Genomic DNA, 288,358 nt, shown 5'->3' with positions numbered 1-288,358 from the left:
TTTTTATATAAACAGGGTGCCTATTAACACATGGTTGTCATCACATTGATTGACAACCATGACGTTGATTGGCAACACCTTATTCTAATTTCACCTTCAGATTACCTGATAGGTTCATATACTTTTCCCACTATGTAACACTGAGTGATTTTCATCAATAAATAAATGACCAAGTATGATATTTTTGTTTCATTTCTTTATCTGGCTTCTCCATATCTACCTTTAGGACTTGTGTGAAAATCTAATGATGTTTTAAGTCATATTTATGTAGGAATATAGAAAATTCTGAAAGGTTCACTAATCTTCAAGCACTGCTGTAATAAAATAAAGTAAACTAAAAATATCTAAATAAGTAAAAAAAAAGTAAAAATGATGCAAATAAATGTAAGGTGCACTTTGACAGAAAAATAAATACAAATTGCATATCATAATATTTAACATAAAGTAAAAGTGGTAGAATTTTTTTTAAAATGGTCTGTAATGGTATTACTGTAACTTAATTTTGATATCTTATACACAATCCTAATTATTTAGTATGTCTCAAAGAAAGAGCTTGCAGATGAGATCTACTTGTAATTATGTGTTGTATTTCCCTACATAAAGTCTATAAGAGCAACTAAAATTTCACTCAAAACAATAAAATCAACACAGATAGCACAGTGAAAGATATTCTACTGCATTTTTTGAGAACCAGCAATTAATCCATATGTATAATACGCTACCGTAGCTGTTCATTTGCCTGTCCTGGATTTTAAATCACCTGTAGCTCGCAAACTGTTTGACTTGAAATTTGGTACGTATATACTATGTGACATCTACTAACCGCTTTCGGGGTGATGATTTTACTCCAAGGTTATTCCTCTTTTTATTTTATTTTATTGTGGAATCAATTCTCGGCAGCGGCCAGCAGGGCCTGTACACATACACCATTCTCATCCCTACTACCTTTGCTGTCATTTCCCCTACCTCTTCATATCTTAAATCATTCATGAGGCAGATTGAAGACATAAGAGCCAGCTTAACACTAGAATTACCAGAGCCTACGAAAAAACTCATAATTCCGTCCCACCTTAAATCACTTCTTAAAATCGTTCACAGCTCTCCGCCAGCGTCTTTTGTCATCTAAATGTGCTGATGAAAATCAGGCTGCAAGCAGCCGGCTATTCCATCCCCCACCGACTTAGAACGTGCATGCCTTGATTGATTATCTGGGAGTGAAGTGGAGTCCAAATATCAAACACTTTCACAAAAGGTACACATATAACAGAACAAGTATGCTTTTATTCAAAAATATAACTGCAGAAAAAAGCCACCTTAGCATGCCATATTGACACATACGTACAACAGCTGCCACGGTAGCGTAATGGTATTAGCTGCTGACTAGTATCCAAAAGGTCATGAGTTCGATCCCACATGGTTCAGTTTTGAGAAGTAAACTGCTCTTATTCTTACTATTTTAGAATAAAAACATGCATTTGATTTCAGCGTGTAACAGCCAGTAATTTATGATACTTGTAAAGGTTAGTTTTTTTTTTTTTTTATTCACTTTTCATTCTCAGTCTCAGTCGTGTTCAGGATCTGAGAATGCTGTTTTCACATAAAGATATACTTTACTTTAAAGCATACTTGTGACTGCATTCTCGTACCAATGCTTGCGAACTGAAGTGCCTGCGTGCACTTTTTGTGGCATTACACGTCTATTTTTTTGAGCATGCCCGTGTCACTCAAACACAGGAACATATGTTGGTGTACAAGAATAAAAAACAAGTGCACTTTTATTCTAGACTATAAGTGAAGAAAAAATAAAGCAAGTTACAGTAGGCGGTTGATACGACAGCTTACGTGGTGCAATGCTAAGAACTGCTGATTTCCGATCCGTGCTATATAAAATCATCACATTCAAATATTAACAATTTCCACACACCCTTCCTACATTCATGACATGTGTACTTGTTGCAGTGTACACATCTCTCTGTGCTATGGTTCCTATTACACTGAATGAGCACCTGACATTGTACTTTCTTCCCTATATAAATAACATTCGAGTATAGCGTCTCCAAATAAATCACATTTGAGTTATAGCGTCTTTATGTGAAAACAGCATTGTCAGATTGGGGGGATCGTGAACGCGACTGAGAGAATGAAACTGAATAAAAAAAAAAGACTGAAAACAAATGTATGTTTTTATTTTAAAATAGTTAAGTACATGCATATTATTTGAAAACGAACAGCGTCAGATCGGGCGCATATTCAAACCCGATCTGACGCTGTTCATTTTCAAATAATATTGCATTAGTGCGATGATGTTTTTACATATATTGTCTCTTTCATTCATCTTGCGGTTTGTAATCAGTGACCGCGTGTTTTTTCCCCGATCTTGTCAGTTCGCACATGTTGCTGTATGGTGCTGTTTCTTTTGTACTCCAGGACATGCAGAGGACAGAATAGTACAGAGGAGTAAGTTCAGCGCTATATGCAATCAGACAGACAGACAGGCAGAGAAGACACTAGATATATAAATAAACAGGGAAGGCACTGTATAATAGATATATAAAAAACAGCTAAGGGGATAGATATATAGATAGGTAGGAAGGAAAGGCACTATATGATAGGCGGACAGGGAAGCTCCTATATAATAATAAAATTACTGTTATTACTATGTAGATAGACAGGAGTTTAGCGTCATGGCGTGTATTCAAACCCGATCTGACGCTGTTCGCTTTCAAATAATATTGCATGTACTTAACTATTTTAGAATAAAACATACATTTGATTTCAGTCTTTTTTTTTTATTCAGTTCCATTCTCTCAGTCGCGTTCACAATCCCCCAATCTGACAATGCTGTTTTCACATAAAGACGCGCTATAACTCAAATGTGATTTATTTGGAGACGTGCTATACTCGAATGTGATTTATTTGGAGACGCGCTATACTCGAATGTTATTTATATAGGGAAGAAAGTACAATGTCAGGTGCTCATTCAGTGTAATAGGAACCATAGCACAGAGATGTGTACACTGCAACAAGTACACATGTCGTGAATGTAGGAAGGGTGTGTGGAAATTGTTAATATTTGAATGTGATGATTTTATATAGCACGGATCAGAAATCAGCAGTTCTTAGCATTGCACCACGCAAGCTGTCGTATCAACCGCCTACTGTAACTTGCTTTATTTTTTCTTCACTTATAGTCTAGAATAAAAGTGCACTTGTTTTTTATTCTTGTACACCAACATTTGAGCGACACGGGCATGCTCAAAAAAATAGACGTGTAATGCCACGAAAAGTGCACGCAGGCACTTCAGTTCGCAAGCATTGGTACGAGAATGCAGTCACAAGTATGCTGCAGAGCTACAGCGCATCTTTATGTGAAAACAGCATTCTCAGATCCTGAACACGACTGAGACTGAGAATGAAAAGTGAATAAAAAAAAAAAAACTAACCTTTACAAGTATCATAAATTACTGGCTGTTACATGTTGAAATCAAATGCATGTTTTTATTCTAAAATAGTAAGAATAAGAACAGTTTACTTTTCAAAACTGAACCACGTGGGATCGAACTCATGACCTTTTGGATACTAGTCAGCAGCTAATACCATTACACTACCATGGCAGCTGTTGTACATATGTGTCAATATGGCATGCTAAGGTGGCTTTTTTCTGCAGTTATATTTTTGAATAAAAGCATACTTGTTCTGTTATATGTGTACCTTTTGTGAAAGTGTTTGATATTTGGACTTCAGGCTTCATACATTATATAGTTTATGCTTACATTTTGTCATTTACTACTACAATATGAAAAATGTTTCTGTTTTAAAAATGTGTTTACACGGATTACTGTAGAAATGGAACACACGTGAAATGCGTGTGTTCCAAATAATGATCTATTATTTCCACTCTAAAACTCCACTTCACTCCCAGATAATCAATCAAGGCATGAGCTGGGAGAAGTTTGTGCACGTTCTAAGTCGGTGGGGGATGGAATAGCCGGCTGCTTGCAGCCTGATTTTTATCAGCACATTTAGATGACAAAAGACGCTGGTGGAGAGCTGTGAACGATTTTAAGAAGCGATTTAAGGTGGGACGGAATTACGAGTTTTATCGTAGGCTCTGGTAATTCTAGTGTTAAGTGAAATATTAAAGAAAACATACCAAGTAATGGCAACACAAACACTAACTTAATCAGTTTTGACGTGAAAAGTTGCTGACGAAAGAAGAGAAGAAGCAGGTGGCTAGTGTGGAGGAAAGAAGAGGTCCTCAGGAAGCAGCAAGCACATCAACCTCTGAGCAAATAAATGCTAAACGTACAGAGAAAGAGTTTAAAAACTATGAATGCTCAAGTCAAGTGTATTCACTGCATGTTACTGTGCAATGCACCATTACTGGTATATAATAAATCATGATAGGAGGTGTGTGAGCGATGTTTTAACCTTTTCAACTAACATGTTTCAACCAAACAGGCCTAGGCTTGAAAGCCGTATCATGCCGAACATAACTGAAGTGCATTCTGGGAAGCTGTAAGGCATAGTAGGATTTAGAGCATTTTACATAGTTATAACTAAAGTGAAGTGGGAGCTTAGAATGTTTTGTAAAGCTGTTTGCAGCTTGGAGTAGCATTTGATTCCTGCGGTAATTAACATCAACTTAGTGATACTGAATTAGTACCACCTTCAGTGTTTTGAGAAACTGTCTGCTTTTCTAGCAGAAGGAAAGCCAGGTGTGTACTTAATTTGGGCACGAGGGTGGGGAGAGAGAGTGGCCAGCATTTATTAGACTTTTTAAAAAAATAATCTGTTTGGTTTTAATTCAGTTAATACGTAAAAATGGACACTTCTGAGTAGACTTTCTTAGCTGCTAGATGCTTAGAAAGAGGATTTCTTTTTGGCAATGAATCCTTTTTTTTATTTTAGAGTATATAATTTGCACCTAAAATAAAGAACCCATCTGCGAAACGTAAACTACACAAACCCATGTAAGTTGTAAGCTAGATAAAAGATTACAGATAACATGTGCACAGCAGGTTTTGGCATTTCTTCCCATTCCCATTAAGAAAAGAATATAACATATTAGTTTATACCTTTGGTGTTAGGTGTATGTCACAGATGGTTTCTCTTACTGTCATAGACTTTATCTAATCCAGTCTTCTACTTTTGTGCTGATATTTTCATGCTTTTTTATTGATTTCTTAAGAAATTCAATTTTATCTTTGGTTTTCAAAACCTCCAGTATTAGTTTTTATGTTCTGGTCTTAAATGGACTTTGTTTTCTGGAGTTAATTCCTTTTGTTGCTGTCTGAATATCTGTTGTGCTCTTTGGGTATGGGAAAGTCAGTCTATAAATGCAGTGGATTATAATTATTATTATTGTTGGATGATAATAACAATAATAATAAATTGTAGCTAGGAAAAATGCCACTGCTTAAATAGTTCATTTGCACTGATTTCATCATTAGTCGAATTATTTATCCCATTTGTTTCTGTGTTTGATGAAGAGTGCAGTCACACAAAACCCTTTAACCTAAAATAGTGATTTATAAAACTGGAGGGCATTGGAGCTATTTTAAGAGGGTAAGATGCCCAATTGAACAGTAAATCAAGAGAAACCATTATACCTGTGGGAAAAAAAAGCCCAGGACTGGAAAAAATGATTTTGTTCAAGTACTTGAAAATGTTTTCTTCAGTGTAATTCACTGGCCTGTGTGTGTGTGTGTGTGCCAGAGGCACAAGTACTAAATAGCATTTTCCTGGTATGTGCAGATAATCAGAAAGCTAGTCACCTGTTCATGCATTCAGTGGCCCACTTAAGTTAATTAAAGTTCTAACCAGAAGGAAACTTACACAAAATACCTAAATTCTACTGCATCTTTGTCATAGATATTGGAAAACAAAACCTTATAAAATGTCAATCCCTTCATCAGGGTTTTTGTGTATGCAGAGCAAATATATTTATCCTCAAATTGCATATATATAAATAAAGAGAGAAAAAAAAAATATATATATATATATAGAGAGAGAGAGAGAGAAAGAAAGCGAGAGAAAGAGAGAGAGAGATACACAGTATGTAATGTAAATATACTCTATACTGCCAAGCCAGTGTGGATAAAACAAAGTGCAACAAGAGTTGAGGCTATCCATTTCAAAGTGAATGCTTTTTGTTTTCAAGATGGAGAAAGGAGCTTAGGGAAACAACTTCATCTTATCTTTCCCGGATATATCAAACTTTGTTGTCTAGCAGCAGCATTGCTTTGAAAAGGAAGGACCAGAAAGAGGCAGGCATGGAGGTGGGCAAGGATGCCATCACTCATTTTCTGCTGGCTCTGGGACTTTCTTCTTGTAGTTGGAAGTAAAGAAGAAGTTAGTCATAGTCATGAGTGTAATCTCTCCCAATTGTAAGTGTTCTGCTGGGTGCCAGAAGAGACCTACTGTGCTTCTGTGTGTGACACAGCCTCCCCCTCACCTCTGGGATCAAAGGGTATCTGCCTGAAAAATAGTAAACCCAGGATGGGAAATTCATGAAAGTATAGACATCATTTACCGTGATTCATCATGAATTTGAAATGTTGGAGCTTTAAGAAGACACAGAAACATCCATTGGTTCACAAGTAGTGAAGCATGGTTGGTTTTTTTCTTTTAATGCATTATTTTGTTTTATTTTTAAATAACATTTTGTAAGTTCATGTGTTTCTTTTTTTGTTAATATTTTTAAGAGTATTGCTTTGTTTATTTGTTTTTTATTACTTTTCATTAAAGTGATCCCTCGCTATATCGCACTTTGATTTTCGTGGCTTCACTCCATCGCAGATTTTATATGTAAGCATATCTAAATATATTTCACAGAGTTTTCGCTGGTTCATGGATTTCTGCGGACAATGGGTCTTTTAATTTGTGGTACATGCTTCCTCAGTTGATTTGCCCAGTTGATTTCATACAAGGGACGCTATTGGCGGATGGCTGAGAAGTTACCCAATCAGAGCACGTATCACGTATTAAATAAAACTCCTCAATGACATACGATATGCTTCCCGCGCGGTTCTTCGCATACTTGAAAGCACGAACAGCACGTATTGATTTTTGATTGTTTGCTTTTCTCTGTCTCTCTCAGTCTCTCTGACATTCTCTGCTCCTGATGGAGCGGGTGTGAGCAGAGGGGCTGTTCGCACACTGGCCAAGAGGATACGGACACTCCTCTAAAAAATGTTGAAAGACTAACTTCACATTGCTCCCTTCCTTGCAGCTGCTTTGTCCGGCTGTGCTTCGCATACTTAAAAGCCCAAACAGCCCTATTGATTTTTGTTTGTTTGCTTCTTTTGTTCACTTTACTTAATTCCAAAGGTATTTGCAGAATTAATGCATGAAAATATGACACAGGAAATAACACTTTGCTTTCTCAGTCAATGGCACAAATTGTACAATATTTTTTTCCAAAGCAAGACAATGAGTTTCTCTGTAAATAGTTTCTCTCGTCACAATCTCCTTCTTCATAGAAATTCATATCAGCCACAATCACATATAGGGCTATACACTTGTGACAGAAATGGGCTTTGAATTGCGTCCCTTCACATATCATAACACAGTTGATCTTGTATAGTATCACTGAAAACATTCCTAAATTAACAAACTAATAAATAGTTTATCCTATCATCAATTCACATTTTATAACCAGAATCTTTGTTTGTATATGTTTTCATATAATATTAAACGTCTTTGCATTATTTTCCACTTATTTTTTTTTTCTTAAAATTTACATTTACAAAGAACCAACTGTTTTTGAGATACTGTGGGTATCACTGTTCAGCAGCTTGATCAAAACACCTAAATGATTTTTGGAAAGTCCATATTTTTAATTTCATACAGATATTTAGCAAGCATCCCCCCCTGATAATTTTAGAGTCTATTTCGTGTGCCAGGTTTCTAAAAGGTCCAAAATGAGAATTCTCCATTTCTTGAACAGATACAGATGAGGGTTTCTTATTCTCAGAATTTGATGTAAAACTTATAAAGGCTGGGGTGCACAATGATGATGGTATCAAATGGCGAGTATCTGTTACAGAACTTTAAAACTAATATTATCTTTGACACTTTTCTTCAATGTTCTCTTCACTTAACTACCTCACCCAATGTGTTTTACCACACTTAACCTCCAACTAAAAAACTAAGGCAGGGCTATGTGAAGGAGACTGTGGACAGCTGCACAGGGCAAGAATAATAGAACTGTAGATAGCATGTAAAATAAATTTAAAAAATAGTGTTGTTTATAGGTTCAAAATGCATTTCTTCAGAACTGAATTAGGAAGAGTTAAAATAATGGACACAGCATTACTCCTTGATGAAAGGCTGTGTTTAGTGCTAGAACAAGCACAGAAATCAGGACTAAAACTAAACAAGCAAAACTGTGAATTCGCTGTGAAGGAGATCACTTACCTTGGTGACAGATTGTTGGCAGCAGGTATACAGCCTGATGCAGAAAAGACAAGGATCATATTTGAAACGCCGGCACCTAGAGAGAAAACTGCATTGCAGAGGGCTCTAGGTTTAGTGAAATATATGGGAAAGTTCATTCCAAATCTGTCAGCTAACACAAAGACTTTGCGTAGCTTATTAGCAAAAAAAAAAAAAACATAAATGACAGTGAAAACAAGAACATGCAAAAGTATGGGATATATTAAAAAAAGTCTCTTCAAAGAGCCAGTGTTAAAGTTTTTTGATACAGACAAACCTTTCAAGCTCTTAACAGATGCATCTAGAGATGGATTAGGAGCTGTACTACTTCAACAACATGACACAGAGTGCTTCCCTGTAGTTCATGCTTAGCAAATAATGACTGCAGCTGAAATAAATTATGCACAAATCGAAAAAGAGACATTGGATGCAGTTTTCGGGTGTAAAAAGTTTCATAAGTATGTTTCTGGCAGGGAAGTTAAACTTGAGAAAGACTATATACTGTTAATAGCAAGGTTCTGGGAGATGTGCCACCTCATATTCAATGCCGTTTACTTCATCATCAAAAATATAATCTGACTTTTGAGTTCACTCTAGACAAAGACTTGATTGTGGCAGATGCATTAAGTAGAGCAAGCTGGTGTGATACAGAATCAAGCATCAAACAAGAGGCCACATTCATGTAGACAGTGTGAAAGCACAGTTCCCTGTGTCTGTAGAGAAATGGTACATGAAGGCCATTTAGGCATTGAGAAATGTAAAAGACATGCATGTGATGTTATGTTTTGGCCATTTATGAATAAAGACATTGAAATACTCGTACAGTGATGTGACATCTGCCAGCCGCATAGGTACAGACAGCCCAAAGAGTGACTTTTGCCTCATAGCAAACCAAGGGAGCTGTGGACAAAGTTGGGAGCAGATTTGTTCCAGCTAAATGGGAAAGACTGTTTAATTACATTCTATTAGTACTCAAAATACCCAGAATATGCGTTGTTGCCAGATACCACTGCAAAGCAGATAATTTTACATTCTAAGGTGACTCTAGTGAATCCCAACTACTCTAGTTAGTGATAATGGACCACAGTTCAGCAGTCAAGTACTTTGCATAGCAGTATGGTTTTAAACATGCAACGTCTAGCCCAATGTACTCACAGTCCAATAGACTAGCTGAAAAAATAACTTCTAAAGAAACCAGCAGAGGCTAGTGAGGACCCATACCTTGCTGTCCTGAATTATAAAGCATCACCATTAGAATGTAGCCGATCACCAGCTGAGTTACTCATGAAGAGAAAGTTAAAGACAAGACTGCCATAAGTTCAACATCTTCTTCAGCATACAGAACAACACTCACAGAGGCAGCACAAATACCACCATTCTTATAACAAAACAGCACAACTTTTGAGTCTACTGGAGCAGGAAGAGATATTATGAGTCAAATGAGATGGAAGATGGGGGCTAATTGCAAAAGATTTCAAAGAAACAGCACCAAGTTCATATGAAGTACTTACTGAGTATGGCAACATACTAAGCAGAAATCGACAGCATCTATTAAAAATCAAAGGGCCAGAGAGCTTTGAAGGCACAAGGTTATCAGGTACACAGTCCAGTGCTCAACATAAACAGTTGGGCACTCCAGCTGAAGGTAAGAGCTCAGAACAAAAACCATTGATTCCTCTGACAGTTGGAGCTAAAAAGCCAAAGTGAAAGATTATTAAAACTAAAAGACTCATTGAAGAGTTCTAGTTAGTATTGTTAATTTACAACATTGTTTTAGCATTATGCAGTATAAAGAATTGGAACCTGGTTCAGAGTATTAAAATGTTTATTGGAAATACGTTATGTTTATTCATGTAAAAATATATTTTTTCTAATCCTGTTGGTTACTTTTCTAACCCTGTGGGGAAAGCAGAAATGTAATCTTCTTTAGAAAAAAGGGAGATGTACTAATAGGAAACAGTAGATAGCGCTCTAACTGTTATGTATATACAAAAGGATGTTTTCAATATAGTTATTATTGCATCAGTTACTGGCGTGAGCATGCATATTAACAGTCCACTTGTTAGAGTGCATATTAGAGTTATGAGAGACACTGCTGGTGAACATGATGAAAAGAATTAAAAAAGCAGATGAAAGAATCTGATACCCATATGTTAGATGTTACACTGGGGAGAAGTGTATATGTAAAGTTAAAGACGTGAGCTTCAAAAAGACAACAACAAGAAAATAACGAGTTTCTAAACATAACAAAGTTTACCTGTTCTAGTAACTTTATTCGCTTTGGAAGCGGACATTGACAGCCAATTCTAAATTCAAAGTTATTGAAATTCTAATCAGCCTTTAGCACCACAAAATTGAAATTCAAAAACTAATGTTTATCCACAACCTATAAGCACCAATAACTGGCTAGGTTAAAGGTAAATAAATATACCCACAAATATATAATTTGCAATCAAATGGATCAGCTAAATAATAACCAAAACTGCCTGCCTTCAAAACATTATTTTTTGAATAGCTGTAACCCAGCAGAAATGTGTTTTTCTTTTAAGAGGACAATATATTTGGTTACCTACATGTTTTTGAATTTGTTTGACATATTACTCATAATTTCTGCCCTGTATGAAATAATATGTAGATTACTTGATTTCAAATTCCTGACATCAGTTAAACATGAATGGTACATTTTAGAGGCTGTGATTCTCTTTTAAACCACAGTGAATGGGTACAGGTTAGAAATCATATTAAAATTTAAAGATGGCAGTAGCCGTGTCAGTAATCAGAATTGTTTGCTTTATATGCATATGTAACACTTTAACCCTCAAAAGCTAAAAGTATTCTGTTTTTTTATAATATGAAATATAAAGAGCATTGATTTGAAAAGCACTACTTGCAAACAGTTTATAACAGCCTGCTTTACCCCACAATATTTGAAGAGCTAGGTAATTGCTTGGAAAGATAATAACATTTTGTTTTAAGTATAGCTTTGTGTAACACTGAGAGACTTTTTAATAATTTACACTTAGCCAACATGTTATGTGATTCATTTGCAATACAATAAGCCTGTTTGAATTTTAAGAACCCTTGCTGTAGCACTTTGTAATGTAACCTCACATTTTCTTTCATCAACATTTAATTTGTTTTAACCTCCAATTTGTCACAGGCAAGGAATACAACTGTCAGTCATTTTGAGTGAATGGTTTTAATCTCTTTTTTTATTTGTTTGCTTGTTTGACTGTTATGTAAGTACTTTTGACTTCTAAAATCATAAAATTAAATGGTTTGAATCAGAGAGCCAGAGAGAGAAGGATAGCTAAAACACTTTTCTACATTAAATATAACATAATAAAAATATAAAATATAATCTATAAGTCTGAATGAATTTTTATAAGTAGTGTGACAACTAATGATGGAAGCACACAAATTATCTGCAGTACAATACTTCCACGTAGTATATGGAAAGCCATGAATGAACCAGAACACAAGGAAAAGAAATCAAGTAAAATAGCACAGCTACAACTGCAAAAAGCAGTGGAAAATATTCCAAAACACCTACGTTGATTATTAAGAATCTTTTCATTGTGAGACTAATTTAATGTAAAATGGGAAAAAAATAGAAAATGATCAGTCGCAAAAGTTAGGTAAGAGCTTTCAGGAAATGCAACCATTTCAAATTCCATTGATGTCAATAATCGTAAATAATTTAAAAATACTGTACCAGTTATGTTCATATAGTTATGAAGATCATTCTTGTTAGGACACCACTGAATAAAACTAAGGATTGAACCAGAACACTATTTACAAAGAGTCATAAGGCTAATACAGTGTGTCTGGCCAGAACAGGCCTGTCTATAGGACTGTTCTCATCAAGATCTATTGGCAATCATAGATGAGTTGCTCTTGAAAGGCAAGGAGATTGTGATTTCTATGTCACTGCAAAAGGAAGTACTTCAGAAACTGCACCAAGGGCATTTCGGCATAGAGAAAACTGAAAGACTGGCATGAGGTTCTGTGTATTGGCCAGGAATTAATAAAAAAAAATCAAGGTTGTGGTTGCTGCCTTAAACTGATATTCAATCTTTAAAGAAGTGAAAAAACTTCTCCAAAAATTCAAATCACCAGTTTATTTAATATAAAACTGTGCATAGGATTCATACTTCTTTAAAACATTGTTAAATGCGTTTAGCCTCTGGACCAGTTTGAAATTTATGCTCTCTTAAAGCACCTGGCTTCTTTGTTCTTATGTTTTGGCCCTGCCCTCCTGACATATCTTCATGGACCTCCACTTCCACCTCTTTTCCTCTCATTTTGGATGTCTTTATTCCTAATTCTCCTCAGTTTTTTTTACTTCTTGATTTTTCATTGTATTCCTTTTCACCCTCTAATAATAAATTGATTTCAGTGAGTTGTTTAGCTGCAAGGATCCCCCTGGATAGACCAGTGTCTAATAAATTCATATTCATTTCTTTTCTCCATTCACAATATCATTCTTATAAAAAGGAGTTGCACTTACAAAATATCACTTATTATCTAATCGTGATGTGTAGGCTAGCAGTTTTTCCAATTTTTTTTTTAAATTTCTTTCAGCAATCTATGAATGATATGGGGCGGGTTGTGGGTTTGGTGGGTGCAAGCTGGATGGGGACCTTATTCTCTTTTTGACGTTGTACTGTTCTTATCCTGTTGTTCCCCTTTTTTCTCTCTTTAAAAAAATTTAAATATTGTTTCCAAAAAAAAAGTGTGAAGTCTCTAGTAGAGCTTTCGCATGGGATGATCATCACAAACAATAGCTCCAAAAACAGGAAACACAGTCCAGTTATAATCTATAAAATGAATCAGTTTATGCATTGACAAATGTAATAGAATGAACACAAGAGGAACGTCAGATTGATTTATTTGCAGGAGATCGATTATTAGGCAAAGCAAAAAACATGTAAAATACATGTAGAGATCACCAAAAGTCAAATGTGTACTGCTGTGACAGGTGTCAGCTTCATCATCAGAGCCACCTACAATGTTCTTCCCACACCCATGAACCTACATCAATGAATTGGACAAGATACATCATGTTCTCTTAAAGCACATCCATACTGGCTACAAAACCAGTCAATCCAAAGGCCACTATATCTGGAGGCACCACCAGGTTCTACAACAACTGTCAATTACCCTGAAAGAAAGGAGATCTACCACCAATGCCATCCCTCCCCCGATCACCAGATTTGTAAACACCATCCCCTTCATACCAGTGAAACATACTATAAAAAAAGGAACCTACCCTCCTGGGGACTTCCCTGGACTAGAAGATCCAGGTTAATCTAAATCGGACGCTCATTTTTCTGTCAAAAATGATTACATCCAGTCTTAGGCCAAACATGATCTTGTGGTCAACCTTGCATAAGTCCTTATTTATTGTGGAGCTAACCATGCCATGGAAGGCAGCAGTTGATGAAGCATAAAAACACAAAATTCTTAGGTATGCAGACAGAGCAGATAAGACAAAACAAAGCAGCTGGCATACCCAGGTGCTCTCGGTAGAGATAAGGTGTAGAGGGTTTGTATCCACATTGACAGTCAAGTTTCTGAAAGGAATGGGAGTATGAGTTGCCTTCCGACAAGCCATCAAGTAGATATCTGATGCTGGAACTGGATTTGACTGAAGAGAAAGGATCCCAATAGGGCTGCAAAATGTAAGAAGTAAAAGCAGATGGAGCACACCTGGGATGCCAGGTGTCACTGGTGAGCCCCATGAAGGTGTCATGGGCCTATCCATGAAACATCAATGAAGCAGGGTGTCCATCTGATGACTACAATGAAGTGATTACACCATTCCCATTAAAAACATCAAGAAAGTGCTGAATATTGGGATTGCAATATCAAGTCATGATCATGACTCTAGAAATATATGCATGTAAAGGGGGTAAATAGAAAGTAACTGTTAACAACCATTGCTATTTGTACTGTGCCCTAGGTAAAATGACAAGATTTTTTCTTAGTTTGATTTTATTTTTATTTGTTTCCATATCAGCTTGTTTATATTATGTGTTAACTGTTCGTATTTCCTTCAAATGACAAGATATCGTTTTGGGATATCCATTTCATTTTCATTTGTGTGCTGATTCAATTCATGTCATTTGTGTGTTGATATTCTCCTGCCTCATGCCTCATGCTTCATGCTCCAAGAGCCAGTTTTCATTGCCATTATCTTTTGAGTCCAGACCTTTCCTGCCCATGCCAGTCACCCTGCTTGCTTTGAACATAACCTTCACCTTTCAGTCCACTTTTCCTAATATTTTCTGGAAACTGCTACTAGTCATCTTTTCGGCTTTCTTCATTAAGGACTCTTGTAGATTGTTGTGTTCTTGTTTATTAATCTTGTTTGTCTTTGGTTTACAGATCATTTAATGTTTTATTTATCTTTCATCCTTCCTCTTGGTGTCCTCATTTTTTGTATGTTGTGCCTGTATTGTGTTTAGAGTAATTTTGGCTGACACTTTGTAGGGCGCCCTCCAGTTTTTCAATGGTGAAACACTGAGTTTGGACTTTCTAGGGTAACAACATGTGTAATCTGACACTTCTTTATTTTATCCTGCCAGCTGTTTCCTGACAGCCCCTAAGACTAAGCATGGTTTCATTCTTTCCTAACACTAGGCATGGCAAATAAGATCAGACATTTAGAGTAAGGCTTTGGCAAACCTGGTATTCAGCAAAAAGTAAAATAAGTTTTCTTTAACTACATGTAAGGCTTGAATATTTATGAACAAATATCCCTCCATATTCCGCTTGTAACATATACTTGTATAATCATCCTTATTTTTCTTTCTTCTTCTTTTGGCTGTTCCCATTAGGGGTCGCCACAGCGGATCATCTTTTTGCATATCTTCCTGTCCTCTGCATCTTGCACTGTCACACCCACCACCTGCATGTCCTCTCTCATGATATCCACAAAAATTCTCTTAGGTCTTCCTCTTTTCCTCTTGCCTGGCAGCTCAGCTGGTCACTAGAGACCTTCTCCCAATATACCCAGTATCTCTCTTCTGCACATGTCCAAACCAAAGTAGTCTGGCTTCTCTAGCATTGTCTTCAAATCGTCCAACCTGAGGTGACCCTCTAATGTACTAATTTCTAATCCTGTCCATCCTCATCACACCTAAAGCAAAGCTTAACATTGTTAACTCTGCCACCTCCAGCTCTGACTCCTGTGTTTTTGTCAGTGCCATCGTCTCCAATCCATATAACATAACTGGCTTCATTAGAAATTGGATATAACCAATCATGCTAAAGATTTTCTGATTATGTAATGAATTTCTTGGAATTGTGATCTAATAAATGCAGTGTATAAATAGAGCCTGACAAGTGACCTTTGCTTGTAACACTTGCTAGTAAGGTGCTTGTGCTCCTGTAAGAGTTACCTCTTGCCAGACTTAGATAATAAAGAAGAAAGATAGACACTTTTCTCCTGCCTGTGTTTACTGCCTAAAAGAAGTACCCAGTTTTGGGGGTGCCTGTAAATTTCTTCCACACTACTGACCTTCACTCCTCTCCTCTATTGAGCCTCCTCAGGGTTTCCTCAGCCTGCTCCCTGCTCTCGCTACAGATCACAACGTCATCAGCAAACATCATAGTCCACAGGGACTCCTGTCTAATCTTGTCCATCAATCTGTCCATCACATTTGCAAATAAAAAAGGGCTCAGAGCCAATCCCTGATGTAATCCCACCTCAACCTTAAACACATCCATCACTTGTATAGCAGACCTCACCACTTTCACTTACCTTGTACATATCCTGTACCACTCTTAACAACTTCACTGCCACTCCTGACATCCTCATACAATACCACAACTCCTCTCTAGACACCCTGTGATATGCTTTCTCTAAGTCCACAAAGACACACTGCAATTCTTTCTGGCCTTCCCAATACTTCTCCATCAACATCCTCAGACCAAACATCACTTCTGTAGTGCTCTTTCCCAGCATAATACCATACTGCTGCTCACTAATCATCACCTCACTTCTTAACCTATTAGCTTCCACTACTCTTTCCCATTACTTCATGTTGTGGCTCATCAATTTTATCCCCCTGTAGTTACTACAGATCTGCACATTACCCATATCCTTAAAAATCGATACCAGTACACTTCATCCCCACTCCTCGGGCATCCTCTCACTTTCCAAGATTCCATTAAATAATCTGGTTAAAAACTTCACTGCCATGTCTCCTAAACACCTCCATGCTTCCAGAGGTATGTCTTCTGGACCAGCAGCCTTCCCATTCTTCATCCTCTTCATAGCTGTGCTTATTTCCTCCTTGCTAAACCATTGCACTTCCTGATCCACTATCTCCACATCATCCAACTTTCTCTCTCTCTCATCCTCTTCATTCATCAGCCACTCAAAGTACTTTTTCTATCTGTTCAACACATTCTCCTTGCTTGCGAGTATGTTTCCATCTTTATCCTTTATCATCCTAACCTGCTGCTCATCTTTCTCAGCTCAGTCCCACTGTCTAGCCAATCAGTACAGGTCCTTTTCTCCCTCCTCTGTGTCCACCTCACTTCAACATACACCTTATCTCCTTCTTCTCCTGTCTACTTTCTTTATCTCTCTATTGCACTTCATCATCATCAAAATTTTAATTTGCATAGAATCTTTCAAAAATTAGAATATCTTTAAAGTTAATGTGAATATAATAGGGAATTTTTTTTCTTTTTTTCTGCACTCAAAAAGTCGTGTAGATATTTGAAAAAAGGTTTTGTTTTTTCAATTGAAATTCAATATTAATTAAAATCAATGTATCATAGTAAAATGTTTTGTGCTGCTGCACAGTTTGTTTTAATATTAAAAGCAGACAAAATTACAACCAAATCCATAAAATAAATAAAAACTCCACATGATTAAATGTTAATGTTTTTCTGCTCTGAAACCCTTATAGCTAGGTACTAATATAAAACAACTGCCATCTAAAATGGAATTATGTTCTGATTTACAAATCCATTGTAGTGCATTTTTACCATCTATTTTTTATGCTTGCATTACTTAAAATCTGACAAATTGGTTGACCTGAAATGTTGAATGGTCTTTATCCTGTTTCTTGTAAAATGTATGGGATGGTATCTGATAGGTATAATAGAAGCTGTCCTGAATCACACAGAACTAAACTGAAATTGCTACACATTAAAGTATTTTTGGATGTAAGTTTTCAAAGGAGCTTTTGTTCCAAGAATAGAATCCTATTTTTAATACATGTTAAGGTGAAAACCATTTTCCTATTCTTTACTGAACTTCATTTTAAAAGAAGAATAAAAATAATAACTGTTGTTTCTTAGATATGAATTACAAAAGGTGCAAAAAAAACCTCTGTAGGAAAATAGGCACAGAAGTACAGCATCAATTACTTATATCTTGTAACATTTACTGTTGCTTATCGATTTTATCTTACTCTACAATATAACCAGTTTTTATTACAAATTGCACCACCATTTGTACTTTTAAAATAACAGTCTTCATCAGTTCTTTGCAGTAAATTTTAGATTTTGGTAGCTTCAATAATAGAATTCATTTAAGGTTTATATGCTTACCTTCCTTTCTTTTACACAGTAAGTACACACAACCAAACAGCTACAGTACATGTTCACTGTCTCTAGGAAATACTGCATTGACTTTTTCCATTAATTTATCTGTCCATTTTCTAAAACAACTTTTTCTCAAGGTTGCAGTGATTCCCTAATCATAACTCTATCCATGTGACTGTAGGAACAAGACAACAAATGGTGTTAAAGTGAACATTAGCTCATTGCAAGGCACACTTACTCAATAACTCATACACACTCAAACTCACTGACAGGGTGTCAGTTTTAATTAGGAAGTTTACTTAACACACACATTCAAAGTGTAGATCTAAACTGGTATACCATGAAATAATCAAAGCAGAATTAGATAAATTATGTAAAATCCACAGAGTGTCCAGGCTGATGTTCAAGAAAAGGTTCTTGCAGATGTGAGGAAGTTGTGTATTTTTTTCTTTATTTTCAGAAAGTACAGTTGTATACAAAAATGTAGTTTCCCTTTAGACATTATTTGCACAGTTAAAAGATTTCTGAGGCAGTTAATTAGGGTTTACCTGTTACAAATGTATTTATATTGCATTGCACAAAACCAATATGCCCACAAGCTACAGAATTAAAAAATACTGAAATGGATGAAATTAGCTGGTTTTTAATTTTCTGTTCAGATGACGTCGAACTTCCTGATAATTAACTCACAATGCTAATAACAATGCCTCAAGAATTTTATTTCGCTGTCTAGGTGGATTTAATTTTGTATCCCAGCCATCAATGGTGGATTATCCTACAATGTTTTTTCATAGCATGTATGTATGTATGTAAACCTATGTAGCATTTATAATGACTTTTATTGATTGACTAACAAGGTGATTTTTCCTTTATTTTTTTTATTTCAATTATTCTCACTCTTGTCTGTCAAGTGACTGCCATTGCACCCAAACTTAAGATGGTGATCCATTCCACCAAGGACCAGCTCCAAGTAGAGAAGCACAATCACCTACAGTTGTTATTCAACAAATGAGAGTAATGGTGATCATAAACTGAATCAGTGCAGTAAAAAAAATTTTGCAGACCTCGTAGCAAAACTTGGTGGTGAACTATGAAATAACTCCTTGTAAAAAGTTTCTGAATTTCCGGTTAAGCCTATGTTTCTGTCTTCAGCTCTTGTGACAGCCTTTGGGCAGTGGTTGAAATAATGAGACTGACAGTAAATGTCTGGTCAAAATTTAGCATCTTATTAAAGAAAGAAACATCCTCTGACATGACAATTCAGTAATCAGGCAGGAGAAAAGCTGTTCATTGTATCTTTTAATTATTCCTCAGCAAAATGCCTTGGAGGGAGCATTCTTCAAAAGCAAACTTATACAGCATGGTCAGAATGATCAGAGAAACAAAGAATAGAGGTTCATTTTATAAGCTATTGAATTTACATACAGTGTCAATCAATATACAGTATACATTTTACTCTGGTTGGTTCATTGGTTTACACTCAAATGATATATAAAATAAAGGTCTTGTCATATTACATTCTGGTTCTTCTTATAACTTTGAGTTGTGCCATCACGCCTTCAAATTTTTGTGCATGTAACAATTGTCCATTCTCGTTTATAGGACATCTGCTGATCTCTTAGTCATCCTTCAGTACATTTTGTATATTACATCGTCCTTTCTTCTGGTATATTATTTTCTTGACCATCTCAGTATTTTTCCTAAACCAATTCTTATATTTCAGTGTACATATTGTTGTTCACTTCACCTTTATCTGGTTTCCTGGTGTGCCTGAACAGGTTTCTGACATTTATTAAGCCTTTATGCTATTTCTTTATGATGAATGCTATGTTACCCTAAAATTATTCTTCCATAGAAGTTGCCAACATAAAAATGACGCTGGGCTCCTTTTCCATTTGAGGGTGAAGTACTTGGTAATACAGAAGGGTCTTGGAGCAGAACCACAAGAAGAGCACATTTAGATGGGTTGGGTACCTTCCATGAGTGATTAGCAGGTAAAGCCCACTACAAGAAGACCCACTATAGGAACATCTCCTGACTGATATGAAAATATCTGGCACTTTCTCAGAGGCTGCTGTTAAAAGCTGTTAGGAATCAGGTGGCCTAGCATGTCACCACAGTGATCTCCATCAAGAAAAGCCAATCAAAAGTATTCTAGTCACAGTTTACTTCTATTATATTGTACAGCACAATCTCTTGAATACTTTATGCAATATAATGCTGTATAAATACTGCCTACACATAGCACACCAATTTTCTGAACAACACTAGTTTATATAATGTATTATTTGAAAATGATTTTCTAGGTGGCATGAAAAACTAAAAGTAAAAATTTAGGAAAGGAAGATGCAAAACAAAACTCAGACATCATGCACTTTGTATAAACAAGCTTTTCTGTTTTTTTAGCACTGTGTCTGACATAACTCAATTAAGTTTATTCTTCTCTGTTTAGCACTACGAAATTGAATATATTGTCATTACATTTGTCTCTTTAAAAAACTAAACTTCATGGGAAATGTATTTGCAATGTTCTTTGGTACTTGGTATTGTACTGTAATATGCAAATCAGTGAATCACAACAATCCAGATTGCTTTAGACCATCTGTAGTTATAACTGCCACAAATATTCAATTGCAATAAACAGATGTACAGTATCAGCAAACTCTACAAGATATGCTTTTAATTATAAAGGTTATTATTTTTATTATAGCATTTACTTAAATAATTTGAGCAATGATATAAAACACTGAAAAATAAAAGCATAAATGGCTTTCCAGTGAATCTCAAAGCATTGTTACTGGGATGTGCATAAATATCTTGACCAAACTGGGCAGCATAGATGTCTGTTTGCCCTTTATATTATGTAAGACATTTACCAGTAGCATACAGCTGCATGTAACAAGGTAAAATTGCAAATGGGCTTCACTATAGGTGTGAGATTGAGATATACTGTATGAAATAGATCAGAAAAAAATGTGTTTAACACTGGCTTTCTCAAAAATATCTGCCAGATGTATGTGAGTACTGAAGGGATCTTGTGAGAATATAGTTCATATTACATTATTAATAGTTAGAAAATCATATATGTTGTTATGTTTCTTTTCTTAATTGGTTCTGACTGTAAGTATGTTATAACAATTCCCTTGTCTCATACTGTTAACGTATTATTCATGCTTTTTAAGATCAGTAAAACAAACATCTACAGTATGATACATTATTGATTTGAGGGTGGCTTACGACATAAAAGAATAGTGAGACATCTTGGCCTGGTTTCTGAATATTTTTTACATTTTTAAGCTTTATTGTGAAGGGAACCAGAAATTTATTTAATGTTTTACAAAGTAGATACAATGAATTTGGAATCTGTCTCAGAAAGGTGGGAAAGAATTAGACTAAGAAGATGTGGGCAATGGATACTTTTCCTTGGAACACTAAATAAGGACACAGAGCTAGTATAGGAGTTTTAAACTATTGGGTAGGTATACTGTATTAATAGGGAGTTGTCTTTTACTAATTCATAGCTGATAGATGCCCAGGGATTGTACTATAGGTGCCTGAGTGCTATGCAAGTGGACCTTTAGAATATTAAAATGAGTTAATTTTTATAATCATAACTATAAAAAGCAATAATACAGAGAACTATATTTTCCTGAGAATAACATTATCTTTTACTAATACTAGTATGCAGCACCAGCGACTCCACTGGGATACCTATCATTCAAAGTTTGAACACTGGTTAGCAAGGTAACATACTGTATTATTCCCTGTGCCTCAATTTCCCTAAAATGACACAGATCAAATTAAAAAAAAACAACTTATGATTAAGTTTCTGTCCATTCAACAAGGGGACACTCCTTCATCCTATTTTCTATACACTTATCTTGATGAGGGTAGTGATGGCAACATGCCAGGCTGTTCAGACCAAGCCACCCTGAGTAGCTGTTTCTTCCATGTTGTGAATAATTTCCTGATGCTCAATGGTGTATTGAGAAATGTAATCCTTGCAGTGTGTCCTGGGTATGTTCCTGTGTCTTCTTCCAGTGAGAATTCCTGGTACATGCCTTCAAGTGACATTGGCACTACATTCTATTACTACAGTCTTACTCATACTCCAAAACCCTGTGGTGGACACAGAGTTAGAAGGAGATATCCCTACTATTAGTACGCTTTTTTATTCCATATTGGTATGTATGGCATACTGCACTCATATGTGAAAGTAAAAATGGACTTCCTGAGAATAAATCCAAATTAAAATATTAACCAATTAGTCCATCAGTCTGTTTTTGAACCTGTTTAATCAAATTTGGACTGGTGGCAATTACAGTACACGCTCATGCAAAGGCAGTTAGAAACAGATGTAAACATTATTTCTGTTTTTTAAAAAGAAAAACTATATGGATCGTCATAAGAAATTCTTTTACTATTACTGCTAAAGGTGAAAAGACCTATACAGTAATCCCTCCTCGATTGCGGGGGTTGCATTCCAGAACCCCCCGCGATAGATAAAAATCCGCGAAGTAGAAACCATATGTTTGTATAGTTATTTTTATATATTTTAAGCCCTTATAAACTCTCCCACACTGTTAACGTTATTAGAGCCCTCTAAACATGAAATAACACCCTTTAGTCAAAAGTTTAAACTGTGCTCCATGAGAAGACAGAGATGACAGTTCTTTCTCACAATTAAAATAATGCAAATATATCTTCTTCTCTTCAGGAGCAGAGAATTTCAGAGAGAGAGTGGCTCGCAAAGAAAAGCAAAAAATCAATACGTGTGCTTTTAAGTATTCCAAAGCACCGCAATAAAGCGGCATTTTTTAGAGGAGCGTCAGTATCTTCTAAGCAAACAGCCTCTGTGCAAACATCCCCTTTGCTCACATCTCTTCCGTCAGGCGCAGAGAACGTCAGAGACAGAGAGAGAGAGAGAGAGAGATTAAAGCAAACAATCAAAAAATCAATGTGTGCTTTTGGAAGCACCGCGATAAAGCGGCATTTCTTAGAGGTGCGTCTGTATCCACTAGGCAAACAGCTTCTGTGCAAACAGCACCTCTGCTCACAGCCCCTCCATCAGGCGCAGAGAATGCCAGAGAGGGTGAGATAGAGGCAGAGACAAGCAAACAATCGAGCAACGCGTGGGAAGCATATCTTATAGCATTGAGGAGTTTTAGTTAATATGTAATACATGCTCGGATTGGGTAGCTTCTAAGCCATCCGCCAATAGCGTCCCTTGTATGAAATCAACTGGGCAAACAAACTGAGGAAGCATGTACCATAAATTAAAAGACCCATTGTCCGCAGAAATCCGCGAACCAGCGAAAAATCTGTGATATATATTTAGATGTGCTTACATTTAAAATCCGCGATAGAGTGAAGCCGCGAAAGTCGAAGCGCGATATAGTGAGGGATTACTGTACTTTCAAAATCTGGTAATCAATGAGAGTGAAATTAAATTTAAAAGATATGAAATTCAGCTTCCTTTGCTGGTTAGGTAATTGAGAATATACAGTATATGTACAGTGAATTCAGAAAGTATTCAGACACCTTCATTTTTTTCACATTTTGCTACTATGTCGTAGCCTTTTATTAAACTTTTTTAAATTATTTTCCCCCAAATCAAGCAATACTCAATACACCAGAATGAAAAAAACAAAAATAGAATTTTAGAAATTTCTTCAAATTTATTAAAAATAAGAACTAAAATATCTCACTGACGCAGTTACCCAAGTACTTAACACTAGAATTACCAGAGCCTACGAAAAAACTCGTAATTCTGTCCCACCTTAAATCGCTTCTTAAATCCCTTCACACCTCTCCGCCAGCGCCCTTTGTCTTCTAAATGTGCTGATAAAGAGAAGCTTGGAGCAGCCGGCTATTCCATCCCCCCACCAATTTAGAACGTGCACGAACTTCTCTCAGCTCATGCCTTGATTGAGTATCTGGGAGTGAAGTGGAGTTTTAGAGTGGAAATAATAGATCGTTGTTTGGAACACACGCATTTCATGTCTGTTCCGTTTCTACAGTAATCTGTGTCAACACATTGTTAAAACAGAAACGTTTTTTATATTCTAGTAGTAGATGACAAAATGTAGGCATAAACTATATAATGTATGAAGCCTGAAGTCCAAATAGCAAAGAAACATTTTTCACAAGAATAACACAATTGCGCTTTTATTCAAAAATATAACTGCAGAAACAAAAAGCCGCCTTAACATGCGACATTGACAGCAGTTGATTGTAATTGCTTCCGTGGTTCAAGAGACTCAGCCCCCGCTTGAGAATCAAGAGGTCACGAGTTCGATCCTGCGCCCCTCCGTTTTGAGAAGTAAACTACCCTTAGTCTTACTGTTTTAGAATAAAAGCATACATTTGATTTCAGTCTGTAACAGCCGGTGCAATTTATGATCCTTGTAAAGGTTAGCTTTTTTTTAATTCACTTTTCATTCTCTCAGTCGCGTTCAGAATCAATCCATACAACCCCATCTGACACGGCTGTTTTCACTAAAGACGCGCTATAGCTCTGCAGTGTACCACGATGCACGCTAACGCCCCCCCCCCACCGGGTTCTGACACACAAACGCTGGCGAAGCTGCCTTCTTCGTATCTCACCGTCACTTGCTTTTCTTTTTATTCAGTTTTATTGAGTGTTCCTGCCAGTCCCCGCATGTTGCTGTATGCTGTTTCTTTTGTACTCCAGGACATGCAGAGGAAAGAATGGTAAAGACCAGTAACCGGCGCTATATGCAATCATCAGACACTCCCCATCTGCCCGTGTCGTTCAAACACAGGAACATATATTGGTGTAAAAGTATAACAAAAGTGCACTTTTATTCAAGTGCACTTTTTCCATCGCCTTTTCCTGTAAGAAGCAATGTACACACTTCTCTCTATGCTGTGGTTTCTATTACACACCTGAAAGAAAGAGACAATACATGTGAAAATATCCAGCATACAGCAACATGCGGGACTGGCAGGAACACTCAATAAAACTGAATAAAAAGAAAATCAAGTGACGGTGAGATACGAAGAAGGCAGCTTCGCCAGCGTCTGTGTGTCAGAACCGGGGGGGGCGTTAGTATGCATCGTGGTACAACGCAGAGCTATAGCGCGTCTGTATTCTGTTTCTTTTGTACTCCAGGGCACGCAGAGGAGAGAATAGTAAAGAGCAGTAAGTTCGGCGCTATATGCAATCATCAGACACTCCCATCTGCCCGTTGTTTTGTTATACTTTTCAATACTTTTTATACTGCTCAAACGGACATGCTCAAAAAATACACGTGTAATGCCACGAAAAGTGCACGCAGACACTTCATTTGCAAACAAAACAAGTGCACTTTTATTCAAAACTACCTGTATAACCGAAGAAAAAAGAAAGCAAGTTACAGTAGGCGATTGATCGACAGCTTGCATGGTGCAATGCTAAGAAGTGCAGATTTTCATTCCGTGCTATATAAAATCATCACATTCAAATATTAACAGTTCCCACACACCCAAGGACCGTCCTTCCTACATTTACGACACGTACTTGTTGCCGTGTACACACCTCTCTGTGCTATGGTTTCTATTACACTGAATGAGCACCTGACACTGTACTTTCTTCCCTGGGGAAGGTCCCATCAGAGAATTTCCAGTTCCTGCATAAATTCACACCCGATCTGACGCTGTTCGTTTTCAAATAATATTGCATTAGTGCGATTATATTTTCACATATATTGTCTCTTTCTTTCAGGTGTGTAATAGAAACCACAGCATAGAGAGAAGTGTGTACATTGCTTCTTACAGGAAAAGCGATGGAAAAAGTGCACTTGAATAAAAGTGCACTTTTGTTATACTTTTACACCAATATATGTTCCTGTGTTTGAGCGACACGGGCAGATGGGGAGTGTCTGATGATTGCATATAGCGCCGAAGTTACTGGTCTTTACCATTCTTTCCTCTGCATGTCCTGGAGTACAAAAGAAACAGCATACAGCAACATGCGGGGACTGGCAGGAACACTCAATAAAACTGAATAAAAAGAAAAGCAAGTGACGGTGAGATACGAAGAAGGCAGCTTCGCCAGCGTTTGTGTGTCAGAACCCGGGGGGGGCGTTAGTATGCATCGTGGTACACTGCAGAGCTATAGCGTCTTTAGTGAAAACAGCCGTGTCAGATGGGGTTGTATGGATTGATTCTGAAGCGACTGAGAGAATGAAAAGTGAATAAAAAAAAAAGCTAACCTTTACAAGGATCATAAATTGCACGGCTGTTACAGACTGAAATCAAATGTATGCTTTTATTCTAAAACAGTAAGACTAAGGGCAGTTTACTTCTCAAAACAGAGGGGCGCAGGATCGAACTCTGACCTCTTGATTCCCAAGCGGGGGCTGAGTCTATTGAACCACGGAGGCAGTTACAATAAACTGGTGTCAATGTCGCATGTTAAGGCGGCTTTTTGTTTCTGCAGTTATATTTTTGAATAAAAGCAATTGTGTTATTCTTGTGAAAAATGTTTCTTTGCTATTTGGACTTCAGGCTTCATACATTATATAGTTTATGCCTACATTTTGTAATCTACTACTAGAATATAAAAAACGTTTCTGTTTTAACAATGTGTTGACACAGATTACTGTAGAAACGGAACAGACATGAAATGCGTGTGTTCCAAACAACGATCTATTATTTCCACTCTAAAACTCCACTTCACTCCCAGATACTCAATCAAGCTGAAGTTTGTGCACGTTCTAAATTGGTGGGGGGATGGAATAGCCGGCTGCTCCAAGCTTCTCTTTATCAGCACATTTAGAAGACAAAGGGCGCTGGCGGAGAGGTGTGAAGGGATTTAAGAAGCAGTTTAAGGTGGGACGGAATTACGAGTTTTTTCGTAGGCTCTGGTAATTCTAGTGTTAATTGAAACACCATTGGCCCAGGTGCATCCCTTTCTAATGATCATCATTGAGGTTTCTATCTCTAGTCATTTTAATTGATTGGATATGATTAGGAAAGGGCACACACCTGTCTATATAAGGCCCTATAACTGGCAATGTTTATCAGAGCAAAATCTAAGATCTAAGTTCAAAAGAAATGCCTGCAGAGCTTAGAGACAGGATTTTGTCAAGGTACATATCTAGAGAGAGCTACAAAAATCCCTGCAGCACTGAAGGTTCCCAAGAGCACAGTTGTCTACATACTTGTGAAATGGAAGAAGTCAGGAGCAACCATGACTCTTCCTAAAGTTGCCCAACTGGCCAAACTGAGCAATCACGGAAGAAAGGCCATAGTAAGAGAATTAACCAAGAACCCCCAAGGTCACTCTGGTTAAGGTACAAAAAACCTGTGAGTAGATAACAGAAACTTCCAGAAGGACAACTGTTATAACAACACTCCACCGATCTAGGCCTTATGACAGAGTGGTCAGCCCAAATCCTCAGTAAAAGACATAAAGAAGCCCATTTGGAGCTTGCAGAAAGGTACCTAAGGGGCTCTTAGACTAAGATAAAAAACATTCTTTGGTCTGATGAAACAAAGATTAGCATCATGTCTGGAGGAAATCAGGTACCTCTCATTACCTGAGCAATACCATTCCAACGGTGAAGCATGGTGGTAGTGACATGAAGCTGTGGGGTTGTTTTTCAGGATCAGGGACCAGTAGACTAGTCAGGTTTGTGGGAAAACTGAATGGAGCAAAATACAGTACTATGCTAAAAGAAAACCTGCTCCAGAGCACTCTGGACTCTGACTGGGCTGAAGGTTCACATTCCAACAAAACAATGACCCTAAGTACAAAGCAAGGATAACACAGAAGTGGCTTAGAGAAAACTCTGGGATTGTCCTTGATTTGCCAAGCCAGAGCCCCAAATCGTTATAACAGAGCAAAGGTTTAAAAATATCAAATAACACAGTCCCAATACGAAATCCAGAAATCGAAGTCAAGATTGAAGCAGAGGTTCAAAAAATCAGGAAGCACATGTGCAAAACAGAATGCAAAAAGAGAATTAAAAAAAAAAGCAGAGGGTTGAAAATCTGGAAATCACAAAGCAAAGCAATAGCACAGTAACTCACCAAAACGCTCTCCACTCCAGCGCATTCAATGAACTACAAGGAATCATGGGGAGGCCTTCCCTTAAATAGGACAGAGGGCCATACCTAGTGGTGATGGGCAGGTGGCCACCCCCCCATGTGGGACATCCCACAAAGCACAAGGGACAAGGATAAATGAACAAAAAGAAAAATGTGTATAATAAACAAAATAAACCTTAATACAAATAAATGGCAAAAAATAACATGTGTCGCGGATGCCAGGGGCAACGACCCGGCCGGGACGCCTTGGAGGAACGGAAGTGGGCATGTGCCCATCTGGGATCACTTGGGGGCCACGGGTCCGCCACACCAGGAAGTGCTGGGGGGAAGATTTAGGAGGACACCCGGAGAGCTGCCGGGAAAACAGCCGGCACTTCCACCACGCTGGGCCGTGGCCAAGAGGAGAATGCCGGGAACCACCTGGAGCTCGTCCGGGAGTATATAAAAGGGGCCATCTCCCTTCATTCGAGGCTGGAGTCGGGTGGAAGCAGGACAAGGCACGAGAGAGGTGTGGAGGCGGCCCGTAGAAAGGTATATTGTGGCCAGGACTGTGTGTTGGGGTTTGTGCACTACTTTGGACTGGGTCTTAGTGACCATTTATTGTAAATAATTATAAATAATAAATGTGTGGTGGTGATTAAGAACATGGCCGTCTGTCTGTGTCCGGGTTGGCTCCACACATGAAACAAACAAGAAACACAACTTTGAACACCAGTCAGGAGGAATATGTTGGCTTAACCAATCATCAATCACCCATTAGTACTGAAGATAAGATTTTGAGCAGAAAGAATAATGGGGACCATTGCAGTGAGTGATCCAAACAGTTCACCACCTCCTAGCAGTCCCAGTGAGGCAGACGGGACAGATGCCTTGGCACCACCTCCTGCCAGTCTCAGCAAGACAGATGAGACAGGCATCTGAGCACCCATTCCAGGCGATCCCAATAAGGTAAGCAACAAAGGCATCTGGGCACCACTTCCTGGTAGTCCCAGCCAGGCAGACAAGATAGGACATCTGGGCACCACCTCCTAGTGGTCCCGGCAAGGCAGATGAGACAGGCATCTGGCCATCACCTCCTGGTAGTCCCAACAGGGCAGACAGGATAGTCGAAGATGGGTAAGGCAGAAGGGCACCAACCCCTTGTAGTGTTAGCTGGGAAGACAGGAGAGATGACTAGACACTATTCCATGGTGGTCTCATGCTGGGCAGACAGGACAGTTGGATGGGCACCACTCCCTGGTGGTCTCAGCTAGCAAGACGGATATCTGGTCTCAGCAACAACAGTTTGTTTACAGGTCTGTCAAGCATGCTGGTTTTGGTCTGCATGCAGGCTCTTCTGACTACCCCTTTAGCATCTGGCATCGTCTTTATAACTTGACCCATGGTCCAATAGTTATGAGGTACAGTTTCTTCTACATTTAAAACCTTGGTTCAGAATTTCTTCTTGGTGTTAGCTGTTTTTGACATTCTGGCCTTGAACGTCTAGTAAGTAAAGCAGGACATCTGTGGGACATCTCTTAACCAGGTTAACAACGCTGGAACACACAAACTGAAAGCTGTATCAATAATGTTTTCATCTACCTCTGGTGTCACTAAAGATTTTGTCCTTAAATCCAGCATGTTGCCCTCTTCAGGGGCTATCTCAGGCAGCAGCTCATGCAGGGTGCCCCCTCCAGTGGTCATCCTGGAGAGCAACTCGGGTAGGGTGCCCCCTCCAGGGGTTATCCATGGCAGCAACACATACAGGGTAGCTGCTCCAAGGGTCACCATGGTCATGAACTTGGGCTGCGTGGCACCCCAGGGGTCACCACAGACAGGTACATAGGCATGGCAGCCCCTCCTGGGACCACCACATACCGGAACACAGGGGCCATCACAGGCAGCAACTTGGTTACCAGCAGGGCTGACTCAGCTGCAGTTGCCGCTTCATGTCTCCATTTTCTCTCAGAGGAGTCCACTCCACATTTTTGTTTCCAAATCCCTTCAGGCTGCTCAGGACATGGCTTGAAGGCCTCGGCACTCCTTGTGTGTTCTGGCAGGGTTTGGTGACCCACACACTACAAAAGGGCTTTGGTGATCTTTGTGCACTCTGAAGGGTCTTTGGTGATCCTTCTTCACTCCAAAGGGGCTTCGGCAATCCTGGTGCACTCTGAAGGGGTTTCAGCAAATTAATCGATGTGTGTCGAGGTACATGGTTTCTTACTTTTAACACAAGATATTGTAACATGTGATTCAAGAACCTCTGCAACAAAAATAGGAGTGAAAGGCTCAAAATATCTGTAACAAATAAAGAGGATGTAACAAAAAGTACAAGATTACTTGCTTTCATGTTGAACATAACCATGGAGGGTTCCATTGTTAAACTGGTGTGCTGTAGCTTAGGTGATTCAAAAGTTTTCAAAAAGAAAAAGATAGTAGCAAACTTGAAGTATTCTATAGCAAAAATAGGAGCAGTAACTACACGAACCAAATGACTTGAGTCAGCTCTAGGCAAAATCAGGGGAGGCTCAATCGAAAAAAGAGCATGCTCTTGCTTTGGCAGATCAAAACCTCTGTTATGAAAACAGGAGTAGCAAACTCAAAACATTCTGTTGCAGTTACAGGGGATATAATAACAGGTACAGGATTACCTTCCTTTACTTTGTTCAGAATCACACAGGGCTTGATTACTAAACAGGCATGCTGTAGTTTCAGCAATTCAAAAGTCTCCCAATAAAAATAGTATTAGCCAACTTGAAACATTCAGTGGCGAAAACAAGGTCCTTGATGTTGGTATTTATTTGCGACTTTCTCTCTGCTCCGGCCTCAGGCTTGACTGTAGATCCCCCACGGGCTTGGTTTATTTTCACAAAAATGGCTGTGCAACCACAAAGCTCTGAAGAGCACAAGGAGATGCCTGAAGAGACAAGGCAGACACAGCAAACAAAGTCCTAATACAGAATTCAAAGGCAGTGGTTGAAACAGAGCAGAGGTTCAAATATCAAAAAACACAGTTCCAAAACAGAATCCAAGAGGCATATTCAAACAAAAAGTATGGGGTCAAAAATCCAGAAAACACAAAGCAAACCAGTAGCACAACAACTCACCAAAACACTCTCCACTCCAGTGAATTCAATGAACTGTGAGGAATAATGGGGAGGCCCTCCCTTAAAGCCGATGGTGATGGGCAGGTGGCCCCTCCCCTTGTGGGACAACCAACAAAGCACAAGGAACAAGGACAAATGAACACAAAGAAAAATGTACATAATAAACAAAATAAATCTTAATATATATAAGCAGCATAAAATAACTCAAAACAAACAATAAACACAACATTTTGAACACCAGCCAGGGGAATATGTTGGCTGACCCATGACACCCATGAACACTCCAAGCTGTAATTGCCAATGGAGTTTCAACAAAGTACTGAGTAATTGTGTCAATGAGACCTTTCAGTTCTTTATTTTTAATAAATGTGCAAACATTTCTAATATCCTTTGTCATTCTAGGTTACTGAGTGTGACTTAATAAATAATAAAATAAAATAATTTTATCACAATGCTGCCAAATTAGCAAAATTTGAAAAGATAGAAGGGGTCTGAATACTTTCTGAACCCACTGTATTATCAGTATGTCTGAACAGAATGGTATTCAACCTTTTATCAAATCTCTATCTCAGCTTTATTCTAGGAAATCTTTTGTAATTTCCTCAACTACAACCTAACAATTTATACACATCTAATTATATGGGAGTTCTGCTTTGGATAAATATTAGTATTGCTCATACATACATGTTTGGAGTATGGTATATGCCAAAGGCACCAGATTATTTTCAGAAAACACCAGAATACATGTGTTTAGGTTAAATGGATATTTTAAACTGGACAAGTGTGAGCAAATGTGGGTGTGCAAATGATCATGTCCTACAATGACCTAGCACCCTGTCCAGGGCGGGTTCTTACTTGCACCTTGAGCTGTCAATGCAGACTCGTTCTCCATGGCCTTGAAAAAATAAAACTGGATATTGGTAATGGATGAAAGCATTGAAAGATCAACTGCATTTAATCAACAATTTCTAAAAAAATATTCTTTGCTTAACCAAATTACACTTTTACCTGGATTAAAATTAGGTTTTTGTCTGTACTTTTTATTAAAATGATTACAAGTTACTGGTCACACTGGCATTTCCTCAGTTCTGTGTATTAACATAAAAAGGTGTACTTTTCAGGTGCCACACATGTCATTACATACAGTACAGGCCAAAGGTTTGGACACACCTCCTCATTCAATGTGTTTTCTTTATTTTCATGACCATTTACAGCACTCCATCACTCTCCTTCTTGGTCAAATAGCCCTTACACAGCCTGGAGGTGTGTTTGGGGTCATTGTCCTGTTGAAAAATAAATGATCGTCCAACTAACCTGACTTCTGCACAACACAACTGCTGGTCCCAACCCCATTGATAAAGCAAGAAATTCCACTAAATAACCCTGATAAGGCACACCTGAGAAGTGAAAACCATTTCAGGTGACTACCTGTTGAAGCTCATCGAGAGAATGCCAAGAGTGTGCAAAGCAGTAATCAGAGCAAAGGGTGGCTATTTTGAAGAAACTAGAATATAAAACATGTTTTCAGTTATTTCACCTTTTTTTGTTAAGGACATAACTCCACATGTGTTCATTCATAGTTTTGATGCCTTCAGTGAGAATCTACCAATGTAAATGGTCATGAAAATAAAGAAAACACATTGAATGAGGAGGTGTGTCCAAACTTTTGGCCTGTACTGTATTTCAGAAATGATAAACTGTTAAAATGATCACATATTGCACACTTTGTCTTCTCTGCTTCTGTAACTTTAAAATACAATTAAAACAATGATCCCTTAATTATGTGCTATAATGAACTAATCATGCCTGTAATGTAACCTCCAGTAAATGGTGTTTTTAAATATTTATGCCCGTTAAGTTATCCAGTCAATAAATATGCCTTATGACAGTCTGCTTTCTAACACACCAGTAGTTGTTTTCAAGCTCCATTCTGCTGTGCAATAACAAGGTGACATGTAAAGATTGCATAGCTGTAGTACGAATGGCATATAAAAACGTTTTTTATAAGAAAAATAATAAAATGACTTGATCACAGACACACCAGAAGAAAAAAAAATGTGTCACACAAAGAACAACTCTATGATACTCCATATATTTGCCAGGGAAAACAGACTATTATTATTGCCATAAATAAAATAAAAACAAATTTTCACTCAGAATATACTGATTATCATTTCTTCAAGCTACATACAGAGGGGGCTGGGTGTTTTGTCATTTTTTTTCTAAGCAGTGCACTGTAAATGTTTAGCCACAAGAGCTTAAAATTTGTGTTTCTTGCTCCTAGTCATAGTACCACCCACAGAAAGCATAAAAATATAATAAGCATGCATGTAAGTTATGCAAATGTTTAATGGAATAAGGAAAATGCATTTGCCTTCTTCAATAAAATAAGATATTGATCTCTCTCTCTGTCACATAAGGCAGCAACACTGCCATTTTTTATGGTTTCTTCAACCTTTAAGACACGAGTCCTATCTTGTAAATCAGAAATAATAATTTCTTTCATGGGAAAGTGAGTTCATGTTAAAAAACACTAGGCCTTTTTTATTTGCCATAAACAAAAAGACATCAGGTAGTGGCATGCAACTGCTTCATCGTTTGTTTGTTTTTTTTACATGCATAAACAAACTAGGCTTTTCAAAGTTTCTGTATTTTAATAAAATAATGCACAATAAATTTCTACCATTAAACCAGAACTAAATGTTCTTTTGGGTAGCTGAATAAAGGCTGTAGGAGATATGACAGAAGGAACTCAAGAACAAGCCCAGTATTCAGATACTTTTCTGCATAACAAATTAATGAAGATGAGTTCTTTTAAGAAATAATTATTGCTTTTAGTCAGCCTAGGGATAGCATAAGTTTTCAAAAACTTTAAGAACACACAGAAGACAGATAGAAATCAAATACAGAGAATAAGAGTTTAACTACAAAGACAGACAAAAATCATACAAGTGATTAATTGCTATAGGGGGAATGCAATAAATTATTATTAGCATTTAAAATATTAAAATTTCATATCTTAGTACACACCAAGATTATAACAAGATTGAGCAATGATTTCAACAGTGAGACAGGCAAGCCATTAGAGATTGCTGCAGGGTCAAACATCCAAGAAGACCATAGAACAGTGTCTTTTAGATTAGGTTAAATTAGTAAAATTCAGGTGAAGAATAAATGAGTTGTTCTGGTAATCTCTCTTCCTCAGGGTGAGTTCAGCATTTTGCATTTTTTTGCCTCCTGACATTACTTACATTCTACTGCAAAGCTGTTTTGTTTTCACCCCAGATGGCGCTATTCTAAAATTACCAGTAACGGTGCACTGCACTGCACGATAACGTGCAGTGAATACACTTGACTTGAGCATTCATAGTTTTCATACTCTTTCTCTGTACGTTTAGCATTTGTTTGCTCAGAGGTTGATGCGTTTGCTGCTTCCTGAGCAGCTGTTCTTTTCTCCCATCTAACTCCCACTTCACTTTAGTTATAACTATGTAAAATGCTCTAAATCCTACTATGCCTTACAGCTTCCCAGAATGCACTTCATTTATGTTCGGCATGATACGGCTTTCAAGCCTAGGCCTGTTTGGCTGAAACATGTTAGCTGAAAAGGTTAAAACATCGCTCACACACCTCCTATCATGATTTATTATGTACCAGTAATGGTGCATTGCACAGTAACATGCAGTAAATACACTTGACTTGAGCATTCATAGTTTTTAAACTCTTTCTCTGTACGTTTAGCATTTATTTGCTCAGAGGTTGATGTGCTTGCTGCTTCCTGAGGACCTCTTCTTTCCTCCACACTAGCCGCCTGCTTCTTCTCTCCTTTTGTCGGCATCTTTTCACGTTAAAACTGATTAAGTCAGTGTTTGTGTTGCAATTACTTAGTACGTTTTCCTTCATTTTTCACTTAAGCTGGCACTTAAGTCTTCAATCTGCCTCAAGAATGATTTAAGATAAGAAGAAGTAGGGGAAGTGACGGCGAAGGTAGTAGGGATAAAAACGTTGCGCGTATTCATGCACCACACTCCCGCCCTGCTGGCCACTGCCGAGAGTTGATTCTAAAATAAAATAATATAAAAATAAAAAGAGGAATAACATTGGAGGTCAATCATCACCCCGAAAGTGGATGGTAGACGTCACATAGTACATGTGTACCAAATTTCAGGTCAATAGTTCAAACAGTTTTTGAGCTACAGGTGATTCAAAATCAAGGGCTGAAAAACGGACAGCCACGGTAGCGTATTATATAAGAAGAAGCACTGACTGTTGCCAAGGAAGCCTATCTCAGAATGTACTCATTAGTGACATCAAACAAGCTTCAGTATAAAGTTAAATCTCATTAAACCCAGGGTATCAGAGCTTAGCAAAAATCAACCTATTACCATTACTAAAACTTTTCTTCTGAATTCCCAGTCTTGAATCTTTACTCTTTTTGTTTTAATTCTGTATTTTGATTTGTATTTTGGGCCCTGATGAAAGTTTCTGATTCCTAATTCTGACCTTTTGGTTTTTCTGGTCACTCTGTCTCTATCTAGGCAGAACACTTTAAAACAGTATACTTCAAATCAGACACTTTATGTGATTTTTCAAGAAAATGACAAAAGTCTGGATATCTTTAATGAGGCTCTATGTATATTGCTCTTATGTTCAGAAATTCTTAAACTAACAGAGTTTAACATTTTTCTCACATAATAAAATTGACCTAGAGAAAATGATAAATAGACTACAGCATTTTTGCCACAACACTATTTGAATCTTGATCCTGCCAAAATATTCTTGATCCTCAGGCATTTCATGAAAAAGATGAGAAGTGTGTCATGAACTGGTATGCAGTAAAAAAATTTTTTCGACAGTTCCTTGGGCTCTTAATTTTCTTTTTACATTATTTGTTTTGTTTTGGAGACCCTGCATTGCACATTGCATTTACGATATTGAAAATAGTGTTCTCATGCACTGCCATGTACTTTGTCTTATGGGTCTTATCATTTTTAGAGTTATTTGTTGATAGTTAAGATTCTGTTGCTAGGTAAAATTAACTGGAATTGCGTGACACATATTATCACCAGGCTACAGGTTTAAAGGTTAGTATTGTGCATTCCTTGGTTGTGCGAGATTTTTAATAAAATCCTAAAAAACTGTAGTTCTTGACTTACCTGTGGACAGGTGGATTATTTTAGGTCATGGTCATTGTGCTTCATCTTTGTGAACAACTTTTGGTCTGTGGAGGAAACACACATATGCGTAATTCTTCTGACTTTAGCTACAGTGTTTCCTGTTTTTCTTTAAATTTCTCCCCATAAGCTCAGCTGAATGTTCTCATACATAGCATTGACCTTCCATTGATCTTCAAATGTGAATATGCTGGAAAAGATATCACTTTATGAGCATAAGCAAATATTTAATTTTGCCTAAATTTCAAATGTGTAGCAATGCAGGAAAAATAATTGGTATTTGTTCAGTATTAAAGGTCTGGTATTATATTTAAGGACTATTTTGTAAAGCAGGGCTGCCTTTGGCATCATTGCTTTATTTGTTCTCTTTAGAGGTTGAAACTGGACTTACATATGTGGTTTGCAGTTTTTTCTGTTTAAACAATAGTTTTCATTTTAGTCCCAACTGGTCCTAATTAACTGGTGTATCTGAAATGCCTGAGTTTACAAATATTAATATGAGTGCATCGTGTAACAGGCTTCCAAATTATTCAGGGAACAGTTTAGTGTCTGTGTCTGTGTGTGTGTGTGTTTTTTTGTCAGGTTGTACCTGAAGGATTATTATGCTTAAAGTGCTTTAGTACTGATGTTGGAATAGTACAGTATATGTATTAAGTAATAATGTATTATAAGTTAAATATATACATTTTGTGAAATATACTTTGAAGATCAAAGTCTTTTATTTTCAGGTTGAAGACTGACATGTAATGTATATATTATTTATGTTTTTCATGATACTGATATATTTCTAGTTTCTGGAACCAAAATTTGAAAAAAATTGTCAGACATCTAATACAGTATCTTTCACTCTATTGAATTTCAAGAATGGTTTAATCATTAAAACTGCCTATTTAACCAATATCATTTAGAACATAGCAATTAAAAAGTGTCACGCTTTCCACGTTCATTGAGAGTTTTTCAATTTGCAATTAGCTTGTCTACAGCTATCTCAGTTATTAGATCTCATGAGGTAATCCTGTGTTACAAGGAGAGATGGATTATAAAAATGTTTACTTTAACATGTTGCCCTTTGTGAACAGGTTTAAATTAATTGCAAACTGTGACTGTATCTGATTACTCCTTGCTGGAGCGAGTTTGTTGGCATGTTAATGATGAACAGCTTGAGGGTGAAGGTGTTAATGGCACTGACAGAGCTCTGATGAAAATAAGGTTAGTTTTTGCTTGAGGATGAGTTTTGCTTAAAGTCTAATTAAAATGGTTGTTATAATAAGCACCTGAGTAAAATGACATTGTAGTCAAACCTTGTATATGATAGCAGGAACTGACCTAACAAATAATTCTTGGCCTTGGGTTTTTGCATTCATAAATGTGCTTAATAACAGCTGGTCAGCACATGATGAAGTAGTTTAACATCCACTATGTTTCATTGTCCTTTTTGTAGGTGGCGTACTATTCCTACAAGACATATTGTACTCAAGGGAAAATCCAAATACACTATGAGGATGGCTTTTGATGCTGTCCCACTTGGAATCTATACCAAGAAAAAACAATATAGGCAAGGAAAAAAAAGCAGTTATATCTTTATATACAATGACAACAACCAAACAGAAACATTTCAGGCATGTTTGATGCACAAATATGAAGACCTTTTGATGAGTCCTACAGTCTGTGTGTCATTCTGTAAATATAACTTCATGTGTTTTTATTTTATAATTAAGGGAAAACAAAAAAACAATGAACAATAGTAAATGATAATGTGTTCAAGAAGCCCATGCAAAGACGATGACCTCTGAATGAGAACACCTTTAGTGTAGCAGCAGAGTTTCCTTCTAAGAGCAGAGTTCATCCATTCATTTTTAAGCTCACTTTTAATTCACAGAATAAAGTAAATTTATTGTTGCTTCTCTTAGTGTAATCAGGATTTTCAGATACTAAACTGTCATATGGCCACATGTATTGTTACTGTGCTCTGTAAAATGACAAAAATTGAATATCCAGCAGATCAAGAAGAGAATTCAGTAATTATTTTAATCAATTCCATATGAAGCAGTATTCAAAGTAGTTTGTTTAGTTTTATAAAATATGCAAAAATTTGCATTGTGATAGACATGTGGTTGTCTATTACTATATGAGTTGTCATGTTTAAATTATTATTAATCACCAACTAAATTGAAAAATCTAACATGTATGACAGTGGTCAAGCACTGAGGCTGCACATGACTAATTGTGAGCATCCAGTCTGAAAAGCCATTAATCACTTTTTCACCATAACTTTTTTATTATGGGATAGAAAAAGAAAACAGCTTATTAGCTATTGATTTATAATCTTTACCAAGAAAAGCAGTAACTTGTAAATTTCTCAGTGATGTGGCCTTCTTAGTAACACAAATTATAGGTATTGCATTTACTTAATTTATATTGTTTTAATTCTTCAGGATTAATATATTTATTTGCCTAAAACATAATTTATATAGCATATTCTATCGCTAAGATATTTCATAAAAAGAAACAAGATTAGAAATTAAAGCAATTCATCTTTATGAGGCATATTTAAAGTAAATTAGAGTACTTCAGTCTGTCTTTCAGTTTCTAGATGTACACTCAATGGTACTTTCAAAATGTAGAGGACGAGGAAGAGGATGTTAACGTTATTATTGGTTCTCCATGAAATCTGCTATAGTATTTGTTACATAAGACTGAACATAAATAATCCAGACGATTTCTTGATATCCATCCATCATCCAACCCACCATATCCTAACTACAGGGTCACAGGGGTCTACTGGAGCCAATCCCAGCCAACACAGGGCGCAAGGCAGGAAACAAACCCTGGGCAGGGTGCCAGCCCACCACAGGGCACGTACACACTAGAGAAAATTTTGAATCGGCAATGCACCTAACCAGAATGTCTTTGGACTGTGGGAGGAAACCGGAGTACCCAGAGGAAACCCACACAGACACAGGAGAACATGCAAACTCCACGCAGGGAGGACACGGTAAGCAAACCTGGGTCTCCTAACTGAGAGGCAGCAGCACTACCCACTGCGCCACCGTGCCTCCCATATTTCCTGATATGTTAAAGATTTATTTTACATTAGAGGACAGACTTTGGTACTACAGTACTGAAATACCTTCTGTCAGTGGAAAACATGAATGACTTTGAATGACTCAGGAACCTCCATGATTATTAAAGAATCATATATCAAACAAAAAGCAAATATTAACTGAAAAACAAATAAAGCTGTATTAATAACTAGCTTGACAATGTAAATGATCTATGAATTTACCTCTAATAAAACAAATCAGATATTGCATTGAACCTAACAGGAAGCGTAGGATGCATGGAAAGGACATGAAAACTGCTAGCAGCAGTAGCATTCAGATATGTGGAAACTGGTGAGATTACAGATTTACAACCAGATAGGAAAGAGTGACTTGTGATCTGTGAATGAAAATAATGCAGATGTTTGAAGATTATCCACATCATGTTCTAATAATTATAGTTAAAGACCTAGAACACAAAGAAGAAAGATTATAATTATTTATTTCTGCAGGAATTTATATACAGCTTTACCGTGCATTATTTTTCAAAAGCATACATTTAGTGTTAAATTATTAGTATTGGGAAAATTATTTATATACAATATTTGTGTTTTTTCTTTCTGGCACAAAGAAGGAAAAATGCTTAAAAAGAAAAAAAGCTAAATTAAACAACTCTGAATTGTAATAAATAACTAGATATCCCTGAAGTAGCTTGGGGCAGTGACAAAAATAGTGAGGGCAACGTTTAATTAAAGAAAAATTGTAATGTAATGGACCAATATCAAACTCCTATTTATTTTTTGAAGGACAAGCATGCAAACCTTCACACAGTCATTAATCTACTTCTCTGCTTATAGATCAGCACTGTAGTTTAACATACCTCTGACTATTTTGAAGATATATTTTCTGGCTTTGCTCCAGTATTACTTTCAAACCTACTGTATCTTTAAATTTAAAGAGGAAAAAATTATTTTGTTTTACTTAAATAGGATAAATGATTACAAATTGTAAGAGACTGGCATAAAGATAAAGGACTGCATCCACTACCTCCAACCTCCAGCCGTCCTGCTGCCTCCCTGGCGACAAACAAACAAAAGATCTGTTAAAAGCATGAGTTATGAAGCTTCAGTTATAACAGATAAACAGTGCCAGCCAAGCTGTGAAAGTGGTGTAATGGTGAGGCTTTATTTACAATCCAAATACACAAACAAATTACTATGAGGCAATATGACCCCACGTAGGAAGGCTTGTGGACTTGGCACAAATAATAAGCAAAATGCTTGATTAAATGAAAAGTGAAATGCAATAGGAAGTAGCCAAATGCAATTTTAAAAGAAGAATAATTTGAGCTCCAAAATAAGATAAGCACAGACTGAAATGGTAAAGGCATTGTATTTGTAAGATTTAATAGAGGGCAGTGAATTATTATCAATAGAAAAGTAGTTAATTATAATATACTGATGAGAAGAAAGAATATTCTCTCAAATATGGGTACAAAAATCTCAATGGATCTGACAGATTGTCATCTATAATAAAATGTGTAAGTGTTATCACTGTTTTGGATTTTAAAGTTAAAGTGGTTAAAGATCTGCCTAAGTCTGGATACAGGTTTTATAAGCTTATACTTAGAACTGCTGACTTAAACCCATGGAAGGATTTACCATCAAGATAACTTGGGTGCACACCCTGGTGCCTTGCTCTGAAAGCGACTTTAGCATGCACGAGAGAGAAAAGAAATACCTAATAACATTTTGCCTACAATGCCTCAGTCCCACTTCGATCCTCTTGATTACAAACCTGTCCAATCAGAACAAAGTAAGCTTTTAAAAGAAAAATACGAATCCTGGCTTGACTGATATGGGTGGGGCACAACCACGGCAGGTGTCTATAGGTCACTTTTATGAGATTGTATATTTGATGTGTTGCCAGGCTGCAAAAAAGCTAACTTCCATATGGATGGTCATTTAAATCGAGAGCCCAGTAGTGCAGCAAAAATAAAATTTTAAAAGACCTAGAAGAAAAAGACACACTTTTGCTGAAAACTATACCTGACATTTCCCCCAAAAAAATAACTAAAATAATTATTTGAACAAACCATAAATCCTGCGGTGGAAATTAATGAGAGTGACCTTATAGACAGTCAGGAGAAGGCTAATATCTCCATTTGTAGAAGCTTCAGCAGGAATGTGCAGCCGTATTTGGGAAAGTCGCTAACTTGGAGGTGAACAACAATGTTGTGGACAATGAGGCCACTGCAGGAGATATGATGCACCAAGCAATGCTAAATCCAAACAAAGGATCTCCTTTCTAATCTTTTATTTTATTTGATGCAAGTATCCTCCAGATGCTCAGTTACATTATCAGCTTTTTCCCATAAAGGGGCATAGTTTTTTTTTTTTGTATTTGTAAGACTTACTTATGGAATCACTTTTCAGAGTTGTAAAAGTTTGAGTAAAAGTACTTTGTCAGACTTTTATTTTCATTAAAATAAGAGGTATTTCAATTTTAAAAAATCTCAAATAAAGGAAAAGAAATATGTGCTTGGGTGGCACGGTGGTGCAGTGGTAGCAATGCCGCCTTGCAGTAAGGAGACCCGGGTTCGCTTCCTGGGTCCTCCCTGAATGAAGTTTTGATGTTCTCCCCATGTCTGCGTGGGTTTCCTCAGGGTGCTCCAGTTTCCTCCCACAGTCCAAAGACATGCAGGTTAGGTGTTTTGGCGATCCTAAATTGTGCTTGGTGTGTGTGCCCTGCTGTGGGCTGGTGCCCTGCCTGGGGTTTGTTCCCTGTGTTGGCTGAGATTGGCTCCAGCAGACCCCTGTGACCCTGTAGTTAAGATATACATGTAGCGGGTTGGATAATGGATGGATGGAAGTATCTGCTTTCAAAAGTCCTCAAATACCAAACGTAAGAGTACATTTTACAGTATAATGAGATGGTGCAAAGCTTTTTCTAGAGAACAATACATTTAATTTATTTTTAAACAACACTTACACAATATTTTTTCAACAAAAATGCACTATAGAATAATGAATCATGCAAATGCACTAATGCTTTTGATCAAAAACTTCAAAAACAGTGTCCTGAAGTGTGGTACTGGAGGTTATGGATATGACACATGCAGCCCGCTTCTTCATTAGCAGTTCATCACTACCAACCGTAGAAGTAAGAAAATAGGTTGCAAAGTGTTTAGTTTATCATGGAAAATAAAAGGGTTCTTGAAGGTTAACCTAAGTAAAAGTAAGTGCTTGAGCCTGATTCTTATCACCTGCAAGGCTGTATTGTATTTTAACAGAGGCCTTGCAGAGGCGGCTGCAATGTGATGTATGAACACGCCTGTGTCTCCTGCAATTGGTTAAAGGATGACGTTGAGCAAAATAGCAGTATAAAAGGCATTTTCTTCCTTCAGGAATCATCTTTGACATAGCTGTAGGGTTGAGTGTTTGGTATAGCTCGGATACTGAGAGCAATGTGGTACCTGACTGCAAATAAAGTGACTTTTAGAAGCAAAAATATGATTTGAGTATAGATTTGTTGAAATTGTATTGAATTACACACAATAGCACATATTGAAAAACACATGCATTTGCATACATTGTCAGGTCTGCTGAGTCTGTGAAAACACTGCAAGTCAGTGGCATTCTCTTATATATATATATATATATACCAGGTGGTATTACTGCGGTGGGCTGGCGCCATGCCCAGGGTTTGTTTCCTGCCTTGCGCCCTGTGTTGGCTGGGATTGGTTCCAGCAGACCCCCGTAACCCTGTAGTTAGGATATAGCGGGTTGGATAATGGATGGATGGATAGATGGTATTACCTATTTGGAGAAAGATCACACTCATTTGCCAGGGAACAACAGTGTGTGTGATGATATGACTTGTGAGCCTTTAAAGGGCAATGTGAGAAAAGTCACTGCTGACTTTATTTTCAAATCACCTTTGCACAGTACTTGAAGAGGATGCTTTTTTTTCTGTGCTTATGGCTATTGGCATTTTATGTATGTGTACCTGCACTTATCAGCAATTTTCATAACTGATGCTCATCTTTTGATGAGTTTTCACACTTCTGAGGGAGCACCCATTGTTCTCCAAAACAGTTCAGGTGTATCAGCTAATTCTCAGACCTCCAAGTGAAACCCACCACTGTCTGAAAAAAATGTATGCAATATATAACACAGCACATTGAGAAAGGTGAATGAAGAAGCTGACACAACAGGGAGTACCACTAGTTATTTTATTCATCTTCAGGCACTGACTTTACATAGCAAATAAGCTTCTTCCCCAAAAGACAAACCTGCTCCATACCAAACTACACATAAAATGAGATAGGAGCTGCCAGCTCACTGTGAAAGGATACAAAAGATAAGACAGTCATAAAGTGCAGAGGCAGTGGAGAACAAACAAGCAGCAAAACAAAAATGAATGTGGTGTGCTAATGTTTGATGTGCAAGCTGTTCAGGCTGTAAAAAATTATAGTGGACTAGTGTTGCAGACAGTATTATACACAGTCCGTCCTGCTGTCTGCCATTTATCTATATAATCCATGACATATTTCAGTAATTCTCAGAATTACAGTGCTTTATACTTCTAGCTGATTGAATAAGTGTTATTTTTGTTTTTTAAGATTAAATACTGAAGAGCTGCTCATGTCACAGTATTTCTTTGGGTCATTCTTACTCCAAGTAGGAAGAAGCAGTACAAAATTGGAGAATGAACAAGAATAAAGCAAAAAGAAAACCATGTAAAGTGACAACATAAAATACTTCCTGTATTATTCTACCTGCCCAGCTGAATGATGTGTTATTTAGATTTTCACTAATTAGTGCTCAAGCAGTTTTCTGCCCTGCGGCTGCAAAACCCTGATTTTTTTTTTTAAATAAAAATGTATGCTAACTTTTAAATTGAAAATACCTGTAAACAATATACGGCGTGTACCAAATTATTTATTTTTACATTCACTCAAGCTGTATTAAGCTATCTGTGGCTTTTGGAGTAGGGTTGTATGGATGCATTTTCAAGGTGGTAAGCCGATGGCCCATTAGTGGGAACAAACTGATTCAGTCACCACCTTGTGTAGCCCTGGCAATTATAGTACTAAAAATGCATGGCAGTTCTAGCACTAAATATACACAATTGTACACCTCAATAATTTCATTTAACATCTTTTATTATATTTATAATTATCTGTACAGTACTTTTTGACTAGTAAGATATTAAAAATATTACATATTTTGTAATTCATGCATCTGCATGTAATATTAAAATATAAAGTCTGTCACTGATGGACATTGAATTGTTCTTTTCTTGAGCAGCCTGGGCATTAATTTCATTTGATTAATGTAACCTGGAAAAAGGGAGAAGGGAAAAGAACATGGATTTTTGTTGTTTTTTTTTTTTCTGATTTAGTAAGTCCTTTGATCCTTTCAAGTAGCCGAAGAAGGGTGAGGGGAAAAAGATAGGAATCATGGTGTTTTTCTCTGTTTTGAATTTTTTCTCTTTATTTCATCATATTTACTTAAGCACATGGGAATAGTAAATGTGATGGGCTTTGTTGTGTGATTTTTTTACTTTAAACTTTTAGTATTTTATATTTTTTGGATATCACTTTTTTAATAAAGAACTGTCTATTTTTGCACCAATGCGTCTGTGTCTCTCTCATTCACCTTGGTTTATTCACAATACAATTAATAAATGCTCTCTGGTTACACTGCTGTGAAGTATGTGATCACATTTTTTGTGGCAGCGGCAGGATAAACCAGTGGTGTAGGAAAGGTTTCTCTTTTGAGTAGAGCACAGTTGAAGACAGCTTCTTTATTGGATGCATCCCAGAGGACAATGTGGGGATGGAACTCTGGCAGCATCACATGGAGTTGTTCCAGGGAGGGCAGAGACCAGGCTGAATACCAGAGGAGGTAAAACCATCACACAGTGTTTATATAGCCTTGGATACAAAGTATTGTTTTGGACACCAACCTCAGTGTTTTAGGAACTAACAGATGTTCAGCATTCCAAACAAAGAGTTTGTCCAAAACTTTGTTGGGACAAAAGTTTGAGAAGAGCTTAATATGTCCTATCTTCTTTTTCAGGAACCTGTTGAACAGTGTCAGGAGCAGTAGAAATTTGAACTGATTTGGATGTGCATTTGTCTTGAATACAAATGAACTTAAATGGTATAAAAATTTACTCTAAAATGTTGGGAGGAAGCAATAGATTACCAGATAGCAGTGGGCAGAAAAGATCCCCAGAGGTGCTTCTTAGGTGGAGGAATGAGCCTGTGGCTAAAAGTGTTCTAAGAGAGCTTCACCTGGAGGGGATGAAGAAAATTTTCCATGATAGCATCCAGTTTTGCAACCAATTTCTTTTCTGCAACAACTTCTGGTTTGTCAGTGTTAACCCTGTGATGAAGTATACTTTCCTGATAAGTTTGTTCCAGCATTGTGTGTTATTTGATCTCATATTGTTTGCCCAGGAGACAAAAGCACAGAATAATACACTGGCGACTTTTAAGTGATAAAACATTTCCAGCATCCTAATACATACATTAAAAGACCTGAGTCTTCTCAGGATGCATAATCTGCTCTGGTCGTTTCTTGTATAGCACCACTGTATTGTCAGACTTGTCCAGTTTGCTATTTATGTGAACCCCCAGGTACCTGTAGCTCTGTACCACTTCTACATCCCCTGTTTGGATGGTGGCTGGTCTCAGAGGATCTTTGGTGCACTGGAAGTCCAGAATCAGCTCTTTTGTGAGGATGAGAATCTCTGTGTCCTTGAAAAGCATCCTGTACACTGACTCATTTACATTATTAATGCAGCCTATTAAATAGGGAGAAAGAGTTAAAAAGATGTAGGGGTTTGACTAAGACCACTAAGAGAATGAGAAGTTCTAACTGCAATATGTTACCCTTAAAAAGATGTAGGGGTTTGACCAAGACCACTAAGAGAATGAGAAGTTCTAGCTGCAATATGTTACCCTTGACAAAGTATTGATAACCCAGATTGACTGTGGAAGAAAGAGGTAGAAAGAGGCTGGGCTTTGGCCAAGACCACTGAGAGAGTTACAAGTGCTAAGTATTCACACATCCCCAATCCTAGATTGATGTGGGAGAATTTAACTTAGTGGACATTTAATAAAAAGGAAAAGTTTTCACTTTGAAGAAATCTGCAGTTATGTAATTGCTCCTATAATGTTAGTGCCTCATCCTGCAGTTCTTCACAAGCATTCACATATTGCTTCTCTTATATTGCAGCACATTCATAAAGAAATTGGACATTGTGGGCCCAATTATATGCTCACACAGTTATGACAGAAATATTGGATCCCTCAAGAAAATTCAACTATGAGAAAAATCATTTCAAAGTGTGCAACATTCAGAAGATACAAAACAAAAGTAGAAAAACAAAAAATGGCAGATTTGCCAGAAGATTGTTTGTTACCTGACCAACCACCTTTCTCCAATATTGGAGTTGATTATTTTGGTCCCTTTCAAGTCAAAAGAGGATGAAGTTTGGTCAAGAGCTACAGAGTAATTTTCATCTGTCACATAGACATTGCACACAGCTTAGACACTGATTCTTGTATCAACGCCATAAACTGATTCATTTGCAGAAGAGGATAAGTTAAAATCATGCGCTCAGATAATGGAATAAACTTTGTTGAAGCTGGAAGAGAGCTACATGAAGCAGTTACAAATTTGACCTGTCCACATTGCTGTCTGCTAAAAGCTGTAAGTCATCCATCCATTTTTTCCATTTCTGAATGTGTTTGACTTCCACTTTTTCATCCCACCCTACTCTTGTCAGAGTAGATGTGTTTAATGGAACTTTGGATGGCAATGAAGTGTTTGAATGTATTAATGAGGCTTAACGTGTTCATCAATAAACAGGCCAAGATTTCTCAGAGCTAAGATATCCCTTAGCATAGGTTTCTTATTGGCAATGCACACAATCTTCCTAACATAGGTTTCATGTTGTACAGCATGATTAACAACACTTTGATTGTTGGAATTCTGCTAATGCATACACATTTTGGCAATGGTGCCACATCTGTTGGTGTTTATGTATGTGGTGCTTTTAAAGAAGTGACCTATTGGGGCTAGGTATGTTATTGCTATGATAAATGAATTTAAGAGAATCTTGAACTGGAAAAAAAATCTGAGCTGGTTGTCTAAAATATTTGTATGTAGTCACGCACGTGCGCATGGGAGGCAGCTAAAAGGCTCAAAAGACGGTAATTCCCCGCCAGACCAGGGGATGGTAGAGTGCATTAATCCTTGCTCTTTTCTATTAACAGACAGATCACGGGAAATTCCATCTGGGTTTGATGATGTCACTTCTGGTTCTGGTATTAAGATGCCACTTTCTGGTTCTGGCTCCAAGGATGTCACTTCTGGTTCCAGTCACGTCACTTCTGGCCCCGGCCCACAAGAACATCACTTCCATTTCCGACCATGTTACTTCTGGCCCTGGACCTGAGGACGCCACTTCCGGTTCCTGCCTGATGGCTTCTTTTTCTGTCTGCCATATATATAAGTGCTATGTTTTCATATACTGATTGTTCTTTGTTATGGACTGATCTGTACCAATTTGAAACACATCTTTGCTACGATTTGGCAGCCAATTGCAAGTATGCAGGGAGCTGCCTCCAAACCTCTTTCCTGGTGTGTGTGGATCATTTTACAAGTATAGACATTTGAGGATGGACCTCAGAATCTGAGTATGCATCGACAAGCTTAAGCATATCACTGTTAAAAGTAATGTGACCTGTTTTGAGAACTTTTGTCTTTTAGGTGACTTGTACCAACAGCTTTTGTCACTGATCTGTGGAATTGTGGTTAGTGAATACATAATTCCATTGTTTTGGGAAGGTTGGTATAGACATGAAATCACCTGGTTTCATTGTAGATGTAGCCTAACACTGCTTTGATTTCAGAATAAAACTCTGTCTAACCTTATTGTCTATTTCAAATGAGATAAGCTCCGCCAACTCCATGGCCAAGACTGCAGCACAAAGTTCTATTCTAGGTATTGTGTACTTAGAATGTGATGCCAGTTTTGTTTTGCCCATAACAAACCCAATGTGACATTTTTCTTTAGGATAAACAAAAACATCCATTGCTTTGGCAGAGGCATCACAGAATAAAGTTTGTGGTTTTTTGCTTCTGTATAGGGTACAGCACATGGGTGTGTAACATGAAGACTGAAAAACTAAAGTTGTTAAGAAGTGTCTGCACTACACTCACAGATTATTCTCCTGAAAGGACAGAACCTTGACCTTGAATAGTGACAGGAGCTGCAAAACTTAATGGATTGTAGAAGCTGTTTAATGCAGACAGGATACATCTGCAAGTGAACGTTTTTTTTTATTTCTCTCTATTTACTTGAAAGGTAAAGTCAAATTTTAAGTCCCAAAAAAGCCGAAGGCTTAGCTTTCTTTGTGAAGATGGAAGAAATGATGGAGATAAAAATATGATTTGAGTACACATTTATTTAAATAATGGCACATGTATTGGATTACATACTGTCAAAAAAATAGAAGAAACAGATAAAGGGTTGGGGCACCACAGGTTACCCAGTGTCTGTTCTTTGTAAAATGCAAAGAAATGCAAAAAAAAATCTTTCAATAGTGATGATTTTGTAGTCTATCAAAAATATTCTCCAAAAGTGACATTCGACTTCCTGTGACAATGAGAATAGTTGAGAATGTAGGAGGACGTTGACAGGTCTGCACAGAAACTGACATCTGGTTTTCCTTCATTCTGGGGCAAGCGAAAAATGTGTTAAATGCAGTGTCACACCCATATCCTTCCCCATAACTAATTTAACTCAAAACCATGAAGCACTCCCTATGCACACATGCTTGACAAATTACATAAACACACATATTGAATCACATAAATAGCTTAATAGTAGATGTGTTTTTAGCACACAAAGAAAAATAATTTATTCTTGTATTTGCATACATTGTTATTGCAAGTGAGCTACAATCACTCACAGATCACTCTGTCCAAAATATGCCATGTCATGTGTGTGAATAGAGGTTGATTTAAGTAACAAATATATATATATATATATATACTAAATGCTATTCTGTTTGAAGGAAGATCATACTCAATTGCCAGGGAAAGATAGTGTGATGGGTCAATTGACAAGTGAAAGTTTTCACAGGCAATGTGAAAAAATACATTGCTGATAAAATTATTACATCACTGTGCATGTCAGGTCATCTAAATGACTAAAAGACAAACCTCCTAAATGCAAAACTGTTAAACATGAGATGAGATCTAACAGTCCACTGTGAAATCTTATAATTTAAAACTCCATTTGGATTATTTATAGGGGAATTGCCCTGGAATACTTTTTAGTCTATCAGAAGACACAGCTGTACACCAAAATCATTTTCTAAAACATAAACGTCTAAGATAGAACATCAAAAAACAAATAATAATTTATAAGTTTTCACAAAAAGGCTTAAACAATTCATTGATAAGATGAATTGATTTTGTTCATTTTATATTAGCAAAAATATTTGGAATCTGCTTCAAAACATTAGAATTATTATTAATTTAAATAGCCAGCCTTGGTTGCCCAATTAATTGCAATTGGTTTGCAAATTATTTCATTAAAGAGAATAGTTATTTAATCAATGTAGCATGATGGTAGGGTTGTTAGTGCTGGGATCTACTGTCTGGTCACTATATGTGGTTTTCACAGGGAGTTGCATTGCTGCTTAAAATGTTCTATCAGTTGTGACAATTTGGGTTTGCTATCGCTCCCTTGAACCCTTGTCCAAGATGTCAGAGATGATATAAAAGTCCAATAGTTGACTTTATTTAAACTGCACAGTGCACAAAACACCCACAATACTCATAAATACAATAACAAATCACTAACAATAATTCCTCCACTCCCAGATGCGTTGCCACCCTTCCACCCAGCTCAGCTCGCCGTCTGGGAGTTCCCAGAGTCCTTTTTTTATCCCTGACCCAGAAGGGGTCCAATCCCCAGTCCATGTGATCTCCTATCACTTCCGTGTCAGATCAAAAGTTCTTTTCTTCACCCCGGAAGCACGTCATTCCCCTTGTCCATGTGACTCGGATGCACTTCCGGGGTGTAAGGCAAATACTCGTTGTTCCTCCCTGCAGCGTCTCCTAGCGGAATGTTAATTTTAACCAGGTCACTCCTAAATATCAACAGCAAATGGAATGCCTTTCCAGAGATGGAAATATTTTAAATTCACTACTAAGTATCTATTAAGGATGCTTATGATGCCTTCTCCCATTCCCCCTTTGGTAATTCTGACCATTTTATGATTCACCCTATCCCTGCTTACAAACAAAAGCTGGGCACAGTGGCACCCCTTAAGACAAAAGTGATCAGATCACATAGAAACTCTCCCTGGTTTAATGAAAACACTCAAGCTCTTAAATTAGAGTGTTGAAAGCTAGAGCGCAGATGGAGAACAACAAAGCTACATGTCTTTCAAATTGCATGGACAGAGAATGTTAAAAAATATTAAAAAAGCTCTCTTTAAAGCTCGCTCAGAATACTATTCTAAAATAATAGATAGCAATAATAAAAATCCTCAGGTACTGTTTAGAACAGTGGCTAAATTGACAAATGGAAATTCAGATCTACAGTGCAAAAAGCAGTACAGACTTCATGAACTTCTTCAATGAGAAAATTAAAAGTATAAGATCCCAGATCTAAGCATCACAGTACAAATTGCATGCTAGCTTAGCAGACCCTGCCTCACATTGTATTCAGCACTTTAGTAATTTAATTCAGTAACTGAGCAGGAAGTCTTAACTTTAATTTCTAAAATAAAGCCCACTACTTGTTCCCTAGATCCAGTGCCAACAAAACTAGTAAAAAGTTCAATGGATGTTCTTGCAGCGCCTATTCTAAACATTATCAATAGTTCATTATTGCATGGCACAGTACCTGACGCACTAAAAGTGTCAGTCATTAAACCATTACATAAAAAGTCAGACCTAGACCCACACATACTAAATAATTTTAGGCCCATTTCAAATTTACCCTTTCTCTCTAAAATACTAGAAAAGGTAGTCAACAATCAGCTTCAGTCACACCTTACACATTACAATTTATTTGAGAAATTCCAGTCTGGTTTCCGTACTGGTCATAGTACAGAAATGGCACTAACGCAGGTTGTAAACAACATTCTGATATCCTCTGATGAAAGAAACTCCACTGTAATTATGTTGTTAGACTTAAGTGCAGCATTTGACACCCTTGACCATTCTATTTTACTACACAGGCTAGAAAATGATGTTGGGCTTACAGGCACTGTGCTCGCTTGGTTTAGTTCTTATTTATCAAATCGATTCAATATGTACAGAAATGTGCTGACAGTACTCCATCTTTATACACAGAAGTGAGATATGGTGTCCCACTGGGCTCAGCACTGGGACCTTTACTGTTTTCACTTTACATTCTTTCACTGGGATCTATCATTAGGAAACATAATGTTAATTTTCACTCGTATGCAGATGACACCCAGTTATACCTTTCATTTAGATCAAATGAAGTTTCTTCGATGTTGTCTTTAATTAGTTGTGTTAGTGAATTAAAGGAGTGTATGGAAGAGATGTTAACTGTTGGAGGGAATGACGCTGATCACAACATTATTCTGTCATCGTTTAACTCAGTTGGAATTGCCATTAATTTTACTGAATCAGCCCGCAGTCTAGGAGATATCTTTGACTCTAGCATGTCATTTAAAGCACATATTACAAAGATGTCCAAATCATGTTTCTTCCATCTTAAAAAAGTTGGGAAATTAAGTTGCTTTCTAAATAAACAGGATTCTGAGAAATTAATTCATGTATTTATATCTAGTAGGATTGACTACTGCAATGCGGTGTTCACTGGATGTTCAAACTGTTCTTTATACAGCCTCCAGTTAATCCAAAATGCTGCTGCAAGAATTATTACAAGAACAATAAAATACGAACACATAACTCCAGTTCTTAAATCCTTACACTGGCTCCCAGTTAAGTTTAGGGCAGATTTCAAAATCCTCCTTTTAACATATAAAGCATTAAATGGCCAAAGTCCGGCTTACTTGTCTGAACTTATCATGACTTACAAGCCTGCTACTATAAGAGATGTCCCTTCAGTCTCAGCTTTTAAATCCTGGCTGAAGACTCACTATTTCAGTTTAGCATATCCTGACTAGAGCTGCTGGTTAACTGTACAGACTGCATCTCTGTTGTTAGTCATTAGCACTAAAACATAAGTAACATGATAGTTATATTTGATACTAACCCTCACCTATTCTGTTTCTCTTTTTGGTACACAAATGTGGCACTTGGTGCCACGGCCAACCTGCCAAGTTGTTTTGCATGCCTAAGGTAAAGTCATCCCTGATGGAGGATCGCAGGAATCGTGGGAAAGAGGGGTCCTTTCATCAGATTAGGGCTATTTCAGCTGTGGAATGGCAAAATGAGGGAGTCAGCTTGATGAATGAGGTCTCCAGGACTCTAAACAAATCCAAATCATATTATGTGATATCATCTACTGTTAAATTCTACTTCTAAAATTTTTATTTTTATACTGTATTGAGGATTTGTTATGTTCTGTGTATTGTACTGTATTGTATTGACCTTCTTTTTGACACCCACTGCACGCCCAACCTACCTGGAACGGGGTTTCTCTTTGAACTGCCTTTCCCAAGGTTTCTTCCATTTTTTCCCTAAAAGAGTTTTTGCTTGTCTTCTTAGAGAGTCAAGCCTGTTGGGCTGTCAAGAGGCAGGGCCTGTTAAACCCCATTGTGGCACTTCTTGTGTGATTTTGGGCTATACAAAAAATAAATTGTATTGTACTGTATTTCAGGAAAGAGTCTCCTGCTCACCTATCCCTTGCTGTAAATGGCTCAGCTGTTGGAATGACACAATTATTTAAGTTTCTGAACACTATACGGTCACAAAACCTTAAGTGGGACAATAACAACACATGCATTATTAAGAAAGCCCTTCAGAGAATTTTCTTTTTGTGTCAGCTGAGGAAATTTAATCTTCTTCAAGCAATATTGGTTTAATTCTGCACAGCCATCATCAAGTCCATTCTAACCTCATCTATAACTGTTTGGTATGTCATCAAAGCCTGTGGCAGGATCATAGGCTGTAACTTGCCACACATTGAAGTCCTATATTTGCCCAGGGTAAGGAAGAGGGCTGCAAAGACAATTGCTGATGTGACTCACCCAATGTATCACCTGTCCCAAAGACTTCTTTGTGCAATGAAAGCTAAAACAACATGTCACCTAAACAGTTTTTTTTCCACATGCAGTTATTCTTACTAATCAAGTCTGAGCTTCTATAGTTGTACTCAGTATCTATAGATTCCTGCACACTAGACTGCCTGGACATTTTAATCCTACCAGCTCATAATTTTTTTTGTATTTCCATTTTATGTTGCATCATATATACAGTATCTTATCATTTTATAATTTATCTTCTTATATTTATCTTCTGTATTCTGTGTCATCCTTGTATATTGCACCAGTACTATCAAGTCAAAAAACCTAGTACACATTAGTACCAGTCCAATAAAACAAATTCTGATTCTGATTCTGTGCTGCAGCCTCCTGGGTAAGCATCTTGAGCTCAAAACAATGCACAATGCCTGAACAGACTTATCAAAAAAGCCTGCCCCATCACAGGGCAAACCCTGGACACACTGGAAAACAGTATGGTGGCATAATTGGATGCCATCATGAAAAGTCTCTTTAAGCACTTTTAGCCATAGGTTCTTTCCTCCTCAGTGTGCTACCTCTGGGGATCTTTTCTACACACTGCTGAGCAATTCAGTGCTTCCTTCCGACATACCCTTTAAGTTCATTTTTAAGTTTCTATACAATATATATGTATTTATTGATTGATTGAGTGATTAATTGAATAATTGTCTGTATTATTTGTCATGTGAGTCTTCACCCTTGTTTTACATGTTCTTTCTGCTGTATGCATTTGAATTTTCCACTGGGATTAATAAAGTTTATCTAATGTAATCTAATGACATGGTAATGTTTGGCTTGAAAGATTGACCAAAGTGAATGTACCTGGCAATGAATTGGCCTGCCACCCAAGATGGGCCCCTTGTCAACACTGTTAAGGAAAAACTGGGGTCAGAAAATGGATGAACATTACCTAATATAAAAGTGACACACAAAAAGAGTCCACAATCATGACCATAGAAACATGGAGCAGTATTATGGTTGAAACCACAATAATTTTGTATTTCACATGAATTAAGTTGTTGCTTTCTGAAACACTAATATTAGATTAAATGGGTTCAGTAAATAGATAAATGGATTATAAGTGAATAAGGACACAAGTATTTTGGTTACTTTTTAAAAGTTATAATGGTCCATAGTTGTTTACAACAGGCAGTGTTTTCTGATTAGCTCATATAAACCTTCTGCATGTTGTTTTATAAGTACTATTTATTTCCTCTCTCCAGGATTTATTTTACTCTCACTCAAATGCACTGATTTGTCTTTGTAATTGAAACCGTTATGTACAAATCATAGCCACCAGAGTGAAGCCATCACTGCAAATTGCAAACAGAAGGACACAATCTTTGATCCATGAAAGTAATGAACCCTATTAAAATTACCGTTATTCATTTAACTTAACAAAGCATACCTATTCAAATTGTGGAAGATCATAAACAAAAGCTTCAGTTCTGATAAAATTTCAGCTCTGTGCACTAGAATTGTAGAAGTCTTAATTCAAAAGAAAAAAGAAAACATGGTTAGATTTTATTAAAGCTATCCTAGTTAAACACCAGACTGAGCACAACATTTAATATGAGAGCAGTGGTAATAATGCCACCACATATTTTGACCCACCATGTGTAGTTAATGCAATTATGTTTTCTCGAGAGGTAACATCATTTTAAATAAACAAAATTATTCAAAGGACATAAAGTCCACAATAGCACACTCTAAGGCATGGATGTGTATAAGTTAAGCCTTTTCCAGCCATTAAACATGCAATTACTACCCCCGCTGACAAAACCCAGGAGGGACAATCATAAAAGAACATGGTAATGACCCTTTGAACAGACATTTTTAAGTATGTTACAATCAAAGAGCTGCAACCTGCCACTGAAAGCCCATCAGTCATGCCAGAATAACACCTAAAAAGTTGTATTTCTGTTAATATAACTCAGTATTTCAAAGTGTTTTCAAGCTTAATTCTCTCACAGTGTTACCATGAATGTGAAGGTATATAGATTTTTTTTATCAGCCACCAAAAAATCGGAAGTTTTCTTTTTTCATGTTTCTTCTGGAGTGGCAAGCCCATAAATTATCCTACTTCTTTTTAAACACTTACCTATTATACTAATATGTGACAATTTTTGGGGGGCTAATAAAAAGTTATTTTCAAAATGCATTATGACTGCCATTTGCAAGGTTAATTTCTGGCTGTAATGACATGTCATTCTTTTGATCAATGTAGAAAAATTAGACGTGATCGTTGAACTGTCCTCTATGTATTACTTTTCAACAAATTATAATTTTATTTGACAGTGTATTGTGTAGATAATAGGGAAGTAATTTTGCAAAATAAACATCTTTTTAATATTCTCCCTGGCTTCCCTTCCGCTGATTTACTTTAAACCTGGCTGTTTCTCATAACCTTCATTTATCATTTCTTGTTTGCTGAGTTCAGTAAAATAGCTTATTGTCAGCACCATATTTTGAGAATTGTATTTATTTACTAAGAAATACTTTTTTTAATGAGAAATATGAATGTAAATCTATTAAGCAGATGCCATATTATTATATATACTCAAAAACTATAAAAAAATTAAATGGGATACAAATTACTTTTGTTATAAGAGTAAAGCTATAATGTTTTTATATAGCTACACAGAAGTAAACATAGAAATACACAGAAATCAATTTACACATTTTTGTAATAGTATGAAAAAGAATGAATAAATACTTTTTATAGTATGCATTAAAACAACCCAGTTCAATCCATGTGCTGGCAGCTTGGCTGAGGAACATTGCCAGCGAGCCAAGCATTGTAGAGCACCACTCACAGCATGAGGCAAAGCGATGAGGCAGCCAGCATTCATTCTCCTAGCTGATGTGTAATAGTCAGGTGTTCAGTAATTATTCTGTGAGTACCTACACAGTCAGAGGTGCTTTGTGACTTGTTAAAAATAAATCAAGAGCACAGATCTCTTTTTTAGCTTTCTGGAACAAATTCCTTGATTTTCTTTATTCCAAATGGAAACCTTCTTTTTAATTTACATATTTTTCAAAAACACAACTTTCCAGAAACCACATTATTAGTATTATTAGTAGAAAGTTGGGGAGAAGTGGTCATAAATATGATATTTAAATTCACATTTAGAAGAGAAATTACCAAAATAGAAGCATGACATTGGAAGTGTGTTGTAATAACAACATTTATTTCTATAGCACATTTTCATACAAAAGGTGTACATCAAGGAGATTAGAAGATGTCAAAGAAATAGTTATAAGTAAGAAAACAAATTAAAATTAGGTTAGAATAATAATGAATAAATAACAAAAATAAATCAATATAAACTTACATAAAACAGATTTATACCTATAAGAAAGGTAGTTCTTATATATAGTATTATTTTTTAAGTCTGTAAAGATGAGTCTAATGATAATGTCAGATGACCAAGGAGGACAGAAAAAAATTATATAAAATAATATATAAATAAATAAAATTTAAAAAAACATTCTATTGCCAAAAGACTTTTGAATAATACAAAAAAGCTTTATAGTAATCAGCAGATTTACTATACAATTATTTTAGAATATGTTAGAGTGCAAACAAGAGGAGAATTCAACTTTTATTGAACCACCATTTGATTTTGTATAACTGTTCATGTTATATGCATTACAAAGAGGAAAGACAAAAAAAAAACTAATTAAAAATAAAATATACAATGTTATACCACATGACAGACTTATATCTATATATTATGTTCACGCTGAAATCATCGACATTACAGTAACACTGGAAAAACAGAAAAGTAAAACAGTAAAAAAAATACAATTCAGCACCAGAAAAAGAGAATGCATGCAAACAGTGTAAAGCAACAGCTTCTTATTAATACAAAACATTTTTCCCCAAACAGACATAAGAGCACACATTTAAATGTAGCATGCTTCATTTTGACTTACAGCAATTCCACAGATACATACAAGTGAGTGAAATTCCAAAATATTTCTTTTCGACTGAATTTCAATTAATTTTCATCCAGAGATGTCATTTTCTACTTACAAAGGGAACACACTTTCATGAAAATGAATACCATAGCATTGTGGGAGCAGAGGGTTGGACCTTGCATTGTGCTCCATGGCGCTGAAGTCCTTGATCTGGGCATTTTGCATCATTCTCTTCTGAAGTTTCAGTGGGAGTTTAAGGTATAAACTACAGATGAATTTGGTCATCCAACTGTGGCTGTCCTGGTATGTTGAGCTTCTTCTTTTGCAATGTCTAAAAAGTTTAAGATACCCACTGTCGCTTAGATGTGCCATGTTTCGCACATGCCCCCGGCAGCAAGGGCTATACTGTAGTGTGCTGTGAATATTGGCTAAGATTACAAAATTTTAGAAGAGCAACATTATTGAAATACGCCTTTTTTTTTTTTACCTGTAAAAGTTTGTATTAGTTTCAACCACTACATTTTTTTTTATTTTGTGGTTTAAAGCACAATAATATTGCTTCTCTCTAATTTTAATCTACTGTGGAGAAGAGAAGTAGCGATTTGACCAGAGTTGTGTTCTACGCCTTCCTTGCTCGGAAATTCCCTGACTGCTCCACCCCCACTCCATGGCCCTGGTCCGACCACTCAATCCTGTTTATCTTTTCCTTCATTTCACATCCTGTTTGTCTCCTCCCTGTCCATCCTGCATATTAACAAGCAATTGGCTCACCTCCTCATTAAACACCCATGGCTGCACAACTTCGCCACAGCGCACACCTACTAGCCTGAGGTGTGCAGTCTTTATTTTAAAAGCTCTGCACTGCCATGGAACCATGGAACCCTTACTTTCTTCACCACAGGGTGCTAGGTTAGTACAAAATGCAAGGTAGAATGCCAGTCTCAAAAAAAGTTTATGCATAAGCAATAAAATGCACTTGGGAGTGCACATCTGGAACATCCTGTGCAAGACTGATTTCTGTATTATATGAATAAATAAGGAGTACTTGATAAAATACAGAGATGAGATTGTGGGCTACAGGTATTAGCTTTTAAAAAAGGCTGAAGAAGTTGACTATTTTCAGAAAAAGCAAGTGTGATTATGAAGGAAAATGATTGAAATATTTAAAACTGTAAAGAGGGTTCAGAAGTTTATCAGAAGATGATAATTTTAGGTTCTACAAAGAGATACAGGGACACAGCTGGAAAGAGGGAATAGCAAATGTCAGACAATTGTGTGAAAATTAATTTGCTAAACAGTGTAGATGATATTTACACCTGGTAATAATTTAAATCTACATTTATTCTAATCTTGATATTATTAAAGTGACTGTAAATTAACAGGTTATGTTTAAAATAGATTTTCTCATCAAAACCTTTTTATAATATCTTCTGTTCAGCACAATCTTTAAGAAATCACATAAAATAACACACAGTGCAAGTTTGATTCTAACAGTGGTATAGAAAAGTCAATGAATGTAGAATGTTTATATGTTGTTATTTGGATTTGTTTCTATCCAAACTGCTGAGTCAGCATGGATTAGGTACACTAGATAGTACAAGTTTCAGTTGAACCTAGATGAATACATGTATCTACTGCCTGATGCTCAGTAAATCTGACCTCTATTTCAAATTTAATATCATGTTCTAATAGTTGCTTAATCAAAAAGTACAGAGAGGTATGCCTAGAGTCCCAGTGGCTTCGCTCAATCTAAAGGTCCCTCAGTTTAGTTCTCTCGTGGCACACAGAGAACAGAACATGAACAATTGAAATCAGGAGTATCTGGCATTATATAAATAAACAATAGCATTAGTCACTGATGGCAAGACAAAAGGTGTGCACTAAGAATGCAGAATACTGTCTCGCTGCAGCCCATTTATTAGTTGAGAGAGTTTCCACAAAACTCTATGATTACTGTGTACAGTATATTCCCACTGAGGGTGGCATTGAGCGAAGCAGCTGACAGTATCTCAAAAGTAATACAGAAACTGGAATTGCTTAGTTTATATCAAAATATCACTTCCTTGACTTCACAACCAGCAACGTTTGTAATTAAACATATCAGTGTCTAGAACAGTGTTTCCCAAACTTAGTCCTGGGGACCCCCTGTGGTTGCAGGTTTTTGTTCCAACCAGATTCCTAATCAGTGACAACACCTGATAGCACTGAGCGTATTTAATTAGCTGGGATTTTTTTTTCTTTTATTCGACATTCAGAAAAGCATAGCAGCATGATTTTTAAATTTATAAGACATTTAGAAATACCGTATTCCTGCTTTTGCTATAGATTTAAATACCTAGCTCTCTTTTGTTAATTTCATTATATTTTGCCCTCTGTGCAGTTATCTTAATAATGACAATTAAAAACGGGCAGATCAGACACCCAGTCAAACAACACTGAATAATCAAAGGTTGCAACTACTTTAGAGTCAGACCCAAAATTAGTAAATAATAGATTAATTAAACAATTAGAACACCTTGAAAAGTAGGATGAAAATCAAGATGAAAATACTCTTAAAAAGAAAAAAAATACATCATTCCTATATAACTGCTTAGTACATTTTTTTTTTAGCAAATTTAGTTTTCTAACTTCTATATTGTTCCCTAAACAAAGAACTTGGGAAAAATCAGTTCACTTAATTAGCCCAGGAGTCCAATTAAAAACAGAAGCTGGTTGGAACAAAAACCTGCAGCCACAGGGGGTCCCCAGGACCGAGTTTGGGAAACACTGGTCTAGAATGACTGTCCGTGTGACTGTTTTGACTGTACTGAGTGGATTGTATTTAAAGAACCTCATGCTGATATTGATGAACATACAAACACCATAAACCTTTATATAGAATTTTGCAAGGATGCCACAATCTTTGTGAAATCAGTGAAAACACACTGTATGCCCCAACAACAGGCTGTGGATTAGAAAAAAATTTAAAAGAGCTGCTAGAATAAACATGGCATTTCAACATGTAATTATAACTGAACAGAAGAAAAATGTGAAATCATGCAGTCAAAGCTTCAGTGTCACGACAAAATTGAGAATGAACTGTGAATGTCAACCTGAGTTTATTATAGAATGATATGGCGATAGATGACATTCATACTCAAAACAACACTTGATAACCACGTATTAACTGGCTCAAAAATTCAATAAAGGCTCAAAAATTCAATGAATTCTGTTTAAGGTTTGTGACGAAAGATTTTGCTTCAGAAATTATTCAACAAAAGACCAGTCTCATGAGTGGAGCTAAGTGTCAGCTCTTCTTTGATCAAAATGATATCAGAAACATTCCCCAACAAGCTACAATAAAAAAAAATCTCTGGCCCTTACAAAATACGTAGACACTTCAGTACAGTACCCAACAACTAATCTTAAAGTTCAAGTTCATATTTTAGATGTCTCTGTACTTATAAAAGATAACACATTTTTCAAATCAGACAAATACTATTGTATTAGAAAAAAATGCACTTCTTTGAATGAACTCAGAATGGTTGTCTTAAATTCTTAATATAATTAATTTTTTCCATAAGTTAATTAAGAGATAGCGGTTAAAGAAACATGCATACAGAGCAAAAAGGGGGATGGAGGACGTTACTGCTACACTACTGAATCTGCTGTATAAGGACTTGCAAGGTTCAAAAGTTCACACAAGATTGCTGTTCATTGACATTGGATCTATTTTTAATAAAATCCATCCTCATATTGTAGCTGATTGATCCAATTCTGTTTGGACCTTCAGTTGGGAGCGGAGCTTTTTAACTAAAAGAATGCAAAGGGTGAGTGTTGATGGCTTAGATAAACCTCACTTAATCCACTGGATCACCTCAAGGATACTGTTTATCTTCTGCTGATTTTGTGTACAGATTATTGCAGGAGTTCACAAAATGACCAGCATATCTTAGATTTACAGATACTCTGTCATTGTGAATCTATTACAAGGTAAGAAGGAAAGCCATGGAATAATTGTGATGACTTTGTTTAATGGTGAAGTTGTTCCTTTTTACAATTAAATGTCTTGAAGACTACGGATTTAGATGTAGGTAACATAGCTGTAGATTTCAGGTGTTCCGCTTCTTTCCCGTTCAAATATAATACAAAGATGGACTGTAGAGAGGGGAGAAATCATTGATAACAGGCTAACTAATCTCAATAACGAAGAAATCTGTAAAATCAAACAAAACTGGTATTCATTGTTTTAAATTGGACAAAACTATAATGACTTTTTCATAGGTATGTCATCAAACCCATTGTCAATTTTAATTTTATAATCAGGTTTAGAAACCTAGCATTAAGGACTATTAATAACAACATTGCCAGAATAAATATTAAATTTATTGGTTTGAAGTAGTCCTCTCTCACTGCTCTGAAACACAATCAAGTCAGAATCAAGGCACACTTCATTCTCTTGGACAGTTGTGATTTGGATGAATTCAAAAATGTATCTCTCTGCAATACACTTTTCTCACTCTTTTCAAAAGTTGTTTAGGGGTTTTCAACCACAGAGAATATAAATGTATTCCTTTGAAATGTCTAAAATGTTCTTTCATTATGATTTGATTTTTCTGTGATGCCATTTTGATTGGAGAGGTTGAGTGTTGCTATTTATTGATGCTGTTATCCAGCTCAAAGGGTCACTTGTTAGAGATATGGCCTCCGGTGGTCATGCACCAAAACATCATGTCAACATTGTATAAATTCTGACTTCACAAAAAGGGCAACATTCTAGATTATTCGATAGTTTCTAAAAAAGTTTTGATTTTGACTTTTTAGCTTCTGAAATTAATGCTTTGTTTTTTGATGTCTCATTACAATTTAAATGAAATGTAATGTTACTTCTCAGACAGAAAACAGAAATTATTTTTGAAAGTAACCTCATTCGTATTTTCCCTGATTTGTCACCCTCAACAGCTGCTAAGCATGCCTCTTTTTATAATATTAAACAGCACTTACAAAAAGCCGATATCAGATACAGCCTCTTGTATCCTGCCAAACTAAAAGTGTAGATTCAAGGTAAACATTACATATATACCAGTAGGGAAGAAGCAGATAAAGGGTTAAGAAAGCTTATCCCGACATTTTCCTGAAATACGATCGTGAGTCATACCCTATCATGGCATCGTAAAGAAGATATCACCGGCTGTCTGATCCACTTGCAATGACACTGGCACCGTAATTATACATCCTTTTCCCTTCTCGGTCACTATCTGTTTTGTTTTAATTACAATTTTACACGTTTATGTATGTATGTGTGGAAGAAATTAAATTAGTAACCCTTTTTTTTTTCTTACTATTCTAAAGGAGACTGTTAAACATCATATCCTTGGTTTATTGTTGTTGTTATTATTGCACTAGGGTTTATTATGCTTATCCAGGACCATTATTTAACACCATTCCCTAGGTTTACTATCTTAATATTTCAAGAATGTTGAAGATTTTCGTTTCTTTTTTTGTTTTATTGTTATGCTTATAGTATTTAGACTGTATTGGCAATAGATATCTCAATTTTAATTCACATACACCGCTTCTGGGGGCTTGTTATGTTTTGGACGTGCTCTGTCTCTAGGTATGTCAGAGGACTGGGACTTTGTGAAGTGGGGTTCAGCCTAACGTGGGGAGGCAAAGGGGGGGGTACTAGGGAGGAGGAGAAAGAGAGCAAGCTATCTCTAATCCTTGCGATTAATAAAGTATCTATCTATCTATCTATCTATCTATCTATCTATCTATCTAATCTATCCTTTTAATCCTTATAATTACAAACGTAACAATGGACTGCTTGGCAATAACCCCTGGGAAAATTGGAAATTAAGGTCAAAGCTGTCTCACGTTTGGTTAAGACTACAAAATGACATCAAAAATTCAGAATCAATGTCTCCAAGACGGGACAGTTAATTTTGTGAGCTGGAATTTCAAAGGCCTGAATCATAAATTAAAACAAAAGAAAGTACTCTCTAACCTAACAAGTCTAAATGCTAAAATAGTATTTTTACAGGAGACCCACTTATTAAGCAACGATCAGTTCTGGCTGCAAAAAGACTGGATTGGCCAAATGTCCCATTCCAGCTTTACAAAAAAAAAAACTAGAGGTGTAGGAATTCTTATATATAGAATGGTTTCATTTGTAGTATCAGATGTTGTATCTGAGCCTGAAGGAAGATACGTGATTGGGTAATTTATTTAATTGTAAAGTGATTTTCATAAATGTTTATGCACCCAATGTGGATGATAGAGAATTCACCCAAAATGTATTTGCAATCATTCCCAATGTGAACACTCATAAAATTGGCTGGGGATTTTAATTGTGTTTTAAATCCAGACCTAGACAGGTCTCCTGTCACAGGGGCAATGACATCTAACACTGCAAAGACAATTACACAATTTGTAACTGACCACAACTTCTCAGACCCCTGGAGATTTCTAAACCCAAATTCAAGAACATATTCCTTCTACTCACCAGTGCATCATTGCTACTTAAGAATTGATTGTTTTTTTTGTAGATAACCATTTCTTGCCTACGATTAAATCCTGGAAATACAACGCCATTTTTATTTCCGACCATCCCCCTCTGATCTTGGAGCTAAAATCATTATGCCCCACATACTCATCTCGCAGATGGTGTCTTAACCCACTTTTATTAACAGACGAGAACTTTATAGAATTTATATCAAAACAAATCAGTTTTTTATTAGAAACAAATATATTCTCAGAGGTCTCTGCAGGAATACTCTGGGAAACCCTGAAGGCCTTCTTAAGAGGACAGATTAACTCATATCTTTCCCACAGAAATAAATTGGAAACCAAGCAGGTATCAAAGCTAACTAACGAAATAACTACAATTGATCAAGAACATGCCAGGTGTCCAAGTGAGGGTCTTCATAGGAAAAGGCAGGCTCTGCTTTCACAACTCAACCTCTTGACAGCTAAAGAAACTGAACAACTCACTTTTAAATCAAGATATCATTACTATGAATAGGGAGAGAAAGCTAATAAGCTTTTAGCTCAACAAGTCCACAAGCAAGAAGTTTGCAACGCAATCCCAACAATTAACAACGCAAATGGAGACATAATCATTGACCATAAATATATAATGCACACATTTACAGACTACAATAAATCCTTATATTCTATTGAATTTAAAGAAGACAAGATACAATCTAATGCATTTATGGATGCATTAGAGATACCACAAATAGATACTCTTAGTGCAGAGGAATTGGATAAACCATTGACACAATCAGAATTATTAGATGCTATAAAGTTACTTCAGAGTGGGAAAGCAGCAGGCCCCGATGGCTACCCTGCCGTATTTTATAAGAAGTTCTCCACTCAGCTAGCTCCCCTCCCTATTAGCAACATTCACAAAAGCAAGAGATAATAAAATTGTACCTCAAACTTTTCGTCAAGCATTAATCACTGTCTTTCCTAAACAAAATAAGGATGTATTACAATGTGCATCATACAGACCAGTTTCACTTCTGAATAATGATGTTAAGATACTCTCCAAAGTCCTAGCTAGAAGGATGGAGAAAGTACTGCCTTCAGTAATATCACAAGACCAAACTGGATTTATTAAAGGCCGACATTTAGCGTCCAATCTTCGACACCTGTTTAATGTAATATGCTCACCTGTAAAGTCAAATGGATGCAGAATGGAACTACCTTTTCACCAAATTGGAGAAATTTGGGTTTGGCCCAAACATTTGTGCATGGATCAAACTACTGTATACCAATCCAGAAGCTTCAGTTTGCATTAACAACATTACTTCAGACTACTTTAAACTAGAACGTGGTACCAGACAAGGATGCCCCTTGTTACCACTACTTTTTGCAATCGCCATTGAGCCACTGGCAGTTCACTGTCAAAATGCTTATGAGATAAAGGGGATCAGAGAACGACTAGAACAGAAAATTTCTCCATATGCAGATGATATGGTATTGTATATATCAGACCCACAAAATACTGTGCCTGCTGCCCAGAATGTCAAAAGATTTCTGGTCTCAGAATTAATTTAACTAAAAATGGGCTCTTTCTAGTGAATTCTCAAGCACACAATATTAGATTGGACACCTTCCCTTTTATCATTGCAGACCAGTTTAAATATCTAGGGGTAAACATCACAAGTAAACATAAAGCTCTTTATCAACAAAATTTTGCTGTCTGTATGGAAAAAAATCAAGCAAGACTTGCATAGATGGTCAACCCTTCATCTCACTTTAGCAGGAAGAATTAACATTTTTAAGATGAATATCCTCCCTAAGCTTCTCATTTTATTTCAAAATATTCCAATATACATCATTAAATTGTTCTTTAAGAAATTAGATTCAACCATAACCACATTTATTGGGAATTCAAAACAGAGTCACCCTAGAAATGCCAAAAGCAGAAGGTGGCATGGCCCTACCTAACTTTCAGTTTTACTACAAACATACAAAATATAAAAACCTGGACATTGACACAAATAGATGAACATATACAGGCTTAGTCTGCAATAGAAATAAAATCCTGCAGTTTCTCTTTATATTCCTTGCTTTGCGCCCCAGTAAATGCAAATTATCGCCAATATGCTAATAACCAAATAGTGCTTCGCTCACTCTGAATATGGAATTAGTGTAGGAAGTATTTTAAGATAGAGAAACTTTTATCGGTGGGACCTCTGCATGAGAACCACCTTTTTCAACCCTCCCAAACATATGCAGTTTTTAATGTCTGGAAAACATTTGGGATTAAATCACTTAGAGATCTGTACATAGGCCGCGTCTTTGCATCCTATGAACAATTATATCCTAAATTTAACTTTCCAGCAACACATTTCTTTCACTATCTTCAAATTAGAAACTCTGTTAAACAGAACCTGCTCAATTTTCCTCACCTCCCACCTCCCTCTATGGTGGAAAAAATATTGATCAGTTTCAAGTACTTAGACAGCGTCTCTGCAATATATAAAACCATTTTACAGTCCCTTCCTTTTAAAGATCCAAGAGGACAATGGGAAAAGGATTTCTCTCTCAACATATCAGAAAAGGAGTGGAAGGTAGCAATGCAGAGAATTCATTCGAGATCCATACTCGCAAAGCATACAATTATTCAACTCAAAATTATATATCGAGCACATCTGTCTCGCTTAAAATTGTCCAAAATGTTTCCAGGGCAAAATCCAATTTGCAATCAAGTTCCAGCCTCACTAGGCCTGTTTTGGGCCTGCACCAAATTAATATCATTCTGGACCAAAATATTTAAATACCTTTCAGACAGCCTTGGTGTCACAAGCCCTCCTAACCCATTAACAGCTGCGTTTGGTGTTCTTCCAGATGGGCTTAAAGGGGAGAAGGACAAACAAACTGTAATTGCCTTTACTACACTGCTGGCACGCAGACTTATCTTGCTCAAATGGATAAATCCTAACTCTCCCCTTTTAAGTCAATGATTAGCTGATGTTATATACTATTTGAAATTGGAAAAACTCAAATTCTCACTTAGAGGATCTGTGCAGAAATTTTTCAAAAACTGGCAGGATCTAATCAATAACATTTTAGAATAAGCTCTTAAAGCACTGAGGAAGCAGATTCTCTCCCTATTCCTTTTTTTCTTTTTCTTCTCCATTCATCTATATTCACTTATTAATTTATCTATTTACTTATTTTTACTAGGTTTAAGTTTTATCTGCTGCCCATGCTCTCTTTCTCAGCAATCGGGGTTGATTTGTTTTCAATCCTATTCTTGTAAAATTGATCTATTTGTTTGGAATGTTGTGTGATTTCAATAAAATCAGTAAAATTAAAAAAAGTGTATGTTTGCAAGGTGAGGGGCTACCGTGAAAATATGTGTGGCTTTACACCAAGTTTAATTTTTATACATCTCGAACTGAGTGTTGTAATGGGCGTTTTTGTGTGTAAGCACCATTTATACATGAGGGCCCTGGTCTTTATTCTCTATTATTAGCCCTTAACACTTAGAGACAGTGTGTAAGCAAGTCTCAGGTTTGACAAACCCTTTCAGCAAATGGTTAATGAGTTAAATTGCATACAAGAGCAGCTAGCAGGTCAGGGATCTGTTCAGCAAATAGAAACAGACAATACCAGCAGTAGCACAATCAGAATTCTCATCCTTCCAGATTCTCCAGTCATTTCTGAATCAATGCTGGCTGGTGTTTAATATTCAGCCACATACATTATGGCACACCTTCAACTGGGCAAATGTGGCTTATATCATAATGTCCTTGATGATAAGCCTTTATAAAGGGCATCTTCCAGATACATTTCAAACCACCCAAACTGCTATTTATTAGGCATTTTTCTAAAGAATAAAATATATTTGATTTACTTGTACATTCTTAATAATACTTTAACAGACTACCAATCTTTAAACAATGAAATATGAGCATTATCTATTTTTTGAGGGCATTTTAGACTACAGTCTAAATTAGAATAAGTCTTTAAGCAAGCATTAAAAATAGACACTCATATAAGTGAGCTTAAAAAGTAAAGAGGAGTTGAGGGAGGATCTGTTGGTAAAGCATTTATGGAAGAGAAAGACATATTAAAATTTATGGAAATAGGAAAACCAGTGTAGACCAAAGAAACATCGATGAAAAGTAGCAGAACATTTATCGTTTTACTGTGGGAACTTGGGACATTTGCTGGCTAACTGCCCAAAATTAAAGAAAGTACAGGGAAAGTAGAGTGCTCATCTTATCTTAGAGATAATAGGGAGGGCATATCTATTCAAACCCTAAATAAAAGTTTTTTGTTGATACCTATTATGATTGAGCAGCACCCTCTTCTGGCCATGATTGATTCTGGCGGTGCTAAGAATTTTATTAACAGCATTAGCAACAGATTTGCAGTTATCAGCAGCTTCACTAAAATCTAGGCACAAAGTAAGAGCCATGGATGGTAATGCATTAGGTACTACTCACCTCCTGAATATTTTAGTCATGGCATTTCATCTGTTCTTTATAATTTAGAGCCCTTATTCTTGTGTCATTTTTTGATAACTTTTTGGTTACAAAAACATAATTTAGTTATAGATTGAAAAATTAGACAAATTGTAAAATGGAATGCATACCGTAAAACTGAGTGTTTAAATTCACTTACCTTACCCACAATTGTAGATTGGTACAGATGTTGCCCAGTTATTATAAAGATCATTCAGATTTTTTTCTACAAAATAAGGCCACTATTCTAACTGTTATTTCATCCGTAACACTATTCAATAGAGTTTGCACCTCGAGAGACGTTATCTAAAAGTAAGATCTATGTTTTATCACATCATTAAAGTAAAACCATGGATGAATAAACCTAGCCAATGACTTCATTCAACATTCAAACAGTTCACTAGAAGGCAGGATTGTTTTTTTTTTTGTTGTTGAGAAAAGGATGATGGTCTTTGTCCATTCATTGATTACCGTAAGTTAAACAAGATTACCTTAAAAAACAATTATCCCTTTTCTTGTTTCTCTATTTGTTCACTTTTGTATCAAGTTAATGGGTCCACCGTTTTCACTGGATTTGTGCAGTGCATATAATTTAAAAAGAATTTGTGAAGGCAATGAATGGAAAAACACACTTAACACATCCACTGGACATTATGAATATAAGGTCATGCCTTATGGACTAGCTAACACGCTGACGGTTTTTCAAAATTTCATTAAACAATATCATCTGAGATCTACTACAGATTTGTGCATTGATTTAAACAGATAATATTTTCACTTTTTCCAATGATTTAGACACTCATATTATATGAATAAAAGTAGTACTGGGGTGCCTCTGCCATGCAGAGGGGACTGAGCAGTCTAATCGTCTGGAATCCCTACAGATTTTACTTTTTTCTCCAGCCGTATGGAGTTTTTTTTTGTTTTTTTTGTCCACCCTGGCCATTGGACCTTACTCTTATTCTATGTTAATTAATGTTGACTTATTTTATTTTCTTACTGTGTCTTTTATTTTTCTATTCTTCATTATGTAAAGCACTTTAAGCTACTTTTTGTATGAAAATGTGCTATATAAGTAAATGTTGTTGTTGTTAATAATATTTGTAAAATTGTAAAAAAAATTTCATATGAGTATTTTTTGGCAGTTTATTAAAAATGTTAACACAATTGCTTACAATAGACTTTACTTCTGTAAATCCATCCATCCTCTTCCGCTTATCCGAGGTTGGGTCGCCCAGACTTCCATCTCCCCGGCCGCTTCTACTAGCTTTTCCGGGGGAATCCCAAGGTGTTCCCAGGCCAGCCGGTAGACATAGTCCCTCCAGCGTGTCCTGGGTCTTCCCTGGGGCCTCCTCCCATTTGGACATGCCCGGAACAGCTCACCAGGAAGGTGTCCAGGAGGCATCCTGATCAGATGCCTGAGCCACCTCAAATGACTCCTTTCGAAGCGGAGGAGCAGCGGCTCTACTCTGAGCCCCACCTGGACGACTGAGCTTCTCACCCTATCTTTAAGGGAAAGCCCAGACATCTTGCGGAGGAAACTCATTTCAGCTACTTGTATTTGCAATCTCGTTCTTTCGGTCACTACTCATAGCTCATGACCATAGGTGAGGGTTGGAATATAGATTGACAAGTAAACTGAGAGCTTTTCCTTATGGCTCAGTTCCTTTTTCACCACGACAGACCGATGCAGAGCCCGCATCACTGTGGACGCCACACCGATCTGTCGATCTCACGCTCCATTCTTTCCTCAATCGTGAACAAGACCCCAAGATACTTGAACTCCTCCACTTGGGGCAGGATCTTGCTCCCAACCCTGAGAGAGCACTCCACTCCACCCTTTTCTGGCTGAGGACCTTGGTCTCGGATTTGGAGGAGCTGATTCCCATCCCAGTCGCTTCACACTCAGCTGCAAACCGATTCAGAGAGAGCTGAAGATCACGGCCTGATGAAGCAAACAGGACAACATCATCTGCAAAAAGCAGTGCCCCAATCCTGAGTCCACCAAACCGGACCACCTCAACACCCTGGCTGCGCCTAGAAATTCTGTCCATAAAAGTTATGAACAGAATCTGTAAATAAGAAGTCTAATAAGAGATTAGTGTGGTATACCAGAAATTCAAAAATCCTTTGATCATTTAAAAACGTTGCTTACCTCTGCTCCCACTTTTTGCTATCCAGATCTTCACTCACAATTTTTTGTAGAAGTAGAGATACCCAGCATTGGAGCGAGAGCCATTTACTCTCAAGAATTTGAACATTGTGACAAACTCCACTCACATGTGTTCTTTTCTTGAAATCTCTCCCCCACTGAGCAGAATTACGATATGGGTTAATAGAGAACTCCTAACAATCAACTTAGCTTTAAAAGAAAGAAACCATTGGCAGGAAGGAGCTCAAAACCCTTTCATAATTCATAACGATCATAAAAATCTTATGTGATTAGAAACAGTTCAAAGATTAAATGATAAATGAGCTAAGTGGGCTCTCTTTTTTAGTGGATTTGATTTTGTTATAAACTGTATACAGATCGGGAAATAAAAACAGAAAGTGGAATTCTTTATCTGTAAAATTTATCTGTGAAGCTACTCAGTCTCCAGAACCTACATTACTTCCAGAAAATTTTCATGTGGCCAATATTACATGTACATGTAATGTAAATATAAATGTAATGTACAGCATTATTACAGAAGTTTTTGAATGTCCAAGCTTCTGAAAAAGTTACAACAGGGAAGTAATATGCCAAATTCAGAAAGGACAACTGGAATGAGGTCATATAAACAAAAGTTTGTACATCCAGGAATAAAACAGACTTTGTAACTCTTGTAATGTAGTTTTTGATGGCAAACGATGTATAATAATTTGATCTGGTTACTTGATCACTTAACACTGTATACAACATATTTGGAATTATTTGACTTTTTTTAAATGCACCTTGGGGCTGTCACAAAAAGTAATTTTGTTGTGTTACACAATGACAATAAAGTACTTGAACTTGAATAATTATGTAGATACTTATGCACTTACGTGTAATGTTTGTGTTTGTGCCAAATCTTCATATGGAAGGACTTTTACAACATAAGACCCCAGTTTAAAGCTCTTAATAACAGACTTGCATCCATTCCAACAGTTGACTGGTGTCCATGTTATAGCAGGTTGCTTTTAAAAAAGTGCATAATTTATACCTTAAAAAAGCCCCCAACTGTTAAAGAACTAGCTTAATATTTTATATCTGATTTCTTTAGGTTTTCTCACATCCATCATTTCGGACAGTGGTCTGCAATTCAGTTTTAAATGTACAATCCCTGATTGCCTGAAACACTTTATTACTAAAGAAGTGAGTCCAAAAGGGCCTAATTGTTAAGGCCTATGATGGCAGATTTCTTTGCAACATGTAGTGATTGTGGCATTTTTAAAACAAGTAGGTACAGTAGCTTGAACAAGGAACTCATTGAATATGTTTGTGCAAACCTCTTCCAGTTGTTGTGTGAACATGAATTCAAAGTGTAAATAGAATACGTTGAGTTAGTTTGCCAGGGAGGCAACAGTGGTTGTAATAAATATAGTTTTGTTTTTATGCCATGTTATTGTTTGAATGCCTTACCACATGTAACATGAATTGAAATTATTAGCAATCTGTAGTTATCCTTGACAAGTTTTATGTCTTATCAGAGTTGATCTCTTTTACCAGTTTTGAATAAAGCATTGTAGCTAGTTCCTGTGTCCAAAGTCCTTATCCCTTTTACAGTCTTGACATCATCATCATATTTGCTAATAAATGCAATGACTGATGAGGTAAACTCCCCTATGTTGATGTTTGACTTCTGGGTGCCTGGTTCTTTGAACATAAGCCAGTTAATGAATTAAAAATGTTCCTGAGGTACTGGTTCAGCAGACCTTACCTTTACAATTTTAACTGTGGATATCACCAGTTTAAATAGCTATAAATATGTTGGCAGCAGAACCAGTGAAACATAGCCTGACCATGAGGATTTTGCAAATATCTTTGCATTAGTACACTAAATACTGTTAACAAAAATTCTTTCCTTTATTCTTACCAGAGCACAAAGTTATTTCTGATCAAAACAATAGCAATCCATTCCTCTGAATGGAAGACTCCAGGATTTTGTTTTGGAGCAATGTGTCTGAATACAATGTTCCCCTATTTCTCTGAGTTCAGATTACTTGAGCTTAAACTAATCAAGTTAGACATTAAGATTTGTCTATTAGACATTGGTTGGATCAGCCCAATCTCTTTTTGTATTAATGCTTGTTTTGCACGACTTATGCCACTTATGTGTTTGGCTAGAACAGCCTTTAGAAACAGTGGTTTTGGGGGAGTTGCCGATATTGTTAAGGTAAAGCAGGGTAAAGACAAGGATCTTGCACCGTCATATGAAGTGAAGAAGAGTTTGATGATCATACAAGATGGCTATAAACACATTCTGCGTAAGACAACTACTACCTCTACGATAACAAATATGTAGATTATATGGTCAAAAATCTAACCAACACACCTATATAAGCTTGTGGGGCTTCCCATTCCAAAACCAAGAGCATCAATATGGAGTTTGCCCCTCTTTCTGTGTATAACAGCCTTCAATCTTCTGGAAAGGCGTCCCAGAAGATCGTAAAGTGTGTCTGTGGAAATTCGTGACCATACAGCAAAAAGAGCATCTGTGAGGTCAGATACTAATGTTGGATGAGCAAACCTAGCTTGCAACCAGCCTTTCAATTCATCCCAAAGGTATGGACCTTCAGTAGTGTTGGGGTCAGGGCTCTGTGCAGGCCACTCAAGTTCTTCCATACTTGTCAAACAATATGGATCTTGGTTTGGTCTCGTCCGATGCGAGAGATGGACGTCTGAAGTGGAGCTCCGCTAGCAGTGGTGCTATTTTTCATATTATTTGCTTATTATTCTGAGATATCCTGTATTTATTCAACCCGAGAGGGACCGCTACAGTATATGTAAACACATATAAACATGGCCAACAAGAAGGGGGGTCCGAAAGAATCGAAGACTAAAGCTACATCCAAGCTGCGATCAGCAAGCCCTAGTTCGAGATACGGCCTCTCAGAGACAGACCTGGATCAGATGGGCGAAAGTACAGACTCCTCGGGACCACGGTCCGCTACATCGTCGCCTGCTGAGAGCGAAAAGGGGAGCGAAGGTGCGATCGTGAGTGCAGATGTGGATAGCTCGCCGATTGGAGAGGATTACCTGAAACTGGAAAAGGCCGGGAGGTCCGCGGCTTCAGTTACGCAATCACGCGGGACTGGAGCAGCGGGACACCGCTTCAGCAGAGTCTGCTGCTTCATCTACGGTACAAGAAGGCACATTTGAGCTATCTGAACTGAAAGTGTTGCTCGCTGACCTCAGGCAAGATATAAAGAAAAGCGAGAAGGCTAATGAGAAAGCAACGGCAAAGGCACATGAGAGACTGAAACAGGAGATGAAACAGGCCAATGAATGTCTGCGACAGGAAATCCAACAGGCAAATGAAAGGCTTCGTCAAGAGGTACAGCTTGAACTTCGACAGGTGCTGGGTAAAATTGAAGAGCGCATTGAGAAAAACTCGCTAAACTGAGCACGCTTGCTGATCGATTGGAGCATCTTAGTGAGACATTCACGAATCGGATCGAAATAGCCGAACATCTAGCTGCCAGTGCCGAGGAAAGAGCAGTAAATGTCAGTTCGGAATGTAAAAAACTCGGAGAAAAACTTGGAGACAGACTGGCTGCTTTAGAAGATGGGAATAGAAGGTATAATGTCAGAATTGAAGGCTTGCCGGAGAATCGAGAAAGTTTAAACCCGGTGAAATTCGCAACTGAACTTTTTTCTAAAATAATCGGGCGACTTTAAAGCAGAATCTGAGATAGCAGCGGCTTACGCACACGGATCAAACACCGTCAGACCCGACCAAGATCTTTTATAGTCCGTTTTGAACGATTATCATTTAAGTTAGAGGTGATGGAACTCCTCAGGAAAAAAAGGAAGATATTATATATGAAGATTGCCAATTCGCGTCTTCCCTGACTTCTCTCCAGCAACAGCTATCAAACGCCGCCTTCTATAATATTAAACAGCGGCTACGGCAAGCCAATGTCAAATACGGCCTCCTGTATCCGCAAAACTGAAAGTGGAATGGCAGGGCATTTCTATGTTTTCGCTAGCAAGGAGGAGGCAGAAAATGAGTTAAGAAAGCTGATCCGGGACTATTCTGATACATAATTGTGAGTCATGGCGGTAAATGATAAAGCTAGGATTAATAATCTACTGTCTGATCTATTTGTTTTTAAAATACGGGATTTTTTATCAGCATATATTCTCATATTCTTATATTATTATTACTTACTTATTACTTATCATTACTTAGTATTACTAGGGCTAAATGTTTGTGTTTTATTGTGCTTAATTACGTTTTCCTCCTTTTTTTTTTCTTTTCTAATTATTTCATGTGTACCCTAAATGAGACTGTTCAATATCATACCCTTGGTTTGCTGTTATTGCTATTACTGCATTAAGACTTGTTATGCTTGTTTTGGACACATCTTTAACACCATCACCTGGGTTTATTATCTGGGGATATCATCTTAATGCACTAAAATTGATGAAGATTATATGTATGTATGTATGTATATATATATATATGTATATGTATGTGTATATGTATATATATATATATATATTAAGTGCAAAATTCTTTTCTTTTTTTTTTTCTTTTCCTCTTTTAAAGACTATATTGGTAACAGATATCTCTATCTTTTAACCTTAAAGCGCCACTGCATGGGGGCTTGATGTGCTTTGGGCGTGCTCTGTCTCTGGGTATGTCAGAGGACTGGGACTGCATGAAGTGGGTTTTAGCCTCACCTGGGGAGGCAAAAAGGGAGGGTGGGGGTTAAGGGGAAGAGAAAGAGAGCAGGCTTGATCTATATCTAATCTATCATCTCAATCTTTATAATTATAACTATCAACGTAATAATAAGCTGCATGGCAACAACTCTTGGGGGAATAGGAAATTAAGACCTAAACTATTTCACTTCCAGTTAAGACTATAATATGACACCAAAAACTCAGAATCAGTGTCTCCATGATGGGACAGTTAACTTCGTAAGCTGGAATGTTAAAGGCCTGAATCACGAATTAAAGAGAAAGAAAGTACTTTCTCACCTAACAGGTCTAAATGCTAAAATAGTATTTTTACAGGAAACCCACTTACTAAGTAAGGATCAGTTCCGGCTGCAAAAGACTGGACTGGCCAAATGTTCCATTCTAGTTTTACAAAGAAAACTAGAGGGGTGGGAATTCTCATACATAGAACAGTACCATTTGTAGCATCAGATGTAGTATTGGATCCTGAAGGGAGATATGTGATGGTCATGGGAGACTTATCTAACTGTAAAATGATTTTGATAAATGTTTATGCACCTAATGTTGATGATAAGGAATTTATACAAAATTTATTTGCATCCATTCCCAATCTGAACACTCATAAACTTATAATGGCTGGGGACTTTAATTGTGTTCTAAATCCACTTTTAGATAAGACTTCCTCCACAGGGGGAACGGCAACTAACACCGCAAAGATAATTACAAAGTTTATAACTGATCACAACTTATCAGATCCCTGGAGGTTTTTAAACCCAAATTCAAGAACATATTCTTTCTACTCACCAGTACATCATTGCTACTCAAGGATTGATTACTTCTTTATAGATAATAACTTCTTGCCTAAGATTAAATCTTGTAAATACGATGCTATTGTTATTTCAGACCATGCTCCGATGATCTTGGAGCTGAAATTACTAAGCCCCATACACTCACCCGCAGATGGCGTCTCAATCCGCTTCTATTAGCTGACGAGAATTGTACTGAATTTATATCCAAACAAATTGAATTCTTTCTAGAGACAAATACATCCCCTGAGATCTCTGCAGGAACACTCTGGGAAACTCTTAAGGCCTTCTTAAGAGGACAGATTATCTCATATCTTTCCCACAGAAATAAATCCGAGCGAAGAAAGTAGCAGAGATAAAAGCGAAATTACTAAAATAGATGAAGAACATGCCAGACTACCAAGCGAGACTCTACATAAGAGGAGGCAGGCTCTACATTCAGAATTAAACCTCTTGACAACTAAAGAAACCGAACAACTAATTTACAAATCCAGACATCATTATTATGAACATGGAGAGAAAGCTAATAAGCTTTTAGCGCAACAAATTCACAAGCAAGAAGTGCGCAACGCAATCTCGTAATTACTAACACGAATGGAGATAAAATCATCGAACACAAAAATATAATGTGCACTTTTAGAGACTACTATAAATCCCTATATACTACTGAGTTTAAAGAAGACAATATACAATCTAATGCATTTCTGGATAAATTACAGATACCACAAATTGACGCTATTAGTGTGGAGGAGCTCGATAAACCTCTGTCATTATCAGAATTACTGGATGCTATAAAGTCACTCCAAGGTGGAAAAGCAGCAGGCCCTGATGGCTACCCTGCAGAGTTTTACAAGAAATTCTCCGCTCAGCTAGCTCCCCTCCTATTAGCAACATTTACAGAAGCCAGAGATAACCAATCTCTTCCACAAACCTTTCGCCAAGCACTAATCACTGTCTTTCCAAAACAAAATAAGGACTTATTACAATGTGCATCATACAGACCAATTTCACTTCTGAATAACGACGTTAAAATACTCTCTAAAATCATAGCTAGAAGGATGGAGAAAGTGCTCCCTCAATAATATCACAAGACCAAACTGGATTTATTAGGGGCCGACACTTATCTTCAAATCTTCGACGCCTGTTTAATGTAATATACTCACCAACTAAATCAAACACCCCAGAAATATTATTATCATTGGATGCAGAAAAAGCATTCGACATGATTGAATGGAAATACCTTTTACTATTTTGGAGAAGTTTGGGTTTGGCCCGAACATTTGTGCATGGATTAAATTACTGTATACTAACCCAGAAGCTTCAGTTTGCATCAATAACATTTGCTCAGACTACTTTAAACTAGAACGTGGCACAAGACAAGGATGCCCTTTGTCACCACTGCTGTTTGCAATTGCCATTGAACCACTGGCAATACATTGTCGAAATACTGATCAGATAAAGGGGATTAGCAGAGAAGGACTGGAACAGAAAATCTCATTATATGCAGATGACATGGTACTGTATATATCGGACCCAGAAAATTCTGTGCCTGCAGTCTTAGCAGCACTCACAGAATTTCAAAAGCTCTCTGGTCTCAGAATTAATCTGAATAAAAGTGTACTCTTTCCGTTGAATTCGCAAGCATATAATATTAGATTAGACACCCTTCCTTTTATCATTGCAGAACAGTTTAAATACCTCGGGGTAAACATCACAAGTAAACATAAAGCTCTTTATCAAAAAATTTCGTCGTCTGTATGGAAAAAATTAAACAAGACTTGCATAGATGGTCAACCCTTCATCTCACACTAGCTGGAAGAATTAACACTGTTAAGATGAATATTCTTCCTAAGCTCCTTTTTTTATTTCAAAACATACCAATATACATTAATAAATCGTTCTTTAAGCAATTAGATTCAACAATAACCTCATTTATTTGGAATTCTAAACATCCACGCATCAAAAGAGCGACCCTACAAAGACAAAAGGCAGAAGGCGGCATGGCTCTACCTAACTTCCAGTTTTATTACTGGGCGGCAAATATACAGTCGATAAGAACCTGGACACAAATAGAAGAACATACACAGGCATGGACCGCAATAGAAGTAAAATCCTGCAGTACTTCTTTGTATTCCTTGCTTTGTGCTCCAATAAACACACGTTATCGGCAATACACTAATAACCCAATTGTGCTCCACTCACTTAGAATCTGGAACCAATGTAGAAAGCATTTTAAGACGGAGAAGCTTCTTTCTGTGGCACCCTGCAAAAGAACCACCTCTTTCAACCCTCACAAACATATGCAGTTTTAATATCTGGAAAAATTTGGAATTAACTTGCTTAGAGATCTTTATATAGACAACGTCTTTGCATCCTATGAACAATTACGTTCCAAATTTAACATTCCAGCTACAAATTTCTTTCACTATCTTCAAATCAGGAACTTTGTTAAACAGAACCTTCCAGATTTTCCTCATCTTGCACCCTCATCCACGCTGGAAAAATTATTGCTCAATTTCAAGGAGTTAGACTCCATCTCTACAATATATAAAATCCTTTTACAATCCCTTCCTTTCAAAGATCCAAGAGGACACTGGGAAAATGACCTCTCAATTAATATATCAGAAAAGGAGTGGAAAGTAGCAATGCAGAGAATTCACTCAAGCTCCATATGCAAAGCATACAATTATACAACTCAAAATTATATATCGAGCACATCTGTATCGACTAAAACTCTCAAAATGTTTCCAGGGCATGATCCAACCTGCGAACGTTGCAACCAAGCCCCAGCCTCACTAGGTCACATGTTCTGGGCCTGCTCCAAATTAACATTATTCTGGACAAAAATTTTTAATTACCTCTCAGACAGTCTTGGACTCACAATCCCTCCTAACCCATTAACAGCTGTGTTTGGGGTTCTTCCAGAGGGTCTTAAAGTGGAGAAAGACAAACAAACTGTGATTGCATTCACTACACTGTTGGCACGCAGACTTATTCTGATAAACTGGAAGAACCCAAACTCTCCTCTTTTAAGTCAGTGGGAAACTGATGTGTTATATTATTTAAAATTGGAAAAAATCAAATACTCAGTTAGAGGATCTGTGCAGACTTTTTTCAAAACATGGCAGGATCTAATCAGTAATATTTTGAAATGATTTTATAAAGCACAGAGAATTTGTTGATTTAGGTATTTTTAAAAGCCTTAAATTTTACACCATTTGGCTTGCTCTCTCTCTCAAGGGTGGGGATCGATCTGTTCTTAGCATAATTCTTTTTTTTTGTAAAACTTGATTGCTATGTATTGATTGTAATAAAATTAATAAATAAAAAAAAAAAAAAAAAACAGTGGCGATCTTGGGAATAAAGGGACCAAACCCAAACCCTAAAAAATAACCCCAGACCACCATTTCACCTTCACCAGACAAACAGAAGGCACTATGCAGCATAGAAGGTAATGTTCTCCGGGCATCCACCAAACCTAATTTTGTCCATTAGACTACCAGATAGTAAAATGTGATGCATGATTCATCAACATTTCCACTGCTCCATAGTCGAATGGTGGCTTGCTTTACACTAGTTCACCCAATGTTTGCCATTGTGCATAATGTTTTTATTCTGATGTTGCCTCCAGATGCAGTCTGGAATTCTGTTGTGAGTTATGCAACAGAAGATAGGCAATGTTTACAAACTATGCACTTCAGTACTTGGCAGCCCACTCTTTGAGACTGAATGGCTTACCACTTTGCAGTTGAGTTTTTGTTGCTTCTGGACACTTCCACTTCACAATAATTACACAGCTGACCAGGGCAGATCTAGCAGAGCAGAAATTTAACATACTATGGCAGTGTCACATTTAAAGCCACTGAGAATTTCTGTTAAACTCTTTCTACTGCCAATGTTTGTCAATGGAGATTGCATGGCAATGTGCTTGATTAAATGCAGCTGAAGTGCCTGAACTAAATAATTTGAAGGGGTGTCCACATACCTTTGGCCATATGCTGTAGCATTGTTTATGGGGAGTTTGCAAAGCCACTGCATTCATGCAGTACTGCCTTGCAAGATGCATTTTTTATAACAGTCTTATTTCTCACACTTTCTTGTTTCAAACAATTTTTCTTCAGAGAAAATTAAAAGTCTACCAACCTAGTACACAAATTGCTTCATAACTAATCACAATAAGAAATAGCTTGAAAGCTGTTTTCAAATAAATACTGTATGTCTAAACGGTCCTAACCATTTATATACACATGTTGAAAACTCAATACTGTCACGCTGAAGCAGTAATCCATTTTGCATCAAAACTAAAAGAGAAGATCAGCAAGGTCACACGGGAATGATTAGATTGCTCACAACTGCCTTTGAGACACATTTCATTACCGGTATAGGTTTGCTTTTTCAAGAATGCCTTCAATGCACATTCATCAGTTGTGCAATAGAATGAGTTAAAACTGACTAACTGATTGTTAGTTTGATTTGTTAATTTGAGTAATCAGTATTGTAGCATGTGTTAGCCATGCAGAATCAGGACCAGTGACAAAGAATGTAGCTTTTGTAAAAAATATTGTATGATTCCACAGCTACCTAAATACTATGCCTTGTATTATCTTAATGATCAAGTTAAGAAATGACAAATAAGCAATAAGCAAACAATGATTACTGCTGTTTAATAATGGCTGATGGGGCATGGGTTTTGATTGCCAGCTTATTTGTGTCTAGCTTACAGTTTGAAGGAGACAAATATTTTCAATCAATCAATCAATCATTGATTGATTGAAATATTTTAAATGTATGCAACTATAAACAGGTGATATGTAAACTTTACTGTTTATTGGAGACCACATAAGGTAGATGGCAGCCTTGGTCAACAAAAGGGTACTGATGAAGATTGTTATTTCATGGAAATAATACTTAATATTTATTCACATATTGTGTACAATTCTGGTCACCACAATACAAGAAAGACATAACAGCACTTGAAGCCGTGCATGGGATAACAACAAAGTGTATACCAGGACTTAAGGACGTGTCCTACTCTGACAGACTCAGAGAGTTAACTCTTTGGAGGCTTCATTTTTTTTGTTTTGCCAAACTCCTTTTTATCACCCAGATTGTGAAAAACATAAAACTAAGAAAATGTTTTTTCAGCAGCACTCTTATTGTCACTTTCCTCCAATAACTTAAAATCCTCATCTGACAGTGCAGAATTCAAGTCATTGACAATACACAACACATCTCTGGCAGAGGCTTTCTTTTGACAAAAGTGATTGACGGCATTTCATGCCATGCTGTAACCAAAAAATGAATGCCGATTCGTCTTTGCTTACGTCTAGGTGATAAAAGTATACAATACATTCTAAGTGATTTTTCTTGACATTTAGCCTTTAATTCTTTATGTTGTCAACAGCTGCCTTGAAAATGTTAAGCCTGTTTTGTATTGAGCAGATGAGATAGTGTGGGGATATAATGGAGGTATTGTATTTAAAATCCTTAAAGGCATTGCTAAAGTAGGTCCTGCAACATTATTTCTGTCAGAAGGTTAATCATGTACTCGAGGACATCTGTGGAAATTAAAAGGAAGTGCATTTGGGACTGAAGCCAGGAACCACTTCTTTGCACAGCCGAGACATGTAGTTGAAGTAGAAACCTTCTTCATCTTCTTTCGGCTGCTCCTGTTAGGGGTTGCCACAGCGTATCATCTTCTTCCAAATATTTCTGTCCTCCGCATCTTGTTCTGTTACACCCATCACCTGCATGTCCTCTCTCACCACATCCATAATTTCCTCATGTCTGGCAGCTCTATCCTTAACATCCTTCTCCCAATATACCCAGCATCTCTCTTCTGCACATGTCCAAACCAACACAATCTTGCCTCTTTGACTTTGTCTCCCTGACAACCTTTAAGAAGAAGCTGGATGAGACATTAGGACAGCTTAGCTATTAGCTAAACAAACAGGCTTGATGGAGTGAATGGTCTCCCTCTTGTTTTTCAAATAATAATAGTAAACAGTGCAATCTACAATGTATTGTAATTGATAAATGTATTTTGAAGACTTTCAGATATTGTATTATGGATTTGGGCATTTTGAGTGTTCCTTTTGATCTGCTTTATTCTTTTGTTTTAGATATTAAGCTGTAGAATTTTTGGCATCACATGTTGATGTCATTATCGTGCACTCAGCCAACATGTGCTCCATGCAAGTCATCATTCTAAAGCTATGTGACATTATTGACATTATTTGTTGGTGCTTTGATTAATGGGGTTGGATGACATGCTGTTACTCCCGTTTTCCATCACTCTTGATATTTTATGTAATCTGTAAAGAAGACATTTTAATATTTTCTTGACCATACTTCATTCATACATACTACATCCAGTGACCATGCTCGATCTACAATGTGTTGTATATAAGTAAATGAGCACATGCAAGCAGCATTCTTTTAATAGATTTTGTTGACTGCATGTAATGCGGAGTAGGCCACAGGTGATATTTCACTGACACTGTGTGGAATAATTTATATGTAGTAGCACAATGGTGCAACTACCTCACACCTCCAAGAGGCTGCGCTTGAATATTGGGCTGTTCTCCCAAGTTCTGTCTGTAAGCTTCTTCTTTAGGAAGTTCAGTTTTCTCTCACAATCTAGAGATTTGGTTAGATCAATCAGTAATTTAATTTGTGCAGTAAGAGAATCATATATGTGTGAGTGTGCCCTGCAATTGAGATGCCTCATTAAAGTTTGGTTTGTTCTTTATGTGTGAAGTTGCTTGGATTGCAGCCGTGTAATAGAATAAGCAGACTCAGAAAAGAGATGTTATGCTTGCAATCCTTCTTACCTTTTATTATAAGTTTATTACAATATTAGATACTTAATGAAATTATTTTTGGACAGTTAATTTTTTAGCTTTCAATAAACAGAGAAACTTAATGGGAAGAGTGAGTCACAATTTATCAAAATAAGATAATCAGAATTGGCCTTCCCTTGTCTCGCTAGAATGCCATGCTCTAACAGTCATGCTAAAGTGCACAGAATACATTTATGTGCACTGAAATTCTTTCACAACAGCACCTGTCTCTGTGTGACTACTGTTCATCACCTGATACAAAAGAAGAGCTGCTAAGTTTAATTATCAAATTCACTAATTTAACAAATTCAAATCAAGTGTAAAATATCAGTTAACTACAAAATTAAACAACAAGATTAAATCAAAAATAATAGAATCGTGAACATTAAGATACAGATGCAAAGTAGAAAGTTTATTCACTGCACCATATGTGAATGGTGTTACATTCTGCCAGCAGTTTTCTTTTGGGATTTAGTTGTGTTATTTGCCAAATATTCTTTAACCCACACTATTAATCTTGCAAGCAAAATCATGTTCTAATAAATATTTAAGTTATTAATAAAATCATCTATAAAAATAGGATTTAAAGCAATAATTGAATTACATTTAAAACCCATGCATTCTTGTAGTGTATGAGGATTCTTCACTTTAATGCAAACCATTTCAATATAATCTGTGTGCAATTTCACTGTGTATTACAACGTACGTATACATTCTTATTATCCTGAATTCACACAAGCTACTAGCTTGATATCTACGCTGGTAGGACGGATTTGTTGGCTGTTCTTTCCTGTGCATTGAGTGAAATAAACTGCTCAAAAAAATTAAAGGAACACTTTGAAAACACATCAGATCTCAATGGGAAAAAGAAATCCTCCTGGATATCTATACTGATATAGACTGCGTAATGTGTTAGGAATGAAAGGATGCAACATCGTTTGATGGAAATGAAAATGATCAACCTACAGAGCCCTGAATTCAAAAAGGGCACCAGTGGTGCATCTGCCAATTCTGGTATTCTATGGCAAATGCCAATCGAGCTGCATGCTGCTGGGCAGTGAGCTCAGGGCCCATTAGAGGACATGGGGCCCTTGGGTCACCCTCATGAAGTCTTTCTGGTTGTTTGGTCAGAGACATTCACACCAGTGGCCTGCTGGAGGTCATTTTGTAGGGCTCTGGCAGTGCTCATCCTGTTCCTCCTTGCCCAAAGGAGCAGATACTGGTCCTGCTGATGGGTTATGGACCTTCTATGGCCCTCTCCAGCTCTCCTAGAGTAACTGCTTGTCTCCTAGAATCTCCTCCATGCCCTTGAGACTGTGCAGGGAGACACAGCAAACCTTCTGGCAATGACACGTATTGATGTGCCATCCTGGAGAAGTTGGACTACCTGTGCAACCTCTGTAGGGTCCAGGTATCGCCTCATGCTACCAGTAGTGACACTGACTGTAGCCAAATGCAAAACTAGTGAAGAAACAGTCAGAAAAGATGAGGAGGGAAAAATGTCAGTGGCTTCCACCTGTTAAACCATTCCTGTTTTGGGGGTCATGTCATTATTGCCCCTGTAGTGCATCTGTTGTTAATTTCATTAACACCACAGCAGCTGAAACTGATTAACAACCCCCTCTGCTACTTAACTGACCAGATTAATATCCCATAAGTTTCATTGACTTTATGCTATACTCTGATTAAAAAGTGTTCCTTTAATTCTTTTGAGCAGTATACAAATGCTTATTGTATTTTGTGTGTAGCGCAAACCATAAAGGCCAATGCTGTTCTAAAATCTGTCTGACATCAAGTGTAGGCATTAAATTGTTTTGATCACATTGTTAAAATAACAGATAAAGTAATAATGTCACACATTTACCTGTATTCTTTCTTTGCTTTATGCGCAATTACAACAAATTATTTCTTCAGGCATTCTGTAATGATTTCTTAATAGATCAGAAGAGTATGTCAGATATCATGAAAATAGTGGCACCCTTACATGGTGGTCAATAATACAAATTTCCTGTGCTTATTGTGAGAGGTACAGAAACAGTTATTTATTTATATGCTATGTAGCATGTAGCTGCATGGCTTTTAGTGAAAATTGTTATTTTCTACAATCACTTAAGTGGTTTGTATAAAGTTTGTAATTTTTAATTTAGCTGGTGATCTGACATTGTTTTGAGTATCCAAAATTTGCCCCATGTGAAAACTTCATCACAAACTCGCCTCTTTTTCTGACAGCTAGCGAGGAGCTGTTTGACAAAGTAGGCGCCCATGCAAAAGGTTAAAAGATATGGCGAGTTCATCTGCAACCTCTGCTTTTTTATTTTCTTTTTTCCACCCTATCGTGGTTTGTAAAAGATTTTGTTGTGGAGATTCGTAGGCTGGTAGTACTGAATCACTGAGTATGTCAGGAGTGTGCCACAACTGCCCTCAACTTGAGATTATAAATCTCTAACTGAAAAGAGCTTGAAAAATCATGTAGTGTGATTTGGCCTTTACTGTACTGTACTGTAAAGTATGGCTAAAATACTCAGTCATACTGGTTGTGATGCCACAGCATTGGCATCTTTTTGTGCCTGGGACATCAATAGTCATGACCGGTATAGACTAGTGCAATGAGTAAAATCTTAAATGAATAAATAATCCTTAAGGCAGTGTATTTTATAGAAGTTAAAATTGATATAGAAAACAAATATTCTCTTTTCTTCCTCTACCTCTGAAGACCGAGTGTGCCCTTCTTAAGCCCATCTCCTAACCTCACCCTTCAGGTGTACTCAGCAGATGGAAATCCCAGTGAGCTCTGTAAACATTCTTCTTCCCACCACCATCCCTTGACATAAATGGGAACCTTGCAAGCCCTGTTTCCTTGTCTCACCACCATCCATTGGTGTCCATGGAGCCATCACCTACTCCTTTATGATACTCCGCAGAAGCAACAAAGTCTTGCTTGGGAAGAGTCTTTGTCCCACCGCTTTGCCTCCTTTCCTCTGCATTGGCTTCACCTCGATACTGACATTGTCTCTATCTCTGTTAGTCTTTCTTTTGATTTTACCTCCATCTTTTGCTTGACCTTCTTTGCTCTCACTGTTAAGACCCCTTTTGATCCAAGTGAGCACAGGTGCACCAAATGACACACTGAGCCTTGATGACAGACGGCTGCAGTAACTGCTGTTGTGCACATTAAGAATGATTAGAAAGTTCTCTCATCAGAATACACCCTGCCACAGGGGGAAAAACACACAGACACAGGGAGAACATCTAAACAGCACAGAACACAAAACATAATGCAACATGTAGAGTGAAGTAAATATAAAGGTTTTTTTTTAATCATTTAAGTATAGTAATTGTACCAAGAAGAAGCACAATGGGTATCATGAAGTAGAAACAACAGACATGTCAAAATGTTATTCTAATGAGCAAATGCAATTCCAGAAGTTGGCAGAACCTGTATAAAGCTGAACCCACTGCAGCCACGCTGTCACCATCCTAGTGAGTCAAAGGAACCAATAATGATAAGATGCGAAAGAAACATCACTCATAGTAGCAATATACTGACTTTCTGAGCTGTCAGTAAGTAAAACCTCAGTTGTTTGAATTGAGGATATAAGGTGCAGCACTGTACATTTTTGTTAAAGGAACATTACACCCAATAATGAAATTTTTACATCTGTTGTTTACACAATGTTGCTTGTACTGATGGCTCAGAAAAATGTTTAATTTCATGTTTTCATAGAGAATGGAGATCACAAACTTTATAAAGCAGTGGGCTTAATAGGGGGCCAACACTGAACACAATAGCAAACAATATTTAAACACTCATGAAAAAATCTTAAATTACATGTGTTGCATAATCCACATGTCAGTTATTCAGTAGTAAGCTCACAATGTCCAAAATGCTTGCATTTTAAACTTAAATGTAACTTCATAAATTTAGAAATCAAGCAGGGTCCTTAGTTTATTTCATAGTTCTGGAGGATTTTTTTGCTATAATGTGTGCGTTCGGATAATTTGCATGTCAGAATACCACATACAGAGTAATGGCCAGACAGAAAGGATTAGGAAAAGTTTTTAAGATGTAGTGTTAATTGTAGTTACTCTAACTGAAAGAACCTTTTTCAACTGACCAAACGTTTAAATGTATTATTGCACACACCTGCAGGACTTTCCCCCCTAGTATCGTTTTAACCCTAACCTACTCGTGGTGGATTCCTTTGAAACACCCATAACTAATTTTATTGAACACTTAAGTAATTTAAACAACATTGCATGTTATTCAGGGGAATCTGTTGAGGGAGGAAATATCTGCAAAAGTTTTCACATATCATAATCCTAAATTCCTTCCAAATTACAAGGTTCATCACAAGGGTGAAGTCATCTCTGATGGAGGATTGCAGAAATCATCGAGTAGAGAGGTCCTTTCATGGGGATTGACTGGCCCAGCACTGTCACAGCTGTGAAATGACCAACAGGAGGAGGCAGCTGTGAACAAGTCCAAATCGTATTATGTGATATCATCTACTGCTGAATTCTGCGCTGTACAATATTTCTATTGCACTATTGTATTGAGGATTACTTGTGCTCTGTTATGTGTATTGTATTGTATTTACCCCCTTTTTGTGACACCCACTGCACACCCAACTTATCTGGAAAGAGGTCTCTCTTTGAACTGCCTTTACCAAGGTCTTCTTCCATTTTTTCCCTACAAGGGTGTTTTGAGAGTTTTTCCTTGTCTTTTTAGAGATTCAAGGCTGGTGGACTATCAAAAGGCAGGGCCTGTTAAAGCCCGGTGCAGCACTTCTTGTGTGATTTTGGTCTATACAAAAGCTATTGTATTTATTGTATTGTAAGTGTGTGGTTTCCATCCCAGAACATTGTTCCTTGGTACTTTGGACCTTTAACAATTATAAAAACGGTGGGATCCATGTCACTCAGGTTAGCTCTTCTGAGCTATTTTAGAGTCCACAACACCTATGTTTCAAGTCTGACAAGTTATGCATTCCCTATCTTTGTGCCAGCCTACTGATCTCTTCTTCCTATCTCAGCAGGTGGCAATGATAAATATAAGGTATACAAGAAAACTGATTCCATTAGATAGGGTTTTCTTTGGTGCAACTTGTGTACTGGAAAGGTTATGGTCCAGTGAATCAGTTGAGGGTACCAGTTTCAGAGGTGCTTGCTCCCCAGATGGTTTGTTTCTTTTAAAGCCTATGCCATTTTTGAAATTCGTTCATGTGTTTTTCTTATCATTTATTTGTTTTTTCATTGTGAATGCTCACATCATAATAGAAATATAATCCATCTTAATAAAATGATAAATGTCTTTCTGTCTGTCTGTGTGTCCAGCCGGTTGCTATGTCTCTGTCATTATAAAAGATGGCGCAATACAAATATTTACACAACTTTTATGAATCCTATCTCAAATGGCATATAACAGAGACATATGCATTGCATGGTGCACTGCAAACATCAACCCAGAGGACTATTAATTAATAGAATTTAAACATTTATTTTCCCAAATTGTAATGTATGATACTATGAGTGGCAGCTTTTAGTTAACTTGATGGAAAAAAAATCCAACTGAGTTTAAAACAGTTTACAATGGATACTTTGTCTTTCTTGTATTAATAAGAAGTTATATAATTTTTACCAGTAAGTGACTATATATAGATTTATGTGGCTTAACTAAAACAGACAGCCATCGACAACCGCTTATAATAATAAGCTTAAATCTTTCATATAACATTTTTTGACAAGTATAGAGTTTTCAATCCTTTTCAAAAAGTTGCCAATGATTGTTTAAAAGTTTACTTTAAAAAAGTTTAAACTAAATTTAATTTTACCGCTATCTCTTAAAGAAGGAGAAGCCTAAAATAAGGACAAAGTGCTTTATTTTTAATTAAATATTTGAGGCACATCATATATTTTAAGAATTTAGTAATAAATTTCTCCAGAAGGATGCCTGCAATGATTCTTCAGTAAAATATATCTTTCTTGTAATTCTTGGCACACATTTTGATTTCATTGTCATGCTTCTTTAAAATAATGAGCACATTGTGTACCCAGTATAATGTTCACTTTGCCAAGTAAAAGTTGAATTTAAAAGAATTTTCATATGTTCTTAGATACAAATATACCAAAATAAAAGGTAAAAGCAACCTCAGCCACCTCAGGTATTTTTAACAATACAAAATAAACTGTTTCATATGAAAAATACTCATCAGATGAGTAATGTCTTGGTATGTAAAATTAATTAATGCTTAAAAAAAATAACACATAAATACTGTATTATTTACAGTCATCACTATGGACATTATCTGATCATTTACAGTTACTTGTGCATATATGTTATATATTGTGTATACTTAATAATTTATTGTTAGATAGGTAGCTGTAGCTGGACTGCAGTGGGCTGGCACCCTGCCCAGGGTTTGTTTCCTGCCTTGTACCCTGCGTTGGCTGGGATTGGCTCCAGCAGACCCCGTGACCCTGTAGTTAGGATATAGCAGGTTGGATAATGGGTGGATGGATAGATAGATAGATAGATAGATAGATAGATAGATAGATAGATAGATAGATAGATAGATAGATAGATAGATAGAACGTTATTTGTCCTCAGTGAGAAATTTGCCTTTTTACAGACACACTATGGTCTGGACACACACCAAACTGACTAGAAACAAAGAAAACCTCTGACTTAACAGTCAATGTTAGTGTGTTATGGAGAGGATGTGCTGTACTGTCTGTACTCAGTTTTGTTTTCGTTCTCTCCTTTACTAGTACCTCCAGGGGGTTCAGAGTATGCCCCCATAACTGAGTTTGCCCTTTTAATTTGCGCATTGATTCAGTGGGCGTCTCTTGATGAAATGTTATCAGCCCATCACTCCACAGTGTAGAAAATCCCACATTAAAGGAATTCAGTCTTCTAAGAAAAAAAAAGCCTGCTCTGCCCATTCTTATATAACTCCTCTGCATTCCAAGACCAGTCCATCCTGTTACTGATATGGACCACCAAGCAATGCACCACCTCTGCTTCAACTCCCTGAATTATGACTGGGCATAGAGGCTTTTTGGCATGGCAAATGTCAATAACCAGTTCTCTGGTTTTGCTGATGTTAATTTGGAGACAATTCTTAGTGCACCAAGAAACAACGTTCTCTGCCCGACTTACCTCTTAACAGGGATGAATGAATAGTGTTGAAGGAACTGGAGAAATCCAAAAAAATAGTCCTCATACTGCTGCCAGCTTTGTTGAGGTGAGAATAAACCTTGTGTAACAGATAGATAATTGCATCCTTCACTTAAATATTTGCCCAATAGGCAAACCGCAATGGGTAGAGATAATCTAACACAAGATGACTCAGCACCAGCATCTCAGAGGTCTTCATGATGTGAGACATAAATGCTACTGGTCTGTAGTCATTAGGTAAAGAGGCTTCTGCTTTCTTTGGAATAGGAACAATGCAGGATGATTTAAATAGGAGTGGCACTTTTTTGAGCCTTAAGGAGAAGACTAAACTGATGGCACAGGATACCACAAAGTCATTCAGCACAAAACTCAATGACTGACTCCATCTGGTCCTGTGGCTTTTCCTCTGTGTAGCTTCCTCAGTTGTTTCCTCACTTGGTCTTCAATTATGGACAGTCAGTAATACTGACTGATTTGGATAATTACCATTGGACTCATTGTTGATGTAATAGGGATAGTGTCGAGGATCTGGTCATAGGAAGGAGGTGGCAGTGGGAGGGAAGGTTTATTTAAGAAAATTGCTTCAGTGAGTTAGCTATGTCCACATCCCATTGTAACACCTGAGCTTTGGATCGCTTGAGTTCAGTAATATCCATTATTTTGAGTGAGTTTTTACTTTCCATTTTGGCTTCCTTTCACTGACTCAGCTTTTTGTTTAGCACTTGCTGTGCATCTTTCATTGCCACTTTGTCACCAGATTTGGATGCTATCTTTTTCTCATTTAGAAGACCTTTTAGCTCCTTGCTGTTCCAGGGCTTACTGTTTTGAAAGCAATGCACTGCCCTTTGAGGGCACCACAGTGTTGATACAAAAGTTAATAATCTGTGATTTCAGCCTTCAGGCTCCACTTCCTCACTATCCTGGTGGTAACAGGATGACACCTAATAACAGGTTTGTAACTAGGAGTAAAATTAATCAGGTTGTAGTCATAACTGCCAGGATGTCCCAAAAGTTTACACTTAATGGCATCTTTAACACTAGAATCTCTGAACCCTATGAAAAAACTTGTAATCCTGGGCCACTTTAAATTTCTTCACATCTCTCGATCAACGTCTTTTGTTTTGTAAATGTGCTGATCAGCACAAGCAGCAAGCAGACTGCTGTCACATCCCCCCTACTGACGGAGCTCAACTCGGGCAAAAAGCTCTCCCAGCTCAAGCCTTGTTTATCTCGGTGTGAGGTGCCTGGAGTTGTATAGGTTAAATCAGGGGTGCCCACACTTTTTCGGCTTGCGAACTACTTTTAAAATGACCAGGCCGAAATGATCTACCTACTTTAAAAATGCGCTCTCTCTCTGTATATATATATATACACAGTATATATATATATATATATATATATATATATATATATATATATATATATATATATATATATATATATATCAAAAAATTAAAGGAACACTTTGAAAACACATCAGATCTCAATGGGAAAAGAAATCCTCCTGGATATCTATACTGATATAGACTGGGTAATGTGTTAGGAACGAAAGAATGCCACATCGTTTGATGGAAATGAAAATGATCAACCTACAGAGCCCTGAATTCAAAGACGCCCAAAAATCAGAGTGAAAAAATTATGTGGCAGGCTAGTCCATTTTGCCAAAATTTAATTGCAGCAACTCAAAATTGTATACACCCCTTTGTATGGCCCCTGTGTTCTTTTATACATGCCTGACAACATCGGTGCATGCTTCTAATGAGATGACAGATGGTGTTGTGGGGGATCTCCTCCCAGATCTGGACCAGGGCATCACTGAGCTCCTGGACAGTCTGAGGTGCAACCTGGTGGCATTGGATGGACCAAAACATAATGTCCCGGAGGTGTTCTATTGGATTTAGGTCAGGAAAGTGTGGTGGCCAGTCAATGGTATCAATTCCTTCATCCTTCAGGAACTGCCTGCATACTCTCACCACATGAGGCCAGGAATTGTCGTGCACCAGGAGCCACTGTACCAGCATAGGGTCTGACAGTGGGTCCAAGGATTTCATCCTGATACCTAATGGCAGCCAAGGTGCCTTTGTCAAGCCTGTAGCGGTCTGTGTGACCCTCCATGGATATGCTTCCCCAGACAATCATTAACCCACCACCAAGCTGCTCATGCTGAATGATGTTACAGGCAGCATAATGTTCTCCATGGCTTCTCCAGACCCTTTCACTTCTGTCACGTGTTCATGGTGAACCTCCTCTCATCTGTAAAAAGCACAGGGCACCAGTGGTGCATCTGCCAATTCTGGTATTCTATGGCGAATGCCAATCGAGCTGCATGCTGCTGGGCAGTGAGCTCAGGGCCCATTAGAGGACATGGGGCCCTTGGGTCCCCCTCATGAAGTCTTTCTGTTTGTTTGGTCAGAGACATTCACACCAGTGGCCTGCTGGAGGTCATTTTGTAGGGCTCTGGCAGTGCTCATCCTGTTCCTCCTTGCCCAAAGGAGCAGATACTGGTCCTGCTGATGGGTTATGGACCTTCTATGGCCCTCTCCAGCTCTCCTAGAGTAACTGCTTGTCTCCTAGAATCTCCTCCATGCCCTTGAGACTGTGCAGGGAGACACAGCAAACCTTCTGGCAATGACACGTATTGATGTGCCATCCTGGAGAAGTTGGACTACCTGTGCAACCTCTGTAGGGTCCAGGTATCGCCTCATGCTACCAGTAGTGACACTGACTGTAGCCAAATGCAAAACTAGCGAAGAAACAGTCAGAAAAGATGAGGAGGGAAACATGTCAGTGGCCTCCACCTGTTAAACCATTCCTGTTTTGGGGGTCATCTCATTGTTGCCCCTCTAGTGCATCTGTTGTTAATTTCATTAACACCACAGCAGCTGAAACTGATTAACAACCTCCTCTGCTACTTAACTGACCAGATTAATATCCCATAAGTTTCATTGACTTTATGCTATACTCTGATTAAAAGGTGTTCCTTTAATTCTTTTGAGCAGTATATATACAGTATATATATACTGAGTATACTTTATACATAAAATATATGTTGTTGTACCTTGCATAACTGAATAAACTTTATGGCACAATAAATCAATACATTTATGGTTACTACAGTATTTGAATTTAATAATCTTCATGTGGGTAAAGGCTGAATCGCATAAATAAGTAGAGCCGAATAATGCAGTCAAGAAGATTGCACATTTCCTCATGTTTGGGTACTTTTCCTCTGTGAGTAAGATCCAAAACTGTCCAAGAGCCCCAGACCTTAGCTGAATGTCATCCTATAGTGTCAAAATCTCATCCTCCACTGTAGAGGAGTTTTAGGTGAAACAGTGTTGCAGTTTCTGATCCGAGTGAATCACCCTCAGCATCTTCCCTAAATGGATAGCACTTAAATGTAGCGATTGGCTCAAGTAAAGCTGAGTCTTGAAACCATCTGTCAAAGTCTGACAGGTGTCAGAGATGCCTGGGGCCATGACCTGGCCGGGACGCCATGAGGGACGGGATGTGGGTCTGCGCCCACCCTGGATCACGTGGGGGTCGCCTTCCTGGTTGCTTTGGGGGCCACAGGTTCAGGGCATGGAAGCCCCACCCTGTAGTGGCCCGTGGTCACCACCAGGAGGCGCCCCAATGCCTTGGGGACATGTTGCCTCAGCACTTCCGCCACACCAGGAAGTGCTGGGGGGAAGACTTAGAAGGTTACCCGGAGAGCTGCACTTCCGCCACGCTGGGGCGTGGCCAAGAGGGGAATGCCGGGAACCATCTGGAGCTCATCCGGGAGAGTATAAAAGAGGCCGTCTCCCTTCATTCAAGGCTGGAGTCGGGTGGAAGCAGGACGAGGCAAGAGAAGAGAGAGTGTAGGCGGCCCGAAGAAAGGCATTGAGTGGCCAGGATTGAGTTGGGGTTTGTGCACTGGACTTTATATTTGTAAATATTGTATATATAATAAACGTGTGGTGGTGACAAACAACATGTCAGCCTGTCTGTGTCCGGATCGGCTCCACACAGGCAATTTTCAATCTGCTCTGTAGCGTATGCTGTCAAGTTGCGCACACGCATACACTACAGAGCAGATTGAAAATTGCGTCTCCAGCTCTGATGCGAGGTTTTGGATGTTCCCCAAATATCACCCGGAACGATGCTCCAGTGTGTCTGCCTTTGCTTTTGAATTCAGCCGAGTGAAAAATGACGGCTGTCCTATTAACTGCAATTTTAGTTCCCTCTCCTTTCTCTTTCTCAGATCACTTTTCGGTCAGTAAGTCAGTTTTGTAGTTTTTATGAACAGTTCAAAAGTGCCTTTCCACATTTTCCTTCTTTGGAATAGCAATGATAGATTGACAGATCAGACAAATGCACTTCAATTGTGACATTGTGAGGAAAAAATCCTCTTCCAATTCCACATCCAGCCCATACCCTCCCCAAACACGTTTTTTTTTTAAATCCCTTCTTTAGTTGATATAAATTGGAAGGCTAACTAGATCACAGCCGGAGTTTTGCAGTAACTTGTGCATTTGATCGTGCGTGTGGGATGACCAGTGTGTTAGAAGAAAGGAGATCTCAGACTGGCCGCCCTGTATATCAATCAAGTGGCAAATGTCATAGGGAGGATATATGATAGACTAACATTTAAAAAAAATGCACTACCTTTGCGATCTACCGGTTGATTGAGATCAACGCATTGGGCACCCCGGGGTAAATAATATATCTTTATTTGGAATACATACATTTCATGTCTACAATGATCTATGTAAGTGTAGGATGACAGGAAATGCAAGAAACGTAGAACACATACCTTAAACACTAACTTTTATCATGTTTTAGTACTAATGACAACATTTTGACATGAAGTGTATAATGTGTGAAGACTTTTCTGACACTTTCAGAAAAAGTACATGTATAACAAAACAAGTGCGCTTTTACTCAAGAACATAACTGAAGAAAAAGAAATAGGGTCAGGGTACGATACGGATATGACCGTTTTGGTGGTACAGTGGTAAGAACTGCTGACTCATAATCAACAGGTCGTGGGTTTGATCCTGGCCGCTTCCCGGAATTAATGTTTTGAGTAGTGAGCTGCTCTTATTGTTACTATTATACAATAAAAACATACATTTGATTTGAGTCTGAAACAACTGGTGTAGGTTTATGGTACTTGTAAAGGTTAGTTTTTTTTTTTATTCCATTTTACTCTCTCAGTCGTGTTCACGCTCCCTCCAACCTGACACTGCTGTTTTCAAATAAAGAAATGCTGTAACAGAGGTGAAGTCAGATGAGGATGAGCTAGGCATGTCGAGCTTGCCAAGATTTCATGCCAAGTTCTGTTTGTGATTATATTTTGTGATGGTCTTTATATAAAAAAAAATATATTTTACTTATATAAAAGCAACAATTTTACCTGTTTATCTTGATTTATTTACTTATCTTCCTTCAGCATAAAGTCGTAAGTAGACTGCAGGGCTTCCTCTGTTTGATCAACACGGGCATGCTGACAAATGCCACTAAATATGCAGTGGTAGCGTCCACCTGCAGCTATAGACTCTTCAGTATGCGAGCGACTCTTCATGCAAGCAATGGTATGAGAATGCAGTCAGACTTCCTTTTTTGGGGCTCATACACTGTCAGATCGGTCGATAGGGGAGATGGGATAGAAGTCTGTTTGCTGTTTGTGCTGATCGATACATTTACAAAACAAAAGACGCTAATGGAAAGGTGTGAAGGAATTTAAGGTGGCCCATGATTAAAATATTTTTCATAGGCATCAGGGATTCTAGTGTTAACTTTTGAATAGAATAAGTCCAGCTTGTTATTTCCTCAAGTGGAACATGACACAAACTGATGGAAGGATTTGAAACGCATACATTTCATTTTGTTCTGTGTCTACAATAATCTGTGTAAACATAAAATGACAGAGGAAATGTGAGGCAAAAAATGTTGAACACACGGCTTAAAAAGAAAATGTTTTCATATGTTATAGTAAAAACAATTCAAAAAATGTTCATATATCACAGTATAATGTTGATGTGAAGTGTAGGATGTGTAAGGACTGAAGACCAAATATCTAACAGACACTTTCACAAAAAGTACAACAAAATAAGTATGCTTTTTTTTAATAATAAACCAAAGAAAAAGAAATTGCTCAACTGACATGTTGCTGAAGCTCAAGTATCAGTCAATACAAAGTAAAAGATGTTTGCATACGTGAATGTTTGATTTTTAAAATTTTCAATCACTTCAGAAGGCGAAGTGGAAAACCCGCCACTTAGTGTCTTTGCATTTACCGCTTTGAGTAGTTTGCCGCTATTATTATTATCACATAATAAAAGCATACATTTGATGTGAGTCTGTAACATCCTGTGTAAATTTATGGTATTTCTAAAAGCTATCGCTGAAGGGATAAAAGCAGACACACAAATGCAGCTCAGTCATTTCTTCTTGGTGTTATGTTGAGCAAAACAGATACTCCAGTGTCTATGGTGGATGCTACTTTTCCTTGCACATAGACATTTACATCAACATGTCATTTGAACAATTTTTTGTATTCAGTCTTATTCAAGAGACAGAGCTGGAGATGGCAGAGTTAAAGATGCTAAGATTTGCACTGGGTGTGATGAGGATGGATAAGATTAAAAATGAGTACATTAGAGGGTCAGCTCAAGTTGAACGGTTGGGAGACAAAGTCAGAAAGGCGAGATCGTGTTGGTTTGGACATGTGCAGAGGAGAGATGCTGGGTATATTGGGAGAAGGATGCTAAGTAAAGAGCTCCAGGGAAGAGGAAAAGAGGAAGGCCTAAGCAAAGGTTTATGGATGTGGTGAGAGAGGACATGCAGGTGATGGGTGTAACTGAACAAGAGAGGACAGAACAAGAGAGGACAGAAAGATATGGAAGAAGATGATCTGCTATGGCATCCCCTAATAGGAGTAGCTGAAAGAAGAAGTTTTATTCAAGAATCTAAGAATAAAACAATAAAAAAATATATCAAATGACATGTTGATATAAATGTCAGTGTGCAAGGAAAAGTAACAGCTAGGTGAGCATCCTATTGAGGATGACGCTAGCAAGGACCTTACCTGGCACAGAGAGCAGTAATCCCCCTTCCCTTTCCAGATGGGGACAAGTCCCATTTTCCAGACGGATGGGTTGACGCCCATCTACCAAATGAAAGCAAAGATAGCTTGCAGTTCCAGGAGGAAAGCCACCATAGGAATCACGGATCCCTGTAACTTTCCCTACCTTCAGCTGATTTACCACCTGTGCAATCTCAGTAAGATTGGGTGGTTCACAGCTAAGTGGAGGATCAGTCTCAAGAATCGTGGAGCCGGAGATATTCTAGTCAGAGGATCAGTTTGAAACAGCTTCTCAAAGTTGCCAGCCCAGTGGCTCACAACTGCTGCGTCATCCGTAAGGTCTGTTCCATCACCCACCCTGATTGCGACTCTCAGAACAGATTTGTATGTGAGTAGTGATTCAGTTCCTCTGTAAGGAGGATGTAGGTCGCTAGACCATAGGTGGTGTGTCACTTGCTCAGAGATTCCTCTAACAAAGGTCTACTTATCCATGCTCAGAGTCCTCACATTCATCCTTCTCAATTTCCGGTACAGACCAGAGTTACCATCAAGCTGTCCAATGCGACTCCTCTTGATAGTATCTAGGGTGCCCTGCGAGATTAAATACCTCCTTCATGGAACACTGGCAACACCAACAAATGCCTGTCATATGCAGGAATGACATAGGCGTACACTGCTAAGAAAGAGTGCCCTGTAGAAGCCTAGATAGGCAAGTGTGTATTACCAGCTATATTAACCTTAGTTAAATTAAGAAGTTTAGCAAAACAGAGTAAAAAAATGTTATCATTGTAAAATAAGACCAAAAAATAACATGTAAAAGGTCTGGCGTTCAGGGAAATTAGCTCCATATGATGGCAAATGTCAAGTTGGAGAAATAAAAAAAGTAACGTTGGTATGCCTTCCTCATTGTTCATATATGACTGACACCATTTCAGGGAATTTTAGAGTTGGGAGCTGCAGAACAGGGGCCTCATGTATAACGCTGTGTGTAGAAGTCGCACTATAACATGAGCACAAAAGCCGAAATGTGCTTATGCACAGAAAAATCCAGATGCAGGAATCTGTGCGTACTCCAACTTCCGTGTTCTTCCGCTCCATAAATCCCGGTCAGCGTGAAAACTAATGCTCGTGCACATGTGTGCTGTCCCGCCCAAACTCCTCCCAGAATTACGCCTCTTTGAATATGCAAATCAATATAAATAGCCCTTAAGCTCAGCGTTCTGTGAAAAGACAATGGGAAAAGCATGGGAGAAAATATAAGAATTTCAGCGAATACCAAGTGGAGGCAAAGGAAAAACATACTATTTGTTGATTTAAACAGTGGAATAAACAACAAAAGGAAGCTGATCGAGTGACATAACGTGTTGGAGAAACTCGAAAGCTCAAGTTCACAAGTCGCACAGTGCCAAAATAAAAAAGAAGTCACATATCAAAGTCGCAGTGAAAAGGCGAGTTGTAGCCCACCGTCGGAGCTTATTAGGGTACAGACAAAAAAAAAAAAAATAGGCACACAGTGGGAAAAAAGTACGAAATGTGAACTTTAATCTTGAAATTTCCACTTTAATCACGTAGTTTATTTTGTCATTAAAGTAGAACATCATAAACTTCATCTTAAATTCATTGAATTTACTAGTTTCTCAAATCCCATCGTAACTAAAGTAGCACATTAAATGCTTTGTTTTGTATTTGATCTTCAATGTGCTCTCTGTGTGTGAATCACTATGTGCTTCCGTTCTTTCTCTTTCTCCAACAGGACACAGAATCCATTATATTCGTGATATTACAGCTCTCTGAATAATTAAAATACTGAGATGTACAGTATATGTGATATCATTTTCATGATGATTGGAATGAAAGCATGTTATTAAAAATGAAAACACGGTGGCACAGTGATTGTTCATGTCTCACACAAGATGCCATGCGTGACCTTCGATGAAATAATTTATTGTAGCAGTACTGTCTCCTTCAAACGTACTAACCTCCAATTCCGGTTGTTACTTTTCTTTCCCTAAATACCCAATCGCCACACAATCAGCTCTGTAATAGACCATCTGTAAGCTTACATCGACGATTCTTCAAAACTTTTAAGTAACACTGAAATATCTTCATAGTACGTGTTTAATTATTCCATCCTTCTATCCTTCCAGTGTCGTGCCAGTCCCAGTAAATATGCAGTGCGCAAAGCAGGAACAATACGTGAACTTGCTAGCGCTGCAGCGCCGTGTCCTCACATGTTTAATTATTAACAATACAGATTATTTAAATGAAGTTAAAGTTTTATCTCTATAATATCGTTTTGCTTCATTTCATCTTAAAAATGAAATCGTCATCATATGTAAATATTCGCTTTATAAAGTGGCACAGGTTGTTTAATATTATAACTGTAGTGCAAGTTTACAGTGAGCTAATTGTACTTATAAGTACAAACAAGGAGCAATTGATTGAGTGTGTTTATAGTTCTTGGGATGAAACTGTTTCTGAACCACGAGGTCCGTACAAGAAAAGCTTTGAAACATTTTGCGGTGGCTTTGGCAGCGTGTGCTTGATGCTGTATACTGATAATTCTGATCAACTGCTGCTGTGATTCCCCACTCAGATACAGTGATATAAATACTCCGAGTGGTGCAGTGAGAGTAATATGGAAAAAGATAATCCGCTGTGGCAACCCTTAAAGGGAGCAGCTGAAAGAAGAAGAAGAAGAAGATAGTGCAGTGAGAGTAACAATGCTAAAGCAGTTATGGTATTTGGAATACTATGGCTATTCCCTGGGCCATTATATTGTTACAGGCAATCTACAATCAGATGCATTACACTAATAAACAATATGCAGTTAGTTTCAGTGTGTTTATAAAGCTGCGTGAAAAATGTGTTCTAAGAAATAAAGGGTAACCACACAGGAACAGTAGCACTGCTTTGACACTGGGTGCCGCCAGTCTGCAAAACCGAGTGGAGAACTTGCGTACGATAGGGTATGAGGTACCATGGAAAAGTGCGTGGCTTAATGCCAAGTGTAGGTTTCATACATCGCGATTTGAACGTGGAAACGTTCTTACGCAGCATTTCTTTACATATGCACCATTTATGCATGAGGCCCCTGGTGTCTAAATTGGAGTCCTCTGAACCCTTATTCCTCTTGACAGACAGCGTTATACTCCTGCATTGCCCCGATAAACCATAAACTACGCTCATGCAATAGAAATTATACATTTATCTGTTGTGTAATCAGAAACAAACTAAATGATGGATCTAAGAAATTTTATGTAGATTTATTTTTTGTAGAACCTGTAAAAAGTATAGTTCAAAAACAGAAGAAATTAGAGTTGTCAGTAAAGTGTCTCCATTATAATATGCCTTAGACTTTTAGACAATGTATCCTTAAGTCCAGCTGCTTGGAAGACTTTTCAACTGACAATGAAAAATGACTACTCACATTACTGTGTGAGAAAATGAAAAGCACTGGAAGTTCTATCAACCAAGAGCATCATTGTCAGAAAGATTGAAGATTATGTTGAAATAAGTGCAAACAATTCTGGAAGAGTAAAAAACAAATTAATATATCTCTATTGTAACACAATATTGTGAAATTTATCAAAGAAATAGAAAATGTCTGCCAAATATGTTACTTTAAATTGAATAATGAAATGGGAGTCATAGTGTTTCCTCAGGCAAGTGCAAAAGCACTTGACCAATGCTTTAGAAAGAATAAAGACATCAACTAGTAAATGATAACATTCTTGTGACATACAGATATTTTTTACCATTTAAAATTTATCACTAATACTTTTTATTGTTAAAGCTGCCAAATATGGTTTAGCAAAAACTAACAAACTCCAGCTCTGTATAAGAAGGTTTTGGATTGCTGTGATACAACAAAAGATAGCTAGTATAAAAATATTTGCTTCATACAATGTAAATGTAAAATGCTTATTATGCATTACTCCACCACAAACTTACAGTCCTGAGAGATTTATATTTCTTAGAGGAGCCCTCTTTTAGAACAGAATTCCATGGGCATTTTATTAAGACACTGAGTGTTTTTTCTTATTGTGTTGCACTAGGTAGAGGAAAGAGACTGAATTGGTTTCAGAGGCTTCACTCTAACCTGATATATAAGCTGCTTAATGGAAAAACCTTGCATTACTGCTTCAGGCAGTGAAATAATATGAATTACTTATGCATAACTGGGCTTATGCTTCTCAGTGTTACATGATGACAGAAAATGCAAAGCACATAAGATGCTGATGCACTGGCTTTCCTTTTCGTTGCTAGAGCACCATTTATTTATTGTTTGAGTGGAGTTTATTGTAAATAGCCTAGACACTGGACAAAACTATGACAAAAATCTAAAGTGAGATTCCAAAGCAATAAATCTGTTAAAAACCAAATAAACATCAATGGGTAAGGGCTAAATTATTAATTAAGGGGATACTGTAGTGAAAACAAGTTGTGGAATATATTAATTTGCCACATGAAATTGTGTTTTAAAGTGAAGCATTTTTTATATATTTAAAACAACACCTAGCCTGTTACTGTATTTTAAATGGAGATGATGGGGCATGAATGCAAATGTAAAAACAAAAATCTTTACTGAGTATATTTGTTTATGAAGCCAACAGTGTTATTATTTCCTCAAATCTGTTTCTTAAGATTGCACTGAAATTATAAAAATGCATATCCATGTCATTTTAGTAAAGAAAAAAAATAGCAAAATATTTTTCTGAGATTTAGCCATTGTTAAAGAAAGAAGATGTTATGTGATTCAACTCACTGCTCACCTCTATCCACGGCAACCTTTCAGCACCAGGACATGGTTTAGTTTAGTTTCACATTTTCACCTCAAAAAGTTCTTTCTTGTCATTTTTGCAATTGACATTATTGAATGTTGTTTCCCACATGTGAAATGCTGTTTCTGTTCTATAGACAACAATCTGAAAAACTGCCACAATATTAATCATTCTCAGTCTTCCAGTACATGTGATAAAAATAATTCATAGTTGATTTAAAATTGCTACAAATCCCAGCCATGCACTACATCATATTATGGCTTGAGTAAATCAACAAGAAACAGTGAAAGTTACTAATTACTTGTACTCAATCAAAATTGTTGTTTTCATCAAGAAAGACTCAGCAGGTACCATTAAAATTTTAGAATTGGTTTGTAGCATTTCAATCTGTTTCATTGTGAAATAGCCATCCATCCATCCATTTTCTAACCCGCTGAATCCAAATACAGGGTCACGGGGGTCCGCTGGAGCCAATCCCAGCCAACACAGGGCACAAGGCAGGAACCAATCCTTGGCAGGGTGCCAACCCACCACAGGGCACACACAAACACGGGCCAATTTAGAATCGCCAATCCACCTAACCTGCATGTCTTTGGATTGTGGGAGGAAACCGGAGTGCCCGGAGGAAACCCACCCAGACACGGGGAGAACATGCAAACTCCACGCAGGGAGGACCCGGGAAGCGAACCCGGGCCTCCTAACTGCGAGGCAGCAGCGCTACCACTGCGCCACCGTGCCACCCTTGTGAAATAGCTCTACCACATAATCGGGCATTTTATTTCCTCATTTTTTTTTTTGTGTGTGTGCACATGACACACCACAAAAAGTGCATAATGCAGAGTGTTGATTGGCATTGTGAACTTAGTGTTGACATGCAAGTTTCATATCCAAGGTTTTGACAAAAATGCAATGCAGTGTCTTCTTCTTTCGGCTGTTCCCGTTAGGGGTCGCCACAGCAGATCATCTTCTTCCATAGTAGTGTAGTTTAATACATTAATTTCTAGAATTATTTTTATGTGTACAGAGTACAATGCAACTCTTAAATTCACACTTCACCAACAGTCATCATGCTATTACTCAGCAAGCATCTCACTCTGTAGGCAATGTAAAATATAATAACACAATGTACAGTAATAGATGAAAAGCAGCCAGAAACAATATTTCCCATGTATTCTGCAGTTCATGACCTATGTTAGGTAAGGCTACATATAAAACAGCTGGCAATGGCATTGCCAGTTTTTCACACAGCTTGGTGTAATTAGTACACAACAAGCACCAGTTTCTGTGTGAAGAAAAGAGAAGACAGCACAGAGTGGAAGAAGCAAACTCAGAGGGAAAAGTACTATGTTGGAAGGCTGCACGCTCACAGCAGACTCAACAATGCAGGAAAATATTACAATAAATAGTTGGTTTTCTTTTTTTGATGCTGACATTCATCCAGTATTGCATTGTGGGGTCAATGCAATGTAGATCATGGATATATACTATGAGGTGCCATTTAGGGAAAAAAAAAAATTAAACAATTTATGCCAAAAAACTATTCTGTCTGTGTGTAATTCAGTATATGCATTATCATTACATATATGAATTGAGTACACATCATTTAAGACAAATTTTGAATCCTATACTGTCACAATAGATTGTCAGAAGATGGATAATCAAATCAGATCATTTTAGGGCATATTGACAGCTCTGCTGCTTTATCAGAAACTCTGCACACTTTTGTGCTCGACATCATTAGTTACTAGACATGGTAGAACATAATCATCAATAAAGTAGAATTGCAGAGGCAAAAACAGGATGATAAGCAATCTGCAGCTACAGTGAGGCAGCAAGCAATTGACCAATGGGGGTACACCTATGGAAAATGTAAAGCTCCACCCACAAAAGGAGTCAAGCCCAATGGAATAATATTCTAACCTAAAGAAAATAGTACTAGGAATCTATGATAAAATGTTAGTTTCAGTTTACTTTTGCTGTAATATTCATGATTCAGAAACACAAAAGACAAGTTTACTCAAATTTAAAACTTTGCCACTTCAAACAAGGTATATTAAGTAAATTTTAAGGCATTTGTTTTCACATTTGGACAAGTACCAGTAAGTCTCCATTTTAAAATGCAAGACCACACTAGGTGTTTGTTATAAATTAATACATACCTGGCCAGGGATGCTGTACAATGGCTGACCCTCGCTCTGTGGATTAATACAGTGAACTAAAATATAAGTATTGTGAAGAAATAATCCCAACTTGAAAAATGCTAAATTTATCCTTTAATCCAAAGGAATTTCCCACACCAAAAGTCCAGGAATTCCCAAATTCAATAGCACAATGTTTAATTCCATGTTAATTTTGTCTTTCGTTCATCGTCCCTTAGGCAATAAAAATAACTTTATTTATATAGCATCTTATCATACATTTACATGCAATTCATGGTGCTTGGACACTTGATTATGCATCAGTATGATTATCTGCACAATCCACTTTCTTTGAAAAAAAAAAACATTAAATGACATCAAAAGAAATTGGAACAATTCTGTTTATTCCTTATTCAGATGTTTTGGTTAATTTAATTTTCTAATTCGTAATCTTAAACTTTTCTTTTGATTTAGCGTTATTTCAGAGTTAACTAATATTACCTTTTTGATGGACAAATGTGTATTAAATGTTAAAGCACTGTGGTGGGCTGGTGCCCTGCCCGGGATTTGTTCCTGTCTTGCGCCCTGTATTGGCTGGTATTGGCTCCAGCAGACTCCCGTGACCCTGTGTTAGGATATAGTGGGTTGGATAATGGATGGATGGATGTTAAAGCAAATTCATAGTGTAGTCAGGAAAAAACTTAAGGATCATTACCAAGCAATTTTTCATGCGCTAGCAGTTTGTAGCATTTTGTTAGATTCAAGACTCTGTTGTAAGCTGATGATAACTCATACATGAACACCATAAAACACCATAAAAATGAGGAGTGACAAAAATAAGGCACAGTAGGATTAGGTGCTTGCAATATTTCATACAAAACAAAATTAAGTTTTGACTATAACAGATATGGCAGGTTGAAATATCACACAATTTTTATGCATTAATCCAAATCTATCCATTGAAGAAGTTGTGTATTTTTGCAAAAGCAAAATAGTGATAAGAAGCATATAGAGGTGTTAAGCTAATCAGTTTTCTGTTTGCAAAGTTGCAGAAAACTTGTTGACATTTAAGCCCTTACAATTAGGCACCAAGTTACAATTAGAAGGAGAGGGGTTTAAAGGAGTAAAAGAAAAGAAGAACAACAAATGTGAGAGCTGTAGGTGGCAGAAAGTCTTAGGAATGCTTCTCCAGCTAATTGTCTTTCCTACCATGTTTTCTATTCATGGCTTCACCCTCTCTTAGAGTCTGAGGAAACTTTAGCAAGTTCTCTTTTTTGTCCAATCCCTAAACATTGCATAGTTCTTATTACTGTTATCAATTTTTGGTGTTCTTCCATTATTTAACATATTATAAGTCAGGGGGTGGTTAGGAGCTTCTTTTACAAAGTTTAGAAGTGACTGCTGTAATAGGAATTGTGCCCTAGTGACAAACAAATGCTGAAGGGATGAGTGGGTCCCTACGTGTGAAAGAAGGGGACAAGAAGAAGAATCTAAATTTTGTAATGGCATTTTGGAATCAACACAGAAAAAGAATGAAAGATCACTGCAAGAACCTGGAAAGGAGGCTGAGCTAGTGGATCCATTTACTGTGGATGAAGTGACTGAAATTTTCAGTTATACAAAAGTTACAGTCCCTGTCTTTGATTGAATTTTAAAAAAATAATTATTTAAGTATGCATCATCTCTGATGCAATACTTACTACTGGTTAGTCACTTGTTTCATTTTTGCATAGCAGGATCATACAGTGTTTTTTAAAGTTCGAACTACCCCTACATACTACAGACCAATTTCTGTCAATAATATTATCTGTCGATTGTTTCACAAATGTCTATTGTGGATAATTCAACAAGTGATAGATGTATGTTAGAAGCTCAGTTTGCCTTTAGTGCAATCAATGGCACAACATTAAATATGATCATCTTAAGAGGTATAACAGACCATACCAAAAAAAAAACAGGTCAGTACTGCAGGCATTTATTGACATCAGAAAACCTACAACTCAGTGTTATAAGAAACCATCAATGGCACGATAGCCAAATCGAGAGTGCCTGCAAAGGTACAGTAATACATTTTACAATTATGGAACAACAACAAGGAGATGACCGGTTTCCCCTACTTTTTTAAAAAGTGAATAACTATGGGATAGGAACAGTGACAAAGCTAGGTAATGTCTATGAAGTGGAGGGGGACTGATATTTGATTTAACTCCTGAGACTGAGAAATTATACATAACCACAGTCATTTGTGATCCTCCTGGAGTTTTGTCTGCAGTGATTCAAGCCACATCTGCGTTACAAATACAGAATCTTATACTGGATATCAACTGCTTGCTACACCTCAGAAAATCTGTGCTATATTTTTGCTTCACTGCACCTTTAACTTTTCTATTTCTGTATTTTCTATAGTAATGGGTAGTAATTAAATAATATATAGTAATTGGCTTTAAGTTCAGCATATGCAGCAGTGCTTTTGATGCCTATGAAAGAACCTTTTGGTGTATCTTACCCTGGATTTTTGAAATGATTGAAATAATTGAACCTGCTTAGTATAAAACTTACCAAGGCCATGGAAATTTATTATTTTATACTCTGAGACTACAGACTGATTTATCCATGTCTAGGTACTAAATCCTAGTCAATATGTGTTTCCTGTTTATACATTGATTTTATCTCTTCTCCAAATTCTTCTACTCCTCTTATTGTGTTTAATGCCTGTTCACTGCTAAATAAATCTCTTTAGCTTAATGACTGCATTTCTAAGCATCCCTTTGTTGTCAGTGGTTTCAATGAAAAGCACTTGTTTTCCCCTGTGGTGTAGCATTTATAGTCAAAGCTACTTGCCTCTCTTTTCTTAGCTGTCTTTTACTATGCAGTTATGGAAGGAGGTTTCTGTATTTTTACTGTCCCTCTACTAAGTGGGTTCATTTAAATAAACTTTAACATAATCAGTTCATTCTGTTTAGCTTATGCAGTTACATGTCCTGTTTTGCTTAATGCTTTTTCCTCACATCTTGCTGAAATATTTATTTGATCTTTCATCAAGGTCTCTTTATAGCCTTCTCTTTTATTTTCTCTTTACTCCAGTCCTGGTTCACATGAACTTTGCATCTCTTGCCATTATTTTTGTTATGCTGATCTAACTTGACAATCAGAATAGCACATGGAATGTGGCCCTCTAATGATGTATAAAATCTTAATAGTCCACTGATGTAAACTTAAGTTTAACTAGCATTCTTCACATTTATGATTCTGGGTTCTAATGAGTGCATTTTAGACATTTTTACTTCTAGCATTAAAGTTGCATGAAGAAAAATACTGTTGTGCCCTTGTTGATTCCACTTGCTGTGATTTACTTACCTGGATGTCTGCTTTACTGCAATGAACCCAGTATACAATATCCATCCATCCATTATCCAACCCGCTATATCCTAACTACAGGATCATGAGGGTCTGATGGAGCCAATCCCAGCCAACACAGGGCGCAAGGCAGGAAACAAACCCCGGGCAGGGCGCCAGCCCACCACAGGTATACAATATCCATCATCAATAAAATAAGCACTGTAAAGTATCATAATGGGGATGATGGCACACATACTTTGTGCCTTTATTGTAAGAGGGTAAGTAGACCAGTAAACCAATTAAGTTAAAGAAAGAAAAAGAGAAAAAAAGAAAGGTGGACTTAATTTTAAGTTCCCTTTAAAATTTAAATCACATGTATATAGCGAAAAGAGTTAAATGGAAATGTCTCAAAGGTTTTAAGTTATATAACCTGCTGAATTTGTGATCTAAAATGGGGTTGAAGTCAAAGATCTGTCCTATCATTTGCCACTACCAAAATGCTAATCAAGGAACATAGTAAGATGTCAAAACCAGAGTTATGAATCTAGGAATCTAAAGCACAAGATCAAAACACACATATAGAAAAGATTGATTTTTGAGGATGACCCCAAACTAATATAATAACAACATGTCCATTGCAACATTTTGTATGTTGTTGTATTGATTATGTCATGTCCAATTGCTGCACTTTAGATACTGCGCTTTTATAGTTCACCATGTTGTAAGGCTAAAACCAAAAATAAATTCAAAACTAAATATTATTCAAAACCATTAATCTTTTCCCTAAACTTTTACCTATAAAACCGAACCCCAGGTCAAGATGCAATGCACATTATGTTTTTCATAGTGCAACTATGCTTGTCACCATACTCCATGTTCACGCCTACAAAATGCCGCCTATAGTCAAACGTAAATATAAATTAGAAAGGATAACAAATAAAATTTAATAATATGCAGGGCAAAATGCAACAAAAGTAATTACAAATGCTTTCCAGACAAATCTTACTTTGTTGAAGCACAGACAGATTGGACACAATTTATGTTGGTTCTAAACCTGATGTACCCTTGGATAGTGTATTATGATAAGCTGACACAGTAGAAAAGACAAGCTGTGCTAGAATGGAGTGTTATTTGTATAATGGGTATTATGTGCAGGGGGTGATTTGTACCAAGATCTTGCAAAGAGAGTCGAACTAAAACATAATTGCAAGTTTTGTCTCAGTTTACAGCTGGTTACTGTCCTCTACCTCTAAATTTCAACAAAAAGAAAGAGGTCAACAAAAGTATTATGTATAACCAAGGAGCATTATAGATACAAACATCAATGCCTGGAACCTCATTTCAATAGTTCAATGTTATCTTCTATTTCAGGGCTAATCTTGCTATTAGTAAAACTGCTGCATTCCAAAAGAACATTTTCATTGAATAAAGCAAACTAAAATGAATTCAAGTTTTGAAATATAAAATATCACTCACACATTTCTTGTACTGTATGGACACAGGAAAACAGCCATTACACCTTAATTGAAACATCCTCATGCAGCTCTAGTTGAGTACTAAAGGTAGCCTACCAGTGTGCTCTGTGTTACATTTCAATAAGTAACAAATTAACAATGGCAGATTAGCACTACACCAAACATTAAGTTGACTTTTAATTCTTGAGTAACATAGTCTTAACTAAAGTATATGACATTTCACATACTGAAATAAAACAATTTAAAGATTGATTCATTTTACACCTTCAAACAGCACTTTCTACTGCATTTATAAAATACTAGTTCATACTAGCTGTTACTTAGCAGTACTCACAAATTTACTCTTTGCCATTTCCAAAGAAAACAAAGGAAAAAAATCATTCCAGTGCTTGTTCAAATGAAATAAATTTCTTCCAGTACAAAGCACACCAAAGTAACTTATGTAACTGTGTTTACTATTCAGTTTTTAAACACTCTCCTGAGAGCACTTGTTCTAGTTGCCTTCTTCAAAACTGGCATTGTATTGTGTACTTATGTTTTAAGAGTATCTCCCTACAATGAACTACTGTTGCCCTCCACAGCTTTGGCCCATATAGTTTTATCACGTTGTTTATGCTCAAGATAAACTGTTTTAACACAATTTACTGTATATAAGGCAAACTTAAAGTTTGGAAGTGGGCTAATGTTGTAAAAAATAAGAATGCTCAGTTATTAAGGTTACAGAATGGAGGTACAGATTTGCGGAATGTAGTAAGTTTGTGTTTTGCTTTGTCTGTCATCCTTATTACTAAATACTGTAAGACTCTCTGGCATTAAACATTATGTAAGCTGTGTGAGCAGTTGTATGATGTATGTAAAGGAAAGCAGATGAGGTTTGAAATACGAAATTACATAATTGAAAGTCTAAAAATGAATAACTAAATATAAACATTTTAATACTGCATATACTATAGAGGACGGCACGGTGGCGCAGTGGTAGCGCTGCTGCCTTGCTGTTAGGAGACCTGGGTTCACTTTCCAGGTCCTCCCTGTATGGAGTTTGCATGTTCTCCCCGTGTCTGCGTGGGTGTGCTCCGGTTTCCTCCCACAGTCCAAAGACATGCAGGTTAGGTGCATTGGCGATCCTAAATTGTCCCTAGTGTGTGCTTGGCGTGTGGGTGTGTGTGCTCCCTGCCCAGGGTTTGTTTCCTGCCTTGCACCCTGGGATTGGCTCCAGCAGACCCCCGTGACCCTGTAGTTAGGATATAGTGCGTTGGATAATGGATGGATATACTATAGACTATATACTTTATGTTACAAGAGAATTTCACAGAATATGTAATGTCTCTGCATTTTGATATCAATGCAAAGGTCTTTGCTGGCACTTCATATATAGTATGTAGTAAAAAGAAAGCACAAATCTGATCAATTGCTGCAGCAGTGCCTGCTATTCTCATTGGTTTACTGTTGATGGAAGTGTAAAAACACAACACTAATTAATATTAAACCAAGAAACACTATAAATGTCCATACGTCTAAATAAAAAGTAGGTTAGTATTGTGAAGTCAAGATGAAAAAATAATCATGCAATTTTGTCCAAAAGGTTCTTAATAGATCCAGCAGAAACAAACAAACAAAGGAAAATGTAGAAGTCCATGAAAGAAGGAGACTTTGTTGTGACCTTTAAAGTTAATTTTCTAGAGTGTAGTCTAGTACGGTACATACATGAAAAAAAGTGTTTCACTAAACACTTGTTGGGGAGAAGATTCCATCCCAACTGGAAATATGCTAGGTATATTTTGAAGATTATGGTAAAAAAAAAAGTTTTTAATAGTATATGGGGAGCAGCTTTTTTCCATTTACGCTTTCCTCTTGTTCTTGCTAAAAGTCTATCAGCACATTTTCACATAGGATATAAGTTTATCTTTATTGTCAATTGTAATGATATCTATTTGTGGCTAAAGATCAGATGCATCCCCATCACAACTGACTGAAAATATGAGGTGTGCTGACTGGTTTGAAAAATCTTTTATTGGTACTGGTAAAACATGTCAATTCCACTGTTTTGGTTAACCTCAGAATAGATAATGCCAAGTGAAACATTCTGTAGCTGTGGTGGACACAGACATTACTTTATCACCCAAATGTAAGAATACTTTGAAAACTGCAAAGAGTAATAAAATAATTTATGAATAAGAAATAATCTATCAGTCTATGTATGTGCATTTTAGACCATGACTTTTAACATCTAGCTCAAGACAACCACATTCTACCAGGCCACAATAAGCATACTGGTTTTCAGTATATCGCTTTAAACTATTGAATGTACTAATTTGATCATCTGAGTAAAATATGAACTCAATCACATTTTTGTATGTACCATTTTTGACATTTGATAAAACTATGCATATCAGATGACTTCATCTTCATGAAAATGTAGCAGTACAACACCTTTCAGTATGTGTTTTGTGTGCCTATTGTAATACATGTGGTAGAGCTTGATACCCAAGTGCCTTTTTCCAAAGTATAATTGCTGTAAGGTATTGCAAGAAAGACTGAAGTCAGGGAGGGAAGCACCTTACAGCAGGCATTTATGTATAAATACTTAATTGAATTGACTTAACCGCGAAAGTCAGATAATGCAAAAACTCTCTGGGCGGCTACTAGGAGTTAGCAGGAGAGGATGTGAGTAGCCTGCAATTCCTGATTAAGTACAAAATATCAATGTAGCAGTGACCCAAAGAAGCAAGTTAAAGTTCTCTATTTATGCTAGTTGTTTTTATCTTGTGTGTGCACAGTGTTCATACAGTAGTCCTGGTGTACCTTTTAATTTCTTTTATAATAATTTATAAGAGTTTATATTTTAAAAAATGTTTTGAATTCATGAAATACAAGCATTTCATTTCCAAAACTCCCAGAACAGTAGACAACTAAAGAAAGAGTTCATGAATATACTGACACTATCTTCCTTTAGGCTCTTGTATTATCTCAAAAGGCAGATCAGAATATATTATTTCTATTACTAGTGATTTTTTTTCGGTGACAAACAGATATTAAATTTTTGCATATCTTTCAGATAACTAATATTGAATCATAATCTAGGTCTACAGTTGGTTATATTTAATTACTTTTAATGGGATATTTCAGTAGATTGTAATTTATTTTTCAAAGTACATTTCAAATTGTGTTTAGAATTCAAGGGATAAAGACTTAAATCTAAAACTTTTATCTTTCAAACTTATTTCTTTTACTTAGTTTTTCCACACTGATCCAATGAATATTATTTGATACTTTATAACAAAAACCTAGTTTATCAAGCTTACAAAAAAAAAGAGGTGTTCTTCAGGCAAATATACATAGGCCCAGGAGTATTAAATGATTTACCAAAAGTTACAGTCAATGTCAATGTGAATTTATTTATAGAGCACATTTAAAGCAATATCAGTAATGCTACAGCCATAGTGCTTTACATTAAAATTTACAATAAACATAAAATAAAATACAATAAAACACAATACAATCAGCTGTAACCTGAAACAAATGACTAAGAGGAGGGAAACTTCAATATCATTGAAGGTCAAGGAAAGCAAGTGAATAGAAATGCATCTTGAATTTAGTTTAAAACAGTTCAATTGAATGTGACTCCTAAATGTAATTAGGTTAAGAATCTGCAGCCGAGGTGCAACAGCTGCAAAGGTCCCGTCACCCTTAGTTTTGCACTTAGCACAAAGGAACCACAAAACATAACTGGCTGGTAGATCTAAGCTCTCTGGATGGCTGGTGTAGAACACCCAATTCAGATGAATAGTGTGGAAGATCAGTCTCGACACAGACAGATTCACAAGTTCTAAAAACACACACGTTTATTACTTTCTTCACAGCACACACAATGCACAAACCCACAATGGTTTCTTTTCTTTCTTCTCTATTGCTGCTGCCTCAACTCCTCTCCCACAAGCTCTGCCCTCTGCCTCCCGACTCCTCAAATGGAGTGAGGCGGCCCCTTTTAGATTATACCTGGATGTGCTCCAGGTGCTCATTGGTCTTCCTGCAGCACATCCTGGTGTGGCAGAAGTGCTGCATGGGCACCTGGAAGCACTATAGGTGTGCCTGATTTCTATTCCAGCAGCACTTCCTCGTGTGACGGAAATGCTGCAGTCCAGGGCTCAGCAAATGTTCAGGCGCCCCCTGGTGGTGGCCACGGGCCCCCACAGAGTTGAGGTTCCAAGCTGTGTTCCCATTAAACCCAACACCTACCATGGCGGCTGCCATCTTGTGTTCCAGGGAAGATACTGTTTCTCGCCCGGTCCTTCCATTCTCTGGGTGTTCCGGCTGGGCACGAGCCCCAGCCATCTGCCACAATAGGTAGGAGCATACCTATGCAATGATTTAAAAACTAGTAACAAAATTTTAGAGTCTAAAGCTGACTGGCAGCCAGTGTAAAGAGGCTAAAATTGGAGATACAGAGGCAAACTTTTTTTGCACCAACCAAAAAAACAGTCAGCAGCATTCTGGACTAACTATAACTTGCTTATCAGGGATTTACTAATCCCAGAATACAGTGAGTTACAGAATTTAAGGGATAAAAAAAGGCATAACCTTGGCTAAAAGATGAAGCTGGAAAAAGCAACTCTTGACCGCAGAATTAATTTGTTTCTTAAAAGAGAGGTTACTAAGAAAAATAACCCCAAGACTCCAAACTTTACAAAAGAGCCAACAACTTAAAAACCAACTTGAATTTTGGCTGCAGGACCAGCTATCAGCACTTCCATTTTATTTTAATTTATATCAAGAAAATTGTCAGCCATCCAGGATCTTGCAAACCAATTCATTGCAGAGAATTGCACACAGAAATATAAACCTGGGTGTTATCAGCATAACAGAGAAAATAAATATTAAACTTCCAAAAAAAGGTTCCTATAGGATGAAGATAAATAGAAAATAAAATAGGACCCAAAATGGATCTCTGAGGAACACCACATTTAACAGGAGCAATAAACAAAAAAGATAAACTGAAAGTCACTGAAAAGAGTCTACCAGTAAGATATGACCTGAATCAGTTAAAAGCAGCCCCTTTAAGACCTCAAGATACTCAAGTCTTAACAGTATGAACTCATAATCAACAGTGTCAAAAGCTACAGAAATGTACAGGAGGACAAAAACTTTTGCACCACCTGAGTCAGTAATGATAGATGTCATTAAACACTTTCAGGAGGACTGTCTCAACACCATGATAACCTAAAGCCAGATTTGTAGATCTCATATAAATTATTGGAGTTAACATGATCAACCAATTGATTAGAAATAATTCTTTTTAATATTTAATAAAGCTAATATTGTATATATATATATATACAGTATATTGTATTTATATATATATATATATATATATATATATATATATATATATATATATATATATATATATATTCTACACAGCAGACTTCATGTGACTACTCTTATTTTCATCTTTTTGTGAGTAGTTTTACATTAATTCTATTCAGACTGAAGATTGCATGGTTATGTGCTTGATTTTATGCACGTGTTAACAATGAGTGCTGCCGAAACACTTAAACTAAATAATTTGAGGGGGTATCCACATACTATGGCCATGCACTGTATAACTACAAATAAATAGGTATTAAAAAAATCAGTCTTACCATATCCTCAGTTATGTTTTTCAAAAGTTTGACATCATAATATAAAATGCTGATGCATTTGACTGCAGATATCATGTAACTTGAGACGACATGACCAGGAAACACAGGAATTCAAATTAGAAATGTTCAAAAATATTTAGGAAACCTCATGGAAAATGAAGACAAACACCTAAAGGTCTCAAGACATTGATAAGGATGAAGACGCTTACATGAGCAGGCAAACCATGAGGCTCTACTAATATGCAGGTAGTTTCCAGCTGTATACTGTGAGATATGGCCGCCAGGTGGAGCCAACCCTACATCATGGAGGGGCATCAAATTCCAGCAGGGACTCATGGGAATTGGAATCTTCCAGTGCAACCCTACTGGATAACGTGGGGGCCACCAGGAGACGCTGCTGGGATGCCTAGAGACATTGGTGTTCGTTACAATCCGGAAGTACGTCACAGTCATTGGGACGGAAGGACCGACGTACTTCTGGGATGAAGAAAAGAGGACCTTTTATCTAACCTGGAAGTGATGAGGAATCATGGACTGAGGGATGAAGCACTTCCGGGTTAAGCAGTATAAAGGATTGTAGGAAACCCAGATGAGTGAGTTGAGTCGGGAGGAAGGGTGGCAACGCGTCTGGGAGTAGGAGGATTGATTTGTGATTGATTATTGTTTATTGCTTATTATATGAATATAGTAGAGTGGAGGGTGCTTTGTGCACTGGATTACTATAATAAATCCAAACTTTGGACTTTTACCTGGTCTCTGGAGTCAACTCTGAGTGTTCAAGGGGACGACAGCGCCCCCTATCTACCACAATACACAAGACAAAAATGAAGACAAGTATTTAGTTAGTATTTCTTTTGTGTTTGAGAAAAAGATTACAATCATTAAGATTGACTCCCTAGGATCTCATCAAGGTGGATTTTGCTTTAAAGAAGAACTAGTTTGGGCTTTAGCTTACATGTTTGAGTTGCTGGTTGTGGCCGCTATATTTCTGCCATTAAACCTGATTCTGTCTTTTGTCACCTTGTTTTCATTGATTTTTTCTTCACCTTCTTTATAATATCATTTTTGAACAAGTTTCCTGTCTCATGCAACTCAAATTTGAATACTTCAAAAAGGCATGATTACTCCTGAACTTGCTGCTAGAATTGTGACAGCTAATGGTTGTAGCAACCTTCTATATGCCTTTTTTTGGCCAGTATGTCAGTCATTCAGTCAGTCAGTCAGTCAGTCATTTTCCAACCCGCTATATCCTGACACGTGTTAAAGTAAAATACCAATGCCAATTACTGTAGAATGCTCCATCTTATTTTTTTTTGCCTTTTTAATATTATATGCTTTAAATCAGTACTTAATTAATTATGTCATTTTTTAATATCTTAAATAAAAATTTAAACATGAAAACTAAAATCATGGTCTACTTCAAAAATGATGTTATGTTAAAGGTGACACTTTTTATATATGCATGTAGCCAACCTAACTTGTATGATACATACAGTAAATGATATTCAGATTACAGCTACTTATTTGCATAAAAACTATTTCTTTTATCACTATGTCCTTTTCATAACAAAAAATCTTTTATCAGCAAGCATCTGTTCTGTTTTAATTTCCACTTACTAATAGCTTTTTAACACTGAGCCCACCTGCAGCTGATTAAAGTGCAATCAATTCCAGGCTTTCTGACTTTTTATCTGAGAATCATATTCCCAAATGCCTTTAGGAGGCACTATAATACTTTGTAGCCCTCTGTTTATTTAGTCTTATTTTAAATAATAGTACTAATGGAGTTTTTACTTTATCAAACACTTTGAAATTACGTTACAATCTTCATAAAAACAACTGGGAAAATAATACTAAAATAAAGCATGTTTTATGTTAATGAAAGAAAAGCAATATATATATATATAAAATATATAAAGCAGCATTGATGTATGTAAGCATGTATGTTCATTTGTACGCCATACAAATCTGCACCGGGCGTCCGATTGCCACCAAACTGGGGATGGGGTTCCTTTGTGACTAGGAGTAGGTCATGGGGTATGTTTGGTTGGGAAAAATTGTCCCCGTACTTATCATTGACAAGATGGTCGCACGTTGCAACAGACGTTCACGGCGGTGCCATCTAGCGGCAGCTTTGCTCCCTGTGCGTCGCTCTTTACATATGTTGCTTTAAATTGCCAAGAGATGGTGGATGTGTCCAACTATGAGAAGGCCGACTGCTTTGTTTGGGTGGAGGGGAACTGCCGTATGTATGTAAAAACAGACGTTCACGGCGGCGCCATCTAGTGGCAGCTTTGGTCTCTATGTACAATTTCAGTGTTTCTCTTTCTGACTGACTAGTGCTATTTGTTCGCTTTCCGACGTATTGTAAATAACGTAAATTCATCTCACTGTAGTGCTTATTCCATACTTAATACCATGTAACACATTATAATTGTCCTGCTTTTAGCTAATACTGTATACCCATGCCACCAAAAAAAAGACATAGAATTGGAAGGTCAATTTCAGATGCCAGAAGAAAGTCTATTTTAACGGCGTCTGAAATGCCAAACCAGACAAAATCCACATTGGAGGAATTTACAGTAAAATGTGAATCAGAAAACTGTTTGTTCTATTTCTATGTTCTGTTTCTTTCATTTGGGAAATTCACCTGTTATAGAATCCTGGGCAACGGAAATATATATATATATATACTGCTCAAAAGAATTAAAGGAACACTTTTTAATCAGAGTATAGCATAAAGTCAATGAAACTTATGGGATATTAATCTGGTCAGTTAAGTAGCAGAGGGGTTTGTTAATCAGTTTCAGCTGCTGTGGTGTTAATGAAATTAACAACAGATGCACTAGAGGGGCAACAATAAGTTGACCCCCAAAACAGGAATGGTTTAACAGGTGGAGGCCACTGACATTTTTCCCTCCTCATCTTTTCTGACTGTTTCTTCACTAGTTTTGCATTTGGCTACAGTCAGTGTCACTACTGGTAGCATGAGGCGATACCTGGACCCTACAGAGGTTGCACAGGTAGTCCAACTTCTCCAGGATGGCACATCAATACGTGTCATTGCCAGAAGGTTTGCTGTGTCTCCCGGCACAGTCTCAAGGGCATGGAGGAGATTTTAGGAGACAAGCAGTTACTCTAGGAGAGCTGGAGAGGGCCATAGAAGGTCCATAACCTATCAGCAGGACCAGTATCTGCTCCTTTGGGCAAGGAGGAACAGGATGAGCACTGCCAGAGCCCTACAAAATGACCTCCAGCAGGCCACTGGTGTGAATGTCTCTGACCAAACAACCAGAAAGACTTCATGAGGGTGACCCAAGGGCCCCATGTCCTCTAATGGGCCCTGAGCTCACTGCCCAGCAGCATGCAGCTCGATTGGCATTCGCCATAGAATACCAGAATTGGCAGATGCACCACTGGTGCCCTGTGCTTTTTAAAGATGCGAGCAGGTTCACCCTGAGCACGTGACAGAAGTGAAAGGGTCTGGAAAAGCCATGGAGAACATTATGCTGCCTGTAACATCATTCAGCATGAGCAGTTTGGTGGTGGGTTAATGATTGTCTGGGGAGGCATATCCATGGAGGGTCACACAGACCGCTACAGGCTTGACAAAGGCACCTTGGCTGCCATTAAGTATCAGGATGAAATCCTTGGACCCATTGTCAGACCCTATGCTGGTACAGTGGCTCCTGGTGCACGACAATTCCTGGCCTCATGTGGTGAGAGTATGCAGGCAGTTCCTGGAGGATGAAGGAATTGATACCATTGACTGGCCACCACACTTTCCTGACCTAATTCCAATAGAACACCTCTGGGACATTATGTTTTGGTCCATCCAATGCCACCAGGTTGCACCTCAGACTGTCCAGGAGCTCAGTGATGCCCTGGTCCAGATCTGGGAGGAGATCCCCCACAACACCATCTGTCATCTCATTAGAAGCATGCACCGATGTTGTCAGGCATGTATACAAGAACACAGGGGCCATACAAAGTGCTGCGTACAATTTTGAGTTGCTGCAATTAAATTTTGGCAAAATGGACTAGCCTGCCACATACTTTTTTCACTCTGATTTTTGGGGCGTCTTTGAATTCAGGGCTCTGTAGGTTGATCATTTTCATTTCCACCAAATGATGTGGCATCCTTTCGTTCCTTACACATTACCCAGTCTATATCAGTATAGATATCCAGGAGGATTTCTTTTTCCCATTGAGATCTGATGTGTTTTCAAAGTGTTCGTTAAATTTTTTTGAGCAGTTTATATAACTCTCTTAAATGGATCAGAATTGTTGATCCAAGCTACCCAGAGGGTCTTGTGACCTGGCCACCGGAAGAGTTCCCTGGCTGGTCCCTTCCCTGGCGGAGTCTTCCGGGTCCGGGTCCATCGCCGAGGAAACATCCCCCGAGGTGCCAGCGCCACTAGGGCCTGCCCCAGAGCACGGTGTGGAGTCCGCGGGAGGGGTGCCTTGCCCCCTCATAACCAGATCCAACGAGGCCCTTGGAAGCGGTGAGTGTCTTACCGCAATTTTTTTCTGACCAGTCATGTCCCAGTATCACCGGATTGGGGGATTCGGGCAACACAGCAACCATCAATTTGGTTAACTCCCCCTTCCAGGTGATATAACATTGTGCCGAACGATACGACTTGGTCCCTCCATGCACAAAAGTGACTTGTAAGTGCTGCTTCAGCCACTGTCGCGGTAAAACATAACGTTGAGCAGCAATGGTTATGTTGCTGCCGGAGTCGAACAAAGCCACCACCGCATGCCCATTCAATAAGACCACTCCCGTGTTTGGACTCGCCAAGGGATGCGACGAGGTACAGTACCTTTCCGTGGATGCCCAGGTGCAGTCCATCGGCTCCGCCGCGATGTTCAGGGGACAGGCTGGCAGCTGATGACCGGTCTTGACATGTAACAGCACGGAGAGGCCGGCTTTTCTCTAGGCCTTGACGGCGCTTCCGCAGCGCGTCGAGGGGGCTCGGGGTTGGCCGCCCGTCCCTGTCGGTTCCCACGAGCAGACTTTTTTGACTCCCCGACTCGGAGAACCACAAGCTGACGCTCCAGGACTTCCAGGAGACCCGGCATATCCTTGTATGGATGTCACCGGACCTGCTGGGCGAGGGAACTGGGCATGGCGTTCACCAGGCCCTCACAGGCCACCTGCTCCACGACTCTCCGGGCCTGGGGTCCCTCTGGCCGTAGCCAGCGCCCCATCTTGCCCCAGAACTCGAAAGCCTGGGCACGGGCAAGTTTTTCAGGGTTGAACTGCCAGTTCTGCCACTCTGCCACCTGTTGGCCCGGCGTGATGCCGTAGCAGGCCAGGATCTCTGGTTTGAGGAGGTCGTAGTTCACGGCCTCCTCCTCAGGGAGGTCATAATAGGCCCGCTGCGCGGGTCCCTTCAGGTAAGGCGCCAGAATGGACGCCCACTCGGAGCGCTGCCACTCGTTCCGGGTGGCCATCCGTTCAATAATGCCCAAGTACAATTCAACATCATCAGCCTCTGTCATAGGCACTAGAGGGGGAGGCGTCGGTCTGGGCGGGTCTGGTCTCGCTCTTTGGGCCTCTGCCAGCCTGGCCTTCGTAGCCTCCAACTCCCGGGTGGTTGCGGCTTGCGCTTGCTGCAGGGCCTGGAGTTGGGCATTCATCCCCTGCAGCACGGTGTTCAAGTCCTGTCCCTCGGTCATCTCTGACTCCGACAACGCCAATGTAACAGAGATAGGAGGAGACAGCAAAAAGGTTTGGGGTTTTCCGGCCCCGTATATTGTCTACAATCCACAATAAATTGAAAAGAAATGGTCAAATTATAAACACAAAACTTGTTCATAAACGCGACGCCGAAACATGGCGTCGGTGGCCATTTTATGGAGGAGGAGCCGGAAGTGGAGGAATGCTGGGAAGGAACCGTGAAGGAGGATGGGATCGATGAAGTCAGGGCGGAAGTCACCGTAGTGTGGGCAAACCCGGCTTGTGGTGGCAGAGCGTCTTTTTTCCTGAAAGGAAGCATAGGGAGAAAGTTAGTACCCGCCATTCCCTGCCGGCGAATGTCTTCCCAGGTGTGTCAAGATCCTTCCGCGGACTCCCACTCGCGCGTGCGTGTATATATATATATATATATATATATATATATATATATATATATATATATATATATATATTTAGTTACCCATGCTTTTTATATAAAAATTAATCCTTGAAAAACATTCCACAAATGTTTCAGAAGTATTTCATTTTTTTACATTTCATGCACTAATACACTTCCCAGTAGCTAATGCACTGTATAACGTTAACATCAGTATCAATACTTAAGAGAAAATAAATACTTTATAAGTTTAATGTAGTATTGTATTAATATTTTTATTTTGTTATATTCTAAAAGAAAGTTGCTGAAAAAGGATGTATGAATGTTTCAGCATCAATTTATTGTAAATCAAAATCAGTGTACAAAATACACTCAGATAATTTTTAATAAACAATTTAAGTGAAGGTGAAGGTCACTTTGAACTTTATTTCATTTTAATAGGAAATTCTGTTGTCATGAGCTTTGCAATAATTTGAATAAATTAGACAGTAGGTTTATATAAAATGAAAAATGGTCACTCAAATACTATTTGTTACAGTTCCTACAGAGCTACTCATTATCAATAAAAAGTCTTACAGCTGAAGGTACAAATGCCTGTCTGCATTATGTTGTATTTATTCTATATTAGCAGATCCTACTGCTTGTTAAACTACTGAAATGAAATTTATAGGGCCGAGGATGAGTAGCATCATTAAGGATCTGATGAAGCTTTTTAGGACAGGGTGATTTGTAACTGAATCACAAAACCAACTCTTTTAAATCCTAACATACTGGAATGGGAAGCTGCAGATAGTCATTAAGAAATCATGAAAGAATGCATCCCATATTCATCTGGGCTAACTTTGATGACATGACATGCCGCATATTATAAAGAATCATTATAACCTCATAGATGAGGCTCATTAAAGCTGATCCTAAACTATATTCATGTGTGGAAACTTGGAAAATTAGCTTTTAAGATGCTGTGTGAAAACAAGGTTTTTGTTGCTTAGAATGTAATTGTAATAATATGCAAGCTGAACACGCTAGTTTAAAAGACAGAGAAGTGCTTAACAGGTACCAATACAGATCTTAAACCATTATTATTAAAATAGATATATTATAAACATTTGTGTAACTTGAGATATTGATAAGCACCGGTACAAGCTAAAGTGATTGTATAAAACACTGTTCAAAGAGATGTATGTCTGGATCGTAACTGTGTAACTGTATATGTTAGATGTCAGACCTATATATTACAGTGATCACAGTTTATCTACTATAACTTAAAGAATTTGATGAAATGTAAAAATATACTAAATAAATAGATATTACAGATACAGTAGATATCCTAATTATTGAAAACTATACATTTACCGTGTTTTCCATGTTACTGGAAAACATGACATACTGAAAATAAATAAAGAGTTGATTGTTACACTTTAAATGGATGATTGCTCATAACTTTTTGTAATTTTACTTTGGCATCCTTGGTTTAATTGTACCTGGGAATGTAAAAATTGGAGTTTTGTTTGCTTTAGGTCTGATCTACAGCTAGATAAACTTGTAAATTACCTTTGCTGTTAGTTAGGAACTGTTTGCTTGTTATTTTAAACAAATGACAAGTCCTGATCCCACCAGCTTTTAGGCCATTTGACTGCAATGTATGTTTATTTCCTGGTATATTGTATTGCATGGAGCATTTAAATCAATTGTCAAGAATCAAAACTATTATTGACTTTGTTACATCTCGGGAATAATTTTATTATGCTTTCTGCCAGACCAGTTGCAGCTGTTTTTTATTCCTATTTCAGCTTTATAAATGGATTTAAGACTTTTATAAAGATGTTAAATGTTGCATGTCTTTTTTTCAATGCCATCTTGTTTTTTTATGGATGCTGCTATTTTGGGTGTGATCGCTATAATGTCATTAGGAATTTGGATTAGAAGTTCATAGTGCAGCTCCAGCACATGCTGGATAAGCAAGATTATGGAAAAAACAAAACTCTGGTTTATGATGTATGATTTTTGCTTCAATTTGTCTGCTTTGATTTCTAGCTATTGCTTTGACCCAGATGGAAGACAGGACAGTCCTTTGGTTATTTGAATTAGGCTTTGTTGTTTTAATGACCATTCCTTTATCTGGTTGCTATGCTCTCTAACTTAAGGCTCAAGTTGTTACATCAACTGGGAGACTGACAAATTTCAGGAGCTAATTTTGCCATTCACAGGGCATACCTCATCAGTTACTGATTGGTCCCATTTTCCATAGGGTTCAGACACTGCTTTTTTAAGTACCCAGACCTACATACTCAACAATGTTTTACCATTTTGCAACACGTATTTCTTTTCTCATCAGCAAATGATGGTAGTTTCACTGATGGATCACTGGACATGCTGTAACTATTCTAGAGGGAATACAGGATTGGAGATCTAATATACCCCTAAGCAGACACAATGATATCAAAGCAATTTCACTGTGTGGTGTTTGTTCCTGAGAAGTCATATATCAAGATACATTTGACACAGTCCAAGTTCATTCTGAGAAATTTGCCTCAGAGAGACTCTTGTATGAATGTATAAATGCTGGAAAAACATCCATGAGCAGAAACCTGTTGTGAATGCCTTGAGAGTATGTGATGCCTAATGCCAGTGGTCCATGGCATCATCCCTTGATGGAGCATCTAGTAGTTTGTAACCCAAAGATTGACCAATACAGATGAACAGACAGATGAGATTTTCAGTGCAAAAAGTTGCCAAGTCTTAATTAAAAGTCACAAAGATTTAAAGTGTTCAGGTGTTAAAAAGTCTGGATGAGTAAATAATTAAACAACAACATGCAATTAAAATATACAGTAAGAGCCTCTTAAAACCAGTCAGTCACAAAGTAAAAGAGATTATATAAAATGTAATGAAATAAACATACAAGATGCACAGGTTAAGGGTTGGGGGAATTCCCCATATAATGTTGGTTGGTCCAAGCTATCTATGCAGACTGATACCATGGTAAAAGTTGCAAAAATCAGTCATTTGACAAACAAAACAAGGTTTGATGAGACTTTAATGGAAGTATGTCAGAAAGTGAAGTACACAGAGGAAATGGGAAAAACGATGAAGATGAGTGACGGAGATGACAACATAATCAGTAGCCGTAAATGAAGTCATCGGAAATGGACCGGAAGTGAAGTCATCTGACTAGGATGGAAGCAACACCAGTTTAAAGGGCCATGGAAGTGGAATTGCCTGCAGTTGATTTGATTGCCAGGGCTTCCTGTTCTACCGCCGCATACCTGGTCTCCCAATCAAGCAATTTCTGGGTCAGGTCATGGAGTGTTTGGCACCATCAATACTCTGGCTAAGTACGACACCAAGACCTGCGTCCAAAGCATTGGTCTAGAGAATAAAAGGGGAAGAGAAATCAGGTTGTTCTCAATACAGGTGCTGAAGAAAGGGCCTTTTTCAAGTCACAAAATGCAAGTTCCATTTTTTTATCCCATACGAAAGTGAAAGGGGCCCTTTTCTTTGTAAGATCAGTAAAGGGTGCAGCTCTTTCTGAAAAACAAGGTACAAACCAGCGGTAGTAGCTCAATAATTCAAGAAAAGCTTGTACCTGCTGTTTGGTTATTGGACATTACCAGTTCAGAATGTCATCAACTTTGGAACACTGTGGTCTAACTGTTCCCCTGCCCAGCAGGTAGCCTAAATATTTGGCTTCATTTGACCCAAAGAAACATTTCTTAGAGTTAATATGAAGCCCAGCATTGGCAAGTGTCAGCAAAACTTTATAGACCTGCACTACATGTTCCTCCCACGTGCCGGAATAAATTACATCATCCAAGTAGGAGGCACTATATGAATTGTAGGTTTTAGCACTGTCTACCAGATGTTAGAAGGTCACTGGAGCCTCGTGGAATCCTAATGGGAGTACCTTATACTGCCAGTGTCGACTAGGCGTGCTAAATGCTGTTTTCTTTTTTGCGGACTCTGTTAAGAGAATTTGCCAGTATCCCTTCGTCATGTCAAGAGTAGTCAAAAACTGTGCATTCCATAGCCTCTCAAGGAGTTCATCTACCCAGGGCATTGGGTATGCATCAAACTTGGAGACTTGATTGAGATGTTGGAAGTCATTACAGAACCTCCATCTGCCATCCAGTTTGGGGACCAGTACGATAGGACAGGACTATTCCTTCAATCACATCTAGACCCAGCATCCGCCTAATCTACAATTCCACTTCAGCATATTTTGTCTCTGGGAGGCAATAGGGGCATTCCCTGATGATTACTCCTGGGTCTGTCACAATGTCATGCTGAATCAGTGCAGTTCGGCCAGGTAGCTTGCTAACCACTTCCGGGACTGACAGGATGGTTGATTCTAGCTCCTGTCTTTATTATTGAGTCAAATTTTAACCAAAATTAAGGGAGGGTTTTAGTAAGAAAAGGGAGTGGCGTTGACTGTAGAGGGGGTCGACCTCCCTGTCCTTCCTCGATTTCAACAGATTGACATGATAGACACACTCACTCTTGCAATGCTGTGGCTGTTTAACCAAATTGTTGATGAGTCCCTTTCTCTCCTTAATCTCATATGGGCCTTGCCAGTGGGCCAACAATTTTGAATGGGAAGTAGGCACGAGTACCATAACAATCCCCAGGGAGGCATTCACACAAGGTGCTGTTCTTATTGTAATTTTGAGACTGCGCAGACTAAGCCTTATCCATATGCTCTTTTAGTATAGGTCAAATTTTCCCAAATCTATTGCATAATTGCATGATATATTCTAAAATATTAGTGTAGGGAAGTGCCTCTCCTTCCCAGCCATCTTTTAATATATTCAAAATACCCTGAGGTTGTTGCCTGTATAATAATTCAAAAGGGTAGAACTCCATTGAGGCTTGCGGCACCGATCCCAGTTTCTCCAGTCCTCACTGACTACTTTGTGGAGCATCTGTTTGAGAGTTTGATTGAAATCTCTCTACTAACCCATCCGTTTGTACGTGGTAGACAAGTGTTTTGAGATGCTTAATGCGGAATAACTTGGCAACCTCCCTGAACTTGTCCATGACGTTCCCTGGTCCATGAAGACCCCCTTCGGGATTCCTACTCTTGAAAGCAGCCCTACAAGTTCCCGTTCAATATTCTTAGAATTAACTGTGCAAAGAGGAACGGCTTCTGGGAATCGAGTAGTGTAATCCACCATAACTAATATATATTTATGACCTTTTGCCAAGTGATCTAAGGGACAGAAGAGATTGATACCGATTCTCTCAAAGAGAATATCAATTAGGGTGAAAGGAATAAGAGGAGCACAATCCCTACAGAGTATCTGACGAAGTTGACATTCTAGGCAGGGATAGCAAAATCGTTGGACCTCCTCATTTATTCCAGGCCAAAAAAATTGCTGCTTGATTCTCTCCAGCATTTTTAGGCTCCCTAGGAGGTGGCTATGAGCTTGTTCGCAAACCTCCCCCCAGAAGGTTTGTGGCACTAGTAAAAATGTCTTTACCTCCCCCTTCATTACTTGATGCAACAGATAATTTTTCTCACAAATTTGAGGGAATTATCATTCCATTGTTCCCGTTTGAAAGATAAGGGCATGCATCTAAATTGAAATTGGAGTGCATTTAAAGGATCTTCACTAACCTCATGGGGTGGAGTTTTGACCCCACTGACCTGCCTGGAGGTTACTTCCGGGTTGGCCGATGGAGTGGCCATCCCGTTCTTCTGAGCGTCATTTTGGGTTATCGGGTTACACGGTGTGGGGGCAGCCACAGAAGAAAATCTGTCCATTACCAGGCCCAACTCTCTTTTAGGAGTGATTATTGCCGCTTCTATTATCAGAGCAGTCCCTCTCCAATATACAGTGGGATGCAAAAGTTTGGGCAACCTTGTTAATAGTCATTATTTTCCTGTATAAATCGTTGGTTGTTACGATAAAAAATGTCAGTTAAATATATCATATAGGAGACACACACAGTGATATTTGAGAAGTGAAATGAAGTTTATTGGATTTACAGAAAGTGTGCAATAATTGTTCAAACAAAATCAGGCAGGTGCATAAATTTGGGCACCACAAAAAAGAAATGAAATCAATATTTAGTAGATCTGCCTTTTGCAGAAATTACAGCCTCTAAACGCTTCCTGCAGGTTCCAATGAGAGTCTGGATTGTGGTTGAAGGTATTTTGGACCATTCCTCTTTACAAAACATTTCTAGTTCATTCAGGTTTGATGGCTTCCGAGCATGGACAGCGCTCTTTATCTCACACCACAGATTTTCAATTATATTTAGGTCTGGGGACTGAGACGGCCATTCCAGAACGTTGTACTTGTTCCTCTGCATGAATGCCTTAGTGGATTTTAAGCAGTGTTTCGGGTTGTTGTCTTGTTGAAAGATCCAGCCCCGGCGCCGCTTCAGCTTTGTCACTGATTCCTGGACATTGGTCTCCAGAATCTGTTGATACTTAGTGGAATCCATGCGTCCCTCAACTTTGACAAGATTCCCAGTCGCTGCACTGGCCACACAGCCCCACAGCATGAAGGAACCACCACCATATTTACTATAGGTAGCAGGTGTTTTTCTTGGAATGCTGTGTTCTTTTTCCTCCATGCATAACGCCCCTTGTTATGCCCAAATAACTCAATTTTAGTTTCATCAGTCCACAGCACCTTATTCCAAAATGAAGCTGGCTTGTCCAAATGTGCTTGAGCATACCTCAAGCGGCTCTGTTTGTGCTGTGGGCGGAGAAAAGGCTTCCTCTGCATCACTCTCGCATACAGCATCTCCTTGTGTAAAATGCGCCGAATGGTTGAAAGATGCACAGTGACTCCATCTGCTGCAAGATGATTTTGTAGGTCGTTGGTGCTGGTCTGTGGGTTGACTCTGACTGTTCTCACCATTCGCCGCTTCTGTCTATCCGAAATCTTTCTTGGTCTGCCACTTTGAGCCTTAACTTGAACTGAGCCTGTGGTCTTCCATTTCCTCAATATGTTCCTAACTGTGGAAACAGGCAGCTTAAATCTCTGGGACAGCTTTCTGTATCCTTCGCCTAAACCATGATGGTGAACAATCTTTGTCTTCAGATCATTTGAGAGTTGTTTTGTGACCCCCATGTTGCTACTCTTCAGAGAAAATTAAAGGAGGAGGGAAACTTACAATTGACCCCCTTAAATACACTTTCTCATTATTGGATTCACTTGTGTATGTAGGTCAGGGGTCACTGAGCTTACCAAGCCAATTTGAGTTCCAATAATTAGTTCTAAAAGTTTTGGAATCAATAAAATGACAACGGTGCCCAAATTTATGCACCTGCCTGATTTTGTTTGAACAATTATTGCACACTTTCTGTAAATCCAATAAACTTCATTTCACTTCTCAAATATCACTGTGTGTGTCTCCTATACGATATATTTAACTGACATTTTTTATCGTAACAACCAACGATTTATACATGAAAATAATGACTATTAACAAGGTTGCCCAAACTTTTGCACCCCACTGTAACCACCAGAATTGAAGTAGACAGAAGAAATGGGAATGACGTTGAAAATGAGTGACGGAGATGATGAAATAATCAGTAGCCAGAAATTAACCCATCTGGCTAGGATGGAAGTGATACCAGTTGAAAGGGAACCCAGCAGTGGAGTCGTCTACGAGAGCCAGAAAGGAAGTTACCCTGGTGGAACTCCAAAAGGTGCGGTCTTGTTGGCCTGTTGGCTGCCCCCTATAATTGGTGCTGACCTGGAGCATCACACACAGTTTATTTCACTCCTGCGAGATTAGGTCAGGCCTAAAGGCAACTTGCCCTTGGCCACAGTTCCTCCTAGTCCATACAGCAGTAGCTCCACCCAGGTTCACACACAGTTCTGACATTGTAGCAATCGGCCTACGGCCGCTGTTGCCTCAGCTCTACACACATAAGCTGTCTTCTCAGCTTTATACACAGTTCCTCCATCACTGCTTCCTTCTGGACTGCTGCTTTCACTCACCAGCATTATCCTGCCCTCACTGCTCCCTTAAATCTATTACAAGCTTTGGACCTCTCCTTTATATTGGACTGCACTCTGTTCCTCCCTTTCTGTCTCCATACTATGGAACACATACAGAGCCCACTCCATCCTGCTTCTGCTCTCACCTAGCTCAATTTCTCTCAAGATTTAAGATTTCTTTCAGCATTATTCTTTTTGTTTATTCAGTTTTTTAAACCTTCTTTATTAGCCTGTCTCTACTTTATATATCATGTGCCAACAACTTTGGTTGATGGTGTGCACTTGCCTTAAAAAGGTAACAGCTGTATACAGGCTTGACGTGTCAATTGGTGCCTATTAACTAGCGAGCTCAGTACAAATTCTAAAAGCATAAATCTATTAAGTCAACTAAAACACTCTGATAAACACACCACACCAGACAGTCTGTATGGTAAGATGCAGTGGACAGCTATGTTTACTGCATTCTGTATGGTCTGTTGGAATGCTAAGCAAACTGAAGCAATATGATGTCACAGAGAGATTTTATGTTTGTTTAAAGCACATGGCCAAAGATGTGACACTCTTGTGAAAGAAATGGTAAGTCGAGTTCAGACACCCTGTTGTTACCACTTTTTAAACATGCACAGGTCTCAGGGCTGGTCACCTTTCTACAGCTTACTTGACTGCTGTCTTTTCTACTTACTTGATTGTATGTGAACAGAAAATGCATTTACATTTTCATTTGTGCTAAATGTGGCAATCGGTAATGGAAGCACTCCAGTGCTTAATCCAGAGGATAATGAAGTAGTTTTTGCAATTATGTTATAAAAAAATGCAGCGACTAATTGTTCATTTTAAAATTACTTCTGATTTTATTTTTTTAAATATTCAGAAAGCATAAAATAATTTAAAAAATAATAAGTCTAGTGAGTAGCTTTTGTTGTTATTGAAAGTATCTGCAGTGACAAATTCTAGATTTCAGTAATTACTGGTTATTTATCCCTAAAAAATGCCTACTCATTTTATGTTATGATTAAGAAATTCAGACACTAGGTAAATAAATGTAATTTGATAACAACATATATGCTATTTTTGAAATTACCTATTATTTCTTTTTATTATGCTTTAGAAAAGACATGCAGTGTAATGGCACTAGCACCATGTACTGTGTGCTTTTGTCAATAAATTCAAAACAAGCACCTTTGTCAAGACTGCAGAAAAAGTAATAGATGGAAAATATCATATATCCTGTGTAGGGAGTGGGGTGGGGGGTTCTGACTTTTTCGTGTGGTACCCTGGGAGACCTTGGAATAATAAAGGTTGAGAATCACTGTTCTGCACTATCTTCATTATAATGTAGTTGTTCTTTATTATACAGAACACATACAATGAAAAGTTTATAACTATACAAGTCTAGTTCTTGATAGAGTTTGTGCTGTTATTAATATTTGTGGTCATTTTTGCTTGTTAATGAAACAAAAGTATACTGTACTATAGATAAGTGTTGTCTTGCCATTGGCATCACAGCGATAAGCGATCCTGCAAAATGTCAGACAAAGTGGGAATTGCCCATTTTACTAAGCCTTTAGTGGCACACAAGGCCTGTTAAGACATAACATTTAACAGGGATGTAGAAATTCAGCTGTACATCCCCTCCCACCTGCATTCCTGAACAAATGGCTGAACTGAAGCTCGTACCAACCTTTTGTCGGCTTAGTACTTCATCTAATAACAAAGGTGTAAATCAAAGTTCAGCTGACACTTCTTCTGAGACTCCATCAGACAAAAAGACATTGGATGGACATTCAATGGAATTCAAACTTGTCTGTTTTGCATTCTGTGGTCTCTGTCGATATAACAGGTGGCTATCATAATTCTGTAATCCTTGTGTTTATCAATAAATTGTATTATTCTTTTTCTTAAAATTAGTGTGCATGAGTTACCTTGATATACGTCTAACAACCAGAGATCCCCTCTTACAGATAAAAGTAAGGAAAATAAAGTGGGAGCCTTACCAAATTATTTAGTTCCCATTGTTTGTTTTTTGTCTATTGATGTAATTGGGGCATGGTGTGGGCAGCATTTGTCATGATGTGAATGCCATCTATGTGCACACTTCTTCTTAACATCAAAGATGCCATTGTTATACAGCTAGGTTCTCTTTCAGTTTTCTTATGTAAAAAGAAAATGTTTTTCTTTGAAAGGCAGCCAATACCTTAGTGGCTGGACAAACAGTATAGCTGCATTGTGTGTTATGTAATGTGCGTGGGAATGTCACAAGCACAAATGTTAACAGGTCTTTGGCTCCCTTTCACACATCAAAGATGGCAATATGTTGGCATTGTTAATAGGTTAAAAGTCAAAACACTGCTGGAAGTGGTGTGTATTATTTTATTGACTTCTCTCATACCAAATTAGATTTCTGCAAATGGTGTACTTGTGGAGTTCCTAGTCATTCCTCTGAGGGAGAGCTCACTCACAGTTTATGATTATTTATTTCAGTAGGGCAGTTTTTGCAGTGTTTGGCAATGGGAATGGGATGGTAATCTGCATTACTTTAAAAAGAGCTGAATGGTATAGAAATTGCAGCATATTGTTATCTTTGTGCCCATATAATAACAAAAGAGAATAATGGAGTTCACATAAGCACAGTAAGACCATGCTTTTTTATTTTACATATCAGTAATATTAATCTACACTTAGGTGTCATGTAGGTTAAAATACAGTACAGATACCATGCTATTGTTTCAACAAGAGATTTGTCAACGAAGCTGCAATTTTGAAAATTACAAATGCAATGTCTTTGACATTATGACTTTAACATGATGCCTATTTAGAGATTATTTGAATGAAATGTGTATTGTCTATAATTTATTTATTGTAAAGTATTTGGAATATATAGGAAGCATTAAGCAATAAACAGATGGAATGTCCATTATAAATTTTGACATTTTTTTGTAAGTCTGTGTGTCATACTATTCACAGATTTTACAAACTGTGATTGTAGAAAAAAGAGGTGTATTTAGGGTAATGAAAATGTTCTACAAGTATGAAAGGAAAAGAAGGAGTTGCCCACAAGAAGTTTTTACACTGCCAAGTACATAAAAAAATGATCATTTGTTTTATAAATTAACAGTGTAGACATTGTTTGTGGTCTGTCACATACAAGAAATTGCTGTGGCTATAAAGAGTGACTGTGCCAGCATTTCATACTGAACACAACAGATAATGCTCTGTCCTTTTGGCATGCATTACCTGAAAAGTGAAAGGTTGATGGTGCAAGTTTTGAGAAATTATTTTGAGCTTTCTCTATTGACCTCACCCATCAATTCTCATAGAGTGATATACCTGTAACCCAGGAGGTGAGTGAACAGACCTACTTTTTTATTTTCTTTTTCACTCCTTTCTACTATGGTGACTTTATTCCTAAATCCTGTATATGTAACTTGTTTTTACCTTTTTGGTAGTAGATCTGATGAAGGCTACAGAGCCAACATGCTGTAAATCTTTTCTTTTTTTCTGTTAGTGGTTGATTAAGTTCAAGGACTGCACACATTAGACTGGGGCATACAGATGCAGGGAAATGTTGTTCCTTTAAAATCCATTCTTTAGCAAGAACATGCCGGGCACGTAGGAGAGCTGGTAAAAGATAAATTTAACATTAAAACTTAGATACATAAAAAAGTTTGACTAGTTGAAAGAGCTTTTGACATGTTTGAGCATTTTAAGTGAACAGAAATTGACAAGCTTTGAGAGTTAAATGCCCTCTTCTCATTAAAAAATGTTCTTATTTTCTTTTTTATTATCTCTCTATTGTATAAAAAAAAGAAAGACTTAGATATAGATTTATCATTTCTTACAAGAGAGGTTTGTTAATATTCTGTGATGCTCTGTGCCTAGCAACCTCTGGTACAACTTGGATTTTGGACATCTGGAGTCGCACCCAAGCGGAACAGTGGTGGAGGAACATGAGACACAGACACAAAAAGTGGTAAAAGTAAAAACAGTGAGTCGCTATTTACAGTGCTGCAAAGAAAAAAAATACAAAAAAGCAAAGTCAGTGTGGTGTCATCAAAATTACGGATAATAAAAAAACAAAAAGTCCAGATGTTTGCTCGCAGATGAACATGTTTCTCTCTCACTTGCTCTTCTGTAAGTGTCCATTCAAGTTTACACACTTTTCCAGGTCTATGTGCGGCTTTTTGTTCCTTAAATCTTACATGTTTTCACAATGCTTCCCCTGTCCGGCTGACTGTCCCACCTGCGCCACAGAGCATGCCTAGGTGGTTGTAAGCCACTGGATTGCAGGAATTTCTGATGTTGCACTCCCTCTTTTGGCCATAAAGGTAAGTGTCTGTGCCATAACCTTTCATGAAAAAAGTTTGGCTATATGTGGTTATGTTTTTCTGCCATGACAAATCTCGTCACATCTTCCAACATTAAAATTATCAGACTGTCTGAGTAGGACATGACCTTAAGTCCTCTGAATAGCTTTAAGTGCTGTTATGTCTTTGTTGTAGTGTGGTGAGCAGAACTGCACACAATACTCCAGAAATGGTCCCTCTACCACATCATATAGTCTGAACATTGTGTCACTTGATTTATACTCAACAGTTTTTACAATGTAACATAACATTTTATGCTCCTTTTTAATAGTTTCTATGCATTGATTAGATGATGAAAATGTTGTGTTAACATAAACCTTTTACAAGGTTGCTTTTTTTAGGACAGTGTCTCCCATCTTGTATTTATACCACATGTTCCATTTTCAATTCTCTACATTAAACTTCATTTCCAAGTGTTCAGCCAGTTCTAAAACTTGTCCAGTTCTTCTTAGATTGTTTTTGCTGACTGCTCAGTGCCTGCCATTCCTCCAATTTTAGTGTCATTTGCAAATTTCACAGGTTTATTTTTATTAACTACACCATAATCTTTGTCAATAATATAAATCTGAGGGACTCCAGTCCACTGATAACATCACTCAATGTGGAGCATTCTACACCAGTCTGTAATCTTTTTTTTTCCTGCCTGTTAATCAACCTGTGAGCCGGTTTTGTAGGTTACCTCTAATGCCTGCAGTGTGTAGTTTTACATTGAATCTTCAGTGTGGGAAGGTATCAAATGCTTTTTGAAAGTCTTAGTAAATTATGTGATATGCTTTGCTTTTGTCAATTATTGCAGTATCCTGTTCAAAAAATCTGAAAAATTGGTTTAACAAGATCTAGCCCTTTTTTAAACCAATTCTGGCTGTCATTTTTAATACTATTTTTATATAGGAATGTTTCTAAGTTATTACTATTATAGCTTTCATAATTTTACTATATAAGGATCCATTTTGTCTCCCTTCTTGAATATAAGAGTCTCATCTGTTTCGGGAGATGAATGTCTCAGATGGAACTCCATTAGCAGCAGTGTTATTTTTCCTTTTTTATCACCCCAAGGTATCCTGTATTTACTCAACCCAAGGGGCTTGTATTACAGTTTCCGAAAGCATATATAAGCATAAGTGGCAGAAAAAAAGGCTCAAGGTACGGCTTGCCAGAGACTGACCTGGAACAGATAGGCGAAAGCACAGATTTCATGGGCCTGACGCTGTTGCAATGTCTCCAGCCGAAAGTAGAAGTGAATGTGCAAGTGCGTTTGGCCAGGAGTACCTGCCAATTCTAGAAGGATCACTGAACCCAAAATGGCCTTACCTTCTGCACTGTCAACTAAGCCTCACGAACCAGCAACACCAACTCTAACTGGGCTTGCTACTCCGCCCATGGAAAACGGAGAAAATAGAAATGAACGATCCAACCTGAAGGCAACAATTGCTGCAATGATCACCATTCTTGGGGGTAACATAAATGAGCTAAAGAATAATATAAAGAAGGTGTGGTACCTGGATGGGGGTGGTACCCAGCCAGGACGCCCAAAAAGACCGGTGGAGGGCTTGTGCCTCCTCCAGACCTCGAGGGGGCTACTGCCCTGGGGGCCGCAGGTATAGAGCTGGGAAGTTCGACCCTGTAGGGACCTATGGTTACCGCCAGGGTGACCCTAATACCTGGAAGACCCTGGACCTCAGCACTTCCGCCACACCAGGAAGTGCTAGGGGAAAGAGGAACAGGAACACCCGGAGTGCTTCCGGGGAGACAGCCGGCACTTCCGCCACACTGGGGCATGTTGGTGGGAGGTTGCCGGAAACACACCTGGAGCACATCCGGGTGCTTATTTAAAGGAGCCGCCTCCCTTCAGAGTGAGACAAGAGTCGGGTGGAAGAGTGGACACGGTCTCTGGAGGTGAGGAGGTGGTCTGAAGAGAGAGAGAGAGAGGAAGAGAGAAGGCATTGTGTTACAAATAATACAAAAGATATTAGGAAATATATAAAGGACATACACAAGCCAAACAAGAAGCTGCTTCAGGTTATTAAAAGCCATGAGAAATATTTAAGTAATTGCTTTAAGTCAACCTTTAAAGGTGTGCTAGAAAAAATTGAAAAAAAAATATAGGAAAAGGCGCCCAAGTTTGAAAATAAATTTAGAGCACTTGGTGCTCAGTTTAAAGATATTAAGCAAACGTTCACAACTCATATTGAAATAGTTGAACAAGTGGCTGCTGACAGAAAAGTAATGGGTGCAAATTCCAAATGCAAAGTTCTCGGAGACAGACTAGCTGCACTGGAAGATGGATACAGAAGGAATAATATCAGATTTAAAGGACTCGATGGTACTATATCTATCAGATCCACAAAATAATGTGCCTGTAATTTTAACAGCACTAGCAGCTTTTCAAAAGATTTCTGGACTCAAAGCTAATTTGAATAAAAGTGTACTCTTTCCAGTGAACTCTCTAGCAAACAATATTAGATCGGACATCTTCCCTGTTATCATCGCAGATCAGTTAAAATGCCTAGGGGTAAACATCACAAGTAAACATAAAGCTCTTCATCAACAATGCTGTCTGCATAGAAAAACTTAAGCAAGACTTGCAAAGATGGTCTACCCTTAATCTCACTTTAGGTGGAAGAATTAATATTATCAAGATGAATATCCTTCCTAAGCTTCTTTTTCTATTTCAAAGCATTCCCATATATATTAACAAATCGTTTTTTAAAAAGTTAGATTCGTTCATAACCTCATTTATATGGAATTCAAAATATCCACACATCCAAAGGGTGACCCTACAAAGACCTAAGGCAGAAGGTGGCAAGGCTCTACCTGACTTTCAGTTTTATTACTGGGCAGCAAATATACAAGCTATAAAAACATGGACATTTACACAAATAGATGAACACAAACAGGCTTGGTCCTCTATAGAAATAAAATTCTGTTGTACTTTGAGTTATTGTCAATATGCAAACAACCCAATGGTGCTTCATTCACTCAAAATATGGAGCCAATGTAGGAAGTACTTCAAGACAGAGAAGCTTTTATCTGTGTCACTTCTGCATGATAACCACCTTTTTCCATCTTCTCAAAGATAAGCAGTTTTTAATGTTTGGAAAACATACAGGATTAAATCATTTAGAGATTTGAACATAGATAACATTTTTGCATTCACAAACAATTACATTCCAAATTTAACTTTCCACCAACACAATTCTTTCACTACCTCCAAATTAGATACGGGTTGATTTGAACTTAGTTTTGTCAAGTTTGACTTACTTGTATGGAATGTTACTTGCTTTTAATAAATTTAATAAAATGTTTAAAAAAAGAAGATTTTAGTCAGGTAAAGTGTTGATTAGAAAATTTCGCCAAAGAATTATTTGCAGCGAATTGGCTATGCTCACGGTTGCCCTTGTTTGTTGAATTATTTACTGTTAATTTGGCCGGTTTAGGAGAACTTTTTTACCCAGTGCCCCATAATGCTTTGCAAAGCCAGTGAGACATCCCCTGGAGCTGTAACAGCCAACATTGGATAGGAAAACCCCAATGCTGATCATTTGCAATACAGTCTCTGTTGGACTTAGTTAGTGGTAGAAAAGATAAGTAAATAATGCAGGTTCTCAAAATAGTATTTTTATGAAACATATACAACTTAAATAACAAGTTATCTCTGCTTGTCGCCAAATGTACAGGTCAGTCTTCAAGTTCCACTTCAGTATATCAAGTCCCCCTATTCATGCATAATTAGCCACGTGGAGATAAAAAACAAAACTTGAAGGGTCCTGACCCCCAAGCACAGGAGACTCTATGAAATAATAACAATAATCAAAGATTTATTTCTATTTACAAGACGTTTCTATCTGTTTGATTGAAGAAAAAGTTCAAAGCATCAGCACAGACAGTTTAAAGAGCCTTCAGGCGACTTCCAAAAATAGAACAAGCCAGTGGCTTCAATCATGACAAGACACTTTGAATTTTCTGCCTTTAAAAGACCCACATATTTCTTTTGACATTTGACTACGAATTTCGCATTTCCTATTTGTTTTGATAAAATATATGATTGCATCATTCTTTTTGATCTCACAGAGGCACAGTCATGCAGTGGTTGGCACTGCTGCCGCACAGCTCAGGTCACCCTTTTGATAACACTAATCGGTCCAGTATAGTTGGCAGACATTTCCCTAGATATTAGGAACAATTTAAAAATGATAGCACCATTATAATCCAGTCAAATCTAGTTCAGTTAGTCCTTCTTCATTGACTTAATTGCATTTTGCCAAGTTTGGTGATATTAGCAAAAACGTATGTGATTTCTCCGAAATCAAGGTGAAGTGAACACTGTAGAGTTCACTCATCACTACTCAGAGACTTCTTTATTATGTGACTGCTCAAATATGCTTAATAATGTTTTGTAAATGACATCTTTCATTTCTTTCAATACAATTGTTAAAAACTTCATCAGATCAGGGGATTTTATTACTCTTCAGCATATCTAGGACTTAAAGCACATTTGACTCATCAATTTTAAAAACTGTGAACTGTGAACTTGTTTAAACTTCTGCATGGGGAATTCTTTTTGTTTTTTTCTTTGCAAACATTTGCGTGAAATATTTACTCAGTTCCTTTGCTATTTCCTTCTCATTTTCAAGGATTTTCCCCTTTGTGTCCCTGATGTTTCTTAAAAAATATATTAATTCCCTTTTGCGCTTTCAAATACTTTTTTTTTGCTGTAGTGTCCAGTATTCCTTTATGTCAAAACTATTTGGTTCTTTTTTAAATTGTCTTGTTCAATAATCTTTTCAGTTCTACTTTTTAAATATTATATACATTTTAATATCATAACTATATAATCTTTTTCACACATATGCCTTATTTGAATAAATAAATACAGTACTATTGCCTGAAATATAATTTGGTGGCCTGTAGCAAACTCCAATCACCAAATGACTGTCTTTCTTCCATATTAGCTTAATCTGCAGTGATTCTGACGTGTTCCCTGAATTTATGGGTCTGAATATTATTCTTCACTTACTGTACCACACTTCATCCTTTCCTATATTGTCTATAGCCATTATTATTATATTTCTCTCCATCAGTCTCATTTAGCAAATTTACTCCTGACATTCGGGTTGAAACAATTTAAAGAGGAAAGCTACTTATTGTCATTTTTGTCACATTTTCTTTAGGTCACGTTGACTGTTTTTTGTGTCATCCTCTGTTAACACAATGTACTTTAAATTTCTGAAAACTCCCCTGAAGATTCTAGCTCCTAGGATAGTTCATCTCATTGGTAAAGGAAATATTTATAGGAAAAGGCAATCCAGTAGCAGAGAAAAATAAATCCTTGTTTCATGGATGTTGATTATCTAGATTTGAGCATGGGAAAGTGCCATAGACATGAAATATATCATTATTATTATTATTATTATTATTATTATTATTATTATTATTATTATTATTATATGAAAGAGTTATCCAAATGCTGATTAGTGACCAAATTAAATGGACCTTATTTTATCATTTAAGGAGAATTTAGGAGATTCAGGATGTAAAAGAGAATAGCACAAAAATAGAAAATGCAAAACAATTGAGAACTATGAATAAAAAAAATATGTTTTATATAGCCAAGATGCTAATGGTACATCCAATGTTAATGGATAAGCCTTTAATACCTTTGTCAGTGATTATAGCATGGTATTATGTGAGCAAAAATGCTGTGAGAAGATGAACCTAGAGAGGAATCAACATTTATTGACAAGGCTCCTATTCAAGATTTACTCTGCTCCTGCACCCATGATGTGGCCAGCAAAGGATGGTGATATCAGTGCTGATGATCCTTGCAGCACAAACCCAGTATCTGTGGCAGGATAAGGTTGATGTTAGCACGTGTGCTTACTGGCTTAAAAAGGACATGCATCCATGCAAAATAAAGATACTAAATTCTCTGGACCAATAAAAGTAATCTGTGTGATTTTCCTTTAGACCTTTCTTCAGTCAGAAACTATGCAACAGAGAATATCAAAGCAGAGAATGGCTATGGTGATGTTCCTCTGAAGGAAAAGTTATTTATTTGTTCAAAGCCATTCTGTCATGTAAGATTATAGTAAACTAGCAGGATTACCCGGCGTTGCCCAGGAATCTATAACCAGTGAATTTCCCAAATGACAGAAACAGAACATAGAAATAGAACAAACATTGTTGTGATTGACATTTTATCGTAAGTTGCTCTACTCTGGATTCTGTGTGCTGTGACGTTTCAGACGCCATTGAAATAGACTTTGTTGTGGCATCTGAAGTGAACCTTACAATTCTATACCTTTTTTGGTGGCATTGGTATATTAGCGAAAAGCAGGACAATTATAATGTGTTACATGGTATCACGTACGGAATAAGCATTACAGTGAGATGAATTTACATTATTTACAATACATCAGAAAGCGAACAAATAGCAATGGCGGGGAGGGGTGCTCTGTTTGTAAGGAGCATCTGTGTTGAACTGTGATGCCATCTAATGGATGTTGGCGATGGTAACTACAGAGAGAAGTGACATACAATCGGTGCTGCGTTTGGGGAAAATGGTGGGGGAAGGATGCTGTCTTTTTAAGGTGATTCTCTGTTCAAACGTGCTTGCATATTACGGATGTTGGCGAATGAATACAGCACTATCAGTGCATGTGTGAGTGTGACGTGCGAAAACGTGGGTGTGACAGCCAGTCACGCTTTCTGGGTCGCTGACATTTTATATCCATACGGCAGTTCCTCTTCCCCCGATCAAAGCAGTCAGCCTTCTCATACTTGGACACTTCCGCCATCTCTTGTCAATTTAAAGAAGCATGGGTAAAGAACGATCCACAGAGACCAAAGCTGCCGCTAGATGGCACAGCAGTGAACGTCTGTTGGAATGTGCGGCCATCTTGTCGATGATAAATACGGGGTGTCTGTGTGCCAAATGTTGTGTCAGTGAAAAGGTGCCCTGCACTTGACCACGAACAAACATTTTTCCCAAACCAAACATACCCCATGACCTCCTCCTGGTCACAAAGGAGCCCCATCCCCAGTTTGGTGGCGATCGGACGCCCGGTGCAGATTTGTATGGCGGACAAACAAACATACATAGACTCTGCTTTATATATTAGATAGACACAAACAAGGGACCAGACAACTGAACATTAGTGCTGTGGAATGCACAGGACCCTTATGGTAGCCTGTATGAACCAAAGTTCTAATTATGGAACAGCCCAAAAGTAACTTGTAAGTAAGTATGAGAATTGGCAACATTTAAACCACTAACAGGTGAAGTGAATAACTGATCACTGGGTAGCAAGTGAATAATCAGTTCTTGAAGTTGATGTGTTGGAAGCAGGCAAAATGGCCAAGCATAAGTATCTGAGTGACTTTCGTAAGGGTCAAATTGAGATGACTAAATAGATGAGTCAAAGCATCTCCTTTTCTTTTAGATCGTTTGGACAGTCGGGTGAGTATGTGTTATTTACCTGTGATAGAGATGGCAGCAGAATGCATTTTTCTGTAAGAAGGCAAACCAGCAAAGGCAGATGTAATGGTCTGTGCAGTGCTTAACTGGGAAAATGTGGATCCTGACATTCATGTGGATGTCACTTTGACATGTACCACCTACCTAAAGATTGTTTTACACCATGTACACCCCTTCTTGGCAATGGTATTTCCTGATTGCAGTGGCCTCTTACAGCAGGATAATGCATCCTGCCACAATGCAAAAAATGTTCAGGATTGGTTAAGGGAACATTTTATAAAGCTCTAAGTGTTGACCTGGCCTCCAATTTCCCCAGATTTCAATCCGATCATGCATCTGTGGGTTGTGCTGGATCAGTCTGTTCCATGGAGACCCCACCTTGCAACTTACAGAACTTAAATGATCTGCTGATAATGTCCTGGTGCCAAATACCACAGGACACCTTCAGAGGTCGTGTGGAGTCCGTAACCCAACAGGTCAGAGCTGTTTTGGCGGATTTGGAAACATATACAACATTGGGTGGTTTTAATGTTGCAACTGTTAAGTGTACATCATTATACATTGTAAGTGTGTGTTAAGTGAAGGTCACAGAGTGAGTCAGTAGAAGGGAATATTTTAGTAGTCCTATACAAATATTAAAATTGAATAAAATTTGACTAGTTTGACACTTGTGTTCTTTTTATAATTTTGCTTAGTTATAATTTATATCAACAAAAGTGTAATTATAAAATCTATAAACATATACACCAAGAAGAAAAATAAGTTTATTGCCATGGATTTGTCCAGTCCAGAGAAACCTTACACAATCAAGCATTCAGTAATCATTGGCTAGAAGAACACATCATTTAATAAATAAAGAAACATCTGATGTAATCACTGCAAAATACATTATCCGAAAGTATTACTTGAAATGTAGTCAATTATAATTTTCTGCCACTTCACAGACTCATTTTTTTTTATTGATAATCTTTACAAAATTGTGTTTTTTGTAACTCTGGGTTATTGTAGAGTGGTTTTTACAAAGGATATCTCGACAAAGCAGTGACACTAAAACTAATTAAAAATGTATTTTATTTTAATGCTACTAAGGGTAAACTTAATACTTTTTTAGTGTTAAAAATATTCTCATATATAAAGTATTTATTTCAATCAATGGTATTTATTGAGCAGACACCAAAACTTTATTTGATATAATAATAAATAAACATGGGCATTTCAATGTTATTTATAAAGTTACTTATAAATGGGGACTTAATGACTAGCCATTGCGAACTGTTTAGCTTTTAAAAAAAATATTTATGCTAATAAATCATCAGGTTGCCCTCTTCTGATATTGTTTTCTATTAATAATGAAATATACACTTTTCAGTTTAGTGCTTCATATTTACATATTGCAATTTCTTTTTATGTTTGTATATCTAAGAGGAAGGAAAGTACATTTTAAATCAGATCTTTGACTTTATGGTGACATGGATATATTTAGTTTGTCTATTACAGTATTTGGTGGATAATATTTCAGGAGCTGACAAGGACGAACTCCCACCAAGACAGCTGTCTAATTTAACAGTTCTTTTTAGTCAGCATGATACTCACAGATCTATTATTAAACAGCAAAGATTGTTATAGCTAATGTTTAACTTGCACAGTCTGACGTCCAAGATTTCCAATAGTTTATACAAAGATGTTTTTTTCTAAATTACAGACCTCTTTGGCTGAATTTATAGCTTTATTTCTAAATTTGCCAAAACCTTTCAACTGATGCTTCTAGTAAATATGGATTAGGGTTTTCTCAAATCAAAACACACACAAATTGGTCAAATTACAGTTTGCACTCAAGACAATTTGTAAAAGTCTTGCTAGGATAGCACAAGAGACCTTTTAGGGTTTTATCAACACTCTATGTAAAGGAATTTAATAACTTAGAATTAAGCTACTTCTGTTTCATTTATGCTTGGGAATTATTAGAGCTAATATAGTTTAGTATTTATTGAGAGGGCAGAAATACTTTTTAACTGTCTTACAAGCGAGACAGGCTGAACTTTTTAAGCTGTCATTTGTTAAGCATATTAAAACCATTATAAACTGTTGGGCTTAAGCATATTGATTTGATAAAGGCATTTAAGACCCACAAACAAAATACTTTGTATAACAATGTGACACTTTCACTTCATAACACATCTCTTTTAGAAATTTCAACTGCTCATGTTAACAAGCACAAAAATGGAAGGAATAAACATGAAATTAGATAAAAGAAAATAATGTAAATTGTGTATTTAAAACAATGGTGAGAAAACAACAGTATAATTAAAAAACAAATCAAAGCAATAAGCAAAAACTGAAAAAAATGTTAAAGTGAAAAAAAATTGGAACAATATGAAAAATTATGAATGCAATTATTAAGGGCAACCTGCAGAAACAAGACCCATATCAGTAAAGTAACAAAAATGATTAAGATTACTTAATTAAGGTATATACTGTATATAGAGTGACACGTGAGACACTGTCTTGCACACTAAAGAAGAGGCGGAGTCAAAGGGCTTCAAGAAAACAGGCTTTACTGCACTCAAAACAGGAACATTGAGGGTATTTATTGAAGCGGGAGCTACCACTCTACTATGCACAAACACAGCAAACAAGCAGGAACGGGGCCAGATCAGTGCCCAGGTTATACTGTTTCCTGCATCACCCATTAGGTGACAAACGCATTATGCCAGGAGGCAGTGAGCTTCCAATTGCCTCGGTGGCACTGAGAACCTGCGGTTGCCTTGGGGACGGACAAGCAGCCCTCAACAGACGTGTCAGTTGAATTTTGGTGTGCAGCTCCACTGGGGAGGGTTTCAAAAGAGCTAAAAAATTTAATCATATATATATATATATACTCAATAAACAGAGGAAATAGCAATGAAATCCATTAGTTCATTAATGATCAAATGCCACGTTGCATCAGTACCTCACTGTGCTGTCTCAGATGTGTCATAACATTTTCATGTTGAACAGGCATAGAAAAAATTAAGACACTAGTTGTTCTTGTTTTTGCATAATTCATCCGTCCTGGGGTTTCAAGGAAAATATTGTTAGCCAGCCATTTTCCAGAACTCTGCCCCAGGCTTTTTCCATCCATTCTGTGCCATCATGCACCTTCTGCTTTCTTCTGGCTCGCCAGGGTCAGTTCAAGTCTTTTTGTGAGGAAGGTCATGGGACATTGCTACACAGGACTCTGGTGCATATTTATATTAATATTTATATGTGCCACTTTCTAATTAAAAGTCAACGTCAGAGCCCCCATCAGAGTCAGCAAAGTCCATGCTTTGAAGCATTCCAAAAACCTCATTGACATTCATTTTACTTGGTTTGCTAAAACTGCTTGCCATTGTGTACTTGCTTCTTGAAGTTATGTGAAAAAGTGCAATGCGATTTCTGGTGAGTTTATATATATTTTTAATATACCTGAAAAAGCTATGCCTACTAATTTTAGATTAGTCTATGACCTTTTTTATTATATGTACTGATGCAATGCAAGAGAAGTGAAATTTTATATTACTAGTGTGTATTGATTTGAAGAAGAGAAAGACAGCAATTCACATTCTGACAGCATCATACAATAACTTTGAAAGTGGTGGCAAGATTAAATTTTCCAAAGTGAAAAGAATATGCAAATGTTGCAGGAGACAGACAGCAATTCACACCTATCACCTAGCAGTAATAGGGGGTCTTTTGTGTTGTTAAAAAAAAATTATTAATCAATTATTTTATGTGAGTAGAATTTTAAAATTACAGTTGGCACCTGTAGTGCAGCTATTTTGAAAAATTGAAGAAACAAAAGCAGCATGAAGCACCCAACCTGATGAAATAATTAAAGATATAAAAGCACTACGCCAATTGGTTCTGTTCTGGGGCTTCTATTATTTAAAATATTGCATTAAGTGGGTTTAGTTAATAGATTGATAGATATTATAGGTTCAAGGTGGCATTGCCTTTGTGCAGTCTTTCAGTGTTACTCAAGGAATTCTCTGTTAGAATAACAGGAATGAGACACAGATGTAGAGCCTGTTATACTAGAAAGTATAATGCTCTCTAATTTAAATTTCAGAGGGGATAGCATGTGGCAAAGTTAACTGAATTCTTGTAGAGTGCACCATGCAGCCAACATATGCTAACCTTTCCAAGATAAGGTGACATTTCTTCAGACATTGTGAAATGAAGAGTCTTCAGGAAGGGCATCCACTTGAAACCTCATAATTACAAGTCTCTGGCCTAAAAGAATGGTCACATTCAGGGCCTAATGAGTGTGAAAGATGTAAGCTTTTACCTTTACTCATAATTGTCTAATGAGCAAAAGGGGTACTTTTCTCAAAAATTAGGTGTGCATTTTTCCCTCTCTTTCTCTCTCATACTCAAATTATTGGGGTTACAAGGTCAAACTTTCACAGTATCTAAAAGCTTTGCCTCTTTTTCAGTGATGAATCCTTAATTTGGGTAAAACAGAAGCCCATCTACAAGAAGGGCATCTCAGCACATATTTGAAAACAGTTGTATATTACATTGGCTAAATGCCACAAAGAGCCATGCCCTCCCCTACAGTTTCTTAGAGAACACAGGGGACTGCCTACCATCTATTTGATTGTTGGAATAGCACACATGAAGTTATTCATTAGATCAAAGCCAGTGCCAGACTACATCACATCAGATAGCTGTTTGAAGGCTTAGTGCTGCTGAAAAGATTTATCTGTGATAAAATAAATTAGTATAAATAGCTAATAAACAGCCAGTCAAAGTATTACTTTTTAATTTTGGCTGTTACTGTGTAACAAGGTTAGTAATAAGTTTGTCAAATAAATGTTTAAGTTTTACTGGCTTTTAAAGTTATACTACCTAATAGCAATGGTAGTTTGTGTCATGCTGTAAAGCTTTTTAATTTACAGCAGTGCATTTGAGCAAGAGATGGCTGCAACATCACTCTGTGAGAACTTTGTAAAATCAGGAAACTAAATCTCTTAATTTCTGCAAACCAGAAAACCTGTATTAGAACTTAGAACTTCCATTTACTATATAACAAATTTTGATATGTCTTCTCTGTCTTGTGTTTACCTTTTATGTTGTTATATATTATGCAATTATACTATTTTATAGATACTATTTTTGCTATTAGATTGTAATATTCAACTTAAGTGAGGCTCAGTCATTTTGATAACATTCTAATGGCCAGTAATCCCAATACAGAGGGAAAGGTAAAGAACATAAAGGCACTTTACTAAAAGTGTCTTTAATTGCTGGATTTGAATAAAGCACTTTGTTTTAATTAAACAAACATCCAAATAACTTTCCCTCAAATATATACTCTCAAAATATTGAAATTTCTTCTGATTCTTGGCTGGGGTGTCTTCACTGCATGAAATGCTTTTTATTGCTGTGTTCATACAGGCTTATGTGGGGCTCCGTTGTTGTTTCCTTACATAGTCGAAACACTCGGAGTCTGGTTAGTTGAGACTGTGAGTGGCTCATGATGAAAGTCGATTTGTGTGTAGATGGGTGTGTTGCCTGACCACAGGATGGAATAAACTGCCATAAATTGTGTAGCACCTTCTAATCATTTGGCTGGCCCATCTCACTTGCCATGGCCATTGACTCAGTACTTAGGCTGATGGTAGTGGCTGCCCGTGTGAGCCTGAGGGCAAACATATTAGGGTAATAGATAAGGACATAATAGATAAGGCCACAGACAATAGTATGACTTAATTTCTTGCACCATGCATCTTTATTTCCCTATGTCACCACACTTTTCTACACTCATGGATTGAAATATGTGAATATCTCTTGAATGGTACTCCTATTTCAAGTAAGAAAGACTTTTCAAAGTAAGTTGCTATACTCACTAATCATGCCACTGGAGAGTGTGGCTGGAATGTTCTTTAATGCCTGTTGCTGCAGTGACACAGTACACCTACCTACAACCCAACCACATTGTAAAATTAATAAAAGAAACATCCATTGAGGCAGTGATGCAGAGGCATCCCATCCCGATCTTGTCTTCCAGAGTTGTATACTCCTGCTCCTGCATTTCCTCTTTTGTCTGTAAGTAATTAAGTAAGAGTTAATTTCTCTCCAGTAGCACTTTTCAGGAATTTCAGGCCTCGCGTAACATCATAGTATGGTTAACATTCTGTCTTATTTCCATAAACTATTCTTTACTACACATATAGAAGCTACTATCTAAAATAGCAACTCATTTACTGCTAAAATGCTTCAGTTTAACTACATACTTCATATACTGTATATATTGTTCAATTTTGTGAATAGCATGTCTTATTGATTTCTAAAATTCAACACTGCATACCTTATTCAGATAACAATTTCAGGAATAAAAAATAGTAGGACCAGCTTCACCACTAAAATAATTTGTTATTTTACTATTGCACTGGGTTGATTATGGTTCTTCAGCCTTTCAGTTGATAAACTGCTGAATTAGCACAAGGCTTAAATGTTAGGTCAGTTAATTACAGAAATGTAGTCATTTTGGAGACTGAAAAATCTTTATTCTCTGCATCATTTGCTTTACATTTTGCTGTGATTGCATCAATTAGTTAAGAATTCACACACTGATGGATTATTCAATACATTATTTTTACACATTAGTATGGAAAGATGTCTAAAGTTGTTCATTTTTCTCAGTTTGTGTGCATGTACGATTTCTAATGTAACATAAATACTGCTGCAGCTTAATAATTATCAGTTTACTGCTATAATTATATGTTTTCTCCGATGGTGAGCTTTACCGTTTCTGTGTATTTGTAGGTCATCCAGGGCACATTACTTCTAAGTTAGTCCTGGAAGTGTTTACATAACAATAAGAAATAACAGAAGAGTTGGCAGCGATTTTTTAACCAAAAATGAACACGATCTTAGCAGTTGAAGCAGCACCACTGACAAGAAAATCTGTCCATTTCTTTCTAAAATTACTTTATGGCTCTTTCTTCTTACAAGAACATTGAAGTACAAATACAGTTAAGGTTCTTAGTTTTAGCAACTTAAAAGCCTTCAGTGTAGCATGGAAAGAGTTTATCACCCAAAAATCAAATACATACATTTTCTTATAGTCTTTTTTGGGGGATGTGGATGTTTCCTGTTACATTGTTTTGAAAAAACGACGTCTGTTGGAGAACATATATTTAGAATTACTACCATAACCGGCACATGACCCATGGCTAGCTAAGGATGGTCTCCAGTCTTGCACAATCTTGAAGTAATTTGAGTTTTCATCTTAGCAAATTAAAGACATTATGGTAAGATGGCAGAAGAAAACATTTAAAAAACATAAGAACAAAATAAATTATATAATGCCTTTCTTCAATGCACACAATCCAAATGCATTGAAAAAATGTAGAAAAAAATCAGAGCAAGAAGGGCTGCTCATGTTAAAATTGGTGAAATCAAACAAACGACTGAGACAAGATAACATTTATCCTACAGTTCATAAGGTGCTTAGTGAGTACATATGAAAACCCAAGACATGTATTTTACAAAAGTCACTGCACAACAAGGAAATTCGTACAGATTTGGAAGTTAGAAAATGTTCCATGATATAAAAAAGGATTTCAGGGTGAACTCAGTACTTTTTGGCCAGTAATGTTAACATTTACCATGGAAAGGTTAATGGAAGAAATTATTAAAGAAAAAACTGAGTAACACATTTCAAGAACGGTGTCCAAGAGATATCAGCTCTTGGTGGAGTTGAGATACCAGTTGCAGTTGAACGAGAGAGGGCATGAAACTTTGCAGGCAAAAGCTGGCCCAGTATTCATTCTTGAGGGGTCTTACACTGTTGGCTGCCCAGCAGCCTAATTGTTTATAGGGTTCCTATTGTCAGGTATACAGAGTACAGTGAATCATTACTACAACAACAACAACATTTATTTATATAGCACATTTTCATACAAGAAAAAATGTAGCTCAAAGTGCTTTACAAAATGAAGAATAGAAAAATAGAAGACACAATAAAAAAATAAAAATAAGTCAACATTAATTAACATAGAATAAGTAAGGTCCAATGGCCAGGGTGGACAGATAAAACAAAAAAAACTCCAGACGGCTGGAGAAAAAAAATAAAATCTGCAGGGATTCCAGACCAAGAGACTGCCCAGTCCCCTCTGGGCAATCTACCTAACATAAATGAAACAGTCCTCTTTGTATTTTGGGTTCTCATGAAAGGACTTGATGATGATGGTCACGTAGACTTTCAGTCCATCAATGTTGGAGCATCATGATGCTTTGAGTAGGTGGTGGTGGCGCAGCCGCCACCACAAAAAACCGGAAAAAGAAACAGAAGAGAGAGTTGGGGTCAGTACGGATTTTAGAGCCACTATGAATAGTTATTATGATGAATTGAACAAACAGAGTATCAGGATTAAGTTAAAGTGAAGTTAGTTACTACATGTTTTCTAATCAAGATGTTACATGTCACCACTCTCTGACACCATGTATAACAACCTGCCTCAAAACCTTTGTCTCCCCAACCTAAAATAAGAGTACAGTTCAAAACATGTCTTTTCAGTCCAGCACCCCTGAAACAAATCCATGAGTATGAGCAGGTGTAGATGGAGTTAAAAATAGAGGCACAATGTCAGACTATAGTCTTTGGCCTTGACAGTTGTCCCCTTTCTATTGTCCTAATGTGCTTGCACTCAGATTCATATGTGCAGCCACCACCTTCTGCCTGAGTACTGTGTCAATGCCCATGGACAGTCGGATATACCAGCCACGTGTGAGCTGCAATTTACAAAAAAAACGGCTGGCACCTGATCATTAAACACTCCAGGGGTGTCGTTTATAAAGCTTTGTGTTAGTTTAAGTTTGAAAATATGTGCACGCCAAAAAAACAGGAAAATCTGCATAACAAAAAACAAAACAAAATGTATAAAACCTAGTTTATGCAGATTTCTATGCATTTTACCATTTATAAATCACAATCACCTTGTAAATATGCATATGTGAGCATGCCTTTAATGCCACCTTGAAACATATGGATCATGCTAATCAACCTCATACATATGCAATCACAATGCTGCAGAACTTCATTGGCAGGTGCATCAGCTACCGCCTGACCAGTTGAGATCCCGCCTCCTGCATTCAAGGGTATCTGGCTGTGCTCCGCAACTGAAAGTACAAGATCATGCACAGGATTATAGCCACTATCACCTGGCAATTATAATAACATGATTCCTGTTATGATGAATATTAAAGCCAATATGAAACACTGAGAGTTCAGTCAGCTACCTTACCAACAAACCAGTCACCACATATGACTCCATCACATCTGTTAAAGTTTCTTAGCTTTATGATTAATAAATCACGTGTTGACCCAGGTCAACTGAGGCACAATGTTTGCCAGTCACATCTTGGAAAGCTTGTAAATTAATGGAATGTAACTGCTTACAGTTAACAAAAGCAGCTTCATTCTTGCTAGGTGCCCTTATTGGAATAGGAGTACAGTAAAGTACATTAGGAGAACAGGACACTGCTGCAGATTGACTATTTCTGTTGGTAAAAATATTTTGTTTTTATTTTTTGTATGTACAGCCAAACCATACGAAAACTGGATGTAGTACCTTGCTGATCATTTAATGGCTTCCAGCACAGTAGGAATGATGAAGTGAAAATTGGATGAGATATTCATGACCTGTCGCCAAGTTCCCAGAGAAGTGACAACAGGTAGCTGATATAAACTGACAACATAACAAAAAAGTTCAGTGCAAATACATAGCATTAGCCTCTTAAAAGGGAACTAAAATCCAGTCTGTGCATAATACTCATTGTTTGTGAGGTGTAACATGTTTATCCCGTTAATGCACATTATAATGGCTCAGTGATATGAATTATTATGCATACAAGTCACCATTTAACTGGTTTGGCTGAATTTCCTTTGATCAAAAGTAACCGCATTTCCCAGTTTCTTTGAAATGTTGTGTACCTTTGTATCAGAGTTACAATAAGTATACACATGTTCGTGTGTTGTTTTCTTTTATAAATCCCAACATTTGCATGGGAAGTTGTGTATGCACATTTTAAGTCTCTTTTTGTGTGTGCGCAAGCTTTATAAATGAGACCCCAGGTCAGGCAAGTAGGTTTTTCTTTATGTAACATAAATATCTATTGCTGTGTATTCTTGTTTATTGCTGGAAGACTCGCAGAATAAGATTTTCATTGTACTGAGTACATATGACAATAAAGCTGAAGTTCATTTTAACATAAGCCCCAAGGCTGCTAGTTCAGTCAGCCACCATCTGAACCTACACATGTTACCTAATCTTCCTGTACATTTAACTGTGAAAAAAAATCAAAACATGTATAATTTATTTTGAACTGTAGTGGATAAATGTGTCTGCCAACTATACAATAATAACTATATCCTGGAATAATTGATGTACACACTAAATATTAAAACAATACATTTCTTGCTTCATTCATTATTTAATTTAAAGTTTGTGAATGCTGGAAGTTTAGACATGTAGAACGTGAGGTGTGTATATGATTTAATTGCTTATATTTTACATGGAGAAGAATGTATCCTATAGTAGAGTCTGTAGCAACAATCAATTTTGGGTCCTTCTGCACAATGTAAACATAAGGCCAGCAGATTAACCTAGCTGTGTCAGCATGCAGATTACTGAGTGGACCAGTGGCGCAGTGGCTAACACTACTGCTTCATGCTTTCTGGCTAACGTCTTCTCCCTTGTTTGAATGGCAGTTCAGTCTGGCCTATATGGTACATAGAGAAGACAAAGATATTTTTGTGTATCTTGTATGGCTAGGGAAAGCCACAATATTCACAAGACTACAACATCACAGTCCTGGTGGGGAAAGCCCAGGACCCTGTATATTTTCTGAGAAGGCTGAGGAAGTTAGACATGCAAAGCACTATTCTCAGCAACTTTTACAGATGCATGATTGAGAATATCCTCACCTACTCCATCACAGTCTTGTTTGGGAACAGTATAGCATGAAACTGCAAGGCTCAACAGCGTGTGGTAAAATCAGCGCAAAACATCATTGGGACAGAACTCCCTGCACTAGAGGACATCTATAACACCAGAGTTCTCTTGAGGGTAAATAACATTATTAAGGACTCAAACCACCCACAACATGAACTGTTCATACTGCTACCATCAGGGAGATGCTACAAGAGCGTAGGAGCTAGAACAACAAGACAGTTTTCTCCCTTATCGCACTGGGCTTGTAAATAATACCTATCCACTACCAACCCCCCATATACCCCTCACCAAACACTGCCTGGAGGATGGAGGGCCATATACCTGCAAAGTTTACACTGAAGCATTTTTTTTTTTTTTACAAATGTATTCTTACTCTTTTTTTCCATTTTTTTGTATTTATTTTTATGTAATCTTGGCTGTTGAAGTTGAAGTTAACATAAGCCAATTGTTGTAGTGCTGGTTTCTACTCATCTTAGTCTTCAGCTTTTTCATATATTTTATTAACATTTTAAGGTGGGTATAATCAGTTCAGATTATAATATGGTATTTGAATGAGTTTAAGTTTCTAAACTTTAAAACTTTTAAGATATATATATATATATATATATATAGATAGATATATAGATGGATATACAGTATATATATATATATATATATATATATATATATATATATATATATATATGTTATAGACTGTAGCCCAGTACCACAAATACCTTCTAATAACTGATTCTGTGGTTAAATGTAGCAATCAAACCTCACTATTATCTTTGAAGAAGTAATAAAGCATATGCTGACATTTCAATACAGTCTCCCTAGAATGGAAAATGATTTCTTTTGTATCAGAAATAGCTCACATTTCTTATGAACATGGGGACTTTTTGTGCATTTGAGGTATCAAAAGGAGTTTTAACAACTTAATTCTGTACAGAGTTACTCTGACATAAAGGAAAGCTTAAATCCAATAGATGTTTCCTCTTTGGGCATCACATTTTCTTTTACGGACTTTTTTGCATTCTTTCAAGTTTTCCTCTAACATTAATGTCAGTCTTACTGTTTTTATTAGTTGTTTTCAATTAACAAACTGAGGGTTATGTCAAGATTTAAAAAATAAACAGTAGATTGAAAACGTAAAAGATATATAGTAAGCTTTAATGATGCTTTAACTTTGTATTTTACAGTTGTCTTGTCAATTTTTAAACTACAAGTCATTTAATATTAAATTTCACACATTAAGTGGCACTTAAGTCATGTTTCAGCATTTCTTAGTATACACACACCAATAGTTGAAGGCACAGTTTTGGAATTCATATAGTGTTTAAATTGAAAATATGACGTCTTTATGCTTTTCACTTACAGACCTAATTTGTAGTCTGACAGAGATTAGATATTGTCGATTCAAAGGCTTGCTGAGTTCTTGAGAACCAATGGCTCTGTGCTTCTTGACTACATATTCAAAGCAATCATCTGCAAAAGTCCATATTCAGCAACCTTCCTCACTGCTTTACATCCCACAACATAACGCATGAAAGATCAAAATCAATTACTCTGTATACAACAATTCAATAAAAGAAACTACTGTACTTTTAAGCAGATACCCATTGTATGACTTATGAATTCAGAATTTTGTAGATATAATGATTACATGACCTTTGGGGACAATTATAATTAATCAAAATTGGATATATTGTGCTGTAAGATCTCATTCTGTTTCATACTTGCTTAATTTGCAATTAATATTTGTTTTGAATATATGTGCTTGTTCCATTATTCTCTTATTCTTTTTTTTCTGAATGAAACTTTCATGATTTGTATAAATGATAAAATCAGGCAAGCATGTTAACTGTTTGGCTGAAGGTGATAAATTGCTACTGTGCCATCTGTGTGTTTGTAGTGCAGTGACTTTGCAAATTGTATAGCACTCTTGTGCACAACAGCGCTGTTTTGTGACAGCTAACTTAAAACCCCATGGCTGCTAGTTCAGTCCCAGCCACCAGCTGAACCTAAACATGTTACCTAATCTTCTTCTACCTTTAACTGTGAAAAAAATATCAAAACATTTATAATTTATTCTGAACAGTAGTGGATAAATGTGTCTGCCAACTATACAATATTAAATATCTCCTGGAATAATTGATGTACACACTAAATATTAAAACAGTACATTTCTTGCTTCATTCATTATTTAATTAAAAGTTTGTGAATGCTATAAGTTTAGACATGTAGAACGTGAGGTGTGTATATGATTTAATTGCTTATATTTTGCTTGGAGAAGAATGTATCCTATAGTAGAGACTGCAGCAACAATCAATTTTGGGTCCTTCTGCACAATGCAAACATAAGGCCAGTAGATCAACCTACCTGTGTCAGCATGCAGATTACTGAGTGGAACAGTGGAGCAGTGGCTAGCACTACTGCTTTGTGCTTCCTGGCTAAGTTTCACAACTTTGTCACTAGCTTTTCTATATAGAATTTTGACAATCTCGTTGTGGGATATCTCAGGGTACTCTGATTTCCACCCACAACACTAAAATTAGTAGTTGAGGTTTACTGGCAAATCTAAAATATCTAAAGTGGCCCAGTGCACATGAGTGTGTTAAATGATTGACTATACCAGAGTCGGTTCTTACAATAAACGTAATGTTATCAGGATAGGCTCTGGCATCCCATAAAGCTGCAATAGAAAATGCATGTCTGAAAAAAATGGAAGGATAATTGATTATACATAAAAGAGCATGATAGAATATATATATTATTAAGTATGCTCTGTTCTGGTGGAATGGAATAAGAATATAGTTACGTTGTGTTATTGGATGTGTCAGCAGTTTGTTATCAAAACCAATTGTAGTTATTTCTTAGCTTATATCAATGCTAGTGTTTTTCAGTGCGTATTCTGTATTATTACAGTGAATGTTGTTTCATGAATACTCAGTATGCAATATCACAAACATAGTTTTTTGTAGATTTTAATCTCATTAAACTCTGATAAAAATGTAATGGTTTTTATACATTTCTATGTCTGCTTTATTGCCCACAATAGATGTGCATTTTTATTATATTACTGTCAAAAATATTTAAACAATATAAGAAAAAAACAGTTATTTAAAGTTCTTCTGTTAGACTTTATTTATTTTGTCCATCTTCACAAAAGACATGAAGTAATTGTTAATGTAATGATTTTTCAAGATCAGTGAATTAATAGGGTTTCAAAAAAAAGCGACTCCTGGAAACAGCATCTCTGAACACCTTCCATACATGTCAGTAGAAACATTTGAAGCCTTTTCAATCAATATAAGTGTCTGTTGCAATGGCTATATCACAATTTCAGAAATAGCTCACATTTCTTATGAACATGTTTGTGCATTTGAGGTATCAATAGGAGTTTTAACAACTTAATTCTGTTATTCTGACTTAAAGGAAAGCTAGTTTTAGTATTTATTTATCGCCCTTTCAATTTATTTGTACTTACACCTTTGGTATGCAGTAGATTTAAATAAAATACTTACATGTGCTGTTTATAAGTCTAGCCGGCTTACTTAGTTTTGTAATCTAAATAATTATCACAATAAAATTAATCAATCAATCTCTTGAATAAAAATAATATCGTGGTAGACCAGAGTGATATCATTGTCTTCCTTTTTTGAAATCCCATTTGTGCTTATTGAATGGGCAATATTTACACACATTTAAAATATGATATATGGTATTAAAGAAATTATAATCATATCAGTAAGATCAAATCAAATTATTAATAACCAGCAATGGTACCTGTTGCAAACAGGTAATAGAATCATCTCTTGCCCTATGTGTATCTTTATTGCCTTCTTAGTATTTGTGTTTGTCTGAATATCTCTTCACCAGTACTGTCTTTCTCTCAAGCACATTTCCGTAAAAAGATTGCTTCTCAGATTTGGTCACTATTTTCAACTTTCTCACTTCCTGTCTGGTTTAATAATTTGCGCCTTTAAAGATAACTCTCTGTGCATGTCTCCTATGCTGTTTCTCCTCCTGTGTCTAACACTTAGAACTTACTTGTTCAAACACCTCTTTAAAGCCAAACTGACCAATCTCACCAAAGCTAAACTGACTAATCAGATTGCCCTGAGGAACTTTACACACAGATCTTAGTGTTTTATTATATAGTAGATTATCTGCTTATAGATGTAATCCAATATACAGTATTATTGACAAAGTAACATGGAATGTGTAGTGCATCGACTTTTGTTCCGATTAGAGTAAAACTCATTTAGTTCTTAGTTAGTTCTTAGGCATATGACAACACCTCCTGCCTGAGTATCACCAGCAGGAAAAGTCAGTGTTTATATTTTAAACAGCACCCTTGTGGTGATCATTAATGCAATGCACTTTGCAGACCACATGTGAATACAATACAAAGATACTGATGCCAGATAAATCAAATACAAGAATTATTAGAAAAACTGATGGATTTTTTTTTACAGTCTTTAATTACAAGGTGATGTTGTAAGCTTCTCATATGATAGCTTGTTTTGATTTGCACAAGGCCATGTTTTATTATTGCATATTTGGATTTTTCAAAAATGAAAAATGCTTTAAAATAAATAATAAATGTTTGATTACCAGGTTTAACAGTGAAGTATAACTACAGTATTAATTTCATTTTACACCTAAAGCCTCACATGATGTCAGCATTACTGTTTATTTTCATCTTTCAGACTGTAGCCTAATTTACATTTGCTTCAAAGCTAGTACTAAAGTTTGATTATAAATTTCAGCAGTATCCTATATTAATTTTTAGATAAGGCAACCACATTATAATAAGGGCTTTTCAAATTAAAGGGTGCTTTTTTTATGAACTGCACTCGAATCTCCATTTTTTCTAACCTGCATTTCATTGTCACACAGGCAACAATCCATTTCTGGGCACACCCACACACTGTATATTAACCCTCTAATTTATGATTTATTATTGTCAAAATAAATAGATTTTGTGCCCATGCCTCACACCATGATACTGGCTGGACTGAGTGTGCATATTCCCCAGTCTGTTTATGTATAGGTATGTGCATAACTCATAATAAGGGTTAGTTCCTGACTTGCACTTATTACTGCTCAGGTTAGCTAGCTGTGCATCCCAAAATACAGCCAGTTGCCCAAAGACAAAGGCATCATTGCAAACTAACGACAAATTATGAAATAAATGTTACAGTTTCATTGCTGGATAATGTTTGCTTACAGCATCAGGCCATTGCGGCAGGCCTGTATTCACCCCCCAGCACACTAATACAACAGGCCAAATTAGAGTCACCAATCAGCTGTATGTATATTTGATTGGGATAAGAGGGGAAACTGTAGTGCACAAAGGAAGAACAACTTGTGTCAGATGTGCTAGCCATTTAAGTATTTTTTACACTTTTTTCTCTTTTTTATGTATTTTATTTTTCATTCTTGTTTTTGAATTTTTTATATAGAGATTATAAATAATCATATCAAACAATAAAAAATAGCTTATCAGTGCCATTCAAAAAATCAATATTCTATTGATACTACAATTCTCTTCATAAAGTGCAATTGCAGACCGCATCTCTTTATAATCAGTAAGGTCTGCTAGATTCTAAATACTGTACTTGAATGGAGATTACTTGTTCCAAATGAGAAGTAAAATTCACAAATAACCTGATAAGGTTCCTTTTTCAAAAATATATATGGAAATAACCATAATTCAAGCATACAAAATGGTGAAAGATGTTTTAAATAGTATATTAATTAATTTAACTAACATTCAAATTTGAACATACAGTTAATCATGTGAAATGATTATAAGCAATCTGTATAGGCATGCTTTTGAGCAGTAATCCAAAAATACTGTATGACATTTTTATCCAGTTAATCTTTGATGTTTTCCTTAATCTCTCTCTCTATATGTCTGTATGTCTGTCCGCTTTTCACAGGAGAACTACTTAATGGATTTAGATTGGGTTTTTTTTCTATAATTTGCTTGAACATTCCGGCTGATTTTTTTTCATTGTGCTAAGTATCATAGTTCGGTTGCAGCACCAATTTATTTGTGGAAAACCAAGGGACCGGCTGCAGGCTGAGGGGCAGGGGAGATGGGACCTCAGAAACAGGGAGCCGGGCGAGGCTATCCTCACTCATGTTCCAGCCTCCATTCAAATCGCTACATCTCTTGGTGCATGTTAGAGTGTACCTCGCCTCCGCTTGCCTAGTGACACCTGTTTGTTCAGCAGTCATTATCATCTAGAGATTGTTAAAGAGAAAAGTTTGACGTTTTTGAGAGGGAGATCACAGCTATATGTGGTTTAGAGGGTACCTGCTCATTGGCAGAGATATCACAGCCACTTGCTCTTCTCCCCACATGGGGGACGCTCTTCCTTCAGAGCTGATCACGATCAGATACAGTTGGAACATTTGACGTTGGAGCATACCTACCTTCCGCTTGACCAGAGATACCTTGCCAACTTTATACATTTTTGACAAAGAGATCACAGCTACTTTCTTTCCCCTGATAGCAAAACCAATAATATTGCATATCAAGAGGCCTTCAGATATGAAAGCTATCAATATAAATTCTTCTTAATACAAATTATTAAATTTTTGTTTAGTTTTTAAATTCATTTTTAAAGTTTGTTCGGTTTCTCTACTATTTGGGCGAAGCCACCGGGGACAGCTAGTATACAGTATATATAAATATGTGTGTGTAAAAATATAATGGAAAGTTGACAGTCTCATTGCCTTACTCCTCAACAAAAACACTATATTCTGTTTAGTTTAAAAACTGGAATTTGGCAGGATGGTTCATCTAGGGCAGTAGGTATCTGCTAAAAAATGGAATATCAACATATTATAAAAAGATAGAAAAACTAAATACCCAAAAATGTCAAATATGCCATGAAGGATTTGATTGAAACTGGTGATGTTATAGGTAAAAAGAAAATTAGCCAAATCCTGATTTTTATTTGTCAATATTTATTAATGTTATGCTAACTTAACTCTACTGCCACATCAAACTGCAACAAAGAAAGTGTTAATGTAGACTTTTTCCAATTTATGAACCTCATTCATAAATTGTACAGATCTCTTTATATTTCTGGCATCCTGGACGTAAGGTGAAACAGAGATCTGACTCTTTTCCTACACCACCATTAACCTATAGAGTGAACTGAAGACGGGACAGTATCCTGGACAAGAAAAAAGAGATCTCATTGTAAAATAGAAAGTTCAGTGAAACTCACAAAAGTTGCAGAGTTCAATGGTGCTGTTTTTGCTGTTGACTACCGGAACTCTTAAGTGTGTGCTTGCACTCATCTTGGTTATTCATTCTACTTCATTGACCTCCAGCCCCATCACATTGTTGAAAAAAATATACACAATCACGGTCCTGCAGACTCCAAGGGTGAAACGTCGGTCTTGGATTTCTTATGTTGTGACTATCAAAGCAACTGCTTAGCGCTCCTTGCTCTTTACGTTAATACATTAGTGTGTCACATAGCAGCTGCTCTCAACAGGTGCTCTCAACAATGCAACTGTAAAAGTTGCAGAGGATCTTAGTCGACATACCAAACAGCCACTGTTGAGACCTCTTGACCAGTTGTGTGGTGTTAAGAGTCCAAGTGGGGTCCTCACTGATGTAGACGCCCAGGTATTTAATTCTGCTCACCCTTCAAGCCCTCAGATGAACAGTGGCTAGTCCACTATCACCTCCTTCATCTTGTCTATGTTGAGGGTGAGGTTGTTGTCCTCACACCATGATGCCAGACTGTCCACCTCCCTCCTGTAGGCCACCTCATGCGCCCAATCACTGTGGTGTCATCTGCAAACTTTAGGATGATGTTATCTTTGTGGGAGGAGACACAGTCATGGGTGAAAAGGGTGTTGAGGATGGGGCAGAGGACACATCCCTGTGGGGTGCCCGTGTTTGTGATAATGGTGGCTAAAATCTTATTACCAATCCTGACAGACTTAGGCCTGCCAGCCAGAAAGTCTAGGAGCTAGGCACAGAGGGTGGGGTGCAGGCCATGTGCAGACAGTTTATGAGGGATAACCATGTAAAAAGCAGAGCTGTAATCAACAAAGAGCATCCTGATGTAGGAGTCTTTGTTCTCCAGATGGGAGAGGGAATAATGTAGCGTGGCATCTGAGGTGGACCTGTTGGGCCAGTAGGCATACTGCAGGGGGTCCAGAGTGTCTGGTATGCTGCTCTGAATGTGGGCCAGCACCACTCTCTCAATACACTTCATGATGTTTGGAGTGAGTGCTACCGGCCTTAAATCATTCGTAGTCTTAAAGTAGGACGGAACGATGCGCTGACTGAGGGAAAGGTTGAAGATGGAGCAGAGAACATCAGCCAGCTCATTGGCACATGCTTTTAAGAGCCCGCCCAGGGATGTTGTCTAGTCCAACTGTTGAGATGTTGAGATCATCCAGCAGACTGTCTGTGGAGCTGATTGTGCTGGTGGTAGTCCTGTAATCTGCCACATACGTCCAGAGTCAGCAGTAGAATAGAAGCCCTCCAGCTTCTCTCTGTACTGCCTCTTGGCTGCTGTGATGGCTTTTCTTAGTCTGTATTTTGCAGCTTTGTACTCAGTCTCAGCACCTGATCTAAATGCAAGAGAGCCGGCACGCAGCATGTGGTGTACCTGACTGTTTATCCAGGGCTTCTGTTTGGGGAACTTCCTGACTGGTACTGTGGGCATGATGTTGTCAATACAGGTGCTAATGTACCCAGTCACGTACTCAGCATAGTCCGGTATGCTGATAGAAGAGTTCCTACCCTGCACTTCACTGCAGTCACGCTGTTCTCATACATATTATGCACCACCTTTACATACTTTTCTGCTACTCCTGACCTCGTCATAAAGTACCATGACTCCTCTCTTGTCATACAATTTCTATAAGTCCACAAACATATAATGAAATTTCTTCTGACCTTCTCAGTACTTCTCCATCAACGCTCTTAAAGCAAACATCACATCTGTGGTACTCTTTCCTGGTGTGAAGCCATTTTTCTAGTCACAGATTGCCACCTCTACTCTCATTTTAGCATCCATGTAGTTACTGCAGCTCTGAATATCTTCCTTATTCGTGAAAACTGGTACTAATATCCATCCATTTTCTAACCCGCTGAATCCAAATACAGGGTCACAGGGGTCTGCTGGAGCCAATCCCAGGGCACAAGGCAGGAACCAATCCTGGGCAGGGTGCCAACCCACCGCAGGACACACACAAACACACCCGGGCCAATTTAGAATCGCCAATCCACCTAACCTGCATGTCTTTGGATTGTGGGAGGAAACCAGAGCCGGAGGAAACCCACGCTGACACGGGAGAACATGCAAACTCCACACAGGGAGGACCCGGGAAGCGAACCCGGGTCTCCTAACTGCGAGGCAGCAGCGCTACCACTGCGCCACCGTGCTGCGCCTGGTACTAATATACTTCTTATTATTCAATTCAAAAGAATACTCTTTCCTGTCAGATTGTGTCTTTCAATGACCATCAACAAAACCCAAGTCACTAGAAAAAGGAGAAAAACAAAACATTGATCTAATGCTCATGGAAAGTGATTTATAACATGTTCGAAAGAAAGTGGCTCCAATGACCTAATAATCTTATTATTACTACTTATTACCTGAGAGATGCCTTGATTCACTGAAACTTACAACATTTGAGATGAAATTGATTACATTTCTTTTGTTTTTCCAATTGGAGTACAGGCAGGTGAAGTGACATGCTCAGGGTCACACAGTGTCAGTAGCAGTTTTTGAACCCACAACCTCAGGATTTGAAGTCCAAGGTTCAGAGCTTGATAACGCAGCTAATATAATAATAAAGTTTAGTCTGCAAAACATATTTGGTAGTGTTGGTAATTTAATGACATTTGAAATTAAAATTCTTAACTTTTATTACTTACACATAACTAAAAATATTACACATAACTAAAAATATTGAAAGAAACATTTTTTTAGGAAATAAATAAAAGTACCATGCTAATGTCTGGAAATGTATTCATTTTATTTAAAATCTTTTATATAGTATGAAAGTATAATTGTTTTGTGTGACATACTGATCAATAATTTAATTTCCTGAAGTAATGGCCTATTTAGGGTGACTACTTCCTGTGATTCCTTGGTCCTTTTGAGCAACACAAGAATTCATTATTTTAGACTGTCTGGTTCATGTAGTATTAGTTATATTATTATCCAGCCCCTTGTAGCTTGTGGTGAAATGTTAGGGCTTTTTTCTTTGAATCTGAGTGTGTTTTTATAATATCGTAGGTCCCGGAATACAGGCCGACCCAGTATATTAGCCGAACCCCTTCTCTACCTACTAAATTACATGTATTTGCCGATGACCAGTATTTAAGCCGACCCCCTTCTCCAAGCAAAATTTTCTAAATTTCCTTAAAAGTGTCTCTTCGGGTATATTTATAATGTTTATCGTAGAATTTGAGACTGACGGCATTTTGATATATAATATAATGTGCATAATTTACCAAAACACCAAGAATTTTTCTAATGTACTAACCAAAAGTTATAAAAGTGCCTAGCCTACTCGATTAAGCTAGGAGCATGGCGCCACGCATGGTCGCAGCGCTCAGGGCTCTCCTTTTCAGTGCACTTTTTGTTGTTTTGTACTTTTTTGTCCTTGTTTGTGCACGATCGATTCGCGAACATCCGCTACACCATTCAGAACCTTATAGACATTGGTGTCCAGAGCCAGACATCTGTTTCGAGTGTTTTTCATCACACGCACAACATCCCAGACAACATAGCGAGACCAGAGGGCTCTCCGTGGATTGTTGTCGTGTCTAGGAGACGACACAGACGGAGGAGGGAAAGAAAGCAGAAGCAGGGCCGCAGATCCGGCGTTATGCTAAAGCTAAAAAACAACCATACAATCCCTATACAGAACTTTTTTCTGCACTGAAGGAGCTGCTTTTAATCTCATTGTAGATGCGTATAGTGACAATAAAAGGCATTCTATTCTAGAAACAATTTCATACTGTACTCAACATTTAATTTGACATCTTTGGGCTGCAGGAAGGAAGGAGATATTTCCACACAATGTCCATCTTCGTTTCGATTGCGATCGCTTACTTTTACCTTCTCTTCCTTCCTTAGCAATTATGTGTCTTGCTTGCATGGTCTTGAATTATATATATATAGGTAAATCACTACAATGATGGAAATTCATCCACAAACACATGTATCTGGTCCCGACTGACACTACTAACGCTCTCAGTTGTTTGTTTACAATCGCGCAAGCGGATAAACGTGACCGCATCCGTTTTTAAACGCAAGATAATGATCATAAATCAAAACAAAAAATTTCATTTTAAACTTCCCGATAATTTATTATAAATTTTATTAATAAAATCAACAACTAAAACACTTTTTTGAATAAATTCTTTATTTAATTTAAAGTACCGGCATGCAAAGATACTTCTTCATCTGAAAGATGGCTCTATGGCTTCGTCATTATTTACTTCCGTATTTATCGGCAAAACCAGCATTGCGCTGGAAATCTTGAATCTGAAACGATACTCGTTGTATAAACCGACCCCCAAACTCCAAACCAAAAATCTAGGACAAAATTCTCGGCTTATATAACGGGATCTACGGTATGTAATGCTTGGGAAAATTAATTCTTTGTGTATGTTACTCCTTATAAATTGGCAGCCAAGCAGCATTTTATGGTATGAGTGATTTAAAAAAATAACTTTTATTCTTTTTATTATTTTTTTTTCTTTTGAGGCTGTGTAATCCTATGTCTGAATGGTGGCTGGGCACGAGTATAACATGGACGGTTTCATGGAATCTAACAAACCATGAGTTGCGGCCATTTTCATAACTACAGTGCACAGGGTAAACTTTTTTTTTTATGAGGCCAAAATCAGTGGGTTATTTTGTTGGCTTTGTAGTAAGCGCTTGGTCCTCTTTAAATCCTTTACAAAAGTAGAGTTTGAGTTATAATCTTGAGTGGGGGAATTTTTGTATTGGCTTTCCTTAGGAGAAGTAAGTCTTTCATGGGTGTCTTTTGGGCAGAAAGTCATGCTGTATTTTGAAATATTTAAATTTGATTATGGATTATATTTACTCCCTAGAAGTGTCTGCAAGAACAAATATAACAAAAATGAATAATTTGCTTTAGTGATCTCCTTAATGTTTGTAGGAAAATGTAATCATTTGTTATTCAATCCAGTGGGGATGCATGGTTGAATTAATGTTTGTTTCACTGATGATAGACTCATTACTTATAAATATGATTTCTGAGTGTTAAAAAAATCAGCAGTGCACCCTTTCATAAACGTAGCGTCTATAGCCAATAGCTCTTCTTATAATGATTCTGATTATTAAATATACAGTATAAGATGAAGTAGTCCACAGCATTTTTCTACTCACTTAATTCAGTAACCTTTTCACTCTTCCAATTGAGCCATAATGGAGCAATGAACATATTATTAAAAGTATTCAGGAAATTTATTCAGGCACCATTATACAGAGATCAGAAATTTTTAAAAACATGCTGACAATGGAAGCTGGCACTATGTTGAGTATGGTTTAGTATGATGTATTCTTTATAAGAAATCTATATATATATAAATATATATTGTCACATGCGGCTGGGGGTGGAGCCCAGCCGGGACGCCCAGAAGGACCGGAGGAGGGTTTGTACCTCCTCTAGACCGCGAGGGGGCGACCACCCTGGTTGCGCTGGGGGCCAGGCGGCGCCCCGGTGCCTGAATAACCCTGGACCTCAGCACTTCCGCCACACCAGGAAGTACTGGGGAAGAGGAGCAGGGACACCCGAAGGGCTTCTCGGTGTGCAGCCAGCACTTCTGCCACACGGGGGTGTGTCCACAGGAGATTGCCAGGAAGCAGCTGGAGCCCATCCAGGTTCCTATATAAGGGGCCACCTCCCTTCATTCAGAGGCTGGAGTCGGGTGGAGGCAGGACAATGCAGGAGAAGAGAGAGTAGAGGCGGCCCAAAGAGAAGGCATTTTGTGGCCAGGACTGTGTTTGGGGTTCGTGTGTAAACTTTGACTTTGTAAATATTATTGTAAATAAACGTGTGGTGGTGGATTACAACATGTCTGCCTGTCTGTGTCTGGGCCGTGTCCACACAGTGGCGTAGCCGGCAGGATGCTCCGTCTGGTGCAAGACGGGGACCTGCAGTAAAGAAACATTGTTCTGTGGATGGCTCGGCGCAGCAGCGGAAGTCGGGTGGAAGAGGACGGAGCTGGAGAGAAGACTGGAGGTGGCCAGAGGAAAAGGCATTTGGACTGTGAGGCCTGGACTTTGGGGGATCGGTGCTGGAGGCACTGGGACATGCACTGACTAACTGTAATTAGTGTAAATAATAAATGAGTGTGTTGGGTGAAACAATAATGTCCGCCTGTCTGTGTCGGGTCCAGTTCCACTATATATATATATATATATATATATATATATATATATATATATATATATATATATATATATATATATATATATATTTGTTTAAATTTAGCTTAAGGGTTTTTTAAATGGGTTTACCAAGCTGTCTTTCACTGGTCAGTGTCTACCTCCATCTATTACTCTTAGTAATCACAATTAGTTTGTGATTAGTTTGGTTTGTAAGTTTGTCATCTCATTTTGTTCTATTTATCCTGACCTAACTAGATTAATAAATGATAAAATGTTTCCTATTGCTTAAATTTAGACAATATTAAATTTACTTAATGAACAATAACATTTTTTTTGTTTGTTTTTTTGCATATGGAAGCTACTTATCATTAGAACATCTCCAAATAGTCTAAAGCAATTATCAATCCCACTTAAACACTATAAACCTTGTGACGCTGGCCCCGCACAGACAGACGGACATCATATTGTCACCACACACCATTTATTTACAGTATTATTTACAAAGTTTGTGCTCACGTGCACCCCAGTGCCTTCTCGCACCGATCTCCCCAAGTCCAGGCCCACAGTCTTTGTGCCTTCCTGGCGCCTCCCGTCCTCTCTCTCCAGTTCCGTCTGCTTCCTCCCGACTTCCACCAATGACTGGAGGGAGGCGGCCCCTTAAATAAGGCTCCCGGATGAGCCCCCGGTGCTTCCGCCATCTGTTCCTTGGCCACGCCCCAGCGTGGCGGAAGTGTCGGCTGCCTTCCTGGCAGCTCTCCGGCGCCACACAAAGTCTTCCCCCCGGCACTTCCTGGTGTGGCGGAAGTGCCGGGCTCCCGGGATAATTAGGCACCGGGGCGCCGCCTGGCGGTGGCCACGGGTCCCTACAGGGCTGGGCTTCAAAGCCCTGTACCCAGGCCCCTTGCTAACCAGGACGGACGCCCCACTCTGTCTGGAGGAGGCACTCGCCCTCCTCCCGTCCTCCAAGCGTCCCGCCGGGCTCCAGCCCCAGCCGGGACCGTGACGGGATAAACCGGCATCGGAGCGCCGCCTGGCGGTGACCACGGGCCCCTACAGGAAGGGCTTCCATGCCCTCAACCCGTGGCCCCAACAGAACCAGGACGGACGCCTCGCGGTGTGGAGGAGGCACAAGCCCTCCTCTCGCCCTCCAGCGCCCCGCCGGGCTCCAGCTCCGCCGGCGACTGCATGGGATCAACCGCATCGGGCGCCTGGCGGCAACCACGGGCCCCTACAGGGTAGGGCTTCCATGCCCTCACCCGTGGCTCCCAATAGAACCAGGACGGACGCCGCGGTCTGGAGGAGGCACAAGCCCTCCTCATGTCCTCCTGGCCCCGCGGGCTCCAGCCCGCCGGGGCCACAGTGCCCACCGCTAGCGAGGACACGCGGGTCCAACGGCACAACCCGAAGGGCAGCACGCCCCCGGCGAGGGTCCTACTATGCCCCCAGGGTCCAACACGCACCCTGGGACATCCGCTCGCACCCCGCCCGGCGCAAACGCCGCCTGTGGTCTGCGCCGCCTCGCCCCGCTGTTCCCCGCAGTTGGGACACTATTGGCCTCTCGGCGTGGAGCCCCCCGCTGAGCGGCCCGCTCCAGGAGGGCAGGTCCCTGACGACGCCGCCTCAGCGCCGCCGGGCTTCGGCCTGTGGAAAAGGAAAAGAGGGCCAGAAGCACTGCCAGGACACTCACCCCGAGTGCCCTGCCGGTCTCCGCACTCCGCAGTGCTCCTGCCCCCTCCGACAGCCCCTGACTTGCCTGCTGAAGTCCTCCGCCGCAGGTTCCATGCCCGCCCGCCTGTTGTCCGCGGCACCGCTCGCAGGCGGCTCGCCCAGCCCAGGGATCTCCTCTGCCCGCACAGAGGACGGCCCTTCTCCGGACGCGCGCACTCCAGCGCCGCCTTCCTATCGGAGGAACCGCATTCACCCTTCGGTTCCTCCTTCTTTTCTTGGACGCGCTGACGGTCTGGGTCTGAGCACAGCAAAAGCTCAAATCCAGCCCCGTCTGCGTCCAGGCAGAGCGACAGGAGACAGCTGCAGGCTTGGAGCGCAGGGCGCTAGGACCCAGGGCACTCAGCAGCCCCGATCCTACCAGCCCCTGCATATTCGAGCTCGCCCGCTAGCCGCCTGCACCGCGGCGCCTGCTGTCGGGAGGTTGCTTACTTGAGCTGATCGCCCCGAACGGTCACAGCCATGTTCGCAAACCTCCCGCTTGCTTTACGGGACGGTAATACTCACCACCCCGCCGTGTTCTGCCGGCCTCGGTTCCAGCGCGCGCCCGATCCTCCGCCTCACGCTGGGCGCTCTCCCGACGCGCCCGCCTTTCCTGTCAGCTGCTCACACTGAGCGGCGAGAACACGTAGCAGCTCCTCTAAGGACGGCTTGGCGGGCCGAAGGGACTCCTCCGACACACGCCGAGCCGCTGGTGAGAGAGAGAGACAGACGCCGGTGAGCTTACCTGTCGATCGGCTCCACGCGACGCCTGCCTCCTCTGGGCCACTCCCTCTGGCCCAATCGGGTCTCGCTTTGGCACGAGATTGGCGTTCCTAGGTCCCGCCCATCCAATCCTCGGCGGGCACACTAGACACACCAGCCAACCCGTGCCGGTCAGCGGGCGGGACATCCGGCCCGCGGCCATTTTGGCTCTTTCCTCCCTAGTGCGGCGACATGCTGGCTCGTCAGCTTGCAGCGCCTCCCTTCAGCAGCTCTCCGGCTGCTGCGGCGCTTAACGAGGCACCGCGTTCGACAGGCCCCTGCCACCGACAAGGATCCGGGCGCCCCTGCCTGTTAAAGAAAAAACAGACGCGGGCCCTTCACCAGCGAGCAGGAAACTTACCTCCCGGGTCCTGTCTGTCCGGGAAACGCCCCGCATGGCCTCGATAGGCGGCCTGCCGCCCCGGCGCCTTCTGCCACGACGCGTTTATGGGAGCCCGCTGCACTCCAGCAATGCCCATGGTCCTTCCTCCGCACCTGGGAAGCTCGCCATATGCGTCCGGGCGGCGGTCTCCGGGTAAACGCCCGCTGGTTGTGCACGGGCCGCTCCTGCGCCAGTGTGGGTCCGTTGCTGCGCCGGGCCGCTCACAGACATTTTTGATACAGGTCCCCGCCTTGCACCAGGCGGAGCATCCTGCCGCTGCGCCACTGTGAACGCTGGCCCCGGCACAGACAGACGGACATCATATTGTCACCACACACCATTTATTTACAGTATTATTTACAAAGTTTGTGCTCACGCACCCCCAGTGCCTTCGCACCGATCTCCCCAAGTCCAGGCCCACAGTCTTTGTGCCTTCCTGGCGCCTCCCCGTCCTCTCTCTCCAGTTCCGCCTGCTTCCTCCCGACTTCCACCAATGACTGGAGGGAGGCGGCCCTAAATAAGGCTCCCGGATGAGCCCCAGGTGCTTCCGCCATCTGTTCCTTGGCCACGCCCAGCGTGGCGGAAGTGTCGGCTGCCTTCCTGGCAGCTCTCCGGCGCCACACAAAGTCTTCCCCGGCACTTCCTGGTGTGGCGGAAGTGCCGGGCTCCGGGATATTAGGCACCGGGCGCCGCCTGGCGGTGGCCACGGGTCCCTACAGGGCTGGGCTTCAAAGCCCTGTACCCGAGGCCCCTTGCCTAACCAGGACGGACGCCCCACTCTGTCTGGAGGAGGCACTCGCCTCCTCCGGTCCTCCAAGCGCCCCGCCGGGCTCCAGCCCCAGCCGCGACCCGCACGGGATAAACCGCATCGGCGCCGCCTGGCGGTGACCACGGGCCCCTACAGGGAAGGGCTTCCATGCCCTCAACCCGTGGCTCCCAATAGAACCAGGACGGACGCCCGTCGCGGTCTGGAGGAGGCACAAGCCCTCCTCATGTCCTCCTACGCCCCGGCGGGCTCCAGCCGCCGGGGCCACAACCTTCAAATCATTATTAAGAATCAACTGTTTTCTGCAAACATTATTGACACCGATTTAATAGGATTTACCAGTAACACTGCATCTACCCTGTTTCATTTGCCTGGATGAAGAATACTGACCTTGTGGGACCTACCACTTCTAATCACCACATCACAAAAGCAGTCAAGTCTAACAGGATTGTGTCAATAATGACTAGGGTGTTCTGCTAAAAAACAGCCGAAAAGATTTTAAAAAGAGGTCTAGGAAATAGAATGTTAAGTCATAAACCACCAAGATCAAAAAAGTGAACACTACCACAAAATGGTGGTGATAAAAATAAACAAAATTGCACTTAATTTAACACTAGAATTACCAGAGCCTACGAAAAAACTCGTAATTCTGTCCCACCTTAAATCGCTTCTTAAAATCGTTCACAGCTCTCCACCAGCGTCTTTTGTCATCTAAATGTGCTGATAAAAATCAGGCTGCAAGCAGCCGGCTATTCCATCCCCAACGACTTAGAACGTGCACAAACTTCTCCCAGCTCATGCCTTGATTGATTATCTGGGAGTGAAGTGGAGTTTTAGAGTGGAAATAATAGATCGTTATTTGGAATACACGCATTTCACGTGTGTTCCGTTTCTACAGTAATCCGTGTCAACGGATATATATTATATATCTTGTGCCTTCTCTGCCTGTCTGTTTGTCTGTCTGATTGCATATAGCTGAACTTACTGCGCTGTACTATTCTGTCCTCTGCATGTCCTGGAGTACAAAAGAAACAGCACCATACAGCAACATGTGCGAAACTGGCAAGATCGGGGACATGCAGAGGACAGAATAGTACAGAGCAGTAAGTTCAGCGCTATATGCAATCAGACAGACAAACAGACAGGCAGAGAAGGCACTGTATAATAGATATATAAAAACAGCTAAGGGGATAGATATATAGATAGGTAGGAAGGAAAGGCACTATATGATAGGCAGACAGGGAAGCTCCTATATAATAATAAAATTACTGTTATTACTATGTAGATAGACAGGGAGTTCAGCGTCAGCGTGTATTCAAACCCGATCTGACGCTGTTCGCTTTCAAATAATATTGCATGTACTTAACTATTTTAGAATAAAAACATACATTTGATTTAAGTCTTTTTTTTTTATTCAGTTCCATTCTCTCAGTCGCGTTCACGATCCCACCCCCAATCTGACAATGCTGTTTTCACATAAAGACGCTATAATTCAAATGTGATTTATTTGGAGACGCTATAATCGAATGTGATTTATATAGGGAAGAAAGTACAATGTCAGGTGCTCATTCAGTGTAATAGGAACCATAGCACAGAGAGATGTGTACACTGCAACAAGTACACATGTCGTGAATGTAGGAAGGGTGTGTGGAAATTGTTAATATTTGAATGTGATGATTTTATATAGCACGGATCGGAAATCAGCAGTTCTTAGCATTGCACCACGCAAGCTGTCGTATCAACCGCCTACTGTAACTTGCTTTATTTTTCTTCACTTATAGTCTAGAATAAAAGTGCACTTGTTTTTTATTCTTGTACACCAACATATGTTCCTGTGTTTGAGCGACACGGGCATGCTCAAAAAAATAGACGTGTAATGCCACGAAAAGTGCATGCAGGCACTTCAGTTCGCAAGCATTGGTACGAGAATGCAGTCACAAGTACGCTGAGAGCTACAGCGCATCTTTATGTGAAAACAGCATTCTCAGATGGGGGGGTAGAGAAGGATCCTGAACACGACTGAGAATGAAAAGTGAATAATAAAAAAAAAAAAACTAACCTTTACAAGAATCATAAATTACTGGCTGTTACACACTGAAATCAAATGCATGTTTTATTCTAAAATAGTAAGAATAAGAGCAGTTTACTTCTCAAAACTGAACCATGTGGGATCGAACTCATGACCTTTTGGAGACTAGTCGCGGCTAATACCATTACACTACCGTGGCAGCTGTTGTACCTATGTGTCAATATGGCATGCTAAGGTGGCTTTTTTCTGCAGTTATATTTTTGAATAAAAGCATACTTGTTCTGTTATATATGTACCTTTTGTGAAAGTGTTTGATATTTGGACTTCAGGCTTCATACATTATATAGTTTATGCTTACATTTTGTCATTTACTACTGCAATATGAAAACGTTTCTGTTTTAAAAATGTGTTTACACGGATTACTGTAGAAACGGAACACACGTGAAATGCGTGTGTTCCAAATAATGATCTATTATTTCCACTCTAAAACTCCACTTCACTCCCAGATAATCAATCAAGGCATGAGCTGGGAGAAGTTTGTGCACGTTCTAAGTCGGTGGGGGGATGGAATAGCCGGCTGCTTGCAGCCTGATTTTTATCAGCACATTTAGATGACAAAAGACGCTGGCGGAGAGCTGTGAACGATTTTAAGAAGCGATTTAAGGTGGGACGGAATTACGAGTTTTTCGTAGGCTCTGGTAATTCTAGTGTTAATTCAAGGTCACAGAGAGCTGTGGCCTGACCACTCAGCACAGAATGCAAGACAGAAAACAGTGCTGCTTTAGCAACACCAATCAAATTAACCCTGGAGTGTGAGAAGCAGCCAGATGATGCAAAGAAAATCCAAATGAACACAGGCGTAATGTGGAAATCCCCCAACAGACAGGGAATGCCCAGGAATCATACAGAAATCCAACCAATTTGGGCTAGTAATTCTTATTTGTTTAGCCCTTAGCCATAGTTGTTCATAATTTAAGAAGTGTTTACTCACATAACATTACATGTTCCATTAATTCATTATTCATAGCTATCATTGTAAAAATGCTTCACACTTCTCTATACATTATAATAATTATTATTTTTATATGGATGCATTCTGTTCTTTGAAATATTTTATACTGTAATACTATTGGCAAATGCATTTCTAATAAGGTGTTTCATCAAATGCTGATTGACAAACCTCATAAACAGATAGGCTGTTGAAATTCTACCCTGACTAGCAATTAAAGAAACTACACATTGCAGATATGTAGTAATTTTATGGACTAAAGTCATACTGAGTATAGTGAGCCATCTTGCAACCTAAGCCTTAAGAGTTCAGCTTCACAAGATCCTTATATATCTATCTATCTCTCAATGTCGACAAGACAAAAGAGATAATCGTGGACTTCAGAAAATCACGTCCTGCCCACATTAGGAGTACCAAGTTCCTCGGTGTGCACTTAACTGAGGAACTTATGTGGACACATAACACCTCATCACTAATCAAGAAAGCCCAGCAGAGACTACACTTCCTGAGACAGCTGAAGCAAGCAGTCTTCCCCCTTCCATCCTCACCATGTTCTACAGAGGCACCATAGAGAGTGTCCTGACCAGCTGCATCACTGTCTGGTATGGCAACTGCAACATATCCGATCGCAAGCGCCTGCAAAGGATAGTGAAGACAGCAGAGAACATTATTGGGGTGCCTCTCCCTTCACTACAGGACATATTTTACAAACGCAGTGTCCGCAAGGCCTGCAGCATTGTGCAGGACCCCTTACACCCCTCACATGGACTTTTCACACTTCTGCCATCCAAGAGAAGATACTGCAGCATCAGAGCCAAATCTGCGAGGCTGCAGGAGAGTTTACCCCAAGCTGTTAACACCAGGCTGCCCCCTGGGACCTTCCACACGGCCTCAACCACCACTAAAAACAAAACTTTTATACATGAAAACCACTGTCCTGCTAAGATGAGTGTGCATGTAGAAAAGAACTGAAAATCTCATACTGACCTCTAAGGATTTTGACACTCTTGATATCCTTATGCTATGAAACATTCTGACCTGTCATTGTTTACACACGTCTTAAACAACTATTATCATACACTGATAATTTCTGTATTATCTATATCTATTATTTATTATTTATTTACTTATTATATTACATATCTTACACATCAATATTGCTGCTACTTGTTTGTCCTATCTTTGCACAATGTCTTGTCTTGTTTGTGTTTTAATTATAAATTTTAAAATTTTTATTCTATTTTTAATTTACTATTTGCACACCATGTTGTTACACTGTGGACCCTGAGCTTCACAATTTCATCTATCTGTATACTTGTATATGGTTGAGATGACAATAAAGTTCACTTTGACTTTGATATCTTAGTAGTAATGCCTTTCATGCAGGCATTCCTGATGTTAAAGAAGTAAAATGCCTAATTATGCTTACTTGTAAAAGTAAATTTTTTAAGTATTAGTTTGGATAAAAATGGTTAGCCATTCTGAAATAATTTTTTAAGCTGTTAAAGTTAACAAGTGTAAGGTATTGTTTTCTTAATAGATTTCCTCACAATCATAGTATATATTAATTTGCCACATAAAAAGCGATTTATATATTTAAAGTTACTTTGTCTGTTCTTGCTGCTTACAATGGGGATAAAAAGTGCACGGGTGCATAGTTGCATGGAAAAACCTTAAAACTTAAAACAAGTACATCCAATCTGAAGCACAACAAAATTAACAAAAATTGGCCTTACACTTTAATGATGCATCCTTGTGATGACACAAGGAAAATAGAAATAATTATTTTATTACAAATTCTTGGAACTATTTTTCTTGAGGTAAAAATAAATTTCCTGTTCTCTTGTCTGCTAACAGCCACTGTTGTGTGTGGAGTTACGATGACTTCAACAAATCCCCAGCACCAGACTATATTCTGTTTATAATCCTGTATTTGCTTCTACAACCCTATTGTTTTAATAGTTATGTTCCGCCATGACTTGTAATAACAGATACATGCTCATATCACATGATTATTTTTTTTTCTAAATGGTGCTAACTTTTTTATTCAATTCAGTTTCATTTCAGTTTTACATAGCCTTCAGAACAAGATTCATGCCAAATGGCAGCTTATCAAAAACAACAAATAAAAATTTAATTCTGCTTTGTACAAAAAACAATAAACCTGAAGTGAACTAATTACTCTGCATTGTGTTTTTAATATAAGCCTTAAATTTTTGAAAGAGCATGCAAGTTGCAGATTCCATGGTGTGTTCAACACATGCACTATAAAAAATTGACAAAAAAATTTAAAGTGACACAAACCAGTTATTGACTTTTTTAATGGATGCCGAATCGCTCATGCTGAGGATATGGTAATAAAAGAACTTACCACAACGTGTTTGAGTGAATAAATGCACTGACATTCACTGATACCAATCAGTCCATAAATACATGAGGAGAATATGAAACAGACCCTGGCACTATGTGGCCAGAGTGACAGCTCCGTGCAACCTGCAATAGATGGCCTATCAAAGAGCTCCACAGATGCTTTTCCTGGCTGATACTAGAGTTCATTGACCCTGATGTGTAGCCACTGGTGAGGAGCTGTGGGAAGAGTTGCAAATGGGTTGCCTTTATCTAGGGGTAAGCGGAGTGAGGTGGAGCTGGGCAGCATGCATGAGAGGGCAAAAGGATGAAGCAGTGGGAATGAGAGTCCCTGCGTGATGGAAGAGGTCACCAAATAAACCAAAAAGTCCTTTTTAGGGCCACCTCACCAGTGTTAAATGGTTAATTGTATTTCTCTGTATCTTATTTCCCCTGCGTCATTACAATATTTTTTCTCACTGAAGCACACTCATGCATTAATCAATCCAGCTGTAGCAGGAAATATCTTCATGAAATAACAAAATTATCTTCCTTATAGGGAACAAATATAACCAATTGAAAGTGTGACTTTTTCAGTTATTATAACTTAGTCCTCTACGAAACAGAAACAGCAATTCACAAATTCAGTGTTGATGTTGGCAATGAATTTCTGAGGTGAATAAGCATCAAAGATGTCACAGATTAACACGAACAGTAGAATTAAGGGCACAGTCTCCTTTTAAAATGGCTGAATGTCACAACAATGTTCGGCATTGTATGATTTTTCCTTCTTAAAACAACATGGATACACTGTTTTGCAATATATACAGCTTATAATCTTAAGACATGGTAGTTCTCAATAATATTTTTGGCTTTTAAAATGGAGATATTCAGTAAATCTGAAAAGCTTTTTTCATTCACCATTTATCCTCTTTGGCAAGCTGCAAGAACAGACATGATATATTTAAAATTTATATCATTTTTAAACACAATTTTATGTGGCAAATTAATACTGCATACCATACTTGTGAAGAAATAACTTTAACTTGAAGAATACTTATCTTTTTATATTTGTGACACAATTCAGTACAATCTAACGTGTTACCTGAATTATTCCTTTCTTAGCAATAAAAAATAATATATACCTTTGGTTCCAGTTTTTATATAAACTTCTTTAAAATATTTTTCTTCATTCTGTACAAATAATGCAGCACATTGTGCATGCTTTTTTTTGTTTCATAGACATAATTTGTTTCTTTCTTTCTGAATTGTTTGCTTTCTTAGCTTATTTATGCTCAAAAATTGTCTGCTTGTTTATTAATCACAATTATGACTTCTTGTGAGTAACTAGGAAAAGGAATTCAGGTCTATTTTACTTCATAATATATCAATTGGGGTATACAGTAGCTAATTTGCTCTTTTTATTAAAATAATGATGGCAGTTACTGAGAACATCTTTTAAAATTACAAAAATGCATTAGTGTAAATGATAGTATTGAAAGAATAACCTCAAAAATAACTGTAACAAAAGTCAATATCTTGTGATTTTTTTCCTACAACTCACTTTACCTTAATTTATTTGATAGGTCTTTTTCTTATCTTTATCAGTAATCTTACTATAAAATGTTGGTTTACTCTCAGACAAATGATTCCTGTTCTTCAAAGAAGGTGACTCCTTATGAAACCATTAGACACCAAGACAAATGATTTTAACACACCACTGTTTTAATTATGCTTATTGATTAAGGCAGGTTTACATTCTTGTTTGTTCCACAACAATGATACATGTATATTGCTCTATACTGATTAATTATTTCCAATCTTTGTCCTATAACTGGTGTACCAGCACCTACTGATGTAATACAAGGTTGGTATAAATCATTTAAATTACTTATGCCAAATGTATTGTATTCTCCATTTAACAGAACAATTAGCTGCCAAGAATTCAACTGAGAACATTAACATGCTTTTTTCAAGATGGTGCTGGAAACATGTCTTAATATATAAAGTATAACAGAATTGTATGTATTCCTTGATTAAAAGAAATCAAAAACAAATTCATTCATGATTTTATCCTTTACCATACTACATTTCCATTTAAAGTTGGTTGTAATGCCAAGGTGAATTAAGTAGGCCCATCATCTCTTTCCTCACATGGGATTCCAGCTCCTTCTTAGGTATTCCCAAACAAAATATATAATTCCTTATCATTATTTGATAAGGCCTGGAGCCCATCCTTTTTAAATGTATTTATTGTTTTATCTGTGTCCTAGATGGGTATCAGCAAGAGTGAAAGGGAAGGTCTACAGAACAGTAGTGAGACCAGCTATGTATATGGGTTGGAGATGGTGGCACTGACTAAAAAACAGGAGACAGAGCTGGAGGTGGCAGAGTTAAAGATGCCAAGATTTGCATTGGTGTGACAAGGATGGACATGATTAGAAATGAGTACAGTAGCAAGTCAACTCAAGATGGATGATTGGCAGGGCAGACAAAGTCAGAGAGGCAAGATTACATTGGATTGGACATGTCCAGAGGAGAGATGCTCGGTATGTTGGGAAAAGGATGATAAGAATAGAGCTGCCAGGGAAGAGGCAAAGATGAAAGCCTAAGAGAAGGTTTATGGATGTGGTGTAAGAGGACATGTAGGTGATGGGTGTGACAGAGCAAGATACTGAGGACAGGAAGATATGGAAAAAGATGATCTGATGTGGCAACCCCTAAAAGGAACAGGCAAAGGAAGAAGTGAAAGTGGGAAAGAAATAAAGAGCAATAGAAGTGAGTTAATGGCTTAAAAATCAGAATGCTCATGATCCTTTAACACAATTCAAGAACTCTACAATTATGTCATGAAACCCAACTTGCGGGGCATATGCACTAATAACATTCATCATCACACCTTCAATTTTCAGCTTCATAATCAACATTCTGTCCAACACTCTTTTCACCTCCAAAACACTTTTGACATACTGTTCCTTCAGGATAACCTTCCCCATTTCTCCTCTCATCCACACCATGACAGAACAATTTGAACCCACCCTTGATACACCTGGCTTTACTCCATTTCCACCTGGACTTTTGCACACACGATATGTCAACCTTCTTTCTCATAATTATATCACCTAACTCTCTTACTTTACCAGTCATACTGTCAACATTCAAAGTTCCTACCCTTCCTCCTCCCCTCCTGCCTCCAGACATGCTTCCCCCTCTTCTTTTCCTTCGGCCAACATTAGCCCAATTTTTCCCACCACTCTGTTGGATAACAGTACTGGTGGTGGCCATTGTTAACCCAGGCCTGGGACCGGTATGAAGAAATACACTGGTTTGTGCATCCCCCTGTGGCTAGGTTTTCATTACCACTCTTACTGAATAGTTTAAATTTAGACATACTCAAATCAATAATAGGTAATCAATAATAATACAGTGCCTTTTCTACATTGTGAATTAATTTCCATTACTTTCTCTCAAGATAGTGGAGAAAAAAAATGCAGTCTGTGTTCAAAATTTGGCCACCTTATGATTTTACCCCATATTTCATGAGAATCTATATAGCCAATGTTTGCACAATGTGATAACAAAGACACAGACAGAGACAAACAGATAGGATTTTGTTTTTGTTTTGTATAGATGCAAGTAAGAAACTGACACTAAAACATTCTGATCAATGTAAACTGTCAAATGTGGAATATAGTTTTTAAGCAACGTACAAGATAAGTGACATAAAGCAATACTGATATTTGGTTGTTGGTCTTTACTGTGGTGGTTCAATATTTGGCAGCTTCTTCAAAGCTTGTATTTTTTCAAATTAAATATTAAAAATATTGACCAAAGACTGGAGAGGACATGAGGGGTATTGATTATTCTTGCAAAAATATGAGAGCTATGACATGTAACAGATGCTTAGTTGGGTAATTAGTCTTTTTTTGCTGAAGTTCTTCAAACTGACAAAATTCACATATGCTAAATATTCAAACAAGCAAATTTAGTTTACAAATATACTGTAGTTCTTCACAGTAAGCTGAAAACAGTGGACTTACTGGAAAGTCAAAACTGAAATCACCACACTGAGTTGTCTGAACCACTGACTTTAAATGTCAAGGAAAGAAGGAGAGTCTAGCAGTGTAAATATATGTGTATTACCACCTTCTGGACAGCAGGATAAAGAAGGTATCACAGAAAAAAATGATTTATACCATTATGATAGCCTTCCTTCGTCTAAAATTAAATGGGGAATTTGAAATACTCCAAATGGATAGGGTTATGAACTAACAAGTGGAGTTAACATTTTAGACATTGGAAGGGAAATTAAAATTATAAAAAACAAAACAGATATTAATGTATAGACATTCTGCACTTCTCATACAGTATACCTTCTTACTAACCTTTTATTCAGAAACCTCAGGGTTCAATCAAACAATTTTTAAGTATCACATAGACTTCAGGCTCTGTTACATCACTTAGGGGAGCAAGCATTTAGGACCTCTGAATCTGCCTTGTAACATTCTGTATACTCAGGCCAGCAATATATTTAGGCAAATGCATTGAAGAGTTTTGGGGTGACCTTATCCTAAAACATAGATGCTTTTCATCCCACACCCAGACTTTAGTTACGTAGACCCACACATACTCATATGTTCTTCACTCCAAAACCTCTCTTATCCTAGCACTCACCTGATGGGAAGGAGTCACAGCCCATAGCCACAAGCACTTGCACCTGGGACTACAAATCCATGCTACACCTAGAACTGACAGCTATTGTAATTCACTTCTCTATCAGAGGACATTTTCTCTTTATTCATTTCATACAACAGGCAGCAGGATAGAGAAAACAATAAAGGAACATTAATATTTTAAAATATACTTTTAAATGCAGGGCAGCACGGTGGCCCAGTGGTAGCGCTGCTGCCTCGCAGTTAGGAGACCCGGGTTCGCTTCCCAGGTCCTCCCTGTGTGGAGTTTGCATGTTCTCACCCGTGTCTGCGTGGGTTTCCTCCGGGCGCTCCGGTTTCCTCCCACAGTCCAAAGACATGCTGGTTAGGTGGATTGGCGATTCTACATTGGCCCTAGTGTGTGGTTGGTGTGTTTGTGTATGTCCTGCGGTGGGTTGGCACCCTGCCCAGGATTGGTTCCTGCCTTGTGCCCTTTGTTGGCTGGGATTGGCTCCAGCAGACCCCTGTAACCCTGTGTTCGGATTCAGTGGGTTGGAAAATGGATGGATACTTAATGCACCGAAAAACAGAAGAAAAAACAAAATGAATGTGGCAAATCACCAATACAACCTGAGTATTTCTATAACTGTCGTAGACAATGCTGGCCAATGCACCCGATATATGTGGCATTAAGTCTCTTAAAGTTACATTGCTGCCATTATTCTGGACCAAAATTTTTAATTACCTTTCAGACAGCCTTGGCCTCACAATCCCTCCTAACCCATTAACAGCTGTGTTTGGTGTTCTTCCAGAGGGGCTTAAAGTGGAGAAAGACAAACAAATTGTGATTGCATTTACTACACTTTTGGCATAGACTTATTCTGCTAAACTGGAAAAACCAAAACTCTCCTCTTTTAAGTCAGTGGGAAACTGATGTGTTATACTATTTGAAATTGGAAAAAAATCAAATACTCAGTTAGAGGATCTGTACAGATTTTTTTCAAAACATGGCAGGATCTAATCAGTAATATTTTAAAATAAGCTCTTAAAGCACAGAGGAAGCAATTAATTCCGTATTTCTTTGTCTTGTGCATTCTTCTCTATTGGCTTATCAAATTTATTAATTTAGGTATGTTTACAAGCCTAAAATGTTATGCCATTTGCCTTGCTCTCTCTCTCAAGGGTGGGGATCAGTTTGTTCTTAACTCAATTTTATTTTTTGTAAAAATTGATTGATTTGTATGGATTGCAATAAAATTAATAAAACTTCAAAAAAAAAAAAAAAGTTACATTGCTGCATCACACAGCATGGGTCCTCTTGGTGACTATGTTCTTCCTTGTTCTCCTCCTTCCTGATTCTTCTCTTTCCTCTTGCTGACTTTTTATTCCTTACCAGAGCCAAGGTGAACACCTCTAGTCACTTTCTGTCCAATGTCTTTTTGACTGATCATATCAGCATATGTTCTCAAAGTGTGCATGCACAAAGACGCCCAGTGGTTCAAAGCCCTAATTTTTCATTCAAGTGGAGAGTCCAGAAAATGACAGTTTTATTATTTATAGTTTTGATCTTTCATCATGCCAAAATGTATTTTCATTTTGCTAGTCTGCTGTCTCTACTAACTCTTCACCTTTCTGTGGTTTAGACAAGCTACTTTTAAAGAGATTGAAAGTTCAAGTGAAAACAAAATAAAAAATAGTAAAAGTCACAGTCAAAGCTGCTCCAGATTGTGCTTTTAACAATTTAACAAACTTAGAACAAAAGAAAGAAAACTAAATACATTTTAACATCTATCCATCCATCCATCCATTATCCAACCCGCTATATCCTAACTACAGGGTCATGGGGGGGTCTGCTGGAGCCAATCCCAGCCAACACAGGGCGCAAGGCAGGAAACAAACCCTGAGCAGGGCGCCAGCCCACCGCAGACATTTTAACATTCTTGCCATAAATTTATTATCTATAATCCCTCTTAATTTAAAGCACAAGAAATACATTCCCCCTACATGTGTTTTCTTATTAAAAAGAAAGAAAAATAGGATTAACTACCTTTTGACATTACCAGGTTTGTTCACACTCATACATGTTGTGATAAAAGATGTGTTTAACAGTTATTTAAGCTAATGAAATGATCATCTCAAAAAATGAAAGAAAGAAAAGAGTGTTTTCACTAATGGTAAGGAATTATGCTTTTGTTTTTTTTTTCTGCCAGGTGTTTTTAAATGATGTTTTCTGAATAATGTGTTTGCCTTTAGCATAAGAAAAGAAAAACAAAGATTGACTGAACTATGTGAAAACAACAGGGTTAGTCAGTACAGTGGAGTTTAGAAGTGTTAGGTTTGGCACGTGCTATTTGTTGTTTGTAGACATTGTTATTATCAACACTTACACATGCAATGTTTCATTTTACAAATGCAAACACAGACATATTGTACAAGCTAAAAAGAAAATTGAGATTATTCCCTTGCAATAAGCAGACACTTAACATATAAGTAATTAAAAAAAAACACAAAGGACACAGTACATTCAAACAAATATAGATGCATGTTACAAGAGAATTAAAATGTGTTTTATTCTTTCCTACCCACTGGATTGCTAATATTTTTTCACAAGGTACAAGTTAAATACCTAAGTCCCAGATATAATGCGATCCAAAAACAAAGCAGGGTTTGTAGCCAAATTTTAGACTCACTTAGAGGGCATTGTCACGATTATAACTATTGAGTCAAAGAGTAAAAGCCAGCTTGCATATCAATGGGTAGGATAAAGAAGACAGTTCTCACCTCTTTTTGAATGTCTTGTTAGAGACATCAGAAAAAAGGTAATTGTTAGTAGACAACTAGAATAAAAACACACATATAAGACTGTTGCCATCTAGGTTGTGGATTAGCCAACTGTGCAGAGAATACAAAAGTAAAGGAGCCACTACCAGGTTGTTGGCAGTAAGGCAGTTGCCATCTCATTTTTAGTGAGTTGGCTTACAGGTCAGAAATAAAGAATATTGCAAGATGAGCTGATAGCTGGAAACTGTACTGACTAAACTAAACTACTGAACTAACTGACTAAACAGAACTAAAGCTGCCTAGCAGGTGGACAACTGGAAAGACTCAAAAGAACTGCTACTTGGAAAAATACAAAGCTTTGTGGCATGGGTGGGTTAACAGCATAGAATAGGCACAGATCATGGCTAGCTGGACCAACTGAATATGAACAAAAACAATTTAAAACAACAAAAAAAGCAATGAACTTTTTCTTTGAGACTCAGATTCAATCCAGAGTATAGGGCCCCTGACACTAAAAAAACAAAAAACACATTAAGCACATAAATCATAAATAGATGCTTGTTTGCTTTTGTCATTTTTGATGGTAGAGCCTTTACATCTTCTGACTTTGCCAAACAAAGCACCAGTGTTTTTTGCATGTTCAGGTTTGTAATGACAACCTCAGTAACATAACACTTTTACTATGGGGCACAACATGAGTATGCAAGGACATGAATGCCAAAACACACAAAAAATGAAATGAAATCTGAAAATAACAAATGCTTCAAAAATTTTGAAAACAGAGCAAATAAACATGCAAAACCCCCCAAATCCCAATTATGTATATTTCATTTAAATATAATACACCACTCTTTGTTTATTGGAATTTATAGGTGTTATATGTTTGTTTAGTGACAAGTATTTGAAGCCAAGCAGTACATATATAAATATTTTATAAAAATGTATGCTGGAAAGCAGACACAGCACATTTATGTTAAAACAGCAACAGGCTTTTTACTTGTCCACACTCAGCAAATGCCTCAATAAACTATCGAACATACAGCTTTTCAATGAATTTGTTAACCCTGCCAAACAAACAACTTGAAAAAGTGGAAAAATCCCCTTCCAGCTCTGCACAGCCCCTTTTTTAACTTTGCCCTTCCATACAACTGGGTCACACAGCCTCCCCTAAGAGAGCGATTTTACAGTATTTATAAAGTGAGAAACCCACTGCTGGCTAGTGTAGGTGGACAGTCAGGCCACAAAGACGGTAGCAAGCCATGCAGCTACAGAATGTGCCCCAAGCCAAAAGCACCAGCACAAAAAAGTCTTACAGAACTAGGAATAAACCATGAAGTTTCTTTAAGAATGATTGGGCACTGGCAGGTTCTACAGAGGAGGAAGAGGCTGGGAGCATGCACTGAGAAATTCTGGAATTCTCCTGATAGAAGTGAAAACAGATAGCTGGTAAAATAAAATGGGTGCATGGTATTTTAAACACATGTTAGGGCTCAGGGTCACAAGTTGTGTTTCTATTAAGACTAATAATGATAACCCTATGAACAAGCATTAGAAGTTCTTCTACATGGCAAAGAGATAAACTTCCATAAAGTTAAAATTCTTAAGAATAAAAAAGTACCCATTTCTAAATTAGTAAGCCTCTAACAACCCTATGGGATCATCCATGGCATTCCCATTCTTTTAAATTCCAATGAATGAAGGAACTCGGATTGTTCATTAAAAAATATCGTTAAAGGACAACGTAGACTACACAGACATTGAAAAGTCAGCTTGCTGCAGGAAATGCCTTCGCATTACACACATAATTTGCATCAGTTTGTGCACACTTCTCATTCAGTGTTGTCGATGCAGAGGATTTTGAATAGGTGCTGGTGTGTTTTACGAGATTAACAGTGTCTCTTCAGCTAGAGCAGTTTTCTAGCCATCATGCAATCAAGAAGGCTTTTTGTGCAAATAATGGCATTGCCAAGCTCATTAGAGGCAGACTATATTATATACACATCATTTCATAACATTAATACCCAGGTAAGTCCTTTTAAATAACATTGAAGTGTATGTGAGTCATATTGTTCATTCATCGATCAGGGCAAACACCTCAGCAGGTGAGACGTTCAAAGATCTCCATTCCAGCAGTGGAAAAATCTGCATCCTTCTTTTTGGTGGATAAATGCTCAATATATGGTTGCGTATTCATTTATATTCTAGTTATTTTGAAATATGCTCTTGTATATAGTCTTCACTTGCTCCTAAATTATTTTAAATGTTTGAAATGTGACATTCACAAATTAATACATTTATAATCAAGTTGGGCAATTCAAAGAAAACATTGCTTTTTTTTTGGAAGCACAAATTCAGAGCTTTAATGTACTATACTTAGGTATTGGTCTGCCATAGATTTCCACAAAACCTCCCTTACTTTCTTAACAGCAGAGGCATTTTGCTTTATGTTATTATATACTCTTAAAAATAATGGTTCTTTAATGACACTGTATGGTTCTTTACAGGGTTTTGTGGTTACTCACAGAGCCATTGCTTGACAAAGAATCGTTTCATTCTGGGAAGGGTTCTCTGCATATGAAGTTGGTTCTTTGTGTTTTGTAAAAACTCCTTACATGTAGAAAAAGTTTGAAATCATTAATTTATGGGTAGCTACCTAGAAAGTTACTAACAGATTATGAAAAACTGGATTTAGCCTCTGTAACTGGATGTATGATGCAAGAGACCTTTTGAAATCATAACCCACTGGTATTTGACAAGCCTGTAACCATCTGTTCAATGTCATTTATTGTATGAAGCCTGCTATGGCTGTAGACAAATAAAGGTTCATTCTGGGATATTCACGTGGATGTGTCTTTTGGGAACCAAAAATGGTTCCCCTGTGGCATCGCTCTGAAGAACCATTCTGGCACCTTTATTTTTAAGAGTGTAGATCAAGTATTAGTTTTTTGTTGTTCTGTTGAAAAGACCATGTTCTATGTTCTCCTATATTACAACAATTATATACAACTTTTAAGGTTTTCCAAGCTGTCCCATAACACATCATACATCCAATGAACTTCACACTTAAAGTCACAAACACTCATCTGTAGATGTTGCACTAAAATGTTGCCGACACAGATGTTTTCAGTAATCATTTCCAGGTGCTGCTTATATATCATAAGTTCAGGCATAACTGTGGATTGCCAAAGCTCATCTTGAGTTAATTAGAACACGCTTTGTGTTCATTAAATCCATTGACCCTTGATTATAAAACAAGGGCTGTTCAAGCAAGGCTTAGTTGGCGAAGTCACAATTTCGTAAAAGGAATTAGCCCAACCCATGCCCAGCCAACAACTCAATTCGGCCCCCCAAATTTCTGCCTTCAGGGGTGTTACTAACAACAAAATCCATTGTTAATAAATTCAGCCACACACAAACTCAAGTTCTTTAAAAATGCACATGTAAGACAAGGGCAAGTAAGCAGCTAAAAACATAAACACCCCTCTATGTGGCAGTGCTACAGACTGTCCCTATTCATATGGTAAAAACATGGTTAGTTTTATTGCTCATTCCTTGAAATCAGGATTTTCTTCTCGGCCAATTGTGTGAACTGGTGCTGATGTCATCAAATTTATTTTATTCTGTTTGCCAACTCTAAGCCACAGTAATTATTCTCCAATTCCTTTGCCAAATGGGTAGGCAAAGAATCTTAAAAACATTCCAACAAGGTTAATTTATTATCAACGAAGGAATAAAGATTTCCTTGTTTCCTAACAGTTGTGTGACTACTTCCTAAAGAAGAAAAGCATTTAACCCAGTGACAAAGAAGGCTAAAGCTGATGGCCTACAAATGTTTTTAATCTTCCTTCCTTTGCTGAAGCTAACGCAAGGTTCATTTGACTGTGTATTTATTTCATCCTAGTAGGCAACAGTAGATTCTTTGGCCTTGTTGCAAGTTTTGACATTGCTTTAAGTACTGATTTGCAGGGTTTATTGATGCAACACTCAAACTGCAGTATATGATATGCAGCAGAGATTTTGAATTGTGCTATGAGGAGCATTTGGATATATCTGGATTTAGTTTAAGTTCCTGAATTAGATTTCTACTAGGTTTTAATGTACAGTTCTTGCTCTTCTCTTAAATGTGTGTTTGATTAAATTATGTTGTTCACTTGACTGAATCATAACATATTTACAGCACAATATATTTAAAGTGCATGTTCCACTTCTAACTGAAATGATTGGATTGATTTACATAACATATATATGAAGACACAAAACAATTTTTCTGGTGTAGTGATCTGAAGGCTCATTGCTAGACAGTCTTACCTTTACAAATAGTTTGTAAAGGTGTTCTATTTGTGGCTTAAAATGTTCTCATGTAAATAACTTACAACACAACAAATTGTAGTATGTTTACTATACTTAGTGACATTTATGAGTTCAGGAGTTTGTCACTACTATTTCTCAACTACTTTTTGTCCTTAAATTAACCAAAATTTAGTTCTGCACATGGGCAGCAAGGAAAATCACAGCTTGTGTGAAGAGCATTCAAATGTGTACTCTTTTCAAATATTATGCTCATTATACTGTATTTAGTTTTAGAAACAAAAAAGATCAGAAGTGAATTGTAATTCTTACTATAATTATGGCAAATTCAAGCAATACACATTCAAGCCAAGCGTAATGAAATACAAAATTTAAAAGAATCTAAAAAAATTAACCTCCTTTTAAAATTGACTTTTATCTTATTATGAAAAAATCCTGTTTTAGTTTGCAATTTTAACGTTATTGCTTTTCCTTGTGTTCTTCACATGAAAGGCTAATCAGCACTTTATAAAACTATTTAGACAGCCATTATAGAACAACTTACACTTTCTGGGAGAAGATTTTAGAAAGTCATTTTGGAGAATGTGCACAGAGTGCCCCATTGGAAGAGTCCCAGAGTTCTCTAGGATTTCCTTGATGATTTCACTGAGTGTGTTCAATTCCCCATTTTCCAAATTTCTCTTTGCTAATAATTTTGACAACCCAATATTGAACAGGCCACGTCATTACATGCTCTGTTGTTATTTTATAGCTTACACCGCAAGATGTATACTGAGAGAAAATGTAATGAAAAGAGCATATAAGAGTTGTATTCTACTTTATGCACATAGCAATAATTCTAAACTTAACTGATTACACTGCTTCACATTTTTAATAAAGCTTTAAACAGTAGAAAGAGCCAAGTCACCTTTCCTGTGTGTCTTGTGTAAGTATAAGCAAACCACTTATTGATTTTATTAATGTATGACAATTTGCTTTTGCAGAGGATATGGTAAGAAAATAACTGAGGACAATGTTTTTGAGTGCATAAACGTACTGAGACAGATGCCAATCAATCATTAAATACACAGGGATAACATGCAAACTCCATGTCGAACCTGATGCTGTGAGGCAGTAATGACAGCTCTGCATTTCTACTCTGCCCTGTGTTAAAAGATCTGTACTTAACCCGATGAGCTTTAACCTGATTACACTTGGGTGAGCTTACATTACTAAATTTGCTCTAGTTTGTTGTGTGTGTGTGTGTGGGTTCACTCTGCAATGGACTAGCACCCTGTTTAGGTGTTGTTTCTGTCTTACACCCGATGCTTGCTGGGATAGGTTCCAGTTGCCCCATGATTCTGCCTTTGATATGCATTTTGGAAGATGGATGAATGGATGGATTATTATTATCATTATTATTGAGCCTTTAGCAGAGTAAATATATATTAATGAATAGAAGATATTGATGACAACAATTAATCTATACTAATAAAAGGCAAAGCCCTCACTGACTGACTGACTCACTGACTGACTCACTCACTCACTCACTCACTCACTGACTCATTACTAATTCTCCAACTTCCCGTGTAGGTAGAAGGCTGAAATTTGGCAGGCTCATTCCTTACAGCTTACTTACAAAAGGAGTTCAGCTGGATGGCCGTGGTGGACGGAGTATCGTGTGACATCATCACGCCTCCCACGTAATCACGTGAACTGACTGTGAGCGCAGGACGTAGAAAACAAGGAAGAGTTCCAAAAAGCGCTGAAGAAAACATGCATTATACAATTGAGAAGGCAGCGAAACAATAAGAAGCGAGCGAGTGAAACATATTCATGAGTGCAGCTACTGCGGAAACAAAGCACGGTGTAAACCTAAGTTTAAATTAAGTTTATAGACACGCTCCCACTGCCGTTTCTCATGCGCAATGAGGCATACAAGCATATTCATGACTGCACCTACTTCGGAAACAAAGCACGGTGTAAACCTAAAGTTTAAATTAAGTTCATAGACAGTCTGCCGCTGGCGTTTGTCATGCCCATGACTAATGCGGGATACAAGTTTAATGAGAGGACGCAGGGTATAAACGAGAGTTTTGATCACTTTGTAACAAAGTTAAAATTGCTGGTGAGGGGCTGGCTGTGCACCAATACTCAGAAAAATCCACAGGTTAATACACACGCTGTCTCTAGAGTTTCTCCACACTCTGAATTCTCCAGGCACTACTTACAAAAGGTTACATTGACAATCATGTTACGTTATTTTTAAAATGTTTCCTTTTCTTAGCACAAGCACAGCTGAGAAACTTCGATGCACGTGCTCCATAATGCGTTAAAAAATAACGCATTTAATCACACTTTGCATTCCAAGCAAAGGGGAAGTTCTCTCAATGCATGATACTGTGGAAACAAAGCACAGCGTGAACCGTAACTTTACATTAAGTTTATAAACACACTCCCGCTGCCGTTTGTCATGCCTACCACGAATGACGGTATTCGGGAGATACAAGTTTACTGAGAAGACACGAGGTATAAACGAGACTTTGGATCACTTTGAAACGGAGTTAAAATTGCTGTAGCAAGAAGCTGAACGAATATATATATATATACTAATAAACGGCAAAGCCCTCACTGACTCACTCACTGACTGACTGACTCATCACTAATTCTCCAACTTCCCGTGTAGGTAGAAGGCTGAAATTTGGTAGGGTTATTCCTTACAGCTTCCTTACAAAAGTTGGGCAGGTTTCATTTCGAAATTCTACGCGTAATGGTCATAACTGGAAGCTGTTTTCTCCATTTACTGTAATGGAGATGAGCTTGAAACCTGTGGGGGCGGAGTTTCGTGTGACATCATCACGCCTTCCACGTAATCACGCAGTACATAGAAAACCAGGAAGAGGCCCAAAAAGCGCTGAAGAAAACATGCATTATAAAATTGAGAAGGCAGCGAAACAATAAGAAGCGAGCGAGTGACATATACAACCATATTCATGAGTTCTGCTACTTCGGAAACAAAGCACGATGTAAACCTAAACTTTAAATTAAGTTCAAAGACAGGCTGTCGCTGGCGTTTGTAATTTAGTGCCTACCCATATAAGGCCGTCTGTCAGCGGCAATCCAATAGCAAACTGCCACGGGTAAATATTCACGGGTGAAGGACTGTCCTTATGCAGAGGTAAATGAGATGGTCAGGGTGGTGTTTGGCACAAACTCAGCGAAACTGCGAGAGAAAGTTTTAAGTGCCGGGACTTCGGTAACATTAGATACGGCCATGGACATAGCACGACATGGAACCAGCACAGCTGGGAAACTTCGATGCATGTACACCGAGAGGCTCACGTGAACTGACGCAATGCACAGACAAAAAGCAACAGTTCCAAAGAGCGCTGAACAAAAAATGAATTACACAATTGAAAAGGCAGCAAAAAAATATGAAGCGTCTGATACATACAAGCATATTCATAAATGCAGCTACTGTGGAAACAAAGCACACGGTGGAAAAAGTCAATGTCCCGCTAAAGGAAGACAATGTAAAAAAAAAACCCGTGCATGCAGTGTGTCGGGTCTCAGATAAAGAAGAAGACGAGCTGTTTATTGATGCAGTAAGAAACGAATCGATGAATGAAACCTGTCATCTTTACAACGATTGACAAACACGGAATGTAACTTGAACACAACACATCCTACAAATACGAACCTGATTGAAAGAAATAATGATAATCAAATCCTTGATGACAGCAACACTCAGTAACACTCACAAAACAAATACTGTATATTGACAGTCATGTTACGTTATTTTTAAAATGTTCCCTTTTCTTTTCATAGCTTCTTTAACACACTATGTCTCCGCTGCGATACGCGGGTATATATATATGTATATATATAACCTGATCTACATACTTGAATAATGGATACTTTATTCGCCATCAATGATTGTTTTGGTAAAGCCATACTCAGTGTATTCATTAGATGAACGGTAAAAAAGTAAGAGCGAGGGGAGGATGACTTATTGAGGCATGCAAGCAAAACCACAATAGCACGCGGGCTCGATGTACGAAAAATATATCTTTTCAAGTTCTATTTACTCCATATGTGTCAAACTCAAGGCCCAGGCAACATCCGCCCGGCGTGTAATTATATCCGCCCGAGATCATTTTATATACTGTATTATTGTTATTAATGGCCCGGGGATATGAAGCACTGGTAACACAATAAACTACAGATCCCATAATGCAGCGCTTCAGCTGCCTTGCCGAACACTTACCGCGTCCCCGCCGTCTCTTCAGTCATTTCCTTACTTTGCAAAGGAAGCAGCTTTCTCAGAGCTTCTGCACTGTTTTATAAACGAACGATATATAAGAAAGTCCTTTTTCCTTGCTTCACCAAAGAAGCAGCCTTTTTATTTAATCCACAGGTTCTCCACTGTTTCATTGTTCATTTATTACGATTTTTATAGTTATTGTGTAGGTTTTATTTAATCCACAGGTTCTCTTCTGTGTTCACTGCGGTGTCTTCTTTCGTTTACGAGCTTCGTCAAGGAAGCAGCTTTCTTACAGCTTCTGAACTGTTTTAAAATGAACGACATATAAGAAAGTGCTTTTTCATTGCTTCACCAACGAAGCAACCTTTTTATTTAATCCACGGGTTCTCTTCTGTGTTCACTGCGGTGTCTTCTTTCGTTTACGACCTTCGCCAAGGAAGCAGAAACTTACAACCACTGAAACTTTGTAACGGCACAAGACTTCAGGTCACATCTCTACAAAACAACCTAATTGAAGCAACTATATTTACTGGCAGTGCCTCAGGTGACACAGTTTTTATTCCTCGCATACCCGTTATACCATCTAATCTCCCATTTCAATTCAAACGCGTTCAATTTCCAGTAAGGCTCTGCTTCGCAATGACAATTAAGTCTCAGGGACAAACACTACAAAAGGTTGGCATTGATTTGAGGCGGGATTGCTTTTCACATGGCCAACTGTATGTTGCATGCTCAAGAGTGAGCTCAGCACACAGCTTAGTTATATTACAACCAGAGGGCCGAACTGACAACGTGGTATACAGAGAGATCCTTAACAATTAATTTTTTACATATTTTCGTTCAGTCTAAAAATGTTTACTTTTTTATTAATAAAAATATTCAGACAGTATTTCACTGCTGCGAAGCGCGGGTATTTTGCTAGTATATATATATATATATGAATTACCTCCAAAGAGCGCTGAGACTTTTGATCACGTCAACGTGTCTGCAAAAAGTGGTGTCTCCTGACCTGCAAAAATACTATTAAAGTCAAGCAGCCTGCGTTGCACTTATACTCTTAGCACTGCAGAGGACACAAAACTAATTTTCTTTAATTGCTGGTGATTACCGTCTTTAAAATGTAGCTTACCCAAAACCACTCCAGTGGTGCTCAATGTGTCTTTACTCCTTAAAACGTTAATGTTTTACTTTTAATAACTTATAGACTTCATTTTATTTTTTCCCTTCCACTCTGTGAGCAAGGCCAATGGGTGATCAGTTATATATATATATATATATAAATAACCTCCAAACAGCACGGAAACTTTTGATCACGTGAACGTGGCGTCTCCTGCCCTGGAAAAATACTATTAAAGTCAAGCATCCGGCGTTGCACGTATACTGTTAACACTGCAGAGGACACAAAACTAATTTTCTTTAATTGTTGGTGATGCCGGTAAGGCACATTACCAGAGGCAGAAATTTGGACGTTCACATAGAAATGTAATTTCTATACCACAGCCGTCGTGTTGTGCCTTTCAAAAGGGATCTACTACCGAGAGATGATCCATATACATTTTAGTTGCTGTTGGTACTACTTACCTGCTGTATTATACCGTCTTTAAAATGTAGTTTACCCGAAACCACTCCAGTAGAGCTCAATGTATCTTTACTTCTTAAAACGTTAATGTTTTACTGTTTAATAACTTATAGACTACAACTATACACACACATATAGACACATACATATATATACACATATATATAATTTGTGTGTGTGTGTATATATATGTGTGTATATATATCTGTGTATGAAGCGTGGGTATTTTGCTATATATATATATATATATATATATATATATATATATATATATATATATATATATATATTTATATATATATATGCCAGCAACACTCATAACAATGACAAAACAATTACATTGTCAATCATGCTACATTATTATTAAAATGTTTCCTTTTCTTTCTCATTACTTCTTTAACACACTACTTCTCCGCTGCAAAGCGTGGGTATTTTGCCAATAATTAATAAAATTCTTTTTATTGGACAGCAATGTAGCACAGAGGTAATGCTGCTGTCTCGAAGTGAAGGAGACTGGAGTTTGCATTTTCTTTCACAGTGGATTGGTTTTGCTAAACTGGTTTCTGTGTGTGTTTGCCCTGCAATGGACTGGCACTCTTTCTGGAGATTGTTCCTGCCTTGCATCCAATGTTCAACATAATGGTCTCAGCTGGCCTGCGACTTTCCCTGGATAAGCAGGTTAGAAAACTAGATAAATGGATACTGAAATGACACTGAAGTATTATTGATGCACTGTCAATCCAGAGACAGCAGTCAGTATCTTTGCCACAGAAATAAACTTCCTCATTTTAAAATAATATAAGCAGTTGTATGTGAGCCCTTTGCAGTTATTATTGCCTAGTTGTCTATAGAACATTTGACAGCAATTCACTTTTGGACATTAGGCTATTGGCAGGTTGGACTGCAGAGTTGTATCGTTAATTGCACATGGTGCTGCCAGAATAGGCTCCTGACCCTTGAAATCCTAGTTCCAGTTAACTGATTAAAAAAAAAATGGGAAGGGATGTACATGCAGTAAAGTGTATATAGAAAATTTTACTAATTCATTCCATTGGTTGCTTGTGGAAAGCTGACAGAAGCATACTGTACATAGCTAATAGACAGACAAGAATCACTGTGTGATATAGCAGGTCTATGGCATGTGCATTTTAGATTAATAAATAAAGGACATGCTTTCATTTTCGGGTGGGGCATAGATAACGTGGTGGGGCAGCTCTGGAGGCAGATATGGGAGCGGGCAATACCACATTCACATGCATACATGTGGGGCTGACCTGTTTCCTCATTAATGCTGAAGTCAAGATTGATGCACCTTCATCCCACAAGATTTTAAAAGGGAGCCGAGGCGTGAGAGGAAAGGGAGGAAAAAAGAAAGGACAAAGAAAGAGACATATATTAAAGGAAAGGATGTCGACAGCAGCAGGATCAAGAGACGCCCGTGTGTGGTAGTATGGAGACAGGCAGCCAGGTAGAGAGCCCTGTGGAAGAGTGTATGGCCGGTGTTTAAAAGTGCTGAAGAGGGTCGCTCCAGCTGAGCATCCTGGAGGAAGCAGGAGTGACCCATTGCTTAAGAGGGCTACCTTGTCAGGACTAGGAGTGACAGTAAGAGTCAGAGGAGTGAAGCTAAGAGTGGCACTCTGACAGGAGCCTTAAATTAATCATATTAAGTTAATCATATTATATAGCCTCATTTAATTCACATCAGATGCCACTTTTGCCAGGGTTTTCTGCAGCTGTTGTAGCTCACAACTTTGTATATCAATATGAAGTAGATGTCAAACAATAGGCCACAAATATTTTCCATTTTTTTATATTTTGTATTTCAATCTTGTATGTTCCCATATAACTGAAGTTTTAGTCCTTTTATTTGACAAAATGTGAATATGTTTTTGGAAAATTAGTTAATAATTAAAATGTAGTTCTTTTTTCTCTTTTATTATGATGTGAAGAGAAGATAAATAAGAAATCAAAATGTCTTCAGGGTATTTTTTTATTTATATCTCTGCTTATATGTCCTGAGGTTGTGCCATCTGTTTATCTCCATAATATTTCAATTAAAAATCACTGATTTTAACCTGAAGCTTAAAAATCATCAGAGCTGATCTGATATTTGCCAGAGCATAAGCACTACAGGTATACAGAAAAAGAAGAACATCTTTATTTAAAAGTTATCACACCAATAACTTTAAAATGTTTACTTTGGCATAATGTATTATGTAGGAATGAAAGTGATATAACTTGCCCACCCCAGGGATGGCAACATAATGTAGGTAATGGGGTGTAGGATCTTTCTTTCACCTTCCAGCTAGGATACCAGAAAGATGAAGAGATCTGTGCAATTTATCTACATTCATACTTTCACTTTCTCTGCTGTGGTATTAGCAAAGACTTTCACAAATAACCCAGACATGCTTATTGAAATAATCAAAACAAAACCATTTGTTTATAACAAAGGGATAGTAAAAGATGGATATAAACAATTACATACATATATATAAAAATATAAATGTCTATAAATATACATATAATAACAAAAGACAATAACAAGCAACACAAAACACAAAATTATGAATGGTTTCATGTTTTCTCTGGTATAGAAAAAGACACATAACTTTCTGTATGTATTCTACCTCTAATGGCATAGCAGGCTGCTTCTGCTGATCGACACATTTGCTAAACAAAGACGCGGATGAAGAGATGTGAAGGAATTTAAGATGGCACGGAATTACAACTTTTTTTGCAGGCTTCAGGGATTCTAGTGTTAAAGTTTCACAGTTAGCTGCACATTAACAGAAAGTTCTCTTGATAAGATTTCAGAGATGGACTGGCTAACTATATGTATTCCCGGTCTGCACTAGTAATTAATTAATTTTGATATCTGGGGATCAAATATTTTTACAAAAATGATTTTATGAAAATGCTATTAAGGTAATTACTAATGTTATTACTGAATAAATGCTTAATCATTATTTTTGACTAATATAATGAACAATGACCCATTTTTGGGTGGTCAGCTGTTTTTTGTTTTGTTAGTTTTTTAGTGCTAGCGAAACCATCTCTTGTTTATATCCCACCACATAGACGCAGCATTTCTATGCTGCGGGTGAAATGGCCATGCTCATTAGAACAATATAGACGAGAACAGGCCATTCAGCCCAACAAAATTCACCAGTCCTGTCCACTTAATTCCTCTAAAAAAATCAAGTCTAGTTTTAAAAGTCCCTAAAGTCCTACTGTGTACCACACTACTTGGTAGCTTATTCCAAGTGTCAATAGTTCTGTGTAAAGAAAAGCACCCTAATGTTTGGGCAAAATTTACCCTTAACAAGTTTCCAACTGTGTCCCTGTGTTCTTGATGAACTCATTTTAAAATAACATTCTGAATCCACTGTACTAATTCCCTTCATAATTTTAAAGACTTCAGTAATGTCTTGCTTAAACTGAAAAGGCTCAGCTGTTTTAATCTTTCTTCATAATTCATCCCCTGTAGCCCTGTAATCAGCCTAGTCACGCTTCTCTGGACTTTTTCTAGTGCTGTTATGTCCTTTATGTAGCCTGGAGACCAAAATTGCACACAGTACTCCAAATGAGGCCTCACCAGTGTGTTAATAAGCTTGAACATAACCTCTATATAACATAATATTCTGTTAGTCTTCTTAATGGCTTCTACTAAATCTTTCTCATATGGTATACTTTCAATTTTCAGACCTACCATTGTGTATTCAAACCTAAAATTCTTACTTTCTACATGTTATACCTCACATTTACTGACATTAATTTCATCTGCCATAAATCTGCCCAAGTTTGTATGCTGTTCCTCTGTAATAAATCAATGGATTCCAGATTATCTGCCAATCCACCTATAAAAATCATTTATATATATTGCAAATAGCAGTGGCTCTAGAACTGACCCCTGTGGAACACCACTGTTAACATCAGCCAATTCTGACAATGTTCCTCACACCATAATCCTCTGCCTCCTGGGTCTGAGCCAATTTTGTACCCATCTACAAACATCCCTGAACTCCCACTTCTTTGAATTTGATGCCCAGCCTACCATGTGGCACCTTATCAAATGCTTTCTGAAAGTCCAGATAAATATTATAAGCTCCACTTTGACCATAATCTTTTGCTGCTTCCTAATAGAATTCCAACATGTTAGTAAAACATGACCTCCCTCTTCTGAACTCGTGCTGACTGTACTTGCCATATGCTGCTCAAACCTATCATTAATGATTCATTAATGATTCCTTCCATTAACTTCCCTGTGATGCACATTAAGCTTAATGGCCTATAGTTGCTTAGATCTGCCCGAATCACCCTTTTTATATGGGATGATATTTGCCATTTTCCATTGCATCCAAATCTCCCCAGTGCACAGTGATTTCCTAATAATATGCATCAAGAGTTTATATATGCACTCACTAACCACTTTAAGAACTTGAGGTATATATTATCTTATCCTGGAGATTTCTTTGATTTCCACCTATTTAATCTAAGCAGTACTTCTCCCTCTACTTAGTACTTCCTTAGCAAACCCGTTTACTTCCTCACTTGTGAAGACCTCAGAAAAATTCAAGCTTAGAGCATCCACAATTTCACTATCTGCCTTTTTAATTCCCCTTTACTATTTCTGATGCACTTCACCTCCTCCTTGACTGTTCTTTTGGCTAACATACGGAAAAAATCTATTTGGGTCATCTTTTGCACTATCTGTTGTATTCCTCTCTGTCTTTTAGCCTCACTAATATTCTTCTTAATGGTTGACCTTTAAGAATGGTTATTTAACAAATATACAATTTATGAGTAAATTATTACACAAACATTAAGAAGCATTTTTTATACAGTGAACTATAGATTCCAGAATAAGTTAACATGTATTGTGTTCTCTTGGTAGTATTACTTGCATACCTTAAAATCTTGAAACCTCTGTCCTTGTCATAATTTTTTCTTATGCTGTTAAAATGTGTAAGATTTTAAGAAATTTAAGTAAGCAGTACATAAAATATGGAATACAAATGCCAAGCACGCCATAATCAGGTCTGCATTATACAAAGTACAAAGTGCAGATATTTTTTAAACATTTCCAACAGAAAAATCGCTTTACCAAATTATTTGGTTGAACTGCTCTATGCAAAAAAAGCCTTAAAGGTGCAACCAGTTAAAAAATTCCATCATTGCATTTCCTAGAAATTAGCAACCATATAGTGTTTGACAACTATATAAATTAGCCAACTCTTTTGATTAAAAATATTTATTCATTCATCAATTCTAGGAAAGTACATTTTCATTACATATAATAATCCCAGCAACACTCAATTCAAAGTAGGAGGAAACAGCCCTGGATGGTGTTCAGGGAACATCACAAGTTGTCATTTGTGATCTGGGAGAATTACTGTTTATAACTAAATATATTTACAGGTGATAGGTTAAATGTTTAATAAAGAAAATGTGCTACAGCTTTTAACATATGTCAAATGTTAACAGTGTCCAGGTATGTTTGAATCCGGTATATAAGGTCTGAATAAGCTGTTTGTTTCCACATCCATATAAATACCAAAATTACCCATTACCAGTCCTAACTAGGACAGATAAAAGGCTGCTAAATTACAGTCCTAAATAAGCAGAATGGCGCAGGATGCCTGTAAACTAATATTACATTTGTGTTTGTTTGCTTCTGTTTCAACTTATAATTACTGCACCTTAAATGATGTAAAACTCATACACATTTCACCTAAGTTATTTGCAGTTCATCTTAAAAAAAGAATTCCAAGTACACCTTTTACACCAGTTTTTCATGATTTATAGAAGGTCATCCTCACCAATGGGAACAGCACTGAATGTTTAAGTTGCACTTATGTATAATGATTGGTGTTATGTTTCTATGTCTTGTACAGTATAAAGAAAAAACTAATATGGATAATTTCTTTTTGAAGTGTAATTATAATCTCTTTAGACAGACTACATTTTGTAATTGTAGTTTACTTTCAGTTCAATAAATTAAGCAGCTTTGAGACACCCCTAAACAGGGATTGTGAACAACAGAAAGTATAAAAAGTGCAGGTCACATAAAATACATCCTGCAATGTAAAATCACAGGGCTGTGAATTAGAGTGTGCTCTAATCAATCAGCCAGGCAATTTTGCTGTACTGTTATGTGTTTATTTCTCTTTATTTTTATTTGTGGCTTTTTTTTTAACAAATCACTAAGTTCTTACTAGGTGAAGTATTTTTTTAATAAACCTACATGCTATGTGCCTGAATATTTTTCAGCTTTGAAACAAGCAGATCAACCATTGGAAATTTTTTAATCAGGGAAAGCGTTTTGCTAATGCATCAAGAAGTTAACAGTCAACTACTGTATATTCATGCATCACTAGTAAAGATATGAAATTCTCCATTCTATGAATGTATGTGTGAAATGTAAATTTGAAAGTGCAGGCATAGAAATAACTGCAGTTGTAATTTGTTACTAATGATTCATTTCAAAACTTAACTTTTGGACATTTTATAACTAAATATATGATGGTCTCTCATGATATAATATATTTGTTTTCATTTATTCAATAGAGGACTCTAAAGAATGCCAGCAAGTTAATATTTTATTAAAACAGTTTTTAGTGTTATGTTGCCATTAAACATTTTTTCATTAAATGGTTAAAATTTCCACAGCACCATTACTGAATATACTTAGATATTACCTTGTTTTTTTGAAGATCATTTTAATGAATAAAAATATATAATTTCACTAATATGCATATTAAGGTGTTACGTACATGCTGGCCCTGTAATCTCACTTTTTTCAAATAAATAGAAAGTGGCATGGGAATGTGACTTGGATTCTTGTACATACACCAGACAATTACACTGTGAAACTTTTCAGCAAAAAATTTTAAATTATGCAGTTATTAAGTGACCCATCTTCCAAATCTGTGCTTAAATGGCTTCAGGCAAAGTTCCACTTAAACATGCAATTGTCCCTCTTGTGAGGTACTTAAGTGCAAGCTTGTCTAGGTGATTTAACTCAGAATATAAGCATTTGCATGCAAAATTTGCTTAAAATGTGAGGCAAAGAGTCTCATGATGTTAAGAACAGTATGTAGCCTCACTTTCAATCCTCACTATGGGAATACATTTTGAAAAAAATTGGTTTTATTTTGAGATGCTTCACTGATATTTTGATTAGATTACCTATAAGTATAAGTATAAGTAGTATACAGATCTTAGATAATTTTAACTGTATTCATAAATTCTGTGATTGAAATTGGGAAAATAACTAACATGAGCATTTATTATGCCAAACAAAATATACTGCCATAAATAGTTATAGCACTTCATATATATATATTTCATATATACATACCATTTAACAATATTTCATATTTAGGAAGGTAATACACACAATTTGTTTCCTTAACATTAATTGCAAGTATTTCTAAATTAATTTGAGCATTTCCAACCCACTTGAACAAATAATTTATCAAGCAACTTTTGATTCTACGTCCATGATCTCTTTTCATTGAAATGTCTAACAGCTTCCACTTAATGCTAAACCATTGTAAATAACTCTGGAGCAGCATCTTCTCACCACGTCATGGAAAGAAAGTACAAAAATCATCTGAAGAATTTTCACTTCAACTGCTTGTGTAATATATTCATACCATTTTGGTCAACTGTAATTCATGGTGACTAAAACTTAGCATGTTATATGTAAACCATGCTTCTGATTTACCGTTACAATTTGATATTGTAATTGAAGCCATGCAGGTGTTGTCTTAATCAAGAGAAAAATCATTTTCCCTTAAATCAGGCTAACAAAATTTAACAGTTCTTTTTGTATAATTACATATATCAGCTCCTACGTCAGCATATGCAATATACAGTTATCTTTTTTCATTAAAAAACATACATATTGACATTGAATACAGAGTTGCTGTAAGCAGTGCAAGCGAAAATTACCACTTCACCCAGATGTTGGGGGTATGTCACATCTCTGCATTTCTTGTCTTGTTTTCGTTGCTTGGGACTCTTGTTTGTTCTTCTTTTTGTTCTGTTTTTGTTTTTGTGTTCTGCAGCATTCATGACGTAGATGTGTACATTACAGCTACTGTGTGTTTGCTGGTGTATTAATAAAAAAAAAATAGTTTCCAAATTTTAAGAGCAAAGAGATTTTTTTATCATTTTTTGAGCTTTTGGTGCTTGGTTGTTTTTTGAGGAGTCATGTTATTATATATATATATATAAAAATTTATATATGCACATCCGGGGATCTCCTCACTGGCTCATTCAAAACTTCCTAATGAGGGAAACTAGCTCTGCCTCTTCTGGTCCTCCTGTTATAAAAAGCCCAGCTGCCTCCACAGAGTTGTCTTTTGAGACTGGTTCCAGACATGTCAGAGCTCTATGGGAGACCTCTATTTGTTACAATGGCTAAAGCTAAAAGCTTGATTTTATTTTCTGTATTGTACTCTGCAGGGTTATGATAGCTATTGCCGGAAGGCACTAATTTAAGTTTATAGAAGAAAATCAGGGAATTAAATGGAACAACCTGGCTGGTGTCCCAAATATTCTTCGCTTATTATGGTTCTGTTTGGATCTCTGCTCAGTCAGCTCACAATATATATATATACTAGCTGTGTTGCCCAGTTTTGCCAGGGAAATTTTGTAAGACAATGAATTATACTGTTGATGGTTAATGATGTTTTAGAAGAATTACTGTATAGTTTTTTTTTTTTTTAACAAAGAGCTAACATTATTGGCAGACAGTGTATTGTAGAGTTTAAGGCTTTGGACCTAGGACTTAACCGAAGATTATTGGTTGAAATTATGCTACTGACAATGTGCATCAATAAACAAGTCATTGTAAATTTAACCAATTGGATCGCAAATGTTGTAAGTCACATTGGATAAAGGCATCAGTCAAATAATAAGTAATAATAATATTATTAGGTCACTGTAGCTGCTAACATGCTATGCACAACTGTCCATGAGTAAACTATTCCTACATTATGTCAAGCCGCTATATCCTAACTACAGGGTCACAGAGGTCTGCAGGAGCCAATCCCACCACAGCATATATATATATATATATATATATATATATATATATATATATATATATATATATATATATATATATATATATAGACCCACAGTATTTCAGTTGTTTTACAACCCTCCATTTGTCCAGTTTACATTATTCACTGGACATGAACTGCTTACATTTTAATAATAACAATAAAAATGTGGATGTTTTAAAACTGTTAACCAGTAATTTACTGTATATATAATATTGTAAATGATGAAAAATAGGGTGGCACGGTGGCACTGTTTCCTCGCAGTTAGGAGACCTGGGTTTGCTTCCCGGGTCCACCCTGCGTGGAGTTTGCATGTTCTCCCCATATCTGCGTGGGTTTCCTCTGAGTACTCCAGTTGCCTCCCACAGTCCAAAGACATGCAGATTAGGTGCATTGGCGATCCTAAATTGTCCCTAGTGTGTGGTTGGTGTGTGTGTGTGTGTGTGTGTGTGCACCCTGCGGTAGGCTGGCACCCTGTCCGGGGTTTGTTTCCTGTCTTGCACTCTGTGTTGGCTGGAATTGGTTCCAGCAGACCCCCGTGACCCTGTAGTTAAGATATAGTGAGTTGCCTAATGGATAATGGATGATGAAAAATAAAAATGGAAACATCGTCCAATGATGCAACGGTCAATGACAGCACATGTGCATCTTGCTACTGAGCTAGGTCATAATGATGATTTCTTCCTGGATGCATTCTGTTTATATTGTGGCTGGATTAGAAGGGAAGGGAGTGGAGGATATACTTGGGTGACATCATGAGTCCCCAGGTTGGTCACCTCTTTCTTACTGAGATTGGAAGCACAAAATCGATTGTAAGGTCCGAAATTCTTTCTCTATGTCCCATTCACTTCAGGACCCAGAAAAAACAAATCTATCTTGTTTGTGTGAAAATCTATATATATATATATACTGTGGACGCTGGCCCAGACACAGACAGACGGACAACATAGTTCCACCCAACACACTGTTTATTTACAACTATATACAAATTATTTTCGTGCACTCACAACCCCAGTGCCTCCAGCACCGATTCCCCAATGTCCAGGCCACACAGTCCTGGGCCTCTCTTTCTCCTGGCCGCCTCCAGTCCTCACTCCAGCTCCGTCCTCTTCCACCCGACTTCTGCCAATGGCTGGAGGGAGGCGGCCCCTTTTATAGGAACCCGGATGGGCTCCAGCTGCTTCCCGGCAATCAGTCCTAGCCACACCCCAGTGTGGCGGAAGTGCCGGCTGCGCACCCGGAAGCCGTCCGGGTGTCCCCTGTCGTCTTCCCCCCAGCACTTCCTGGTGTGGCGGAAGTGCTGGGCTCCAGGCTTCCTCAGGCACCTGGACGCTGCCTGGCGGTGGCCATGGGCCCCTACAGGGTTGGGCTTCCAAGCCCTCTACCCGTGGCCCCCAACATAACTAGGACGGACGCCCCCTCGCAGTCTGGAGGAGGCACAAGCCTATATGCGAATAAAACTTTATATAGTACTTAGATAAGATTAAACTTGGATTTATTCTGAATAAACCACTTATGATTGAAAGTAAGATGCAATAAAACTATTGTATTTAAAAAGCATCTTACATTCTAGTAAGTGCAAATATCCATCCATCCATTATCCAACCCATTATATCCTAACTACAGGGTCACGGGGGTCTGCTGGAGCCAATCCCAGCCAACACAGGGTGCAAGGCAGGAAACAAACCCCAGGCAGGGCGCCAGCCCACTGCAGAAGTGCAAATAAAATGTGAAAATGTTTCTTACAGTCTGAGAGTATGTAGATGATTTTTTGCAAACTTCAAGTGGGCTTCCACATGTCTTTTACTGGGGACAAGCTTCTGTCTGGCCACTGTGTCATAAAGCAAAGATTGGCAGAGTGTTGCACTAATGGTTGTCCATCTTCACACAAGTTCTCTTCAGGTCAGTCAGAGTGACCATGGTCACCTCTCTTACCAAGACTCTTCTCCCACAATTGTTTAGTGTGGTCAGGTTTTCAGCTCTAGGAGGAGGTGAGGTTCTTCCAAACAACTTCCATGTGAAAATGATGAAGGCAACTATGGTCTTGGGTACTTTTAGTACTGGAAAATGTTTAGTAGCCTTCCCCAGATTCTGTGCATTAACACAATCCTGTCTCTAAGCTCTGCAGAAACTTTCTTCAATCACATGCCTTGGTTTTTGCTCTCATACACACTGCCATCTGTGGGACTTTATGTAGATAGGTGGGTGCTTTTGCCTAATTAAGTGCAGTCGATTGAATTGGCCACAGATGGACTTAAACAAGGTGTAGAATCATCTTAATGGTGATCTAAAGTATGACATACACCTCAGCCAAATTTAAAATGGCATAGCAAAGGGTATGAATATTTGTGACAATATATTTCTGTTTTTTATTTGAAAAAATTTGCAAAAACATCTAAAATCCTGTCTTTACTTTGTTATTCTGGGACACCAAGTTTTGCCTGATGTAGGGAAAAAATGAATTTAAATGACTTCAGCACAAGGTTGCAAGAAAGTAAAATATGAAAAAGTAAAGGGGTCTGAATACTTTCTGAATGCACTATGTATATAACTGTAAATATTTTTTTTCTAGACATAAAAGTCTTACTAATACAAGCAATACAAAGTCTGATACAGTTATGACACTTAGACTTTCACATGGTGCAAATGAAACAAAGGATTTAATAGGCAGTAGAGGAATTACACTATATAGGGCATGTTCAAGAGAAAGCAGTTCATGAACTGCATTATTTGGGTTATTTTGGCATATTTGCCTCTTACGAATAATATTTCTTGCAACTCATTTAAGAACTATGAACTATCTAAGAATCACCAAAACAAGAAGTTACCAACCTTGCATATTTTTTATTTGTAAAAGCTAACAGGATGTGTTCTGTATTACTTACTATGTTTTTTGATACTTTATCCTATGAAAAAAATAACTTTTATAACATTCTTATATTTTTCATGGGGAAAAATGGGACATGACATAACAAGGTTTTGGGGTCTCTGCAAGAACCCTGTTTATTAGCATTGCTAAAGTAAAGGCAACAAAAAAATAACAAAAACTTGTTGTGGAACTCTTTTCAAATGCATTGTTCCTGTGAGCTAGCATGAATCCAGTAGTCATGATTCCAAGAATAAACTCTGACTTACGGCTGTTTCAGTGCTTATAGGGATAGCACTAGAAGGGTAGGACTTTTGGGGAAGTGGGGCCACTATTTCTCCATTGTCTTCTCATCCACTCTTGAGCTGGAAGAGGAAGTCAAGTTAGTATATACGCTCATCCCCATAGTGTTCTCCTGAATGGAGCTCCCAAAACACTAGCTCATCATCATGTGCAAGCATGATGTGACTTATAATAGGTGCAGAAACTGTTTAACAGGAGCAGTACTGTGGTTAAGAAACCTAAAAAGATATAACACAGTCGAGTAGTACAGTAATAAATAATATCATTACTGTTTCCCCCAAAGATGACGTGAACTTGAAGGAAACAATTTGCTAAGGGTTATGAGTAAGCCTAAAACATTAATTTACTGATTTAAGCCTGCTGAAATTATATTTGAAAAGCTGACATGAAGTACCTGAGCCCTTGACAGAATCATCATCACAAATAAACACAAATATTTTCTATATTACAAAGGAGAATTAAATGTCAGTAAAGCAAATAAAACCTGAATCCAGTAGTATTCACCAAGATCAAAGCAAGCAGGGAAAAACTTGTTTCTAAAACGAGGGGAAGGGGAAGGAGAAAACTTGACTCTAAAAAGTGTTTTCACGTGTAAATATAGTTAATTTAGAGTAGTTGCTTCAAATTCTGGACCAAATAACTGCCATAATCAGAGTTGTTTAGGTGATACGAACACATCAATCACACTCTTCTATTGAGACACCCAGATGAAACATGTTGCTTCTGTAGCATGCAAGGTACCGTATACTTTTCATATAGTATTATTAGATAATAGACATTCTATTTTTGTTAAATAAAAAACATAATTATTGCAAATATGGCTTAAACATAGCTGTTGTGTACCCTGTGTGATAATTTTTCCAGGGTAAAAGATTGTTTCTTCCCAATGAAAGAAGTCAATGACATGCCTATAGGGTGTTAATTGTTATGTTCTGGCTCATTTGAAAGTTTGTTGTGTGAAACATAGCTGAACTAACTGGAAATTAAAACAAAGCAACTAATCTCCTAATTCAGCACAAAGTGAGTCACAATTTTTAAATTTGAGTAAATTAGGATTTAGAATGTCTATTGCTAAAGCATTTTTCTCAAAATTCATAATATGTTCACAAATGTATTTGAGCACACCAGAGAGACTAAATTTAATATATTGCATTAATTAGAGGATCTGTCTAATTTAAGGCATTAAGAAAGTAAATAAAAATATACAGCTTTCTGAATTGACAAATGGTAAATAGTCTTGATTTTTCCATGCTTTTAAAACACCTTAAAGGGTTTACCCTGAATAATACAGTCAATTCAAATTCAACTTTTTAAGAGCGAGATTGATTCACAAGCACCTGACTTAATATCATCAATGCAGACTGAGTGATCAAAGTAACTTAAGTGCTTAATAAGTTCACAAGGTTTAAAAAGCTTCATCGTTATGATGTGCGGGGCAATGCAATCAGCTGTAGAGCATCATTGCTGAGCTTACATATTGGTTGCAATCATGCCTCAAGTGAGTCAAATCAAGTAAGAATTCAGTTTAAGTATTTTAGGTCTAAGGATGACAAAGCAGAAAAATTACCTGGCAGAAAAATTCAAGGCCTGGAATGTTAAAGTGAAAAGTAACAAATGTCTTATATGTTTTTAACAAATTTGTAATAAAATATCTAATAGAAGTTTATCTTATGGCAATTTTTAAACAAAACCATCTTTCCAATAAGCCTATTTGTTAATTTGACAGCATATATTATTTTGCTAATAATCTAATTAAAGATCATCAGTTTTTGGCATAGTAATTTTGAATCTGTGTTTAACTCTGTGAAATATAAAGGTTATCATAATGAGTGTTTCATTGCTGTCATCAGTATATGCCAAAAAAACAGCAAAAGTATTTACAATACAAAGCTAAGTCTTGACAAATGCTTACACAGGGTTGCAGATGTAGAAAAGTGTACTGGTTAAATTGAACCATCTTTAAGGCAGAGTAGTTAATGATTGAATTGCATGAAATAAGTGCTCAAACGTATGCTCAACATCAGTTAAAGTGCAACTTCTCATCATTGGACCTCACTTTGGAATGCAGTTTCTTGGTCTCATCTAATGACACTGATCAATCATAGGCAAATGACATCCAGAGATGTCTCAGTATGGCAGTGCTTACCATTTGGTCTGTGAACAAAGACCCATAACTCAACTATTGCCATCCTTAATGGACACAACTTTGCATGTAATTATCAAACAAATTGATTTATATAAATGCACCCAAGAAATCAATGGCAAACTGTTCACTCCTTCCTTTATAACCCATTGCAAGCACTAGTTCACTGTTCTTTGCCTGACCGTAATGTTTGCAACCCCTGTTGCAGATTATGTGGCTGTAGCAAAAGGTGATGAAAAGATAATCGTGCCTGATTGTAAAAAAAGAAGACTGCCAATAATAAAGAAGGATGTGGGTGCCACGTTGAATCCACCCTTGCTAAATTAGAGCAAAACGCACAAGCAAGGGAGATCTACGTAAATAATTATGTTTGTCTGTGGTGATGCCCATCCCTGGCAAGAACTGGCATGATAAGAGGACCAGTGCAGGTGCTGGGTATTTTTTAAGACTAGTGTTGCCCAGATTCCTTGGGTGTAGTTTGTGCACTAGAGAACTGAGTAGCTGGGGAGTACTTAATACGGGAATTGACTGATATCTCATGCACATGCATGAGAACGGATGGCACAACCATCCCTTATTGGTATTCTGGGGATCCTTTAGTTCACCTACAAACACAAATGATTAGAGAAGGAAAGACAAGCATGGGGAGGAAATTGAGAGGACAGTGAGTGATGGTTGAAGGAGGCAAGTGGTCGGGGAAGCTCCACAGATGCACTCCAGAGACGGAACACACCTGCTGAGCTGTGGAGGAAGAACTATCAAATTCTCCACGGGGTGCTGACAGAGGAATGACAGGATGAGAGAGTCTAGCTTGAAGCATCTGTTTGGAAGGTGGCTGGGACAAGAGTCATAATGTGGACTGCATTCACCAGTGTCTCAGCCTTGCTTAGTAGGCCTGTTTGGTGATCAGGTTGAGACAGAATAGAAAGAGATAGATAGCACTGGGAATGTAGCAGGTTTTAACTTCCTGTACTGCAACTGTTTTTTAGATTATTTATTGAAAATGTTATTTAGGCACCCCACTTTGGCTACTGTTTGTTGGAACAGATGCACTATGCACTTTTGCACAAATAACTTGTGTAGTATCCTGATTCTTCCCAGTTAATCCTTAGTTATGACTATTAATGTTCTGGGAGAAAGAAGATGCCCAAGGCTGTGGGCACCCAGAGCATAACATCATCTTGCTGAAGACAGGAGCTGACTCATTACTGACTGCCCAGCAGATGTAATCTTTATGATAGGACTACAATGTGTGAAACATCATAGTTAAACAGCAGTACATTACAAGAAAGACAAAGTGCACTGAGAGTCCTTCCATGTGTGCAGGAGAAACTCTCCAGGAATCCAGGGTATCAAGGCAAAGTAGTATATCCATCTAGGGACACCAGGAATCAAATAAGACAAGTACTCTTTAATGCTGAGACTATTGTTCATAATTTGGTTATAACAGGGTAAAGCCAATTAATTGATAAACATATACATTTCTGGTCATTAGGCTTGCCTTAGTTGAAGGTAATAACCTGCGTTTAGCTTTAACTGTTACAAGTCCATCCACCTACAATTTAGTAGGAAAACTAAAGTACCTTTCCATGTAATGAGAACAGCATCAGGTCAGTCATGCATCACTTTATAACAATAAAGACTGATCCATCTTACTGGCTAAAAGACCAAAACTGTCCAAGAATATTTAAAAGTCAGTCTTAAATGACTAATGTTTCTTTGTAAGAATTAAGGAAACAGATTTAAAAAATTTTGTTCCTTATTCAATATGAGGAAAAAAAAGATCAAATCAAGGTAACGAAGATTTATGTTTTGTGTTGTTCATTGTTGTCTTTTTATCTTTATATACTTGCATATCCATCTTCTTTCAACTTCATCTTATGAATAAACTGCATTATTTTGTTGATTGCCAAAAGTGTTTGGGTTATTTGTTTAAAACAGTCTATGACTTTGTCCAAACAACTGAGAAAGTTGATTTTTGTAGACTACTGCTAGTTTGTGAACTTTTGTTCATAAAATTAACAGACTTTATCATAGTCCCAGTGTCCCAGTTGGAATGTGAAAAGAGCTCCTACACAATACAATGCCATTCAAGGCTGTTAGACTTATATCAAGATAAGTCTCCTTTCATAAAAAGAGAATAATATAATTCTTTGATAGACATAAGGCATACAGAAATAGGATAATGGCTTATAAATCAACATAAAAGACAGAATGCCAGGCAAATGAGATTAATATGTAACAAAAAAGATTGTATTCTTAGTTCATCTAGAGGTTTTATGGAGGTTTTTTTTTCACAGTTTACATGAAGTGTGTCTTTTCTGGGGCTTTAGTATGATGTTAAAGGTCACTCTTTCTTTCCCTAACCCATAGCACTACTGGCTGAGAGATGGCTTCAGTATCATGCGAGCATCATAGTGAGTCAGGGCTGGTTTTATAACTTAGGTAAATGGTTTTGAAATCCAGAACTTTACATGATAAAGTTATTCCTGAGCATGTTATATTTTAACAATTAAATAATCTTTGCCTGGATGGTATGATGCTTCGGCTCATATAAGACAGTTTTCACAATACTCAGCACCTAGGAGTTTGTCTAATGTTATATAGATTGGCTTTGCCTTAGCTCTTGGTTATAATGAAGAAGTTTGCTAATGGGAGAATCTGTTTGTCTTTGGCATGAGGTCCTTTCTTTTTGTGTACAGGAAGTGTGTTTTTACACACATCACATTGTATGGTACAGTATGCATTTTGTTGTTTTTCCTAAATTGCTGAAAATAATTTTTTAGGCACAACATTTTAAGCACTGAGATGCCCCAAAAGACCAAAGATCTATCCTCCCATGAGTCTGGGAGACACAGATGTAGTTTTTATTTGAAGATAAAAATCAGAGGTACAGGTCAATATCTAAGTGTTCCTATTAAAGTAGGCAAGAGGTAGCCACTTCTTAGTATATCATAGTCTGCACAGATGTAAAGTTATCTTTGCTAAACAACACTGATGATCAGATAAAATTCATAAAGTTAGATGAAAACATTTTGGCTAATACTAGAGCTAAAGAGGGGCCTTGGTTCAGCTTATCTATTTAAATAAGTGTTTTCCTGGAGTGCAAAGAGGAAGGGATGAAGAACGGCAGTTAAATTAGTGTTTTTGTACCTTTGTCAAATCTGCACTTTTAACAGAGAAGTTTCGAGTGCTAATAAAAGTCTAACAAAAATGGCAATGCCCATTTTATCTGACACCCATTTTTGCAAAATTATTCCCCTAGTAAAAACTCTGGATAATATAGACAATGCTGCCCAAAAACACAGTCAATGAACAATCATATGTCAACCACCTCTCAAACTCTTTTATACACCCCTCTGTACCAATGTTTCTCTTTGCAAAAGAAACAGAACTTCCTTAACAATCCCCTCTCTCCAAGCATCCCAATGGCTGCTTTATTTGAGAGTGGCAGATGTGGCACTCCACAGCACTCTGAGCAACCCTTTTTGCATGGCTTTTTAAGACATTCTGCTGGTGGTCATTTTTTTTCAGACTGTTACAATATATATTGTTATTGATTTTATTCTAAAATGTTATTGATTAGATCCTACCATATTTTAAAAGAATTTTGAACAGATTCTCTAATTGAGAATTAGATTTTTTCCAATTTCAATTAGTACAGAACATCAGTTACCAACTAACTTTAAAAACGTGGTGTGGGATTCTTCCATTTGAGCAAGACGAGTCTGTGAGCTAGTAGTGAGCTTAAGGCAATAGCAGTTTGTTTGTCCCTCTCCACTTTAAACCAATCTCAGACTACACCAAACACAGCTGTTAATGGGTTAGGGGTGATTGTGTCACCAAGGCTATCTGACAGGCATTCAAAGATTTTTATCCAAAATGATCTTAACTTAGTGCACACCAAAACATGTGGCCCACTGAGGCTGAAGCTAGATTGCAATGTTCACAGGTTCAATATTGCCACGGACTTCCTGCTTATGGATTTGTTGGTCTGACATCTTATTGGCCTGTCCATGTTCAAAATAATGATGTTGCGATTTAAAGATGAGCTGTTTCGTTTCTTTAGTTGTCAAGAGGTTAAATTATTATTATCTTTTCCTATAAAGTGCCTCATTTGGAAATCTGGTGTATTCTAAATCTATTCTGGTAATAGTGTTGTACTTAAAAGATTTGATAGTGGGCAAAAAAACTATTGGCTATAAAGAAATAATGAATTCTTGAATAACAATGATGTACTGTTGAGAAGAAGAAGTATGCTCTTAGGTTTGGATTTAAAAATCTTCATGGGTCAGTTAAATTCCATTACAAACTGTGTAATAATTTTTGCAGTATTAGATATTATCGCCATCGTAGCTGAAGACCTGTCCAGGTCTGGATATAAAACACAATTAAAGTCTCTGGCCATTATAATTTTAGGAGTGTTCACATTAAGATTAGATACAAATACATTTTGGATGAAATCTCTATCTTCCATGTTAGGTGTATTGATATTTATCAAAATCACTTTTGTATCAAATATATTGCCCATCACCATACATTTCGTCCTTCAGGATCAGATACTGTGTCTGATACGATAAATAGAGTTGTTCTGTGTATCATGATTCCCACACCCCTAGTTTTCTTTGTATAGCTGGACTGAAAAATCCAATCTTTTTGCAACCAAAACTGGTCCTTACTTATTAAGTGAGTTTCCTGTAAAAATACTATCTTGGCATTTAGACCAGTTATGTAAGAAAATACTTTTTTCTCTTTAATTCATGATTAAGACCTTTGACATTCCCGCTCAAAGTTCACAGTTTGGTCATAGAGACACTGTTTCTGAACTTTTCATGACATTTTGTAGAATTAAGTTAAGGAAGCACATTTTTACATATAATAGTTTTGACCTATATTTTGTATTATTGCCAGGTGTTATGTTGGCACTTACGCACTTACAGTTACAGGATAAATAAGAAATAGCATTGCTCTTGCTCTTTCTTTCCTCCACCAAAATCACCCATATTGCCCACTATGCACTAAGCATATTGCACCCCTTTTCCAGTATCGGTGTTGATAAGGCTAAACTTGAGATATCTTATGACAGTAGAGTCCAAGTACAGTAAAATTAGGATATGATCTTAAACAGTCCCAATACAATAAACCTAGGGAATGATGTTAAATGGTTCCCATTGAGACTGAGAATAACGTACAATAAGTACATTCCTATTACTATAAACCAAGGGGTATAATGTGAAGGAAAAAAAACACTTTAAATATCTAGTTATTTTGTGGTTGCCAAATTGTACATATACTCAAAGGAAGGAATTTCAACATAATAACTGAAGTTTAACAAAAAAACAAAAAAGGTAGCCAAAAAGGAAGAAGAGTGTATAGTTAAGGCAAATGTCAATTTACAAATGGACTCAATTGCAAGCAGAATCTTCTTTGCCTTGCCAGAACACAATTTAAGTCATGATGCCACTCTTGACTCTTGATCATGTTTCAAATAGATGTCAGGACCAGTCTTCTTAGCATGTTTTCTGACTCATCCAGAGAGCTAAAAATGTAACACTTGCCTCCATTAACCACTTTTAGTTCGGCAGGATGCAAGAAGCTCTATCTGATTTTGGCTTTGGCACTGTTTAATGCTGTAGAATGCAATGCTGTATGCCATGGGATGGTGGTGGGACAATGGAACCAAACATTGGGTGTCCCAGTGGTGACCAGCGAAATGGCTAGAGTGAAAGCCAATTGACATTTATAACCTGGCTTGTCTGTGTCTCAGCAGACCTGATGGGTGAGTGGGGGGAGCAAGAGAGAGACAAGAGCTAAGGCTTGCTTGAGAAAAGGAACAATTCTGATTTTAACTCTATGATTTAATTCTTGATTTTTAACTTTTCTTTTTGGATTATTTATTGAATGATTTTAACTTCCACAATAAGCATTGGATTTTTTGGATTATTTATTTCTTTATTTTAGAACTGCACCACTTCCACAATGAGCACTGGATTTTATTGGATTATTTATTTCTTTATTGAAGAACTGTACCCCACCTCATTTAATGTGCAGGACACTGACTTATCTGATGTGTCCTTGTTGCACTAGTCTGTCAGGCAGGCAGCCCAGAAAATCAGCTAGCTAAGTGAAGTAAGTCCTTTCAGGCTCATCTTTTGTTTTGCAACCTGTCAAGTATTTTTGCATTACTTTATTCTGATATAATTATACAAAGTTTTAGTTTATTTTATTTGTAAAAAGATTTTTCATTTCATTAATGGGCTTCATTTCAATCATTATTTTTTTTACGTTTGGTTTATTTTGGACAAAGGTAAAATTATTTCACACCTTGTTTTTATTATTACACAATGTCATGTTGTTTTTACATGGGTAAAGCCATTGTTTGGCCTTTTGTGTACAGCTACTAATCTGTTGCTGTGTTAGGAGTCTTCTTGTCTCATTGTCCCAGCTTAAAAATTAACTATCTTTTTTGTACTTATGGTTTTTTGTGGGTTGTTTGCTTGAGAGAATGTCTAGGGGTGTCAAAAATCTGCCCCTTAGGTAAAGGGTTTTGTCCTGTATCTAGGCAAATTTATGTGCATTATTTTTTGTTTATTTTGAGTTATTATTTCTCATGTCTTTATGTTATTTTTATTGATTTCAGGTATAATTATGTATTAGTGTACTGTAGCTTTAAATGTGAGGGGGGCTTTTATGATATTTAGGACACTAAAATCCATTTTAAGCCTGTAAAGCCTGATTCAGGGTATTTAAGTGGGAATTAGGCACACTGAGGTGAGGCTTTTTCCAGGGAAAGGATGCCTGGCCTGGCCATTGAAGCACTTGTGAGGCTTTATTGAGATATTGTACATTTTTTGCTTTCATGAAGTCTCCAGTTTATAATACTAATAACATTAAGAAATGTATACTACAAATTAGGTACCTTGTTCCAACTCCCTGACCTCTCTTAAACAAAAGATCTTTGCCATTCCTTGCCAGATCACAAACTGCATTTTTTTCCATGGGCCTTCCTGCCGGTTCCACTAAACACATTACTTCCTTATTCAGTGGCCAAGGAAACTGAGGTTACCCTATTGGCAAAGTAGAAAGATGTGGTAAATAAAATGGCATTTCCCTACTATTAATTAACTGTAGAATTTAATTTCTCAAGGTCTGTGACATTCATTTCATTATTCCCCACACTGGATAAAAATATAAACCTAAATATAATCTTTGTAACTAAATCTAATGCTTCAACAAAGTCAAAATTTTTTACCTGTAAAATTTATTTTGTGTAAATAATTTAGTTCTACATACCAAAACAAATGCATTTAAAATATATCAACTGAAAACCAAAATATAAAAAAAACAGCCTGTTTTGATAAATTACAATACTCTTAATATATAGAAAGTGATAAAGTTTGGATTGAAATGGCTGGCTGAAATATTCAGAAGAAGATAATAAATACAAACTATCCTGACTTTCCCATTGCTTTCTAGTTATTTATTTATTTATTTATTCATTTTCTTTGTCATCATACTTTGTGAATAATAAAAAAATACAGCAAAGGAAAAACATGAAGAGGAAAAAAAACTCTCCCAATTCCTGACCTTGGGGAGCTCACATTGTATTAGGCATGTTTGAGAAGGTTTGGCTGTTTGAAAAATACCTTATAAAAGTACTGTACATAAATAATTTAATAACCCTTTTTTTTCTGCAGTGAGAATGTTTATGGTCAGGTGTGTCCACCACATCAATATATTACTACATATGTTTAGAATTATTAAAAAACACTCATTGCAAGAAAATGCTGCTATTTCTTATGTTGTGATTTACATTTTCTCACTTTATCCAATTTATTCAGTTGTGTGACTCCTACATCCTCCTTATGAACACACATTTTTATTATGTATTTACCAACTATCCATCTTCCTAACCAGCTTATCCAGGGCAGGGTCTCAAAGTAGCTGGAGCCTATCCCAGCAATTATTGGATGCTAGACAGGAACAACACCAGGACAGGGTCCCAGCAGTCACAGGGTAAAAACACACACATACACACACACACAATGGACAGTTTAGCAAAAACAATCCACCCAACCAGCATGTCTCTGGAGTGTGGGAGGAAATGAGAGCATCCTGAGGAAACTCATATGATCATCGAGAACAAACAAACTCCATGCGGAAATCACCCAGACCATATTCCCAGGTCTTCTTAGTGCTAGGTAGCAGCACTCCCACTGCAACACCCTTTTGTTTCTACCCTTCAGTAAAACTGTTGGAAGAGCACTATGTAGTGTCCTTCCACTTCCTAAACTATAAATTAAGACTAAACTTTAATCAATTGTATATGAATTCAAAATAATTACTGTCCAGCCTTGAACTGGATTAAGTTTGCTTAAAAAGTTATTGGTTTGCAAAATTAAACAAAAAATGACTTGTCAATCCATTTCAGATTCTGTTGCCCACAGAAACAATATCATTTTCAATTGTAAGTGGAAATGTGAACTAATCTTTTAGAATTTTATGAATGAGTTCCCTGAAAACAATGGAGGTGTCTTTCTTCCATTGATAATTGGATGTAGCAAGTGAATAAATAAGTGTTTCCCAACATACAGTAATTGTATAAAGGATTGCAAGAGCCAATCTTAGAAACTTAATGCTTTAAGTTAAACTCATATTAGTGTTTACTTAATTTGAATAAAATATATTTTTTTCTCACAGCTATAGATTATGGTGTAGCCTTTCACCCCTATAAGTTATCATGAGATATAACTTTCTTAGCCATATCTGTAATACAGTGTGTTAATTTAGTCACTGTGTGTTTGGAATAGGCTTACAGTTAACATGGACTGAAAGACTGATTTACAGTAAGTAAATGGGATAGACATACAGTTTTCTAACTGTTTAGAAACTCTTCGACTGTATGAGCAAACTTAAAGAATGAAACAAGATATATAAGCTTTAAACAGATCTTTCCTTAAACAATAACTTTTTTTTTCTTTGCTATATCAATTCTTTTCTCTATTTTTGTGTGAAACGTTTTACCTCGAATTTTAACTAAAGCTTTTAAAAATGAAGATATTTTGTCTGTGGAATCATTTCAATGCGTCAAGCTATTGCCAGAATCCCATGAAACAAACTAAAGCTGAGGAAATTTGGTAATTTCAGGTACATTTTTCTTCTGCTCAATATATCAATATTTTCATGAATGAAAACAATGTCTATAATGTACTTTTACGATATGAATTCTGATACTTCTGTAGACACAGATTTTCAACAAGGACACTATTATTAAAAGAGTAAGACAAAATGTATTATATCAGTATATACAAGTCTCCTGTTTCAATAGCAAAATATGAAATGAATAAATTTAAAATCAGCCCAGTATGAACAGTGCTTTAAAAATGTGAAAATATTTTTTAACTTCTTTGTCCTGATATGTAATCTCCTTCCTTTGTGTTGCTACCTGCACTGACATTTATCCCAGCATGCAGCCACCTACTTGATGATTTAAACTGAATTTCAGTTACTTAACTGAGCTATTGCTTAATTAGTATAATTTTTGCAGGGCGGAAACGCACTGATTACACATTATTGCCAACCTCAGTAGGCATTGCTACAGTGACTTTAGTTGGAAAGGGTGCAATACAATACATTGCCTGATTAACTTAATGTCAGAAAATCATATTGCCTTTAAAGTGTTTAACCATTAAGACTTAATTTCCGTGTAAAAAAAGAGTTGGAGTAAAGGTTGTATATCAAATCATTTCAGTAAAGCAGGCAGTACACTTATTTGTAACTTTCTGATTACATATTATTGCCAACCTGGGCCGGCATTATTGTAGTGACTTCAGCTCGTTGATTGACTTAATGTAGAATACAATCATGTTGCTTTTCAAGTGTTAAACCATGCTGGACTATTGGTAGTATATCAAGATCATTTCACGAAAACATGCAGCACAATTCAGTGTAACATTTATTGATAAAAGATAAACATTAACAGATGTGCAAATTTAAATTAAAATGGCAGTACTTTTTTTTTCATTGATAAATACTATAATTATTTGTTAAGTGTAAATTCTGACAGCAGTGGTAACAAATAAGTTAATAAATCACTTGGATGAAAATGTCTTGCTAAATCAGCTTTACACCTGGCTGTCTAGTGATATTTGTGGTTGCTGGTGTATATTTCAGCTTTGTAACTGATATAATTGATGTCTAAAATTTATATTTTTACAAACCTGTTGGAGAATGTACATTGTGTTGATTGGACCTTATTTTAAAAGCTTTAGAATAACTGTATAAATTAGTGTAATATTTAACGTATTAATAAAACCAACACTAAGATAATATTGTTTAGCCTTCACCTGCAAATTTTTTAATCTAAAAAAATAACACATAGAAGACATTTATCATAAATGAATAACAACCCACCATAAAAGGGATGTGGAATACAGTCGTGTGCACATAACGCTGTGATTTATAGATTTTAAACCTCTTCTAACCTTACAAACTCAAGCACTAGAGTATTACTAAAAAGCTTTAATGTTTTCTAGAAACATGTATCCAATATTACTTTTTCAAAGCACCAAAAAATCTTTTCTTTACTGATACTGATTCCTTGGGTGGCCCTTCTAGATCTATTACAGGAAATGGAAGTCACAGAAAAATCAAATATTAAAAACTTAAATAACCAGCCACTAATCAAATTCTTATTTGATACTACACTATCATTCATATGTTGGCCAAGGATTATTGATTCTCTTCTGCCAGTCTTGTGCTCAGTCAGAAAAATAAGTTGACAAATCATGTACTTGTAAATATACTTCTTTACTGTAGTTCAGCATGCTGAAGGTCAAATAAAATATAAAGCTGCAAAACCCATTAATATTGTACAGCTTGTGAAATATTCTGCGGGATCTTTGTAGCTCTAAAAGTAGAGTAACTGTACATTTGATGTACTTTAAAATTTAAACAATCAAATGCAAAACAATATAAAATTGAAAGCAGCTGAAAGATGGTAACATTTAGTAAAACCCTTCACTGAAAAGACTGACTGTATTCATAATTACAGTGACCAGAATGTTAAATTGGATTTTGCAATTCCTATGAAAACATTCACTTTTTGGAAGTTTTCACATTTTTTTATTACACAGAATTGAATCACAATAAATTTAATTTTCTTTAATTTCTTTAATCAACAGAAATAAAGCTTTATTGTACAAGTTAAAACAGATCTCTGCAAAGACTAAATTAGTTACAAATATAAAACACACAATAATTGATTACATAAGCATTTTGCCCCTGCAAGTCCATACTTAGTAGATGAATGTTTGGCAGCCATGACAGCCATGAGTTTGTGTGGACAGGTTTCTCTCTAACAGATTTGCATCTTTTTGACTTATTATCCAGTGAAAGCACTGTTAAGAAGCGGTCTCTTGTTATGGCCCTGATTTTGTCCAGTCTGCCAGAGGTCACGAGATATCTTTAAAAAGGGGCCAATCGCCAGCATCCAACGGTCAGAGTAGGTAGGAAGAAGACAAAGCCTTTGTGGAGGACTGAAGATGGGGGCAAAGGGACTGTGTTGGTGCTCTATGTACTGTGTTGTGCTGTGCGGAGCAGAGAGAAGAGCTCCCCAGCTGTAAATAAAAGTGTGTGTTCTGTGTTACAGTTCTGTGCCTGTCTGTGTCAGGGTTAGGGTGGCTGTATGGTCCAGGACATCATAATACGTACGTACATACATACATAAAGATGTAGGTAAGTAAAGAAGTAAATAAATAAAAACACACACATACTTTGTTCTGAATAAAGAAGAAAATTAAAAAGCAAGAAAACTTCTTACTTGGCTGTCACAGTCACAGAGAGACATTATGCACATGTATTGCTGTTGGTATAAAGGAGCCCCAGTAGGTCTTTTTGACACACTTCTGCTGAATAAGTTGTTGGCTGAAAGTACTCAGTGTTTGTGTGACAGAGAGAGGACACACACAATATGAAGCATGGTTCATAATGGCATTTAGTTTTGTTTTAATTACTGTATCTTTTTTGCTTCTACTTCTGGGAGTCCACAGTATGTCCTTTAAGTGAGTATATAAAACTGGTATGGCTGTGGTCCAGAAGTCCACTCTTAGATCTCTGCTAGGCATCCCCATGCCACTGGTTTCTACATTAACCCTTTAAATGATGCTCTTTAAAGTCTTAACATATTTCGAGAAAGCATGCAAGGGAATATAGGGGATTATGTGTCAGGATGTGAGAGGCTTGATTGGTTTCTGCACTGCTTTTACTGTCTCATGTTTTGTTCTTGGTAACACTGCATGTTGATTTTATCATGGACACTATTTTGTTTACAAGCAGATGGATAACAGAGCTTTGTTGTCAGATATTGCTAAACCGATGCATAGAGGCTGGGGAAAAATTTGGGGGTGAGATATGTTCCATTGTTTTTGGCAGTTTTATTTTGGTTTTTTGGGATATTTTATTAAAAATGTAGCATATTAAAATCTTAAACAGAACCTGCCCGATTTTCCTCATCTTGCACCCTCCTCCATGCCGGAAAAAATATTGCTCAATTTCAAGGACTTAGACACCATCTCTCACCAATGTATAAAATTATTTTACAGTTCCTCCCTTTTAAATATCCGGGAGGACAATGGGAAAAAGATCTCTTAATCAATATATCAGAAAAGGAGTGCAATGCAGAGACTTCACTTGAGCTCCATATGCGCAAAGTATACAATTATTCAACTCAAAATTATATACCGAGCACATCTGTCTTGCCAAAATGTTTCCAGGCCAAGGTCCAACCTGCGAACACTGCAATCAAGTCCCAGCCTCACTGGGTCACATGTTTTAGGCCTGCACCAAATAACATCATTTTAGACCAGAATTTTTAAGTGCCTTTCAGACAGCCTTGGTGTCACAATCCCTCCCAATTCAATAACAGCTGTGTTTGGTGTTCTTCCAGATGGGTTTAAAGTGGAGAAAGACAAACAAACTGTGATTGCATTCACTACACTTTTGGCACACAGACTTATTTTGCTAAACTGGAATAATCCTAACTCTTCTCTTTTCAGTCAGTGGGAAATCGATGTTTTATACTATTTGAAACTGGAAAAAATCAAATACTCAGTGTCACAGTACCGAGACATACTCAAAATAAAGATTTGGGGCAGCCACCCGTATAATCTGGTATCCCGGCTGCAAAGTCGTTCTTTTTATCAAAATATACAGCACTGAAGTGCATACAAACGAGTCCAAAACAAGACTGAGGGAAAAGGGAAAAGGGGCAGGTTTTTAAAGGGGGAGACAGGAAGTGAGGTCATAAGGATCGAGCATGTGGTCTTCAACCATTGGATCACAGCCGGACGTGACGTCAGAGGGGCCGGAGCTGGTGGGGTCGACTTCCATTGGCTCGGTCCCGGAAGTGATGTCAATAGAGCCAGGTGGACTCCCCCGGGAATGGTCTACAGGGAAGGGAGAAAAAGAGTCAGTGTACTCTGCCACATCCCAGCATGCCTCCGAACTGCCTTCACTCAAGTCCTTTAGCTGCCTCCCATGCGCACGTGTGTGACAAGGCCCCCCCCTTAGCCCAGACCCGTCGGGTCGGGCAACCCTAACCGAGAGGTTGTGAACCCGAGAAAAAGCATCAGTGTTGGCATGGAGAGTGCCCCGACGATAAACGAGCGAAAACTTGTACGGCTGTAGGTAAAGAAACCACCGGGTGACCCGCGGATTCGTCTCCTTGTGCAGGCCATCCACTGTAGAGGTGCATGGTCCGTGACAAGGGTGAATTCCCGGCCCAACAGGTAGTACCTAAGCTGAGTAATCGCCCATTTAATCGCCAAAGCCTCCCTTTCCACCGCTGCATACCTGGTCTCCCGGTCCAACAGTTTCCGGCTCAGGAACATGATGGGGTGCTCCACACCATCGACACTTAGGCTCAGCACGGCGCCCAGGCCTGTGTCCGAAGCGTCCGTCTGGAGGATGAAAGGCAAAGAAAAGTTAGGTGCCATCAAAATAGGTGCGGACGTAAGGGCCTGTTTTAAGTCACCAAATGCAGCGCCTGTCTTCTCAGTCCATACCACAATGTTCAGGGCCCTCTTCTTTGTTAAATCAGTCAAGGGCGCCGCTCTCTCCGAGAACCGCGGTACAAACCAGCGGTAGTACCCGGCTAATCTGAGAAAGGCTTGGACCTGCCACTTGGTTCGCGGGCCATTTCAAAATGGCATCAACTTTGAAGCACTGTGGCCTTACAGTACCCCGACCCACCAGGTAGCCTAAATATTTGGCCTCGCTTACTCCAAAGAAGCATTTCTTGGGATAAATCCGGACATGCTGTAGGTGTTCCCTCCATGTGCTGGAATAGATGACGACGTCATCCAGGTAGGCAGCACTGTATGAGTTATGAGGCCGGAGCACTTTGTCCACCAGACGCTGAAAGGTTGCTGGAGCCCCGTGTAACCCAAATGGAAGGACACGATACTGCCAGTGTCCGCTAGGGGTACTAAACGTGTTTTTTCCTTCGCGGAGTCCGTTAAAGGAACCTGCCAGTACCCTTTTGTCATGTCAAGTGTGGTCAGATATCGAGCCTGTCCAAGCCTCTCGAGGAGATCGTCCACGCATGGCATTGGATAGGCATCAAATTGGGAGACTTGATTAAGCCGACGGAAGTCATTGCAGAACCTCCAACTCCGTCAGGCTTACCGACGAGCACAATGGGGCTGGACCAGGGACTATAACTTTCCTCAATCACACCTAGTTCCAGCATGCACTTGATCTCAAGTTCCACTTCAGCCTTTTTTGCCTCGGGAAGACGATACGGGTGTTCTCAGACAGTAACCCCGGGCTCTGTCAAAATGTTGTGCTCAACCAGAGAGGTCCTTCCGGGGTTTTCACTGACTACCTCCCGAATGGCCCGGATAACTGCTTCCAGCTCCTGCCGTTGTCTGGGACTTAAGTCCGTACCGAAGTTAAGGCCGGAGGAGGGATTGGGGTCCCTGTCCTTCCACGGTTTCAGCAGGTTCACATGATAAACCCGCTCCTTCGGCCGACGATTGGGTTGACTCACCAAATAGTCGACCAGTCCCTTCCTCTCCTTAACTTCGTAGGGGCTTTGCCAATGGGCAAGCAACTTAGAATGGGGGGTAGGCACTACGACCATGACCCGATGTCCCAGGTGGAACTCCCGAAGAGACGTGCCGCAGTTGTAATAATGGGCCTGTGCTGCTTGAGCTTCTTCCATGTGACTTTTAAGAAGAGACCGGATCTTTCCAAATCTATCGCGTAACTGCGCGATATACTCTAATATGTTTGTAGAGGGAAGAGCCTCTTCTTCCCATCCTTCTTTTAAAATATCTAATATGCCCCATGGTTGTCACCCATACAGTAATTCAAAAGGGGAGAACCCTGTGGAGGCTTGTGGGACTTCCCGATAGGCAAAAAGGACGAGGGGGAGGAGCTGATCCCAGTTCCTTCCATCCTCGCTGACCACCTTGCGCAGCATTTGTATGAGAGTTTGATTAAACCTCTTTACTAATTCGTCGGTTTGAGGATGATACACCGAGGTCTTTAAATGCTTTATTTTCAGTAACTTGGCAGTCTCCTTGAACGTCTCCGAGGTGAAAGGGGTCCCCTGATCTGTCAAGACTTTCTTGGGGATCCCAACGCGCGCAAAGACCCCTAGTAATTCCTGTGCGATGGCTTTGGAGGTAGCTGAGCGCAACGGAACAGCTTCGGGATATCGTGTAGCATAATCCACGAGAACTAAAATGTACTTGTGTCCTCGGGCTGAGGGCTCTAGGGGTCCAACCAAGTCAACCCCGATTCTGTGGAAGGGAACATCAATCAGGGGAATAGGAACGAGAGGAGCACGGTCCCTACTAGGAATTTGCCGCAGTTGACACTCCGGGCAGGAAGCGCAAAAGCGACGAACCTCCTTATTGATTCCCGGCCAATAGAAACGGAGCTTGATCCGCTCCAGAGTTTTCTTGGTACCCAAGTGGCCACCTAGGAGGTGGGTGTGCGCTAGCTCGCAGACCTGCCGCCGGAAGGTACGCAGAATTAGCAGCAGCTTTCTCTCCTGCCCGTCATGCATTGCTACACAGTAAAGAAGGTCATTGTCCAATACAAAGTGAGGGCCCTGTGGCATGGACTGATCAGTGCGCTGGCCATTTGTTTCCTGAAGAGGCATTAGCTCTCTTGGAAATGTGTTCTTTTGAAATTGTGGCATATTAAATAATTAAACAATATCATAATATACCAGAAACGGCGATATCCCTCCCATTGTGATTACGGCGGTACAAGAATCACATCAGAAAAAATATCTTTTAGCTTACATTTACTGACAGTTAATGCGGTTACAGACGGGGAGGCACATGGACAGACTTAATCCAGGTGGGAAATCTGGATCAACACAGTCAGCCATTTTTCCATCCCCACGCTGGGAGGTTTTTCGAACTTTGTCGACACAGCCTCGAAGGGTCTGGCTGCTGTCCAAGCCTTTTATAATGTCTTGCTTCATTTGCTGGTCTTCTCTGTCTCCAAACAAGGGCTGAACTCCTCCTCCACAAAATACAGAAATATCATAGTGCTTACATGCCGATTCTCATTCCCCCAATAAGGAAAAAAGATTTGTGCTGACAGAGGACAGAAATACCCTATCCTGTATTTAAGCTGACTATACAAGCCTCCAGTTGTCTTTGGCTATCTAATCCAATGCTTGGCTAGCAATTCTAACTGCTGCGCCCCGTGTGCCAAATTTAACATGCACATGTGAATAAAACTCATAACAGTATTGTCCAGATATAGTGATATAAAGAAAAATGTAGTGTAACACCATTGACAAGGACCACTGCCTTTTTTGCAAACTTCAGGGAGTCGTCGTTCCATTGCTCCCTTCTAAAAGAAGCCGGCGTCTCTTTAAACTGGAACCGCAACAAGGAGAGAGGGTCAGCGTCGACCTCAATGGGGGTGGTTTCCTCCTGCTCCGCCGCGGCGTTGGTGGATGACGGGAGTTGCCACGTCACCCAGGATGGCCGCTTCGTCTCTCTCTGCCAGCTGATTACACTGCGTGGAGGCAGCTTGAGACGGTTCATCTCCATCCATAACGAGGCCCAAATTAATCCCGGGAGTGGTATGTGTCTCACCGCTTTTAATTTTAGACCAGTCCTGCCCCAGTATCACCGGGTGTGGAGGATCAGGAAGGATTGCCACGGTTACTTTCTGAACTAATCCTCCATAGCTGATGACACAAGCGGCGGTCCTGTACCAGCTGGTTTCCCCGTGGACACAGGTTATACTGGTCTTGAATTTTAACCACTTTTGCGGTAGCACAAATCGGCGGGCAACAATGGAAATGTTGCTGCCGGTATCAAACAGAGCTGTAGTTTTAAAACCCGTTAACAATCACCACGCCTGTGTGTGGGACCGTCAACGGGTTTGTTAGAGCACACCAACCCCTCTTCCCCCTCCACCTGCATTCCACCTTATTCCCAAGCGGGTTGCGCGCCCACGGCCCCGGGGACACCGGCACAAGCTCTGGGTTGTACAGGGAGGGCTAGGTTTTAGAATGTACTCATGCAGAGTTCAGCCAAGGGACAGTTCAGCTCCCCCAGATTGTGAGGCCATCCTTTGTTTTTCTACGAGCTCTATGAGCTCTGCCATGTTTGTGAATTGTCTACCCCAGACCGGCTGGGTGAAGCCCCGGGGTAGTGTGTCCAGCAGCAGGTAACAAGCCACCTGCTCTATTATTTGGTAGGGCTTAAGTTTCTGTGGCCATAGTCACTGCCCTACCTTTGCCCATAGGGACCAGGCTTGCTGTGGGGTCGGCCGCTCTGGGTCAAACCTCCAGTTTTTCAGGCTACTCACCTGCCAGTCTGGGGCCCCCCTAGATGGAAATCTAGGGGGCTCTGGCTTCACAGGGAGGCGGGCACTCTGCTCCGAGAGAGCACAAACAGCCCTCTTCGCCTCCCCCCTCCGAAGCAGCCCAAGTCTGTGAGCCCCTCCCGAACACTCCATGGCCAGCCTAGGTTGCCCAGTGGAGCATGCCGGGAGCAGAGCCAGTACCGGGCCACTCCGAAACACGGGACACCCTCCCCGCCTGGAAACTCGACCCGGTACGCTCCCACCTGGATGTGTTGCAGGTCCTGTCCCCTTTTCTTCCAGGACTTCTCGATCCTGCCGACTACGCCAATGTCACAATACCGAGTGTCACAATAACAAGACATACTCAAGATAAAGATTTGGGGCAACCACCTGTATAGTCTGGTATCCCGGCTGCAAAGTTGTTCTTTTTATCAGAATATACAGCACTGAAGTGCATACAAACGAGTCCAAAACAAGACTGAGGGAAAAGGGAAAAGGGGCAGGTTTTTAAAGGGGGAGACAGGAAGTGAGGTCATAAGGATCGAGCATGTGGTCTTCAACCATTGGATCACAGCCGGACGTGACGTCAGACGGGCCGGAGCTGGTGAGGTCGACTTCAATTGGCTTGGTCCCGGAAGTGATGTCAATAGAGCCAGGTGGACTCCCCCGGGAATGGTCTACAGGGAAGGGAGAAAAAGAGTCAGTGTACTCTGCCACATCCCAGCATGCCTCCGAACTGCCTTCACTCAAGCCCTTTAGCTGCCTCCCATGCGCACGTGTGTGACATCAGTTAGAGGATCTGTACAGAATTTTTTCAAAACCTGGCAGGATCTAATCAATAATATTTTAGAATAAGCTCTTAAAGCACCGAGGAAGCAATTAGCTCTGCATTTCTTTTTCTTCTCCATTCATCTCTATTGCCCTATTAAACTCATCAATTTAGGTATGTTTACAAACCTTAAGTTTTACTCAATTGGAAATGCTCTCTTTCTCAGGCGTGGTGGGGGACTTGTTTTTCAATCCTATTTTTTTGTAAAAATTGATCTATTTGTATGGAATGATTACAATAAAATTAATACAATTTAAAAAAAAAATAAAAAAGTAGCAAAACTCTCATTTTCTTTTGTGAGTGGCAGTATGCTAAAATTCACACATTGAGATCTTTGTCTGTCTTAAATTGACAAATTTCTTTCTTTTAGATGTACTGCTTATTTAAATTTCATGGATTTAACTGGTTTTAATTTTAACAAAGATCTTGTTTAGCAGAAAGGTCACCAAATCACTACCACTCTAATTAACAGTATAACCAGAAAGTCATTTTTTTGTCTCTTTTTTCACTCTCCTACATTGCACCTGAAGGTATAATATAATTTACAAAAAAAATGTTCAAACTCTTAGTTACATAGATCAGTAATTAAAATGTATATTTTGAATGTCTCTGCAGCCAGGAGCTGTATTTCCCAAATAGTTTCAAAAGCTTGAAAAATACTGAATCCTTCCAGCAGGGGAGAGACTTGTCCTGCAAAAGACTGTCAAATATTCTGCTGGGATGCTTTTGAAAACTTGTTTTTGGTGAAAACATGCTCGGAATCATCAGGAAAATTAATTGTATAATTAGTCCTAAGTCTCTATTGGTTTTTGATATTTTTGTACAATACAAATTTTGTACAATAGTTAAAGGGTCACCTTGTGAAGTAACTGTTAAGGCTTGACAACATCTTTTTTTTCTGATAATTTGATTTTTCATGTGTTTCAACATATGGTTAGATTCAACTGCAGCACATAGAGCCCAATTTACTTGTCATCTGGGTATTCTTTTATGTATGTATAATGAACCTAAAGACATGCACTAACTCATGTTAGGGTGCGCATGAATATGCCATACTATAATCTGGCATCTTGTCCAAGGCTGACTTGTATTTGACATCCATTGGTACTTGGTTTAGTAATCCTGTCATTGAATTAGTATGTTAAAAAATGAATGGATGTTTGATTGTGTTCTAACTATAAAAACTAAGGATTTGTTTTTTTGTAACAATTTACTACAATACATGGATGGAAATGTATTAATGATATAGAAATTGCTTGATTACCAAATTGCTTTAAATCTTCTGTTATTGTTCCTGTTTCCAAATGTGATAAAATAAGCTGCCTCAACGATTACAGGCCTATTGCTGTTACATTAGTTCTAATGAAAATATTTGAATGGCTTGTTCTCTTCTGTCTGAAGTATGTTAGTGCTACTGATCTCGACCCTCTTCAGTTTGCATATCAAGCAAATAGGCCTGTAGACGATGCCATCAACGTGGGACTTCACTTTGTGCTGGAGCATCTGGACTGTAAAAGTACTTATGCTGGAATACTATTTGTAGACTTGAGTTCAGCTTTTAACACCATTGTCACTGAACTGTTGTTAACTAAACATTTACAGACTGAACTGAATCCTTCCATCTGTAAATGGAGTTTCAATTTTCTGAAAATCTGGAATCAGTACGTTCATCATATCAGTCTCTATATTAGCACAGGTGCCCCTCTAGGCTGTGTACTTCCCCCTTACTTTAGCCCCTGTACTCCAATAACTGTAGTTCCACTGATCCTAAATCATTAAGGTTGCTGACGATGCCACCATTATTGGACTAATTACTAATGGTAATGAAGCAGCTTACAGAAAGGAGGTGGCCTCGTCTTGTGTCTTGATGTGCTACCAACAATCTAGTCCTCTGTACAGCCAAGACAATGGAAATGGTCATTGACTTTTACAAACAACCTCTCTCACTAGAAATTAATGATTCTGCAGTCAATGTGGTGAAATCCTTCAACTTTTTCATCATAAACACTCTCAGCTGGGACATTAACACCACTTCCTTTACTAAGGAGGCTCAGTAGCAGTTGCACTTTTAACACCAACTAGGGAAATTAAATATTTCCCAGCTAATCCTAGTTCAATTTTACAAAGTCATAATTGAAAGTGTAAACACATTCTCCATTATTTTATGGTTTGGTTCAGCAATGGCTGATTCCAAATATAAATTACAGAGTATTGTTAGGTCTGCCGTGAAAATAATTGTCTGTGCATTTCCAACTATTGCAGATCTTTATACATCTAATGTCACTAACCATGTCAAAAGGGTGACCACGGACTTATCTCACCCAGCTCAGCAATTGTTCCAAATACTCCCTTCTGGTAAATGCTTCAGCTCAATTAAAACTAAAACAAATAGATTTTCTTTCCCAGACCCATAGCCCTCTCAAACCAGTAACTTAGCCTGACGTCTTTGTATATGCATGTGTTCTGTCATATACTGTAGGAAGGTAATGTGTATATAGTAAATGTACGTGTATGTGTGTATATGTGCATACACACTAGAAACTCACGCTTTCACTTGCACATCATCATTTGCACATCTCCTTTATAACAGCACTATTCTGCAACGTTGTATAAAGTTTTTTTTCTTTTTTTTAAATTATGCTGTTTATGTTATTCATTTGTGACTTTGTGTTCTGGTATAAGCAACTCCAAGTCTACTAATTCAAATTCACATACATTAAGTACTGGTGAATAAAAATGATTCTGATTCTGATTAAGACTGTTTGATTATTACTTATGAAAACAGTTATTTTCTATGCTTAGAGTCTCATTTTCCGGATGCCTCAGGGACTTCAGGTTTTCATTGTAGCCACTTCCTTAATTAGAAGTCAATTACAACAGCTAGAGGAACATACCTTGCAGTTTTGATTTTAACTGACCTTTAAGATTCAGAAATCTACATTTCTTCTTTGAAGAAACTGTCATTTAACAAGTACCAGCCAGTTGCAGGTTAAAAACCATTTGGCAGATGTCCTCAGAAAAATAATAAAATAAAATATTGGAGCTGGTGAATGTGTCAGTGTACTTCTAATGCACATAAGTAGATAATGAAAGTACATGAATCAGCAGAAACTGGCTTCTATTCATACAATTATTTGCAGTAAAAACTTGAAGCCGTTGAAGCACTCTAAGAATTGAGATTGAGATCCCTCATTCAGATGTTTAAATTGCTCAGAAACAATCGCATAGACACAATAGGTATCTGTTGGCCCATTTGTATGATACTAAATCTATTTACTAATAGCCAACACTTTTGATATTCTTGTATTGTAAAAACAAGGAAAATGGATCAAAAGGGAACCATTGCATTCTGTTACATTTAAATATTTATAATGATTTTGTTAAATAATTTTAGAAGACTCATGACTACAGTAATTGAATTCTTATTGTTATACAATAGTTCTCATTGAACAAAGTGTAAAAGGATTTATTTACACTGAAATATAAATAAAAAATAGAAACAATAAAATGATTATATCCCTGCAAAATTTCCATACATAAGTACACATCTAATTAAATACATTGTAATAAAGAGGTCCATAAACTTGTGTAATGGAAGATCAGGCTAAGAGAGCATTGTTCTTTTGGCAAATAAGGAGAGAACAAAACTCCAGTTAACAACGCTCCTGGAGAAAATAAACCTATGGTGTGCCTGCTGTACTTTGAAATTTGCAAGTCAGGTTTTGGCAAAACCAAACGCTTGTTTTCATCTGGCTTCCTATAATATTGCAAAATACTTGCGAAAATTCATAACTATATTGTAATTAGTTGTGTCAGTCTTTGTTGATTCTGCATGATTCCAAACACTCTGATATATCGTTCTGTGTCCAGATGACTCAACTTGGTAAAGTAATAGTGGAACCCAATACACAGAATCCAGTACCTCTAGAGCATCGAATTCCAGTCCTGCAGGGCCGCTGTGGCTGCAGGTTTTCATTCTAACCATCTTCTTAATTAGTGACCAGTTTTGCTGCTAATTACTTCTTTTAATTAACTTGCTCAGGCCCCTTAGTTATTTCTTTTTCCTTAATTAGCAGCCAAACAATAATGAGACACAAAACAAGCCACTACATGACCAGCTCACCTGTGCCCATCACACAATATCTGAAAATAAAGAAAGGTGAAAGTCTTAGTAAGGCTGATCTCTCAGGTCACCAAAACACTTTGACAATGTTTTTATGAAAAACAGAAAATCAACAGTTTTGGAAATGTCTGCTGTGGCAGAACGAGAGCAGAAGCAAGCCATGGAATTAAATAACGGGTTTAATTAGCAGCAAGCATCGGCTTCTCATTAAGAAACTGGTTGGAGTTTGAAGCACCAGTTTAGCTGGTCATCTGTTGGCTTGTTTCATACCTTATTTCTGTTTGGCTGCCATTTAATGAGGATACGAATCAATTCAGAAGACTGAATCCTTCTAACAGGGCTATTAAAAAAGAAAAAAAGTGAATTAGCAGTGAAAACTGGTCACTGATTAGGAAAAGGGTTAGAATGAAAACCTGTAGCCGTTGCCCTCCAGGCCTGGAGTTTGACCCCCGTGCTCTAGAGAATTAGATAATAGGAAAGAGTTGGCAAAAGCTGATTCTCTCAGTTGCATTTTTAAAAATATCTTTTAACGCTAATGTTACATATTCTTGAATTTTTGTACAAGGTTTCATTTTACAATTATTGTGTAAAAAATGTAAAATGTGGACTCTCTCAAAAGCTTTAGACTGATGAGAATGGAGTTACATCTGTGAGAAGAGCCTCTCATTGGCTCTCTCGAAATGGGTGACACTGGCAAATGTGCATGAGAATCAATGGAACCTCTCACTGCCTCGAAAGGTAGTGAAAACATTTTGAGTGGTTGAATTTATATGGTTCTCATTGTGTGGGCAGACAGAAAATTGCTGTTTTTACTACTTACTGTCTACTTAAGACACCAGAAAAATTTGCTCCACAGGGACAAAGACACTCCACAGAAGTGAATGGAAGGCAAATAATTATTTAAAATGTATTTATTTTTAAAGTTTATTTTAAAAAAAAACATAACATAATACATTCCAAACTTCTACTATAAGGTAGACAAAAATGGCACTGCGCACTGCCACATTCTTTTTACAATATCATGGGAGATAAACTAAAAATTAGTACTTTCTCAGCACTCAGTTACTAATGTTTGCAGTGCCCTGACAGCCAAAGCACCATAGTGTAGAATAATATTTTACAGATAAACTGTAAATTTAAATACTTTATGCAGTGATTATACATTTGCAAGTTTAATATTTGAATGTTCTTTGTGGTTGAAGGTTGCAGCTTGAGTTACCTTAATAGTGGCGCTTTCCATATTGTGATTAGATGTGTGAGGCATGGGGGTAAAGTGAGACACTGGAATTGAAAATAACTTTTTTGGGCTATTAGGTGAATGTACAGCTGCAATAATAAACTGCTGTGAGGTCTTTCTGCTTATGTCTGTTTCTGTGCATCTAAAATGCGTCAAACAAATTCAGCCTTTTACGGTACTATATAACATGACCATGAGCCTTCTGCCAAAGAAGGTTTTCATGCACAATGAAATAGCATTAAATGAGCACTTTAAATGTAAAAATATGTGTCAACTCTTAACTGGTTACTTTAGCACTATGAGTTTATTTTAAACTGGCAATTTTACTACAGTTTGTGGGTTTTGAAAAACAGTATGATTATTCTAATTGACAACTTCTGCATTAATGTTACATTCGTCATTAACGAACTTTGATTTTCAAAAAAAGATTTCCTTCCCTGCAATGGACTGACATCCTCTCTAGGGTTTGCTTCTGCCTGGTGCCCAATGCTTGCTGGAATAGGCTCTGACTTTCCCATGACCCTGCTCTGGATGAGCATGTTAAGAAAATGGATGGATTTCTTTTCCTGAATGTGTAAGTCATCTGAGAAAGGAATGTTGGCAGGAAGTGGGCAGGAGTTATATAAGATGAATCAGAGTTTTGCATAAGTCAGGTGGTGCCCCATAGTATTCTCTAAAAATATGTGACAGCACTGCTATAAGGTCTATTTATTTCTTGCCTCTATAATGACTAATATGTTATTTTTCCAATTGTCACTGTATTATTAACATCATCTGAGTCCCTTCACCCTTCATTAAGGTATTTCAGCCTCTTCCACTTTTGTTTCTAGTGCAGACAATGCACATTCCTTGTGCCTTTGCACTCTTTCCCTTCTCCCTTACCGCACTTAATTTATATACATGCAGCAGTGTGTTGCAAAAGACAACAATTTAATTACTGGAATGGAGCAGTATAAATTTGCTACTAGAGACCACAGACTTTAACTTTCTTGTGCATTTCATTTATACTTAATTTATTACAATTTCATTACATTCATATTTTGCATGCTTTTATTATTTAAAATTAAATTTTCTTGATTTCTTATACTTTATACTTTAAACTTCAGATGGCCAATCCACTAAAAAAGAAGTTTTTTGAGGCATAGTTTCATTTTACTAGTGAGAGGTTCTTGCTTCTCACTGATCTTCTTGCAAGTCTTTGAGAAATGAATAAAAAAGCTTGGTCAGAGACTAGTGACAAGAGCATGGGTGAAACTCTCCCTGCTCGCTATCGAGAAACCCGGCCCATAATCTATAAGGCACATGATTTTGTATTATAAAAAAAACTGAAGAATCCTTAGTCAAAGAATACATTGTCTGACAACAGACAGATATATTTATTGATTTTCGGAGTTTACATAGAAGCAGTACAATCTCAAGGTAAATTGCAAAGCCAGAGAAATTAAGCATATATGTAATTATCTTTGCAACAAAACGATGCATTAAAAGACATATTCACATAAGCAGAAATGAATACATTTTTAATGCTACTCCACTCAGCCAGAAAATATGCCATACATCCAATTCTGACACCAGCTTAATTTTAAGAAGTGAATAACAGCCCAGCAAAATCACCATGCCATGTGTTTTCTTCAAGATACAGAATGATGCCACTACACGAAAATACAGATTAGAGGCTTTAGTCATATCTTTAAGCATAAGTTGGTTTCCTATTGCAGGCTAATATTAAACTTCCTGGTATGGAGCAAATCTAAGCAGCTTGTATGATGGTTGAGTGAGTTAAGGGAATGGACCTTCCTGGAAAAAACACTAAGATCACTACAGCAGATGCAGCTAAATTAAAAACTAATATAGAGAAGGAAACATAAAAAATAAGAATATAATATTGCACTCCACAATTTCTGTTTCACTTTTGCTCTTTATTCCCAGAATTCCCCACACACCCCATCCTATCTATTACCCCCATTCTCCCACATATACAAAGTTTAACAAAAACAATACTAATATACAACTGGAAATTTGCTAAAAAAATCATCTCAACATTTCATCCTAACATTCACAGTCTAAATGTCACACAACAGAAGAGAATTAATCCATAGTTATTTAATATATACAAAATGTTCCAGGTTAATGCTGCATATGGGAGATTTCAAATAGTTGAAAAAATTAACTCAGTGTGATCTTCAGAAGGTTGTGGGACAAAAAAGTCTAAACTCCAAACCGCTTTTCCTTCTTCTCAACTGGATTTATTGTTTTCTTCCACTGGGTGATGAACTGTGGAACGAACATTACATTGGACACATTGAGTGATCTGCATGGGTAGCCTTTCAGCTTCACAGATTCAGTATTCTGGATTTCAGTCCTGCACATGGTAATTGTGGATCTTACATATTTTCCCAGTGTAGGCATGGATTTTCCACCAGTTTAATTAACTTTACTGCCCATTTAGACCCCTTCACCTTTTTAATATTTTTCTATATTGCAACCTTGTGTTAACATTGTTTGCAGTACTTTTCCCCCACATCAACACTCAATACCTCAGAATGACAAAGCAAAAACAGTTTTAGATTTTTTGCAAATTTATTAAAAATGATACAATTATGACTTGACAAGCTTTGCCACCTGAAATTGGAGATTTTCTGCCATTCTTTTCTGCATACCCTCTCAAGTTCTGTCAGGCTGGATGGAGGCTGTTGGTGGACAGCTGCTTTTAGGTCTCTCCATAGATGTTCAATTAAGTTTGAGCCTAGCCACGGGCCAATTCAAGGATTATCCCAGAAATGTTCCTAAGCCACTCCTCTGTTTTGTGCTTAGGGTCTTTGCCCTGCCTGGAATGTGAACCTTCATCCTAATCTGAGGTCCAGATCACTCTGGAGCAGGTTTTCATTAAGGATAGCTCTGTAATTTGCCAACTCTAGGAAGATTTCTGGTTGTTCCAAACATCTTCCATTTAAGAATTATGAAAGCAGCTCTGCTCTTGGGTACTTTTAGTACTGGAAGATTTTTATAGTCTTCCCCAGATCTACACATTGACAAAATCCTGTCTTTAAGCTCTGCAGACAATTCCTTCAATCTCATGTCTTGGTTTTTATTGTGATGCACATTGTCAACTGTGAGACCTCATATAGACCATCATGCCTAACCAAGTGAAACATTTGAATGACAAACAATAGAATGGGAAACACCTGAGCCAAATTTGAAGTGTCACAGCAGATGTTCTGAATACTTATGTCAATGTAATATTTCAGTTTTTCATTATTAAATGGATTTCTATATTCAAATTTTCACTGGGATAAATATGAATTTAAATGATTTTAGCACCAGAGTGTAAAACAGAAAAATGTGAAATAAGTGATACTTTCTGAATGCACTGTGTATATATTTTGCATGTTTTTGAATTTATTTTTCATTCATTTCTTTTTTGTATTGAAATTTTGTCAACTGTCCTGGGGAGACATGCAGGTAAGAATCTCATTGTACAGTACACACAATGCAATAAACTTCACTTGATATATATATATATATATATATATATATATATATATATATATGTACAGTAATCCCTCCTCGATCGCGGGGGTTGCGTTTCAGAAACCCTCACGATAGGTGAAAATCCGCAAAGTAGAAACCATATGTTTGTATGGTTATTTTTATATATTTTAAGCCCTTAGAAACTCTCCCACACTGTTTATAAATATTCTCTGCACAGCTATACAGTAAACCCTCGTTTATCACAGTTAATCCGTTCCAGACTCTACCGCGATAAATGTATTTCCACGAAGTAGGATTCTTTATTTATAAATCTAATATTTTTGCAATTAGAGCATAGAAAACCTGTTTACGACCTTCTAAATACGCTTTTTAACATTATTAGAGCCCTATAGACATGAAATAACACCCTTTAGTCAAAAGTTTAAACTGTGCTCCATGACAAGACAGAGATGACAGTTCAATTCTCACAATTAAAAGAATGCAAACATATTTTCCTCTTCAAAGGAGCGCGCATCAGGAGCAGTGAATGTCAGAGAGAGAGAGAAACAGAGAGAGAGAAAAGTAAGCAATCAAATATCAATAGGGCTGTTGTGCTTTTAAATATGAGAGCACCGCGATAAAGCGGCCGCAAAGAAGGGATCAATGTGAAGGTAGTCTTTCAGCATTTTTTAGAGGAGCATTCGTATCTTCTAAACAAGCAGCCTCTGTGCAAACAGCCCCACTGCTCACACCCCCTCCGTCAGGAGCAGAGAATGTCAGAGAGAGTGAGAGAGACAGAGAAAAGCAAACAATGAAAAATCAATATGTGTTGTTAGAGCTTTTAAGTGTGCGAAGCACCGCGTGGGAAGCATATTGTATATCATTGAGGAGATTTATTTAATACGTAATACGTGCTCTGATTGGATAGCTTTTTTAAGCCATCCGCCAATAGCGTCCCTTGTATGAAATCAACTGGGCAAACAAACTGAGGAAGCATGTGCCATAAATTAAAAGACCCATTTTCCGCAGAAATCCGCGAACCAGCGAAAAATCCGTGATATATATTTAGATGTGCTTACACTTAAAATTTGCAAAAGAGTGAAGCCATGAAAGTCAAAGCGCGATATAGAGAGGGATCACTATATATATATATATATATATATATATATATATATATATATATATACAGTATATATCACTATCTGATAGTGATATATATATATATATAGTGATAGAGAGGGATCACTGTATATATATATATATATATATATATTTATATATATAGTGATAGCGAGGGATCACTGTATCTATACTAATAAAAGGCAAAGCCCTCACTCACTGACTTACTGACTGACTCATCACTAATTCTCCAACTTCCCGTGTGGGTGGAAGGCTGAAATTTGGCAGGTTGATTCCTTACAGCTTCCTTACAAAAGTTGGGCAGGTTTTATATCGAAATTCTATGCGTAATGGTCATAACTGGAAGCAGTTTTTCTCCATTTACTGTAATGGAGATGAGCTTCAACGCCGGGGCGGAGTTTAGTGTGACATCATCCGCCTCCCCGTAATCACGCAGTACATAGAAAACCAGGAAGACCTCAAAAGCGCTGAAGAAAACATGCATTATATAATTGAGAAGGCAGCGAAACAATAAGAAGCGAGCGAGTGACATATACAACCATATTCATGAGTTCTGCTACTTCGGAAACAAAGCACGATGTAAACCTACACTTTAAATTAAGTTCATAGACAGGCTGCGCTGGCGTTTGTAATTTAGTGCCTGCCCATATAAGGCTGTCCGTCAGCGGCAATCCAATAGCAAACTGCCACGGGTAAATATTCACGGGTGAAGGACTGTGCTTATGGAGAGGAAGATGAGATGGTCAGGGTGGTGTTTGACACAAACTCAGCGAAACTGCGAGAGAAAGTTTTAAGTGCCAGGACTAAGGTAACATTAAATACAGCTATAGACATAGCACGAGATGGCACCAGCACAGCTGGGAACCTTCGATGCATGTACACCGAGTGGCTCACGTGAACTGACGCAGTGCACAGATAAAAAGCAGCAGTTCCAAAGAGCTGAACAAAACCGAATTACACAATTGAAAAGGCAGCAAAAAATATGAAGCGTCTGATAAGCATATTCATAAATGCAGCTACTGTGGAAACAAAGCACACGGTGGAAAAGTCAATGTCCCGCTAAAGGAAGACAGTGTAAAAAACCCGTGCATGCAGTGTGTCAGGTCAGATAAAGAAGAAGACGAGCTGTTTATTGATGCAGTAAGAAACGAATCGATGAATGAAACCTGTCATCTTTACAACGATTGACAAACACGGAATGTAACTTGAACACAACACATCCTACAAATACGAACTTGATTGAAAGAAATAATGATAATCAAATCCTTGATGACAGCAACACTCAGTAACACTCACAAAACAAATACTGTATATTGACAGTCATGTTACGTTATTTTTAAAATGTTCCCTTTTCTTTTTCTACCTTTTTTAACACACTACTTCTCCGCTGCGATACGCGGGTATATATATATACACATATATACATACTCGAATAATGGATACTTTATTCGCCATCAATGATTGTTTTGGTAAAGCCATACTCAGTGTATTCATTAGATGAACGGTAAAAAGTAAGAGCGAGGGAGGATGACTCATTGAGGCATGCAGGCTGTAGTCTTGGCGTCAACTCTATCTGAATTGCGCGATCACATTTGAAAAATATATCTTTTCAAGTTCTATTTAGTCCATATGTGTCAAACTCAAGGGCCGGGCCACATCCGCCCGGCGTGTAATTATATCCGCCCGAGATCATTTTATATACTGTATTATTGTTATTAATGGCCGGGTATATGAAGCGCTGGTAACACAATAAACTACAGATCCCATAATGCAGCGCTTCAGCTGCCTTGCCGAACACTTACAAGTTATTGCGAAGCTATAGTTATTGCGCACTGAGTTTGCACGGCGCTTTGGTGACTTTGAAGAACAAAAAAAGTCCGTCTACATGCGGCTCGAACCTTGTGCATGTTTGGTAGCACATATCTGTGTGAGAAGCTCTTCTCAGTGATAAAGACTAACAAAACAGCACACAGGAGTCGCCTCACTGATGAGCACCTGCAATCCATCCTGAGAATCTCCACAACACAGAACCTCACACCAAACAGAAACGAACTTGTGGCCAAAAAAAGATGCCAGGCGTCCAGCTCTAAAATGACATATGAGCAAAGACAACTGAATGATTTGATTTGTTATTGCACGTAAGAGCGGAGTCAACCGTTTTAACAAACAGCGTATTGCACTGATACTGAAATAGCTGTGTGTGTATATATATATATATATATATATGTTTATATATGTCTGTGTGTATGTATGTATGTGTATATATATATATATATATATATGTATTTGTGTGTATATATGTGTGTGTATGTATGTATGTGTGTGTATATATGTAGTATATATATATATGTATATATGTGTATATGACAACAACACTCATCACTCACAACAGTGACAAAACAATTACATTGACAATCAGGTTACGTTATTTTTAAAATATTTCCTTTTCTTTTCATTGCTTCTTTAACACACTACTTCTCCTGCGAAGCTTGGTATTTTACTAGTATATATATATATATATATATATTTATATATATAGTGATCCCTCGCTATGTCGCGCTTCGACTTTTGTGGCTTCATTCCATCGCAGATTTTAAATGTAAGCATATCTAAATATATATCACGGATTTTCCGCTGGTTCGCGGATTTCTGCGGACAATGGGTCTTTTAATTTATGGTTCATGCTTCCTCAGTTTGTTTGCCCAGTTGATTTCATACAAGGGACGCTATTGACGGATGGCTTAGAAGCTACCCAATCAGAGTATGTATTACGTATTAAATAAAACTCCTCAATTATAAGATATGCTTCCCGTGCGGTGCTTGATTGTTTGCTTTTCTCTGCCTCTCTCACTCTCTCTTTGACATTCTCTGCACCTGACGGAGGAGATGTAAGCAGAGGGGCTGTTTGCACAGAGGCTGTTTGCCTAGAAGATACGGACGCTCCTCTAAAAAATGCCGCTTTATCGTGGTGCTTCGGTATACTTGAAAGCCCAAAAGAACGTATTGATATTTTGATTGTTGACTTTTTTCTCGCGCTCTCTCTCTCTCTCTGACATTCTCTGCTCCTGACACACATTCTTTGAAGAGAAGATATGTTTGCATTCTTTTAATTGTGAGAAAGAACTGTCATCTCTGTCTTGTCATGGAGCACAGTTTAAACTTTTGACTAAAGTGTGTTATTTCATGTCTAGAGGGCTCTAATAATGTTAACAGTGTGGGAGAGCTTATAAGGGCTTAAAATAAAAATAACCATGCAAACATATGGTTTCTACTTCGCGGATTTTCATCTGTCGCGAGGGGTTCTGGAACGCAACCCCCGCGATCGAGGAGGAATTACTGTATATATATATATATATAGTAATGCTTTGGTGATGTTTCACGATTAAATTTTATTCTTACCTGAAATTTTTATAACAACTGACTTTACATCTTCTGGATTGCCTAAACGGAGCTGATCAGCTAAATAAAACTTTTACTTTAACTTTTAGTAAAAGTTAACAGAACTAATAAACTGCACTGTAACTTAATAATTGTTTCTGTTTTCCATAGTTCACTAAACTACTCAACTCAGATAAATGTCACCCATTTTTGCTAAACAAACAATTTATTTCAGCACTGTTTTGTTTTTGTTTTCAGAATATGAGTAAAGTTATTATGATTAGCTTTCTTAAATTGTGAAGTGCATTTCAATAATATGCTGCACGCAGTGGTATTTAATGATTTCCTTCATCAAATCAGTCCACATTACACTAGATTTGCTTAGGTCAGAATATGGTTTAGTTTTCTTGACACCTAATGCTTTAATTTTTAGCCTTTCTCCTTATGTATGAAATATCATCAGCTTATGAAACTGTACAATAATTGGCATAATGAATGTGGGCATCAGACTTGACAGAATTCTATTAACACCCAAAAATAAATTTCATCAATTTAATTTAAACTGAACCTCCTATTTAACACAGAGAAGGTACTGTCATTAATCTTTTGACCCGTTTAAAGTAACTATCAAATTGTTTTACACAAATGTTATTCTGAAAAATTTGGTATGGCAAATATTAATCTTGGTCTTGGTTGCTTTCTGTCACTTAAAGCAACTGTATTTCAGAATGTATCACCATGTGTCAGATATGCTCAGAAAATAATGAAAAAGACATTAAAATGGTCTCACAGAGTGATCATTTACAGATTATAGCTTTAAAAAAATAAGAAAGAACGGGAAATGATTGTAATATGACACTCATATCTTTTGGCTGTAGTATTTTATTCAAAGAATATAAATGCTCCTTCCTCAGAAAGTCAAATCTAAAATATGTTTAATGAAAAATACAGTATAATAGCTCAAATAAACATTTGAAGTTGGTGGTAATTACTGAGTCATTTAATTTCTCATTAATTTTTCTAGTAATTATTTTTTTCTTCTTGATGTCCAAAGTTGCTTTCATCCAACTATACTTTTTCTTGGCTCCATCAGTCCAATGCAGGTTCAGTAGAGCCACAACTATGCTGATATCACTGGGTGCATCTCAAGAGTCCACCACCTTCCTTCACACTCAAACTGGCTTTTACATTTTTAACTCTTACATGTGGGAGAAAGCTAGAGAACCAAGGGAATCATGCAAAATCCAAATATATAGCTATATAGTTTAATTTGTGGGTTTTGATAAGTAGAGTTAACCACTGTGCCACTGTGCTTTTCCTTTGAAAAAAAAAACCCGAAAACTAATTAAAATGTGTTTCAGTACTGACAAAATATATTGCTAGAGGTCTTGTTTGGTGAGTTAATTTATTATATTTGTTAATAAAATACTGTATTTGGCACAGCCAGAATCTAGAAAGGAGCAGGGCTTGGCAATTCCTACCCAAATTTATGCTCTGCACACTCAATTGGTCAACTATATGCTGCACTGTTTGTCACAGTTTCCTAATTTCTGATTTGTTGACTGTACAGAATAAATAACGGTGCAGCCTTGACCCTTCAACGTCATTTTACGAAGTATTTGTGGGAACCTGTTATTTGGAAGAGAATTTTTGTGCATTCTTATTAAAGCTTTGTTTTTGTTAACATTTCTGTTATTGTTGCTGTAATTCATTTTAGTGTTGGTTTGAATAAGAATATTATAATAAGAATTGAATAAAAATATTGAATAAGAATGTTAAATATTTAATAAGAATATTTATAACAGTTTTAATGTTACTGTTAGATAGCTAGCTCACTTGGGACACTAACATTTAAGTTTTTTAAATTACACATTTACAAAAGTTGATGTTAGTTCTCAGTATAAACAAAATTACCTGGTTAGAGTCAGTGCTGGCATCCATTACAGAAGCCATAAACATCATGCAGCACTGCTGCTGTTAGCTCTAACATCCAGGCTTCGGGACCAGCACCTTCAGATCAAGTGGGCAGTTCAAGCAGTAATATTACTCCTTCTTCCCTGCCCATTTCACAACAACACAATCCACATAGAGGTGTAGTCCGTGCAACTGAGAATTATCTAAGTGACCTGAATAACAGCGAATCATCCCAACCAATACTTAAAGTTTTTCCTAAATGAATGTTTAGTCAAACGTCTCATGTTTTGAATTCGAGCTGGTACCAGTTATGGATGTGGCTGGAATACTCAGTCAAACTAGATGCATGCTTTTGTATCCCCTGTTGGAACTTGTTTGCTGGCGTGATTAACAGAGATGTGGTGTTCACCAAGACAGGATATACTAATTGGAAAGCTGCGCTGGAAGTGGAAACAGGATTCCAAAAGGATGCATCAGTTCAATAGAATTTAAATGCAGCAAAGAACTGGCCAGAAATGAAAGAGAGAGAAAGAACTGGAGAAACTCTGTTATGTTTATTGGGAAAAACACAGGTTGAAAAAAATTGATACTACATTAAAAGCATAGGGGAAGTTGTGCAGTTTCTTTGTGTGAATGAGCTTTCTTTCTGTGGGAGCACTGAATCCACCCAGTTTCGCACAATAAATATTGAAGACATCTCTGCCGGCCTTTTCATTAATTTCTTTGAGTATTTATTGTCCAAGGATTCCAAACTTGCTGAAATAGAAAAAAAGCATTCCTCAAAATGTAAAGCATACTTCAAAAAACATACAAAATGAGATTATTGACACTTTTGCCAATTTAGTTTTGCATGAAGCAAAAAAGAAAAATGAAAAGCCAAACATTCCTGGATTCTGCATTAAAAGTGATGGGACTTGAGACATCTGTAACACAGAGAATCTATCAATAGTGATATAGCTTGTGTGTATCTCTGGTCCAAAGGAACATTTAATTGGTTTGTTTGACTTGACTCAGCTAGATGCTGAATATATAACGACAGAAATAATCAGACAATTGTCCACTGAGGGTTACAGTCCTGATAATATAATCAGCCAATGTTATGACGGGGTATCAGTCATGAGTGGGGACAAGGGTAGGATTCAGGCGTTGTTGCAACAGAAGCTTGGTAGACACTTCCATATTTGCAATGCTATAACCATCAATGCACTTAGTTGTGGTGTGGCTGGGGAAGCCATGTGCAAAAAACTTCTTTTGCCACTCTGGGTCACTCCATTCTTTTTTTTTTTTTCATTATTATTATGCAACCCGGAATTATAATACCCCCTCACTTAAAAGTTTATTTGAGGTCCGGTGGACATGCTTTTCTGAGAATCAGGAGGCTGTCCTGAACATTTTACCTCAGGTTTCTGAAGACAGTGGGGATACCATGGCTATTTGCACAGAGGCAGCAGGACCTAGTACATTTGAGGAAGCATCATTTTCTTGAAGGCTGGAAATTTGATTATAAAACTTCTTAGTGTCTTGAAGCCTGTACACTCCTTGTTGCAAGGACAGCCTATAGATGTATGCCATACTGGAGAGAACATCAGTGCTTCTCTGGAAGCAGAAAGATATCCAAGGAGATGGTTTATGGGATACTTTTGAAGTTTCAAGCACTAGCACACCTGCTGTAAAGAGAAACAGAACCAAGACCAACCTGCTTGCAGACAGAATTGTCCTCTCCACTCTTGGTCAGACTGACTCAGATTCTTCAAGCACTCCCAGCCAGTCTTTGAGGAAATCCCTTCTGAACATTCTGGGCAGAGTTATTGAAGAATTGGTAAATAGATTTTCAACAAATAATTTTGACTTCATGAGAGCTGTATATTGTCTTCTTCCTCAGTCAAATTATTTTCTAGATTTGACACTCTAATTCTGCAATATGAAATTCCAGTAACAAAAGCCATGCTGCTGAAGAAATTCTCCCCTGACAATTATGTAAGTCTTTCAACTGTGTGCCAACATATACAGTACAGGTCTACAAGGAAGCATTTCCTAAACCTCAGGCAATGTATGTAACTGCATTGGTGATGGGTGTATCCTCAGCTGCATGTGAGAGTTTATTCTCTACCCTGTCACGTGTCCTGACACCTTTCTGTCGCACCATGCTACATGACAGGAAAAAGAATTTGGTGATTTTGGCTTATGAAAAATTAATAACAAAACCATAGATATTGAAGAGTTTATTAGAGCTTTTGCCCAAAAAAGAAAAACACAAGACTGATGCTTTAAGATTTCAACAAGATCATTAGTAGCTTTTTTTTTTTTTAACTCTTGCCTATCAAATAAACAAAGTTGCCCCCTTTGTTTGTAAAGCCAACATGTTTATGGTTTGGTAGATTTTTTTTCTTTCTATCTTTTGGAGAGGATCCCTGCACTATATAACTGTACTGTACACTTGCTCCCAGTTAAGTTTAGGGCAGATTTCAAAATCCTCCTTTTAACATATAAAGCCTTAAATGGCCAAGGTGCTGCTTACTTATCTGAACTTATCATGACTTACAAACCAGAGTGTACATTAAGATCTCAAGATGCCAGTCTGCTTATGATTCCAAGGATTAATAAAATAACAGTGGGAGGTCAAGCTTTTAGTTACAGGCCCCCTACATTGTGGAATAGTCTGCCTGCTACTATAAGAGGTGCCCCTTCGGTCTCAGATTTCAAATCTCTGTTGTTGGTCATTAACACTAAAACATAAGTAATATGATAGTTATAATTTATTTCTAACCCTCACCTGTTCTATTTCTCTTCTCGGTACTGAAATGTGGCACCTGGTGCCACTGCCCACTTGCCCAGTTGTTTTGCCTGCCTAAGATAAAGTCATGTCTGGTGGAGGATGACAGGAATCATCAGGCAGAGGGTAGTTTCATCGGATTGGCTGGCCCAGCACTGTCTCAGCTGTGGAATGGCCAATTGGGGGAGGCAACTTGATGGCTGAGGTCTCCAGGACTCTAAACAAATCCAAATCATATTATGTGATATCATCTACTGTTAAATTCGGCTCTGTACTTGTAATATTTTTATTTTACTATTATGCTATATTGAGGATTACTTGTGTTCTGTTCTGTGTATTGTACTGTATCGTATTGACCCCCTTCTGTTTCACACCCATTGCATGCCCAACCTACCTGGAACGGGGCCTCTGTTTGAACTGCCTTTCTCAAAGTTTCTTCCATTTTTTCCCTACTAGGGTTTTTTTGATAGTTTTTCCTTGTCTTCTTAGAGAGTCAAAGCTGGGGGGCTGTCAAAAGGCAGGGCCTGTTAAAGCCCATTGCGGCACTTCTTGTGTGATTTTGGGCTATACAATCTTATCTATCTATCTATCTATCTATCTATCTATCTATCTATCTATCTATCTATCTATCTATCTATCTATCTATCTATCTATAGCACAAATAATAATAGTAGTAATAATAATAGTCTTTCCTGATCAGAGAGTAGACCATAAGAACATAATGCAGAGTTAAAAATATTAAAATAAAACATTAAAAATAATTATGTCCAAGTGCCCCTCTCTCTAGTCACAAGCTGCTACTGCACTGTTGTATAGTCAATTGTGTGAAAAGGTGCCCATTCAAAATGTCTTATTTCCCCGCAACCTGAGCAGTCTAGATCCAGGCTAGATAACAGGTCTAAGACTAATTCTTAGTAAGTTAATTTTCATTTAAACTTTATAACCATTTAATACAGTTACCTGGATCAGAAATTATTTTGTAAGTTGAATACAATACACAAGAAGACCACAAATCCGATTTTTTAGAGATAACCACATGTGTCCTCTAGTGCTCCATTCTGGGTCCTGTTCTGTTCTCTGTTTTTATAAATGACCAGGGTAAGGACATTCAAGGAAAAATACATCTGCACACTGATGATACTATCATTCATATGTATGCTTCTTCCATAATGCAGGCAGTGAAGAAGCGTGAATTGAATTTGCCTTTCAGTTTCTACACTGCTTTGTTGAGTTTAAAATTGGTTTTAAATGCTCAGAAAACAAAGTTCATGGTCATTTCAAAAGCTCATTTACAGTTGTTAGATGATCTTTGAATTTTCACAATTGATGATAAATCCATTGAAAGGTGCCTTCATATAAGTATCTGAGAATATGGATAGACGATAAAGTTTTATTTAAAAAATGAAACGCTAAAGAGATTAAAAGACTAAGAGTGCAATCCTGAATGCTGGCTCCAATGTGTAAAATGGTTTAGCAATTCTAAGTAATAAACATGGAAATGAACTACACAAACACAGTAAGATTATTTAGAAAAGCATGTTATCTATATTAATGGCTATTAATAATGAGTTTTTAAGGTAAGTGCAAAGAGCAACACAGTATATCATCATGAAATTAATCTTAGAAATGTACTATGAGATGTATTCTTTATATTTTAGCAGTAAATAAGGTATTTTAACCAAAGATATCACTGGCTCAAATAATAACTCTAATTCTACCTATACGATAATGGTTTTATTAATTTTGTTTTTTATTTATTTATTTTGGATTAAAATGCTAGGACACTCAGACAATTCCATTCATGGTTTTACATTGTTATTTGCTGTGTTAAAGCTTATTAATAATACACACCTTGAGACAACTGGCTAGATAGCACAACAGACATATTCACATTTTATTGGTGCCAAAGTATATTATTGTAAATTATATTCTTCCTGATATATTTATCATAGTCTTAAATGCTAGCATACTATTCCTCCTAGAGAGTTGGGACTACAGAAAAACATTATCAATTTAACTGATCTATGGAGTTAACCCTTGAAAAGCTATCAAATGTAGGATGACCATCTTGTGCAATTTTAAGGCATTGCTCTCTATGATTTTCTCATTCACGTCTATAATAACTTACTAATTAGCTTCAGTTTGCCTAGTTTGAATCACCTCCCCTAAATGATGGCCATTGGTTTACTAATTCTATGTTTATAAGCAAGGTCCTTCGGCATCTCACAGGTAAACAGCTTCAAGCACAGGTTAACAGAGGTTCAGTATCCATAGCTCCAATTGTTTATTTGTTCCATGCTTTCATTTCAGATTACATTGAGGCTGGCAGTGGTCACTGGCCAAGGCCAGACTCGTCTTATTTTAGCAATGGCTTTTTTACTGCCACTGAACCTGTTAAACCTGCATAATCTTCTCTTCACTATTGAAAGTGACACTTGCTTCTTCAACCACTGTCCTGTGAGAGGTCTACCATACAAGCTGTTGACTCTCAGAAACTTCTCTTGTGATTCTGTTGTGGCTTTGTGTCTGCCAGGCCTGTTTCTATCATAGTTTCATCCAGATTAAAAGTTCCTTGGCTTTCTTTGCAATATCTCCAAAGGAAAACACTTTTTTTAAAGATAGATAGATAGATAGATAGATAGATAGATAGATAGATAGATAGATAGATAGATAGATAGATAGATACTTTATTAATCCAAAGGGGAAATTCACATAATCCAGCAGCAGTATACTGATACAAAAAAAAAAACAATATTAAGTTAAAGAGTAATAAAAATGCATGTAAAAGCAGACAATAACTGCTAATAATAATCTTAGCATTTACTCCCCCGGGTGGAATTGAAGAGCCGCATAGTGAGGGGTAGGAACGATCTCCTCAGTCTGTCAGTGTTACTTCTGACAGTTTACTGCTTACCTTTCTACCATTTCATGTTATGCATGGCACTTGAACCGCTTGAGCTGCTTACGTACTGATTAATCATACTAACCCCTACTTTCTCTGCTGTTCTTTTTCTGTTTTTCTGTGGTGGTGATCTGCGCCACCACTACCTGATCAAAGCACCATGCAGATCCTACAATGATAGACTGAAGGCCAGAGGTCCATTTGACCATCATCATCTAATTCTTCCACGTGAAGCCTGAAAGCCATAAGGATTGATTGAGATCATTTATGTTAGGTGGAATGCCCAGTAGGGGCTGGGCGGTCTCGTGGCCTGGAATCCCTGCAGATTTAGTTTTTTCTCCAGCTGTCTGTTTTTTTTTTTCTGCCCTCCCTGGCCATGGGATGTTACTTTATTCTATGTTAATTAGTATTGCCTAATTTTATTTTTATATTTTTTCTTTTTTTTTCTTCATCTTTTAAAGCACTTTGAGCTACATCATTTGTATGAAAATGTGCTATATAAATAAATGTTGCTGTTGTTGAAAAGCATATGACATGCACATAATATTATTATTTCAGTTGCTGTAAAAACCAGAATCTTTATTATTCAGAAGTAGATATCAAATAGAAGGGTAGAAATGCAACCTCCTTAGCTAAAGCTATATAAGCATGGCTTTATTTTGAATGTTCGTAACAAGCCATTTATGAATGAATGGGAGAAGCAACAAAACGATGGTCTTTAAAGAGCATCTTACATGCTAGTAAATGAAAATAATGAAAATGTTGGTATTGATTTAAAGGACAAGTAGGGTATGTGTTACAAATACAGATGCTTGCCATCAGAATATGAACAAGTAAATTCAACAAGTTAAAAATATTTTAGTAGAAGCAGTTTGAAATAATGAACAGTAATTAAGTGTATTTGTATACTTTGGGGGAGATTTTTGAGTAACCAATTGCTTTAATCTTCAGTAGAGTTTCTTCAATTAGTATCTTTCACCTTAAAGAGCTGACATTAAATTAATGTTATATTTCATTTCTCCTGGTTTTGCAGCATGATTGATGTAGGCTTTTGAAGCACTGATTTTGAATAATGGAGTAATATCAAAACTCATAGGCTATAGTTGCTTATTAAAATACCTTTTTAGTAGTATAATTATAGAATTAAAGTCTAATAAATTCTACTGCACTAATATGCTTTCTCTCATTGCACTTTAAAATTTAGCATATATATTTAAGGACAGACTAGACCAATATTTTTCCAACAATAAAATTAATTAAAAACAATACCCAAAAATTCTCGAATGTTAATTTACTGGAATTATAAACATGCAAAAAAAAAATCAATGAAACAGCCACAGCTTAATACATTGTTTTCATTTCTATCAAGTAAAAGAATTAAATACAACCAGAATAATTTGAATTGCTTCAATTCCTGGTATTGCACTGTAGTGTAGAATAATGCCCTTGGTGTAGATTTATTTCCTTTTAAATAAAATATATAAATACATAGAAAAATAATTTAATTCTGTTCTGATGATTCTTAACCATCTTCACATCTTGAAGGTTATTCTGTTTTATTTCTTTAAGGTATTTGTATATGGGCAAATAATTTGCTTTTTAGAAATCTCATTTTTGACAATTTTCTCTACAAAAACTATATATATATACTGTATATATGTATATATATATACTGTATATATACAGTATATAAATAATTTCTTTACTGTAAGTAGAACTTAATGCTTCAATAACCTTAATTTTCTGAATTCTGCTTCTATCATGAGGTATGTTAACACAAGGTTGTCTCCTCATTTGTGGTGTTTGGAAAGAGAAACTTAACTGTTTTATTATTTATAACAGGGGTCCTCAATCACAGTCTTGGAGGGCCGCAGTGGCTGCAGGTTTTTGTTCTAACCCGGTTGCTTAATTAGAAAGCAATTCTTGCCAATAATTTAATTTCATGGCTTGTTAGTGCTTTAGCTCTGCTATGTCAGGCAATTCTCATATCCTAGATTTTCTTCCCCTTTCTAAGGATATCATCCAAATGATTTAAAGGCTAAAACAGATGAGTAATTCTCAGTCCTTCACTTTTCTTCCAAGTATTTAATTTAACCCAATAGTGCATGAAAAATACACACCGGTGTAAATGAAAACACACTAAATGAAGAACTGCTGGTCTCTTTTGTGATTTGCATGTTATTGCTAATTAAGAGCAATTTATAAACCAAGAATACTGCTCTTTAAGACTAAAACAAGCAATAAGGTTTCAAGATCTTAACGAGCGAGACAACTTAAGTGAAGCAGAAGTGTCACTTGAGCAATAAGGGCTTCATATTAAGCTATTGGGTTGGAGCAAAAACCTGCAGCCACTGCGGCCCTCCAGGACCGTGATTGAGGACCCCTGATTTATAAGATAGTTCTTGTTAACACTTAAAGACAACTACTTTATGTTTATTCAGAATCAGAATTCACTTTATTGACCAGGTACTCTAATGTGTACTAGGAATTTGTCTTGATAGTACTGGTGCAACATACAAGGACAACACAGAATACAAAAGATAAATATAAAAAGAAAAAATCTAAAATGATAAAATATGATACAGCATACAAGGGCAATGCAAAAAAATAAAGAGACAGTAGGATTAAAATGTACAGTATATGGGTGCATCATTGTTAGAAATTAGCCCTATTAATGTTATGTTATCTGCAAATGTTTGACAGATGAACTGCCAAAGGTTCAGTCATTTGTATAAAAAGAGAAGAGTAAAGGACAAATCCTGGCAGTGCACCAGTAATAAGGGTTACTGGGTCATACATGTATGTGCCCAACTATTTGTACTGATTCCTATCTGTAAGAAAATCTGTAATCCAATGGCAGATTGAAGTAGACAAGTTCAACTGGGTGAGTTTGGGATGACTGTATTGAAAGCAGAGCTATGGTCCACAAATAAGATCCTCACATACGCCCCTGACTTATCAAGGTGTTGGTAAATAAAGCTCAGACCTAATTCCACTACATTATCCACAGGATGGTTGGCTCTGTATGCAAACTTTTGTAGCATTCTTGAGGTAATTCAGAATAGGGTGTTGAAAGGCCTTTATTACCACAGAGGTTAAAGCTACTGGTCTGTAGTCATTTAGACATTGTGACCTTAAATTGTTTTTCCGCTGAAATGATGGTGGAGGTCTTCAGGTAGGCAGGAACAGTGCACAAATCCAGAGACTGGTTGAAAATGTCTGCAAATGCTGTAGACAACTGGTCTGCACAGTGCCTGATTGTGGGTGGGGAAATAAGGTCCAGGCCTGCAGCTTTTTTAATATGTTGCTTTTTGAATAAGCTGCAGATGTCTTTTGCAGTGATGACAGGAGGTGGAAGCTGAGAAGAACAGTAGTGTAGAGTAGTAACAGTGAGCCCGTCACGTAGATTTCTGATATTAGAGCTATGGTGTTTTGGCAGTTCTATCAGTTTCTAGGGCTCTAAGGGTAGAGTGGTGGCTTTCTTGCTTAAGGATCTGGGATGGTTCGAATCCGGGCAGTGACAGAAGGAATGCTACTTCATTGGGCCCTAGAGCAAGGCCCTTAATCTGCAATTGCTCCAGGGGAGCTGTACAAATAACTGACCCCAAAAACTCTGCGTGTGCCTCTGGAAAGTAAGTTGGGGCACACGAAAAATGAATAATTCCTAATACAAGAAACTGTATTTAGCGAATAAAGGTTTAAAAACAATATAAATCATTCTTTATCTTTCTTCCATGTTTGTCTGTTCCAAGCAAGGTATTTTTTTGTCCAAAGTAGCCTCACATTTTTATTCTCTCTCCAAGGTTGGTTCCTGTCTTGTGTTTCATATCCAAAATGCAAAAAAAGCAGGAGTGGGAATTTCACATTGACCTTTTCAGTTTTGCTTCTCTTTTCAAACTAATGTGTAATCGTTTATATTCATTTCACTCATTACCATTTACTTGGAAATTCAGCAACTAGCTTTCTGTTATGGTTGTAAAATCATTCTTAAGTATTTTTATCACCCCTATATTGAAATAATAATCTTTAACAATATTTATTTTTATTAATCCCTATTAATAAACACTATTAATGGTGTATTCTTGTGAATGTTCTCCTTTTTCATTCTTGTAATATGATAATATGTAAGGTTGTCAAATCACACAGCTTTTTAACATGCTCTCCATGTAATCCATGTATCGTGTGCTTGACATATATTTATACTAGCCAAGCAACATTTTGAGATGGTAGGGCTTAGAAGCATACAACACATAAAGGGAGAAGTCAGGGACTGAGCCCCAGCTTATACATAACAACAAGCTTATCAGTGTGCCCAAGGTGGTCTTCTGCCTGTATAGTAGCCATGCAATACACTGTCCTAGACTCTGTGGTTTTGCTTTGAATCTATTTCCTTAATAACTACTACTAACTTTATTTTTCTTAGGAATTTAATTTGTTGTCGAGAAGTGGTGTTACTCATGATTTTGTTCATTCAGACCTCCTCAATGATATATTTCTATTTAGGAAAAGAACAGAGAACATCAGAATTTTGACAAATTAGAGGTGACCATTCAGTCCATCAGGCCTATTTGTTTATCTAATAGCTAAGCTGTCCAAATATCTCATCTCATCTACTTCTTGAAGGTTGTCAAGGTTTTTGCTTCAACTGCATGTGTCTTTAGTTTGTTTCAGAGTCCAACAACTCTTTGAATAAAGAAGTTCTTCCTGGCTTTGCATTTAAGTGCAATTCCCCTTAATTTCAACTGATGAAGTGCAGCAAAAGAAGTTCATTATTTATACTTTGGTGTGTAAACCAATAATAACAATTCAGGAGCATTTTGTTGTATTTGAAACAAGTTTTCAAGTAAGAATTTTTCGTTCTACCTTCTGTTATAGTATTTTAATTACTTTGAAAGGAGCTTCAGAAGAGTAAATGCTGTTAAAGGCCTAGCAGCCAATTATAGAGTTATATTCACAGAGTTCTCATTTTCCTTCTTTCTTTTTACAGCTGGGTTTACCTGATGTTCTGGTATTGGATAATGTTTGCCAGAAGCTGATAAATAAGAATGGATTGGTATGAAGGAGAAATTTTGGACGGGATTATTTGAAGCAGTGCAGAAGATTTACAGGAGAAGAGAGATTGGTAGAAGTCAATAGAAAATGCATAGGAATAAACTAAGCCCTACATTACATTTTTATTACTCTCTGTAACCCTAATAATAGATGGAACCATAAGGAACTTGTGTAGGGATTAAAAAAATACATGTGTTAAGAAGCATTTTAGGCTTACTGTAATCAGTTTACTGTACAGTATAGTGTTTTATAACATTATGATTGCTTAACTAATAATACTTCCCTACATAAATTGTACTTTTATTCATTAATTTTTCCATTCCATTTATTCCAATACAAGTGTGTGGACACAAGGTAGGGACATTGTAAGATTCAATTTCTGGGAACACTTTTTCTGTTAAATGGGACACTGGAGTAGTTGGAGAAAACCTAACTACACACCAATGTGAAGTTAAAAACACCACATAGATAGTTCCTGAACTGGAATCCTGGACTAATTACTTCAGAATTGTGCCACTGATAAAAATATAATATAAATACTATAATTCCTACATTAACGTGTTGTTATTTAATATGTGCTCATGTACCATTTGATCGACTTTTTACAGTTTTCTTTGCGTCATATTATGACGTGTGAGTCAGTGTCTTGCACAAAGACGAGGCTGAATCTTAGTACTTTGACAAACCCAGATTTATTCAACTCGAAACAGGAACAGCAATGTTATTTATTGTAGCAGGATATACCATATTACTAAACACAGACACAGCAAACAGGCAGGGTTGGGGCCAAGTCAGTGGCCAAGTTATAATGTCCCTTGCATCACCCATTGTGCAACTGGCACTTTGTGCTTGGCAGCAGTCAGCTTGTAGTTGTTTCTCTGTTGTTGCAAATCTGCAGTTGCCTTAGTGACATGGCAGTTGCATTTCTGTGTGTCGTCCTGTTAGGGAGGTTCTCAAAAGAGGCAATTGCATTTTTGTGTGTTTCTCTGTGTCATCCTGTTGGGTAGGGTCTCAGAGTTCAGAAGTCTCACAATATGTTGATTAGAAAAAGTAAGAATTTTACTGTACTCTGTACATGTGGCAAAAAATGACCATATTTTTGCCTTGTATGTATTTTTGTAAGTGATCAGAGAGTATGCTATTTTTTCCATTTACAAACCGATTAATTGTATAAAGCACATTGCTGCAAAAAAAATCCTGTCCATTCTTTTTTTTATTTACTACATTTTTTTGCTTCTAAAACAATAATATTGAATGTTTCAGAAGGTTCCTAAAGAGATCATCATTCAAGGTTGTTTATGTATGACACTTGCTGTTGCCAAGGTAGGCTCTAACAATCTTTGACCCTGTACTAGAATAAAGCTAATTTAGAATGGCAGCTTTAGTTTGGATTCAAATACGTTTTGGCTTTCACTTAGTGACAGCATTGAAGGTAAATGTAGGTAATAATATAGCAGAATCTGTGTTCACTGTTAGTTGGTGAAATCTTTTTTTATTGTGATAGTAGATTTTTTAAGTGAAATGAAGCTGAGCTAGAGCACAGCAGGAGTGCCTGATAAGGACAGCTTTGTACACTGGGAGCTCTATATGATGATGTGATAATTGGTGAATTGTTGTATTGCTTTCTTGTTTTTAATAAATTTTAATTACATTGTTTATATAGTTTGGTTATTTCCCCCATGGTGCTCATTATGAGACACAGGGACAATTAGGTAAATACAGGGCAGCTGTGGGGATGCCTGTATGCAGAAAGGTTTACATACCTAGTTGTAAAGAGGAGGCAGCTGAGAGAAAATGAGCCCCAGGCTAAAAAGCTGCAATGAAAAGAAGCAGTCATCTGCAGCATCTTGGTAATTAATGGTTTGAGGAGAAGATTTTTGTCAAAAGAAGAATTATCATGAAAATTATCCTTATTTCATAGGTATCCTCTTTAGAGGAATAAGCTATAGACTTTATGTGATATTTACAATATGGGCAGGTGTCTTAGCAGAAGGGGTGCTTTCTTTGAAGACTTTGAAGCAATGTGACGTCCATCTTCAACACTTCTGACGGATGACAGCAAATGTCCTTTACATCTGGATGCAGCAGTAGTGTTCCAAAACGCCTGCTCTTATGCGTCTCTGTGTATGAATGATTGTTTTGTGGAGTGGATGTTGCATATTCAACTGAGGCTCCAAAGGAAGCTTCTAGTACAGCCAGCAGGTGAGCTGTCGGTTTGTTTGAGTTCAGTTTGTCATGCAAAGTGCTACTGCATCTGTCAAAAGTTATTTTTTTTCAAAATGCTACAATTCACAGCTGAACATTGTTCCACTTTGTTGAGTTCATATGATTAAGCACTGCTTTAATTGAAAATTACCTGCAATTTTGTCAGTTTCCAGGTAGTCTGTCATTTTGCAGAATGGGTGGCTCCCAACTCCTTTGAAATGTGCATGTAACTCCTCTGCAAAAATCAAAAAAGACCCTGCAATGCCATTTTTGTTTTGGCATAATATGGTACTACTTACTCATATATTTAAGACTTAAATGGCCACATTTTTTATCGTTATGTAGAACATAAGATTTTATGAAATTTAAGAGACCATTCAGTCCATCAAAGTCATTTTGTTTAGCCTATGACTAAACTGTCCCAATATCTCATTCAGATACTTCTTAAAGGTTTTGAAAATTTCTGCTTCAATTACATTTCTTGATAGTTTGTTCCAGATTTCCAAATCTCTTTGAATTAAGATGTGCTTCTTAACTTCAGTCCTAAATGCACTTCTCCTTAATTTCCAATGGTGTCCTAAAGTACTTGATTTACCATTTAGTGAAGGAATAAAGCTGGATCTACTTTATCAATGACTTTTAGAATTTTGAAGACCTGGATTAGGTCCCCATGCAGTCTCCATTGCTTGAGACTAAACTACTGTAGTTTAATTCACTGAGTGTGTTGGAGAAGGACATGACCTTAAGTCCTGGGATATATTTTGTTTCTCTCCTCTGCATAGCATCAAGTGTTACTATGTTTTTCTTGTAGTGTGAGGATCAGAACTGAACAATGATACTCCATTATCTGTCTCACTACTACATTATATAGTCCAAACATAATGATCCCTCAATTTATATTCAACAGTTTTTATAATATAACATAGCATTAAAAGTGCCTTTTTAAAAGCTTCATTAGATTGACTAGATAATGAAAATAATGTATCAACATAAACACTTAAATCCTTTTCAGTTTCCTATAAGGCAATTTCTCCCATCTTGTATGCATAACTAAAGTTCCTTTTGCCCACATTTTGCACTTTACAGTTTTCTACATTAAACTGCATTTTCCAAATGTTTGCACGGTTCTGTAGATTGCCCAAGTCTTCTTGAATTGTTTTTGTTGCCTCCTCAGTGTCTACCATTGAGCTAATTTTAATATCATTTGTAAATTAATTGCAAATAAGTTTACTAACTATACCAAAATATATGTCATTAATATAAATCAGAAAAAGTAATAGTCCCAGGACAGACGCCTGAGGGACTCCATTGATGACTTAACTTCACACTGTCAGTTTACCAAGTTGAGATCAAGTTTTGTAGGTTATTTCTAATGCCTACAATTCAGAATTAATCTTTGGTCTGGGACCATATCAAATGTTGTTTAAAAATCCAGGTAATTTATGTCATATGCTTCGTTAAGGTCAACTTTTGAAGTTGCCTGTTCAAAAAATCTAAAAGATTGGTTTGGTAAGATCTTCCTCTTAATAAACTTTGCTGGCTGTTGCTTAGTTTACTGTTTTCATATAAATGTTTTTCTAATTTATTTATTAGTTTCCATAACAATGCATGGTACTGAAGTAGGACTTATTGGTTTGTAATTATACCAGGATCCATTTTGAAACCTTTCTTGAAGACTGGAGTCACATTTGAAACTTTCTAGTCCTTAAGTGACAGCTCAGATATGCCTAATAAGAATTTACTGGTGACAGATGTTAGATGTGTAGATGTTAATTTCTTTTACTATAATTGGTAAAGTCTCATTAGGTCCAAGGGTTTTATTTGTTTTGAAATACATTTGGCTCTTTGAAGTTTAATATCTAGGAATGTGAAAGTTGTTTTTACTTCTGCATGCGGCATTTCATTTTTTTCTTCCTTTGTAAATACCTAGGTGATTTCTCATTTTGTGTTCCAGAGCTTTATGAAATTATCTTTTATCATCTTTTTACTGGAGTCATACTCAAAAAAATGCTTGCTATTTTTTTGGCTTCACTGGCATTTCTTTTTGTAAAGCTGAGTCCTTTAAGTTACTCTCTAGTGATTTGTATCTGAAATGTTCCAAATTATGCAGATTATGTTTAATTTAGTGGGCAATTAAGACTGAGGTGCAGTTATTTTTCTCACAGAAAATAATATTTCTCTTGATTCTGTCGACTGTATAGTTGTAAAGTGCAATCTTTTTGTATTTGTGAAGTTGGTCAGCTCAGTGCAGAGATATAAAAGATACAACACCTTTCAGGGAGGATATTTAAATTCTTGTGATTTCCAGAAATGTATTTATATCTTGGAAGTTTTCGTTCTCAACCTCACCTTAATGTACTCCAACCATTTGAATTTTTTTTTAATTCCACTGTCAGCAAACCTGATGTAAATTAACTAAATAATGATTAGCCAAACCAGGTTTGCTAGTGCTGTAATTTGACAAATAAATTAATGTATTGGATGCTACTGCAGTACCTCAAGCAATGGTTTGCAAATGGCTAAGCTAACACATTTTGAAAGACATGAATTAATATTTTGATCGCAACAAGACAATAGTCAGCAAGCAATTGAATGCCACACTACAATTTTAATATGTGGAAGATAGAAAAGTAGTGGAAGATCCAAAAATCTGTCCGCATTCGATGAACAATACTTAAAGGTCACTTCCTTAAAGAACACAATGAAATTCAGTGAACTGCTTGCTCAACAACATCTGGCAGGGTCATCTTAAACCACACTTCAACTTTTGCAAAGAAGTCCTCTTGTAAGATGCACTGCAGTTAGGAAACCTTTCCTGTGGAAAGACAGTCCACATTAGAGACTATTGTAAGCAAAAGACCTTAAAGCACAGAGTGACAACCAGTGTCAGAAAGTCGTACGGCATGCTTTTTCATTGTGTTTTTAAATCACCTGTGACATATACCTAACACGAAAGTCTTTTCTTTTCTTAACAAAGAATATAAACCAGCTTTAAACTCTTACCGGTTTCACTGTCCATATTGTACCCCACGTATTTAACCCTTGGGACCTCAAATGGCAGGCTACTTCTTACTTTCATTCCTTTACTACACCCCAGTTTACCACCAATAGATTGCTTCACAAGAGCATCCTCTGTGCCTGTAAGAGACAACATCTAGACTGGAAAAGATCAATCAGACAAACATTATATTTAAACTTTCACTTAAAAATTGTATGCCCTTGCATAAAACCAATAGTGGCAAATATGGGCAATGCAAAAAATTATACAACCTGGATGTTTTCATGTTGCCTTCATTTAAATACCAGATGACAGTTCCCAGATGGTCTTGCTCATTAGCTGCAGATTATATTTTCTTAATGAAAAAAATGTAAAGAAAAATACTCTCTGCTTTAAAACATGTTCTAATTTATTTACCATTGTTAAAGTTGAAGTTTGATTCCGTGGCCATTGTGTTTTCTTGCATAAGGGATTATTTCCCTCTATTCCCATAAGAAAACACTGTTAGCACTGAAAAGGAGTGAGTCACTTGAAATCTGAAACTTTAGCATTGTGCTAGATAAAGGTTTTTTTGTTTTCTTCACTTGATAGATTCTTTTAAAAGAAGAGGAAGAAAAAAATATATGCACATGAAATACTATATATATATACTTAAGATAATCTGTTGAATAATACTCTTCACGAAATAGCTAACCAGGACATGAAAGAGTCAGCAGACATGTTTTATATCACAATATACAGTAAATGTTCATGAACTACAACACCTCCTACACTGTGCAGTTTCATGAGTCATGCAAAAAGCCTGCAGCAACAAGTTTGTTATTTATTGGACTATTTGTATTTTTTGCTGTTATTTCGTTATTTTACATTTTCATTGCTTTACTTTCAAAACACATTATGTATGATTTATATTTTGCTAAAATGCTTGAAACTGATTACTTACCAGTAACCCACTTGCTTAATTCTCTCTCTTTCTCTCTCTCTATTTGTGTATTAATTGTCTGTTTTAGATCTTCTTTTATCAAACTTTAACATTAAGAGTATTTTTTTAAAACTGATTTGCAGATTATGTACAGTTAATTTGGCATGGACTCATTCATTTTTCAGTTAGCCAGTTTATGCGAAGCACATATCTTATGAAACTGCTAGTTATAAAGATGAGCCATTACAAAAACTTCAATACAAGATTCTCTAGATCTAGCAAGGGTTATCAGATTTGGTGATATCTCCATGTCCAATGCAAGCCATGACACCAGAATAATGAACTTTCAGTCTTTCTTGTTTGTGATTCAAGTGTCATCATTTTTCAACTTCAAACAAAAAAGCACAGTTTTATCTATAACAGAACAATAACAGAATATTCATATTTGTAGGTGATACAAGAAAATAAAAAAACTATACAAAACATGCTGTATATTTGTTAGCTTGTTTTTTATATAGAACATTAGAAAGATTTACACAAGAACAGGTCATTAGGTAGCCTATCCACTTTGTTTTTTCTATAAAAGTAGCACAAACTTATAAATTATATTTCCCCTTCTTAATTCTTGTCTAAGAATAGTTTTAAATTCAGGACAGTCTTTTATATGCTTTTGTAATATTCCTGATCTTTTATCCAGTTCAATAAATAAACTATTTCTTTAGTATTTATAGTATTTGATTATTTCTATCAGCTTTGATTCTCTTAGCAGATCATTTGGAGATGGCCTCACTATGCAGCTTGCCTGTCAAGGAATGTGTATGTGTGTGTCTCATACTGTAGTGAAGCTCCATTGTGGCTCCCAAATTAGATTTTTCAATTTAAGTTAGAAGGAGAAACTTATAAAAGATAAAATGTTTATCCAACTCAAATTGTCACCAGTGAGGAATATCCCAGGGCAATGCTCCAACTCTCTCTCTCATGCCATCCTCACTAAGACTCTTCAGATACGAACACAGGTCACTGGAAACCAAAGATCTATATTAGTCTGTTCTAGATCTGTCCCAGTTAACTGTGATGTAACTTTTCTTCTCCAGCAGCTCTGTCTCTAGCCTGGTGGTGTGAAACACTGGTTACATTCGCCCCCTTCCAGGTACAATCTTCAACAGTTGTCTTTGGCAAAGAATCGCTCAGGGAGACACCCCGTCTCTGCATGGAGAGAGGTTGCTGGAATCACACTAATGCTTTGCTAGCAGTATTGCTCTCAGAATTAAAAGTTTAAAGTAGTGGTCAGACAGTTTGGATTTCATTTGGGACAAGAAGATGAAATGTAGGCAAAAACAAAAAACAAAAAACAAAAAAAACAAGCCAAAGTTGAAACTAAGACGTTTGTTAAACCAAATAATGAAGCCAAAGTGCTAATCCTGAAACACAGCAGAGGAAACAAAGAAAAAAATATCTATACAGGTAAATCTTAAACAAAGATACAGACACAAAAAAGACCTTAGTAGAATCTGCAATCTTGGATTACCAGGAAGTGAGGAGATAATGACCTTTACACTGTTCATCAAAGCTTGTGACCCTCTGTCTTCCTTTGGTGGCAACCACACTAGCAATGCTAAACTAGGAATCCTATAAAATGGTTGTACCTACAAAAAAACCACAATGGCATTGGAAAAACTGTACGTACTCATCCATCCATCCATCCTCTTCCGCTTATCCGGGGTCGGGTCGCGGGGGCAGCAGCTTAAGCAGAGAGGCCCACACTTCCCTCTTCCCGCCACTTCTTCCAGCTCTTCCGGGAGAATAGCAAGGCATTCCCAGGCCAGCCGGGAGATATAGTCCCTCCAGCGTTTCCTGGGTCTTCCCCGGAGCCTCCTCCCGGTTGGACGTGCCCGAACACCTCACCAGGGAGGCGTCCAGGAGGCATCCTGATCAGATGCCCGAGCCACCTCATCTGACTCCTCTCGATGCGGAGGAGTAGCGGCTCTACTCTGAGACCCTCCCGGATGACTGAGTTTCTCACCCTATCTTTAAGGGAAAGCCCAGACACCCTGCGGAGGAAACTCATTTCAGCCGCTTGTATTCGTGATCTTGTTCTTTTGGTCACTACCCATAGCTCATGACCATAGGTGAGGGTAGGAACGTAGATCGACTGGTAAATTGAGAGCTTTGCCTTACGGCTCAGCTCTTTTTTCACCACGACAGACCGATGCAGAGCCCACATCACTGCGGATGCCGCACCGATCCGCCTGTCGATCTCACGGTCCATTCTTCCCTCACTCATGAACAAGACCCCAGATACTTGAACTCCTCCACTTGGGGCAGGATCTCTCCCCCAACCCTGAGAGGGCACTCCACCCTTTTCGGCTGAGGACCATGGTCTCGGATTTGGAGGTGCTGATTCTCATCCCAGCCGCTTCACACTCAGCTGCGAACCGATCCAGAGAGAGCTGAAGATCACGGCCTGATGAAGCAAACAGGACAACATCATCTGCAAAAGCAGTGACCCAATCCTGAGTCCACCAAACCGGACCCCTTCAACACCCTGGCTGCGCCTAGAAATTCTGTCCATAAAAGTTATGAACAGAATCGGTGACAAAGGGCAGCCCTGGCGGAGTCCAACTCTCACTGGAAACGGGCTCGACTTACTGCCGGCAATGCGGACCAAGCTCTGACACTGGTTGTACAGGGACCGAACAGCTCTTATCAGGGGGTCTGGTACCCCATACTCCCGGAGCACCCCCACAGGATTCCCGAGGGACACGGTCAACACCTTTTCCAAGTCCACAAAACACATGTAGACTGGTTGGGCAAACTCCCATGCACCCTCCAGGACTCTGCTAAGGGTGAAGAGCTGGTCCACTGTTCCGCGACCAGGACGAAAACCACACTGTTCCTCCTGAATCCGAGGTTCGACTATCCGATGGACCCTCCTCTCCAGAACCCCCGAATAGACTTTTCCAGGGAGGCTGAGGAGTGTGATCCCTCTATAGTTGGAACACACCCTCCGGTCCCCCTTTTTAAAGAGGGGGACCACCACCCTGGTCTGCCAATCCAGAGGCACTGTCCCGATGTCCATGCGATGTTGCAGAGACGTGTCAACCAAGACAGTCCTACAACATCCAGAGCCTTAAGGAACTCCAGGTGTATCTCATCCCCCCCGGGGCCCTGCCACCAAGGAGTTTTTTGACCACCTCGGTGACTTCAGTCCCAGAGATGGGAGAGCCCACCTCAGAGTCCCCAGGCTCTGCTTCCTCATTGGAAGGCATGTTAGTGGGATTGAGGAGGTCTTCGGATTACTCCCCCCACGACCCACAACGTCCCGAGTTGAGGTCAGCAGCGCACATTTCCCCACCATATACGGTGTTGACACTGCACTGCTTCCCCCTCTTGAGAGGCTGGACGGTGGACCAGAATCTCCTCGAAGCCATCCGAAAGTCATTCTCCATGGCCTCTCCAAACTCCTCCCATGCTCGAGTTTATGCCTCAGCAACCACCGAAGCCGCATTCGCTTGGCCTGCCGGTACCTATCAGCTGCCTCCAGAGACCACTATATAGGACTCCTTCTTCAGCTTGATGGCATCCCTCACCGCCGGTGTCCACCAACGGGTTGGGGATTGCCGCCACGACAGGCACCGACCACCTTACGGCCACAGCTCCGGTCAGCCGCCTCAACAATAGAGGCACGGAACATGGCCCATTCGACTCAATGTCCCCACCTCCCTCGGGGCGTGGTTGAAGTTCTGCCGGAGGTGGGAGTTGAAGCTACTTCTGACAGGGGACTCTGCCAGCCGTTCCCAGCAGACCCTCACAACACGTTTGGGCCTACCAGGTCTGACTGGCATCTTCCCCCACCATCAGGGCCAACTCACCACCAGGTGGTGATCAGTTGACAGCTCCGCTCCTCTCTTCACCCGAGTGTCCAAGAAATATGGCTGCAAGTCCCACGACCACAAAGTCGATCATCAAACTGAGGCCTAGGGTGTCCTGGTGCCAAGTGCACATATGAACACCCTTATGCTTGAACATGGTGTTCGTCATGGACAATCCGTGGCGAGCACAGAAGTCCAATAACAAAACACCGCTCGGGTTCAGATCGGGGGGCCATTCCTCCCAATCACGCCCTTCCAGGTCTCACTGTCATTGCCCACGTGAGCATTGAAGTCTCCCAGCAAAACGAGGGAATCCCCAGAAGGTACACCCTCTAGCACCCCTCCAGAGACTCCAAAAAGGGTGGATACTCCAAACTGCTGTTCGGCGCATACGCACAAACAACAGTCAGGACCCTTCCCCCCACCTGAAGGCGGAGGGAGACCACCCTCTCGTCCACCGGGGTAAACTCCAATGCACAGGCTCCAAGTTGGGGGGCAATAAGTATGCCCACACCTGCTAGACGCCTCTCACCGGGGGCAACTCCAAGGTGGTAGAGAGTCCAGCTCCTCTCAAGGAGATTGGTTCAAGAGTCCAAGCTGTGCGTCGAGGTGAGTCCAACTATATCTAGCCAGAACCTCTCGACCTCGCGCACTAGCTCAGTTTTTGCTCTTCATTGGAGGTTTGTTGAATCGCTCTTTGTCTCATCCCTCACCTAGGACCAGTTTACCTTGAGTGGCCCTACCAGGGGCATAAACCCCCGGACAACATAGCTCCTAGGATCATCGAGACACACAAACCCCTCCACCACGATAAGGTGACGGTTCAAGGAGGGGTGTACATACTTTAAAACTAAATTAAAACAATTTCCAAACAAAAAATGGATAGCAGAAGTGGAATCAGTGACCCAAAAATCTATAATGGAAAGTAAAATTAATTGAAAAAAGTACAGAATAATTAGATTTAACTTGAACCAAGATCATAATATAAAGTATACTTAATGCATTACACTGATTTCTTCAGGACCAAGAAAGAGATTTTCACTGGTACATATCAAAGGGTGCTGAGTGCAGCTTGTGTTTCTTTGTCCAGATGCTTTTCTCTCATTTGCCTTTAGTTGTATCTTTTGCAGTAGGGATTTGTTTTGCAGTTTCACAGTTTTTGAGGTTTCTCACAGGGGTCCACAGTCAGGTCAGGTAAGGTCAGGTGGGGGAGCATGCAAAGGTACAGCGCGTTGCTGCACCCACCACATGATGAAACAGCTCGGGATCCTGGTTGACAACTCCCTAGGCAGACATGTGGTCCAGTCCCACCCTCTGTCTACTGCAGCCAAGTCTTATGTGGGCATCCCCTTGGCCTGGTCCAGCCTTTCAGGTCCTCAACAATGAGGATCCTGCGAGCTGGATCACCCTCGTGCCACATGGCCATATTGCTATAACTGATGCTCCCTCACAATGCAGGTTATGTGGCAAATTTGGGATTCCGTGATCAACCACTCATTTGTCACAAAGTCAAACCAGTGGTACCCAAGGAGTCTCTGAAGAGATACTGTACCGAAGAAGTCCAGTCTTCGTCTCAGGTCACTGAATAGCGTCCATGTCTTGTAACCATTTAGCAAAACAGGAAGCACCAGCACTCTAAAGACTTGGACCTTTGTCCTTTTGTATAGATATTGGGAGTGCCAAACACCCCTTTACAGCAACCTCATGATCCCCCATGCTCTCCCAGTCCATCTACTGACCTCACATTGACATGAATGTCACTGCCAAAGTAAGTAAACCTCTTGACGAAGCCGACATTCTCTCCGCAGACAGACACACTATTGATGGCTGTGCCTAAGAGGTCATTAAAGGCCTGGATCTTAGTTTTTATCCAGGACACTCGCAAGCCCCGACACTCAGATTCCTCACTCAGTCTCTAGAGTCCCGATTACAGTCCCAATTGACTCTGCCAAGATCACAACATCGCCAGCAAAGTCAAGATCAGTGATTCTTTTTTACCAACAGATGCCCCACAGCCACTGGACCCCATGACCTTGCCCAGCATTCACTCCATGCAAGCATTGAACAGAGTAGGATCAAGAACACACTCCTGATAAACCCCAGAATCAACTAGGAAAAACGCAGAAGTTCTACCTTCAATTTGCACAGCACTCACAGTGGTGCATATAATTCAGACTAAAATGAATGCTAACATAGGTTCCCTGAAAGTACACACACATTGCACAATGGAAAATGATGCAGGAGTCCTCATCCTAATGTCAAATGCTAAAGTTAATTTAAATCAGAGTATATAGATTATTAATGTTTTCTAAAACTACATGTGGATTTTAAAAATACACATCAAACATTATTGGTATATATTAAACCAGATTCAAATGTTGTCCCATCATATGCAATATGTGATTGCAGCAATTACAATAGGGCTAAATAGCTTAAAGTATCAAAAGAATATAAAAGAAAGAACATTGGGAACATGCTTTATACTACAGGTGTGCTAGGTGAGAGTCAATAGGGGTTTAAACAAGAAAGTTTCTGTTTAAGTAGTAATCTAAAGATTTATAAGAAAGCAGGAAAATTATTCAAATATTGTGGAGGATACTATTTTATACTTCTTGACTTTTTAAAAGACATAGACAAGGTATTCCATGAGAGGGCTCTAATCAAAGTATTAGAGACAGGGAAGTGCACAGAACTATCTAAAACTTAAAGAAAACATTCTCATTTACAAGAAATGTTTCTCTGCATTAGGTGTGATCAGAAATTGGGTGATGGGGCCACAGTTGTTTTATTAATTTAGATAGACAATTCACATAAAAATGTTAACTAAGAATTTGGTTAGATATTCAAATGGCATAAACTAGGTGCATTAGCAGATAAAGGGGCTGCTTACTAAAGGACATGAAATAAAGTTTAAAATTACAGATATGGTAAATACATGTTAAGTTTATCATAAATGTATGTTGAACTTTACACATGGGCTCTGGAACTAAGAACTATACTAAAGAACTATAAAAAATATGTTCCTGGGATCCCCCCAGGGTGTCCATTTACATAGGTACTCATTGCAATGACAACTCTGCAGGAACCTCCTTTGAGGCAAAGCACTGACATACTACAAAAACATAGTTGGAAACCCCCCAAGGCAACTGGCACCAATCTCCATTGTGAGATTGTTTGTGATGAATGTTACTTTTTCACTAATGTTAAAAGGAATCAATGACATTTTCATAAATCATAAAAAGAATTTACATGTCTGAAAGCAAAAAGCAAAAAAAAAACACAGGACAAGATGAAAAGAAGAAGAACAGTAGTAAGTTGCAAAGAATATGTAATGTTCATTCAGTTAAATAGTTGGAAGGGGTTGGAACTGAACTGCAGAAATGGAAACACAGGAGTCTCTCACTCTGAACAACTGGACAGAGTGTTTTACAGCAGCAGAGCAGAATAACTGATAACGCATTTGTAGCGAAAAAGCAATTGACTTCTCCTCCTGACTCTTCCTATCGCTGCTGCCTCTAGTGAGAGATGTTTTTCATTTTAAAAGCTGATTAAATCTTACTTGAGATTTACCATGTGCTAGGAGAGGCCTACAGCCCTAGCTCTAATTTCAGCAGAGCTCAATGTTTAAAGGGCTTTGGACCAGGAGGACATAGTGCTGCATTTGCTGTACCCAAAGCTCAAAAACAGCTTCTTCTTCTTCTTTCGGCTGCTCCCGTTAGGGGTTGCCACAGCGGATCATCTTCTTCTATATCTTTCTGTCCTCTGCATCTTCTTCTGTTACACCCATCACCTGCATGTCCTCCCTCACCACATCCATAAACCTTCTTTTAAGCCTCCCTCTTTTTCTCTTCTCTGGCAGCTCTATCCTTAGCATCCTTCTCCCAATATACCCAGCATCTCTCCTCTGCACATGTCCAAACCAATGCAATCTCGCCTCTCTGACTTTGTCTCCAAACCATCCAACTTGAGCTGACCCTCTAATGTACTCATTTCTAATCCTATCTATCCTTGTCATACCCAATTCAAATCTTAGCATGTTTAACTCTGCTACCTCCAGCTCTGTCTCCTGTTTTCTGGCCAGTGCCACCGTCTCGAACACATATAACATAGCTGGTCTCACTACCGTCCTGTAGACCTTTACTTTCACTCTTGCTGATACCCGTCTGTCACAGATCACTCCTGACACTTTTCTCCACCCATTCCACCCTGCCTGCACCCTCTTTTTCACCTCTCTTCCACAATCCCCATTACTCTGTACTGTTGATCCCAAGTGTTTAAACCCATCCACCTTCGCCAACTCTACTCCTTGCATCTTCACCATTCCACTGACCTCCCTCTCCTTTACACACATGTATCCTGTGTTGTTCCTACTGACCTTCATTCTGCTCCTCTCTAGAGCATATCTCCACCTCTCCAGGGTCTCCTCAACCTGCTCCCTACTATCGCTACAGATCACAGTTTCATCAGCAAGCATCATAGTCCACGGGGAATCCTCTCTAATCTCATCTAACAACCTGTCCATCACCATTGCAAATACGAAAGGGCTCAGAGCCAATCCCTGATGTAATCCTACCTAAAACCTTGAATGCATCCGTCACTCCTACTGCAAACCTCACCAATGTCACACTTCCCTCATACATATCCTGTACATCTCTTACATACTTTTCTGCCACTCCCGACCTCCTTATACTATATCACAACTCCTCTCAAGGCACCCCGTCATATGTTTTCTCAAGGTCCACAAAGACGCAATGCAACTCCTTCTGGCCTTCTCTATACTTCTCCATCAACACCCTCAGAGCAAACATCGTATCTGTGGTGCTCTTTCTTGGCATGAATCAATAATGCAGCTCACTAATCATCACCTCACTTCTTAACCTAGCTTCCACTACTCTTTCCCATAACTTCATGCTGTGGCTCATCTATTTTATCCCCCTGTAGTTACTACAGTCCTGCACATCCCCCTTATTTTTAAATATCGGCACCAGTACACTTCTTCTCCACTCCTCAGGCATCCTCTCACTTTCCAAGATTCCATTAAACAATCTGGTTAAAAAGACTCCACTGTCTAGCCAATCGGTACAGGTCCTTTTCTCCCTCCTTAGTGTCCAACCTCTCATACAACTCATAATATGCCTTTTCTTTAGCCTTCGCCACCTCTCTTTTCACCTTGTGCCTTATCTCCTTGTAGGCTTGTTTACATTCTGCATCTCTCTGACAATCTAACTTCTTCTTTGCCATCCTCTTCCTCTGTATACTCTCCTGTACTTCCCCATTCCACCACCATGTTTCCTTTTCTTCCTTCCTCTGTCCAGGTGTCATGCCAAACAACCTTCTTGCTGTCAACCTTACTACATCTGCTGAAGTTTCCCAACTGTCTGGTAACTCTTCACTACCACCCAGTGCCAGTCTCACCTTCTCCCTAAACTCAACCTTGCAGTCTTTCTTTTTCAACTTCCACCATTTTATCCTTGGCTCTGCCCTCACTCTCTTCCTCTTCTTGATCTCCAACGTCATCCTACAGACCACCATCCTATGCTGTTTAACTACACTTTCCCCTGCCACCACTTTGCAGTCTTCAATCTCCTTCAGATTGACTCTTCTGCATAGGATGTAATCTACCTGTGTGCATCTTCCTCCACTCTTGTAAGTCACCCTATGTTCCTCCCTCTTCTTAAAATATGCATTCACCCCAGCCATGTCCATCCTTTTGGCGAAATCCACTATCATCTGACCTTCTTCATTCTTCTCCTTGACATCATATCTACCCATCACCTCCTCATCTCCTCTGCAGCCTTCGTCAACATGTCCATTGAAATCCACTCCAATCACCACTTTCTGTCCCTTGGATACACTGTTCATCACTTCATCCAACTCACTCCAAAAATATTTTTTCTCATCCATCGCTCACCCAAATTGTGGGGCATATGCACTAAAAACATATGTGGGGCGTATGCACTAATAATCATTACTCTGTATGACACTCTTTTCACCTCCAAAACACTCGACATACTGAACATACTGTACAGGCCAAAAGGTTGGACACACCTCCTCATTCAATGTGTTTTCTTTATTTTCATGACCATTTATATTGGTAGATTCTCACTGAAGGCATCAAAACTATGAATGAACACATGTGGAGTTATGTACTTAACAAAAAAGGTGAAATAACTGAAAACATGTTTTATATTCTAGTTTCTTCAAAATAGCCACCCTTTGCCCTGATTACTGCTTTGCACACTCTTGGCATTCTCTCGATGAGCTTCAACAGGTAGTCACCTGAAATGGTTTTCACTTCACAGGTGTGCCTTATCAGGGTTATTTAGTGGAATTTCTTGCTTTATCAATGGGGTTGGGACCAGCAGTTGTGTTGTGCAAAAGTGAGGTTAGTTGGACGATCATTTATTTTTCAACAGGACAATGACCCCAAACACACCTCCAGGCTGTGTAAGGGCTATTTGACCAAGAAGGAGAGTGATGGAGTGCTGTAAATGGTCATGAAAATAAAGAAAACACATTGAATGAGGAGGTGTGTCCAAACTTTTGGCCTGTACTGTATATACATACACCTTCAGAATAACACTAACCCAAAGCCCACAAACAGCAATTTTACAAAATACAGTAATACTTTTACAAGTCATTTTGTTCTGTTATGTGCATTTTATGTTTTTTTTTATTATAATGGGTAATTTACATTTATTTCTTATTACCATATGCATTAGATTTATATTAAATTTTTTTTTGTACTTATTTATTTATTTGTTTCCTGCCTTGCACCCTGTGTTGACTGGGATTGACTGCAGCAGACCCCGTGACTCTGTGGTTAGGATATAGCGGGTTGGATAACGGATGGATGGACAGATGTTTAAAATTTACTTTATTCTATTTTTCTATTTTCTATATAAATGTTGTTCTTATTGTATTTTTTTATATAATTAATTTTTATAAACTTATAATAAAGGGTTTGTGTTTAATAAATGCTCACTGTACATCTTATTAGTTATTATTTAGATATTGCACTAAAATAACAGTAATATATTTTACCATGCCAGGACTTGGGGTATGTAAAACAGTGTATCAAAGGCACTGAGCTTCATGATCATTGGCTGCTATAGATAAGTAAGGCTATGCGTCATCTGCATAGCTCTGGCAGTTGACATTGTCTTTGAAAAGAATGTGATGCCTAATACAGCATGTAAGTTGTAAATAAGAGTGGGTTAACAATGGCACCCTATCTGTAATATTATGGATACCCAAATTGTAATCACCATAACTAAGAAATATTTTTGCACCTGTTATATAGGGTTAAACACATTTTAAGACACTACCAGAGAAATCCATCCGTTGGCTAGGAGAATTTATGAGATTACAATGGTCTGTCATGTTAAATGCTACACTTAAATCTAAGTGAACAAGAACAGATATGTTTTCTTTGTCAGCATTAACCTGCAGGTGATTTACTATGTTAACCAATGCAGTTTTGGTACTATGATCTGATCTTAAACCTTACTGACATGTATCAAGAATTGAATGTTTATTTGATTTTAACATTTAACTTATGAAAAACTGCATTTTGTAGAATTTTACTTTAAAAAGGCAGTGATAGGTCTTAAATTGCCAAAGAAAGTCAAGATTATGGATTATTCTTGTGCAGGGGTTTAACTACTGCAGACATCAAACAATCTGTTAAGACCCCAGCATCTAATGAAATGTCCAGAGCACTATCATTTAAAGCATCAGACACTTCTCTGAAAATGTCTTCTGGGACTAGGTCATTGACACAAGTGGATGGTTTTAGGTGAGTAATTATTTTACAAAGTTCAGGTAAACCTATTTTAGTGAAGAGATTTAATTCACAGTAATGAACACAGTGAGGTACAATAGGATTGACATTTGATGGCTATATTAGTCTAATTCTAATATTGTGTATTTTATGTTTAAAAAAATTGCAGCAAAAGCTTTACATGTTTCATGTCAAGTTCTCAGGAGGCATTCTATTGATTGAGCAGGGTTTAGAAGTTATTCAATGGTTAAAAATAATACTTTTGGATTTCAAGTGCTATCATTTATAATTTTAGAAAAACAGGTACTGCCTCTCAAGACAGACTACTGTTTTGTATTCAGTTATGTGTGTTTTCAGTATTCCAAAGAGGACTGTTAATTTATTTTTTAATTCATTTACACTCAGCCTTCCAAGAGTCTCGCTTAAGATTCAAAACTCTACAAGTCTTCCAAGTTATTTTCAAGGGCCACTAAGCCAGCTTCAATTCTCATCTTAGTATTACAATTTCCCACCTTACTGGATACATTGCTGGCTACATTAGTACAGGCATTAGATTCAGAATATTAGCAGACCTAGAAGCAGGTTTGTCATTGAAATAACATTTTTAACAATATGATGCTGTTTAATTCTAGCCTCTAGTATTTCTACATCAAATAAAATACAGCTATGATCATATATACTTATATTTATGACCTGCCTCATGTCAAATCTACTAAATCCAAAATTTGTTTTCCTTTATGTGTTGGAAGGCAGAGTGGTGGCTGTCAGGCTAGGGATCTGCACTTGGGAATTGGAAGGTTGCCAGTTTGAATCCCATAAATGCCAGAAGTGATTCTACTTTTTTGGGCCCTTGAGCAAGACCCTTAACCTGCAGTCACTCCATCCTGTGTATGACGTTAACCTGCATCCAGTCCTGCAAGCAGGTCCTCCAATGTGCAGGGAAAACTTGGAGATTGGTGGCAGGATTGGCACTCCAGTCACTGTAAAAAAAACTTCACACTGTTCCATTCCATTCAAACTAGTGTGGTGCTGAGGTGTCACCCATTGCACGGCTGTGCTCGGGTCCTAATTTGATATCTTGAGGTGGTTAGTCATGAAGAGGGCTGGTTGATGTGCTGACTAAAATCAAAGAAATGCAGTAAGGTAATAAACTCTGTTGCTTTGGGGTTACACTGGTTATCCACAGGAAAACTGAAATCACTTACTGTTAAGAACCTATCATAATCAGTTATTATTATAGATAATAAGTCTGAGAATTCCTCGACAAAAGATAATTTTTTTTTTGAGGTCAAATGGCCAATGTAAGATACTTCTTGATTAACTATAGCAAGATATTCAAAAGACACAAAAATAATAAAGCTGGTATCTTTATAGTTTAAACAGCTTGAGAAAATACTTGCTAAATGACCGCCTCACAGAATGAACAAAATTATAATTAGGTGCTGCTTTAATCAACACTGCAGCAATATCACAGCTAAGCCATGTTTCACTTAATTTTAGAAAGTCTATTTTCCTATCCTTGATAAAATCATTAACATAAAATAACTTACTGTTTAATTAAATAGATATTAGGTAAGGCCATATGGAGAGTCTTGGAAGAGCAACGCTGCATAAAATTTTTCAGGGATCTTGAGATGGCAGTAAGTTATATTAGTTATTTTCATTTATACTGGTTTGTCCAGATGTTTTAGCTAAACTCTGATCTGTTATTATAGTTTTAATGTAGTACATCTAGTGGTAGACCCTCTTCAAAATGGTTATATCCTAACACTGGTTTATGGCTAACATTAGACCTAAATCTAGATAGTCATGAATGACATATATTCAGATATAAGACATTATGCCTAAAGAAACATAGTCTCTCGGAAAAAAAAAAAAAAAAAGAAAATCAGTTGCTTTGTATATTGTGTTTAAAATGATATGCTGCCAATGCTGGGATAGCACAATTGCACAATGATTTGCTCCAGGGATCAATGTGTGATCATTGGTCAAGGTAACTGTCTATGATTGTTTACACATTTTTCTGTGATAGTGAGTCTCATCCTACATTCCTACCACTGTACATTAGTTTAATTGTTATTTAAAATGAATGATCTGATCATTTTTTCATTAAATTATGTATGCAACAAACAGGGTGGTTTAAATTGGCTGGTATATGTGAGTATATGCATGGCCGACACCAAGTCCAGAGGTTGTTTCCTAATTTGTGCCCACTGTTGATGGGACAGGGTTAAAATCACTGCAAACAAGTAATGTCCTTAGAGAGTAAGCGAAATAGATGGATGAACTATTAGTATTGCATACAGTGCTCTTTTTTAACATCAGTAATGTTTTATCTCTATTTTGTTTGTAGCTAGAATTAGCAATGACACAAGGTGCTAGTCATGAGGTTAAAGATTTGCAGATTGTTAAATAAATTTAAAAAAATGTTATCTTCCCTTAATTGTAAAGAAATATACTGTAGATTAAACCACAAGCTAACCAGAATGTACAGTATTATTTAATAGCAATACCCCAAATTAGGTCACCGTTTATTCTGATATATAAAAGGTTCTCACCATTAAACAGCTTGAGATACAGTAGAGTCTTGCTTATCTGACATAAACGGGCCGGCAGAACATCGGATAAGCGAAAATGTTGGATAATGGGAGGTGTTAAGAAAAAGTCTATTAAACGTCAAACTATGTTATAATTTTATACATTACGAACCTAATACAGTGTACTGGTTCATGAACGTCTCTGAACCCGTACAAATTGGGTTATGACCAAAAAGTTCGCCAAACTTTTGCCTCTGTTTACGACTACACACTTGGTATAGGAACAAGCCAGTTTGTGCACGCCGATGATTTCTGCATGTGTTCGGTCTCTCCCTGAGCATTTCCTGCGCAGCACGAGAGAAAGAGAGACACACGCACACGCGCACGAGAAAGAGAGACACACGCACACACACGCGAGAGAAAGAGAGACACATGCGCAAACCCGCGCGAGAGAGACACGCACGCACACACCCACGCGTGAGAGAGACACGCACGCACACACGCACGCACACACCCGTGCGCGAGAGAGACACGCATGCACGCACACACGTCCGCGCGCGAGAGAGACACGCATGCACACACGCCAGAGAGGGCTGGCCACATAATCCACTGTAATCATGTTTTACAACAAAACATCATCAAAATTTAACTGAAAAAATTAACTTAGCAACAAAAAATAGACTACGCTCACGCTCGCAACTTGCAGTTCTTGTTGCCGATTGATGTGTTTTTTTTTTTTGCGGTGGGATGTCGGATAATACAAAATGTTGGATAAGCGAAGGACGGATAAGCGAGACTCTACTGTACTTGCAACACTTAATCCTATAACCCAAAAATGAGCTTGATGACAAAGAATCTAGCCAACAGTAAAATAAATAATTCATACTTGCTCAATATCTATAAAGTCAGTGGGAAGTATCCCCAAACATTCATCAAGGGCCACATGAAGGTAATACAGAAAACAAAGATTAGTCAGAGTCACATTAATTCAAATTTAACACAAATAAATTCTTTTAAACCTGTGATCTGTAATGATTTTCTTCACTTCCAATAACATAAATAAAGTATAATCCTATCTATGCACTTCCCCAAAATGTATTTTCACAATCGTAACCTTGCAAGAGGGCAAACTGTTACATTAGGTAAGTGTAAAATTCCAATCATTCTAGTGCCGATGTTTCTAAATCACAGTTAATTTTAGAAATGAATAACAATGACTAAAGGAATTTCATAAACAGATACCCATTTATTAAAAGCAAAACATAATTTGGCCCAATTGTTGTATTTAAATTGTCTTCCTTTGCCTGGAAATGTCAAATATGAAGAGTTAAAGGACTAAATACTGTGCTGTTAAGCAAGAGAATGCAGCAAGCCCATATACTACACAGCAACTAAAAGTGTGTCAGTAGTGACAACTGAACTGTCAGCTAATATGCTCCTTTAAAAGATCGGTCAAATAAGTCACTGTCAAAGTCTGACTTCAAGTGCAGAAAGCCAAACAGCAAGTGACAAATGCAAATTGTAAGTCTCAAGAGATGTTAACAATGAGGTCAGATGGAAATTATACTCCATTTCTTTTGAGATGAAAATTGCTTCTATGCTAGCCTGCATTAGTAAATGACTTTAAATTATTTTTCCTCTAAATTGCTAATTGCTATTATAAATGATGCTTCAGATTTATATGTGCCTATTAATATTAACACATTAACATGCAAGGAAAAAGAAAATACAGTATATGGCAGGGACTTATCTTCGTCTTTACGTCTTTATAAAAGACAACTAATTTTAGCTTCACTTTTATTGTGATAGTACAAGCAGCCTTGGGCACAATTAGTTAAAGATGTATATTCTGAGAAACTGAAGTTATTAAAAATTCAAGTGAATTATGCATGTTTTGTAAAAGGAATGTGTAAAGCCAAACTTAAATTTGGCTTGGTAGAAGTCAAGAAAACTAAGAGAGTATAGCATTTTAATGTTAAGTGAAGAGAAAATGTATCTGGGCTTCAGTATTCAATAGCCAAATACATAAAAACAGGATGCTGTTTATTTTAGCATATATTGGTTTACCTGCATCTCATTGTTTTTCAACAAAATCTTTTTGTTAAAGACCAAGACCAATAAAAATACCTTAAGTGCAGTTTGTTTCATTTGCCGTCAGTGTGGCTATATGTCTAAGTCCTTAGACTTGAAAACACAAGCTTTAACTTTCAATTTTCAAATGCCCCTGGGCATGTTACTTTAACTTTCTACAGTGCCGCTGTAATAAACATAAATTTGTGACACACTTTATTGCTCAAGTAAAGTCTGAAGTGATGTTCAGATTTAATAGTATACTGTGTAAGGATTGACTGAACAATTTTCTAAATGTATAGACGTTAAATGTTAAAAATCTGAAAATGGATCAATCTGTATACCCAGGAAAGTCCAGTGAAGCATGCACTTCATATGTCAGTGTGTGCCTTGTAACTACCTTAGTCTACTTAATGATCACACCTTTATTTGTTCAAGTTACACTTCCCTTTGTTGAAGCTAGAGCTATTTTATGCTCTCAATAAACTGTGACATTAGGTGAATGTATAAAAGAACATTTTCAATTGACTAAAATCTCAGATATTGGGACTAATAACCAGATGTTAGTAAAACTGGCATATATGACTTTTTTTAACATTTACTTCTACAAAATAATAATTGTTTTAAGAGTTCTATAAACGTGCCCATATACTGGATTTGCAGATTTCTATTAAAGGTGTGTTCACAGCAGTAGGATATGGTCGCACCACTAGCAGAACCGATTCCAGATGAGATATGAGTTTATACAGTAACAGGGCACCCTTATATAAACCAAATCCACCAAATAACCAAGTCTTCTTGTATCCAGAGAGAACCACACACAAAAGCTCTTTGCATAAAGACAGTTGCAAGTTTGGGATTCAAACCGAAGATTCGAATCAGCACAGGAGAGCGTGTATCATGGTTAAAGGGGGCAGTGCAAAGTGGGATAAGTGGAGTTGACATGTAGCAGTGGCTGAATTGGTATATTATTACATTACACTTCAACGCTGGGGTTAACTCTCTGGCAAGCGTAACTTTCTTTATGAATCTTGAAATGGCAAAGTTTGAGGATGTTGTCAAGTTGGTGATTTCTTACCCTCAGATTTTTCAGTTTAATTCTGTGCAGAGTACAGTATATTAAAAAAATTTAAAACTGATAACCCCTCCATTGCTGTTGCCGCCCAACAAGATTAGTCCTGATGACTTATGCAAGCATGGAGCACTTCAAGTATATTAAGGAGATGCAAATTATTATTATTGGAAAAATAATAATTGTGGCTCTGGTTAGAGTTTCAATGATTTAAAATTGGTACTTTTAATAACTGGTGGTTTTAACATTACGGAACACACCTTTATAATCTATTTTTTATTACTATTATCTTTTCTTTTTGTCTGTCAGTAGAAAAAGAGCAATGGGGACAAATGGTGTAAAAATTTAAATCTGATATGGTATTAATTCTTGTTGTTTTCAATATATAAAATAGCTTTTCATGTTTTACTATTTTGAAACAAACATATCAGATTATTACTCAATTACTATCATATAAATAAGATTGCAGCAACACTGACAAAAGAGCAGTAAATAATGTCAAAAATAGAATGTTGTTGATTTACAATGTATAATTTAGGTTATAATTCCTAATTTTGTAATGAATATGAAAGAGTATTTTAAATGAGAATTCAGATATGCTAATTAAAATAAGCCTTGGAATCTTTCTCAGAGATTTTGTTTTGCATCAACCTTGAATCTCATGAACTCTCAATCCACCACAGTCTGCTAAATTTCATCTTTAGCTTAGTATGGAGCGGCCTAAGTAATGACAGTTAGCTGCCTCGGTTATTAAATGTGACTTGGCCTAATCCACTTTGGTGAAACCAAAGCCCAGCATCTCGATTTAAGGGTGGCTTAATCACTAAACACACGACCTGGAATACCCCAGGTGATGTAACTACAAATGTGAATAAACTTAATTTTTATGATATCTTTCTACCACATCTTGTGGATGAAAAAAAAAAAGAAATGCAGCCCTCACAGTGCCCTGGAAGACACAAACTCATAGCACAAGGTCTCTTGTTACTGGCACTGTATATAAATACTCTGTTATGCAGAAATTAATTCTTTTAGAAAATAAATCTGCATAACTTGAGAGTTTTTCTTTTATTGTGTTATATTTAGACCGATAAAGCTCAGTATGTAACATAATAATGATCTTTTTGACAAAGTTGTTCTCTTAACTGTGAATCATATGAGGTGAAAAATGTTTTCTAATGTACAGCAAATAATTAAGACAAGTATCCTAGTGTTGGGCTTTGCTTGCTTGCTAATGGATGTGAATGTGCAACCAACACAGAATGAAAGCATTACTTAATTTTTTCATAATGACATTTCACACTTCTAGGTTTGGTTACTTTGGAAATAAGTCTATCTGTCTTACTTTTAAAAAAGGTTATCATGCTTTACTATTTTAAGTAAACCTAGTATTAGTGATAAAAATGCTGCTGGGCGTGTATTTATAGCATTGTGAGGCAGATTTGATTCATTTTAACAGTTTAGATTTTTTTTTTAGATAACAATTTAAAATATTTCAGTTAGGTGTTTGTCTTTATATCTATTGAATAGCTCAACAGCTGATCATTTACCTACTTTTTAACATGAATGTACTATAGTGTGCATTATTCCTTTAAAAGTAATTACCATTGGTGAAGTGCAATATTTCTCTTGTTTTGGTATCAAGTCCTTTAAAACATGCCCTTGTTTTTCAGCTAAACCTTGTGACCTTCTCATGCAGCAACACAGAAGCTGACTCTGTTTCTTTCAGTGTCCTCATTCTCCATAATAATGTAGTTTTATGTGAAGTAACAAGGCCAACTAGCTATGCATTTGCAATCCATAATCAACACAGGGACGCATCTGAGGACTAGTTAAGGGTAATTTTTTGCAAAACTGTTAGAAAGTTTTCATCACATAGAAAACCCTTATATTGTAAAAAATATTCCAAGCAGAGTGGTAGACAGTGGCACTTTGGCGATCTTCAAAACTCAGCTCGAGGTTATTTGAAACAATTAGGTAAATATGGATGGATAGATTTTTTCCAAGCTACTATGTCCTTTTTACATCAAAACTGTTGTCATTGTCTAATGTTCTAGTCCTTTTTTCTCAAGTAGCCAGTCACTTCATTCTTTCTTTGTATTTTTTTCATCCTGTCTGGTCCTCAGTCCAGCTGGCCTGCATATTTCTAATATATCCTAAGGATGTGCTTTAGGCAGCTAGTTGAAGTGAGAATTAAACCTTTGAACATAAGTCAATGATGTAGGAATTTCTTTTAAAAAGAAAACTAGACAATTATTTTCACAATTTTCTGGAAATTCTGTAGAATGGTACACATTTGTTATTCCCATAATAAAACATATAAATAGATAGGGCAGCCATAATAATGACATTGGCAAAAGCTTAGTCAGTCATTCACCATTAAATAGAAAAAAACACACAATGTGGGGCAGAATGTGATTTAGGATGCTGAAAATTGTCATTCTAGGGTAGCAGAGAGGGCAGTTCTTATATTGAATAATAACAACTTGTCTTACATCACATTGTTTTCTTTTTCATTTTCTTTCTGACCTCATATTTCTTGGATTACTGAGAAAATATCCTATGTTATCACCTGGATTTATTCTTACTGGTGTTTGTGTATCCTTAAGTCTGTATTGGTAGTTTTATTTTGTTTTATTTTTTGTAGTGTGTTTCCTAATTTGTCAGAACATTGTTTTATCATTGGTGCTATCATGAAAAAGAGTTCAATGAGGCTCAAATCCAGTTGGCCTCCTAAACCTCCATTTATTCATTCTTATGCAAGTGAATTAATTTCAAATCAAACTCCAGACACATAAGTAATGTGGAAAAGAGGTCCCTTTCTATTTTTATGGAAATGTTTTCTTCATTTTTAATTTTATTTGTTTTTTATTAAGCTTCTGTGTGATGTTTGTAGAAGGCTGTATACCTTATTGGCTCCAATATGCTGTTATTGTGCGTGTTTTTTTTATTATTTATTCATTTCAAAGATATATTTATTTTGCCATTTTTAATCCAACTTCTTTAATGATATTTAACATTAAGTTGAAAAATATGATATGTTCTCATTTTGGGCTGCTATCAATCACCTGCAAAGCCAACGTCATATTAAATGTAATGTATGGGGCATAAAAAACAAACAAAAAAAACCCTCTTTACTCTGAAAGATAATCATTTTATTCAAAATCACTGTCTGTTCACTTTATACTTTGTTTCGGTAAATTAAGCACCCAGCATGCTTAGAAGAATGATATACTATAAAATACAAGTTCCAAAAGTGAAGCTGAAACATTTTGTAGTTACCAGTCAGGTACCTGCCATATCAACTAATTCTACCATCACCATTGCCTTTAACTTTCTTTCTGGAAAATAAAAAATGTTAGCATTTAAAAGAAATTAAACATTTTAAAATTAAACCCATATTTATTTACAGTACTTATTCAGTATTGGATACATAATAAAAACATACATTGGATTTATTTACAGAATCAGTCAAAAATGCTTAATACAATTCCGTTAATTTATACCTGTGGAATATCTCTGCCTCAAGTTCAAGTCAAGAGGCCAAAAATGTGAACTGATATACATTTCAATTTAATTAATACATTTTGGAGGTGCACACAAATCAAACTTCACTTTCTGTATATGTGGCTCGAATGTGGCAACAGACTATTTTCCATCAGATCAATCACTCCTGCTGTAATAAACAAAATAATACAGATTATTCATAACTAGATGGATATATGCAGGGATATATAGAAACAGAAATATACATATAACATTCAACACAAAATATAAAACTGAACTTGTTTTTCATTCAACTTTATGAATTATATCTCCCCTTTGTAACTCTTATCTAAAAAACTGTTTAGGGAAATATTATTGATTTTGAAATGGCTTTTAAGAGTTCTGGTAATGACACTTTGTCCCACATGTCCAAACATTGAAAGGGAGCCCCTTCTTTATTGTCACCTTCCCTTGAATCTGTAAAGCAGCTGTGCAGAATTTTCCACACATACTGTAGTTCTATAATAACTCTCATAAAGGCATATTTTATAAAAGTTTATTTCCCTGTGTATGACACCACAGTTGCACTGAATAAGCATTTATGTTTCATGCACAGAATACCTAATAAATTCTAAAATAATGAATGCTAAATATACTATAAGTATTAATATATCAAACAATACATGTAAGTCTAATACATGGTAATAAAGAAGATTAAGGCAATGGGAGGTTGGCATTAGCTAAACATTTTATTTCAGTTTCACCTTTCAATTATTTATTTTTCTTTCTTATTCTTATTTTCTGTATTTTTGTAATTAAAAAACTTACTCTCGAGACCTGACAATTTTCATTTGCCTGGTAATAATTGAATGGTCAAGGTCATGGGTGTCCAGGTTGGGGGCAAAGGGCGGGTTGGCCCATGCCTCATCCTCAGAAAACCAAAAATCAGATCACTGTGGTGAAATTATTTCTTTAGAGTGTTTGCCATGTTCCTATTTTGCAAACATTTCATGATCTTCGTATCTATATGGTACACCATTTGCACTGTGGACTTTTATTATTTAACTGTACACCAATCCTTCACTATTTGTAATCTCTCTATCCAAAATGTACTAAATATTTGGGTCCAAAATTCACTATCCATATCAAAACCCCATCAAATTTGCATCCAAAAAAATGAAAAGTGCACATGTGCCATTGAAATATTTACATTGGCCACCACTCCAAAGATACAATTAGTAGTATCTCAGTTGCTCATAGAACTGAATTCTGTGCTTTTTATGTTTGCATTATGTGTTTTCACTGTTTATTTGCATTACAGTACATGCCCATTCTGGCAAAGGAGGAAACTGTAATTGGTATCTAAAACTAGATAGTATTATTGTGCAAACTGTATAAATATGTAAATTGTTGAGTTCATTAAGTGTTAAACAAGTAGGTAATTGGTGTTTTAGATGCATACTATTATGAATAAATCTTTGGTGCACTGTGATATAGGTGTTTAAGAGTGTCTTAGGAATAGTTGGGAAAATGTTAACAAACTTCAAATGTGCTAGGATACATTATTATCTCTCTATTATAAAAGGAAATCCTGAGACGAGACTTTTTTAAAGAGATAATTTCAAGTCCCATGAAACAAGACTTTGGCCATGAGATATTTTCAAGTCACGCCCTCCTCTCATACATATTCAACCACGCACACGGCCCTCTCACCTCTCATTCGTGTGAATGCTTTTGACAGACACAGTTTCTGCTCTCTTAGGTCTTATACATTTTTACTTTTTTCTCACTTTAAGTTCCCAATAAAAGAAGACTTATTATGTCCAAATCTTATTGAAGAATTTCATACCGAAAGGTTATCAACAGAAGAAATAAGTACACGAACAATAACATCACAGAGAAGCGATGAAGTCAAACAAATTAACATGAAAATTGTCGATCGGTTATATGGCAAATTGGTTAAATGCATATTAATAGACTATACTGAAACAGTTGTTGGTGATCGTGTGGAAGATGAAAACATCAACTTACAATATCTTGAAGAATATCTACAACCGTTAGCACCTTATGGTCTACCACCACCCAAACATTAGACACCAAAATAAATCTTAATATGCAATTGATATGAAAACGTTAACAGTTTCCCGTTAGAATAGCTTTTGCAAAGACAATGAACAAATCACACAGACAAACATTCAAAAAAGTCTGTTTATTTATTAGAGAGAAATTCACTCACTGGCAGTTATACATTATAAGTAAGTCCAAAAACAGAATCAAAATTCAGTTCAAAAATTTAATTCAAAAAATTGTTTTTACTGAAGTTTTAGAGTAAAAGTGTAAGTTTTAAAAGTATTTGTTTGTTAATTTCAAATCCAAACAAAACAAAATCGTTTAATGCAATGAATACCTCTAACGCATCATAAAACATAATTTACTTTCAAATTATTACGTTTTACTATTTTTTAATATGGATAATTACTTGCTATAATGTAAAATAGTTCTATTATGCATATGTAACAATTCCCATGAAAATAGCAATCTATTTAAATTGTACATCCGCATCCCCATACGCGAGCAGCTGAACCACAGTTTGGCGAGAAAAGTGAGCAGGGGGCAAAGCCTCCTAGTTTTTGCAAATTAAAATATTGGAGTATATGCTCCATGATTACGTTCAGGTAGTAAGGGATACCTTCATTAAGATGGCAAGAAGGTCAGTTGCTGAATCTGCTTGCCTGTGACGGAGTCAGACAAGTAAACCTGGGCATCACAGGAGATGTCAGATAACACAATTCCCCTCCAACTTTCACCATAGGTTCAAATAAATATTTATCACAAAGAAGTCTGTAGCCAGAAGCAGTTTGTCAGAGCAGCCAGAAGCAGAGTGTCTTTGTCACAGACCTTAGCTTCATACTGTAGCAGTGCGTCATGGAGTTCTCTACATCCCTTAATCTTTCCTAAATTTAGCCAAGATAATGTGACCAGATTTGTGGAGCAGTATTCTAAATTAAAGGGCTCCAAAGTGTTCTTTGAATAATTTACTTTAACCGTGGTGGCGTGGGATTCACAAATGTCAGTTTGCAGAAATTGAATGTAATTTGAATGAATGCAACATTAGCAAGCTTGTGTTAAATTTTAAAAAACTCTAAAAGACTCTACTTGAATTAGTGAGCAGGTTAACATTTCTCTCTGTGCAGTTTTTAGTAAAATAAATGTCAAGTCAAAATATTTGTAAAGGTGGTCCAGTGTGGCAATGGGCTGCAAGCGTGAAAGGGGAAATCTGCCAGCATTTATGGAAAAGTTAACCAGGCGATGTTTCAACAAGTGTACGTGGAAGGGGCGTAAACATCAAGCCAAGTAGCAGCTTCCTTGTGCTCGTGGTTTGTGTACATTTTATAATCCTGGGTAATAACTGGGTTTAGATGGCATTGAGGCTTGATGTAGAACATCTAGTCTTTGGTCTCTTTTCAAAGACTTTTTGACATGTTTACGACAAACAGTGGACTTACTGAAGTACAAGCTATTCTGACTGCTATAAAATTACAGGTGACACGAAGTGTAAAAGTGAGAATTTTGAAGAATGAGAAATGTGAAAACATAGGTAAGGACAAGTAGGTTAGATGTTTATCTTAGCAAGCATGATGAGTGTTCATTGGACTAAAATTCTTTCACGTTGTAATGTACTGTCAAGGTTTTTAAAAGGTTCAGGCAAAATGCTTGCTGACTACAACTGCCATTGAAGCAATAGTGATTTAAGTCTCATATTACAATCTTCTCTATGTAACTTCACAGTGTTGGAATTTGTTTATACAGTATGTACTGCATATAATATCACTAACTGTCATGCTTATTGCAAAAAAAATTGTTATCAAAAAATGTGATAATATTTTGGGCATATCTTCTAATATTCCTGTTTAGTTAACCAAATAAATTGTTAAAATTTACCTCAATTCTTATTAGTTCAGTTGGTCTCTATGAATGCGTATTAATGCTGCGGTTTGCAGAAAGTTTTTTCCCCCTTTGCAAAATTTCTTGTTGATGATATCCAGTTTTCTGATTTTCATAAGTATGCAGTATAAGGGACAGCATACACTGCCATTCAGCTTCCTATTAAATTCTTCATCTTTGAATGAGCTAACTGTACTGCAGTGGATACTGCTGGTTACATTTGCTGACACATGCTGTCTTAGTTGAGGGGCCACCACTCACAGCAGCTATACTCTCTGAGGTGACAAGGTTTTGACATGTTTGGGATGCTCAGGATTATAGGCAGTGGTTTGCACCTCTCAGTTAAATAGCCAACTAGTGATCAAGCCTCTTACCTGTGACAGAGATTATTCAGCAGATGTAGTAAAGTTTGGCAACACATATGCACAAATGCAAAAAAGAACTAAATATGGTGACAAAGTCCATAATGTTTAGTATTATTCCTTACTTTTAATGACTGCTGCTATGTATTCATCCACATCAAATCTGGTTTGCTTCACTCTTAAGTAAAAAAAAAAAAAATTCAATTGAAAAAAATATTGAGACCTGTCTGTATGTAGGATTACAATTATATTTCAGGCAACTCCTTTTTTAATACCAGTAAATGTTGCTATCTGTTATGACTCAGCTCAGCAAATATATATAAAATATTCTTTGAAGTCACATAAATCATGACTAATGTAATGTTTTCAGAAATTATAATCTTTACTGTAAACCACCTAATCTATACTTTGAAACAGACTATTGTCAAAATCTGAAACTGAATAATCTCAGTGCTCAGCATGTGGAACAATAGTAACATTTACACACTATGTAAAAGAAACAAAATGAAATACTTTAGCACTTAATATTTAGAGTACACAAGTCTATGTTCCAAATGATAGTTAACCTAATAATAAAAATGTTTATTTCTTTACTAACTGTGTTTTGAATTTTTTTTCATTTATTCCTTCAACATCAAACAAAAATGACAACATTTTCTCAAATATTGGGACACAGAACACCTGCATTGTCAATCTCAGCTTGTTTTAATTATATCAGAAAACTTTAATTAAATCAAAAATAGTTGGCTGATGTAACTGAAGCTGAATCTGTCCAATTTTTATTTTGTCCTAAAGCTGCCAAGGTCCAAATCTGTGTATCTTTTCCATCAATTATAAATTCATTAGGCATTTTGGCATACAAAATGTAAAATCAGTGAAACAGGATAGAATCAACATACTGAAAGACACAAAAAAATCTCTAGAGAAATATTGCAAAAATTGGACTTATGTTCAGTTTTAATTTGGAACACATACTATGAAGAAAGTGGTAAAAGGCATACAAGTTAGTGACAGGACATTAAGAAAATGACAGAGATTTGTAAAATGGCACTGCTTCTAAACTAGATAGCATTTGTAAGAAGATATTATGGTTTATGTCTTCCCCTAAGTTTTGAGATGCAAATGACATATATCTGGAACATATTGTATTTGTATCAGTATACTGCTACTGGATTATGTGAATTTCCCCTTGGGATTAATAAAGTAGCTAGGAACCAACATACAATTGTCCGTGACTGAAAACCGGAGGAGCGCCATCGCGCTTTCTCCTTTCAAAGCGAAGGACGGGGTTGAACGGGGCTCGTTCAGTACGCACTGCCCGCTTATGTGCCCGCCCCAACTCCCTACCTGAGTCGCTGTCTGTGTACAGTCCACAAGCACCTGTGAGTCACGTTGACTGTTAATTTTCCAAACACCGCCTCAGTCGGTTTCCACGTTGATTTTTCATTGTTCTTTGTGGTCCTGGCTGCTTTTTTTTAATATATAATCCACCCGACCATGGGGGGCTTTAAAAAGGGCAGGGACATAATCAGTGCGAGCCTATGACCCGCACGTACTGGGAATTTCTCGTTCATGGGGAACAATTGGAAGCCACGGTCTTCATCACGAATGGGGTTCAACGGCTTACCCACGCCAGGTAGACACATGTTGATCCAGTCAGTGTAGCGCGCATGCTGTACCGGACATACAAGTGCATCACAGACCTGTTAATGCTCAATCTCACGTGGCTGAAAGCCACTTGTCCCTCTAAGAATTTGGACGCCGACCGCTGTTGGGTCGTGTAACTATTTAGCAGGCGGGAGTCTCGTTCGTTTTCGGAAATAACCAGCCAAATCGCTCCACTAACTGCCATGCACCACCACCCACAGAATCGAGAAAGAGCTATCAATCTGTCAATCCTGTCCGTGTCCGGGCCAGGTGAGGTTTCCTGTGTTGAGTCAAATGAAGCGAAAGGCTCCACACCTGGTGGTGCCCTTCCGTCAATTCCTTTAAGTTTCAGCTTTGTAACCATACTCCCCCCTGAACCCAAAGACTTTGGTTACCCGGTTGATCGCCTGTTGTAGGGCCTACATTGGTGAAGCAGGTGAGACGGTAATGAAACAGAGACACAGGGCTTATTGGTTTTTAAAGACTGCTTCCTTCATTGGGTTTTAACCAATGCACAGAACGAACCAACAACAACAACAACAACATTTATTTATATAGCACATTTTCATACAAACAGTAGCTCAAAGTGCTTTACATATTAGAGAATAGAAAAATGAAAGACACAATTATAAAACAAAATAAATCAACATTAACATCAAATAAGAGTAAGGTTCAATGGCCAGGGGGGACAGAAAAAACAAAAAAAAAACTCCAGATGGCTGGAGAAACAATTGTCCGTGCGGAACAGGAGGAGAGGAGAAGGACATCCACTCCGCTCCCTCTGTCATGCTAGTCTGCTGGTTTCTCGTTCAGTATACACTGCCTGCTCATGTGCCCACCTCCAACTCGTCACTCGAGTCTTTGTACAGTCCAGATGCATCTGTGACTCACGTAGACTTTTCATTGCTCTGTGCGGTTTTGGCTGCCTTTCTATATGTAATCCACCAAGACACCCGACCATGGTGGGAGGGGGGTGTGTACAAAGTGCAGGAGTATCTACGAAGACGCATGTTTGTCGCGGATGCGAATTGCTGTATGTAGCATGTAAAACAGTTTGCTATAGTGCACGCGGTCGTGCGTCGTAACCAAAAACTCGTTTTTTAAAGACTGCTCACTTTATTGTGTTTTAACCTCAGTTGTAAAGGAACGTTTTAAGGATCCCATGGGATACCCCTCGCAAACAGTTTTACACGCCGCATATGGCGATTCACCTCCGCGAGAAACATGCCTCTATTAACAGTCAACGTGGGTCTGCATGTGACCTCTACGACAGACGAATATAAATGACGCCGGTTTTTCTGTGTCGTCACGTCCGAGTTGGTGGGTGTGGCTCTGTGAGTTGTCGTCGTATCCAATGGTCTTGGAGTTGGTGGGCGTGGCTCCTTCCTGCGTGCGCCATAGGTGTCTCACTTGTCGGCGGCTTAGTGAATCCACGCCCCTTCCGGCGTGCTTTCCATGGTTGTCTTGCCTTAGTGAATTATATATATATATTGTGTCTATTAAATCTAACATGAGACCCAGTGAAGTTGGTGCCTGACAACAACTCTCATAAGTAGGTTCATCACCCAGGTAGGAGGACTATTTCATTTACATCTAACATTCATTCATTAAATTTCAATTGAAATGTCCTTTCTCCCAGTGTTGTCTCACATGTTACAGAAGATGATTCTTTAAAAAACATTGGCATATTTTGAAACGGTACCAATACCTTTATCACAGCTTAGTATAATGTCTATAGTAAACATTCTCGGAAGGTTAAGAAAGCTGTTTTGGATTATTTTAGCAAGGTCGCTAACCTGCAACAATGTCATGTCATTTTCTAACACACATAATCCAGACTAGGGTTGTGGATGGGGACTGGAGCCTACCCTAGCTAGCATGGGGCATAAGGCAGGAAGAAACCCTGTACAGGATAGCAGTAATCACAGGGCAAATACATACACACACACACACACACACACACCGTCCAAACACATGCCGGGGCCAATATCTTATTGCAAATTCACATAAGCTGCATGTTTTTGGGCAGTGGGAGGAAACCAGAGGACATGGAGGAAACCCATACAGACAAAGGGAGAATATGGGACATAGAAACTGGTATCCTTACTGCAGGGCAGCAGCACTACCACTGCGCCACTGTTCTAACCCTTGAAAACAATGTTTTGATAAAAATATTATTTGAGATACAGTTATTTAGAGGATGTAAATATATCATTAATATGCAAATCTGTAAAGGTCAAATAAATACTGTTAATGTTTGCAATGCTAAGTGCAGTTAATCTAAATTACTATCTCTGCCTTCAAATACTGTATCTGTTGCACTGGGACCATTTTCTTAAGCGCTAAACTATCATATTTTAATATTTTTGGTGATTATATACTTTATAATAACTGGTGCATACAGCAAAAGATACAGAGATGATTTAGCATTAAATTTGCTCTCCATGGCTAACCAAGTGGGTTCAAGTTACTTTCTGTCATAGTCTTGTGGTATACACATATATTGTACAGTATATACAGTATGTAAAATTTAACATTTTTAAACTTGTTTAAATGTTTAATGAGCTTACAGTATATGTTTTCACAGCATTCCCCAAACTGCTTTAGGACCCTGCTTGCATCTCTTTTCAGTCAGAGTTCTGTAATTCATTATTGCTTTACTCTCTAACAGTCACACTATGCTTTTTACACTAGCTCCATGTAATCTGTCTATACAACACATTCTAATGCCCTGCTTTGTCTTTCAGCTTCCCCAGAATACACTTCTGTCATGTTCAGTTTCACAATACTTTCAGGCCTTGGCTCATTACCTGTTTACCAGAAATCTGTCACTTGGAAAGATTAAAGCATCCCCAAATATATGGATATATAGATTCCCCTGTTTCCTTTTTTTTGGTCGTCTAATTAAGATCCACAATCAATGGATTTCTTAATCATTTTTAAGTCAAATCTTGTCATCATGAAAGCTGGGAACTAAACCTGGATGGAAAAGAACGCATCAATACTGGCTCATATCAGGCTAGTCTGAGACATGAAGGGTACATATTTAGTAGGTGTAAGAAGGCCTGAGTACCCAGAGAAAATCTCAGTCAGCCTGAACAGAATGTGCAAACTGCATGGAAAGCTTGCTGGGAGTTAAGGTGGTGCAGTTGGGAAGCAGCACCGATATCAATGCTACTATATTACAACTTTTCAATGACACCTTCTAAAGTGGCAGGTGCCTTTTAAATAATTTTTGTTACCCATCAACAGGAATAAAGTGCATCATTTCTAGATATTCCTACTGTATTTGTAAGGGAAAAAGAACCATGGATGACCTGTGACAAATCCTCTGTTGAACTTTTAACAACGCAAATATTTACATGATGCTGGCTACATTTCTAATACCGAAAAAACATAACAGCAAGGCTGCTTAACCCACATAGCATTTTATTACCCCAGCCAGAAGGAAACAGAATTGTTCTATAATAGTTTGTTCAGCATATAGCTGTTTATGAGTATGATGAATCTGTGTTTAATTTTCATTTGTTTATTTAATTTGCTAAAGTGCTGATTCATCTTTATGAGTATTATTAATTGTAATTGTTATTCTTTCAGCACCTTCTTGTGTTCCAGTTGTTGCTACCATTTTCTGACAAATGGCCACAGCCAAATTGTATTAGGTCTCTTTGGTTGTTGTCTGCAACGTGACAAATTGTGCCATTGTGTTTCACCTTTATATGATGGTGGAACACAGTGCTCAGTAACTGAAATGTAAAAGTTTTTTTTCAAGAATAACAAAATTTTTCTTGACTTTTAATTCTGGGTCACTCTTCTGTTTTGATGATCATTCCTTTTTCTTTGAGTCCAGTCCCCCCCAAACTATGATTTGTTAACTATGTTATTACGTTGTGAATTTTTCCTATTTTTTGCCCATAGGATTTACTGGGTAGGAGCCCATTGCAATAAAAAAGGGAGATAATCCCCTTCTACAGCTAGAGAAACCATATAAAATGAGGTGAGGTGAGCTGAGGAGAATGTCAGTTTGTCAGTCATGAATGTAAAAGACAGAAGTCTGTCTGTAGTCTGCCTCAGGGTTTCCTGAAGGGAAACAGAAACATCTGATTGGTGAGAATGATTACATAATAAGATGAATCCGTTTTTTGATAACTGCGCAGTGCCAATAAATGTACTAGCATGTTTGGCTTTCTAAATTTTTGAAGAGATTTTGTGTCTTTGGTTTGCCTGGTACCTCCTACATGTCATAAAACACATATGTGTGAGTATGTTTGTGTGTGTGTGTGTATGTATGCCTGCCTGAAAATCCACCATAAAACTTTACGCATGCTTTAATACTGTTTATTAATATTGTAACTGGCATTGTTTTTTCTGAATTATGCACTTATCAATGTACAACTTGCTATTTAAAAGATTTCAAAACTTTTTTCAAGATGTGGACCACTGCTTTATTCATTTTCCTCTCTTTTGGCATTTTATCCAGGCTTCTTCTGTCATCTAATCTGAATTTTTTTGTTGTTTTTTTCTTGATTCAAATTCATAACAACCATGATGTTATTGTACCTTTAGTGCCTTAAGCATTACAACACTTACGCAATCTTGTCCAGATGTGTTTCCATTTTTAAGTCTCTGGAGCTCATCCTGCATTTCTTCCAGCTGAAATGTCTCTTTGCCACTTTCTAGTTGTTCATGCAATATTGTGCAATCCATATTGCATGAAGATTCAATCCCAGTGTGTAATAAAATGTTTCCTGGGAATGCTTTGCCCAAGGACTGCTTCTGTTCCTATCTTGTCTTTGAAAATAATGACTTTCTTCACAAGATATAAAACTACTTCACAGCTGTAAAAAATCGGCCTTGTGTTCAAGCTGTGAGGCAGTTTTTGTGTTCTGTATAAGGAAAGATATAGTCTTAATAGTATA

Source organism: Polypterus senegalus, chromosome 4 (genome assembly GCF_016835505.1).
Source record: "Polypterus senegalus isolate Bchr_013 chromosome 4, ASM1683550v1, whole genome shotgun sequence".
In the NCBI taxonomy this organism is placed as follows: Eukaryota; Metazoa; Chordata; class Cladistia; order Polypteriformes; family Polypteridae; genus Polypterus; species Polypterus senegalus.
This window is presented reverse-complemented; position numbering follows the sequence as displayed.